The sequence below is a fragment of the Catharus ustulatus genome, chromosome 3 (genome assembly GCF_009819885.2).
Source record: "Catharus ustulatus isolate bCatUst1 chromosome 3, bCatUst1.pri.v2, whole genome shotgun sequence".
Taxonomy (NCBI): Eukaryota; Metazoa; Chordata; class Aves; order Passeriformes; family Turdidae; genus Catharus; species Catharus ustulatus.
Window position 1 is genome coordinate 68,447,609 of NC_046223.1, and position 247,668 is coordinate 68,695,276.

At 40.0% G+C, this 247,668-nt stretch overlaps 9 protein-coding genes across 18 annotated transcripts; 4 read left to right on the forward strand and 5 right to left on the reverse strand.

The window, feature by feature from the left end:
- Positions 1 to 95,954: 95,954 nt before the first annotated feature.
- Positions 95,955 to 128,003, reverse strand: RFX6 (regulatory factor X6). The gene is made up of 19 exons (XM_033055778.1): positions 127,835 to 128,003; positions 127,490 to 127,646; positions 125,782 to 125,905; positions 124,472 to 124,533; positions 117,678 to 117,755; positions 115,123 to 115,150; positions 111,612 to 111,719; positions 109,232 to 109,309; positions 109,025 to 109,138; positions 106,931 to 106,980; positions 106,366 to 106,525; positions 105,446 to 105,590; positions 104,097 to 104,206; positions 101,997 to 102,114; positions 100,805 to 100,927; positions 99,341 to 99,550; positions 98,307 to 98,816; positions 97,121 to 97,339; positions 95,955 to 96,364 (listed from the first exon to the last, which is right to left on the reverse strand). The coding sequence occupies exons 1-19, from the start codon at positions 128,001 to 128,003 to the stop codon at positions 96,198 to 96,200; spliced, it is 2,730 nt and encodes a 909-aa protein (XP_032911669.1). The 3' UTR covers positions 95,955 to 96,197.
- A 16,363-nt stretch (positions 128,004 to 144,366) lies between these two features.
- GPRC6A (G protein-coupled receptor class C group 6 member A) lies at positions 144,367 to 156,099 on the forward strand. Its single transcript, XM_033056148.1, has 6 exons — positions 144,367 to 144,560; positions 146,152 to 146,455; positions 148,238 to 149,065; positions 151,314 to 151,526; positions 152,839 to 152,962; positions 154,979 to 156,099. The coding sequence occupies exons 1-6, from the start codon at positions 144,367 to 144,369 to the stop codon at positions 156,097 to 156,099; spliced, it is 2,784 nt and encodes a 927-aa protein (XP_032912039.1).
- A 4,767-nt stretch (positions 156,100 to 160,866) lies between these two features.
- FAM162B (family with sequence similarity 162 member B) lies at positions 160,867 to 165,532 on the forward strand. Its single transcript, XM_033054448.2, has 4 exons — positions 160,867 to 160,978; positions 161,352 to 161,463; positions 164,335 to 164,443; positions 164,651 to 165,532. The coding sequence occupies exons 1-4, from the start codon at positions 160,867 to 160,869 to the stop codon at positions 164,747 to 164,749; spliced, it is 432 nt and encodes a 143-aa protein (XP_032910339.1). The 3' UTR covers positions 164,750 to 165,532.
- Positions 165,218 to 186,519, reverse strand: KPNA5 (karyopherin subunit alpha 5). Its single transcript, XM_033053658.2, has 14 exons — positions 186,415 to 186,519; positions 184,360 to 184,493; positions 182,222 to 182,323; positions 182,039 to 182,138; positions 181,177 to 181,271; positions 180,222 to 180,353; positions 179,866 to 179,954; positions 178,602 to 178,701; positions 176,833 to 176,996; positions 175,710 to 175,788; positions 174,621 to 174,746; positions 173,619 to 173,746; positions 170,446 to 170,624; positions 165,218 to 168,891 (listed from the first exon to the last, which is right to left on the reverse strand). Exons 1-14 carry the CDS (start codon positions 186,416 to 186,418, stop codon positions 168,704 to 168,706), a joined length of 1,620 nt encoding a protein of 539 aa, XP_032909549.1. The 5' UTR covers positions 186,419 to 186,519; the 3' UTR covers positions 165,218 to 168,703.
- Positions 186,520 to 186,642: 123 nt separating this feature from the next.
- On the forward strand, positions 186,643 to 194,776 carry ZUP1 (zinc finger containing ubiquitin peptidase 1). 2 transcript variants are annotated; one of them, XM_033053660.2, is made up of 9 exons: positions 186,643 to 186,662; positions 188,411 to 188,524; positions 189,419 to 189,528; positions 190,265 to 190,433; positions 191,010 to 191,198; positions 191,522 to 191,690; positions 192,318 to 192,469; positions 192,807 to 193,027; positions 194,060 to 194,776. In XM_033053660.2, exons 2-9 carry the CDS (start codon positions 188,443 to 188,445, stop codon positions 194,105 to 194,107), a joined length of 1,140 nt encoding a protein of 379 aa, XP_032909551.1. In that variant the 5' UTR covers positions 186,643 to 186,662; positions 188,411 to 188,442; the 3' UTR covers positions 194,108 to 194,776. The 2 variants fall into 2 exon arrangements, with proteins under 2 accessions (XP_032909551.1, XP_032909550.1); XM_033053659.2 differs by lacking the exon at positions 186,643 to 186,662 and adding an exon at positions 186,684 to 186,957.
- A 1,105-nt stretch (positions 194,777 to 195,881) lies between these two features.
- On the reverse strand, positions 195,882 to 205,982 carry RWDD1 (RWD domain containing 1). The gene is made up of 7 exons (XM_033053661.1): positions 205,837 to 205,982; positions 204,143 to 204,208; positions 202,804 to 202,934; positions 201,733 to 201,876; positions 200,612 to 200,744; positions 200,003 to 200,065; positions 195,882 to 198,262 (listed from the first exon to the last, which is right to left on the reverse strand). Exons 1-7 carry the CDS (start codon positions 205,907 to 205,909, stop codon positions 198,150 to 198,152), a joined length of 723 nt encoding a protein of 240 aa, XP_032909552.1. The 5' UTR covers positions 205,910 to 205,982; the 3' UTR covers positions 195,882 to 198,149.
- A 2,234-nt stretch (positions 205,983 to 208,216) lies between these two features.
- LOC116993589 (calcium homeostasis modulator protein 5) lies at positions 208,217 to 230,535 on the reverse strand. Of its 8 annotated transcripts, none has more exons than XM_033054384.1 (6): positions 218,874 to 218,937; positions 214,579 to 214,770; positions 213,812 to 213,958; positions 212,976 to 213,093; positions 210,270 to 210,510; positions 208,217 to 209,497 (listed from the first exon to the last, which is right to left on the reverse strand). In XM_033054384.1, exons 4-6 carry the CDS (start codon positions 213,008 to 213,010, stop codon positions 209,093 to 209,095), a joined length of 681 nt encoding a protein of 226 aa, XP_032910275.1. In that variant the 5' UTR covers positions 213,011 to 213,093; positions 213,812 to 213,958; positions 214,579 to 214,770; positions 218,874 to 218,937; the 3' UTR covers positions 208,217 to 209,092. The 8 variants fall into 8 exon arrangements, with proteins under 8 accessions (XP_032910275.1, XP_032910274.1, XP_032910272.1 ...); XM_033054383.1 differs by lacking the exon at positions 218,874 to 218,937 and adding an exon at positions 216,574 to 216,661 and having other exon boundaries at positions 213,812 to 213,940; XM_033054381.1 differs by lacking the exon at positions 218,874 to 218,937 and adding an exon at positions 216,574 to 216,661.
- On the forward strand, positions 216,787 to 235,749 carry TRAPPC3L (trafficking protein particle complex subunit 3L). Of its 2 annotated transcripts, none has more exons than XM_033054389.2 (5): positions 216,787 to 216,869; positions 218,715 to 218,812; positions 221,432 to 221,531; positions 230,861 to 231,046; positions 232,088 to 235,749. In XM_033054389.2, the coding sequence occupies exons 1-5, from the start codon at positions 216,828 to 216,830 to the stop codon at positions 232,205 to 232,207; spliced, it is 546 nt and encodes a 181-aa protein (XP_032910280.1). In that variant the 5' UTR covers positions 216,787 to 216,827; the 3' UTR covers positions 232,208 to 235,749. The 2 variants fall into 2 exon arrangements, with proteins under 2 accessions (XP_032910280.1, XP_032910281.1); XM_033054390.2 differs by having other exon boundaries at positions 232,121 to 235,749.
- Positions 235,750 to 235,805: 56 nt separating this feature from the next.
- On the reverse strand, positions 235,806 to 238,879 carry CALHM6 (calcium homeostasis modulator family member 6). The gene is made up of 2 exons (XM_033055921.1): positions 238,277 to 238,879; positions 235,806 to 236,505 (listed from the first exon to the last, which is right to left on the reverse strand). The coding sequence occupies exons 1-2, from the start codon at positions 238,811 to 238,813 to the stop codon at positions 236,131 to 236,133; spliced, it is 912 nt and encodes a 303-aa protein (XP_032911812.1). The 5' UTR covers positions 238,814 to 238,879; the 3' UTR covers positions 235,806 to 236,130.
- Between the last annotated feature and the right edge of the window lie 8,789 nt (positions 238,880 to 247,668).

Consider the following 247,668-nt stretch of genomic DNA (forward strand, 5'->3'; position numbering starts at 1 on the left):
GTGCCTTCTGCAAAAGATGATAAATTCAGTTTCACTAGTCTTCCTATTCCTGCTCTCTGCTTTACTCTCTAATGCCTCGGTCTGCCTGTAGGACTCAGCACATACTTAACTTATAGCTGAATGCACTATCTGTAAGTTTACATGGGTCAAATTTGGCTGAAATGAATTAAGGTAGATAATGCTGTTCCTCTTTCTTATCTTGTCAGTCTTTGTGCTCCACATCCCTAAAAGCTTTTTGGATTTTTAGGGCTTGGCAACTGTTACCATGGTGCTCTCAGGGATGTTTTTGAGGTCCAGCCTCTGGGTCTGTATTAAAGCAGAAGATTTCAGGCTCAAGAGCTTCTAGCTTAGTAATTTTTGTGGATACTGAATTAACTGACATTAAAGAAAAAAATCAGCATTATGAATATAGTAAAACACAGAGTAAAAGTCAGGGGACACATGTCACTGACTTCACTGTCTCCTTCGCTGTTCTGAAAAACCTGTATTTCAGTCTCAGAGAGCTTGTATAGTTAATTTTGATCTTCCTTTAAAGGTATGATGTTTTTCCCCTTTTCCTTTTCTTCCCCTACACCTCAAAGAAGTAACTGTTAGCTGCTAATTAACCACATGCACGGATACAATTTGGTGTGCATTTGTACATGTGACAGCACGTCTGCTCCAGTGACACGCTGTGCAGCAGCTGGAACGTACGTGGTGATTTTTACTCCATGATGTATTTCCAGGGGAGCTGCAGCCCAGCTCAGGATGCAGCATCTGGCGTGTGTCACTCACCCGTCCTTCCCAGCCCTGACGGGCCAGAGGCATCACCTGTCTCTCCTCTACTGATGGTGGCAGATGAAGAGATCATTATGCAGGGCGGGAAGGGAAATCCAGAGCTGTCATGAGGGAATACATTCACACGGGTGAGAACACGCTGAATGCATTGACTTCAGGGCTTGATTTTGCAATAGGAAAATTCGTGGAAGTTTTTTTCCCAAGACAGCATAGAAACAGACTCAATTTTGCCCTCAGAGGCAGAGGCAGCAGCTTGTCTGATTCCAGGTGTTTTGGCACATTCAGATCTGAGCTGAATCAGTGTGCACCTCTTTCCCCCTCTCAGTACTGATGAGAACCAGAAGATAAACCTGGCTTGTTCTGAGATTTATTCATCAAGGTATATATTTTTTTTGTATTTGTATATAATACCTAGCGTACATATTTTTTCTGTGTTGAGAACAGGAAGGTAATTTCAGTGAAAATTTTCCTTAACAATCACCTCCATGCACAAAATAGGGGGGGAGGATTTATGTTTTATGTTGTTTTTTTAAAAAATTGCTTTCATATGGAAGCAGAAAAAGGCTGTGTCTCTACTCTTACGAGGTTTCTTAAGCACCAGCCCTATTAACACAGACACTAAACTCCTGATGTAATTGTGATATATAGATCCTCTGCAATGTCCAGTCTCAGTGATTTTGATTGCACAGTGATATGTTTGCACACTTTGTTTTGAAAAAGACAGTAGTTTTTCACTAAGGCTTTAATTCCTGCAAATGCTTTCATTTTAGAAGCATCTTTCCACTCTTTTAGATAATATTTCAGACAGAGGAAGGTAGGTGGCAGAGGAAGACTGCAACTTGAGAGAGTAAGTGGCTCAAGGCAAGGAAACAAATCGAAAATCAGGCTTTCAGCAGAGCACAAACAGGTAAGGTATTTGCCCTTTAATGTCTGTACAGACTTTACCGCCAACAATATGAAGCTGGGGTGAGGAAAAGAAAGGTTCTCATTTACATCCATGGTTAAGCCTTCTTCAAGCAGAAACTTTAATTACTCAGAGTGGGCAATATTATATCACACAGAAGGGGCTCACTGCTTCGCTTCTGTTTTATTCAGTGTGTATTTGGCTAAACTTTGAGAGAATGCCACTAGAAAATGGTAACAGAGTATATTTTAAGCAACAAAACTGAAAAAATAAAATAAAAATAAAATTCATAGCAAAATACTGGAGGTGGAGCCATGCTACAGGGAATTGTGTTCTCGTTGCCTGGAATTGCACCAAATAATGTAGTTCCTGGGTTAAGTGTAAATAAGGGTGATTTCAGGGCCTGGAAAATATCCTGACTTTATGAAACGGAACACAGCCTGCATTTACAGTAATTTCACGACTATAAGGCGCACCCTTTTGACTAAAATTTCCCCCGGAACCCAGAAGTGCGCCTTATAGTCCGGTGCGCCTTATCTGATGGACAAAGTTCAAAAAATTTGCCTACCCAGAAGTGAGAGCTGTGAACCACGGAGGGAGCCGGCAGGGCCACGGCTGCCAGGTGGAGGCGGGGTGGAGTGGCGGTGGGCATGCCCCGGCCCCGTGGAGGCGGAGCCGCCCCTCCAGAGGCACCCTCCGGCCCCGTGGAGGCAGCACGGAGTGGCGGCAGCCACAGCCTGGCCCCGTGGAGGCGGCACGGAGGGGTGGTGGCCATGCCCCGGCCCCGTCGGATACAGGTGGGCCTGGGGGCCTGAGGCACCGCCCCTGCCGCGTACAGGAGGGCCCGGGGGCCAATGGCTGCCGGGTTGAGGCGGGGCCTCATCCAGCAACCGCGTGGAGGGAGCTGGGGGCGGAGCCTCGCTGCAAAAAAAGTGCGCCCTATAGTCCGGTGCGCCTTATCTGATCTACAAAGTTGCAAATTTTGCCGACTCCCGGGGGGTGCACCTTATAGTCCGGTGCGCCTTATGGTCATGAAATTACTGTAATTTTTTTTTATGGCTATATTTATAGAGAACTTAGTCCTCACAGCTGCAAAATCCAACTCCATCATCAGAAACAAGGCTGGAAAACAAGCAAGAAGGAGAGTGGAAGACAATAAGAAAAGAAGGAACAGACAAACTGACACTATAAATATGGCCTATGTGAAGGAGAAGGGGACAAAAGAAAATGCCATTTGATTTTCATAATATCTATATGTTACAGCCCAGTCCACTGGAAAACAGTGTATGCATAGTAAAATTGTAGCCCATATGGGAATTCTGACTTAGTTTTTTATTGGTATCTGTGTAATACAATTTGTATTAGTAATCTGTGTAACCTCTTTTAATATGGAAAGATAAGATATTAGTATGCAGATTATTTATTTGTAATAACAATGCTCCAGACTCTATTGAGAACATGTGGTTTATGTCCCATGCCCTTGCTTGTACACAAAATTATTAGAATAAGGATGAATGAAATGAAATCCCATGCAAAAAGCACACACCCTCAAAGGCAAATCATAATGCTCGTATCAGGGCTCATGTGCTGGGATCTTCGTTCAGGATGGTCATACATTTTAAAGAAGAATCTCTTCTCCTGCTGAAGGTGGGCACTTCCCTGAACAGCAAAGAGTTTTACATGTACCTATGAATCAGTCAGTGAGCTGGCACAGGAGGTAAGAGCCATGAGCTTACAGAAAGTAAGCCATTCTCACACCTCTGCTGAAGAGGACTTGTGTGCATTAAAGAACTTCTTATCCAACTGAGTTAAATTGATGGGAATACTATTCTAAGAAATCAAGGTTTTGAAAAGCAGATCCAGTTTTTATAGCAAGGTATCAGAACAAAATATTCATTTCAGAAAGATAACCAAATTGAGGAAAACTTTAAAAATTAACTTTCAGGTTTTGCCGAGGTTCTGTATGTAGCTGGTAAGAGCCAAACACATGGTTTAGCCCATACCTGGAGTTACTGCTTCACATGAAATTGATAGGCAGACTCATTTAGCCTCAGAATTTGGCATAATTTTTGAATGATATTTTTCAGAAATTGATACAGACAGTTCTCTGGTGAGAAGGGATGTGATTTATTGCAAAAGAGAGATGGCCAAATGCAGAGGGAAACAGGAAGGTAGCTCACAGCTATATCTACATCCCTGTCTGTTGAAATCATACAGCTGCTCCATTAAATAAACTGGCTTGCCCACCATTAAGGCATCAATTTTTGCTATACTGTCTATTGCTGACCACAGGGACAATTTTACCAGTGTATGTGTCTTGTCCTGATTTGTTTCATACTTCCAGCCTGGGAATAGACTGGGACCTGGCTTTACTGGCTTTACTGTGCAGGGATGCTGCTGCCCTCAGGAGCCCTTGTGCACCTTCCTGGAGCAGGTAGGTTTGCCAGGCAGCTGAAGCAGGGACTGAGGTGATTTCCAGGGAAATCAGAAATGCTCCAGAAGAAGCTGTTGGGGAATGCCTGCCATCAGCTCCATACTCCAGAGGAAGATCAGGATACCCAGGTGCCCCCCTACAGCTCTTTCCTCTCCCCCATGCTGTGTGCTTTGTCCCAGCCCCCTGCACGCCCAAGGACAGAAGTTTGTCTTTCAGCGTGTCACTCCAGCCGGCATGTGCCTAACCATATTTCAGTCTCTTGCCTTCCAGCACCAAGCAAACTCCACAGTCCTCACATTCCTGCCGCATGGGACACCTCACTCCTGCCTCTTCCCACATGGAGCACAGCTTGCTGCCATGCTCCGGGGGAAACCACACATTGATTACTGCGTGTTGCGCTCTTTCCCAGGTGAGTGTGTTCTCACGGTGCAGGATGAATTTTATCATTCAGCAAAACTCACCAGGTACCTTTCTCCAACGACCTGCAAGTGCAATTACAGTGTTTGAAGCCGGTGTCAGAAAAGATGTCATATAACCTATTTGCTCCTATGTTCTCTCTTGCCCTGCATCCTGCATGTGCAGAATCATGGTCACACTGCTTCTTTTCTGTTTGCAGCCAGGTTGGGTGTGTGTCCTGCTCTTTACTGGATCTTCAGAAGCTCGTTGCATGTTCTCCCTCATGTTACTTTTGTGCGTTGCCCTGGCACAGTGTCAAAAGTCAGTTGCCCCAGAGAAACAGGGTCCATCAGTTCCTTGTTCTCCAGTTTGCCCTGCTCAGGGATCTTTCCACCAGGATCCTAAAAGCAGCTGTCTTGTGGCACCCTTCTGTATGCTCCTCTTATTTGAGAAAAGCAAGATGACTCCCACTCCGTGAATTGTATGTGCTAATCTCCTGAATCAGTAATGCTGCCTCACAGCTTTTGCATAGATGAGAGAAAGCTGGCACAAGGGTAAAACGAATTTTCCAAAGGGTGTTGTTCAGGGCATCCTGACACTGAGTGTTTTTATCCAACTAGTTGTATGTGCTTTAGCCAGAAGTATATTTTCTTCTGCATCTCAGAGAGCACATGCTGAAGTGGTGATTTCACACATAAATGAAACACTAAGCAGAAAAAAATTACCATCTTCACTGTCTTAGTAAAAAGGCAATTATCTCTTTACCAACACATTTGTTTCTTCAACTGTGTTCTTCTGTACTCACAATTTGTCCTAAAATGCAAATTGGTTGCAAGTTTCTTTATCAAGAAAGAATCAATACTTTTGCTTTTTAGAAAGAATAAAAAATATTTAAAGCATGTGGGAAAATATGCCCAAAATATATATAGTGTTTTTCACACCAAAGAGCTCCAAGTGTTTTGAAAGATGTAGTTTACATGTCTGCTAGACTATTTCTACCAAGATTAGTTATCAGTTTAGTATCTACCTACCTATCTACTAGCTTATTATACAAATTTCTCAAATTATCAAATACCTAAGCAGAAAAAATTTGAGACTGATATCATGGAAAGAGAAGGCTGAGTAACTAATATTTATAAGCCAAACCTTCAGATCTAAGGGGTATGATGGGGGAACTTCTAAACCAAGGACCGGAAAGAGCACTTTGTCTTTTGGGGGAATTGGGTAGCCTGAAAGCTAATATGCAGCAGTTTCACAGAAAAAAATCACCTGCAGTCTCTCTGAGAGACTCATAATGTTTACAGTTTGCTGTTGTCTTTTGTAGAAACACTTGATCAAATCCTAAAATACTAATTTCCCATGTCCTTACTGAGTCAATACTTTTCTCTCATTTAAAAAAAATTATTTTTCAAGAAGGACTGGAAATCTACCTGTATTTGGAACTTTTGGAACACTTCCAAAAATCCCTATCACATGTTGGTTACTGTAAGCACTATAACTGATCACCATTTAGTTCTGTTGTATTTGATAGTTTTGACAGAGATTTCCCTGATGCTGTTGCTTTCTAGTGATGATCCTTCTGTCACAGGGTGGAACTTTCAGCTTATGCCTCCCTTTTCTGCCAGAGTCCTCCTTTACACCCTTTTTGCAGGAGCCAGCTGGCAATCCCAGTGTAGTTCCTTCAGTTTCTGTGGTGAGACTTCACTCTGCGTGTGCCTTCAGCAGGTGTCCTTCACTTCTGCAGGCCCAGTTTGGATTTGGACATTTTCCTAGGAAGCTGCACCCTCATCTCAGCCCTGCATAAGCAGCATTCCTGGATGGCCAGGATGGCCAGCTGGCTGTTACAACCTTTTTTCACACCATGCTATGTAAAACTACACAGGCCAGGTCTTGTTGATGTGTGAAAAATACTTTTAACAGCCTGCTCCCCTGTGCACTGAGGTTCCCAGCTTCACAGACTTGCTGACCCCCAGTGAGCAACAGTGCTGGAAACAAGGAAATGCTTTGCTATAGGCAGGGAAGGGAGAAGGAAATGAGTGCAGGAATATCCTTGGTTTTCAGAAAAACAGAAGTTTCCAGAAGCATGCTGATTGAGGGCTGGTACAGTGGACCAACAGCAAGAGCAGTAAGAATGAGCCTAAAGCAACACTTGTTATAGGCACAGCTTTTTAAAAAGACTGTTTTTACTGACTAGTTTACATGTATTGACTACTTTCCACTGATCAGCTTGCATACAATACATGTACATTTGGCTTTTCTGGGTAAATGGGGCTTGTGGCTGCTCAGAACAGCACACCACTGGTGTATCAGTCACATGGGATGTAACCCCAGATAAACATACTCTGACGTGTTACCACAAATGGACAGTTCATTGTGAAGGAGGCAGCAAAAGTGGTTAAAAGTGCATGCATGTTCATGTGTGCAAATATACACGCACAGACATATGTGTATATACAAACATAATAATACATGGATAGATAGATAGATAGATAGATAGATAGATAGATAGATAGATAGATAGATAGATAGATAGACACACAAATATTCTTTATCCTTCTTTGACAACCATAATGAAAGACTGAAGATTTTTAGAAACCATAAATTTATTCACTAAAAAATGGGAAAGGCTGCTTTTCTTAAAAAGTTGTAAAACAGCATTCAGTTGAAGAACTGCCTCAACATGAAGAGTGTGGCCAGGCCAGTGGCTGAAGCTTCTCTGAAACCGGAGGATGCCAGAAGCAGGTCTTTCTCTTCTAGAGGTCATGGAAAGTAGGTGTTCTCAGAAACCGCCCCCAAGGGAACACTTCTAATCCCCTCAGACTGCAGCTATTCCTGCACCACATACAACTGGGTGATTGGAGACTTTGGCCAAAATCTGTGTGGAAAAACCCAAAAACACTGCTCATGTTCAATGTTTGGTGGAAGTATAACATTGGCACATACTTTAGAGGAAACCTAGTCTCTGTCTGTTTTCTACAAATCAAATCAGATGTCTATGCCATGAAAAATTCACTCCCAAAATCTAATTTTTTATTATTAAAATCCAAGGCAACTGGGGCTAGAAATATTTACATCTGTTCACGAATATTCTGGACTTTAAAATGTCATTGATCTGTTGTGATAAATATTTTTTTCTCTTTCTTTAGTTTTTGCTTACCTCTAGAGGAGTTTGGAATGTTTCCATTTTTTTCCTGGGCCAAATTTTTGAATAAATAGTAAAATACTGAGCAAATATGGAAATATTGTGGAAAAGATACTCCATTCTCATTCCACCTCTGGAAAACTCTTTCACTGATCAGTCTCACCTGTGCTAGAAGATTACATCTGTTAGTGTGTGAAGTTTTTGTAAATAAACTCAGTGCATATGGCACAACCTTAATCTAGAAATGAACTGTTGCTTGAGACAGGCACAGAGCTGGGTTAGGAAAGAAATAGGATTAATTGGCAAAGGGATAATTAATGCAGTGGAAGGTCATCCACCTATAAAAATAGTTTTCAGTCACTTCTTTCTACACTTTTCTGAACTTGCCTGTTTGCCTCTGGTGTGGTGTGAGTGTGGTATGGAACAGATCTCTGTATGCAAAATTGAGTGGCTGGACAATTGGTCATAGCATGGGACAGGCCTCAGGGAACTGTTCCTCTGGCTAAACTTGCTGCAGAGAATATGCTTGGATTACAACCTCTCATGGTTTATGGTAGCACTCTTGATATGTTCTCAACTGCTTCTCATGGTGGGAAAACCATCGGATCCAAAGAAAAACTATGTTTTTGCAAACCTCCCAAGTCCAAAGTTTGGTAGGGTAAAGGATCTATTCCAGTCATCTAGCATGGCATCTCCAAACACTCGTGTGTCATCTGGAAGCTGTGGAACATGATCCTGCTAGATTTAGATATGCAGTGGAGACAGACCTATCAAGGATTGATAAGGAGTACACTGTACACTGTGTGTGCCATAACTGTGCCTTTGCCACAGGCTTTTAAAAATATTATGAGGAGGGGATTTATCTTTCATTACTAGTTTGGAGGTGTTGAGAATAAAAACATTTTGACTCTTTGCTCTGCTTTTGCCATTGGGACAAAATCAGGAGCAAAGAGAAAAAAACTAATCTAGATTTACTTTAATTCTAGATACCATCCCATGTTTTATGAAGTCCTGGATGCAGACATGACTTGAAAAGTAATCCTGTAGCCCTGGATTTACCCCCAGTGAGCAGAGTCTCATCCACTGGCTCCCCAAAGGCTATTTTAGAAAGAAATGTTTAAAGCAAGATATAGAGATGGGGATCTCTGTAAAATGTACTCTCAAAGACAGTCTTGTATACATTGGTTTCATGTTATATAATGGCATGTCAGACACGGTCTGTCCCAGTCTGAGGACAGAGCCCTTTTCACTCAGCACACACAGTCTCTGGCTGGTAACAACTCCATGCTTTGCATGGATGACATATTTTGGAAGAGAGTGAGAGGCGGGACTCAGAACTAATATAGTGAAAATAAGAAAGAAGTAACATGTAAAAGAGTATTTCACGCACGTCCAAATTATGCCTGTAAAAGATATTCTGGTGAGAAAAATAGCACAGTGCAGGGAGAAAGGAGAGCGCAGTGTGGTGGGGTGGACAAAGAGCCAGCTCAGGCAAACCTGGCTGAACAGCGGTTACTGTGCTGTAAAAAATGGACATGGCAAATGTACTCCATTTGCTAAAGGCTCCATGAAACTCCAGGGAAAACAGAGCGTTCACAGAGTGGCTCCGCCGACAGCAAGAAAGTTTCATTATTATTAGTCTTATGCTGAGAATGTCAAGGAATTTTGAGGCCGCACTCTTCGCATTTTTAGAGGTTATTAATGAAATAGCATAGCAAGGTGAATTACATTAAAATACTTTTCTAACCATTCCAGAAATCTTGGTCCAAGTTGGCATAGGGGGCTGGCAAGTGGTGAACTTTTGACCTAAGCTCAGATTGCTGGGAGACACATCCTCCTTGTTAGTTTCGGGTGACAGTTCACTGTACTAGAGGGATCCACTTGTGTGTAAAGAGGAGAGTGGGGGAGGAAGATTTAGCACTGCATTTTCACAGTGGCAAGAAATTCCATCCAGCTCAAATGTGTTTTGGCCCATTGCCCGGCTCCTTGTCAGACATATGACCATCACTCGGCTTCCTATTTCTGGCCCAGGATAAGCAAGCCCCACTAGTGGTTAAAATTAGGCAACTGACCTGTGACAACACATGCTGACTCTCCAACAGTGGGTAGACATATTTAAAAACCAGAAAAGAGCTAGACACACCAAGATTTAATGTCAGTGCCATGTGTAATTCATCAGTTTGGGCTACTATAAGTCAGATAGCAGCTGATCTACTTCATGGAGAAGACTTAGCAGGATTTTCTGGCTTCCTTCTGAGCAAAGACTTCCTATAATGATTGCTAAAGAGAAGATTATGCCATTATTTTTTTCATGGTAGAAATCCATAGCCCTGGCTCCTCACCCTGTCATGATATATAGTTGTATGATGGAAAATTTCTGAGAATAACAAACCAGGACATCTGGTTTACACAGAGCTATTCTTTTGTTGGGAAAGTTTATTTCCAATTGAAACAACAACAGACCAGGTGGTTAACAAGGAGGCATTTTCTATTTGTCAAAATCAAGTCAGTAAAAACATTTGTGCACATCTGGATGACTTTCTCGAATGCGGTACTCTTATAGCCATTATACTTGTTTCTGCTGTTATCATACCTACCTCTATCTGCTTGGCCAATGACACTGGTCAAGATCATGTCTGTCAAAATCTCATACAGTTCTCTGGGCTTTACTGTACTTCTCTAGAGCCTGAGAGACCCTCCTTGAATCTATTAATGAAGACCGTTCGCTGTCCTTGAAATCCCTTCTTAAGTCTTTTCTACATGTTGAGGTATACCCAAGAAATCAGCCAGGGAATATTAGGCTGGGTGAGCTGGCTATGGTAGTTGTTGATGTCTTGATAATTGTAGAGAGCTTTAGAAATGAGCATGCATTTTTATATTGGCACTGTAATGTTTCTTCATCACCCTTGACATTTGTGTTGTTCAACAATGCTGAACCAAGGAGACTGGTGGTGATGTCCTGCAAACTGATCCCTTCTGTCTCCTCTCCTCTCCTCTCCTCTCCTCTCCTCTCCTCTCCTCTCCTCTCCTCTCCTCTCCTCTCCTCTCCTCTCCTCTCCTCTCCTCTCCTCTCCTCTCCTCTCCTCTCCTCTCCTCTCCTCTCCTCTCCTCTCCTCTCCTCTCCTCTCCTCTCCTCTCCTCTCCTCTCCTCTCCTCTCCTCTCCTCTCCTCTCCTCTCCTCTCCTCTCCTCTCCTCTCCTCTCCTCTCCTCTCCTCTCCTCTCCTCTCCTCTCCTCTCCTCCCCTCTCCAAAATGTGCTTTTGCAAATGATTGTTGCTATTAATAGCAACAATCTGTTACTCATGGCCTGTTTACTCTTTGTGGGTACAAGTGATGCTGCAGGGGCAGAGAGACTCCAGGTGCCATCTCAGGTGTGACAATGTGTGCTACCCTTCATGGGAGGATGCTGAGGCAGATCTATGTCAGACACTTCAGCACAGTGTTCCTAGCCCTATCTTGGACTCAGGCCACAGTGATGTGCAGCTGACGACTCCATGTCCGCTGCTCCAAGTGGTTCTCGTGCTAACTAAGCCCAGACAGAGCCAGATGGGAAGGATCTGAGGGCTAAAGCACTAGCCACAACCCCAAGGAAGTAATTTAAATTTTTTGATTATCTGGGTTGTTCCTGCCTTCTACTTGGCACCATGGAGGAATGGCTTGAATTTACTTATTGCTCAGTGTGAGCACATGTGTGGGTGCTTTAACACCTTGCCACTGCAGTCAGGTTCATCAATATGGTCCAGGCAGGAAAAGGCTCATGGGTTGGTTACTATTTGGACAGGTCTGGTGGGAAAACCTCCTCCTTTTTCTCTCTCTTTGCAATGCTCTTCACTCTCAGTTAACAGTCTCACCTGGCTTTTCTGCTATTCTCCATCATCTTCTCTGTCTGACCCACAATATGCCAACAAATTCCCATGCTTACAGGGTGCCAACAGCTGTCACTCAAGACAGAAGATCAAGAAAATTCAGGGCAAGGCCAAAGTGACCTGTCCAGTTGGCAAAGGGACAGTGACCAAATGGAGCAGTGGCTACAGGACTGACAGATCTGGACCTGGTTTGTGATTATAATTACATCCTCATGGATGAGATGTTGAATCCTAAGATTTAAATATTTATCTCTGTATGTTTCAGTCAAGTCATATAAAATATTTTAATAGAATAGAATGTAGAGTTTCACAAGTGTGTACAGATGGGTATGGTTGGAAGGGACCATAGTGATCACCTGGTCCAACCTCCCTGCTCAAGTAGAGTCATCTTAGAGCACATGGAACTGGATTGTGTCCAGGTGATTCTTGAATACATCCAATGAGAAAGACTCCATAACCTCTTTGGGTAATTTGTTCCTATTCACAGTCACCTGCAAAGTAAAGAAATTCTTCCTTACATTGATGTGGAACTTCCTGTGTATCAGTTTCTGCCCATTGCCCCTTGTCCTGTTGCTTGGCACCACCCAGCAGAGCCTGGCTCCATCCTCTTGGCACCCCCTTCAGACACTGATAGACATTGATGATGTCTCCTCTTAGTCATCGGTTCTAGAGACTCAACTGGCCCAACTCTCTCAGCCTTTCCTCATAAGACAGATGTTCTAGTCCCTTTTGTACCTCTCTGCTGGACCAGCCCGAGGAGCTCCATATCTCTCTCCATATCTCTAAGAAGTCCAGAACTGGACACAGCACTCCAGATGTGGTATCACCAGGGCTGAGTAGAGGGGCAGGTTCCTCCTTTGACCTGCTAGGAATGGTCTTCATAATGCAGCCCAGGATGCCATTGGCCTTCTTCTTTACCACAAAGACACACTGCTGGCTCATGGACAACTTTACTCTGGTTTCCTGGTCAGAGACACCTGAGGACTGGTCTTGCTGGTGAAGATGGATGCATAGAAGGAGTCAGTAACTGCTACTCAGCATCCTTGTTACTGGGGGTCTCCCCTCCATTTAGCAATGGGCCCACATTATCCTTTGCTTCCCAACTAAGATTAATTCTCCCTTAAATACTATAACCACTACATAAAGCATTTGATTTGAGATGCTAAATAATTTCCAACATAGAGGATTTAGTTGAGTCAGAGAGCTTTGTACAATTTTTTAAAATCCATTCTCGTTGCATTTGGGTCTTACTTTTCTCACTTTCTATTACCAGTTGACCTGAGTAGCTTTGGTCCAGCTGCTATTTCCTGACACTGATGAGATTTTTCCTGCTTTCTTTTGTCTTTCCTATAGTAAGAGTTTAATGTAGACTGAGTCTGCTGAGTGAATTAAGCAGAGGCTTAATTGTGGCTTCCTGAAATATTTAAAAATATCTACCAGTGTAGATGGCCAAACTGTCATTAAGGTGCTCTTATGCAGATATGAAGATCCTGCTCACACACAGCTATTCATCTCAGTCTCCACAGTATTAACAAATGTCATCTATATACAGAAGCTACTCACATATCTCTTTTGGCTGACATTATTGATGCTTGTCTTTCTGGATACATATATTGACTAATTGCAACTGCCAGTGTTTTAAGAGTCAGGTCAAATAATAAAAGTTGATGGTGGCCAAGTGATACTCTGAACTCCCAGAGCCACTTTGAAATATGGGAAAATTGTTTCCATTGGTTTGATAGAACAGTGTATTACACTTATCATGGAGGCAATATTTTAAAAATGTGTGATTCTCTACATTTGTTCCTGCAAACATGTCATCAAGAGAACCCTCTCCTGAAGAAAGCCCCTCCCTGCATAATTCCTAAAAAAGGGAGTTGGTGAAATGGAGGAAAGAAAAACAAATTTAATACAGCTCCTGCAGTCTGCTATGAATTATTATCAAAGTTCAATTCTTGCTTAAATCTTGTGCAGAGTGGAGATCCTTAATCAATTCTTCACCTTGCCCACTTCTCAAGGAACAGTTCCCAAGAGGTGACAAGTTTAGGATGACCAGAAGAACTTCTTCTTCATGTTAAGAACTGTTGGTGAACCTTTCTGTGACTTTCACTTCTCTGTAGCTCTGAAGTGTAAATGTGATTTTTCTGGTTCTTGAGCTCTTCCAAAAACAAATTCATAGGTAGTAAATCAGTATTTTCAAATGGATTAATAAAATCTTAGACTCCTAGAATCCTAAAGGTTGGAAAAGACCTCTAAGATCATTGTGTCAAATCAAATTTGGATCAACTGCCTTCCCTTTTAGAACATTTCTTTTGGAAAAGAAGAACCAATTATATGGTGAGGGGTGTTGGTTATCCATGAGCTTACCATGGTAATGCAGGCTTTTTGAGAGAATATCAGAGCACTACATCTTTGGTGTTAGAGAACAGGTAAAGATGAATGAAGAAACAACATATTCTAAGTTCTAGTGAGCAGGAAGGTGAGCCTAGAAGTAATCATGCCCTTGGCTGTATTTTGCCTTAGTGGAGACATGGTATTTTACCACCCATTTTTCCTCAGACGACACTCACACACTACATTTTACAACAGCTTTGCCTTTTGACAAGTTTTCTTCTATTACAGAACTCATTCAAATCAATAGTCTGACTATATTGATTTCCTATTCTGCAATTTCAGTAACACACTCCAAGGTTTTAGAATCATAGAATTGAATGGTTTGGGTTGTAAAGGATTTTAAAGACCAAGAAGTTCCAACATTCCCAACCCCCCACCACAGACAGGGGTGCTTTGGGGAGTTTTCCCTGTTTATTGTTCATAAGGCCTAAATGTGCCTCAGAAAGGCATTGTAGCCATCACATCATGCAAACCATGTCGCTTGTTCTAATTGTCCAGGCAATACAGGCATCTTGTTCAACCTCATGCAACTGCTTTTCAAGAGCAGCTGTAAGTTCTTACCGTCTTTGCTGACACAGGCAGATTTCTTAGCACTCACCTGACCTGGTGTAGAAGATACTTTCATTCACTTGACATTTAATAACTTGTTATCTAACACCTTGCTTCTGTCCTCCTTGGTATCCTGTCTATTCTAAGCTTCCTCTATTCCTAATGGCATATGCATGTCATATTCATATAGCCCTCATGTCTAGCACTTTCTCTGCCAGGCCATGCAGCAGCCCCAGTCTTCTCCCCTTCCTCTCGAATGCTTGCTTACCCTGAACATGACTTCCAAGTCACTGTGCATGACCTTATTTTCAGCTCTTGCTGCAATACAGTATACCTGGCGAGATAATTAGGAAGTCACTTGTCTTTCTACAGTCCCCAGACTACAATAAAGCAATTGTTTGTCAGGTAGGCACAGAAATGGGCCCACTGTCACTGTGACATGACTGTCCTCCCCATCACTTTTCATCCACAGGATGGCATTCTGTGAAAGGCAAGGTCTTAGTCGCTGTTGATCAATACAGACATTTTGTTAGCAGAAAAAAGAGATGGTGTGATCTCATTGTCTCTCCAATTAATCTGCAGCAGTAGATCATTAATGTTACTTTAAAATTTTGGAGTAGTAAACATGGAGAGACTTTATCCATTTTTTTAATCTATGCTTTCTTTTCTCTGACCATAACACTGGCAGTACTTGCATTGCTCTTCCAGAATGTTGAGTGGAGTAGGAAACAGGCGAAAACAGGAGACATGGCTGAAGGGAGCAGGCACTGTGTCTACCCTCATCTGTTCCTGGAGATCTTCTTGCTCCACTTTGGTGATACCTCCAGGCAGCACTCTCCTTTCCAGCAGAACCCGTTTAAGTAGGGGGTTTCCATCTCCCTCTTCACAATGGATTTGTCTTTTCCTAAAGTAGACAGTCTTCATCCTGAGCTAATCACCCACACACTGCCACTGAGAAATCGCTACCAAAATTCAAATCTTGTCTTCAGATTTGAGGGTTTTCTGGAAAAACGTTCTTTCCTCATCTGTCTATGAAATTAAATTATGAAAATCACCAGTATACTTTTTATTTGCCCTGTTCTTCCATTAGACCTCATGTAGGATCTTCACAGCTCCAAGGCTTGCTGCCAAGAGGTGGAATTGCAGCCCAATTTTGTGCAAGTAACTCTGGGCTTACTCTAACAACACCTTTGTTTTTCAAAAGTGCTCTCTAGGTTAGCAGATGCTATTTGGTTACCCTCCGTCAAGCACCTGACTCAGGCTTGCAGCCTGGAAAATGTAATCTCATGTTAGGCTTTGTGGATTGCCTAAGAACATGATATTCTTAAACTCCTTCTGCAACCATCTCATAAGATCTCTCAGGGGCAACGTATAATTATTGGCATATAAAAAGGGAACACAAAATAAGAATTAAACACTGCTAAGCAGTGAGATGGACATGTCTCTGAGACGTTAAAGAGAAGCTAAGGAATGGCACACTGTCTGTCCTCCCATGAAGATTACAGAGGACTCTTCCCCCCCCATTCATCATGACATAATTTTCCTGTGGGGATTATAGCATTTGTTGACAAGGAAATGTAATAGTAGGAAATTATCCGATGCATTTTGATATGTCTAAGTGATATCTAGCAGGTGGAAACATGAACAAAAGCCTCCACATACAAAAACAGAAGTCCCATGTTTGTCTTCTATTGACAACACTTAATTATTTATATTCTGCAAGGACAACAAGTAGAAATGCCAAATCTAGGCCAGGGTAGAGTAAGTCGAGTCATACAGCTGGATAAAGGATGGACAGAATACTTAAGCAGTCAAGGAAGGGGAGTAAGGAAGGGGGTAATGTGTTGGGGAAAGTTTCAAGAAAAATGAGAAGGAAATGGAAGAGAGATCATGAAACACATCAGGGAAGGAAGGTAGATACAGTGTTCCACCCTGGAAAAGACAAAGATGATGACTCTCAGTGAATTTAGGGAGTGTGGAAGCTGCCTGCTTCATCAATATAAGAAGTGAAACTACATCTACATTCAGAGTTCAAAGTTCTTTCATGAAAGACTGTGGCAGGGCACCTCTCATGCTCAGCACGTCCACTACCAAGAGTGAATATTGGACAGCAGTTAGGTTTTTTCTGCCTTTCTCAGCAATCCTCTCTTGCTTTCAGACTCTGGCTAAAGTTAGGACAGGACACAGAACGTACAAACAGGTGTTCCCAGGCCTGGAAGTGAATGACTACGAGACCCTGTTATGGTTACAACAGATTCAATAGTGACGTCTACAGCATGCTTTGCATCTGAGCAGCGTGTTTATTGCTCATGGCATTGAGCACTGACATATCAGTGGAGCCCAGATGAGAAAGGACCACCTTTTGTTAAACAGATACGTTGGTATACAGTGACTTGTACCTTTCCCTGTGCAAGGGAAAGGTGTGTCACCTCATAAGTGACACTGTCACTGTACATCATCTTGCCTTGTAAAATGCAAAGGACAAAATTTGCTCTCATTCTAATCTGTCTGAACACAAACCAGACGTGAGGTCTGCTGAAAACAGAGTACCTCAGCTACATCTTATTGCTCAAAAACCAGGAGGAATACTGAATTACTCAGATGAATCTAGAAAAGTAATCAATGGCACCTTTATGATAGGAGGAGTGCTTAATCCTTAACAGTCCTGAAATCCTGCTGCTATATACCTTGCTCAGCTTCTTTTTTGATACAAACAGGGATTACCCCTGTTGCAGACTATCACAAAGTGATATGTGATATTAGTATGTGCATTAAAGTCATAAAGCTTGGTACTGTCAGATTCTGCACTACAATATAGCAAGCTCAGATACTTCAGGTCCATTTTCAAGGCAGATCACGAAGATTTTTTTAAATACTTCATATTCAGGCATAGCTGTAACCTGTTGCTACAAAATGAGTAATTTTTTTGTCTGTACTGGAGCTTCATTGTAACCTTTCATTGAATCAGTCTTGAAGATGAGTTTGATTAGCAAGCAAAATTTGACCGTGTGAAATAGCAGGTTTCTCCATAAGGAATGACATCACTGACCATGCATGATGCAGTGGCATGACGGCAATGCCCCTCCCTCCAGACTCACAGGAACAGAGAAAGCTCTTTCCACTGCAGTAGGTAGATGTCACCTGACTTTCTGAAAGCAATCTGTTGCTAGGTTTCCAGCAAAGAACTTTCCAGTACTCAGTAGTGTTGATGTGCAACACAAAACCACCATGGGAAGAGCGGCATCAAGCAGGGGTTATATCTGGTATTAGGGAAACCACCTGTACCTTCAGAGATACAGGAATGGCCAGAATCCCTTGTAAGAGATAGTCTGTTTGCTTCTGCCTCAGAATTCCCATTAATGTTCCCACAATATTAAAGGTCTCAGGTATTCCCTCACATCAAGTGGCCACAGTTAAATACTGTCTGTAAATTCGGGAATGTTACACATTTTCTTATTTAGACAAATCATTCCACCCTGAACCACACCATAGCACTTGCTATTCCACTCATCAGGCTAACTCCTCCTTTTTTAAAATTTTGACCAACCTGGAAATGTTTTACAATTAACAAAATTGTACAAACATCCCAGGATTTGCAAGCACATGAATTGCTCTTGTCTAACAGCAAATCTTGTTGGGATGTATTCAAGGTAGAACTTCTATAAATACAATTGTATAGGTTGATACTACATAACTAGAGATTATAACCCCAGTTCTTCAGAGGGATTAGCTTTCTCTCTGCAGACCCTGACTGTATGTCCTGGTGTTACATCACAATTTATTCACCCTGTTGATCGTGTGTGTTTTCAGTGCATAAAATCCTAAGCATATCTTTCCTCAAGTATGTGGATAAACCAAACCACAATGTCTGGCACCACTCACATAAGGAGAGGCATCTCTTTGTGCTTCCAGTGTGTACCCAATATACTATGCGTATGTGTTTCACTGTGAAAGTGAAACTAGACAGAATGCCGTTTAAAGAATAAAATGAGGTGACATCACTCCATTAACTTACTTGAATTAGAAGATTACTCACTGCATCTTCAAGTCTCAGCTGACTCGATTTGGATTTTAACCAACAAGTAAACAAGCCCTATTAACAACACTATTCAACACTACTTCTAGCAAGATGCCAATAGGTTTATAGTTAAACAGTATTTCGGACCATCAGCACCCAGTCACTAATTTAAAAGCTGACCTTTTGAATTCACCACGTGGATGAGCCTGGGAAGTCAAAGGACAAGGAAAAATCTTATAAAAAAGAAGAAAGACAGCTGCCAAGGGTGCAATTGGATCAACTTCAGAGTAAGTCTGTAGAACAGAGTGGCATTTGCAAAGGCACTGAAGAGCTCTCATGGCATTAGGCTGGTGGTGGTGACAGAGCCATCTGTCCTGTCTTTTTTGCCCTTTCCTGTCTGCCATTAATTTTCCACAAAGGCTCCAAGCGACAGTCCCCTCATAGTGACCATACTTGGAAACAAGGTGTATGACAGGCAGGGGGAGAATGGCAATAATCTCTAAGAGGCCCCGTGTTACGGCTTGGGAAAAAATAGCTGAGAGTTTGCAAAGTAGCAAAGAAGGAGTGAAAACCGAGAAGATCTGCTGACAGGAGGATTCGGCAGGCACGCACCCCCTCGTTACACGGGGCGCAGGAGCGGAGGCGTGCACTCTTTGTGCGCGCTGCCGGCAGTAAACAGGGGCGTATTTCTGGAGCAGCTGCCTGTGTAAGAGGAGAGGTGCCTGTTGCTGTCCTGCAAAGTTACACTTTCATAGTCGTGTGTATCTCACGCTTCTGAACCACTCTCATTTCTGGCACTAATCATACCAGGCTTTCAAACAGCAAACTGTTTCTTGCAGTTGAAGCCCGCGTTTAAAGATAAGACATTTTGCTGTAAAACATAAGATTACATGCCATACCGCGGTTTTTAAAATGAATAGCTATCAATCTGGTCACTACCACAATATGTGAAGAAATTAATATTGTTTTCTTTATGATCATATTGGTGCTGTTTTTAGCAGCAGGCAAGTCTAGACATGTTTTACAGAGTTTAATTACACAAATTCCAATTTAGAGGTTTCATGCTAAAAATCATTCCTACTCCCAATACATTCAGCTACTTTGTTCATCATTAGACTGAGTATCTTACAGTATTTCTGCATGCAATGCAGTCAGCACTTAGGCCACATCTATTCCCTCACTTTTTCCTCCAGAAGGATATATGTATTTGAGGGGTTTTGTTTTGATATCTTAAAAGCAATATGCATGCACACACATGAACACACATACACGCTACACATAACTGAGTGTGTATGAAGAAAGCTGTGTACTCAGAGCAGAGACTGTTCCATCTAGTGTTGGTGGGCAGTTACTGAGGGAAGTTGCACAGTCTGCCTTCTGTGGAAGATCTCACTCCTGCTATTGCTTAGACTCTTCCCATATCCAAAGATTGACTCCTGAAGTTTCTGCCATTAGGCTTCCTCCAAACTGGTTTTAAGACAGACATACCTTACTGACTCTTGAAGACTTTGATCCCATGACTTACTGTGTGTGACTTATCCATGGAGGGGGTAAGAACAGGCAGTTTAATGAGACTGTGACTGTAGGTAATGACGGGTACTTCCCCAGCCCTTACTCCCATTCCAAGATGCTGTTCTCAGGATCCAGTAGGGTAACTGAGCTCATAGGATGAGCTCACTTTTTTATTTGACATTATTTCTGTTACTTGCAATTTGCAGAGCACAGTGACCTGCCTCCAAGTGATTTATGTAGATATTCCTGATGGCAGATAAGGCCTAGTGCTTTTTGGAATTGGTGACTAAATGACTTAAATGACTGTCTTGTTTTCTTCCTTTCTATCAAGAAAAGAAGAGAGATTTCTGAGTTCTTTTATCCTGGTATGCAATGACTGTTTTTCTTACAGAACAGGAATCTTTGATTTCTCTTTAATTTCAACTTCTCAGATAGCCTCTGCTTAATAAAATAGGACATGATCTCCCACTTATAAACACGGTTAAACCAAGAGGTAAAAACAGCTTATTTGTTCAGGAGCTTATTAAATGTTTTTTTTTATGCTCTGGGTAATATCTTCTGGCTTCTAATTACAGCTGGAGGTACAAAGTTTCTGTAAGTTTTGAAGCCCCAGGAAGTAGTATTCCTACACAAAGTTTTTCAGGTTTTCTTGCAGATATTCATTTACTAATAACTGAAGGCTGAAATACCAATGTGGGCTACTTACTTGTTACCAAAAGAAAAATTTCTTAATTTTGAGAATGTGAATGATACTGTTTTGTTAGAAGAACAAGTCTACGTTTCTACTAGAAGTAGTAGAAATACAAGTGCTTAATCCTGGATGGTTGAAGAATACAAGCGATTAAAGTTTTGAAGAATAGTACAGTAATTTCACAATTATAAGCGGCACTGAGTATAAGCCGCACTTCCGGGTGTCAGCAACTTTTCATTCTTTGTCCATGTATAAGCCACACCTGATTATAAACTGCACATTACAATACACTGTGTGATAAAAGGTATCTATTCTATCACCATCTGTTGAGGGTGGGGGCAGTGATCCTTATCTCTGTGGGAAAATTTCTGCTAATGGGCCATCCATTGAAACCAGGCAGGGCATTGTTCTTTATCTTTTCACAACCCATCCTTCCTCCAGCGAGTCATTTTCTGCTAATGGCCCATTGAGTCCCACTGTGGGACTGATAAAATTACTGCATCCCATTGGAAGTTGCTCCCAGGGGAAAGAGCCCAACATTTCTTACCAAGATAAAAACAGAGGTTTTGGGACACTAAGGGAGCCCCTTTCTCCACTGGACTCCAGAGGAAAACCGGATTTCTCCACATCACCACTGGACCTTTAGAGGGAAACTGCACCTTCTACAGGAGCACTGCTTCAACTGAATCACATCTGTCACTGCAGGAGGATGCAGCCACCATTTAATGGGACTGCTACCAACACCCTGCCTGATGGGGTGTCAGGTTGTACTCTGACTTTGTCAGAGTTTGGAGTTTGTTTCTTTGCAGTATTGTATTTGTATTTTAATTTCTCTAGTAAAGAACTGTTATTCCTAATTCCCATATCTTTGCCTGAAATCCCCTTGATTTCAAAATTATAATGATTTGGAGGGAGAGGGTTTACATTCTCCATTTCAAAGAGAAGTTCCTGCCTTTCTCAGCAGACACCTGTCCTCCAAACTAAAACAGCAACTTTTTGTTCTTTGTCCATATATAAGCTGCACCTGATTATAAGCCGCACATCAGGTTCGGACCAAAATTTTAGTCAAAATGGTGTGGCTTATAATTGTGAAATTACTGTAATCTCTTTTATGTACTTGTCTAACTGCATTACTCCTTCCTAAGAACTTCATGTTTGCATATGTGTTCTCTGGGTTTAGATAATGAAAACTGATCTAATAGCTAATATTCAGCTTTACTTCATGAACATGTATGTGGAGATGTTTTTGTATTGCTAACAATGCACTTACTAAGCCATTTGACCTAAGGAACAGAGGAATTTTAATAAATCAAAGCTGCAAGTTTTTCAGTGGAGTAATGTCATGTGGAAGGTTAAATTTTATAGGCAAATTATTGATTGCATGATGTTCAGCAGCTGCATCCTTTAAGAAAAAGACACTAGAGGTTATCTTATTGTTTCTTCCAAGAGAAATTACCTTTTCTATGTGGAAAATGTTTCCTTTAAATTTTTTTCAAAGCTTTCCAATTTCTTTTCACAGACATTCACAGGGGAAAAAAAAGTGAACAAAATAGCTTTTCCCCCTGTAGTTCCCAGGTTTTCTTCCAGTCCCTCAGAACTTTAAGCAGCCCAGATGGGCCCAGCAGTTCTGCCATATCTCTGTGAAGTTATTGGCAGAGAGGTTGTCACTGGATGGAACGTGTGGTAGCTGTAAGAGAAGTTAAAAAACAATGATGTAGCTTTGCCTCTTCCCCTTCACTCATCTGAAAGCTGCTCTGGAAATACTCCTGTACCCTGAAAAAATTGTGACTGTGTTTGGCTAATGTTCAGGATTCACTCAGGTGAGAGTTTTTTCACATGATCTCTATGCTTGTGAACCTGCTCAAAGTTTAGATCGGAATTCAAGCTTTGGGAGCATTGAGATGTGTCATTTTCTTCACAGATGATATCTGGGAATGCCAGGGACTGGACAGCTTTGTATGTAGCCTCCAATGGAAATAATTAAATTGCAGATGACTGTTCTGCCTGTGCTAAGGTAGACTGTGCTTTGAACCTTCTTCTAACTTTTTTACAGACTTGTGAGAGAAGTTCAAGGTAGAATCATATCCGAGTAATATGCTTGCTGCTGATTCTAGACCAGAATTGTTGGTGCTACAGCAAAAAAAGATGTCTGGATGCACAGAACTGGTCAGAAAGATGCAAGCAGGTTTTGGGTTTATGGACAAACATAGGCACGTTGCTCCTCATGTTCTGGACTATGTGTGGGCCATCAGCTGGAGTGAATCACCTTGGTCTCTGAAGGATTCTTGATATTATGTAGAGTCCAAATTGTTTTGAGTGGCTCTCTCCAAAGATGGAATGTGAATGTTCAGAGGAAATCTCTAAAGGATGATCTCTGGAGAGCATAATACTTGGATTTACTCTTCAACAAAACAGCCACTGAAATCAAAGACATGGAGAGCTCATGGAGTTCCAGTGGCAGAAATCCTCACATGACTTTTGGCAAACTGAGAATTTGGGACAGTTTTGATCCAAAGAGTATTTGTAAAATTAATTCCTTAAACATTTTCCCTCAGAAGATGTGTACGAAGGAGTTATGTTGCTTGACTGTAATCTCAAGGGCTCTGTTTCTTTTGGTAGAATTAGAGCAGCAGATTAGACTAAGGATAATGGAAGTGCACAGTGAGAGGGTGAAGTTGCATTTGCATAAAATGAAAGTAAACCTCTGATCAAGGCTATCCATGTTCATACTATGTTCACTTCCTGAGCTGGCTGCTCAGTCAGAGGCAGCTTGAAGCACCTACATGTTTTGAGAAACCAAGAAATTATGTTGAGTGGTGTGTATAACACATGCAGGACCATAGCCCAGTAGCTCTCCTGTGCAAGTGAACTAAAAAGAGATGTAGACATCCCAGGTGGATACAGTGATGCACAAATAGAAGCTCATGAGCACATTGTTTCATAGTTATGCGATGGAGTTGGTAGCCATCTATTAATTGTCCAGTTGGACTACTTAAATGAACTGAATAACTAAATAAACCTATCGCATGTTATAAACTTTTTTCATCTGGACTTTTTTTTTTCCATTATATCCTTGCAATATCATTGTGACAAATTTTAGCTGCCATTTTCCCTTTGAAGATATTTACCAACACGGTGCCCTCAGTCTCTTGTAGTACAGAAAGCTGGGGCTGCAGGATATCTCTCCAGGCTGAATGCTTTCCTGTCTATGATATCAAATTATAAGTAGCTGCACTAATCTGCTTATCATCAGAAATAGCCAAAGAAAAATGCACAAATGTAAACATAAAAGGGTACTCTCATAATTTACATACTTGTCATAGTTCACCGTAAATCAATGTAAATACCAGAGGGCTTGCTCTTTTTGACACCACCTGAAGGCTCGTTTTGCCTGTTGACATCTTATCTTCTCACAAGATACTGTATATTAGTAAAGTTAATTGACTAATCATTTTCATCACTGGAAGTGTAAGTAAATAATTCCATCTATTTCTACCTAGGCTTCTGTTTACGGTCTGAGGGTGCCAAGCATTTAGACTAAATGAAAATTTACTCTCCCGTAACCATGCCTGGCATCTCCCATAACAAGCTGCAGAAACTCTCCGAAGCATTGCTGTTATGTTGTGGGGAATCCTGAGAATCTTAGGCTTAACTCAGCATGCCGGCCAGCCTCCTGCAGGGGCGGCCAGGCAGAGGCTGGGACAACAGGGGGATGAATCTGGGCAGACCTGTGCTAGACCACCGCCATCTGTCATTTTCAGGGAAAGGAGGCAGGTCTGAATGTAATTAGTTATTGGTGGCTGGAAATGTGCATGAGACAATGTGGGAACTTGTGCCTCAGCTAGAGGAGAGGAGCTGAGGGTTATCTAATTGCTGGTGGTTTACATTTTTTGACTGTCCCTGCATAATCAGCCATAACCATTTTGGTTCTTTCTGATTAAAGAAACCAGATTGCCTTCTCCTTCAGTGGTGGGGAAAGGAAATTTTCTGCTGCTTCTTCCTTCCATGTCTTTGCTATCTGATGAATTAAAGAAAAATTTACTGTGAGTTAGCCTTTGCAGTACTTGTGCATTTGATGACAAGACTTCAGCGAGGGTGAAAGTTTTGCTTTAATTTGTGATGAAGATTTTCCAGGTGATGTAGGGACAAGTTGTTAAGTCACTAGTTCCCTATCTGTCCCACAGGAACACAGGACAAATTTCTTCTTTTGCAACTGTAGCTCAGAATTAGTTAGAGAATGTTTAATATGTCCACAGCATCCATATAGAGTGCTGTGTTCTGTTTCTTTCCTTGGGTAAAATTTAACTTTTTCTAGAGAAATGTCACAGGTTCTCTTGGGACATTGTGCAACCAAAAAAATACAGCCTGGACACTGTCTCTGATTCCTAACATGCTGAGTTGCTTGTATGACCTGCTACAGAAACTTTTCCCTTTACTCCTCTCCCTCCTGTTTAGCAGAGAGTGGGATCCTGTGCTGGCCTATGTGTTTTCCTGCTTACTTTTATCCTGGCTCTTTCTGATGTGACTTCTGCCACCAAGGATATCACTTATGCTGGGGATTTTTGCCATGCACAACCACCTGGGCTGAGACCACCAACTCATTTTCTCTGCTGGGCTGCAGCCCAGAGAGGCAATGACTGCTTGCTTCTGCCAAGGCTGACCTCACTTGCACCTGGGATTTACAGGTGAAAGGCTTCCAGGGAAATGCTGAGACCAGGATGGTTTATTCCCTACCAGAATGTGCCAACCTGGTTGCCCTCAGCAGCTTTGGCCTCAACCAAACTGAATCCTATCTTTTCACTAGGTCACGAGAAGTGATGACAGCTAATTACTTCAGCACAAAATGAACAGGTATTTCAAATTTAAAAAGCTGAATGGAGTGGAGAAAAGGACCTAACTATATGCTTAAGTATTGCTATATACATTTGCATTTAAGGAAGGACTCTTGAATAGGTAGGGATTTGAACACTTAGTTAAATGCTTCTGGTAGTGAAAACTGTAGTGCACAGAGCCAGGGAGCATTCGACTTTGTGCCCTTATTTAAATGGTGCAAAGTATTTTAAATGCTTAAAATGTATTTCACCAAATAAAAAAGCCACTTACACTTTAATTTAGAGAAAAAATAAGTGCTTCCATATATGTTATTTCACATCTATAGCTGTTCCTATTTCCAAAAAGCTGTCATAATTATTCCCGAAATTAAGTTTTAATAACATCTTTGTCTTATGGATGATACTAATTTGTGTGAGCTTCACCTTGGCCCTCTCATTATAATGTGCAAAAACCCTTTTATGTGGCTGTGTCAAAACACAGTCTTGTGTACAAGTCATATTTGTTTCAGATCAAGTTGTCCTCTGAGGAGCAGTGTGGCGTAAAAGGTTCGGGGAGGGAGTTAAATGGAACACTTAATAGGAGCTAATCTAGCAACTGGAACTGATGGGAACAGACAGGGATGTGAAACATGAGCCTGCAAGATATCCACTGAGAGGTATCCATTCCACTTCGTCCTCCCAAGCCTTACTTCCCAGAGACGTATGCTTCTTTTTTTTTTTTTCAATGAATTCATGTGTCTATGAGAAAGAGCAGTACCACAGTGATTTCTTTTCAAAGGTATTTCTTGAAATCCCAGAAATCTTTCCAAATAGAGTTTCTAACAGCACTTTAGGCTGATGACTTTCTGAGGCAGCATGTTGTTTCTTTTTGTTACCCAATGCAGTGAATGGATCGCTAACCTTGATTTGATTCCCACAGAAAACAAAACAACGTTTACTTATGTTTCTTCAATGAACATAATTTTAATAATAGGAGTTTGTTGCATTAGAATTGGTAACAGTTTACATAATCCTTAGGGATATAGGCGATGTTAAAGAGTAACAGCACCTTGGGCAAGCCTTATATAACGCATATATTACTGCAGCTAATGAAAGAGAGGATATTTTAATGAAGGAAAATATCTGCAGATGAACATGCACTGCAGGTTTCTAATTTTGAACATCTGAACTAATTCTGTATTGGCCATTGAACACTGTACCATATGAACACTTTGAACATCTGAACATTTTATGTGTTGGGTGAATCAGGCAGAAACACTTCTGTATATTCTTCTTGGTCAAAATTCAAATTTTGAGTGTAATCATCCACTTCTAATAATTAGAAATAAGCTTTATTACTTTGTTAGTACCAGTGTAACTTTTCGTCAAGCTCTGTGTGAACACCCACTGCAGCACTGCCAGCCTAATTCAGGTTACTGAGCAACCTGCAGCTCCAGACACAGAGGTCCTTGAATGTACTGGGAGGGAAAAAGTAGCCTCAGAAAGCAGACAGGACAAAGGAATTCCCCAAGCTGGCAAAAAGAAAATATTTTTACTTCAGAGTTCTGGAGAAAAAGGAAAAGGAAGAGATAAAAAAAGATAGTCCATTGATGCAGCCATGAAAAACTGCAAACTTTTATAAATGAAGAATAGAGAGAAAAGCAGTTTCCTCGATGCCATGAGGATTTAGTGAATCCCACATTCACCTGGGAGTAATGAGGCATTCCAGGCCATCTGCTTTGCATGGATCAGATTTATTATTTTCTTGGCCACCCAACTGACTGGGAGATGTCTGTCATGGTAGTGCGAAATCTTCTGGTCTGAATTCAGTGAACAACACCTTTAATATTTATGTTGTATCCTTCTCATAATAATCTGAGCTGAAAATATCCCTGATTGCAACGATAAGAGGAAAAACAGAAAGAGTATGGAAAAAAATATGATAGGCCAGCAAAGGAATTTTCACTATGAAAAGCACTTCCATAAAATTCTTCTTTAGTGACTAAGTTTCTTCAGTGACTACAGGAGTGTCAGGGGAACTGGATATACTGGGAATGCAAACCAGGAGCATTGCTAGGGAAGCTGGAGCTGTGGTTCCAAGCAGAACACTTGCAGCCTGTACTAGGTTCAAACCCAGAATTACTGTTTCATTGACTACATCCATAGCAAGGAAAAATGTTTAAGAATAAGTAGGGAAATTTCCTTTAAATCAGAAGCACTGTTTTCATCTCTCCACTGACGTTGCCATTCAGCTAGACATGGAAGGGAAAAATAAACATGGAGTACTGCATGCTTTCACTTTTGTACAACAGATTTTAATCAACATACCCACAGTATAAAAACATTATGTCAGCATATACTTAGATAATGGCAGACATGTAAAATAATTCAGATGCTCTTCTGCCTGACACAGTCTTGGAAGTATACTAGTGTTTCCACCAAACAACATCTTACTTCTGTGATCATCTTTGCTTGGGAATATCATGCCCCTCCAAAATTAAATTTCTCACTCTTTGAGTAGCAAATCTATATTATCAATAAAAATAGAAAGAGATGGAATCCTTCCTTTCATTCAAATTTTGGTATAATCTTAACAAGTGTGTCAGGATTATAACAGCTTTCCTGTGACTGCAGCAATAGGGGGGCTACATAGCATTAATTATCAAGAAGTGAACTGTGGGTGATTTCATCCTGGAAATAGCTAATCAAGATATCTGCTGGTAGGTTGCCTTTGAACATGTAACCTACTTAACCTGTAACATAATGAGAATAACTATGAAACATCAAGTGGCTACCCAGCAACTCTGGCTATTGTTTGGAGTTTATTTATGTTTAGGTAGTCTGGTACAAAACTCCAACATGCAATGCTTCCACCTGCCTGGCTGGTTTATTGTTTACTCACAACTGTGATCAGGTTTAGCAAAAATGAGTTATTATTTCTACTTTTTTTTTAGTGAATTTGTCCAGAAACCAGTTTTGGCCATTTAAGAAAGCAGTCCAAACCCCAAATTTCACACCCCTGCTATCCTTCTCCCTGGACATGAGGTAAAGAAGGGCTCACTGAGTACTGGAAGCACTGAATTCAATCCTTCTCTACTTAAGGACTTAGGTAAATTATGCAGTTGTGCCTGGAGAGACTCTGTATCCCCACTCTCCCAAGGTTGCTTTCCTAGCTATGGATCAGTACTGTGAGAACTACTTAACTGATCCCTCTCTTATGCATTTTCAGTAAAATTATTTTGAAAGAATTTCCCTACTACCAAAATTCGAAATAGTTAATTCCACGTTTTGCTAAGCAGTTTAGTAGCACCAATCTAGAGAGGTTCAGGGAAACTTGTCCTTCTACTTTAACTAAGAATATAGAACCTGTTAGGTGCACATACGTGCGAAAACTACACAGCCAGATGTGAGCCAAATATTAGAATTTTAAAAACATTAATATTGTTTTTATCCAATATTTGGAAGGTTAATACAGGCCAAGTGGTATAATAAACTGTCAGAAGGATATTATCTAGAGAAGTAATTTATGCTTGGCAAAAGATTCTCGTAAAACCTCAGACTAATGGGTATTAAGTACAAGATTTGGGCTTCCTGTCCTGTCCCTAGACTGTCATCACCACCAAATGTGTCAGTAATTTGAATAATCAAGACTATAATATACTCTGTATGTCTTGTTTAATTGTTTCTTGCTGCAGGGTCAAAAACACCACGGATTATTTCAGTTGAGCTATCAAAGCCTAGTTTAGTTTCCATTCTCTGAACATAACACGTGCAAACCAAGCAACTAAAAGATCATTTGAAAAGTACATCTTTCTGGGACAAATACTATGAAAAGTATCTACTGATAGGGCTAAATTGGTAGATTACAGCTATCTCAGAGTTTATGTTGTCTCTACCTTGTAGACTCTACTGTTGCTTCATAGGCAGCCTGTAATAGCACTTTGACATGCCTAGGGATGCCACTTTTATAGGATAATTTTTTTCCCAATTACTTATGCACAAATTATAGTCATTTGGCTGGTCAACATAATTGTCAGCTGTGCTGCAGCAGGGAAAACACCAAAGAGGTTTGCCCCAATTGAGAACAACAGCAGCATGGCTTCATCAAATCTCATCTGCAGTACACTGATTAAGAAAGGATCTGTTATATTGGAAAGATGTTTACAGTCAAAATGAATGAAACAGGATATGGATAATTGGGAGGGCCATATTACTGGAAAAGAAACACAGAACAAGCTCCTAATTCCATCTGAAGCTAATTAGGTGGCCTGTCACTTTAATAAGATGTTTGGGCTCACAGAATCTGCTTTGTTGAGGATATCTCTTCTTTAATTGGCCCGTCAATTACAATTTGTCATGAAATGCTGCAAACTCCTTAGGGCCTGTTTTCAGTCTGTCTTATAAAATGGGTGCCAGAAAACACACAAAAAAAAGGCATTAAAATACATGCTGGTTGTTATTATCCTGGTTAATTTTAAATATTTTTGCGATTTGCTTAAATGCCTTCAGCGCTGACCTACAGAAGTCTTCCACAACTGAAAAGATAGGAGTTATGCTCATGATGCAAGTTGCAAAGGAAAAAAAAGATTTAAATTGAACATGGTACAGGGGACACAGTGTTGTCTTTTCTTGGGGTGACAAGCTGAGAATTCTAAAGCTGAATGAGCGAAGCAGCAGAATAGGTGTCTTACTGGAAAAAAATATTTTTGATATCTTTAAGGCTTAGTTGAGAAATTGAAAATTAGCAAGTACTTTTTAGAAGGAGCATGGAAATAATCAAGCATGAAATAGCAACCTATTGACCTCTGGTAACATGATGTCTTGATTTAGAAAACTGCCTTACAAGCTTGACAAACAACCTAATGCCAATGATACTGGACTTTTTATGGTAGCTCGCTAGTTACCCAGATGAGGAACGGTCACCATGTGACAAACCTTTAACAGCTGACTCAAAGGCATGCTTGGTCAAAGCAAAAGCAAGTGTTTTCGATGCTGTAATTATTTGTTTCTCTTCTTCTGGCTGAGAAAAACAGTTTGACTGAATACAAGGGTGCTGTAAGCTCTTGCTAAGGAGCAGTTTTCCTTTGAAAGCAAAGACTGAGAAAAGTTTGCAGTCAACTTACACTGTTGACAAAAGCAATAGTGTTAACTCATACATGAATTTAATTTTTGTGTTCCTGAGCATGCAGTGTGTGTATTCTCACAGTCTGCAGCAGCAAGTACCTAGTCTCTTCTTATCCTCTCCCTTTGCACTGTTCAGGTGGTATAAAAGAGTTATTGTAAAAGAGTTTTCTATGAGAAAATCACACTTTCTCTCCAATGACAGAGTGGGCTGAAGGAGGTAGGAGCAGCAGTAAGCACTCTTCAACTGTGTGTGGAATTAAATGGGTGCCAGAAATCCAGGAATAGGTGATTGTGGATGCAGATGTCAAAACCTAAGTCACTACTGACCTTGTAACTCTTATAATTACTGGAACTATTTGAGGTTTCTGTCTAAGCCAAATCTTGTTTCTCTCATCTTAGGAATTGCAGTGAAATGCCTTGATCGTAGGAAGTGTGAAGTGTGTTTTGCAAAACCAGCATTTGTCTGAAAGCACTCAGCCCCACCTCAAATCTGAATGGAGAGCAGTCTGCTTTAAGATTTTTTCCAAAGCTTGGATTAGGTAAAGAAATAGTAATTTCCTCTCTGGATTTCCTCTCGTTTTTTCCTAAGGCCAGGTTCTATTAGCACATATTCGCCGACTTTCCTCTGCAACAAAATGTTTATTTGTTTGTGACCTTTGCTTCATTTTCAGACTGGAATAATTCAGCTGGAAGAGGCCTACCAGGATTATCTAGTCCAACAGCCACTTTAGATTTTTGCCTTGACTTTGATCTGAAGTGTCTGCAGCCGCAGCACAGAGCAGTGACCACTCTACAACCACAGCTCCCCAGTGTCCAGTGCTATGTCCATGCATGGACCTTGAAAGCTTGCCTTATTCTGATGCTATGTTTGGTGGTGACTTAGCACTTGATTTGGGTAGGAGAATTTAAAAAAGCTAAATAAAATAATGACCCAAAACACTACATATTTGTTCAACCCCTTGAATAACTGTTTACACTCCTAATTTTACTATAAATTGGTACCTCATGGCTTCTTTTTATAAGATAGGGTTAGGCTAGCGAGATGACCTAGTTATTTTTAAAGCCCGCTTATGTCAATACTCTCTGTCCTGTGACCATGCTGGCCACCATTATTTCGGGGTGAGGTCAGTCTTTTTCTTTGCTCGGGCCCACTGCCAGTTTCTCAACACCTGCCTTGAAAGTGACAGCTCTATGGGTGTCCTCATAAATTAAAAATCATGTGCCTCTGCCCTGATGCCTTGGGACAAGCACAAAGTTAGAAACTGCCCTGTAACCCAAGCCCTGGGGCTGCTGCACGGGACAGCTGAGCAGCAGGCAGCGAGCCCCAGCAGCGGGGGGCCGGCTGCGCCGCGGAGCTTGGGCAGCGCCCAGCCGGGTGCCAGCGGGCATGTGGCTGTGCCCGGGAGAGCCAGGGGTGGCCCCCAGCTAGTGATCCTCCCCATGGGAAAGGGGGAGAAACCAGTGGGCTAACAAGGGGTTCTGTGCAGCACCTTTGCCTTTGTATGCCCAGCATGAACTGAGTTGGCAGACACAAGATGGGGAGTGAGGAGCGGGGAGCAGGCTCTCTGAATGAATGGGCGATCCTGTGCACAGTTGACACTATCCTTTGCCACCTCCCAGCCCCACCATGGCATATAACTGACCACAGCATTAATTCAGTCATATGTTTTCCTCCTTCCAGTGTGCACCGTAGACACCAGACAGCATACATGTCCTCCATAGCCTGAGTCCTAAAGCTTTAATCCAGCAAAGCAATTAGGTGTTCTCCTTTCTACCAGACCTGGCTTCTTAGACTACACCTCTCACCACCCCCACCATGAAGGTTACCTCCACCTGCAGGGAAACTCCTAGACAAATCAGAGAAGCTCCAACACCCCACTGCTCTAATCTGTCAGCTCCTATCCCAGGTGTATATTGTGACTTGTCTCAGGCTCCATGCCCAAGGTTTGGGGAGCTGCACCTGCAGCATCACAGCACCACAGTCACCTCTCAGCTCCATAACTGTGAGTGCTGGACACGAGTGCTAACGTGACCCCTGGCATGGAGTGAGGTCCTGGCATGACAGCTCCCAGTATAAAAAGCAATAAAAGCAGTAAATGGAGCAGAAGCTGCTCAGGTGTCCTTTTCAAACCACCTGGATGATGCCTTCAGAGGCACAAACAAAATCTGTTACCTTATTGGCATAGGATCCTTGGCTGGATGACTAAATTACAGCAAAGCAGAACCCATTTGTTTTCTTTTTCTCTTTTTTGTTTTTTTTCTTTGTTTCTTTTTTCTTTTTTCTTTTTTTCTTTTATTTTTCTTTTTTCTTTTAATGATCCATGACTTGTGCCTTAACAGAGACTGCTTTTTGTCTTTCTTCTGGTGGGCATCTTTAAAGCTCCTTCTAACAACTGGGTATTGTATGGTTGATGCTCTAGCCTATTCATTATTAAAAGGCTGCAGAATGGTGCTGCTCACTGTTTCTACAATACAAACTGAACACTTTCATTATAAGATCCCAGTCCCATTTAGTGCTTCCCATATTGTATCTCAAAATAAATGCATAAGCATCCACTGGAGTGCTACTGGTAGTGTGCATCCTGTATTTTGGCAAGTCTCTTGGTATGTGTATTCCTTGCATTCCTTTCAGGTATTCTTCGAGTTCTTTTCCTCTCTCAGCCCTGTTGGCAACTGAGAGTTGAGTTGAGGACTCAATGTCCCTTTCTTCAGCTGCTAGCAGCAACAGCAGTCCAAGACTATGGGCACACACACTTTGAGATCTTCTGCCTTAAAGCATCTCTCATCCCATCCCTGCATCTGGTGACATTTTATAGGTAGATAGGACAATTCAGAAAAAATTGTCTCTGGGCAAGGCTGCTCTGCTGCTGGCAGAGTGAGAGGCCAGCTCCTGCCTCTGTGACAACCCTTCCCAGTTGCCCCACCTGGTGCAGAGTTGGGCAGAGCGCCGAGCAGGGAATGTTCCTCCTTTCCTATGGGTCTGGTGGTGACAGCAGCTCCTGGCCCGTGGCCAGGGTGACTGAGGCCTGGGAGGAGGCTTTCAGAGGTCTGAGAGGCATCTGCTGGGCCAACAGCTGCTCCCAGCAGGCAGACAGGGGACTGGGACAGAGCAGCCTGGTGGGCATTGGAGCACGGCCTCGTGGTGGGGAGGGGGATTGTGGGGCTGCAGGAGTGATCAGTGGGGCTGAGACATGATGATACCAGGCAAAAAGAAATGGGAAAGAGCCCATTAGTAATGAGTAAAGATATTCTTTAGTACAGGACATAAGTTTATCTTGCCATGTCACAGTTTTGCTTTTTTCTTGTCTTTTCCTAATGGAAAGCACTCACAAAACCAGTACTGTCAATAAACTTTGAAAAAATATCGCCTCACATCTTTTCAAATCTTGAGGCAACAAAGCCATTGCCAAGGTGATTTGTCACCTGTGAGTGATGCTAATAAATATTCTAAACCAAAGCAAGACATCACCCCAGTGACAGAAGACCAACAAGAATTTCCCATGCCTTTGTTGGACTAAAGTATTGGGTATGTCAGCAAAGGTAGGTCTCAGGTTGCCTTGGGGAAAATAAGGCAGTCCTAGTTACACTGATCTATTAGCACCTTCAGCTGCCTTTGTCAGATTAGCAATAGTATGGAAATAAGGAACCATCCACTTGAGTAAATTTTTCAGGGAAAAACAGCTATGGTAGTTGACGAAGAAGGTAGAGATTATGGTATTTCTGCAGGTGAGATCACACAATTGAGATAAAGCATAGGGCTCAAAGAGTTAATACTTGAGCTTTTTGCCTATATGCAGAACTATTGGATGGAGTCAGCATTGTTCTGAAATCAATGGAAAATGTATCCTTTAAACTATCAAAATCATGATACTCTAAGACTGCACTTGCCTCCTAAAGTCAGTATTGCTTTGTCAAATTACAGCTTGACATCAGGTGACAGCTAATTTTGTTTTTGCTCTGTGACACACTTGCACTTCCAGACACCTACATATCCCTAAAGAAGTAATTTAAACTTCCAGTGTCTTTGTTTCCCTTCTCTGTGTTTCCTTTTTTCTTCAACTTCAACCTCCATTGACTGGGTATGAGGCCTTTGTCTCAGTTTGAGCTTCTCAGTCCTCCAGTGTTATGGGGATAAATAAATAAAAGTAGTGCCATGTGAAAACACAGGACTGTCCAGTATTGAGAAACTTGTGATGCTGAATTAATTATACAGAACTAAAATGTCAGTTGTGGTAATCATGGCAAGTTGACTGCACAAAACAATGATTTTTCTCCTGAAACCTTTCCTAGCTGTTCTTCACTAGGTGCAGAATATGGTTATGTTTGAATTTCTGCTATTGGTAATGCAGCTAGGGCTTAACACAAAACAAAAGGAAGCCTGCCTTTCTCCTGAAGGATTGATAATCCAAAGTCCTGAGACTGGCAACATGCATGAGCAGGTTTTATTTCATTAACATAAATGGTAGAGATTTACTAGAGTATATATATCCACTTTTCAACTACAGCTACTCTGTCAAGAAACATCTTGACAAAAAGTTTCTACCTATTGGGATAATTTTTTATTTTTTACTCATTTTCCTATCCACCAATATCAGGATACTTGGTTTGATTTTTGTGGGACAATTCTGCGGGACAATAAAGTTGCTTGAGAACCAAAGAAAGCCTTGGTACGATCTGGGATGTTGAACAGCAACATTGTGGCCTTGCTTCGTCTTGTGAATAGCTTTCAGCACTTCCATGTTTAGACCACAATGTATTTAAGAATTCAACTCAGACTGTAACTCTAGGAGGTAAACATTTTGTTTAATTAGGGTCTTACATATTTCCTTGCCTGTGTTCATCATGAGAAAACTTCTGAACCAAAATTTGCAAAAGGTTAAAGAGTCATCTTCTAATTTCATTATATACTCAGGTTTTTATGAAGAAAAATGAAGTAGAAAGCACACCAGTGCTGCTAGACCAATTTCATAACACCAACACTTTTAAAAGCAACAGTTACTAATTAGTTTTAGGCTGCTGCAGAGAAGAGAAATAGTTTATGTTGTAGAGATCCTTGCTCAGAAGAGAGGAAAACACAAGATTAGTTTCTGTGCCCACCTGTGTACAGATGGGAGCCTATGTGAAAGAGAAATGTTCATGGCTGTGCCCACAATGTGCCAGTGAGTGTCAATTCAGCTTGTATCCTGGTGGCTATTGATGACGAATCACTAATCTTCACAGCGTTTTGTTTCTGGAATTTTAATACATTGCAACAGATGCGCAACTGTCACTGGCAATGAAGCATCTCCTGATCGCTGACCTCCCATGAAAATTCTAGGTGTTTTCTATTACAATGCAACAAACAGGACTGGCCAATAAAAAGGATTCCAGTATTAAAAATACTCCTGCTTGTTGAATGTTTGCACACACTTTGCTGCATTCAGACAGTTTGGTATTCAGATCTTGCCTGAAGATAATGACAGAAACACCTCTCACCCCTATGAAAGCTGAAGGCTGCTTTAAGTGCTGTGGAAACAAGTTCAGCACCTCTTGATGTCAGTTTGATTGTATGTACATGGATCTGCTTACACTTAATACATACAATGCCTTAATACACTTCAAGGCCAAGAGAATTCAAAAAACGGCACTTGCTGAAAGGTTTCTTTCCTCCAGCTTGTTCCTCTGAACTCAGCACCTCATTGGGAAGCATGACAGCAAGTTTTCTGCGCTAACAGTATTTCAATAAGGCACAATGTATCAAGACGAACTGGAGGCCATCCAGTACTCCCTGTTCTTGATGTCTTCATCACAGGACAAATTTAATACCTATTTAATTTCACATGCTGCATTTTGCCTGATTTGTGTGATGAGATGGTTGGCATATTCATTCACTGTTCTCACATATGTGTTGCCTAAACACTATGCTGAGAATAGCAAAACGTTGGGGGGACTTCTCCTGCCCTCATTCTGCCCTGGAAAAAACTTGCTGTTGAAATGCACAACCTCTTAGGGGTAATAATAAATAAAATGAAGGATATATAATTGATTCACAGATTTCTGTCTGCAATCTATACTAGAGTGATTTCATCATTGTCAATAGAATTAGTCTAGACTTCTCCAAAGGTTAGTATTTTCACATTTTGCTAAGGAGAAACAAGAACGTGTTTTCTGTTTCCCTCTTATAGCAGCTTCCAGACTGACATCTCCATGAAGGAGTGAGTATCCACAACAAAGGCAGGCTGAATGTTGTGTTTTCCATGCTCCAGCTGCACAGGAGCCGTCAGGGCTCCATATAACAGAGTGCACTGATCTAGCTTCTCTCTCCCTTTGGAGGATCAGATTTTCTAAGTGCTTAATGGTAGTGAAGTTCTCTTGGTGACCAGGCTGGTATTGCCTTCCTTACATGGACTGTTAAAGCACACCACCTATTATTCACCTACTCAATTAATTGCCAAGGAGACAGAGGAAATATGTACCCAGAGGAGAAAACGAAGTCATTTTTATTTGCTGGCTAATCAAAATCCAATGACTTTTGAAGACAGGGTGAAATGATCATTAATTAGGAGAGATGCCTAAATCCGAAGTTCAAAGAACCTTCTACCAGCCAAGGAAACAATGCCTGAAGGACAGGAATTGCTTGCCCACTGAGAAAGGGTGGCTACATGGAAGCACGAGTCCCATGACCTGTGGAGCAGGACCTGTCTAGCTGCATAAATTTTTCATGTCTTCTTGTTAGACTTTATTCCAGAAGGGAGATGATCAATTATTTCTACCAACACAGATCCTATTCCTCCATGTTATGTTAGCTGCTTGTCCTGCCAGGGACTTGGGCACGGCGTCTCTGAGTCTCTGTGGTGACCTGAGCGTAGCCACAGGAAGGTATTTAAGAGTATATAGGGCAGTAAAATAAAACAAAATTCATTTCCAAATTCAGGAAAATCTAGATGTTTTAAGGTCTCCCAGTAGTCAATGCTCTTGATTGCAAGAGACCTTTGCTTAGTTTCCACTATAAAAAACCCAACTGCTATCAAAATTTACTGCCAATTGTGTGCGGAGGAGTAGATCTAGGATGCCTATATTGCTTTTGAAAAGGATGTATATAAAAAATATTACACTTAAATGTAACAGAAAAGATATTCTGCACATACATAAAAAAAAGAAAACATCTAATAATGCCAAGGCCACAAATTTGATCCCCATATGGGCTGTTCATTTAGTACCTGGACTCAATGATCCTTGTGAGTCCCTTCCAACTCCAGAATATTCTGTCATTCTTGTCTGTTTTTCAAAAGAGTATCACTGAAATATTTTGTGAGTAAAAACTTGTCTTCAGACTCAAGTCAGAGTTGGACTGTGGTTTTGAGAAGAACTTTTGTCAGCATTGTGCCCATTTATTAAAATAATTATGAGGTAACCCCAGCCAGCTATACAGAAACCTGAGGATAATAGAAGAGATCAAAACTAAAATCAAAATAAAATACAATAAAAAGATACAAAATATAAATACAAAATAAAATACAAAAATAAAATCAAAATAAAATACTATTTTTCCATAGTAAGGGGGCTGGGCTATTTCTCTCCTAGGAAATAAACACTTTAATATGCATAGATCTGACCCCAACTGCTATCTCACAGATCAGTCTGAAAGATTATGCCCTGGAAGGGCACTGAGAGAGCTCCATGTGATAATTTCCTGGAATTTCTGGATTGAAACAGAGAAGAGCTGCATGTTGACATCTATGAATTGATGTAACCTTTTGTTTGCAAGCTAATCAGACTGTGATCAACAAAGAACTGTCATCAAAAGCCTTAGATAAATGATTCAATGAGTTAAATTTGGGAAAAAGAAGTAAAAAAAAAATCTGACTTAAGCTCCAAATATATTGAAGTGGTATTTGCAGACTCCCTCAAAGAAGGACTGGTTCCTGGTTAATTTACTGTCTAATTCCTAAATGCTAAATCATATTAAAATATGTATCCTGGTCAAAAATCTTCAAGAATGCAGTATCTGTGGTTCCAAAAAGCACAAGCATGTGAAAAAAATTGAGTCATTTATATAATGTCATATTTGGCACTTTCTCCTTGCAAATGGAGAAAATTAGGAAATATGGACATTATAAAAAAAATCTAAATCCTATGATTTTGAAGAATATTATACTAACAAAAGTTATATTGTTGCTACTCTTCATAGAGAAAATTGGAACTGATCTTCAAGAATAAATACCTTCTCTTAATTTATGAAGTCTAGGTATTTTCATTGGGGTTATCCAATAGTTATACAGAGAAGTTTGTGAACAGAGTCTGAAATGTTGTTTAGAAAAAAAGTGGAATTTTGCAATGGATTTTAATAAAGTCAGATTCAGGTTTTACCGTGTCTTCCTTCCAGTACCATGCTATTTGCCTATGACAGTCACAAGCCCCAACACCAACCTGCATCTGATGCAGTTCAGTGTGAATAAAGACAAAATGTTTATGGGAGAAAAACTACCTAGACCTGTTATGCAATTATTTAAGCAATTTACAATTTACACCTGAAAAACTATTTTCAGCCCTTTATGGAGACATTTTTGTGTCCCAGTATAGAATTATTGATCAAGCATGTGGCTGAAAGCTGAAGGCTTGATGTTCATGCAAAGCACAGTGAATGCAAAACACATTTCCATGCAAAAAATTCACTTCCTCTCAAATGACTCTCAAGATTTGCCACTAAACACACGTATGGACAGCTTTCCTAAGATTTATCAAGCTAAATTTTCAAGGATGGTGGTTCTCTAGCTTTTCCGGACAAGTGCGTCATAAAAGAAATTTTCCTCAAGTCCACCCATCAGTGCTGTTGCTACAACTTGTGACTGCTGCCTCTTGTCCTTTCATTTTTTATCTCTTCCTCTCTCATCTCTATAGGCCCCTTTATATACACTGGTAGAAGACTGCTGTTAGATTCACCTTCTTGCTTTGTCTTCTCCAGTCCAGAAAAACACATTTCCCTCAGTTTTTCCTTTTCTTTTGGATGCTCCACACACCTAACTCTTCTGCTAGTCCTTTGCTGGACTACTTGCAGACGGACTGCACCCAAGCACTCTCAGGCTACCCTGCTCCTGGCTGGGGTTGTGGAATAGCTCCGGCTACCAGGTCCTTCTCTGTCACCCTAGGAGAGCCCTAGGATACAGCTCTAACTACCCTTACAAAACTTCCCTGATAAAATGGTCGTCATAGTGGTGCCTGCTTTCCATCATTTCTTTACAATGGCAATTGCAAGGTGTATTTAGGGGCACAATATACTTTATATGTCCTGTTTCTAATTACCAAGATGCTAAAAAGAATGTGTAAACTGCTTGATAATAACATGTGTGTTAAAAACTAGCTGGAGCATTTATTAGAAGAGAATTTCTTTATTCTTTTAGCATGTCAGTGTATACAGACAGGATGGTTTTCCTGCTCCTTTTAAATGAAAAATGTTAGGCTTTGATTCTCTGGTTTCTTTTCATCTTCATCTAGCATAAAAAGCTTCAGGGAAGGAACACAAAAAGATAGAATAGTGAAGAAATCACAAAAGGAAGATATCAATAAGAAGCACCACTGACTATTCTCTAAGCAGTTTCCAAGCAACTTTTAATGGAAGGTCAGGCACAAGCAAGATAGAGGGAGGAAAATCCAAGACATTATTTCATACAATAAAGTGACTGTGAATGCTGCCAGTTACAGAGGAAATAGATTGGCCAGCCTGAGCACTTATTTATGTTTTTCTGTGAATACAAATTAAAATCCTCTACAAAGAGTACTATCAAATTTGAGCGGGAATGTTAATTCCAGCAATAGGTTTGCAATACTCCTCGGAGAGGCTTTCATCACTGAATATGTGATGTTGACTTTGTGGTAATAATGATAATCCTGCTGGACTCCCTCTGCTCCTCCTGTCTGAAGATCTATGCTGTTTTTATTAATTAATTAATCAAGCCTTACATTTGCAGCTCCAAGAATATTTGACATGAGTTATCTGGATGGGGCAACTGAAGGATAGAGACGAGGAGTGACTTCGCCAAAATTGCTGTAGCTGTCCACAGACATTCTAACACAGACAATGGAATGGCCAGAGATGTGCCTCCAGTCAAGGGCAGACAGCCATATGTGCAGACAAACCTTGCTCCCCAGCACTGTGAGCTGCCTACCATAGTTACTGGTGGCAAGAGACAGAGGTTGTACCTGAAGGGCATACTTCTGTATGTGCAACCTATATGTGATGTTTACTCCTTTCTTCATCCAGCATCTGGAGCTTTAGACAGTTGGCAGCTGATATAGTCCTTTTGAACCTGAGTGTCATAACAGGCAATCTGAATGCATCACTTTGGTCCCAAAATCATAGAGCACAAAGCATCCCTCTGTGCCCTGTGGCTTGTTATCATGGTCAAAAAGCAAAATTCCATGTGTCCATGCCAAGAAAAGCCCTAGGAAGGGTTCCAGGGGTTGATTTGGAGGCCTGAAATTGAAGAAACCAAATTTTTAGTTACGTTGGGAATGCTGGCCCACTGAGTAGTAATAGCAAGTGCAAAACAAAACTTTTCTCTTTTAGATTCAGTCTTGGAGTAAAATGTTTAGCTGACAAGACAATAAAGTTTGGTTTGATAAAACTTTGTTTCTCATGGCTGGGTGTTCTGATGTCTGCACCAGGATGATGATACAGCCTGTCTCTTCATGTGGCACTTCTTCCCCATCCAGCCTGTCTTCAGGTTAAAAGAAAAAAAAAGAAAAACGTAAGTGAAACAAGAGTCTGAAGTTGAATTTTTAACCAGAGAAAATATTTTTGCCAGGAGTTACTGGTTCTGAAGCTCAGTATGCTATATGCTCAAGAGCCTGAACAAGAGAGTGAAGAATCATTTGCACTGGGAGGTCCTCAGCCTTGATCCTGTGTTTAACTGACAGCCCCACGTAGCTATCTTGGATACCCTTAAGACATGCCAGATCCATATACCACCTCCATCTAGACACTGCTAGATCAGAGATTTAATAGTGTCAGGCTGCAAAGGCTTTTTGCTTTATGGGAATAAGGGTCACAGACACAGACACAGACACACACAGACACACACACACACACAAACACACACAGGAGAGAGGCTCTGAGGAATTGTTGCAGCTGAACATGAGCCTCTGGGAAGCCCCTCACTACATATGCACTTATGTGTGCTTTCCACAGCTGAGGGGTGATGCTGAGGCCAATTGTGTTGCTCCAGGTCCTTGCTTGCCAGGCACAGCTGGCTCATAATCCAGTCCACTGGGACCCTAAAGTGGAAAGAAGTCACATTATGCCCTTGAAATACATGAGAGCTAGTGGCCAGATAGTCCAGTATTTAAAGACTGAGATTTGAGTACAACTGTGATGCCTGTGCTACATTCTGTTTGGAGAAATTGATTACAGATATTAAAGGGAACAGACTAGCTTCTCAACATGATTTCAGCTACTGAAATCTGCTCAGCTTTTACTTTCAATTTCAGGCATGTGCATAAGAAGACTTTCCAGAAGGCACAAGAAATAATCTCAGAATTTATTCCACAGTATGAATGGATTAGTTATAGTGCATTTTCCTTCTCCTAAAAATAGACTGAGTGAAGGTTTGAAGGTCAGTTTTTGATAACAAATCTGTTTCTGTGTTCTTAAAATGTGTTATGAATAAAACTGCTTTTTCAGATGATTAAGGGTAGCTTATGAACCAGGGCACAGATGTTTGACAATACACATTTATGGAAGAAACTGTTGCAGTTCAGAAGAACCTTGTCTGTAAAATACACTCAGTTGTATCTGAAAAAATGCTGTGAAAACCTCAGTATTCTTACCGCCTTTCTCCTATTAGACATAATTTTTATTTTTTTAAAATTTAAATCACAGCCCTTTCCAAATTGTATGTAAACCACATGCATCACAAGCTCCTTCCCACAAAGAAGGACACCAGTAAGAGCTAATTACATCCTTACTGAATGTGCTGAATTTGACCTGAAGCAGATGACAGATTTTTCACGAGACATATTCAGCAGTGGGGAGTGGACATGGCAACAAATTATCAGGGATGCAATAACATCTTAGGGCTAGTGCAGCTGGTCTACAGAAATAAGACCTTGTACAGTTTTATTTGTGTTACATATAGACTGATACAGGGACCAACAGTTGAGTTTCCCTCTATTGTCTTCCTCAGCTGCTCTAGACCAGCTTTCTGCTCCAGACCCACTTGGCTGAGGTCACCTCCTGGGCTGAAGACAGTGATGCAGTTGCCAAGTCTAGGTCAGAACAGGGATGTGAGAGAAGACTTCTGTCTCAAAGCAGGTTGGTACTGGTTTTATCTGGGCTGCCCTGCAGTCCTCTGCAGAAGTGTGGTGCCCAGCTCTGAGTGTGTGGGTTATGCCATGAGTAGCTGGCCAAGAAGGACTTTGGCAGGGCAACAGCACGTCTCTGTCAGAGGTTTGTGGTGGGTGTCTCTTCTAAGACAAAAGGTTAATAAAATTCCAGTATTTTACTTACAAAGCCTTTTTCTTTGTTTGTTTTTAATTTAGCATTGTGGAAACTTCTTCAGTCATGAAGGGAAGATAACATCTTGAAGTCCATGCAATTGCAATTCCAGTAATTTCACGACTATAAGGCACACCCTTTTGACTAAAATTTTCCCTCCAACCCGGAAGTGCGCCTTATAGTCCGGTGCGCCTTATCTGATGTACAAAGTCGCGAAATTTGCCAAACCAGAAGTGTGAGCCGTGAGCTGTGGGGGGAGCCGGAAGTGCCACGGCAGCCGGGTGGAGGTAGGCCCAGAGGCCCACGGCACCGCCCCTGCCGGGTCCAGATGGTCCCGGGGGCCCATGGCTGCCAGGTGAATGCGGGCCTGGGGGCCTGCGGCACCCCCGCTCCCGGGTCCAGGCAGTCCTGGGGGCCCATGGCTGCCGGGTGAAGGTGGGCCCAGGAGCCCACGGCACCGCTCCTGCCGGGTACAGGCGGGCCCGGGGGCCCATGGCTGCTGGGTTGAGGCGGGGCCTCGGCCAGAAACCGCGCAGGGGGAGCTGGGGGCGGAGCCTCGCTGCAAAAAAAAGTGTACCTTATAGTCCGGTGACCCTTATCTGATCTACAAAGTTGCGAATTTTGTCAAATCCCCAGGGGTGCACCTTATAGTCCGGTGCGCGTTATGGTTGTGAAATTACTGTATCTTAATTTAGACTTGTTTATGTGAGTTATTCATCATGTTTCAATCTTGGACTATATGAGACAGTGTTCCTCATGTTTGCTCACTACACTTCTTCCTGCCCTTATTATCTAATTTCTTCTTTACTTACTTTGAGGTTTGGGGGGTTACTTTGAGAGTCACTCGAGATTTTTTCAAAGTAATGATCTGCACAGCAGCCAGCAGCTGGGCTTCGTAGTGGGACCACAGTGTGTGTATACTCCACAGAACTACTTGCTTCCTTGTTTCTGAGGCAAATTTAAAGCTCTCATCTCAGCCTCCATGAAAAATCTTTTAAGTATTTCAGAAACCAGCTCAGCTGGAGCAGTTTCTTTTAAGCCAACAGAGCTAATGGTGCCTAATAAAACTCCTTGTAGCTAAGGAAAAAGCATGACTGGATGAAATCTCTGAGTGGAGTTAACTACCAGAAAGAATGAGTTTAAACTCAGTTTAAGTTGTTTTTGGAGTAGCTGAAAACATTTTTAAAAACAAGCTTCTTGCAAAAAAACAAAGAGCCGAAATGACAGCAATAATAACAGGAAATTTGGGAATTTCAACTCATTCTCCATAATAGGCTTTAAAGAAAACATTACTAATGGGATGTGGTAAAGTAATATTATGGTTATGAAGGCAAGGGACTGCAGGTAGAAGCTAAGAAATCCATCTTTCTAACTGTTGGTTTCAGGGTTGTGACATCTTAAACAATAATATACAGATCTATCTTTTAATTCCTAACCTGTCTCCTGCCCAGATCAAATCTTGTTTTCTCTCTTCTAATACTTAAGGATGTTAATGCTGCATAGTACTTAATGGTTGTTTCGTCACTGTTTCAGGATTTATCTAGCTAAAAATTACTCTTTTACTTTCTATACCTTTTTCTAACACTGTACCAAAACATTGTCCTGTGGTCAGTACCACTCTCAGCTTTCCATTCTCCCAGCTTTTGGCAGAGGAGTGAATGCAAGACAACACAATCTGAGTCTCCTGGTAACTGCTGTGCCCACCCTAATCCCAGTCCCATGTTCTTCCACCCTCTCTTACTCTGGTCGTGCTTGGTGCAATGTGTCAGGCACTTCAGTGGGTGATGCTGCTTCAAGACAAAACTGATGGTTTTGGAAGGTTTGGGTTTCAGCTGTGTTGGTTCCCTGAACAACCTCAGTGTGCGGTTTCATGGATTATAATGTCAATCTGTGGCAAGAGAGCATCGGGACTTCAGCTGGGTTAAGGTGCTACAGACGGGTACCATAGCTGATGGTATTTTGCTGTATGGTTCATAAAAATGTTCCCTTTCCCATTCACAATGCAACTTTTGTTACTGCAAAATTATCTTACTTGGCATCGTGATTTAGGATTGGTATTCCCCAATTCAGTGTTCCCACTGAACCATTCTGAACCATGCACTGCTCGCTCATCCCCCACTCCTGCTGCAGCAGCCTGGAGAGGAATACTGGAGGCACAAGGGTAAAGATCATGGGTTGAGATAAGAACGATTTACTGGAAACAGTCAATAAAAAGGAAAATGAGCACTAACGGTACCAATAATAACAACGGAGTATGGAGGGGGAAAAAAAAGAGGGATTAACGCGTGATTCACATCTCAAGGAAAATACCTGACAATAGCTGACTACTTCCTCTGCCGTATTATGTGACTCTTCTCCAGTCCCCTCAAAATGACATGAGGTGTTACAGAGTAATCTCAGTGTCCTGGCCATGCCCCCTCCTGGCTACTGCAAAAAATGAGCCCGGTCCTGGCCAGAACCAGGACAGCTGGTCTTGAAGAGACACCGTCCTGTTTCATCAATGTTGCTATAATGACCACTCCTTATCATGTCGAGTTCCCTGGACAGCATCTCCCTACAAAGCCTTCAACAGTTCCCCACGCTTTCTGCTGCTTTAAATGCCTCGAAATCAGGGCCCTTCCTGGACATTTTTGTCCTGCCTCAACAGATCCTAATTACTCTCAAAGTATTAGCTTCTCTCTCCATTTGTGCCCTGCTGCCATCACATGCTCAGTTTCAAGATGCTCTTGTCCACACAGTAATCCGTGTTAGGGAAGCTTCTACATATCCCTGCTATTATCTTCCCTGAGACCCCTTCTTAAGATTCCTTTATTCCGTAATACCTACAACAGGGGAAAAAAGAGAAAGATGACAAATTGCTGGTGTGCTCAGTCTGCAGACTGCTGCGTCAGCCAGCATTGCTGTACATCCTCTCATGCACATATCTTTTTCAATACTAATTTATGATGATGCAATATCTAGGAGCAGCACCTTGGTCCAGATTTCTTACTTGGGGGTTGGAAGGAGGTTACTGCTCCATTTTTATGGACTGCTCCATCTTTACTATGTGAGCAAGTTGCCAGTATGTTGTTCCATACAGTCCAAAATCCAAACCAGAAGGCAATATGCAGCGATCAAAATTATCTGAACAGCTTATTCATACTGCTAGACTCATATGTAGAAACACTATCTGGAGTAATATCAGCAAAGAATTGTCAGTTGAATTTGTTTTGGGAATTCCACAAACTAGGAAAAGCTTTAAAAGCTTATGCATTCAGAATTAAACAAAGTAAAATAAAAGTTTTGGTAGGACTTTGTGGCTTGGCAGACTTCAATGAAGGCTGAAGAGACCCATTTCTCTGCTCCAATGTTTGTTTTTTGTGAAGACATTCTGTATATAATGATGTGGTGATACGTTACCGTGGATGTAGCACTAAATATAGCGCGAGAATATGTGTGCTATTTGAAGAGATCATGCAAGGGTGTGTAGTGGGGGCTGCATTTGCTGTATGTGCAGTACCCTATTTATAACAGACATATAGGATGGATTTAGTGTACTAGAAGTGAGCACGTGAACTGAAGACTTGTAAGGACATAGTGGTAGAGCTCAACAAACCAGAATATCTAACACATCAAAAATAATGCTGAATTAATGAAATGCACTCAAATTTAGCTGCTTTTTGCTATACTAGCAAAAAACATCTCTGGCTTGGTTTCATTTTACACTTAAACTTAGTAGTCAATAACAAATATGACCTTGATCTTGCTATTTTTGGTGAGTGGGTTTTTTGCATCCACACAAGTCAAGTGAATTCAAGTAAATCCTCAGAGTATAAACTGTGTTCTTGTGGCAAATTACAAAATTATGTACAAGTGCTGGTACATGCCACTAGGAGCCATGCCCTGGTCTCTGTTTTCTGGTAGGAAAATATGTTTTTGTAGAGACTATATCTCTCTTCCGTCAGAATACTTGAACATACTTTGCTACAGCTTTGATAAATTTTCTTGACCTTGGAACTTCATTAACCAAATTAGAGAAGCTGAGCATCTGTGCTCTCACCTATCACTGAAGAGCAATTTTTTCCCCACCCCCCGACTTTTGCACAGGCTATATTGTTCTACTGCACTTTTCTTTGACATTATCTCCAGTGCTAACATCCCTGAAGCATAAACTTCGGTCACAGAGAATTTAAATTTGTCCATAGGCTGTTGGTTTTGAGCACTTGTTTGAAATAGGCACATGACTCGCAGATTGATCCTGGAGACCAAGAAAGGATGTGTTGACGAATTTCATTGCTCCATAGCAGTAAAAGTAAATTGGTAGACTTGTCTCAAGTTAAAAATTCTTGACTTAGTTACAGGAAGCTGAAACATCCCAAAATCAGAAAATGAAAAGTACACACAATTTTGACTTATTCATATGCATTCTAATCAGCAACTATAGAGTTAAAATATTTTGAGAGATCAGCTGCATGTGTACCAATACAGAATTTTTCTCTTACTTGCATTATTCCTTCAAAAATCATGAGGATTATTTTTGGCTTCCAGGAATAGCAAGGATGACACAGGGATGTACCATCTGCCCTAGCAAAGAAATCTCATTCTAGCTTATTTTCTAAGGTCAGAAGCTTCTGATCCTCTGATTCCTAAGGAGGGACTACAACGTGAAGCTGGTTGATATCTGTCCATCATCTTCTCCTGTTGCTTTGGTGGGAGAGATGCCTGTTGCCATCCTGCCCTTTAGGGTTTAACCCAAAGTCTCTCAGCTGCAGAATGCAGTAGCTGCTTCTGGGTCTGACATCCATTGCAGCAAGGTGGGGATGATGCCTTTGGGAGACTCTTGTGCAGGACCTCTGTCTTCTCAATGAACCTCACTGTGCAAGGTCTATCATGAAAGGAGAACTCAGCATTTAGTAGCCCCTAAATGCTTAGCTAAAGTATCTTGTTTTGTCTACTTTGAGCCTGACCCTGACCTAGGGACACTGTTTATCACTTAACTCTAAGTTTTTTTGTTTGTATCTCTCATTTACATCACAGAGGTGCCATTAACACAGGTGAACAATCACTTAACGTGTGCTTAGAGATCCCTATTGTCACAGCCTTGTTCCCTTAAGGAGAATTTGTGCAAGAATTCAGGAAAACTAAGGAGTTTCCCTGAGTTTCTCATTGCCTGGTTCATGACTCCCTTTTACCAACTCCAGGATGAGAACACAAATCTGCTGCAGCTGCCAGAGACTGTCAACATACAGTGACTGAGGGAAACCTATATGCTCATCCTCATTACAGTGATGTAGGGTGGTTTCAGCTGAAGGCTCATGACCTTTGAGGAAAGCCATGCAGTGAAATGCAGATCATGGCATGGACTGTGAAAGGCATTCAGCCTCCGGCCCTACGGCTGCACCTCCACAGCCAGCAGCACAGGAACACTACAACAACTCTTCCTGCATAAATAAGGAGGAACAGTTTGCTTGTTTTCATTACATTGGTCTTTTATATACCTTTGCCTTATAGAAGATATCAGCATTGTAGGCAATCTAGAGCCTATATGTTCTGATTCTGTTACGATTCCAGCTTTCCTGAAAGTAGAAGTTATGAGAGCATAAAGACAGTATTTCAAGATAAGTCTATTCACAAAGAGGGTTTATAAGGCTAGATTGTGTGTAAGAAGGACTGAACATACCTTTGGAATCCTAGGCCAAATGTGCCAAACAAATTGTACCCAGGCTCACAGCACTTCTGAAAGTCCAGCATTCAGACCTCACAGGAAACTTGAGGCAAAGGTTGGAGTGGGACCCAGGATTGGCTTCCAAGTTTCTCTGGCCCAAGATGAATATTCCTGTTTACTCAAGAGAGTATGCCACGTTAAGCTCCAAGTGTAAAGGAAAATGTGGTCAGTGCAAAGTTACCAAGGCTCTACTTTGGCAATGATGCTGGATTAAAATACCAACTCTTCACATGAGATTTAATGAGTGCCAGTAGTCAAGGTGAGGCCTGTTTGAAACCTTTTTTAAAAGAATTGTATTTAGTCACACCAAAGCATTTTTATCAAGAAGATAGAGGATTTTTTGAAAAAGAAATGAGAACTGATTTTTTCAGCATACCTATCCCTAATACTTGGTCACATACATGGTGTACCAGAAGACAGCATCCCCTTAGTCATAAAAGTTTCTGTCAATTCTCCTTTCCTATAGTGTGCATTTGACACTAGGTTTTGATTCTGGTCTATGGGGCACAGAGGCAAACATGTACAAGCCAGGGATAGCTGGGAACAATGTCTGGAAGAGAGGGTGATGAGCCATGGGCTCAGCCTAACCAAATCCAGGCACAAGTGTGGTGAGAGCTGCTCCAAAATCGGACAACCTTGAACAGAAATACTCCTGTGGAATTTTCAGAGTTTGAAAGGTTTTGTCTAGCTCTGATAATAGTCTCTGCACCAGAAAGAGTGTGAGGACAACTGTCTCCCAGTGTCATCCAGATAATGGGGTGATTGTCTGCAACTAGCTCTGTTTTCTTACCAGCCTTCACATGTTGGACATCACTCAGCTTCACAAAACTGGGGTTGTACAGGGATTTTTCCATTCTCTGGGGCATAGATCTTCCCAAACACGGCCACAGAATTAGTTTTTGGCTTATCACATGGATGGGCCTCTTGACATGACTGATTGTGAAGGAGGGGAGGCCAGTTTGGTTTGTTTGAGTTTTAAAAAAATCTGTTATTAGTCGATGATGTTTTGACCCCTTTGGCCTGGCATCTCCTGCTGCAGAGAGGAGAGCAGGACCTAAGTAATGAATGGAGCCCTGAATAGAAAACACTATTGTTCCAATTTTTTAAAAAGTATATTACAAGGGCTAATTGCATGATTTAACATTTGAAAACTTCACATTCCTTCTCTGCTTTGGAGAGTAAAAGGGCCCATTATCATTTCCAGGCCAGATGTTTCAGTTTATTGAGCCTGTTTGATCCCTGCACCTGTCTAAGACCAGCAGTTGCTGGATTAGTGGAAGGAGCTGAATTAAAAAATCTGGACAACTGTTACTGAACAAGTGAATGGTGTGAAAATGAACAGACTTTTGGTATAAAGGATTTACTGTTTGTGACACAAGGCAGTACACATCATTTATGGTGCAAAATGAGCATGTAGCCTTCATTCTGCATGTCCATGTGCTGGAATATACATTACAAAGTGACAATTACAGGAACTTCCAGTGAGGGAAAGAAAAGAAGGGAGGGAAGTGAGGGAAGCAAAGGACATACTACACCATCCATCTGTGAGACAGCCGTTCAGTTACAAGGAATTATATATTATTTCTGGTGGATTATGCCGATTATAAAAAGAAGAATTTGGTTCCTGCCTCTACAGCAAACATTACTGTGCATCCTGAAGGAAGCAATGGCTTTTCACTTGCCCCTTTCCTGTCCTCAGTCTCTTTCCTATGCTCCTTGCTCCCCTAAGCTTAACTGCCAGACACATTTTCTCTCTTCCTGGGTTTTTTTCCTCTTCTGACTAAATGCACTGTGCCATGTGACTTACAAAAGTTGTCATTTCTCAGGTCTATTCAGTTAAGTAGCAAGTGTGGCCAGCCCTAGTAGGTCAGAGCCCAAGATCCCTCCTGCCTGGTAACCCATCTCTGACAAGCAAGATTAAGTGGATGTTAGGTATTCATGCACCTTTACAGCTTGAAACCCCTCAGAACAAATATGTGTCAAATGCACACTCCAGGGGATGAACTGCAAGAGGTGACACCGTGGAAAACTGTTTCACAAACTGCCTCTGACTTCTGCCAGGGAAGGTTAAATATTACTGGTTCTGATTATCCCCAATTTACTGCTTATACATAGTAGAGCCTAAAGAAAAGGGGAGACAGGTGTGAAAGTGAGTTAAGTGAAGATAAATGGTTTCACCTGCTGCATGAAGTGTGTCTTGGGTCATTTCTCAGCCCCACCTATTAAGTCTGCCTCTTCCCTTTGGAAAAAGTCAGCTATGTATTCAAATACTCAGCATAAAGCTTTTCCTTCCCCTGAAAAGATCATGTGTGAAGTTTATTGGGTTGAAGATCATGGATGTTACTTTTGATTTACAGGTAGATGCGTAACAAAATAAAGTCACTTGTCTGATAATAACTCAGTCTATGATAAGAAATGAAACCAAACTTCCTCTGTGACAGTTCTGAGGTTTAACCACAAGTTTCTAAGCCCTCCAGCCTTTTCAATAGTATCTTCAGTGTATGGCTTACCTGTAAGCACTGACCCTGGTTTTGTGCAAGTAAGCTGACCTAAGCGACTATGACTTGAGCAAGGACAGTTTTATCAAGTGCAAAGATAGGCTTGGTCCATGTTCGTCAGGAATTGTTCTTATACCCAGAGAGAAGGCAGCTTGTGAGTCTGATTTGGAGATTGACAGAGCTGAGTCTTGCATCCTCCCAGAACTTTCCTGGATGTTATTGCAAAGGGACTGACCAGAGTCTGCTGAGCACAGATTCTGATGTGTTGGCTGTGCAGATGTTCTCTGCATTTGGAAGACACTGTGTGGAGAAAATTTAGGAATCAATTTGTTCCAGATTTCAAAATGTATGTTTGTGTGCCCTCTCTGCCGTTGCCATATTTTACTGATGTAGGTTCCTAAACTCCAGGACTTCCAGAGGACTAGTGCATAACAACCTGTAAAAGTCTGACTTCTTGTCAATTATAATTAGAAAACCACAATAGCACATCCCAAAATGTCCTATGTTGATGCAGCTGGACAACTGCAGTTTAGTTCTACTTCTTGTTGTAATACTTTGCACACAGACAGGCAGTAAAATGGCAAAAGCTTAACATCAGACATGATGATTCATCATCTTCATATAAAGTCTTTGAGGAATAAGGAAACAATACTGATTTTTCATTTACAGTAATTTCACGAATACAAGCCGCAGAAATTTGACAAAAATTTTGGTGGAAACCCGGAAGTGCGGCTAATAGTCGGGTGCGGCTAATATATTAATAATTTTCTGACATTTACAACCCCAGACGTGCCAGCCAGAGTGCCGAGCCAAGCACCGGCCAGTAAAAGCCGGCATTTCGCAATTGTTACAGTGTTACCGTGTTGCCCTGGCTCCCTGCAGGCAGCACGGGGGGTGGGGAGAGAGGCGGGAGAGCTCTCTTCTTCCCTCCTCTGCCGCAGCCCAGGGGAGAGACGGGGGGGGGGGGGGGGCGCCGCCATTGCCGCGGCCCGGGGAGGACGCGGGGGGGCCGTGCCGCCATTGCCGCGGCCCCGGGAGCCGACGGGGGGGGGCGCCGCCATTGCCGCGGCTCGGGGAGGACGCGGGGGGGGCCGCGCCGCCATTGCCGCGGCCCGGGGAGGACGCGGGGGGGGCCGTGCCGCCATTGCCGCGGCCCGGGGAGCCGACGGGGGGGGGCGCCGCCATTGCCGCGGCCCGGGGAGGAGGCGGGGTGCTTTGTCCGCGCCCGCCGCCGGCGCCACGGGCGCGGGAAAGCTCCGTCCCCGCCCGCCGCCGCTGCCGTAGGAGCGGGGGAAGCTCCATCCCTGCCTGCCACCGCGGGGCAGCGCCGACCCGGGGTGACCGAGCCCAGGGGCAGCGGCGGCCGGCCCCGAGCGGCAGCACCGGGCTGGGCCACCTGGCCCTGTCAGCGGCCCCTAGCGGGCTGAGCCTGCACAGCCTTAGCTCAACCAGTAAACCCCGCCCTCCCGCGGTTCTGTTACTAATTGCACGCGGGTCCTCGCTGCGAATGACAGAGCGGTTTATATTCGTGTGCGGCTTATCTATGGACAAAAACCGAAATATTTGCCAACACCCAGAGATGCGGCTTATACTCAGTGCGGCTTGTATTCGTGAATTTACTGTACATTACAGGCTGCGGACCATATCACTTATTAATGTGCTTATCAGTGAATACATTTATTGAAAACAGGAACATAATGAAGAATTTTAGTTTAAAATTTAGAAATTATATTTTTGTGCATTTTTTTAGTTTGATTTGCTTTGCAAATGATTGTTCTTTTTAAAGTCTTTAATTTATGCAAATATGCACACAAATATATATATGAATTCAGCTTTTCTGTTTGTTTAAACCTGTACCTAAAAGATGCCTTCTCTTTTCCTTTCTCTCTATTCTGACAAAAAAAATTACTGGGCAACTAGTTTTACATTTTAGTGCTGTTTTCCAGTGGTAAAATGTAGCTCTCATTAAAGATCTCTTAATTATTCAATTCTTTTCCAGTCATGATAATCAAGGTAAAAGTACTATGTATCCAATTAAAATGTGGCTAAGATAAACTTTGGTGGAATTGTCCTAAAACAAACTGGTTGATGAATGCAAAAAGAATAGAACCACTGAAACTTGAGTGATTAAAAAAAAAAAAAAAAAAAAGTTTTGAATTAATTCCTTAACTGTCCTGACAATTTCAGTTCTGTGGTGTTTTGGTGTAGCAGTACCTCTGGGATATTGATTTATAATAACCAAGCTGGGAGCTTTTCTGTCACCAGGAGGTTGTGTACAGCTGTCCCAGTACAAGAGATTCAGCAAGCACTCATTTCTGAGTTCCTCAAAACAATTTACCAGCAGTGTTCTCTGTTTCTGAACTCACCCACAGTATATCACTGGCATGAAAAATGCTTTTGTGTTTGGCACCAACTTGCAGACCTGATGGTGAATTGGCATGTCTCTCAGATATATGGCAGTTTAATTACTCCATAACAGCTTTAATTGTTATCACTCTCAGGCAATGCAGGCACTCTGAGTCCTGAAAAATGAAGGCACGCATATTCCCCTTGTTGGATCAAGCCCTTGTCCTCTGTCCACTCTGTGAAGAAGTTGCTGAATACCTGCTATGAAGACACCTGCTAATGAATTATTTGGGGATATCATAATGTCCCATTTTATTTATATGAGAACACAAGAAGTGGAAAGCTCTATGTGAGGCAGAGAAGACATGGAAACTCATGGCTGAGTCCTGCTGGTCATGGTGGCTGTGAAGGTGTTTGCTGCTGTGTCAGCTGATGTTGACCCAGCTAAGCACAAGATGCAGTAGGGAAAAATGGTTCCCAACTATGGTTATGAACTTCTGAGATGAGAAATGACTAGAATGTGGACACAGCAAGGCTTCTGAGGGTCCAGTTTGAGTTGGGCACTTCCTTGAAAAGGTCTGTTTAGCTCTGAAATTCTCACAATATTCTGACAGAGGAGACAGGGGTTTGAGGCTGTTGTGAAAGACATACTCTTTGTCAATAGGATCTTATTTTAACTTAAAACTACTTACAGATCTTTAGAGCACCAAGCTCTCTGAGGGATGGTTGAGTGACACGGTGCCTTTGAAGATACAGTGGCATCAATAGACAAAACATTAAACTCACCTGGCCTGTCTTGTATGTCACCCAGCCCTGTTTTAGGCAACCCAGCCGTGGATAAAATCCACTGCTTTTGTTTGTCCGTGGCTAATCCAGGCAGAGGAGGATGGGGAGCTGCAGGAAAACCATTCCTCTTGTCTGAGAAGGCTTAGAGGTGCCAATTTTGACATACTGCATATTCTTAAAATTCTTGTGCTGTCTGTGAGTTTAAAAAAAAAAAAAAAAAAAAAAAAGGAAAGATAAAGCAAAAACAAAACTAAGGGACTGCACTGTGTGTCCTGAGCCTGAGCTACAGTCTGAAACTGTAAGCCAGAGACCCCTTTTGTCACTTTGCACTTGCAGTTCATTTTCACACTAATGCTTCCAGAGTAGGGCTGAGTAAGAAAAAAGTAAACAGGTTAATGCCAAAATCCCCCTTGTGTATAGGATTACTCAGTGGTAAGAAAATGGCTTTGATACCGGGATGGGGAAGAAGGGGTTTCTTCCAAAGCAGAAAGGGGATAGAGATACAGATTTTGGGGTACCAGGTTCTTTGCCAGATGGTAAGATGATGGCAGAGAAAGGAAAAAAATCATGACTTTACCTCCTCCCAAGTCTATTTAAGCAATATACATCAAGTGTGAGTATACATACACATCTCCCTCAGTGGCATATTCGATCTAGCCTCTGATTTTTTCCAAAATTAATCTAAAGACTGTTTTGACAACCTGACTCACCAGTGCTCAGGGAAGGATCTGTAGCTCCTGCGCCTGTCAGCCTCAGACAACTTTCTCCAGTGCCTTTAGGAATCTCAGAATCTCAAAGGAGCACCAGGCAGTTATGATTAGACAAACCTACCTCATCACAAATGCTCATGTCTTAGGTTAGAGTTGAGCTTTGACTACCCATGGAGCTGAGAATTAATTCCTTCTTTTCTGAAGCAGCTGAGTGTGAGGCAAGACACACTTCAAAGCCTTTACCACCACATAATCGTATCAAATTACAACACAGTACTTCACATGCTGATATAAGTTTATTAATTAAAAAATCACAATAAAGCTAATTTCCACCACCAGAGTGCAAATTCTTTAACACTTCTGCTAATTAACTATGTGACTGAATATGGAAATAATGGCCTTCCCTGGGCCACAGAAGCACAGGAGCAGATAATGACACAGAGGACTTTTTTACCTAACTCACGTCACATTACCCATCAGGGAACTTCCATTGGCAAGTGGTTTTTCCACAGTTTATTAAATAATCTGTGTTTTTGGTAAAATGAGACTGAATTCAGATTGCCACTATTTTACTAAGATCTTGGAATGCACTTTTGCTTTTAGATGAGTGAATTACAGATTTGCTGAGCTCTCTGAAGCAATCTGGCTAATCTGAAACTGAAACTGAAACCACCTTTGAAATTTCTTGCTGATGCTGACTTAAGGAAGCCTGAGAAGAATCAAAATCACCACTTGTGGTGATGGATGTAAAATCAAGGCATGAAAATGCTACTTCACATTGGGTTATACGTAATCAGCAGTGTTTACTTAATGCAAAATGCATCTTAAACCTGTAATTGTCAGAAGTACTGACACAAAGAGGGTCTAAAGTAAGGTCCCCTCAGTCAAAAGCTAGTTCTCCAGTCCTGCTATGCTTTTGCATCTGAGAAGAGGAAACACAGGAAAAAATATTGTGGTTTTTCTGCACAAAAAATTGCTGAAAGGTAATGGGTAATTTACAAGGATGTTGATTAAAATTTCTGTGGGGCATAACAAGGGTTTAGTAGTCACTGGAAGATTAATTAACAATGGGCAATAACTCCTAGTTGCCTGTAACTGATCTCAGCGTCTATTACTCTGCATCTAATAAAACTTCTAATAAATTATTCTATATAATTTTCATAAATCAGAATTATTACTGATCTTGTACAGAAATTAAGTGAAACAAGTGAACATAGATATTCACTGTGGGATGTTCCCACTCAGAGAAACCTAGCAGAATCATTCTGGTGACCAAAACACGTATTTTAGAGTAGAAGGAACAAACAGCCATGGGCTGAACAGAGCAGATGCCATGAGCTAAAAAGCAACATAGAAAGCACTTTTGACTTTCACTTGCTGAATATAATCTAACATTTACTCCCCACAAGCCGGAGGTCAATGTCTCTTTCCTCCTAGCAAATGCTGCCTGTGGAGCAAAACTAGGAAGTAATGTTCTTCCTTTGAACATACTTCCATTAGCAGGAATACTGCTGCTTCTAAGTGGCTCTGCTGTTGAAGCACATGCCACTGTACTTGAGAGTTTCAGGTCTTTTAAAGCAACAATGACAAAAATAACTCCTTTTAAGTAAAACATCTTCTTAAACATTTTAAATAGAAACTTCCAAAAAAGTTTGTGGCATCACTAAACCACAGAATTTTGCCTGCTAAACTTTAGGTTGGGGAAGAAAATTACTCTTTTCCCTTCCTCTGGGCTTGTATTCACTTTACAATAGAGTACCCATTCTTCACTTACATATCAGACTGAAATAGGGAACATATTTAGTTATATGTGCTCTATCAGTTGTTGGTAAGTGGATGGGTTACTGGGGTTCCATTTTTATCAAAACCCAGCAGAATATCCACCTTCTATTTTCTTACCAGCCCTTTATTTTGCTTTCTGGTTTTTCACAGAATGAGTAAAGTTGGTAGGTACCACAGTGGGTCATCTGATCCAACCTCCTTGCTCAAGCAGGGTCATCCCAGAGCACACAGGAGGTGCAAGGCACACAGCACAGGATGGTGCCTCACAGGTTCTCAAGTATGTCCAGCCTCTCTGGAGAACCTGTTACAGTGCATGGCCACCTGTACAGTAAAGAAGTTCTTCCTCATGTTCAGGTGGAATTTCCTGTGCATCAGTTTCTGCCCATTGCGTCTTGTCTTGTTGCTTGGCACCACCCAGCTCCATCCTCTTGACATCCTGCTTTCAGATACTGATAGCCATTGATGAGGTCCCCTCTCAGCTGTCTCTTCTCAAGGTTGAACAGACCCAGCTCCCTCAGCCTTTCCTCATGTAAGAGATGCTCCAGATCCTTACTCACGTTTGTAGCCCTGTGCTGAACTTGCTCCAGGAGTTCCACATCTCTCTTGTACTGAGGAGGACAAAAATGAGCACTGTACTCCGGATACACCCCTGCTCAGCTCCAGTGGGATCCAGAGGGGCAGGATCACCTCTTTTGGGGGCATAAGGAGACTCCTGTGCACCACAGAGCTGAATTAGCAATGCCTGTGCTTCATCTTCTTCATCCTCAGCAAAGATTTGCTACAACTGCTGAGATTGGATTTGCATTAGTCTGCACAGTCTTATACTTCAAACTAAACACAAGAGATATTATGCACTAACAGATCAATGGTAATATTTTGCATAACACTTACAGATGATAAAATTATCCTTGAGGAAAAAAACCCAAGTATATGTATTGCTTGGACATGTACTTTCATCCCTGACAAATTTCCATCTTTTAAAATTTCTGCTAAGGCTGCGTTTTGTTACCTGATGTACAATTTGATAAGGTTGCATGTGGCCTCTGTAAAAAGTGCAATATTATCTCTCCTTTATTTTCCATTGTTTTTGTTAAGACTAGACACTCGAGACTGTTTTTGTCACTGAACCAGGGAATTAAGTCTTCTTTTCCTGAATAATTCTTGAAAAATTATTATCAAGGATTTGTTACAGTTACTTTTGTTCGTGTACATATTTTTTGAAAGTATTAGCATACAAAAATATGAACATAGAGTTAAGACACTCTAAGTCTGAAAAATGACAAGTATTATATTTCATGGCAAACACCATATTCTATTCAGGAGAATTAGTGTGTAAATGTGCCCTTTACACAGTTCATGGAAGCCCTTCCTCAATATAATAAGGTGCATATTTATGACAAAAACACTGGAACAGAAATCAGAGTGATTCTAAGCCAAGGTAAAGGTTCTTCTTAGACTCTAAATAGCTGTATTAGAAGATATATCACTATAGTTGTACTTTGATTCAGTCTTTCCTTTGAGAAGAAATCCTATTCATGTTTCAGTGTTTTGATATAGTCAGCTTCATTTGGAGGCATTCAGTCGTTTTTGTTTGGGAAACCATCTAACAGGCACTACACAGCTCTTCATGAATAGAAACTCAATTTCTTAAGTATAATAGAGCTGTTCATTGGGTCTGTCCTTGTGTTGAAATTCAAAATATATGTTCATAAATAAAAAGTGACATTATTCAGTCCCATCCAAAAGGATAGAAACCTAAACATTTCTTTATGAAGGTAAAATGAGGTGATAGGTAACAAAAAAGAGAGGCTTTTTTGTAGCATAGTGCGGCTGGATACAACAAACAATGTGGAGTCTATAATATAACAGCTCTGAGAGATACATTACAGACTGTGATGGCAGACTTCTCTGGAGTATTCTTCATACTGTGCTGAATGTCTGAGCAAGGCTGTCAATCTCAGAGCAGCTAAACATCATTTTTTGTTCTGAAAAGAGTGAGTGAGACTAAAGAATAATTTGTAAATCTGGTCAGTATTTATTTATGTTTTTAAATCAGGGTAATTCTGAACTGGCTGCTTGCAGAGGTGGTCTTGGTCAGCCTAAGGAGTTTTTCACTCTCTTCAGAGAAAGACTATTTGCTAGGGCAACAAATGTTTACCAGTGAACAATGAAAATAATATTTTTCTTTAAGTCCCCTGATTTCAGTGGTGATCAGAATTGCAATACAGGGTTTATTATAAAATTCCTGTGGAGAGTAAGTGTTGGGAAGGATGAATCAGAAAAACCTTATAAATATGATTGCCTGGAAAAATATTTTAAGAATATGGAAACCATAAAAGAGATTGAAATGAAAACCATCTTTGAGATACCAAACCTTGGTTACTAAATAACTAGAAAACAACAGGATGGCCAGCTGAAAGTAATCCCCCCTTGATAGAACAATGCCTTCTGCTGGTGAGCAGGTCCAAAGGTCAGAGAAGACCCTACTAGCTTGGCAGAAGGGGTTCAAAGGGTTTTTAAGGTTTAAAGTGTAACACAGTATGGTAATGTAATGATTCTTATAGGCTGTATGTATATGCTATAGGATTTGTGTCTTGTATTAGATTGGTTAGTGGAAATTAGAACATTCAACACAAAAGGAGATTTATTATATTGTAACAGGAACCTCACTCTCTTACACTTTCAGAACTCTTAACTCTTTCTCTTACCCTGCACTCTCTCACTGCCCTGCTCCAAGCTGCAGCTGGCAGCTCAAAGCAGGGCCCTTTTACCCATGCCCTTTTGCAATAAACCACAAGTTTCAAAACCTAGCTATAAAAATCTCTCCGTCTGTCCCGACCATCCAACCCACCATCGCCTCTTACAGCCTCCTACAAGTAAGATTCCCCAGATTTTTTCTGAGGAGAAGGTTCAGTGTTTTGGGTTTAGAAACAGAATCACAGTCACAGAAAACTGGGGGAAATGCCACTCTGCTTCTTGTTGTCCCCTTCCCCTGGTGTCTGAGTCTCCCTGTGTATGTTTTTCTCACAATAGCCCACAGTGCCACCATGGAGTTTCTCCTGGGGCCCATGGAGATTTCAGGGTGTGCAGGACCCCAAGGCTCTCTTCACCAATAACCTGCACCCATGGAACCATCCATCTTTGCACAGCCTCTGTGTGGTAGGATGCACACCAGGGTGTAAGAAGTAGGGAAACATTTCCTAAGGCAAGATGAGCTGGGGGAAGGACTGGTCTGCTGGGACACACAGGAACAGGGGTTGACCATTACCAGGGCCCATTCAAAGACCCTTTTCACCTCTCTGAATGGCATACACTGAGGAAGTGCAAGGCACATAGAATCATCATAGAATGGTTTGGCTCGGAAGGGACCTTAAAGATCGTTTAATTCCAACACCCTGCCATGGGCAGGGACACCTTGCACTAGACTGGGCTGCTCAAAGCCCTGTCCAACCTGACCTTGAACACTGCCAGGGATGAGGAAGCCACAGCCTTTCTGGGCAACCCGTTCTGGTCCCTCATTATCTGCACAATGAAGAATTTCTTTCTAATACCTAATCTAAATCTACCTCTTTCAGATTGAAGCCATTTTGCCCTTGTCCTACCTCTACATACCCTTGTGAGAAGATAGTGACGTGGTTTCTTGAGAAGCATGTTTCTAAGAATTCTGCTCAAACCTCAGCAACCAATAATGTCATAAACCTGAGGATGGAGCTTCAAGAAACTCTTTCATATTAAAATACACAGCAGAAACTTTAAGCCAGCAAGGTTTAGACATTTAATTGCCCACTGGGGCCTAGACCCTGAAGTGCTACTCACTGGGTATGTCAGATTCCCAGCAAACTGGCAGCTGTGTTTAGAGAGCCCTGTCTGAAGTTCTGAACAGAAGTGTTCCTGAGAGCTGACAGAAGTTGAATTCACCCAACCTTTCAGAAAAAAGGCTTTGCACTTAATCATATGATTTCTCTCATTAAAATCAATAATTGTTTAATTTGTTATTTTAACTAAAACATAACATGTTTTTGAAGTTATATCCATTCTTCTTCTATCTCAAAAGATCAGTTTAGTAAGTAAAAGGGAGATATTTTTGTTACTCTTTTTCTTCACCTCTTTTTATTGATCTATTTTTTCCCTGTCTTCTGACAGAGACCTGGTTTGCTCATTCTCTCTGTTCTCACAGTGCAACTTGAGCTGTGCTCAGTGTTATGTTACTTCCTTCCTGCATGGGGAGACCTGCATCATGCCCAATTTACACTCTTTGCTTTCACTGCACATCGTGTCAGCATTCCAAGCTGCAGTGAGTGGTGATTAAATAAGATAGAAATGCCTGAAATCCATTGGTGATCCTGCCTGAAACACAGGGGCTGACAACTTCTCTGCTGCTTGCTCTGTGCAAGTTCAATTTGCTTGTACTCTTCGCTCAAATGCAAAGGTTGGATTTTTTAAATACAAGAAAACTCAAAAACAATTAATAACCTGGAAAAGTTCTCTTAATTTGTTTTAACAATTTGTAAAAGTTCTTTGACAGATGACCACAGCATTTTCCCTTCCACTGGCATAATATTTCTGAGCTGTAAAATCGAGGTACACACTTAATTTAAAAAAAAAGGCTAAATCAATATGAAAATAAGATGAAAATAAGAAGGTAAGTAGTCAAAATTTAGGGTTGAATGAGACATTTCCCCAAAGCTATTCTCCAGCCTTTTATAAAACTTTCTAGGTTTCAAGTGTGACCAGTTTTGCTAAAAAAGTAGGATTTCTGTAAGCAAACTCTGCCTAGTCAGTGTATGTGGCTCTTTGCATGCTACTGTCCATTTCAAAAACATCTGAGTGAAGAACAGAGGCTGCCATGATATTGGAAGTCCAGTCTTAAGAAAATTCCATGAAACTGCACTCCTACATCTTGAGAAAGCTACCAGATAAATGTAGCAGTAATCACATAAACATTAGCACTTTCCCTGAAGGCAAATGCTGTAATTTGAGCATAAAATCTACCAGATTATGAGGGAGCAGAAAATCCATGCAAGGCAGCACAGAAAACCTCTCTGCATGGCTTCTGCTGTTCATGGGATTATTCATTTAAACTCCTCCTCTGCTCCTGATGGTGAGGTTGGGTTGGCCATCTCCTCCAGCCTCTACCCCCATGGCAGGTGCTGGTTTCTACCAAAATCTTTCCCTCCTTCTCCCCTAGCTCCTGGGATTCTCACAGAGGGATTCTTCTGGTAGTTATGAATGCACAACAGACGGGAGAGTAAGAGAGGGCTTTGGATAGATGCTCCCAGATGTGTCTGTTGGGGCTACCTAGTCTATGGTATCATTCCAATTTATTTATTTCATCAGTATGAATGCTCTCCTTTAACTTCTATTGTCCTGCTTTACTGAAGTGTAAGTATCCATCAGCCAGTGCAAGTGGAAGGTTCCTCTCCTTAAGAGCATGGCTTCAAACCCAGAAATCATCCTGTGCTGGGCTGGGATATTGTTCGGAGCAAGAGTCTGCTGCAGCAAATCTGGATTTCAGCTTGCTTGCTGCAAGCTGACCACTCCCAAGGGAGCAGACCTGGAGATCAGGCAGATAGATAATCAGTGCTTGCTTTAGCAGGGTCTTTGGATGCCACAGGGGTGTGGAGAGGAGGATGGGTGTTCTCCTGCAGAGCGTGATGCCGGTGGAAGTCTTCAAGGCAGGATCGCTGTGACAGGACTTCCTCCTCTGATCGGAAACGAGATAAGAGTGAAACTCTAACTAAAGGGCCTCTTCTCAAAAGTAAGATTTAATGGCTCCTAAATGATTGTGTAGCTATCTAATGGATTTAGCCTGTGGCAGGAAAAAAGGAAAAGAAAAGGGTTAAGAAATCCAGGACTGATGTTAAAGCTACTATGAAGGAAATCTCAGCAAAATAAATGAGTACAGCTTCATTCTCTCCAAAAACATTCAGGGAAGACAATAGAATTGGAAAGCAATTTATGTTTAGCACATTAACAAGATAGCTAGAAACCTGTTTCAGGAAGAACTGAATAAAGACCAGGACTAGGGCTTTTTTTTTTTTTTTTTTTTTTTTGTTTAGCTTTAAGTATTTTCTCAAGACAGTACTAAATTACAGATAAGCAGCACATAGCTCAGGCAAGTGAAACGTTTGCCATGTCACAATATTGATGTGTTTTATTAAGGAATGTTCAGACACTGCCTTTCTGCCTTTGCAACAGAGTAAACATGACCATTAACCAGAGTGAAGAGGACAGGACAGGACAAGTATGGCAGGCAAGAACAGATCATCTGCATCACCTGAAAAATATACACCTTTCCAGCATTGAACAACAACAGTGGTGTAAACAGAAAAGTTGAGATAAATGGACAGAAAACAAAGCAAATACGATCAGTGGCATTTATTAGCTGTAAGTTTGGATCACAGCATTTTGAGGTAGTTGGTAACACTGGCATGTGTCTTGTGAGGCACTTCATTATGACCTGCCTGCAGTCTTCATGAACTGTATTTATTTTCATTGATTCTTAAATATGCGCTCTATCAGGCTCTAAGAAAGAGATGTGAGGCACGTGCTAAAATGGGCCCGTGTGTATTTGCACTGACTCCAACACAAACTCCTTTTTTTCCCACTTCAGTGGCTGAACAATCAGTCCGAGATGGGACAGATCCCTTGCAAGCCCTCCTCCTCACCTCAAGCTTTTGAGCAGCCCTCACTGAAGATGCTGTGAATGATGGGCTCCGTGCTCTCTTGTATAGGTTGGAGCAAGGTGTTTGTTTACATGCCTCCCAAAACTGGGAGCAGGGAAGAGGGAAATGCAAATAAATATGTATGAACTTAAAGACATGTGAGCAGTTCTTTCTTCACTTCTGTCCAAGACCTGCACAGCCCACAGCACAGAGCAGTTTCACGTGTGCACACTTTCAGAGACTGGTCTTCCAGATCCATTCTGGGCAAATGGAGTACAACTGGCTCCACTTAGAACAATATTATTGACTCAAGAGCTCATACCACAAGATTGTAGCCCACATGCTGCAGAAAACCAAAGGCCAAACCTGCCAGAAGATGCTGATGTCACACTGTCCCCTCAGTTCATCCCTCCCCCTTCTTTCAGTTTCTCAGAGGCTTCAAATAATGATTCTGTCATTGGTGCAGGTTAGTGAGCACAGTTCCCCTTCTCTTCTTGCCATTAGGGTCTCTCATGCCTTATTATCGAGGTGTCTAATCTTCCTGCCCTTTGTTGAGCATTGCAAGCCTTGTTGCAGCTGTTCTGTATGAGTTTAATGTAACTCACTAGATAGATGTGTGGATGAGACTCTCCAAATGCTTGTGTTCTGTTTAGATGTTATCATGAAAACATAGCAGCCTTGACCTTTCACATAACTTAGCCAGCCATGAATGGTGGCAAGCCCTGTCCCCCAGCCACATAAATTTCATGCCTGTTCATCAGCTGCTGTTATGCAGAAGAGCATTTTATCTCCCTTACTTTTGACATCTTAATTTGGCTGCAGGGCTTTCCTAGGAGCTATTCTTTGTATATTTTCATCCCCAGCTTTGCCTGGTGGAAGGTAATAGACAATAAAGTGCTGCCTGGACACTTTCATTTGCAGAACATGAGCTAATTAGTACTTTTAATGGGTTTAATGGATTGCACCAGAGTCTTATAGAAACAATGCTTCTTATCTAGCTAGCAATAATGGGGAATACAAATGAGTAGATCCCATTCTTCCTTATAATTGCATTAAATCAGCTGATGTCTGAGCTGGAGCAGTACCAATGTGAATCCATCTATGAAAGCTGCTACACCTTCCACTTTATTTTGCTTCTGTGTTCATATATGTTTGTACTTGTTTCAGTGACACTACCCACATGTGCTGTTTCTACTAGTGTGCAGTTCCCATTACATTTTGGTACCATTTACTGTTCGTAATGAGATCCTACGAGATGACACAGCTTTATGATGAAGAGCTACCTTCTATTTCTTAATCCCCTGTTATGCAGTGTTACATGTATTAGATGGTTTACATATTAGATGTTAATTAAGGGGGAGCAGATGGAATCTGTCAGCATCAGAAAGGCTGTGTGTTTGAGTTTGTCAGCCAGCAGAAGCAATCCACTGGTTTGTCAGGAAGCAGCCTGCTGAATAAAACTGTTGTGTGTGAATGGACAATCAGAACTGCAATTTCATTGACATTTAACTACAATGTGATGGATTAATAATAAAGCAATTATAGAGTAGTTAAGGAAAACAGACTTGCTGAGCAGCAGCTGCTGCTTATGTAAGTATATCCTCGATGGAAAAATAGCTTTGATGCTGAACATGAAGTGTTGTGCAAAAATGCAGCACTTTTGCCTTTATTCACTACTCTTCTCTCACCTTCCTGCAAACAGATTTATTTCTGTGTAGTAAAAAGACATCTGTGCAATATTTTTTCTACTGCTGGTGCTTCAAAACTTCTCTGTATCTCTCACAGGCTACCAAACCTCTCAGTTTTCCAAGTGTGGGGAGTAAATTGAAGTGTGGGCTCTGAAATTGCTAATATACACAACAGCTTCTGGTGGGAAGACAGCAAGTGGCTATGCTTCCAGGCTCAACCTTTCACTTCCTGAGTCCCATCTTTACTCGGAAACATCCCCAAGTATGGAAGCAGAGAATTTGGTCCCTGTGGTTGTGATTCTTACCAACCAGTGAGCTGCAATATTTTTTATTTTCTCTCTATGGGTCTCCCCTCGGTGGTGCACTTGAAGATACTGCTGCCAAAAGAATGCTCAATGACAGTTGTGGTGGTACATGCAGTGAAATAAACATTTGGCCCCTTAAAAATTAGATCATGAATCAACTGAAAATGAAAATAATGTCTGCGTATGGGAAAGAAGGAAAGAAGTAGAGGAAACTGTAATGGATAATATCAACATTTATGGCTTTCAACATGTCCTAGTGCTGTTTCTTCCCCCAGGTCTGGAGCCTTGGTTCACCTAAACCATATTTTTATATCCACTTAGGACCTGAGAGAGAGACATGAAGCGAATCTGCTGTGTGAGAATGAAAGGAAGGAAAGGGGAGAAGAGACTGTCAAACGGCTGATAAGGCAAGCTTGTGTACAGAGATCTGTGGTGGTTTCCAGCTTTTCACATCCTCATGCAAAGCAGCAGTCTTCTGATGGTGGGATGCAGCTGTTGGAGTGAGCGTGGCCCAGTGTTTGGTAAATGTCTGGGGGGAATGAGGTGAGCTCTCAGCTGCCAGACATTCTAGTGCATGACTGGCCCTCACCTCTCCAAAACAAAGAGGTGCAGAAACAGCATCACAGCTGGTAGCAGCTTAGAGAATGACAGTCATGCCCAGTAAATGTGTTTATGTTGGTGGAACTCATGTCTGGAAAGCAATTGTCTCAGCTGGAGAAAATTAGTTATGAAATAACTATTTTCTGTGCTCTGATGACATTGCAGAATCGATGCATTTTACACTGTGAGAAATGCCTTTTTGTGTAAAAGGAAGGATCAGATCTTGATTCTTCTGGAAAATGCTTTCAAAAAAAGACTGTACCTTCTCAGGGATGAGTGAGCAAGATTGCATGTAAACAGCTTTCAAGGTCACATGCTATATATGTTAATTCCTATTTTGCATTATGGTGGTGGCCCGGCTTCCCAATGCATGAAACCAGGCACTGGCAAAAAGAACAGGTAGCTGGTTCAGAGTGAACTGGGGTTTAAAATCAGTGTGGCATTTGGTGCTGTATCAGATGCCTGGGATAAATCTAAGTTATACTATCAGAAAATAGTTCCATTTATTAACCAAATTAGCATGACATTAGTGCTTTTTATGTTTAAGAAGACCAACATGCTAGAAAACATGCTGATTACCTTTAACCATATTTTTGTAGCTTGTAGTGTCTTGGTCTTGATCATCTTGAACATAATTATTTCTTGGTAGTCTTGAGTAGATTTTCATTATTTTACTTTCATTATTTACATTTATAACAACTGTAAAATCATTTGTTTTAAAGGTGGCACAGCAGCCTCTCCTAAATCTCACAATTTTTACTGAATCCCATTCATAATTATAACATCTGTTTTTATATTAACCTGATGCCTGACATGGATTTGTCTATTGTATTTTTTAATGCCTTATATTTAGTTTTAAATGAGTGGCTACTGATACTTTAGATGTTCCTTTAATTTCGCTGAATGAAAATTGTATATTGTTTTTTGCAGCTGAAAGATTTCCTTTTCTTCCCTTCTTATGGTTGTAATTAAAAATAGATATCAAATGTTCGTATCTTTTTTTTAACTAGGAAAAAATTTTCTAAGCAACTATTTCTTTCATATACTTATATGCATGGGGAGTTGTATCAATTGGTCACCCATTACTCAAACTCATACTTAAAACTTATTTCTGATTTTTGTTAGGAACCACTAAAATATTTTTGAATATTCAAGTTCCAGGCATGCTGGTCTCTGCTGTAGTCTGTCCTCATGCAGAAGAACATTACAGTACAATATTCTCACCTTGCCAAATGTGTTTTCTTTATTTTTGAGTCAGTGATTTTTGGCCATCAGAGAGAGGCCAAGTACTGAATTAAGATGTAATGGATGGTGTGGTAAGAAAACCACTTCCATCTTACACATAATCACTTAAAACCTCAAATCATAGAGTGCCCTGCATTTAGGATGTCATTGTAAGAGGCTGAAATGCCCTCTTGCAGTACACCTTTCCCCAGTTCTAACAGACAAAATAAGTTTTGCTCTTAATTTCAACATCCAGGATGCAATCTGTGCTACCAGTATCACTTTTCTCCTGTGAGCTTATGCAGTTCACAGAGGTATTTTATGCCAAGTGCCCTTTAATCTTCGGTGTAGTGTATGAGTGAGAAACAGTAAAGCTGGATCTGATATTGGGCAGATGAAGAACAGGAGAAGCTTGCTGAGCACCAGAGGGCTCACTGAGAAGGGTCTGTCCATGATCATGGTTCTGAACCACATTGGCTGAGGTTGGAGGAAGTTGTTCCATTGACTTGATCTCAGAACATGGATCCAGAGCTGTTGCTGAGGATGTGATGCTGGCTAGAAGTTCCACATTGAAATATTTTACTTTAATTTCTTAGCAAGAGTTTCACATTTATTTTCATGTGCTGCACAGCTACATTAGAAAAATGTGTTTTCCTCCTGAGATTAATATATAATGACATCTATCCAAAGAATGCTTAAGTATTCACACTTCAGAGAAACTGACCTTTAAGCCACACTTAGTGAAAGTAAGCTAAAATCAGTATTGCATTCTTGTTACCAAGGACACTTATAACAATCTTCTTAATTGTCCTTGACAATTTTATCATTAAAGATCTTGGCATTAATTAACTATATAATGTCTCTTGGTTGATAAAATCAGCCTTGCTGTCACAATAGGCATTGTATTTCCAGGGATTCTTTGCAGGACAGTATCTATAGCAAGGGTCATTCATGTACTAATGTTGCCTGGATGACACACAAACATTTGGAGCACTTAATTGTCTGAGAAGTGAGCTGAATGAAGGCAGTGGTGTCACTGTGAAATATGTTCCAACTCAGTGTTTCTTAAGGGAGCTTTTATGCCAAGATTAGTATCAATGTTTAATTGACAGCCTCTTCACTTAGTTAATTACTTGGGCTATTGTAGCCAAAAGAGAGAAATGGACAAAGGCATTTGTGATATGAATCACTACCAATATGTGATTCAACAAATATGTGAGTCCTGTGAAGACCTACAGGAAAAATACTGAGTCTCATCTTTCTCCTGCTGGAGTATGATCTTCTTTCAGCATTTTCAAAGGAAAACCTGTATCACCACAACAGCATTGGTGATTCAAAGGTAGCTGGTTACATTGCTTTTATAATTTTCAGATGATTGTTAGGAAAGATCACAAGGCTGAAAGCTGTGGGGTCTGCATCAAAACACAATCAGAGAGAAACTGCCTGTAATTCCATACCTACTCACACATCACAAAAAAAATTCTTTTGTTTTCAGTATATGTATTTTTAAAAATGGGCAGCCTAGAATTTCAAGTGTGGTGTGTAAATCTCTCATACATTAATGCACTGACTGTGGTTATGCTTAAAATGTGAGTGTGCACAAGGTCTTCCGAATGTGAATGTGGGAATATAGCAGTATTGTTGAGAATGCCTTCCAGAAGGCACAGTCAGTCAGCTTGGTGTCTCAGCCTGACCTCTTGGGTGTGCACACAGTACCCACCTACAGCTGTACCACCATCAAGCATCAGCCAAAAGCACTCAGCTGCTGAAGGAAAGCAGTTTCTACCATGGTCCTGTGTTAATTTTTCTGGGAACAGCAAATTTATCCTCTGTCCAAATTCATCCGCCTGCCCACAAACAGAGGGAGACAACAAACTTTTCAGTTTTGGCAGCAGGATCTTGGAGGGCTGTGTGACTTCCCACCAATGACCACGGCAGAAATCTTTGGAACTGACAGTGAAGAAATCCCTGTCCTTCCCTCTAAGCAGAGCTATAGGAGCCAATAGGAGCCAAGAGGCAAGACTAGAAAGGCTCCTTATGTAGAAGGATGACAGTGTCCTTTTTTTTTTTTTTTTGGTCTGTGGTGTCATATAACTCGTTTACTGCCCACATTTACAGCACAAACACCCATAGGACTTAAGCTGTGAAGCAGGAAGGACTATGAAACCTCTTCCTTTTGCTAATGCCACTGTCCCTCTACAGTGAGCAATCAGGGCATGATGAAACTGATATTGAACTCTAAAAACCCTATGGACTATCCTCAAAAGATTAAGCATCCAGGGCAGGCCCACCTAAGTAAAAAAGATTTTTAACTATGATACTTAGTGCTAGCAATCCTCTAATTCAGACCAAAACCAATGATTACTTGCAATTTTAGAATACCTTGGCACAAACGAACAGCAGCACAGATGCATGAAGTGTCTTCTATTTCCATGTACAGACTTATCAGCTCCCCAGATCACTTTATAACAGGTATTTCTGGGGTGCAGTTTCACTACCAATTAACACTGTGAGCCACTGATGAAGAAGGAGTCCAGCTTTCCCCCTCTTTTGTCCAGGTTATGTGTTCTCTCTTAGGTTCCCGGCACCCAGCTGCTGCATGGCCCAGCTGAGCCACCTCTGCTGACTGCTCTGGCTGAAAGCTGGCAGGGAAGAAGAGCAAAGCAGTCAATGGATGAAGAGCCCTTCCAGGAGAGAAACAGCATCTGGACTGGCCTCAGCCTATCACGGATCCATGTATTTGTGATGCTCGTGATGTTTCTGCAGGCAGTCAGAAGTTCACAAAATGATTCAATTAGAAGAATTGTTAATTTAATAATGCTGAGTCAATGTGCCAGCCAGACTGTATTTGTCTTTTAGCATTTTTGTCATCAAACTTCCTTAGACACAGGTTTTAATAATGAAATCATATTGCTCATGAAAAGGAGCAGACCTGTATTTCATACTGTCTCCCTTGGTGATTCTTCCAGAAAGTCATTTCCCACTAGGGAAATGGGTAGCAGGTACTGGGCAAAGGGAGACTGATCCCCATTACTGTTGTCATTGGGTCTGAGCTGGAGGCAGATATCTGTGCCTTTCTGAACTGCTCATGCCCTGTAAAGCATCAGGGCATGCAATTTTTCCATACAGAGCACTCATTTTGTTTTTGCTTCTCTGATGAATAAATCAGAATACCAGGTTCAAGTAAATGCTTGCTTATATGACTCTGGTTTTACTCCACACAATTATTGGCTTTTCCTTTTGATTGTCTTTCACCTTTTTCTAGCCATTTTGCAGATTTCATAAAACTTGCGTATTCTAAGGCAAAGAAAAAAAAGAATTACCAAAGTTTGGATTCTTGAGCACTCTCCTCCTGATTACCAGGAGAAGGCTAAAGTTTTTACTCTCTCATTTCTATTTTCCACAAGGGAAATACGAATGGTAGTGACTGTGTTGGGGAAAGCCCACAGCTGAACAGAGGGGAAGACATAGGTGCCAGTGAAATTTAACAGTAGAGTAAAAAGATCTCTCCAAAGATTCTGTATTTGGATCTGAGCAAGGTCTGAACAGAGGTTCTGAACGCCACTGATGCTTGAACTCTGACTTGCTGCAGACTGAAATATGTCTTCCAGTTTATTCAGGGGCAGGGCTATATTTCATGGCTTTGGATACAGCTCACAAGCTTCCATCACCATCACCCTCAGCCCCTGCCAGATTTACAACGGAGGCCAGCTTCCTGTTACTTCAGTCACTGTTATTTCATCTGCCTTCAGACACTATGCTTTCATAACTTTGAGGAATGAATGCTACATTCACTATCTCAGCAGCTACATTTTCACCCTGACTGCTCATTTTGGAAGTCAATATAGGTGTCATAAAAGTGTATCAAACAAAAAGTGTATCAAAGACTGGGCCAGTAAAGATGTGCTTTTAAATGACCAGTAAGAGTAAGAACATCTTGTTGTGCATCAAGCTCATCCAGGTGATTTGTGATATTGAGAATATAAACCAGCTCATTTTGTGCTTTTCCTCATACTACTGTATTAGTTTTATAAAAATTCAATTACTCAAAAATGAACAAAATATTTTTAATTACATGTGTCTAGGCAAGATACAAACTTTGAAAGAATAAGTTGGAGATATTAATAAACTGATTTCTGGGGCTTGTGTTCAGGAAAACAACTCACAGTGAGGTCCAATTCTTGGCTACTTGTCACTGTAGAGACAGCCCCTGGTAGGGCAGAGTGGTGATTTTTGTCCAAAAACTTAACTTGGTAGCTAACTGCAGCTGGGCATTGGTTTCCTTGATGCCCACCGACACAGGGAAACCCTTGTATGAAACTATCTCGCTGCTCTGTGAGTCAAACTATCCAAGACCTTCTGCTTGTTCTCACTGTTGAGCTAAATGAAGTGAAGCTTCAGAAAGAAAACAACTTGTGACTCACAGAGGAAAGGTGACAGAATGATAAGTAGGGCACACTTGACTGCTGTTTTCACCAAAAACATCTTTCCTTTACCTAGTTCTGCTACAAGTCTATGTCTTTTTCGCTAGTTCTCCATTCTCCATCTTGCAGAACTTCTGCTGTTATTTTCTCTGGCAGGTTACTAGAACCTTGAAGTAACAAAAAAAAAAAGTACAGGGGAAAAACTAGACTGGAAAAAATAATCTGTATGGAAAAGTGCATCTGTTAGTGTCTGGAAAAGTCTTCACAGGCAGACTCTGCAAAGGATGTATTTCAAACAGAACCAGTCACTGGTCAAGAACAGAAACGGCTGGAAGAAGATAAACCATTTTAAGACATTCTGTTTTCATCTTGTCCATCTCTACTTATAGGCAGTGCCACCTGAGGCAGTTGGAATGGCAGTCACCATTACCCTGCTACCACTTGGATCTCAGAGTTAGTTTCCCATAAGACTAGTCACTAGGAACTTGTATTTTTGGCTTGCTGGCTGTCATTTTAACAAAGCAGTACTGATATGTGCTTAGAAAATTTTTTTCTCACTCTATAAAATCTAAACTTTTTATGTGCAAATTGTTTAATATGATTAAATCTCCAAGAGAGTACTATGATTATCTTCTCTGTTTTATTTAAATGCCCTTCCATAAAATGCTGAAGAAATTAGTTTAAATTATCAATCATTGCCAAGTAAAACACGCATAACATCCTTATTTTAGTTTTAGATTTTTTGTGTCATAATATTATTGAACAGTTTGGTGCATGACAGATCTTTGAGTAGAGACTGCTGCAAGATGAGACTTGGCTACAATAATAAATGTTAAAAAACATTTTGGATTAAAAAGTTAAACAATAATTTATCATTGGCACGTTGAGAGTCACAGCAGGTACCCACAAAGCATGTCTCAGGAAATGCAGTATCAGTGTAAGCATCAACATAAACTGGCACAAAAATCTGGGACATGGATGGGGTAGAAAGAAGGGACAAAGTGGCTAAAACTGGAGTTTTCATTCAATTGACTCGTGGCAGCTGAATGGTATGACTGCCTCTTTATGAAAGGGATCTCCTGATGTCCAGTGTACATGCTTGGTCTATGGTCAATGCACATGTGCAACGGCAGCAGCCCATCTGCAGTGCAAATAAATGGTCTGCTATGCAGAGAGCCACAGCCTAGGGAATTGGTGTGCCAGTCAAGGGGAAGAATTTCCAAAGTGTAAAGGACAGCAGAGCTTTCAGCTCACCCTGATGCTTTTAAAAGTCTTCCATAAACCCAGAGTTCTGGAGTATTGGGGTGTCTGCCAGGTCTTGCATGGTTGCCTCATCCTTTGCTTTTACAAGTTAAGCTATTGCAGGCCAGAAGAAGTTGGGATATCATCTAGCTATGTCAACATGCTGTTGGGCATGGTCTTAATAAGCTCTGTTGAGAGGTAGCATCTGTTGCCTCAGTCTCAGCTTGGCACTAACAGGGATATGTCTGCTGTCTTTCATCTGGTTGGCTTGGTCTCTGAGATTAACTATTCTGATTGTTTACACCTTGAAGGAGGATTTTTCCCAGCATAAAACAACATTATTAATCCTCTTTGAAGATATAAGGTTGTCTCTCTCATTTTTAGGAAAATAAAGTAGAAATTTAGAAAAACTCTTATAAATGGGAAAAAGCTTTCCATTCAATCTGATGCTCTGCAGAACCTGTAGATCTCCCCATTTATCCCACTGTACTTTCAATAAGGATGCAAAGTGCTCAGGCCTCAAACTTAGCAGCTTCAACTGGACCCATATAAATTAACAGAGACGACTCATACCTTCTGAGGGGTGAACATTTACAGAGGATTGCTGTAAGTGAATGTCATCTACTCCAAGGCAAGATGAAAGCTTGAACAATTGCCAAAGATGAGCCAAGCCGAGGGACATGACTTGGCTCTCCCTGCTGGAGTCTTGATGGGGCCAAGGGAACTTGCTGCACACATATGGCAAAGCATATAAATTAAATGTTTTTTGACAGTGGCCACCAGAAAGCAGTGTCAGCATCTTGTCCCTGTGCTCTGCTCTAGCCCAGTGTCACAGGCTGCAGCGAGCAGCTCAGGGTCAAGGACACAAGGAGCTGGGTTACACCTGAATCCACCCGTGCATGCTGCTGGTCATGAGGCCCCTTTGGTATGGCAAGGAGTGAGAACGGAAAAAACCTTCAGTTCTCAGTCCAGGCTTTTATTTTGCCAACTACTGGCATCTAACCATGGAAGAAAACACCGTGGCTTTTTTCACTTGTTTTGTTTCCAGTGCAATTTTTTTTGCAGTTTCCAGTGCAATGGAGAGTTTGTGAGGGCAAGAAAAATTAGGTACCAGCACTGGCCTTTGTGAAAAAGTAGTCACCAGCAGCACTGTTTAGCATTTCATATCACAAATCTGTTTGAATCAGATACAAGCCTAAATCCTGTGGAACAGGAGGCATGATCTTCCTGGGATTAGTGAGCACACTCTGTTAATATATATCCTAACTTTTGGAATCTGTATTAATAATACGTATATAAAAAAAAATAAAAAGGAAAAAGATAAAAATAAATGACACTGATAATTCAAAATTAATGGCAGCTGAATGAACCGTAATTTATCTCTAAGTTATGGCTAAGCATAAGATTTACAGTGCCAAAAATGCAGAGAGATTTTCCAGATATTTCCCACCAATGAAAGAAATGCCTGTAATGCCTGATGGTGGAGTTGGCTTACACCACTCCAGCACCCACAGCCCTGCTCAGGTTGGGAGGCATGTGCTGGAGACAGGATTTAGGATACACCAGCCAACACGTAGATCAGAATACACTTTTTCTGCTGAATCACTTGGTACTTCTCCACAGTTTTTAGCTCATATTGCTTGATAAATAGACTAGCTGAAGGATGAATATGTGAAATAAAGTGATGCTATTTATTTCTGTGTGTAAAAGTTAAATGAGAAACGGAAATTGCACAAACATTTTGATGCCTGTGTTAACAGACAATGTTGATAACTCTGTATAATGCAAAACTGACACGTACTATAACACAGATGTATGAAGAACAGACCTGTTATACACACAAAGAATAAAACTGACAGTAAAAGAAAGTTTTTGCAATTGTGAACTTCCAGGCTAACTGAAAGGGCAGCTGAGTCATGCACAGTTTGAGAGGGGTATTCTAAAAGGGGCGGTCAGTCTGCTGCAGTCTGGGTTAAACCGTGGGGACAAATCTGTTGGCTGAAAGAACTGAGCATTTTCTATTGAAGAAGAAAGCTATGGCAAGTGATCCAGGTTTGAAAAATGACAGCATGAACTAATGTTAAAAAGACCTCTCTGCATAATTTCATCAGCTCTCTTGTTAAAGTCTGATATATTCTTTACATCCACTTATCTTTTTGATTAACCTAATAACTTTATAGATTGTCCTAAACTCTCACTAGTTTTCAGGAGACTTTGTTTCTTTAGACAAGGAATATGGAAAATTTTGAAAAAATATTTTGATCATCCTAGATCATGTCAGTGTTTGATCTGAAGCTGAGGGTTCAATAATTTCACATGAAGCACAACTGTCTAAATCAGGAGACACATCTCACTCTGAGCAGTTGTCTAAAATAGGTCAGATGAATCACCCTCTGGAGAAAAGAGTATAGAATGCCTACGGAGGATGCATAATCAGAGCTTATGACTTTTAAAGATAATGAGATGAATCCTGTGCTGGAGAACTGTAATTTGCAGTGTACTATGAAAAAGATCATGAAATGAAGGCTATGTACAAAACTTTATTTTAAATGCCCTTTATCATCCCATCAGAATCAGCTGAAAACCCTGCTGGGGTGGGGTTGAAGCAGCAGGTAGAGAAGTACTTCAAGGCTATGCCACTGTGTATATGCACAACAAGGTAGAGTTAAGATTGTTCAGGCGGTTTTGTTTTAATTGATAACATGAAGTAATTGGCTTACCTTGGGTTTCCCCCAGTATTGCTTAGACTGCAGAAGAACTTAAATTATCTTTAAATGAACTCCAGCTTAGCTGGTGACCCATGAAATGGTTTGCAGGGTACAAACTGGTGTTATTAACATGCTCAGCAAAGCTGCTGTCTTCAACAACATTTAATGAAGGCACTGTAAAAGAAAAGGTCACCTCAGAAGAACAATTCACTTACAGAACAGTTCCTAAAACAATTCATCTATAAAATACTACAAAATAGAAAGTTCTCCCTAAATTGCTGGTGAAGTTGTCCCCAGATGTCCCATTTCCTTCACAGGTGATAATGTTCTTCTGGAAGTGACAGCTAGCCCCAGTTGTTGAAACATTGTGAGGATTGAATGTAGAGATGAAGGGTTACTCCAAGTGATCAAACTCCCATCAGTAGTCCAAATACAGGATTGCTTCTTGCCCCTTCGTTCTGAGAATTGCTTCACTTATTACCACATGGCCTTAAGCACTAGTGGGACTTTCCCCTCAGGGGCGTCAGTTTGGTAGATCTTTTGCAGGATTGACGGTTTTGTAAGCTGAAAGCAGTGGTGAAGCCTGAAGGGGTCAGCGGTAGTAGCTGCATCATAAAGATACACAATTAAGGCTTTACACAGAAAAACCAATTTGTAACTAAGTCTTCATTGCCAGATAAAAGGGAAGGGAGAGCCCAAAATCTGGTAATTCCCTCTCTCAGGTACCTTGTGTAAGCCTCTAATTGCTCTGTCTTTTCTGACTTACAGCACAAAGAGGAAAATGTTTTTGGGAAAATTCTTAGAAATGTTTACAAATACTGCATATGTCTATTCATCTTGAGGGTTTTTTTTATATGCAACACTATATTATTTACCACATTTGGAGGTGGAGTGTGTTTAGATAATAGATAATATTGGAGGATTGTGTGTTTAGAAAATTAGTATAAAAGTGGATTGTGTTGCAAATATAGCAGAAAAACTTGTTCTCAATTCTTATCACAACCTTAAGGCTCTACAGACCGGGAAAACAGTGACCCAAGAGCGTATTAAGATTTATTTTGGCTCTTTTTTTAAAGGGAAAAAAAAAAAAAAAAAAAAGTGTCCACTGAGGTCTCAGCCCTGGGAGCTTGTTGCTTCCCAGAACTGAGCCTTTTGCAATGGCAAATATATTTTCAATAAATTTCAATTACATACCACCAAAGCTTTGACACAGAGAAACATTTGTTCAGGAAAAACAGCACTTTGATAACAATTTCTTTGTGAAAGAAGAGCGCCCGAACATCACAGTTGCACAGAATAAAAAGCTGCTCAGCCAGCACACTCTGAGAGCAGCTGGCTCTGCTGAACCAGGCACCTGCTGCTCTCCCTGGGTTGTCCTCACAGGTAGCAGTGAATCCTTTGCAATCCAGCAGACCTTGAGGGCAAATGGGCTGAAGGACACAAGGATGGAAAGGGAGGCCCTGCTGCTGCGCAGGGATGCTCAGTGCCAAGAACCATGTGGGATGTTAGAGGACAAGAGGAGTGTCCTTCTGCAGGGAGAGATGGAGCGAGCAGCACAGCTGGGAGGTGGTGGAGCTCCGAGTGGGGGGAGATGAAAGGAGGAGAAACTGAACACAAGTATGCACGCCTCCAGGTCTCCAAAGGCTAAAGCTGTTAAACTTTGGAACCACACTAGCTCCAGGAAATAGCTGAAGTTCACATCCTATCCTCACAGTCTGCATTTAGCTGCACATTTACTCTTAAGTTTATTTTTAATTTTATGGCCAGTTCACATGCCACTTGTTGGCCTATGCTCCTGTCCCTGCCATATTACTTGAGAGTTTCAAAGAATACTTTTCTTTTTTTTTCTGGTAGTACAATGCTAAATGACATTCATAAACTTGCACATTCTCCAGCTTTCCTTAACTGTTTATGGCAATTTTTTTCACATTTCTATAGTAACTTTTATTTCAGGCATACACAAGAAGACAATGTAAGGAAGGTGGCTAAGAAGTTAATTAAGGTAATTAAATTATAATAACTCAGAAATTTGTTACTTTATTATCATAATGAATATAGCAAGGGAGGAAATAAACCCTTGGCTAAGTCCCAGCACTTCCTAAAACTAAGAACCTCAATTGGCACATCTGAATCCTGCACAGAGTGGGATCTGGTCTGAGGCCAGCACTGAGTCTTTATCACCTTCCCCTGTAGGGGCAGACAGAGGAAGAGGATGGGGAAGAATGTGTCCAAGATCTCCAGCCTCTTAGCACTGCACTGCAGAAGGAGGATAAGGAGCAAAGGGAATCCCATCAGGGGATGTTCCCTTAGGTTTTCCTGACCCATTATGGGAGTAGAGGAGAAAAGCCATCATCCAAGAGAACATCTGTAGCAGATGGATTTTCCCCACAAACACCGGAAGAATCTGAAAACCCACAGTAGCTGCAATGATGGCAGCTTTGACAATAATATTCATCTTGGCTGAGGTCAGGAACACACTTCTCTGAATGTGGAACATTCACAGGGAGTTAGTCATATAAACCCAGACAGCAAAGCCAGCTGCAGTACGGAAGGTTTTACTGTGTATCAGGGCTGGAGCTACAGTGAACTCACAGCATGCTGAAAAGAAAATGTGCTTAGAGCATCTCAGTACTCACATACTGCTCAAAGCCTTCACACAGTTGTCAGAGGCTTTTTTTTTAAACTATGTTTTGCTTGTAGGAACACTTTTAATTGTTAAGTCACATTACCATTGGGCAGAAAATTTTATGATAGTTGGGTGGGGTTTCAGAGGCAGTTTTCAAAGAAATGTGCTAGTTCAACTCCTTAAAGAATCCTGTATTATATGGGAAGGAAACTCATGCATTCACCTCTACTGTTAGGGCTGACACCTCTCACAAACTCCTGCAAACAGTGCCTTGTTCATGTAAAATCAGCAGTGACAATTTCTGCTGGATTTTGTTAAGTTCCTAAGTATGTAGTAGAAACCTGGCAGACACTGGGAAAAAATGAAGGTTTAACTGGCACCACAATGGTGTTAAAATGGGGATTATTATTAGCATGTGCTTTGAATTCAGAGTAATAGAAGTAAAACCAGACGCGTTTTGTTTGGCATGTATTTCATGTCCCAGTGAAACTGGCATACCACCATTTGATCAGGCACGAAGCCATCCCAACAGATGGTCCCCAGCAGCAGCAGCCAAAAGACCATGTATGAACATCAAATGTGTTTGAGAAGGGCAGGACTCTAGGCTGCCAATGTCAAAATTGTTTTCCATTCCCAGCTTCCGTGCCGACGGCTAGTGGTGCTATGCAGCCCCTCCGCTACACTGGGGACAAATCCAGCATTGTGGGGAGCATTTATGATCAGGAGCATTGTCAGAACTTTTGTACTCACCTTCATGTGGCCTCTTGCAGCAGGTTTTTACCATATCATTTAAAAATGCTCCTGGACCCATTATTTGTGTTTAAATAAAAAGATGGAGAAAGAGCAGCCTTCTGCTGCATGATATTTTCATGGCCTTGGTGCATAAGGGCACCAAGAGTGCTCACAGAATGGGTGCACCTGCGAGGCAGACACATTTCTTTTAGGGCCAAATGAAACAAGCACAGACAAATACTTTCTCTGCCAGTGCCAGCCACTACACATTGTAAGGGGAGATTTTTTTTCAGTTTGCAATTAGACGGCTGCTGAGCAAATGTGCTGATCATGTTCCTGGGCTGTAGCCTACATAAGTTGTGAGTTTGGTTTGCACAGGTTTAGTTAATCCACTGCAGATCTGAATAAGCCCCAGCTCTTCCCTGTCCCAGTCATCACATCCTTATGTGCAGCAGTGACATTCAGGCCCTATTGAGCCTTCCACTTTTCTGTGTTGCACCTGTGCAGGGATGTGCCTTCATTCCCAAGAAAGACTGGAGCACTGAGATTACAGCCAAAATCTCTGCTTTTCCCTCCAATTTCTAATCTTACACCAAAACAGAAGGTGTTTATATTGCCAGGCCAAACACTCCCCCCTTATCACATGGCAGGAGAAAGCAGGAGGCAAGTGAGTCTAAAACCTCAGAAGGATGTCTTTAATGGCATTTGGACATCCTGCCCCTGTGCCCACCAGTGCCCAGCCTGGCTGGGGCACAGGCAGGGACACAGAGTAAGAGTGGTGGAAGGAGCTGCCTCTGGCCAGCTCCTCATGGTCACAGCTCTTGCTGGTGCTCTGTGCAAAGACAGGAGCACCTGAGACCACCAGGCCCCAAGGCTTGATCACCACACGGCACACAGAGGTCACTGGCTGTGAAGAGGATTTTTCACTTCTGCTTCATCTTCTGGATGGTTTTCCAGACTACAGGACATTTTAGCCTTTTGAATTACAAAAGTATCCTAAAGTTCCTTTGGAGTTCACAGAGCCGAGGATCAGCCTCTTTTTACTCAGGTTCATGGCTTGATTGCCATCCACTGCATATCGTGGTGTTGTCCATCAGGGAGCTTCCTGGAGCTTAACAAGCCAGACATGTAAGCTTCACAAGCATGCAAACATAGACATATGTATTCCAAATAACTTCTCTCATTGCTGAAACGCAGCCATCCCGCCATGAATTGTGGCAATTTTTCAACAATGTGCAGCTGCGTTACCAAACCGTGCAGGATAGGAAGCAAAGGATACCTTATTTCAAGGAAACTCAGGAGGAACCCAAGGTTGGCTCCATAGCATTAATCCCTCGTGAATTTGTCTCCTGACCAGGTTAAATAGTTGGCAAGTGGGAAGGACTTTAATACTTAAAATACTTAAATACTTAATTACTGGGGCTTTAATTTGCTTATATTTCAACTCTTTTGTCTGTATGAACCTTGAAAATAGCTTGTGATTCAACATCAAATGCTCTTGTGCAATTGTCCTGCCAAGTGAAACTCGTTTGAGCTTCACTGATGTTCCAATATCAACAGTTGATACAATCTGGCTAACCCTAAATTTCCATTTGTTACATTTCTTGAATGTTTCCAATGCTTAATAAATTGTCAAAAATTAAATGGATTCACGACTATGTTGGAGTGCAGAAAGAGGGGTTACATGCACTGATTTGTATATTCAGTGAATACCAGAAGGTCTTGAATCTGGCAAGGGTGAAAGAGATGATGCCAAACTAACTCCAAATAGCTTTTTCAATAACATCTCCCCTCCTAAGGCCTCAGGTAGAGCAGCTCTAGAAAATGCTGACACAGTCAACACGATGGCACTTCCAGCAAAGACTTTCAGCACCACCTAATGAATTGCAAATTTTTTTCCTGGCAACACCTGCAGGTCTGTGGGAATTCCTCAATCACAGATTGAGTAAGCCTAGAGCAAGTCTGGGGCAAGAGAGAAGCAGAATACATGGTTTGATATTAATACCTTTGCCTGCACCTTCTGAATGAAAGCTCATCAGGAATAAGTCAGCAACAGTTCACTTGCAGCGATTTTAGTTTTGCTCGGGTTTGTTTGACTTTACAGGTACTTCATGTTTTCTACAGGTTTGGTTCTGGGTTTGCATCAAGCTGCAGTTTCTTTGTGGGTCTGACATAAACCCCTTCTTATCACACTAACAAATTTTTAAATCATCTTTTTTTACCAATTTAACGCTTATGCTGGAAAGCAGGACAGAGGCATTTCACAGTTTTATCTTGTTGGTGTTGGTGACATGCACACTTCTATAGAAACTCTTTAAAGGACTGAAACAATGAAGTCTTCAGTGGTATCTTTGCCACTTCATCACAAGGGATGGGGTTTTTTCTCTTGTTTCCAACATTTTGGAGTGAGATGTGCGTCTCATCGTGCTTAAGGACTCTGATGCACAGCATCAATTTCAGTTTAGATCTTTAACTGGGTTCTTACCAGTTCCCTTCAAATACTTAACATATGCATGGGTTTCACTTTTAAATTCTTATTCAGTGAGCAGAAGGGTGCTTTGCTTCCCTGAGGTTTTGCTAACAGGGAGGGTTGGTGGGGGAGTTTTCGAGCTTTCCGGAACTGTGCTGCCATCTCCCGATCAAACGTGAGGCTTCCCGTAATGAAAGCCTGCTGGGACAAAGGCTAGCAACATATTCCCTTCTCTTTCCAGAACGGACGGTAGAATCAGAGAATCATTTAGGTTAGAAAAAACTGAACACAGCATCACTGAGTTCACCACTAAATCACCGAACTTGTTCGATTGCTTGTTGCTCGAGAGAAGACACCATCACCTACCTCGCTACAACCTCATTTCAGGCAGTTGTAGAGAGACATAAGCTCGACCCAAGCCTTGTTTTCTCCAGGGTAAATAACCCCAGCTCCCTTGGCCACTCTGTGTAGGACTTGTGCTCTGCAAGGCACCTCCATCTCTTTTCTCACACCGCTCTGTCTGCCACGAGTGCCTGTGCTCTGTTTTCCCTGAGGCTGCAGGAGGCTGTGCCAGCCTCCTTCTTCCTGCCACTCACGCACCTCTTTTCTTGTTGTGGGGCGACTGCCTTGCTGCGTACCTGTTAACCATGAGACCAAGGGCAATTTTGGGATTTCCCCTGCCGCACAAACACTGGGTGGTCTCCTCGGGAAGACGACAGATGCGAGCACCTGGGGACAATTGACTCTCCCCCGTAAGCGGGGCACGGTTCTCACCATGGGTTTAGAAATAGTGTTCCCGGCCGTGCCTCCTCAGGAATGATGGCCTTGCACACCCCGCGCTCCTCCCGCACCGCACCCCTCTCTCACTGCACATCACATCCCGCACCGCGCCCATCTCTCACTGCTCACCGCGTTCTGGACCACACCCCACACTGTGCTCCGCACCGCATCCTGCTCCAAGCAGGCACCGCGCCTGCCCCGCGCTCAGGACCGCGCTCCGCTCCGTGCACGGCTCTGCGCCCAGCCCACCGCGGCACCGCCCCGCACATCCCCCCTGTCCCGCACACAAGTCCCGCACATCCCCCCCGCCCCGTACATCCCCCTTTCCCCCCACACAGCCCCGCACATCCCTCCTGCCCCGCACACAGCCCCGCACATCCCCCCTCTCGCCGCACCGCGCTCCGCTCCGCGCCCTGCTTGGGTCGGCAGTGCCGCCAGTGCCCGCCAGGGGGCACCCCAGGGCCGATATCAGCTCGCATTTACCTTCCCTTACTTTATTTCATACATTTTACTTTACTTCATCGTATTTTTATTTTATTATTTTGGTGTGTTGGGGGGGGGGGGGGGGATGGGTGTGTTTGCTTGGTTTTTAAAAATAATTTTATTTTTTGTTATACCTCAAGGCGATAAACCCTTCATGTGGTGGGTCCAAGAGTGCCCCGGGCAGTGATGGTCTAAGGGTCACACTTGCTGGCTTGAAAGGAAAAAATAAAGCATTAAGTGCCCCGCCGAACATTTATAATGGCAAAAGGTTTCCCTCTCACGTATTCAGAGACTCTTTTGCATCCAAACTCAGTGTGGTATTTATTCTTTAGCCCCTGCTCTACTTATTTATTCAGTTTATTCATAAATAAAAGTATATGGCTCAATAAGTGAACCGTTATTGAAAATGCTTTTTAGCAATAAGGCATAAATTTGCTGCTATGTTCCTTCTGACACAGGAGCAAAGATTTAATGGTAGCACACTGTGTCCCTTACAGTATGATTTCTTTCACTAAAGTAATGGCAAGTGGAATAAGAGACAGGTGGTGGTATCTATAAACCCTGCTAATGGCCCCATCAACATATGTTTAATGTATTTTAAACTATACTTCATATCCTACTGTTGCCAGTACATTTCCTCTGGCACCTCTTCTCAACAAAGAAATTTGGAGAGGAAAGGAAACATTAATAAATCCAAAGTGTTTAATTTGAAAGCAGATATAAAGCTTAACGCTCTCATAAGAAGGCTTATTTGACAAGAGATCAGCTCATTACAGACCTCAATAATTTTGTTGCTAGCATCAGTGAAAGGTTTTGACAAAGCAAAGGCTTTTTAGATATAGTTATGGCTTTTCTGCTGTGTTTGGTGTTTGATCATGTCATGCAACAGCACCACCTTCTAATGGATTACAAAAGTCGACCAGTCATGAGACAACCCTGGGTAAATGTTTGTTGGGAGGAAAAAAGGTCGGTCTACAACTACAGGATTCCTCCTGCAGAGTTTTTTAAAATGTATCTTCCTCTATGTACTGCACAGATAGATTTCAGGCTCCAGGTACTGCCATTTCACCTCCAGACTTTCAGAGGACGAGCTTTGGGAGGTGACAACTTGTCTCTCTCCTCCTACTCCTCTTCATCTCTGTGCCCCAGTCGCTACCAGGACAGCAGGGCTGTAATCCCGGCAGCATCACCAAGCGCTTCCAGAGCTCCGATAACAGCGATGGCAGCACTGATAGACAGCCCTAGTGCCAGTACTTTGTGTCTAAAGTCTTGCCAAAGAATTTGGAGTCAATCAGCTGTCTTCAGAGTGCAGAGATCGCACAAAGAATGGAACTCTGCAGGACAAGTCTCCCGTGATTTTGTGAAGTCAAGATTCTGGTCATTAGGACTTAATTCTGACTGATTTACTTCCGAAATTCCTACTGAAACCAACATTATATGTGGCATACCCTGAATGTGCGTTGTGTGAAACAGCTACCATTGGACAGCCTGGCTTAGTAGCGCTGTTATAACCCATCACCAGACACATTTTCTCCCAAAGAGTTGTGTTTCTTGAAACACATAATTGTAATGCTGGCATGTTTTCCCTGGGGCTGTGCTCATCTAGCAACGATGACAGCCAAAATTCCCAACCGAACTGCAGTATTCACAGCGTGCCTCTGATTAGCAGTACTTAAGCTGAAATCTCTCAAAATCACCTATTTTCTTGTGCCCTCCTCAGGATACAAGGCCCTTTCCAAAAAGGGGATATTTGGTGTGATACTGGGACAAAGAAACAAGAGTCAATTGTAAAACGCCAGTACAGGAGACACAAGGATCTCTTAGGTGCCAAACCCCAGCTGGACTTTTAGTATCCCATCTTCTATTTAATTTAATCTATGGAGTCTCTGTAATGCACACCTGTAGGAATCAGCTCCTCACAGAAGACAGCCTCCATCCTTACCTCCTCTTGGGGTTCAAGAGGAGACAGAGAAGATACTTTCACTTCACATTGGAATTCCTCAAGGAATCTGTTCAGGGAAGGGTGCCCAAGGTGTACTTTATCTCCTGACAGGGAAGAGTCCTGCTCCCAGAGCTGGGCACTGAGCACCAGTTCCCGTGGTTCTGGGTGAGAGTGGTCACTAAAGAGCTACTGGCTTAAGCACAGAATTGTCCTGAGAGCAGTCATGGCAACTGTGTCCAATACGCACCATGGGGAGAGGCTGAGATCAGATATAAACTCATGGTTCTGCCCCAAGCTAACTTTTTTTTAATCTTTAAAATAAGGCTGTGACCATGCCTTGTTTATTTGATTTCCTTATTACAAGTATCAGCTTAAGGTAAAAAAAGGAGGCAAGCCTGAGAATCAAAGAAATTGCTAGACATTCTCAAGTCCTCTACAATGTATTTTAAAGTGCTATTTGCTATTATAGCTAATAACAAAACCATTTGTTATCATATCCCAGGAAAAAAGTACAAGTATTTTCTATTCACATATAAAAAGAATTCAAGTTGGTTTAGTGTTGTCAGTACTATGCCATTCACGCTGTGATTTCCACCAGAACCTTAGTTTATGGGACTTTTTTCTGTTATTAAAGAGGATTGTTTCCACTCTGATGAAATGAGCACTTCAACATGCACTTAGTCTTAATTGAAAGTCAATGAATCTACTCATATATGTAAAGCTAACTTACTAAAAGCTGGCCTGGAATATACAGCAACCTGAAGGATCAGGTCCTAGGAATGTTTCCTCTTTCCCCTTAATCATTAAAGAGGATCTTCCCTTGGACACAGCAGTGTCCTTTCCCCATGTTTTAGGCACTGCAGGTCTCTGACTCAAATGTTGTTACTTATGAGGAACCCCAGAGAAACAGAATCAGCTGCTAGAAATTCTTATTTGACTTTGCAGTTATGATCCCAAACACCCAAAGTTAGTCCCAAACACTGCAATAAAAATTATAAAGGGGGATCACAGTTAAGAGATCTCCTCCATACCATAGCATCACTTTTGGATCCAGTTTTCACTCTTGCTTTACTTTTTGATTTTGCTCAGGGGTCAGCGATAAGAAAAAGTGTTGAAGATGATCTCCCACTTCTTTGTTTTGGCTTTTACTTTCAGGGATCTTTGTCTTTTGCCACCAGCTTGCCCAGTCTATGATTTACCCACCAGACAGGGGGCTGAGCAGTGCCTCATAGTGCTTCATGTGCAGTGGGGTGGTGGACGCCTCATGCTGTGTCATGATGGAGGCAGATGGGACCGGATTTTAGCATACTGCTAACAAAATCCTCTGACTCCCTGGGCTCCATGTTTCACTGGGTGTTTACAAAGGACACAGGCCAACAGAGGGAGGGTTTGTCATTAAAGAATATGCAGCACATGTATGCACTGGGCTAAGGCCAGCACCAACACTCTCAGCTGCAAGACCACAGCTCAGTGAGATTTCCCTACATCTTGCTCTATAGAGCTGCTGCTTTTCCTGCATGCGAAAGATCAAGTATGGGCTGTTTGAGATCATCCCCAGCTTTTTCTTTCCCTGTGCCTTGTTATTTTGTTTCCTATAAAATCCATCCTATAAAATACTTATTTCACTCAATTTTATTTTCATTTTATGTATAGATACCTCTACCTGCTCATCTTTTTTGCCTCTGTATTCATTCCTGACAAGGTGCTAATAATTCACTCAGGTACCCTTGAAACACTGGACTTTACATACAACTCTGCTGAGCTCCATGTGCAGTATAGTATTGCAGTTTATTTCCTTCGAGTTGTTTGTGCCTCTCTCAGAGCTGCCCATTGATACTGAGGCAGAGATGGTTAACAAATACAGGCTGGGAAAATCAGTTGATCTTCCGTTTGCTGAAGGCCTGATGGAGAGCTGTACTGCAGTAGCTAATGCAAAGTTCTGGTTAAATATTGTCCTACCGTTTGCACTATACCGTCTGTTGTTTTTACACTAGGGGCTTAGCAGAGGTTGGAGGCAGTATTGACTTTGTAATTAAACTATTTTAACTTCAGGATTTTGTAATCACCGCACTTAAACCATCTGTTATGGTACATGGGCAATTTCCCCACCCCCCACTCCACCCCTCCTCTGTGGGTACAAAACACCATCATGCTTTTAATTGCAAAGCCCCTCTTAGGATGGGGATAGAAGGGGAAAATGAGGATAATTTCGTTTTTCTAAGACAACTTGCAAAAGTGCACGGAATTTGCTCTCCTTGAGAGTGGAGGTGTGCATAGGAGCTCTGCTCCTGGCTCCTCCTGTCTCAGGAGCAAAGCAGAGGGTTTTGGAGTGGCCACCTCCCTTTTCTGGCTGACAATTCAGCCTTCACCAGGAACTTCCACTGGGAGAAGTAAGAAAAGGGGATGGAGCCCCAGGTCAAACAGGGCAGAGCCTGGTAGGAGAGGTGGAGAACCACCAAGATCTTTGTGTTTAGGGAAAGAAAAAAGAAGAAAAGGTTAAGGCAGAAGAGGGAGAAGCAGATTTAGAGAAGCCATTTGTGTCTGTTGGCCTACTTGAGTATGTCACCTGCAGACCAGGAAATCCAACATCTTGTAGCTGAAGTTCTCAATGCTGCTCAAACAGCAGCACAGTATAATTTCTCACAAATCTCTCAGGATTTGCATACTCCTGCAAGTAGCATTAATTAATATAGAGTAAGCCATAGTAAATTGTTCCAGGGGTAAAATGATCTGTCATACCTATAAAAATGAGCATCAACCCTTGGAAACCCCAATTTCTGGGTCTTCACCAGAGTAACTAAGTCATTGCAAAGATTATGATCTTAGTGGAAATAGCTACCACAGTAATAATGACAGATATTAAAACCTGGGCTTTCTCTGCCTTGATTAAACAATTTCCTTTCTCCCAGCTGTGTGGCATTCTTTCATTTTGTTTCCATGAGTTGTTTTGCTCTGCAGTTTCAGCAGATCCAAAAGCATGCTGAATGCACGCTGAGATGAAGTACAGCTTTTGCTGGATTCCTGCTTCCTGCTTTGCTGCTCTGAAATTAAATTATTAGGTCAGGTATTTTTGTGCACCCCTTGGTTAGATATGTCTTTTAGTTTTGTTTAATCTTGCCCTAGTTTTGTGTGTTCATCTGCATTTTGTTACTGGCAGTCAGCTTGGCAGAGCTCTTTTGACCAACATGTGAGAGAGACAAACGCACGCCCCCATTTGTCACATAAACCTGAGTTATCTAAAAAAGGAGAGAGAGAATTGGGAGGGAATCTTCCCAGTTGTACTCATCAAAATTCACTTTTTTTCCCCTCTTGTTCTAGTTTGCCAAAGAATAACTTTCTTTCAGGACAGATCAAAGTGTTAAATCAGACAGCAAATGTCCAATATACCTAAATCTCTGATTCAAATGTTCTCCCACATATCACGTCCATCATAAGGTTGCACAGACCTGTGCTTTGATCTCAGCCTAATTTTGTTTGGCTCTACAGCTTTTGAAGCTCTTCTTGAGAGACACTAGATGAAACAGACGTTGAGAAAGGCAGATTTTTGCCCTTTAAGTAGTGTTAGCACTCCAGGACTCCTGAAGCTGATAGAGGGGTGGGCACCCTTTGGTGTGTCTCAAACTGCCTGTCCCACTGACTTGTCTCACAGGGAAACTACTAATTCATCAAAATTCCTGAAGGCTGATAGAAAACTGGTCAATGCAGTGTGATTGTAGGTAGCTGAGAAATTCTATTTAATTCAACCCCATCTGATAGCAGTAACCATTGTTATCAATTTCACTGGGTTTCACTAATTTCGATTACACTGTAACTATTTTTTTTTCCTAAACCAGGATCCTTGTGCCATGCTGTAGTTGTGAAAAGTGTAGCATTTGACCCAGTGCTGCTGCAGGGCAGTGACATGAAGTGAGACCAGTGCCCACCCCACCCATTCCCACTCTGTGAGTTATGTTTTTATCTCTGTGTTTCTCCAGCATGCACTTTCCTGGTAAAGCCATTTCATTAATGCCAGCCAGTAGGAACTGCTGAGTGTGCAACACTTCAGAAGAACTGTTTGCTTACTTGAGAAACAATGTAGATGTGGAAGCCTTACCTTACCTTTAGAATTGACAAGAAGATGAAATAACAGAGGACAACATTTTCAAATATGAGACTAGCAGTCTCAGGTGGGGGCTTTACATATTTTCATGTGTTTTTCTGCTTAGCAGTGGAAGGGTGAAAATCAGTTTCTTTAAAGATAGATAAGTTTTTCTATAGAAGCAAGATATCTTGAATTAAATGTCTGGATATTTTTAGAAGATATTTTCTATTACTTACAGGATTAAGGACTCGATTCCTCATATGTATCAAGAGCTCTCCACACCCATCAGTGTTAACAAAGATGTTAACAAATGTCACTCAAAAATGCCCAAGCACTTGTTAGCTTATCTCTTTGCTCACCTCTCAACTTCCTCACAAAGGTCATACAGCACCTGGCCAGATGTTGATCAAACACATCTTTTCCACTGCACACGCTCTGAAACATCTGGTTTCACCCTAGAGGCTGTGTGATGTCAGTTCACTCTGGTCTGCCATGAGACCAGCATTTCTTGGAGGTCAGAGTTAGCTCTTACATTTGTATTGCTGCCTGACTGCAGCCAGCCTGGGGCTGGGGCTCACCAAGTAGTCCAACCAGGTGGACAAACATCTCACCCTGACACTGCAGACTCCAGGGACACCTTCAGTCTCCAGTGGGACAGAGAAAGCCAGCCATGAAGGGGCTTAAAGCTTGTCCTGTACTAACTGCATGACAATTGCATGACCTGTTGCCAGCCAGATACCTCAGTCTCAGCTGAGGCATCTAAGATCCCATAGAATATGTGGAGAGGCTCATGGAAATCATGTGAGCCACAATTCTAAGAATCTCTAAGAGCAGCAAGGGCTAAGGAAAGGGATTTGCTGAGTTAAAGCATTCCTTAGGAACAGCCACCTGCCAAACACTATTTTGCCTTGAGACAGAAGAGAAAGGGACAAAGTTCTAGATCTAAATAATAGTACTAATAATAATACTAATAAATAGTACACTTTTGCTTGCATCTGAGTAGTCCTGGGGGGCATATCACTTACCAGTGATAGACCATGTCTTGACAGCTGGCAGAAGCAGCATGAACCTCATTCCCAGCTCTTTGGAGAGCAGGAGATCTGGGAGGCTCTCTTTGAAAGACTGTGAAGGAATGGAGATCACATTGATGATCTAGAGTAGATGTGGACAAAATACTGCTTTTTTCACTATTTTTCTGCAAAGGGAAAGCTTGGCTAAAGGCTGAAGCCTGAGTGTACTGTATTGGGTTGACTGTACAGTCAGGAGATAAAGACCACTCTACAAACAGAGCAGAAAAGCAAGCTGACTACATAGATAAGTTTTTAGTTTCTTCTGATAGCACTATTCCATTACTTTGGAGCAAGATCAGAGATCTGATTTTCTTCCAAATGAGCAAACACCATGATCAGCTGGAATAGCTCAACATCAAACTTAATCTATGGCTTAGTTATTATTTATTTATTTAATTGAAGTGTTACCTCTCCAGTACAATTGACTGAGTCCATTTCTGTTTCATCCTCAGTATTTCACTCTTTAAAAAATTAATTTCCCAAAATTTTCCACATACCTTTTACTTAGAATGAAACTCACTTTTCAATTCTAGAAGGAGCTTAGTAGTAGGAGACTTTTTTATATTCTCTTCAAAAATTCCTTAGACATTTCCAATGCTATCAATCATACAATGACAAGTATTTTGGTAATTTCAGAAGTGGAACTGAAAGAGAACTGTTACATCCAGGGCACTGAAAGTGTTTCATCAGATCTTTCTCAGCAGCTAGAAGTTGGGTAACTGCTATCTGAAGCATGCCTGGAGATTGTCCATGTGACCTCTAAAATGCAAGTGGGCTCACCCAGAACTGAAAGTTGGGGACAGTCAGAAATTCACAGCTGTTGTGGATTGGGTGTGGAGGAGCACAGATGCAATAGGTCAGTCATTGGATGGCACACCTACATGGGAAAAAATGTTTAGAGACAAGGGAATGATGCTGTTAGAGGATTACATACATCTGACCTAGTGTTTGAAGGTTGATCATACTTTGAAGATGAAGCTTGGTAAAAACAATAATAGAAAGAGAGGAAGGCCTATTACTGTATTACACACAGTTGGTATTTTTACTGTAATGGAGATTTTCAGAAACATGTCATTTTAGTTAAACTTAGAGTGATCTCTACGTATTTTGATACAGGTGATAATCAATAAAGTCTGAACAAAACTGAATTATATAGGAAAATTAAACTTGACAGAAATCAAAAAAGGTATATAGTACTCTAAATATACAATTTCATTGTATGTCTCTTTTTACTCTAGCAACCAGGGCACAAGGGCAGTACGAACATGTGGCCCTTTATTTGATCAGGGATAATAATCAACTAAGCCAAAAGGAAGGGAAGTAGATTTTCCTAGTTCAGCTGCTAATATAATCTTTTACATGTTCCCAGTTGTGTAACCATTGCTCCGTGCAGCATTGTAACATGCAGCCATTGTTAAATGGGAAAAAAACTGTGCAAATAGCAAAGAATCCAAATGTAGAGAAATGGTATTTGATGCCACTCTCATTATGCAATGGTCAAAATATTTCAGATCCAAGCCCTGCCTGCCTCCTCTTTTGCCTGCTTATACCTTCATTGGCATGAGGCCTCAGGTTCTTGTAAGAATGGATTCTGCTGAGACCTGCAGTTGCTGCAAATGTCTGGTGACCGTAGAAGCAGCACAGTTTGTGGCAGAATCTCCTGCTTTGATGATATTTCACCATCCCAGTAGTGTTGGTTACTCCAGGTCTAACCATTAGTAATGCTGCAGCATCTCTCTTGAGGCTACAGGTCTACAGTTTTTCCATTAAAGATATCATTCTCATCTTAAGCTATGAAAGGTGCATCTCCTTTCCATCAAAGAAGTTTCAGCTAATGTCTACTTAGACATGCATTGATCCTGCATTACACAGTTACTGACCTTGTCATAGACTTTTACTTCAACTCTTATCTAGCACTAATGACTCTTATTAATGTCAATAATAACCACAAATCTATGAAGGTCTTAAATTAGTTCAAATTCATTGCTACATGTTGGCCTGAACCCCAACCATAATTTCAGATTTCATAATGATAGCCTGGAAGTATGATTCATAGTGGGATCTCCATTACCTAAAATTCCAAATTAGTCTCACTTTTTTCTTCTAGATCAGGCTTCATCCTAAATGGCTTAACTTCTTTCCAAATGCAAATTTCAAATCAGTTTTAAGACTAGTCTTAAGGCTAGACCTTGAAGGAATTACAAGTAGATCATCTGGTCTGACAGTAAGCTTTGTGTAAGCTCAACAACCCCTGCTAGACGTGTAGAAACCCCTCACTTCTATCTGTTCTAAGTAAATTATAATTACAGTTCTGAGTACAATAGTAATATATATTTACATATTTATTTATTTATTATATTTCTCTTTACATTCTGCTTTTTCTAGAACTAAGCATAGTTTCTGGGTCCCTCTAAGCAGCCACTTAGTATTCCCAAATCCTATAGACTTCATCATAAAAACTAAATCTGCAACCTGTTTCAGACAGGCAATTTAGCATAGCTTTACCAACCTTTATTTGCAACAGTCCTAAGGCCCATACCAACTAGCCCATCCTTGTCCAGACTACATCCCTTGGCTAATATAAAATTTAATCCAAACTTTAAAGTTAGGTTAGTAATTCCAGTTAAACCATAACCCAAAACTATTCATATGAAAGCCTGTCAGTTACAATCTGCAGCACATCAAACCTAAAAGCAATTCTAATCTATCCTCAGTTTTCAAAAGCAGGTTCAGCCCCCTGAATTATGCTAATCTAATCACTAGCAGGCAGCCTCAACCCTTTTAAGTTTAGCTTGATGGCCAGTTTTGCTTTTAGCACTGTGATGTTGGTTGTTGTGGGATGCCCAGCCTGTAACAGTACATCTCTGTCCACAGAGGTGTGACCTGTATTATTTCTTTAGTGTCAAATACCTGCTTTTCTAAGACTGAAAACATCTCTACAGATTTTCTGCAAGTGCTCTAAGATGGGGGATTTTTTTTTTGTACCACTGCTTCTTGCTTCATAAGCCTAAAGTCCACTCAGTCCTGACCCCACACTGAGGGAAATGGTACTGTGCTGCATCATACAAAACATCTGTTCCCACTCCTGTGTATCTGTGACCTTCTAAAAGACTGCATCAGGTATGAGATTCTGCTAAATGACTCTGCACTGAAGACTCCCTCCCTTCCTCTCAGTGACCAACAATGACTTATACATAAGATGGAGACAGGATGCTGATCTGACCAGCAATTTGGCATGTGGTATGACAGAACAATTTATTTTTCACAAGTACTTTCATTACACATTTAAAGGTAAAGGCCAACTTTCTTATTAATTTTGAGTTTGGAGCAATATTCCCATGGTCCTAATTACCTTCGGGGTCAAAGAACTGCACCCCTCTTCCAGTACAAATTCTGCCCAGCTAGGCATGGGCTCATGGCACACAAGACAATTGGCTTTTCTCCAATACTGCTTCCTCATAGTTGATACAATTTGTATTAGAATCACTTTTGCTTTAGAAGGGGAAGCAAATTTGACTTGCTCACCCAGCTCTGTTGCCTGTAGCACTAGTTCAGAGTAATTGATACTGACAAATAGATCAAAAGGATTTAATTTTTCATGTTTCTTTCTCAGAAAAAAAAGGTTTTGTTTTTTCCTTTAAGCGTGATTAATTTGACACAGATTGTACTCAGTAAGTACAATTTTTAACACAGATTTTCAGGTATGTATATATTAAAATCAATGTATTAATGTATCCACAGAAATGCAACTGAACTTACTAATACAAATCCACCAAATAGTGACTCCATTAATTCTTCATATAATTTACTGTTACAACACAAAAAATAAAAATCTTCCCATGGGCTATTCACAAAAGCTATGAGTTACTTCATTTTATACAGACAAAACATACTGAATTCATCAAACCACTTATTTGATTGAACTAATGGAACGTAAAATGAAAATTTCTCATTTGGCTTTGCTAGTTACAATTACAATGTAGCACTATGAGAGAATTCTCTCAACTGGCTATTTGGATATTAGAATATTTTTATTACTCTTTTCTCTTGACAATGAACTGCAATTTCCAACAGTGTGATACTTCATGCTGCCTAGTGTTTGGCAGCCTTCTGGAGAACCTGCACATTTAATGGCATACGATCATACCTCAGATAATGTGCAGATACAGTAATTTATGGGAGGGAAAAAACCAAAAAAACCCAACATACCCCAGTGCAAAATAGTTCACTTAACAAGAAGAAAATTACTGGAAATGGTGCATATAAATCCCATATTCCCTACAAGAAATTATGTACACAGATTTCTTTTTATGTAGAGCTTAATGGACTAAGACCCTACTAGTGATTGCCTGCTTTCCCTAAATTCTACATATTCCCCTCACATGCATTCAACAATCTGGAAGTTTTGACCTTAAATTAATTATTTGTGCCATGTCATTTGTTAGCTAAGGGAGCCAAGGATTTCAGGATAGCGACGTATCTCTTGCTCTAGTCGCATATCCCTTACCTTTGTACTCCCCTTCCCATCTAAAATCCTTGGAACAAGAGGTATCTCCTCTCCTGTCACTGACTATAGAGGTGACCTGCACACACAGTGAGGGAACCTGACTTTTATAGGACTAATTTAGGACAAAATATATCCTGAACAGCCATGAAGAAAGAACTCCTATGCAGTACTTACTTCATTTGCTACAAAGCTTTGTCCAATAAATATTGAACAATCTGTGTTACCATTGTATCTCATTGTGAATTTGTACAGAAACCAAAGCTTTATTGCACCATTATGGTACTTTTGGTCACAGGGTAAGTCTCAATCCTGAATTAGGGAGCAATTTTGAGCTGAAGTCTTCCACTTCTCAATTACAGAACTATTGTGACTTTTTTCTATATAAAGTGTTTCATATCCAGAATTATTCACGACCTAGTCCAGTCAATGCTTTTGATTGCTTTTCTGCAGTCAGACTTCTCATGATAGAGAGATACTAAAGGAAGTTTTACAAAATTAGAAAGAAAAGCTTCATCCTGGTAGCATTCATTTTCCTCCACCAAAAAATGCACTTTTTCTTCAATTCCACAATATTCAGCAAATATTTAATGGACTGAATGGGAGTGGATTTAAATCCAAACCTGAATCCAGTGTTGGGACAATCTGATTATAAAATAACACCTGCTATTTCATGAATGCATAGCAAGAAGTTTGTTTTGTGTGTTCTCTTCTCTGTCCTGTGTAACACTGTTAGTGAGTGTTCTAGGCTTCTACAAAAACATAAATAAATGTGTGTTTGTGTGCAGATTATCATGGCACTCATAAAACACTTTTAAAAATTAAAATAGCTATCTGAAGGGGTGCAATATTTTAAAAATAATCTTTATTACTTTTGGTCTCAGTGTACACAGTTGCCCTAAACCAATGAAAGTTGATGAATGTATTTTTATGGATTTCCATCAGAAGAAACTTCGGGCTCATATCAGAGGTAATTCTGAAATCCCATGACATTTAGTGGCATAGTTTCATTTCCTTCAGTTATCCAGCTACAGTAGCAGGCTACTGCAGCTAGTTACCTTATGATATTTGCATGTTTTGTTGGTTTTATTTTAAGAGCAAGAGAAATAAAATCTCCATAATATGTTTTATTTATTTCCTGAGGACTTACACAAGTAGGCACTAAACATTTGAAATTGACTTTCCAACGCACAACAGTAAAAAACTTAAAGTTTTGGCTTAGTTTCATTTAAAACAGTAAAAACTGACCTTGTAAACATTTCCATAGGAGGTAGGATACAAATATTTGACAATCTGTCAAATATGAGAAAGTAAACAGTTACTCTGTGATCCTAATAAATAATGAGCAACACAGGCATTAAATAAACATTTTATATATATATATATAAAATGATATAAGGGAAAGACTAAAATACCATTTTTAATAAATTAGTAATAGATGTAATAATTTCTTTACAACTTATTCTTGCATGCAAGAATCACTAGCTCTTTCTGCTTACCCTGAATTTCTGACTAAAAAGCTGTAATGGTGAGAACAATCCTGAGATTCACAAGCAGGACTCAATCTAAAGATAGGTATTTTTTGTGTGGAGGGGTGATAACATTGCTAAAATGGCTCCTTTAACACCTATATGTAATACTTCTATCTTCCACCAACTTGGAAGGGGATCATCATCATCATAGCCTTAATATCTGGGGTTGGAAAGTCAGCTTAGGGCACAGACACATCTCTCCCAATTAGGTTCCTCCAGCAGCTGCTCCCATGAAGACAGTGTTGATTGGTGGTAAAGATGGCACCATATCTCTGCTTGGTGGGGCATGGACCTCCAGATTTTCCTGGGAAGGGAACTGACCAGATGTTCCATACATACACTGTGAAGAAGATGTGGCTTGCAAGTTTGAAGCTGTGGGGAAAAAAGGTTACCATCATTGCAAGTTTTCAATATATTGAATTTAACAGAAATCACAATCCAGTTTTGTTCGATGGAAAATCCTATCTCCTATCACATCATCTGAAGGACACAAGTCTGATCTTCTGTACAAGATTAACAGGTAAGCAGTAGGAAGATGTAATCTTGTATAGAAATAAAGTGCCCTAGTGTGTATCTTTTTTATATCTTCCATGCAACCATTTCTGGAATGTGAAAGCAACTTCATTTGCTATTTTAAGGCATGTACCAAAACAAACCCTTCAGGATTGGGTATTTCTGCCTAAAATTCACTGCCAGTGGGAGCTTCACCCAAAACACATAGTTGCTGAAGCACAGGATGGGGGAGCAGAGCACAGGACATATAAACTGAAACACCCCTGATCCAGGATTCATTTGATCTGTTTGACAGTGAGGATCCCCATGAGACCCTAGAAAAGTCTATCATTAGTTTACTTAATAATTAGGAAGTGCTTCCTAATACATATTTTTATGCAACTCAGGCCAATTATTCCACTCCTCATGGACAATGGATCATAGACCTCCTTAAGGAAGCAAATATATTAAACTCAGTTTTAAGGAAAATAATCTTATAATACACCCTAAGTACAGAGCTGTTTCATCTCTATGTTGCATTTCATATACTGTGTATGTGAGCTACAATTTAATACTCAGCATTTGTTAGGATGCTAAAACATTCATAGCTGCTTCTCAGTTGTTGGCTGTACTTACGCATAGGGGTCCGGCAGGCAATCGAAGGTGAGGACTCTGCGTAGTATGAGCCTGTTTGTTTTCTTCTGCTGTCATCCAAGATATTCAGTGGATCATGTATATCACTGTAGGATGGCAGCGGCCGAATGCTGCTGACACTACTGATTACAGACACATGTTGGTCCACCATTGTTCCAAGTCTGTGAGATTCTGAATAATTTATGCTGTTTCCATAATATCCTAATCGAAAATTAAAAAGAAAAAAAAAGATTAATGAAAATACTGGGTGGTGTATGAGCCTGTGATAACCTTGGAAAAACAGTATTTGTTACTGGATGAAGCCCTTCACAATAAAATTATTTATGTACACACACAGCCTAGGAAAACAAGCAGCATATGCAAGGACTGACTCAAAAGAGAGGTGGTAACAAGGAAACCAAAAGATGGTAAGGGTTCATGCCTTCAGTACAGAAAACTGCTCTTTCTTTTTAAGCTCAGAATCAAACACAGTCTACAATCAGTGGCCTTAAGAGACACCATGGGGAGTCCTATCCACAGTCCAGTGCTTCCTTCTGAAGCTTACAGCCAAGGAAAGAATGCATGGAAAGAAAATCTGTAGGGTAATATGTACTCACTGCATAGACAAATCCATATGAAGGCAGCATTTCCACTGTGTCTTTTCTCCAGAAGAGGGAGGTGTTTTGCTGACTATACCTCTGAAGCAGTAATTTTACATTTGAAGCGAGAAATGAGAGGGACAAAGTCCCAAACTATTGGTAATGCACATTTTTATACTTTTCACCCTATAACTAGAATGGTCCATTACGCTCATCCCAGAGGTAAGCTAGCTTGTGTCTGCTTTAGTTTCATAGCAAATGTTTTGGAGGCTTTTCAAGAGATTGTTAAACCACAAGGTCATCTTGGTTTTGCTTCCTCTGTGCAAGATATGGTGATGATAACCAAAGTAAGATTAGCATAGGGCAGCAGATGCATCTGAGGTCAACTGAGGATTCACCAGAGGAAAATAAACCCTTAAGTAGCTTATTAAGCTGCTTTACAATCTCTGTGTGTTATCAGAGAAGTAGAAAACAGGAATGTATAAAGAAAAGCTGAAATCCATCTTCCATAGGAAAAAAAGGCAAAGAAGAAGTATTTTACTCCAGCAATGAAAAAGAAGGAAAGGGAAAAAGAAAATACGTATTAATACCATTGGAAGCATTAGCAGGATAAGCTGCTCCTGGACATGTAGATATTGAGTTGCTCAAGAAATTGAAACTCCCGGTATTCAGAAACTGCATATTGTGTGTGTCCTGAGACATGCTGGAGGGACCATAGCTGGAAGGCGATCTGGCATTGTAGGGAGACACAGCACAGCTGTTGCTGAAGTAGTCTCTGGAGAACTGCTGCTCACTCAAGGCATTGAATCGGTTGGGTTCTGCTCTGTGGTCGTAAACTCCTGAAGTGGAATGGGCCTGTGTTCTGAACATAGCCTGGTAATTGGAATTGTTTCCATAGTAATTTTGATTTGTCTGTGACAGAGTCTGATAAAGGGGTTCAGAGTAGGAAGAGCACTCTGAATGTGTCGATAACATGGGACCTACACTGGGAGGTCTCACAGCCATTGGCCCCTGGTTGATAACACTTCCTCGGTTGACCATGGCTGGTGAAATGGGTGGCGTCATGAGGTGACCAGTGCTTTGAGACAGCTCCATTTGATCTGGAAAAAATAGACATTAACCATGATTAGTGTCCACATCTCAGTACTGCTGTCAAGGCACAAACCCTCTAATGAAGTGCAGATAATAATTTTAAACTTTTACAAAAGATACGCACTGGTCGCCTGCCACCTATATAATTCACAACTTTTATTTCATGGCTTCAGGCTATAAAGCTCCCCACTTTCATACTCCAGCTTCAAGGTGGCACGTTCAGTGGGAATTTCCAACAGTTAGAATCCTTATGTGCTCCAGGTTTACTGTTCATTCTCTCCTCACAAGAACCTCACCAAGCCAAGAGTTCTAAGATAGTTTTGCCATTTTTCCAATAGGAACTATTACTGGCAGAGTAATTACAATTACTGACTTCTGTAAATCACCACAGAAGGCAAGCTCCTGAAATGTTGTTTACTAAAGGTCTTCATAAATGCAGGTGGTCATCACTCCTCTACAGCAATATGTTACCACGAACCAAAAGACTAACAGGCAAATTAGGGAAGGAGAAGCTGGAAGAGTTGATACACACCTGTCAGCTGCATACTGTCCCCATCTCCTGTGGTGAAGGGGGTCAGACCAGAAGGTGCACTGCTGGGCTGGCCAGCTGACAAGGACACGTAGGTTTGCTCTCCTAGGCACTCATTTTTGACTGAAGTGTCACTGGGCAGAGGAGCAGCTTTGTTGCGATTTGCTAGGAAGCAGGAGCTTGGTGAGGCAGTGAAGGTGGCTTTGCTTGCATCTGGAAGGGTAAATGAAAACCCTTGTTGGCTGTTACGTATCCCCACTGCACATAAATTCTGTATCATTTTCCCTGACCACAGATCTACATCACACAGTATCAGCTCCTTACTGAAGCCATCATAGTGAAGATATGAATCAGATTTATTTCCTTCAAGTAAATGTCAACAATGAAATCAAGTAAAGTGCATTAAGAATTAATCAGGACCAACATTTCATCCTAACGAATTAACAATGGCAACTTCAGAATGCTTGAACTCTCTTCTCATATTGATATCTAGAGAAAAGCATTTGTTATATTCAGGAGTTCTTCAGCTTTTTGCAGACTACTGATAAAGTAAGTTTTACTGTTCTTCAGAGGAAACCATGATTTTATGTCCTGATTTCAAGTACTTCACCTAAACACACAAGGATAAGGCAACTGTCACGCAGGCCAAGTTTTTCTCCTGGAGGCTGAAAGGAAGGAAGGAATTGAAAGAAGTGCAACATCTACTGTCAGACAAGTTCTATGCATGTTTTCTGCAGCAAAGTGCAGATTTAGAGCAACAACAATCAAAAAGTTAAGGACTGACTGTCAGTACTAATGCTAACAAAAAAATAACCCTGCAAGTTTCTGGTTTCACTACATTTTTAAGGATTAACTTGGACCAGAACTTGATCCAAATCAATCTTCATTCTTTTTATAGCAAAAGGACCTGGAATATATAATTTAAAACTGTCTAACTTTGAAGAAGCCTGGTAGATAGAAAATGTTAAGGATACTGTTTTCCAAATATCTTATTTCTCTTCCATATAGTAATACTTCAACCATATGGCAAATAGGACTCCAAACATGTGTTCCAATGTTGAAGGCACATTTGCACTTTGGTAACATTTAATAGCCTCCTAGTTCAAGTTGTAATTACATATTTACGTTTTGGGGAAAAACTGGATTACCAATTCCTGCCTTTTCTTCTACTTATCCCTCTTTTCACACTTCAGTTAATGCCCCTTCAGATGTACCTACACATCTTTGCTGCATCCAAGATAATTTCAGTGATCCTTAGTATTGACATTCCAACAAAATGTTATGAAGTGAACTGTGGTAGGAAGGTGGGAATGAACTGCTGTGGGAATTCAAACTTTTCACATGGATTTGACAATGTTGCACATAACCACACCTTCAGGAGAACACAGTAATCTTGCTTCTGTTTAAACAATTACAACAATTTCTAAAGATACTGGAGTACATGCAAAAAAACCAAGCTCTAGTTACCTAAATTCTTCATGTATTTGTCCAGCAGATTCTGGAGTTCTTGTTCTTTGTCATTGTTGAACTGTGTCTCCATGGCAAGCAGGATGTACTCATCCAGTAACATTCGGATCAAATGAAAAGAACCTTTTGGAAGAGAAAGAGAGAGAGTAGCTGAGTTATCTTTGTGACCATCTCTCACCACTCCACAAGAAGCCAGTGAAACAAACAAATAATTGTGGACTTTAAATGACCTGGCAAGACCAACAAGGAATAGTGCCTAACTTCTAGCTCTAATCTCTCTTTGCACTGGCCCACCTAGCTCAATTGTTTACTGTCCTGTAGGCTATTTGACCACTAATTACATCAAAGAAAAATACTGATGAAAGTGAGACATGCTTTATACTTGAAGAGAGCACACAGTGGAACTAGATAAGGCTGAAGTCTGCTAGAATGCCTCTGCTCTATTTCTGTTTGCCTTGTGCTAAATAACCAGACAATTACTGGTAAAGTCTTTGACCTTATTTCAAGGATATATCATATTAAAAAACGCATGTGTTCCTACAGTAATTTCAAATACCCTCTGAATTTTAGGTAAATGTACCTATGGCTAAACATACGAAATTGCATACTAGAGTTTGTTTCACTTGTTCTGCCATCATCTCTCTTATATAAGGTTCTTTCTGAGTGCTCCCAAAAATGTAAACATTCCTGAAGATGAGCCTTAATTTTTAAAAGCCACAAACACTGTTAAATTGATCATCTGCTGATCCCAAGAATTAAGTGTGCAGTGACTGCTAAACTCCTTTGGCTTTTATTAAAACATACCATGCACAAGAACTTATATACAACAGTATTTTTTTTACCAAACCTGATCCACAGGTTCAAACAATAATTTAAATCTTTTGTCCCTTATATTGAGATATGTAGTCATTCCCATATTAAAACAAACACAGCTTCTAGGACTTAAATGTCAAAGTAGTATCAAAACAGCAATTCAAAAGAAAAATACCTTTTAAAAACAAACCTGTGACACAGGTCCCCAGCAAAATATTGCTAGCATTTACTGTGAAATATTAGTTTGAAAAATACATCACACAGTATTTGTGGCTTTGATCAAATAATTTTTAGATTAGGATGGGTTCCTCAGCACAGAAAATGGTGGAAAACTGGTAAGTGCTTAACATATGTGAGTATTTTTATAAAGCTCAGGTACCAAAACTTGATGCGTTGTTTAGAGTTAGGTTATGCATCACTCGAGCACCAAAAAAGCTCCATTTCAGAAGGAAGTCCTGAGCTCTCTTCTTTAAAGACCTCCCATTTTGCTTGCTTGCCTGAAAGAGAACAGTAAAATACTGTTAAGTATGCTCGCTTGCTTTCTGCTAACAGGAGAGAAGAACCGAATATCCTTGAGAGTTCAAGGAGTCCTTGAATCAGGCTGATGGCAGAGTGAATCAAGCTGTCTGATTCAAACTATCTCCTTGCTGTGTGACCTAACTCAGTAAAACAGAGCTTCACTCTTTCCAGTACAATCATAGAATGTTGTCTGTCAATGTTGGATGAAGAAAACTGCTTACTGCTTGGGCCCTGATGGTACAGGTGAGGGAGGGAGGGAGGGATGGAGGGAGGGAGCGAGGGAGGGGAGGGAGGAAGGGAGGTCCCTCTGGTGCCTCTGGCACTGTTATTGCATATAAACAGGGAATACAAATTAGTCCTTCTACTTTAATTTAATTTGTATAATACTGGTCAGAATTTCTCTTACAGAATGGTATGCTACTATCATGATGATCAAAGTGATGCTTTTAATACTGCTCATTTCATACAGTCACTTTGCTCTGGCAGTGATTTGTTTGTGTGGTAACATATGCCCTCTTACTTTCTCAAACAGTAAGCAGAAAGAAGCTGTTGTGTGAGTTTGACAATAGCCACACTTTAGCATGAACAGAAGGCAGACAGCAGTGGAAGGATTACATGTTCTGTAAATGATTAGCTTCTGCTCAAGTCGACCTAGCTTCATATCAAAACTTGTTAGTACTTCTTCTCTTAAGTGCAGGAAAACAATGCTAGGAACCATACTTGTTAGCTTTAATAATATGGTATCGCATAGTAGATGCTGAATGGAAAATTGCTTCACCTTTTCTGCCTGACTTGCTTATCAGGAATTGTCTTCTGAAACTGCGGAATGAAATTTAGACCATAATCACTCCAGTCTAAAATAAATTGAGATTACTCGGCTTCAATGAGATTTTTTTGCCTAGGGAGATTTCTGTGTATGTGAGGACTTGCTTTGACTCTGCTGCCCTGAATCATCCAAAGTTCCTCACTGTGCTGGTCACATGCCAGTAATTGTTAGGAAACTCAGAGTATTTAAAAAAAGAAGAAATTTTTACTGCCTCCATTGAAATTTGGAAAAGCAGGTGAAGAAAGGAAAAAGGGCATGCCTATGGTTTTCCTATAAGTGGCAGTTTCTCTCAGCCAGTTGATGCTAACTGTACTGTCTCATCCTTTTGCATCCATTAATATCAAGATCCTACCTAAAATGATGATTAAGATATTGCATTTTCAGATAAAAAAAGTCAGAAGAGAAGACCAGCGTTCAGCTTTTGGCCAACAATATGTAACATCTTATTCTACTAGTTCACAGTAATTAGAGTCACAGATTGGGTAAATATCTTTTGCTTATCTGTAAGTCAAAATTCTTTCTTTTGTTCTGAGCTGTAATTTATTAATCCCTACATAACTACATGCATATAAAATACTTGTGATGAAAATGCATCTTGGTAATTGGAGGTGGGCAGGGGAATCTCATCAAAACCCTCAATTACTGTGTTAAGCACCTTACAAAGCTACAAAACTGTATCTTCCATCCTGAAATGTAGAAATCCTTCAGGAGGCTAGCTACTTCTGAATTCACCTGCTGCAGTAACTTAGACCACACACAGTACCACCCAAACACTATGGAAGAGAGACTTGCTTCAGTAAGAAGCAACTTTTGCTCACCTTACTCGGAGTAATCCCCCAGTGATTCTGCACGCACACATAACGTGGGAGGGTTTCTGTCATGTACAGTTTGTGAAAGTGTTGATTTTAGTGTTTTAGTTATAATACTTCTTAGTTTGTCATACATGTAAAACCACCCAGCATGATTAACTTGAACTAATATAATGGAATCTTTGAAACCAAATGACAAATTTCCCAGTCACAGTAAGGAGATAGGAGCAGAGATGAAAATTCCTTGTGGAAAATCAGTGGGACTGGATAAGGAGTAAGGGGAGTAGAATTTGGTCTGAAGCCAGGCAGAACATTTGAAAGGTACCTTGATAACCCTTTGCTCAACCACAGTATCCAACCATTCAATAAATGATTCCACAGTGGCATTCTTCTTTAGAAGGTCCTTCAGTTCTTGGAACACTGTAATAGAGTCATCTACCATGTAAAAAGGAGAACATATCATCGCACTCTATTCTGAACATGAGAAAAAGCCACTCACCAGCCATATGACAACATTGTAGCATGGAAAGGAAAATCAAAGAATTAGAGCAGTGAAGAAATAAGTAATTCCCCAGCAAAGCAAACACACACACATCCATCACACACATGTATTTTAATTACTTAAGCATTACAATGATACAGGTTGTAAGACAATGATCTTTTATAAGAAAATAAAAGCAAAAGAGGATTATTGTATTTTCCATTCCTTTGTAGATTCAATCTTGAAAACCTTTCTAATACTATGTTTGCTAGTAAAGCTTTCTCTGTAATATGGCAGATTTGCAGTGTCCTATGCTTCCTTTATATTTTACAACTTTCTCACAGTAAGACATAAAGTTAATTTTCTCAATTCCCATTTTCAAAAAAGTGCCTCAATGACCAGTTATTTCTCTTCTTTTCTTTTTTGACCAGTGTGAAGAAGACAAAGAATAAAATAAAAAATAACTACACACAAAGAGTAGAAAAGGGGCAACTCAAATGAAAATGTGAATAGGATTATGAATCATTAAAATGAACAAAATTTCATAATCAAAATAATAATATTTGCAGGAAAACACATTGCTAGTCCTTTCAGTTCTTGAAACTCTGATCAACACGACTCCTATGACAAAGTTCTCTTTTTAACAGAGAAAATGCCTATACCCATTTTTCAAAAATATATATGAAAATTAACTACTTCAAAATTTATACTTCACTCTATCCTGTATATGAAAATAGCTGCTACACTAAATAGAAAATTCCATATATTTTTAAAGCTCAACTTTCAGAACAAAATGCAATTCAATTTAAAAAAAAGTAAACTAGTTAAAATAATTTAAATAGCCATAATGAAATGTAATATTGGACAAATCTTTCAGTAACTGATCTGTGCAATATCCCCATACAATTAGGAGCAAGTTTCAAAAGAGGTTTGCAACTGACATGTAAATGAATTTTTCAGCAACCATTTAAAGTCATCTAGCTGGGATGACTTTCCAGCACAAGCTTTTGTTCTTGTAGGACATGCTAGGGCAACCAGCTGGTTTCCTTAACCTACTGAAGTTTATGGTGAAATAGATTAGAGAACACAGAGTCTATGAGTGCCCTGTCTTAGCCAGTCCAAATAGACTGGTATGGCATGGAATGAATAAATGAATTACTTTTAATGGCACAAATATGTCACCATGGACTTACATTCACTGTAGACTTCCCCATCAGAGTCTGTGCTCCCTGAAACTGCAAGGAGGGCTTGAGAACCAATGCTATTCAAATCAACTTTTTCAATATCCGACACCATGGAATTCACCACATGCTGATCAAAAAGAGCTGGCCGAGCAATCTGCAAGAGAAAGCAAAGTAAAATGCTGAGACTCTGTTGTGGTTTTGCCCCAGCTGGCAGCTAAGCACCACACAGCCACTCACTCATTCCTTACCCTGCCAAGGGATGGGGGAGAATTAAAAAAGTAAAAGTAAGAAAACTTGTTAGTTAGGTTAAAAACAGTTTAATAATTTTAAAAAAGAAATAATAAAAATAACAACAGTAACAATAATAATTTAAAAGTTTTAAAGAAACACCAAAAAACAACAGAGAAAAATACAGTCCAACAAAGACCAGTCATACAAATTGAAACAATTGCTCATCACCAACTAATCAATGCCCAGTCATGTCCCTGAGCAGTGGTCCCCTGCCAAACTTCCCCCCAGTTTTGCTTTTGATCTGTGGCACAGAATATCCCTGCAATCAGCTGGGCTCCGCTGTCCCAGCTATGTCCCCTGCAAAATTTTTGTGCACCTTCAACTTTTGGAGGTGTATTTTCCAATTTGATACTAAGCAAAGTACACATATATTCCACTTGATTGTTTCATTGAAAAAAGTTCCTGTCATGTCAGTTCATTATGGCCATGGTCTTTGCTCTTTTTTCTGGTACAAAAGTTTCAAGTTCTGGTCAGATAAATTTATGGTCACTTTCTAATTTCACAGTTAAAACTACAAGATTTAAGTCTTCCAGGGCTGAAGGTCAACCTTGAAAAAATAATGCTTTGTATCTCACAGCCAGAAAGGTACACTGAATACAAATGACACATTTTTGAATGTATAACCTTACTCTGTTTACCTGTGCTAGGTGTAGGAATGACGTCTGTCGTTTCAGGGAGGAAACAAATCTTCGTGCAATAGGCAATTTCTTATCTATCAGGCTTTCTGGAAGATTTTCCAAAGAGGAAGCAACCCACTGTTCCCAGTTTTTTGCAAAACTTCTTATATCTGCCAGTAAACTATAAGGGAAACAAAAAGTTATTTAGGGAATCACAAATAAACATTGTCTGGCATTAGTTTAAATAACTGGGTTTCAATCTATGGCTAGTCTTCTGAACATATCCGGAAATTCCTCCTCGGGTGTTGCCAAAAGAAACATTTTGATCTGTATATTGACTACATATTGATACATGCCTCCTCTGTGAAAAATTGGGAGCCAATTGGGACACTAAAATGCTATCTAATATTTTAAGGCTGTTCTATAGCATCCCTCAGAGCCAACACTATTTTGTCATACATACTCTACTGCTCTAAAAATGAGGATAAATACTGTGAGGAAATTTCTCTAGGATATAGAATTACTGGTACTTATGTGGAATACACCTAAAAATCAGAATGTACCATGATTATTTTCAAATACCTACCTTTCTGGCATTTCTTGCATTGTTGCAGGGATGAGTACATCTGTAAGAACCTTCAAAAAGTTAACAGAAAATGACAACATGCTTCCACTGGCCATTTATTCATTCATTCATTCATGTCTGTCTTGTCTACTTAGATTGCAAAGTGGTAAGTACAGAAAATTTACACAGAATAAAGCCATTCAACCTACTGTCCAGATATTTATATGCCTGGATTTTTCCAATCGCTATTAGACAGGAACATATGAGATACTGATATACTTAGCAAGCACCCATTGTATATCTCATTGTATATCTTCATAGCAGTAAAATGAGGAAAAAAACAAACAAGACACACTATCCCCCATGTCTTAGAGCAGGGAAATCAGTAGAAGTGAGATGCATAAATACTTTGTCTTCTCTAGCATCACCAAGTCTCTGCAAAGCAGATACTCAAGTATCTCCCAAGTCCTTGAATGCTGTTGACTCTTCTTTCTACCCAAATGGACATGGCACTGCAGGCATTCAGAGTTTAACCATAGAGTTTTCTGTAGCTAAGTGTGGTGTGGAATAGTTTTGGCAAAAAACTGTGCCATCTTGCATGCCCCCTAGGGAATGTTACTGTGGAGGACAAAGTTGTTAGACAATATTCCAGAAATCTCCTTTCTCCATTAATGTAAATAGTTTGATAAAAATCCAATGTAATTCCTTCTTCTTTCTGCCAGCTGTGATGTCAAGAATATACAACACTATAGATAAGAAATAGTGAAAGACAAATAAGAGGCACAATAGCAAATTTACAAACTTTTGAGAAATTCGGTCTTATTCAATTTATAATTTAATGCTCCTCTAGTATTTCTTCTTCTGTCACATTTAATCTATCATAAATAAAGTTAATATTGAATGTATTGAGACAACACATTTAGAGCAAGAAAAACCTCATAAACTCAAGGTACATTATAACCTCTACAACTAAATGAGGCTTAATGACCCATCTCCTGGGTAGTAATTATGATTCTTGAGGCTAACTACCTTTGCTTTACTATGCTAACTAAAACACTTCTTACTTCACAGCTTTATATGCTTCTAAGGAATAAATATTTTCATCTTTTCTGGATTCCCCCCCCCATATTTTTGTAAAGTAAAGACAGACAGATTACAATAAGGCATCAGAGCTAAAAAGGTTCAAGTCTTTTCCTTTGATGTAAATCACTATTAAGCCAACAGTGATTTCTTCTCATCAATACATGATGTGAAATCTGTTAGATAGATACTTATATGAGAATCCTTTTCTGTTTCTATGGCATGTTCTATCAGAGCAACTTAAATACCTTGCATCTACTAAATAATCATCTGATCTGACTTTCCAAATGAGAACTCAGGAAACTTTGAAGGCATTATTTTGTTTTTCCCCCAGTGCTCTATAACGTATTCCTGAACTTTGCAACACTCCTAAGGGTCACTTAGTTTTGATTATTTATGTGGTCATGCCATGAGTTAAATCAAAGAACTCATATGGTACAAAAGCTCCTCAAAACAAGTATTCCTTAATTTGTTTTTAAACGCAGACCAGTTTAGAGTATAGTAGTTTTGCTGGTACATCTAGCAGCATGGGAACAGAAATAAAAGGCAACCAGCAGGAGGGGCAAGAATGTCTTAACCCAGTATTGTTCCATCTCAGTAACATGAAACCATGGCCTGTCATAACCTGTGAGCAGCAGACTGGCATGTGGAATCACCTTACCAATGTGCCACTGACTCTCTTTTCTGGTAGAAACTGAAATAATCTTTTCAGTGAAAACAAGGCTTCAGTTTTCATCCAGGATTATCTTAGTCAGCCTTGTCACTGAGCACATGAGCATTTCTTTTAGATACATTCACACAAGTAGGTCAGGGTTTCACTGTTAGTGTGCTGCCCATGGTCACGCATTAGGCGTGCAGCTGAGCTGAGACAGGAGTTCAGCTCTTACAGGTGCCCATTTTTATTTCTCAATTTCAATAATTTCCTTGCTGATTTACAGCAGAAAGCAGTCATGACATTCTGTCTTTCTATGTTTTTACAGATGCAAAAGTTGTACTGTGGGTGAGATTATTCATATAGCTAAACACTTCACTTACCTTATACAGTATTGAGTCACAGACACAGAAAATGTCAATGATGATGGGATTTTCAAGCAGGGGAAGAAGATGGTCAGGCATTCCTTGCCAAAAATGTAATAGGAAATGCTGGATCTAAAGGAACAGGAAGCGGATTCACAGACATAAATCATGCTTTCTTGGCTTCCCATGCATATGTACCAAGAATGTGTGTTTAAACAACCTTACCTCTTCAAAGTTCCCATTAATTGCATTGTCAAGGACACACTGACAGTGTGTTTTGTACATCATGATAAGGGTATCTACCTGTTTTGGAACAAAGCAATATTTAAGAGAGTTTCTTAACTCTTTCCTTTACTGCTACAGTGATCTCAGTTTCTGCTTTGTGTAGTTAGTGTTTAAACACATAAAATGAACATATGAATATGCATATTTACAAATAGGCAGGCTGTACATCCAGAAGTGATGAGAACATCACTCATCTCTAGTTTTATCAACAGCTTTACGTCATTATTATTCAAGCATTATTTAAGTCAAGCACTGATGTTGTGGTCAGACATGTAGCATCTGAACCTGTATACACTGTGAAAATGTGGATAATAAAGTAAGGCAATAGCTGGATTAGTCAGTCAGATGGTAAAGTAAATTCACCTTTCTGAAGCTAAGATTAATCCCAAAGAGTGGTGCAAGTTAATCATTAGGCTACTATAGGCGTCTATGAGTGTTCTGAAACATCATCTAGCTGGACAAATGAGAAAATAGCTGCCAGTCATTTGGTCAAAGTTTAATCACTGCCTCACATGAACTGAACTTTTAAAAGCAGAACTCCCTTTCATCTCATCAGGTTACTTTATCTCAGTCAAGTGTTTTATTTAAAAAAAAAAGAAAGTAATTTTAAAAAATTGTAGTAAATTATAAGACAAGAAATATGCTAATTATTTTAAGGAAGAAAAATGCTAGCAAAACCATTCTTATGGTCCTGAATTACAGAAGGTTTGTCACACTTCTGAACTTCTCCAGCAAACTACTATCAGATTTTGAATGACCCTGGTGCCATCTTATTGCAATAGGTTCAGGATGCAGATTTCTTTGAAGAAAGACCTTTCTGACTTTCAAAGCTGCTTCTCTAGCTACTAACTGCTACTAACTGCTACTCTATATTCAAAAAGCAATAGCAAAGTGTGAGAGTCAAGAACATTTTAAGGAATTGTTTTTGAAAGGAGTTGATGGAAGTATAAAGGTTGGGTACGTTCTCTCCATAAACACTAAATGTAGGAATTACCCATCTATTTTAGTGCAGACTGCTGTATTTATGGACTCTCCAGACATCTGAGTTGCAAACAACTCCTTAAGAGTTTAATGCAGGGGTCAAGCTTCGTGTATGGGCTGTCTTCAATAGAGTACCTAAGTATCTTAGTTTCAATAACCTTTGGTCAGATAATCTGAAGGAGGGAAAAGGCAGTATGAAAAGAAAACAGGAAATAAGAGAACAAGAAACAAGGAAAGAGTAGCAAGGAAAGAGAATGCAGGAGAAGCAGAAAATCATTTTTCCCACAGTCTCCTCATAATTTGGTAAGTCTGTCCCCAGACAGTCATGCACAATGTTGCTGAGCCAAAAATGAAGAAAGAATGAACTGCAAGTTTTTCTCATTGTTGGAGCAGTAAAAATCAGTTTGTTTATACTGCTGTGTTGGGTCTTCAAGGAACCTCAAAAATTTGTCAGATTTAAATTCAACGACAGTGCTGTCAGTATGAGAGATGTCACTTCACTGATGGAGACTACAGCAGCAGGTGGTGCACACTGCTGAGTATACCAGCTCTTGGGCTTTCTTTAGGAATGGTAAGATTTCCAGCTAAGATGGCTCCTTTTGTTTAGCTTTCCCCCACAGGAATCCCAGGTTTTGCTATTTTCTCAGAACAAAACTAAAAAGTTTTAAAGCAATGTGTCTCAAGACAGTCACCATAATCACCTGCACTGAAGATTAAATTCAAAAGTTCAAAATGTCTGTCAAAGATTTTTAGCACAATGTAACAGCTTATAAGGTGACAAGAAACAACACAGATGCAGCACACAGGCAAAGAATCAAAGACATCAAACATGAAAAATACTTCCAGCTGAAGAGTTATCCTTAGGATAAGTAGTACCAAGCATTGATTTGAGGAATGATTTAAGTAATTTAAAAACATCCCAAACATGTTCAGATTTTCAGTCACTTTTCAAACAATTAATGAAAGTAAAATTCATCTAACTATTTGTTGTGAATTATTTGTTCTGTTCTAATCAGAAAAAAATTTACCTTAAATCCAAAGGCATTTGTAAAGAGTACAACTCTCAGTTATTTGTTTGTTTTGCTCTCCCCGTCTTACATACCATCAGTTTGTAAAATACTGGGTCAGTTAATAGGTAAATAATTCAACCACCTTTCCATTGGAAAGCCGGTTAATCGGTGTTAGTAAAGGTTTGCCCCCTCTATAAATCAGTCACCTCTGTTTGATTATGGACATTTCTGGCTCTTTCATGTCAATACCTCAAAGGCTAAGATATGAAGAAACATTCTGTGGCAAATTTTTGATCTCTAAGACAGAAAAGAAGGAGCTCACTTTTTACCTTGTCTTTAGAAATGCACCCTTGAAGCAAAAGGTGTTGAGCACTTGGAAACTCTGGGAGGAGTGTTCCAGTTTTGGAACTCAAAGAATATTTACGAGTAAAACCACCCTGAAACAGAACGGAAAAAGCAGGAACATTAAAATAGCTAATACTGTTACATCTGAAATCAAAAATTCATGCAAAACTTTTATATTATTTAATGAGTCTTGCATTTAGATAATTCTTCAAAAATGTTGATGCTTATCCTGATCTGGACCCCAGCTCAGGAAGGTTATCGTATATGTGCTTATACCTAAACTTCACTGAACACTCTTAAGGTCTCAAATGCTGTGAAGAAGGTGAAACCCTCATCCTCGAAAGAAGAAATACAATTTGCGTTATAGTTCTGCCTTACTGGCTGAACTGTAGTTATTCTCGTAGGATTGCATTCAAAGCTAAAGAAGATCATTTGGCTGAAACCCTTTGTTCTATTTTAGTCTAACCAGTCCTTATCTCAAGTCAGTGTGCAGAGCCATGAGCTGGCCTTCTGTGTATTCCTGTGGAAAACCTTATTCTTTCTGTGCAGATTCCCTCTGTACTAAAGGATGAAATTTATCATCTTGCATAAGGCATTCAAACGGAATTCAAAGGGACTAGAAGTGTAAAAGTGTGCAAATTAGACTATTTTTCTGTAAATGTTGACTCATTAATTGAAGGCCATTTTCAAGTGAAATTCTCTCAAATATTGAATTCAGAAAGTCATACCTGTAACTGACTTATTCAACACAAATATAGCTCTATTTTTATAGGGTGATGTGCCTGACAACACAGGCAGCAAAAACCCAAAAGCATACATCACGTAAACTAATTTTGCCTGCGCTATCTACTATTCAAACACATATAAAGCTCTAAGTAAAAGAAATTGTAGAAATTTAGAAACATTAGTACTTCTTCATATCAATGCTTTTGTAATGTTATAATTGCCTAAGGAGGGTATTTTTTTAACAGGAGTAATCCTAATGATTTTATTATGCAATTACCCATTAAATATATTAAAAGCTCTGATTAAAAGGGATTTGTTAATTTAAAAAAGGCAGTGATGGTGGTGGGAGGTTTAAGAGAAGATAATCTGCAATGTTTTTTACCTCGCTAATGGACTTATATGACTGTGCCTCAGTTCTAGGCTTAATATTTTAACCTGCTGCCACTTGCCCTTTCAATTTAATGCCATCTGTTTCTAATGGCCATTTAACATTAAGATAATGACAGTAATATTATCTGCCTAATTAACCATGCAGACTCTAATGGTGCACTAACTGGTTTAGATAAAAGAATTTGCTGATATCTCCCCCTACAGAGAGAATACTAGAAAACGTGATAAAACATACCAGAAGTAAACAGTGTCCCTGGCACTCAATAAGTGTTCATTCAAATGCCATTTACTCAGTATATTTAGACAATCAGTGTTTTAACATCTTTTCAATGTCTTTATGTTCCTACTGAGAATTACACCTTATGCAATAGTTTCAAATATTTTCGGAATACCTAATTGCATGTACTTTCAAGCAAATGAGAAAAGACCTATCTATTACCTGTTCACACTAATGAAAATATAATGTCAAAATTTCAGTTCATCGAGATCATTATAACTCAGTTTTGACCATGAAAGACATTTTTTCTCTTAAGACCTGCATGAATAATTTCAGACAATACTGAGCTAGACAATCAAAAATTCACAATGATGTGCCCTTTCTCATTTATTTCCATGGATTTATCTGTGAATGTTTTTTTCTGGGAGGACAAAGGAACTCTGGGTCAGAAACCAGACAGATTTGTGGGACTGTCAATTCCAAGGCAGACTGGAAATGTCACATCAGAGATGGAAGAAAATATGCATCTGTTTATGCTAAAGGAATCAGATATATTATATCCCAAAACCCTGATTGAATGAATGCTTCAGTAGTGCTCATGAATATGTTGAGGATATCCCATGGTATAGCACTATCTTTCTTTGATAAGATAGCCGATTATCTGAACAGGGAAAATGCAACCAGATCTAATCTATCTGAACCTCACTAAAATACTTGACATGGTGTCACCATGGGAAATGATCAGTTATGCTGGTGAGAGTGGGGATTAGTAAAAGAATGTCAAAATATTTAAGAAACTGACTCTAGTTGAAATGCTAACAAGTTGTGTTGACAAGGAAACTACTGGGTTCAAAAGGGATTGAAGAGAAAATTTCCAAAGATCAGACTTGGGGCTGATCTGACTGAACATTTCATAGATTAAACTGGCTGACATGAGCTAATGAAATCATCAACTGAAGAAGACCAAGAGGTCATGCAGAAAGACATGGATGGCTTTAGATAATAGTAATAAGGGGGATAAAAATCAATAGAGCAAAACTACACTCTCAGGGACCAATAAAATGTCTGCTATCAGCTAGGAGTTGCTTATCTGGAAATTAAAAAGGTGAAAGACTTGCTGTGTATCAGTTGATCACAGAAGGTATATTTAGTCTGGTAAATTAAATGGTGTCAGGAAACATTCCCAGGCAATACTGAAACAGTATTAACTCAAAATGGCCTCTGGCATTCTTTTAGCTCATGCTAATTAGCAGTACCCCAAACACCTCCACTCATATTTCAACACATACTGTCCATTAGAGACATTTCTTCATGGCAATATGGCAGAGATGTCCCTATGTCCTTTTGCAGGTTCAGGAGTTTAATAATATGGATGCGGGATATTCCATGCCAGTTGAACTCAGCACCAAATAAAAATATTGTGAGCAACCCTTCACCTTTAATGCACAATAATCCAAAATTTTCTACTATAAATATGACCAGAATGACAGTGACTACACCATAGTACACAGCAGTAAAAATGTTGACTACTTGTGGGGAGTTGGAGAACAAAAACCAACAAACCAGATCCAGTTCTAGGATTCTTCAGAAGGGGTATTTCCAACAGGAATTGGAAACCATTTACAAGATTTTATGATTGATTTTACTCTGAAGAAACTCAAGATGTTTAAATCAGAACAAGTACGGTGGAAGACTATAAGGCTGATAAGTAGTTACTCAGAGTTGCTGTTTGTCCCACCCAGCAAGCAAAAGTAGCAAAAAGACATAACTACAAAAGGCCACAGAGAGTAAAACATAGAGAAAGGCCATACTGTCTAGAAGGCTCAAGTTTCAGTTTATTTTTTAAAAAAATTCTTTTCAGCTTCCAGTCAGACATACAAGACTCTGAAAAAACCCTCCTGCAAAAGTAACATGCAAAAAAAAAATAAAGCTAGCACTTAACCCTTTGCTTAAATATGGTTTTAGGTAATTGCAATGGGAGCTCTAAAAGGTGTTTTCCAATCTTATTTTTCTTTGAATATTTAGAGGAGCAAATACTCAGCCTTAAAAAAGGTTATGCAGTCAAATATTGTTGCAATTTTCAAAGAAATAAATGTGAAGGAAACCACAGGTCACATATTTGCATTATAACAGAAGTAAAAGAAACAGATTACAGCACTTACCTCATTCTTTAGCTTGCTTCCAGAGAACCTTTGAAAGAAAACACATTTAATTATTTTTTCCTAGGCAGAACATTTGTAGAGGTTATGCATATGTATGATCTGTTAGGAAAATTATTGTGTTTCCCCAAATGCAATTAGAGGTTTTTATGGGTTTTCTAATTTTTGTTTTCTTAATTTCTTCCACTGATTTTCAAAAACTTGGGGGTATCAAGAAACCTATTAATGTCTTACAAAACATGAAGATTAAGACCACTGACTAAACACTAAAGAGTAAAATCCAGCTGCACTTTTTTGTTTGGATCTTTGCCACTTCACAAACAGCAAAAGGGTAGCATAGGTGCAAGTCCATAATGTCTTTATAAGGAAATAGATGCAGTTTTTAATAGAGCTGAGTAAATTCAGAGTAGAAAAAGTATATATACTTATATATATTGACATATAATTAACATTTCTTGGAAAAATTAAGAAATCATAGTGAATTTCCATTCTTGTTCACTACAGTACTATTTTTATGCAATGAAATACATTTCTGAGATAAAAGATTCCTTAACCAGCAAAAATGTGTTACAGTATAGTGAATGTCCTATTTAGAGTCCAACTGAGAGATTCCCAATGAAGCCACTGGAGTATCAGACAACCCTTTGGTGCAGAAACCAGAAAGAACATTTTAAATTATAACTATTAAAGTAGAGAACATGTAATAACAGTGATTCTAATGGATCAGTATAATGATAAATGTTGTTTGATTATTGTTATTTCCTGTACCACTAGCTGCCAACTGATAAGATACTGTGGGCAATATGAAGTCTCGTAATTATTAGTGGCAATATCATTGTTTCCTGCTGTTGAGATGCTCTCTGGCTGTTTCCTGCTCTCTGAGATGCTCTCAGAAATTCAGAGGTTGAGCAGTTGTGGAATTCCCCCTGTCCAGGCCTGGCAGTTCCCACCACATGATAATTCAGCATATGTTACCCAGACAGTTCCCTTACGTGTTGATAGTTATGTATAAATGAAGGCATCACTCAGCTGATTACAACGTGGATCTAATTAACTTCAAGGCTGTATTTGTTTTGGACTCTAGATTTCCACACATTCAGCAAAATGTACAGTGCATGTTCAGCAAAAATGCGAGGCAGCATCTGCTAGCACTGCTCTTCCAGAGCTTCAGTGACTAGAAGAGACGTAATGGACAGATTTATGGAACAGTATATGCAGCAGCCAGGAACTGGAAGTTTTGAATCCCTGCACAGTCTGATTCTTTCATTATCCAGAAGCTTGTTCTTAACCCCAGGCTATAGCATCATTCTCTTTACACAGAAAAATCCAGCTACCATGATGGGCCAGAATGTGCAAAATAAGCATCTGACCTTCTGCTTTAATTCAGATAGGGAGGCAGTTAAACTGCTGGGCCCTAAAATTCAATATCTCATACAGGACAGCACAGATCCTAACACAAAGAAACAGTTCCTAATTAGTGAATCTAGCTAGTCCTGAAAATCTTAGAGAGTATCTATGCAATCTTTATGCTGAGTGTATACTTTCAGAAAAATGGCCTCAGGGAATTTCGCAGAACCCCCACTTTCTTTCCACTCATTGTTACTAGATTGTGCCTGCCTGACATAAAGCTGAGGAGTAAGAATTATTATATTCCTTTAATGAGAATAACTGTCTTTTAGTCAACAAAATTAACAAGATAATTCTGTATTATTAAAAAATACACTGTGTACCACAGCTCTGGATACATACTAGAAGAAGAAATAGAATCTTCTAATCTATTACAACCTAAGTACTGCTGCGGAGAGAACTCTCCCTTTTTAAGAATCATTGGCAGCATTATCCTCAATTTTCATACTTGTCTCACTGTTTGGAAAAGGTCTCTTTGGATATAACCTGAATCTGCCACCAGTCAAATTTTCTCTGTGATTATAAACTCATTTATTCCTTCCCTTTCTCAGAGTCCCAGTTATCCAGGTATACTGCCACAGACAATGAAAGCCGTCATTCAAGCCATATGTGAACAGAGACATTTGTTTTACAAACTATTAATCTCTGGCAAACCAACAGGCAGCTATCGTAACGTATTGATCCTGCTAGCTGTCCCTTAAATAAATATAATTAGAGCTTCCTGGGTTAGGTTTAAACTGATATTAGCCAGTCAAAGGACCTGTAAATATTAATCTACACTGACCCCTCCCTCCTACCCCACAGGTGCCAGCTTCACACCATTCTTCAGACATTTCATAATGGAAAGCCGTCCTGGGGAAAGAACTCACAGGGTGACACACAGGCAAACAAAATCAGACAAGTGTTCTGGAAATGGGATTTTGCTCCCTCATACAAACTTGACCAAATGTTCTGCTGTCAAAAGTTGACAGGTCTACACTGATTGTGGTGGGGTCAAACTGGAAGAGACACTAGTAAAATAAAAATATAATTAACAATTTTGAGCAGTAATTCTAGTTCTGGTAGAAATATAAATTAGAGTCCTACAAAGATCTTCCTAAGGGAAGGTTATAGTTTACAGGTTATAGATTAAGTCTCAGAATTTATTTTACCTGGTTAAGCCCTTTCCAGAATACACAGAGTGGTAATATGCACTGCTTTCTTTAATGCCAATCCCATAATAGTGATACCTGCAAGAAAAACAAAACAAAACAGAACAAAACAAAACAAAAAAACCCAAACAAACAAAGAAAACCCAAAAAACAAAAAACAAGGAGCATTTATCAATGACATGTCAAGTAAACCAAGCTGCCAAACCAAATTGGAAGTAAAGCAAACTGTCACACTGATTTTAAATGCTTTCTGAAAACTTTTCAAAAAAGGTCTAACAATTCTTTTCACTGACACGGTACTAAAGAGTATTGTCATTATTTGATCCAAAATTCAAGGGTTAAAATTAAAATATTTTCTCTCTTGCTAGAAGAATGTAGCTAGAACAGAAATTACAGAAACATGTTACATCTCTTTTCTCTAATATACCTTCTGTTTCATTTTATTTCATGTGTTTGAAAGGGTGCTGGGTTTGATCTACCAGATACATTTCATCTCGCTCACCACCATTACATTTAGACAGTCTCTCAGAGCCTTTCTCAGTTGATTATAGCTTGCCAGTGCACCTTATACCTTAGTGCTCAGTCTCCTATGACTAATAATGATAATATCTCATTAATTCATTCATTCATTCTTCTGTCAGGTCGTAGGCTGACTAACTCTAAATTATTAAGCCATTTAGGCACTTCTCATTCACATTTGTCTCCCTTGTTGCTCTCCTGGAGATTACTGCTCCCAAATACAGACTGAAGAAGGAAACATGCCTATTGCTCAGGCTTTGCAGTGCTCACGCTCAATACCTTAACCAAAGACACCAAAGATGCAAAAAAGGTTGGGTTGGTGCTAACAAAACTGGCTGTGCAGTAGCTACTTACTGCTTTCCACTGATTTTGCTACAAAATAAGTGACCTCTGAGAGAAGGGCAGGAAAGCAAGCTGGGAGTAGCTCTTTACTTACCAGTCATAGCAAAGTTTGCTTGAGTTCATCTATCAAAGTTGATAGGCCCTGCCTTATAAATTCCACTCAACAGATTTAAAAACTGATTGTGTTAAACCAAATTTGTCTAAGAATGTTATGGATAGAATAGAAAGGTTAATTTGCTTTTTACTGAAATTAGCTTGAAAGTACCATGGCTGCCTCAAAGTAGCACTTTGCACTAATTTCACAGAAACTCCCCAAAAGCTTGAAGAAATGCATTCTTAAGATGCAAAGGCTCAGCAAATAGTTCATAGAACACATGAACAAAAGTGTTAATCACATCTCATCTCATTTAACCTCTGCTGTTCCTGGTGATGACCATTAAAAAAAAATCACAATATTTTGTTTGTTCTTGTATGGAACTGTCACAGGTAAGAACAAAATCCTCACGTACTTTATATTTACAAAGCTGGTTAAAGGCATTAGATACAAATTATGCCTAAGAAAATGGTCGTTAGAATGACATATTTGCCTAGCCTAAGTAGCTTTTGTGAAATGGTTTTTCTCTTTCTGGATAGGCTGTTGTGTGCATTCAGAATTTTAAAGGCAAGAATGACAGAAAGTGGCACCATCACTTTTACTGCTTTCCTGAAACTGGTGAGTCTACGTAACACTGCTATATCACTGTGGCACCTGTCAACCCCTAGGAAAGTCAAAAGAGTCTCCCCTCTTTCCCTACTGTGACACAAGAAGTATTGAAAATATACATGTATGGATTCTTTGAAATAACGGCATTTACTTAGACTTTACATTGCAAAGGGTGTTCATCGAAGAGACTGAAAAGAGAATAGGGTTGTGACTGCTTCTTTAACAATATTATCTGCCCATTTGTCATTGCCCATGTAAGCAAGCAGTTGCCCACATCTCATTTCGACAGTTTAAATCTCCCAGCTTCAATCACATACCATTTTTGAATTCTAAAATAAAAACGTTTGCACTTTCACCATAAATTTGGCATTCCCTAGTTGCAGTGGGCCAGAGGCAAGGAAAGCATTGCTTCTTTACAGAGCTATGGTTCAATATCTAGATTATTCCACATTTAATCCAATATTAATATATTTGGGCTAGGAACAGGAATTGTTGTATGATTTAGATTCTCAAGTATCCAGTGGTAGGAAACATACTTGTTCCTGCTGAAGTGTCCCAGGATACCAGAGTTTATCATTGAGACATCTTGTTATGTAGAGAACAGACATTTTCAGTACATATTTTGTATGTATTAAAGGCACAGCAGGTATCCTTCTGTTTTTCTTCAGTAATGTGTAGTCGAATTTTTGCTGCTAAACATACAGCTTTCCAATTACCACACAGAAATTATTAAAAATAATATACTTTTACTATTCAAACTCTGTCTGGTATACTCCATAGAGTAATATGGGATGAAGATTATTATTCTCTTACAAGTCATTAGTTGAATAGCTCATTTTGGGCTCCCTGGTGAGAGCAGTATATCCATACCAGACACACTGACAACATCTTTAACCTACATTTTCAAATGCCTTCCTTCTGTCTCTTTATGTGCATATTTTTGTGTGTATGCGCAGTATATTTGTATTTTACTATTCATTATTTCTATTGCGTAATTTTAAAAATGTAATCAGTTACTACAAGGAATTTACTCTCAATTTTTGAAACAAACATTTTATAAAACAAGCCAAATTACTTTTCACTTTTAATTTCAGTGGTTTGTTGTAACATATGTTCCTACACAACTTGTAGCTCTGATTTTAGCATACACTGACACAAATGATAGCTGACAAGGAAACGATAGGATTAAGCTGTTCAGGGACTTGCAATAACTTCTTATCACAGGGCCAGCTGCCATATCAGTTTTATTAACCCACTAAATCACTCCTAATAAATAAGATAATAGTTTTCAGACATGATGGGTAAAAGCTAAGATTCATCATTGATCAAAGTCTACAAAGAAATTAAATTGTAACTTGAGCTCAAACAGTTTTCCATGTGTATGGACCAAGCAGCTCGTATATTTTCCAAAATAGCTGCTTCATGTGATTCGTGTACTTTGAAAGTTACAGCTGAGTTCTAGCATTGCCCACAGTATGTTCAAAATTACAAATTACAATGCAAAAAGGTGGATTCAGAACAGAGAAGTGTTGCTTATGAAATACTAATCTAAGATAGCAATTGGAAGTATTTATGGTGCTGCATCTTCTTTCACTCAGCAGAGTGAAAACAGAAAATTTTCCTTACTTTCAGCTGTGTAGAGTGATTAGCATGGGGATGAGAGATTAATGTATTTTGTTAACAAAATTGTGTCCAGTGTGTTGGACCTTCTTGGCCAAATGTTTAAATGAGTTTTAGTATTGACACTTTTGCACAAGTGGGTTGTTGGATGCAAACACAGAGAAAGAGAGATTCTGACTTGAATTCTAAGAATCATCAAACTCAGTTTTAAGTTTGTCCTTTGCCCTGAACTAGAGATGACAAATGCTGCTTGGGAACAGAGGGGGAACTAACGTTTGTGTATCTCACACCTTACAACAGCAACTGCAGTCCATATGCTAGTGCAGGAGCTTTTCCTCAAATCCAATTCATGCTCATGAGGATGTCAGAAAGAGCTTGTTGTAGAGTGGGAGAAAAACAATTTCTGCCCCCTTGAAGATGATGGAAAAAGGAAATTATTTTCTTTGCTTTCTTCTGATCACAGCCGGGCTCTACCAATAGATAGCCATGCATGCTTGCAGCATCCAGGAAAGCACTTTTTTCCCACGGTATTAACTTTTCTCTAAATTTAAGAACAATTATTCCACCGGAGAAGAATCGTCTTCTTCCTTTTTATGCTTTTGCAGCATCTGACTCCAATAGAGTCCTGAACAATGATCAGAGCTCTGGGGCAATACTGCTATATAAAACATCATTGCCAGGAATAGTGAGGAATAATGATCCTGCTAGCATTACATGGTAATAAAGATAGCAGCAGTAGAAATAATATAATGTCACTACACTACTATGCTTAAAAAAATATGATTTAATTGCTAGTAAGAACACTCCTACTAGTCCAAATAACTCGGAAACAGCTTATAACATTTAGAGTCCACGCTAACATAAAAAGAGAGTAACTAGTAATTTATTGAAATTGATGAACAGCCTTTAACTTTATTATTAATTTAATGGAAATACTTTTGTAAATAACGTTCGTGTGACTAACTACCATCTGGTGAAATCAGAAATTCATTTACTCCTCAGTGAGTCTGTAGTTCTGAGGGGGACATGGCCCACAACACCACAGACAGAAAAACTGATTATCAGAGATTATTCAACTGAAAAAGGTAGATTTGGATTAGATATTAGGAAAGAATTCTTTAAAGTGGAGATGTTTAGGCACTGGCAAAAGTTGCTCAGAACAGCTGTGGATCTCCCATCCCTGGAAGTGTTCAAGGCTGGATTGGATAGAGCTTTGAGCAGCATGGTCTAGTTGAAAGTGTCTCTGCCCATGGCACAGGGGTTGAAACTAGATGATCTTAAAGGTCCCTTCCAACCCCAACCATTCTATCATTCTATGTCTCTATGATTCTACAATTTATACTGACACTTCCCTATGACTACTGCGGCTATATTTAGTCTCTGAACTGGAAATACTGCCATTTGTGCCTTTTGTGAGATCATTTTTAGCACAGCAAGATCAAGGTAAATGCATCTTAGCAGAAATGAGAATTGCAGAGGAAAAGCCTCTGAAGAAAACTGATACAGAGAAACAAGTGCCAGATGTTCAAACAAAACCTGATGATGCCTCATTCCTTTGAGGAAATTGTTCAAGAACAGTTAATCCATATGAAAATATGGTACATAATACCAACAAGGTCAGTAGGGATATGGAATCTGCCCCAGAAATGTTGGGCATGTGTTATTTCTATATTAATATTGTTTAACATCTTCAAGAAAAGGAAGTACAGTGACACATGTTGTAACACAATTAAATTTGTAGCTATATACATATTTGAAACATATTAATTTACTTAATAAAGGTTGACTAAATGTGCTTAAATCATGTAGGCATATGACATGTTTTGGAAGTTTGGATCCTGTTTATCTATATGTTAGTTATGTCAGTACAAGTATATAATGAGCACGTGGGAGATTTCTCCCTTGCACTATGTGTCCATTGCCACCAAGTGGTTCACCAAATATGTTGGGTTATGAACCTGACTAAGAAGAGTTTCCCACTGCATTGATGAATTAATGCATTGTCAAATATTCCTACAAAGATTGTGACTGCCAGATCTCTTAAAATCTTAAACACAACACCAGCAGCAAAGCTCCGTCTACATCATCTTATGCGTGTAATCACAGCTTAAGCTTACCACAGCAGACAATACACAAAATACCTCTTTTCCCTAATAAATAACATTTTGAATAGTTTCTTTCCTCAAAACACCTCCACTCAGCATCTACAGATCACCTACAAAAAGAGAAATTAACTTCAGTTCCTGTTTTCCTCTATACATTGCAGACTGTGTACTATCTCCTAAAAGAGATTAATGAATTACAAATTTTTAAGACTCTGAGAGACACTATGCAAGAACTATCCTTTGTTAAAACCAAAAAGGAGTAATGTTCTATGAATACTTTATTTCCTTTGGATTTTATTTTTTTATTAACGGTTATTTAAAATAAATGCTTGAGATCTGCTCAAGAAATAGAATGTCTTTGCAAAAATTTGGAATTTAAATTCTTCCCCACCTTCATTTTTTCTGCAATGGAACCTAAAATTCATAAATGTCATCTCATTCATTCTTCAGTAAAACTAAGGCAGAATTAACTAGCTATTTCTTGTATTTCTAAGGCAGGAAGAAAACTGAGTATAACATCATTTAATAACACCCCAGAACTATGAAAATAAAAAAAAATATCCTTCAGACATTTCTAGCATTTAGGAAAATGAGTCTTGTAGGTTTTTTTCTTTTCAGTCTTCTTTACTTTTGAGTTTTGCTTATAAACTACTGAAAGACAACAGTAACTTTATCTTTCAAGGCTAAGTACCTCAAAATAAAGAGTTTTCCCAAACAAACAGAATGTTTTGAGTTTCTTCTATTTCTATCATTATTCTGGTTTTCTACCTTATTCATTAGCAAAATGGACATGACGGAATATGTGTGTTACCACTCTTCACAACAGTTTTACACTAAATTATTCATGGCCAAAAGCATAATGCCAGAACCAGTATTAATAAATTTTTTTCCACCAGGTGATATAGAATTGTCTATGATCTATTCCTATTACCTGATATTTCACAGATCAAATGTACAAATTAATAGGATACATTATTTATGAAATGACAGCACTATAGATTGTGTACTTTTCAGAGTTTTATAAGATACCCACAACAATGAGCAGAAGTATACCTTAACTTCAATTTAAAACAATGCTTCTTCTGGTGGTGTATTTAAGTGAACCCATATTGTTACATAGAGAACACAATGAAAGTTGCTAGTACTGCAAAAGAGAAATAAAATCACTATTTATAGAAAGATGAGCAGCTATGAAAAGACATATACTATAAATGCATTTTATATCTAATATTTTGACATATTTTTGGAACGCATGCATGGGCCAATAAATGCAATGACAAGATTTAGGAACTTAATCAGTTCAATTCTAAAAATTATGCTGCAAGTTTTCAAATTTAAATGTTTGAATCTGAGTACCAGTTTCACCATGTACATGAAAGTTATCACTTGCAGTGTACCATCTGAATAAAGTCCCCTGCCAATTAGTACATATTAAGGAGACATGGAAATACACATGATTCCTAAAATGTGCTCTACAAGCAGATATGCACGTAATTGTGACTTACTTCGAATGGCCTCTTGTTCCAAGCCGCCTGGTGGTAAGGAGAGGGAATTTCTGGCGAATGGTCTAAAGAGAAAACAACTGCATTAATTCTAACACTGGTAAACTTTCTTAGCAATCTGTTTATGGAAAATTGTAGCATAAATATATAGTCTGAGGTAATTAATGAATTAACATTTTTGATAACTTATGGCACAACATAAATGATTAGACCATGTTTCACACTGTAGGCCTTCTTCCTTGTCCATCTTGTTGTGTATCTCCAGACTTCCCACCTGTTCTCCCTTTCTGTTTTCACTTTCACATTTTAAAATCTAGTTTGCTTCACCAGAATCCTGTTGCGTTCAAGTCCCTAAAGTACAACTGTATCTTTTGCTTCAGAGATCTAAACAAAATCAGGGGAAACTCTGTCCTCTAGCTATTCCGTTTTCAAAGATAAACAATTAGAAAGACATTGATTTTTATTTGAAAATGTGATATGAAAAATTAATTCAGTAATAGAGGTAGATCTAACAGGTACATCTAATAGACAGATCACTGTCAAAACAATGTTCAAATGGAACCTATTGTCTTTCTCATTTATACTGAAACTGCATATGAAAATTAGATATCCACTCTTTTAGGATATCCAGTACAAGAGGAATAAAATAGGAAATGAACATTTTATGAACCAGATTTTAAATCCATTATTGTTATTTAATTTAATTAGTGGATTTTGCTATGTATAAACCATTACTAGATCAGTAGTGCTTAAAAAAAGGTGATCCTTGAAACATTTTTGGTTTCCTGTTTCACTAAATACTCGGGATTAAATTTGGAGAGTTCACATCGCTCATTAAATTACTTCAGGATTAATTGTAGGGAAGGGTAGAAAAGAGAATGAATCAACAATTTTTCATTTGGGAGCTCTTTGTCTTATTAATTTCTTTTCCCCTTCTAGTACTGCTTGTGTCACATCTCACTTTACACTGCCTTTAGTATAATTATAAGTGTCTTCCATGTCAGATCTGGTTTTGTGCAAAGAACCTATTAATGTCATGAACAAAAAGGAAAAGAAAATAAGCACTCAGAGAGAATGCCTTTTTTTTTTTTGTAAAAAACATCAATAAATCACAGGGAATTTCAGCTTCAATCTCCTAAAGGTGATGTTAAGAAATGCTTTCATAGGTGACAGTGTAGTTATAGTTAGTCTGATTCCATGTACATTAGAGTAGAAAACATGTGAACTTCAGAAGAATTTTTACATGGGTGTACTAAACGAATGATTCTTAGAAACAACTCATCTAATGAATTATGAAGGCATTTACTTATTACCTTCCCAAAAGTTGCAGCACAGGCAGGTTCCAGCTTCTCTTTTCTGCAGAAGTCTAAATAATGTGCATAAAGGATGCATCTTGGTAAACAAACTCCTTCACATACAATGTAGTTTTCTTCCAGCCTGTGTAGAGAAAGAAACTGCCAGAGTAAGGAGCAATATGCCACTTCTTCCAATTGCATTTTCCAGTTTTTGGTACTGCTCTCTTTTTTTTTGGTCGTTCTTCTTTTTTAATTTTACTGAAGAATTCCATCAGAGCACACAGATGAGCTTCTCCTGAACATGACAGGCACTACAGACAGATTCCACACTTGGTGCTTAGGATACTTGCAGATTATGGAAAATCTGGAGCCAGATCCCTATTCTTAATGAATCTTTTTCAATGTCTGGATTTTTGCTTTATTTAAATAACTAAATTACCATCACCTAAGACCCAGCCTCAGTCTGAAAATAAGAGCGTTAACTAGACTATGAAATACCTGGGTTTAAGCCAGTCCTTTGAAAGGATTTAAGAACAGGGACCTGGACTTGCATCTTCTGTTCCTTAACACCTGAGCTAATGTCTCTTTTCTTCCTCATTTTGCTTTTTTAAATTTCCACTCTGGACCTGGGAATGCTTCAAAGCCCAGTGAAAAAAAAAAAAACAGTGTTTTTTGAAGAAAGTGAATTTCTATGTAACTTTCCAATCAGTTTACAGAATACAAGTGCTGAGTGATGGTCATTAAAGTAAAATTTTTAAAACTGAAGCAAAAACCTGTTTTCACTTCAAGAGAACACTTGGTAATGGCTGGGTGTTTCTCTGTCCTGTTGGTGTTTTTCTTTATCATTTTACATTGCTCTGCTCCTGGGATGATGTGCAATAAATTTCTTTCTCAAATTACACAAATTTGTAAGAAAATGCTGTGTAGTATGCACTGCTTATTGAGTAACTTCACACTGACTTGCCAATCTTAAATCCTTAACTATTTACACTCAGAAGTCAGATGTAAACTAGAATAAAAAACTGAATTATTTGGATTAGTCTAATTTTTCAGTTAGAAGGAAAAAATTATCTCTATTGACAGTCTACATTTTGTAACTAAATTCCCATTTAATTCAACAGCACTCCTCCCTAATTTCAAGTGTTTCAAGTGTTTCAATGTTTAATATAAACATGTATCAATTAATGTCTGTAGAATTTTATCTCTTATTTGGTTAACTTTTTTCCCCAGATAAAATAAACCAAAGCTAGGGCTTCAGTGGGTGGAAGAGCATTATGTAACAGAAATGCACTATAAGACAGCAAAAATCTAACTGTCGCAGCCTTAAAGGATAATTAAAGCAGCCATTCAGAAATTGGATTCTTAAACAATGTTTCATTTCTACATTTTGATGATACATTTCATTGATAGGCACATAGAGTGAGAAATTGACTGAGACTTCTCTTAAGTGACAAATCTTTGATAATTTCAAAACTCAGAAATTTGGGGATGGCTGTCCCTATTTGTAGATGAGGGTCATCCAAAAGAAACCCTCAAAACATAAACAGAAAACAAAAAACAACTAACGAAACACCCCAAAAATGACAAATTATTTCTAAAAGAGCTGTGAGACGTCGCCCTCCTTGCCGGCTCAGCTGTTAGAGAAAGGTCCCTTGGAGTGTGACGGACACGCCGGCTCGGTCCTGGAGCCCCCAGGGCGGGCAGTGGGGGCTCTCTGGAGCCCTACCATTGCAGGGTGAGCTGCGTCTGCTTCTTCTTGTCCTTCATGATCTGCGTGACGCTCTTCTTCGAACACGGGCTTTGGTCGGCGGCCGTCAGCGCGCCGTCGAGAGCATCCGCATCCTCTTCTTCCGAGGAGAGGGCTTCGCTGCCCAAGTGCGTTTCTGAGCGCCGCGGGGGACAAGAAGAGAGACCCAAGGGCATGGTTAGGCTCCCGCAGCACGGCCGCCCCCTCCCGCCTGCCGCTGAGGGACGGGCCGGGCAGCCGCGTCCCCGCCGGAGCCGAGCAGCGGCTCTCGCTGCCTGCCCCGCCGCGGGCTGGGCAGGGCACGCTGCCGGCTCCCGCCTTTACCTGCCTTGATGCCGGCGGACAGCGGCGGCTCGGGCAGCGCCTCCCGGGCGCAGGGCAGCAAGCTTCGCCCCAGCAGCCCCGCGTAGCGCTCCTCCTGCGCCTCGGCGGGCACCGCCTGCGCGGCCGGGAGGTGCAGGAAGGCGTCCCCCTGCTCGGGTCCCTTGGCCATGCTCCTCAGCGGCGCCGGCTCTGCCCCGGCGCGGCGCGGGCGGCGCCCATGGGCGGCGGCACGGGACGGCAGCGGGCGGACGGGGCGGGCGCGGCTCCGGCGGCGGCCTGAGGGAGCGGGGGGCGCCGGCTGAGGCGGGGTCGGGACTCTGCACCGCGGCCGGAGACGGTGAAGCCAAGCGCCGCCGTGAAGGGGAGGAGAGGCGATGCGGGGGCGGCGGCGGGGGATAGGTGTGCCCTACGGCGCCGTCCAGGGAGGCGGCATGGCTCCCCCGCGGGCAGGGACGGCCCGCCCGCTCGTCCAGGGGGCTCCGCCTCGCACGGCGGCCCGCAGGCGGCTGGCACCGCAGGGAGGTGTCTCCGTGCCTGCCTCCGCTTCCCCTCCCGCCGCCGTGCTCGGTCTCGCCAGGAGGGGACATGGCACGGCTGAACGCCGAGGACGGTCGGGGGAGCCGGCCAGGAGCGGATCTGCCGGGGATTTAATGATTAACTCCCGGCGGCGGTGGCTCCGGCTGGTGTCGGGGAGCAGCTGCTGGCCCGCCGCGGCCAGGGGCGGCCGCAGGGTCCCCCCGTCCCTTCGGGGCAGAGGGCGGCGCGGGGGCTCTCCTTTTTCTCCCCTCCTGACGGGTGCTCTGCGCTTCGCAGCTGCCTCCTGGCAGCCGCAGGGCCAGTCTGGGACCCTTCTGGGCGCTGTCTGGCACTGTCCGTATTTCCTTAATTCCCAGTGTAATTTTGTGGGTGTTGGAACAAAATATCTTCTTTTTGTACGTTCATCTGGCAGACGTGTCTTTGCTTTGCTCAGTTTCAGCATGCTGAGAGATGGCAGGAGAGAATCACAGAAATTGGTCCTTGCTTTTTCCAGAGAACAAAATTGTCAGTAGGATGGATGTTTAGTCTGATCACTGCAACATCCACTGTTTTAATAAATTCTCATTAAAGCAAAATGTTAGGTGTTGTGCTGTTCCAGATAAGGACTTAAGGGAAATTGTAATATGACTTGTGGTAGCAAGCAGTCCTGAAATACTGTATTGGATGAATTGTAAGGCATTCTTTGAGCCACCAAGTAGTGCTGGGCTACCACAAACACAAAGCTGGTGAACAGCTGTTTACCTTCTACTCTCTTCTGTTGCACCTCAAGTCATTGATCCCACCAGCACTATAAAGCAGCAGAATAGGACCACTTCCACTCCTGCACAGATGCATTGTCAGACCAGCTGTCATCTATCAAATCATATTTAACAAAACCCCAGGTGTGCCCATATCTGCTGAAAGGCCCAAAACCTCATCATAAGAATAAATGATGGACTTCAGACCTGAGGCAGACCTCAGAGTCAAAAATGGTATTTAGCCTGAACTTTCTGCTGTTCTGCTTACACCTCTTCTCTCTACTGTGTAAAATATATTTCTTTCATTGCCAGTTACTCCATTCAACATTTCTTCACTGTTTCCATGTTCCCTTCTTACTTTGTTAAGTGATGCTATACATGGCTTTGACCACATGTACATGCATCAGTTCATACTAACTCACCAGAATAGTTCAGCATCTGGTTCCAATGGCTTTGTTTGAGGTTGTAGTAAAATCTCACTTTGACCCTCTGACTTTTGGCTGGCTTGAGCACTTGGCACAGGTGCTCCCAATGTGGTCCACCATGGAGCTAAATGTAGCTATTTGTTCTTAAAGGGCAGGATTCTTATGGTACCAGAATATCCTCAGTGACACTAATGAATTCTATCCATCATCATCAACACAGGGATTAACTGAGTTAGGGTCCAGCCTAGGGATCAGCTAGTTTCCACCCTGTAGCAACCGTTTGTAATCCTGCTGAAGCAAAGGAGAGGCACCAAAGCTATGGCAGATAGACAGTCCTTGCCCACATTTAAGTTCCCTCTTGCTGGAGTCAGCAGTACACCCTACTGTATGATTTCAGCCTTGGGGAGACAGAAAGGATGGGGCAGGTATAGAATTGGTCTAGCTGAAACCACAAGTACCAAGGACAGCATTGCTTGAACCTAGAAATTTTTAATGTTGCTCTGGGATATGTCTGTTGAGAATCCTAACCATATTGCTTATTACTTAATAATATCTAATTATGAAGTAGAACTGTTAAAACATATCCATGTATATTTGGGTTTGTAGAATTTTCCTATTCAAAAACTGTGCACACACAGACCTATACAAATATATATACGTACGCACAAAGATGAGTGCCAAGGTGGGTGCATGTATCATTCCTGGAAACATTCAAAGTAAGGCTGGATGGGATGGGCCTCTCAGCAACCTGATGTAGTTGGAAATGTCCCTGCACATTGCAGGAGGATTGAACTACATGAGCTTCAAAGGTCTCTTCCAACCCAAAGTATGGTTCTATAATTTGTACTTGAAGCATGCAACACCTCTTGCCTAATTTTGTCTCAGAGTTAGTTTTTAGTCTAATCTGTTCACATTAGTCTCCCTTTAGAGTCATGGAGAAGAAAAGGTGTCTCCCAGAGGTAATTCATACCAGGCACATTACCCAGTGAAACAGATCATCTTCTCATAAATCTGTTTTCCTTCTCGGTCTGTACTGAGAGCTTAGGAAGCCTTGCTTGGTTTTAGCTGAATTTTGTAATGATGTAATCCCACCAAAATTCAACAATCTGTTATATAGCCTGGAGTAAATTATCAGATACATGTGCACTGTAGGACAACAGAATTATTTGTTTCTATAACTTACATGTGAAATATCTTCTATATCAGCACTCAGGTATTGCACTGTTTCATCTTGCTGCAGTGTTCCGTTTCCTTGTTGCCAACACAGCACATTAAAACAAAATATTTTTCAGCTTTATTCGTATCAGTGTGGCGTGCCATTAACAGCAATCTGCCTGAGGGGTTCTCTGTTTTGAACTGCAAAATGTTTGGTAGATAAATGCAGCAATAGAAATACAATTTGTTATTGATCTGTTCTTGTGTAATCCTGCATGATGTTTACTTAAGTGTTGGAAACTGTTTCACCTCATATCCTCTCCAGACAAATGTACTACACAGAAGCCCTGATATGGTGTTGATTCCAGGACTATTTGGTAGACTCTAACACCTATTTCTTTCCAAATATGCTGATAGTACAATAAAAGTAAAGTATGCTACATAGTAATACTCTACAAGAATATAATAAATTAATTTGTCATTATTGTCAGTGTTTGTCATTCTCTCCACTTTGACATAACATGAATCTATTTAGCTCTTCCTGAAATTTCATTTCTGGTTTTCTGTGTCCCATTGCAAGAAACGGTTTTAATCATCACCAATTCAAACAAGATAGTTTTCCCATTTATTTTAGTCCTTTCCACATATCATTGTTTACTTTTTTGAGAGTATTTTGATCTTCAGCATTTAAAAAGAAAACAAAAATTGGTGCAGTAAGCTAAGACCTCTTGCATTTGATGCTGACAACACATTTTAAAAGCATATATCCAAGATTTTTTATTACAAAAATTTCTTTAGATAAGTGTCTCAGTTAAAGGGTCAAAGCATTGGAACATCCTCCAAAATCTTAGCTTTGTTGTTTCCAATAATTATTGAATCATTCCTTTTGATAAATTAACTCTAATTATTGATTGAGAGCATCACTCAGTGATAAGGGAAAATTCTTTGTCTTTGCAGATTTTTTCTGAGCCCTTCTCTAGGTTTTTATACATCAGCAATTTTTGCTAACTAATTTCTCTAGAGAATTTGCTTCTTTCTAGCCTCTTAAGTCACCAATTTTCTGCATGCAACCAAGTGAAACCTTAGAGAAAGCAAAGGGATGGAAAGAGGAGGGTCCTCAAATTTTAGCACTTTTCTATTGGATCTCTCTTCTACCATAGAGGAGGATACCTGTATCACCCACTGCTGCCACTTTGTGCTGTGGCTTCTCTGGTACTTGTACAAGAAGGTGGAGAAAGATGCGAAAGTGAAGGGAGGGCATCAGACAAGGGAAGTGGCTTCCTTCAGTGTGGGGTTGGGGACTCGTGCTCTCAGTGGGGAAGGGAAGGAGCATCTTTCATTGCCCAGCTAGTCCAGCTCAGCAGCTATAGCAGGGGAGTGCAACCTGCGCTGGTGCCTTTTGATCTCAACAAGTTCTGTGAACTGCCAGTCTGGATGTTGTAAAATCATATAAATATGGTTGAACTTTATCTGTGCAGCCAACAGAGTGAAAAGTTAATATTCAAAACTATGGAATTGCAATCAGCAGAAACTACTCAGGAGGAGAACCATTCACCTCCATCAGGTACAGGTGTGTGTGTGTGTGTGCGTGTGTATGTGTATGTGTGTGTGTATTAGACAAAATTACTACAAGAAAATAAATTGATTACCCAAAGGATGCTACTGCCCTCATATCTGATTATTCCCACCTTCTTTTTGTAGGTTCTCATTCTGCTTTATTAACAATTTCATAGCTTTTATTATATCACCCTGAATTTTCTGAGCTTTCATAGTGCTGAAAATCTTTTCCCAACTTGGTATGGAAAAGATCCATAATCCTTGCCCTGCCAATAACGTTACAAGCAGGGTGCCAGATCCATGCAAGTATCGGCTTGTCTGAGAAGTTAACTCATCGTAGAAGCTTATGGTTTTCTTTATAAGTAACAGTTGCTGGCATCCAGTAGATGGTGATGTTTAATAATGTATTTCCTGCTCTGTCTCCAGCTGATAAAGCCAGACCTGTCTCTCTTGTTGCTTTACATTTGGCTCTTTTACCCACTGCCTATGATCTTCACATGAAAACCCATTCTGTTCTGTATAGAAGTGGGGCCTTCTATTTTTCTTCCCAAAGAACAAATTTCAAAACAAATAAACCATATATTACACTAACCTCTTCACAGTTCACATGTCTCTATCATCTACAAACCCAGGGAGATTACACTCTGTAGGTAGTTGAAGTAAACTGTATAGTTCTGACCTTAGGTAGCTGCATGTCAGCAAAAAATCTCTATGCTTACCTCTCTCTTCATCTCTCTTCAGTTAATGTTAAACAGTTGTCTCAGGTTACTTATCTTGATTTTGAAATGCCATTTTTCAATATGTATTCTTTATTCCTGTGCCAAATTGGGAGAAAATGTTTGTATTCATATAAGTACATGCTCCTACAAGCTTACAGACTAAACAGCCACTTCACCATTCATGTATTTGCACTGTGCTTTGGTGGGCACATTCAGGAAAAAAAATATTAAGGAGGCCAGCTGAGTTTTTCACTCGGCAGCTATTCAAACATCTTGTGTTCCTCAATGAACGATCCAAGAATAGACCTGAGCTAAGAGGATATATTCACCCTTAAATGAGTGATTTTGAAGAGTTTCTACAGATACTCCAAACAGCTCTATTAACAGCACTACTTGTATACCTAACATATCTGCAAACAACTTCTAAATAGGTGTTAACAGAAGCAAGCTACTAAAGTCAAGGGACTATTCTCTCTATGCAAAGCTGAATCCCGAAGCTTCTACCACCAGCTGGGGGCAGCTCGCTGAACTGCTGCATTCACAGACAGCTCACCACGTATTAAAACAAGTTGTTTCCCCAGTATCTCTCTGTCCACCCTGTTCTTAGCCACTCACTCCCTCTGCTAGCTTTCAGCACTTTTTGATACTTCTGTGTCAGTTTAATGTACCGAAGTGACAGAAAACAAGGCCAAGAGAAAACAATGAAGGGTTTTCTGATGTTTTGAATAATTAAATCAGCCCAGAAGTGTGATCAGAACCACAATGTGGGTGGGATGGTATACCACTGGGACTGAGAGAAAGGGAAGGAGGATGGTCAGGATAGAGGAAGGAGAAGATATGTAAGAATGGAGGGGAGAAAGATTTCCTCACTTTTGCAGCATTAAATATGCTGAACTGCCTGTGGGACCACAGACCTATTCATGGGTGATGTGCAAAATGTGCTTTTTAGATTAATGCAGCTACCTTTGAACTAATACTCTCCCACAGCTACTATGCAACTTTAAAATTCCATCATGTAGAACAAACCTCTTCATTTTTCCCTTGCCTTACCTTGTCTTGCTTTTCTATTTTTTAAGGAATATTACCAATGTAATATTCCAGCTAGGCATGAGCAGAAGTGTGCTGCACTAGGAAACTACTAAGCGCTGTGTATCTCAGTCTAGTATTCTGTTACACTGAATAATTCTGGTTTTCACTCCACTTTATATTTTTCTTGAGATCAATTAGCCACACTACAAAAAAAGCACAGAGACAAACAGTGCCTTCACCTGGAAATTGCTCAGGCCCTCAATTAATCTGGAAACCAGTCTATTGCTCACCCCTTTTCATATTCCTATTTCTAGCACATGTTCTGTTTTGAGATGCAGGAGTGAGGCTTTGAATGATGAGGAGGTGAGGCTGTTTCCTGGATGGAGAGATATTCATACACTGCTAACCTCTGACTTAATTCAGGCAAGTGTTTCCTAAGGTCAGGAATCATGTGCTTGCTGTTACTGCCCGCTGTTTTTCACCGATGAAAGGGTGTTTCCCAGTAATGAAGATGTTATAGCCAATGATTTTAAAATTTTGGGACAGAAGAAAAAGGGGTTTTTTCCCCTTCATTATATATTAGGACAATATTTTAAAAAGCATTTAATATATACATGATATTTAATGACAATGTGAGAGCAATTAAATGCTTGATCCAGGGCAATAGTATCCTTCACACTGACTTCAATGGGCTCTTGATTAGGTCCTTATTTGCTAAGCAAACACTCGATAAAAGTTCACTTTGTCACATGTACACAGTCGCAGAAGTATTGTGCTCTAAGAAAAATAAGATTCTGGAATCTGCTCTGAAGGAAAATTAACTCAAATATCTGCATAAGAGGAATTATGTTGCATGTGTCAAAGACCAATCTTCAACCACAAAGTGGTCATACTGTTTTCAGCATTTCTGAGCATAAATCCTGGCTAAGGACAAGATCCTTAGGGTAGGTGGGACAGTGAACAGAAAGCCAGGCGTGCCCTGGAGAGGCCACAGTATGAAGCCTTGCATGATACAGAGGATCTAAGTTGATAAGGGTTCCTTGATAAAGGGATACTGGATGCGGTCAGTAGCAGCCAGGTTCCCGGTGGTCAGGGTGCTTCCCAAATCCCTGACATTAAATGAGCCACCTTACCTGTTTCATGCTCTGTTTAACATACCAAACTGGAGGAGGCTGAGTATCTCCTCAGCTCCAGCCAGTCTAAGTTAGTCCTTTCCTTCACCCAGAACACCTTCAATGCCACCTGTTCCATCTGCTACATGTTTTGAAAATACCAGAAAGGTCTTTGCTGTGTCTCTTATCAACAGATGGATTCTGTGATTAAGGGCAGAGAACATTTGTGCAGGGTTTGGCAGTACATCCCACTGCAATCCGAACTAACTCGAGTTAAGGGCATCCTGAAGTGATGCCTGGGTTACTATGGGGTTAGTAAAGGGTGCTCCAAGAGACAGGTTTATTCCATGCTTTTAGCATATTGGATTTACCCTTCACCGGTTCTGTTGCCCTTGTTTGTACTATTTTCACAGAATTATGGAATCATTAAGGTTGAAAATGATCTTTAAGATTATTAAGTTCAACCTTTGACTGAATACCACCATAGCCACTAAACCACCTCACATTATTTCAACAGCTAGGGGAATTCCACGGAGAAACTTTGTAGACTTCATAACACATTTTATTTTGGGGTGACGAACAATAACACATGGCAACAGACAACAGCCCTTGGTCTTTATCTAGCTACATTTTAATTTTTTTCATATATTTGCATATAAGCAGAAAATATGTATGGATATATCTGCACACATGCATATATCTGTCTAAATTCCACTTAAATACGACTGCTACACTTCATTAAAAACAAGGCACTTGGAAATGCTCTGTTTACAAGTTGGAAATAACATAAATAAACCAGATTGAATAAGGGTTAGACCTTTGGAGAAAAAGAAAGCTCTCATGGGAATTAAATTCCTGATGAGAAACTCTGGTGACTATGGGTTTGGGTTTTTTCCAAAATATTTTTGTTGGATCTATGGGATTAAACAATTCTGACCCTAAAATTAACTTTCCATTTCTTTTCTTTCATGTTTCCATTAACATTTATTTCCTAATAATGCAGTACATATGCTACATTGTCACGTATTAAAACTTCTGTCTTCAAAGTCCTTAGTGCTTCATAAATCACATGCTTTGAATTGGAAGGCATATTGGGGCATTTCTGAACATGATAGTCTCACACCTTATCGAGAGATCTCTCATGTTTCAGTCCTGAGGTGTACAGATGAGTGTAGCCTAAACATCTCTGCAGAATTAGACCATAAATTACTCTGGTGTAATGCAGAAAATAATTTTGTTTTCTGTTTCCTAATTTCTCATTAATGAGATAGGACTAGATGTGGCACCTGTGCAGAGATTTTTTTTTACTGCCTCACTTCTTGTAATCATGATATTATGAATCACTTTTCATTAACCTACAGATGTATTCGCAGATTCTAATGGGAACTACCATCATCATCATTATTATTATGATCATCATCAGGTTTTGATTGTGCTTGTTGATGATTTGTGAATGCATTTGTGTGGAAATAATGAAATTACCGTTTTTAACCAAGCTATTGTCTCAGGAACAACAAGAAAATATTTGCAGTCTTTCAGTACATAAATGTGGCTTACAAGAAAGATGAAGAAAGGTTTTTAAGTGAGTCCTGTAGTGACAGGACAAGAGGCAATGACTTAAAAGTGATAGAGAGTGGATTTACATCATATATAAGGAAGAAATTTTTACAATGAGGGTGATGAGGCACTACAACAGGTTGCCCAGGGAAGTTGTGGATGCCCCTATATGAAAGCGTTCAAGGCCAGGTTGAATGGGACTTTCAGCAGTGTGGTCTAGTGCAGTGTCCCTGCCCATGGCAGGAGGTTTGGAACTAGATGATCTTTAATGGTCCTTTTCAGCTCAAACCATTCTATATATCTTAAGAATCTGCTGCCCTTATTCAACTGCTTAGATAAATGAATGTCAAAGAATTCTGCATCCACATAAGTACATTTATTCTTCAGATTTGAAAGAAGCAGTATCTGCATTTCAATGTATTAGAGGTAGAGGAAAGATTTTAATGATTTGGCTATTAGATGCCACACAAATACAATTTTTCTTATCACTGGGAGTGACATTAAAACAGAGTTCCCTCAGTGGGTGATGGAAATTTACATAAAGGAATTAATGTGTGAAAAGAAGGAAACCATTTTAATTTAAAACCTAACCAAACCAATCAAACAAAAAACCCAAACCAAAACAACAGATGGAAAAACACTCTTATGAATTGGCCTCAAACTCCTTAAATTCTTTCTTTCTTGCTGCCCCTCTGGATTACTTATAAATGATAGAAATCCCTTTTTCTGTTGCAAGAAGGGGAATCCTTAGAACAACCTGTACCCAAGGTTTTATACTTGTCCTTTCAGACTTTAGAGTGGCCCCATCTAAGAGAAAAGACTCATACAAATTTCTATCTTTTAAACATAGAGATATTTAAGTATCCCTCTAAGAAAATGCTAACTTTTTTTTTTTTTTTCTTTTTTTCCCTTTTCAGATAAAACTCCCTTGCTTTTCTATGAAATCATGAAATTTCTGTCTGGCAGTGTGGCAATAACCAGTACCTGACAATTGCAGAAAATTGAATGCCTGAAATCTACTGGAGAAAATATCTGCAAATCTATGGCAACAAGTAAAAGAAAAATGCACATAGCTAACGTATTTTTTTGCTCTGTCCTTGGTTGATCCTAGTAAATTTTTGCTGTCTTTTGGATAGCTGCTGACATAACTTGTTTCTTCTTCCAATTAATGGAGGTCATTATAAATGTTCTATCACCCTCAGCTTTAAAGGCCGGGTGATTGCAAAGATTTAATATCAAACTTAAGATCAAATTTGTTTATGTGCTGGTAGCCATTTCATATTGTATTTCTAAAATGGTGTAAAGCAGAATGCTTGTGAAACTAACTGCAGATTAATAGGTTTATCCATCCTTGAGGTATTTCTTCAAAGACTATTTCTTGCCAGGGAATAGAAATGACTTACAGCAAAATTTTCTTTGCTATTTTCTTGTTAGTCAAAGTCAGTAATGCAGAATTTTTGTATATGTAAGCTGTCCTTAAATAATAGTGCACAATATTCTGTAGGAAGTGTGTAGAATGTTATCTTACTCTACAATATTATAACAGTGACCTTTTTAATAGTATACATTCCCAATGGTTTTCATGTGTGAAACCTTTTTCTTTTTTCCTCAGTCTTTCAATCTGAAGGTTGAAGTCAACCTCTAGAGTGACTCATGGATTTGCTATTTTGGATTCTTTTTCTTATCTGAAAGGAATTTTTATGAGTGTCACCTGTTCTGCCTGTATTCTCTTTGCAGGTGTATGTTTACTTTTATAACACAGTCAGTTAAATCTTGTAACTGAACTGAACTGAAACCTTTTAAGATGTCAAAAGATCTTAACCAAAGTAAATTAAAAAGTCCAGTATAGGAGTGACAATGACAACCTTGAATCAATAAGCATCAAACCTGGACTGACCTATCTGCCTTCAGGAATCTTGTTTCTTGCCTGCAGAGCTCCTCACAGCTGGATAAGGAGCTCCCAACAGCTTATCTCCTGTGCAAACATAAGGAAATTTAGGTTCTCAGAAACAGAGGTCCCTAAGACCTGCTGGCTGAGCTCAGAACTGCCTACAGTGGTTTGTTCTGAGAGGAGCCTCAAATCCCACTTGCATCTTCTACAGTTTGGCATATATGGACGCCTATTCCCAGACACTACTGAGTGTGGCATTATCACAGAACTGCACTATATGTGATGTTAGAATGGACATCTGGAAATTCTCCAGTCCAATCCCTAAGTATCTCTCTCTGCATCAGATAACTAAGCATTCAGGGAAAAGCTTTGTACATGCTCAGATACATGATTTCAAGACAGCGACAAGATAGAAGTTTATGAAATCAGAAAGTGAAGACCTGCTCTTTTCCTGATGTACCATTCTAGGTTCTGTCAGCAAGCACATTTGGGAGACAAGGACTTAATTTTCTTCTCTATCTAAAGAGTTTTAAATCCATGTTTTCCAAATATGTTCTTGTTAAAATATGCTGAGGGAGGAAAGCAAATTAATTCTCTCTTCTTATTATGCTGATATTTTAATAGACTTGAGCATTTGGATGAGTATTTTCATGATACATTTTAGTAATTAAGGCATTCCTTTAAAATTAGAGTCCACTTGACTTTCAGTCCCTGCTTCCAAAACCTATTTTCATTTCTGTTATTCAAATTACTGTTTAATATTATCAGTTCTGTTTTATCTCCAAAATTACTAAAGAAAAATGCTAACATTTTTAAAGGAACTTCTGTGAGACAAGCAGTGCAGGAGTTAAAAAATCACTAAGTACTATTTGCGAAAGTGATTTAATGAGAATAAGCACAAGGTCACCAAGATGGCTATCTCAATTTATGTGGTTATCTGTATCTTTAACAGCCTGTGCTCAAAACCTGCAGTCTCAGATCCTCAACAGTCAATACCCTTGGAGATGTCTAAAAAGTGTAACCACTTACATTTTAAAATTCCTATAAACCTAATTTTATTTTGAACTTCATTTTTATGTGTTCCTTATTAATAATACTAATAATTGCTTGGTACGAACTTCATACTTTCTTGCCATTGTCATTTTTGTGTGAACTGGTCTCCAGCCCAACTTTCTTGCTGATAGGCATTTCTAAAACATGCCAGATACACTAGGCAATACAACACCTGGAATTTCTGGGTATGCTGAGTCCCTTAAGAGGATTCTTTTGCTTAAGCAAGAAGGGCTTTCTCAAACAAATTGTGAATGACATTCCAGTAAGCATGAGGACACTGGAAGAAGAAAGATTTGAGTCCTCTCATTTTATGTAGCTAAGATCTCTCTCTAGGATTGAGAGCAGACACTGGCAGAAGCACCCCTGGCCTCCAGCCTCCCAGGAGAAAGCCCAAATACCTAAGTTAGAGGTTTTCTTTCCCTCTGGGTGACCCTTTCACTACAGGCTGGGACCAAATATTTGCATTGTCAACAGATGAATGACATTTTTTCTCTCTTGTTTTTCAATTAAAAGAGGAGGAGATGAAACAAAGGAGAGAAATAAAACCTGGTAAAAAGTTCTGCAAATGTCATCTCAATAAGTTGGCTCATTCCTACCATGCTGGCTTTTATGAAAAATTGTCCTACACACACCTTATGTAGATGACTGCCTTGGCTGGGTGAAATAGGATTAGGATTGCTAAGGATTATTTAAAAAAAAACCAACCAGGTAATTTACAACTAAATTCAGTTTTGGGTTGGCTAAAAATATTTCCTGTCAACATCAGAAATTTCAAATCCCCTTGATTTTTTCACATTAAAATTGTGTTTTACTTAAAATTTAATCTAAGTATATTAAAATATCAGTGAAAAACTAAGTGAAACAAATATATCTGATCTGAACTTAAAAAAAAAAAGTAGGCATTAGTTCAAATGTAGGCCATTTCACAACTCTGTTTTAATTTCTTATATCCTATTTCTAGCATAAACAGCAGAGGTACATTGAATACGTATGATGTGGACTATTGACTAAAACACTTTCTGTAAAAGGAATTGCTGTGAGGCTGCCCGGGATGTTCCTGGCAGGCCAGGGAAGAGGTTGAAGGCACTACCATGCCCCAGCATCTTAGTTTTCCACCAGAAGTACTCCAACAAGGTCATTTGCACCAAGGGAAATTCAGCATTCAAGGAACATCAGGAGACACAATACAACGTTGTGACCTGATTAAGAAAAACAGGATTTGTCCTTCCCATCATGCAGCTCAGCTGACACCCTCTAGAGGACAACCTCAATGAACTTGAAAATTGAGTTAGTTTGTTTCTCAGGAATTAATGTGAGCTGTTGGCTTCCATCCAAATTCCATTTCACTGTTGATGTATTTTTAATTTTGTTTTTTGTTTTTTATCACAGACCACAAATCAAAATGATGGGATTTGTCTTCCCATTTTTTGATTTTCATATTTAATATTAATCTATACAGGTCCCAATAAATAGAAAAATTTTTTAAAGTTGAAATTAAATCATTAAATACTTCCTTCTTTTGTTTGTTTCCCCATTGTTTAAACTTCCTTAAAAGAAATCTGGTAATTCAAAATCACTGTGTTAAACACCATGCTTCTATTGATCAAGAAAGCTGGCAATCCTAACCAATATTTAATCTTCTTAATGCAAATGATGGGATTTTATTTGAATATTGCTGGCTTGTTCTAAAAGGACAATTGCCATTGTGTCAGTGTAAACCCTGTCTGAGTGGAGGGGTGCTTTGAATAACAGTGAGACTATCCAAATTTTTTCATTCTTTCCTTAGCTATTGTGCATGTCTGGCAGAGGATTTTGCTATCTGTTGTATGTTTGGAAATAGCACAATTAAAACCAGTTTAAAACAGAAAGTCATGAAAAGTGTTTTTCTCCTTTAACAGTACCTGACTGGATAGGCTTCAGAGAAAAGATATTCCTGTTGGAATCTAAGCCATTATCATCTCCTTGAGAAAGACCAGTTGGACAAAGAAGTTCAGCCAAAATGTTGGTCTTTGTTTTATGTACAGTGGTCTCTCACTCAAGTCATACCCAGCTTCTCTTGTACATTTTTAATTTTGGGTCCTTTCAACACTTTGCCAAGAATTTGCTGGGTGTAAATTTACAAGAGGTCACCTGAAGAATTGGTGCTGACAGCTTTACAGGGCCATCCTCCAAGCCCCACCAATTCTGGTCCTTCTCAAAGTTCAGGTGGAAGAAGAAACCATTTTGTCATGGCAGCAGGTAACTTTGGGGGCAACAAAAATACTGACAGGACCTCTCCCACGAGATCTTCTAAAGCCTCTTAGAGTTCACCTCCATTAGAGGCAGCTTTCGAGAGGTGATGGTACTTCTCAACATTCCCCTGACTGTTACACTTGAATCTACCTGCCAGGAAATGCTCCTGTGCTGACAACTGTGAAAGTCCAGTGTTAAGGTATCTTAAAGTCAGGATAAGGTATCTTAGTGAGACTATTACATACTTCTCATCACTAATGATAATTATGATATATAGGTCTTGAAAACAAATAAAGACAATAAACCCTCTTTCTTTTGAAAATAACACTATGACAAAATCAGTGTAGCTGACTTGAAAGCAAACTTCTTTTTATGGTGTTTTTATAATAACATGAAATTATGCACCAATTATATATGATGTTTATTTTGCCAACTTCCACTTTCCAAAGCGATCAAGTAAGGATTTTTTTATTTGTAGGTAAAATACTCTTCTATAGAAATTAATCGGTTTTTAGAGACTGACCAGAGTACAGTTCCTTTTCTGCTTCTAATCATAAACCATAACAAATTTGAAGTTTAAAATTATCGGTACTGTTATTTCCATTGAGTCCTTATTACAATACTTAGTGTTAAGCCCTTAAAAGCTACATTTTATACTAATATTTCTTGTGACTTGCTTAAGTAAATGGCTAGTTACATCTCAGTATACACAAGTTTTATATACAGAATTATATGCAAGAATATGTGGAACCAGGCTTTAGGTTGCGTTATATGGCTGGCAAGGAACAAGTACATGAATGTTTGCAAGTGAATGTCTCATAACTCAGGGCTGGCATCTGACTACAGTTAATGCTTTTATAAGTCAAGAGGAAAACCTTTGGAATAGCTGGGATTTTTGTGAGTCCATGCAGAAGCAGAATAAACTGGTATCAACATCTGCCCATAAATCTGTATGGTCAGATACATTAAGGAAAAGGCAAGCAGCTCTTCACTATCTGCACTGATCCAGCAGTGAGAGTGCTACATGGAAAGAAGGAAGGTAGATTAAAGAAACACAAAGTATTACATTAAAATAAAGAACCCAAATGTTAATTTAACTAGGGATTAACATTTGCACTTGCAAGTATTTTGTCTGTTGCATTTGTGTTTACAAGAAATATTTTGGTTGTAAATAGATATTTTAATACAAAGAGACTATTGAGAACACAACCAAAATATAGTAATTTGAATAATTTATACAGTTTGCATTATCCTTATCAGAAAGAATGCATAACAGACATCCCATTCCTAATTTTCCTTGCCAGTAAATAAACCTTGGTTGAAATTTTCCATGTAAACCTAGATTTTTTACAATCACAGGCAATAAATACTATGACTGAACCCATTCTTATGGGAGTGTTTTGGCATACTGCCAAAAGAAGCAAAATCTGAAGAAGCCACTGAAAGAAAACAGGAAATAACTAATGCCAGAAACAGAGAGGGATTGTTGTCAGATCTGTGTCCCTCGCACGAATCCTGTTCATTAACATAAGTCATGTTTCTGTCCTAAGGAGATTCACTTTGATGTTTAAGATTGGGGTTTTTGAAAGTTGAGAGTCCAGTTTCTGCTTTTTTTTTTCACCAAGCTCGCTTCTGGCACAGCATCTGATCTGTGAATCTGAGGGGAGCAGTGGTGGTGAGAACAGCCACTTCCCATTCCTCCCACAGCACAGGAGCTGCTGTTTGTGCTCTGGTGGCCCAGTCAGACAGGGAAAAAAGCAAAAACTAGGACTGATGTTATTGTTTCCCACTGTTCTGTGTTTATCACATTAACCAACAGCAGACTTGGTCTGGTTTGTAAATACAGAACCTGATCCAAAGCCCACTGAATTCTCTAAGACCTGTGCCTCAGAACCATGAACATGAATTTATCCAAATAATTTTTTAGACAAGGATTTTAAAACATATAAGGGTTTGAGAGAAAAGCAGTCTTTTTAAAGTTTGGGGTTTGGATTTTTGAACCAAAGTTTGATATAAAGCACAGTATGACATGGGAGTCTTTTATATTTTAGTATTCTTTGGACCAGACTCTTAAAACATTGTCATGGCAGAATCACTACTACCATATTACACGATTACTTCTTTGCACACTGCGCTCAGTTGGAAGGAATTCAAAACAAGCCCAGATTTATATCAAAATATTTGCCACGTGTTTCAGATAAGGTATCAGAAGCTTTGAACACAACATAAAAGATTTAATGTCCAGCATTTCCTTTTAAATTCCTTTATGTTTGTCCCTCACTCTCCACTCTCACACCCCTGCACCCTCACATTTTATGTGACAGCACTGCTTTAGTACCTTCAATAAAATAGCCTTGTCCAGTGAGGCAAATACAAGCACCTTATGAGGTGTGACCAACTTTTGAGTGCAGGCTTTGTCCTTTGCTGCTCTTTACAGATGACACATGAGCCCTTGTTGGCGCTGCAGCTCGATTGACTCAAAGCTGGGAGTGAGCGAGCAAAACGCACAGCTCAGGCAAAACAGACACATGGCATTTGTTATCTTTTTGATCCCCTGCTTTGTGATCGGCACCGACATTGCTCTCTCCTGCCAGAATGCTGACGACTTTGTGGGTGCCAGTTCTCCGGGGGACATCATTATTGGAGGCTTGTTTGCAGTCCACAGTGAAATGCTGCATCCAGAAGGAGATCCCATCAAGCCAGTAATTCAGAATTGTGCTGGGTGAGTAATACTGGAAGTTACACATGTAGCAAAGAAGAGACTGGATGTGTAACTCTTATATTATGGTCAACAAGTTCTGGTTCACTTGCTTTGCTTAGTCTTTAGAAATTCCTTGGATATCACACAAATTTCAGGTATATGACAAAATATGGCCAAGTTACAATAAAAAATACTGCAGCTTACTGAGGAGCTATTTCAATCTTCAGAGATAATCAAATAGCCTTGGATGTTTGTGTTATTATCTGGTTTCCATGGAAATGTTAATTTGCTATATATCCGAAGGACTCAGCTGGGGATCTATTAATTATTTGTTATGAAGCTGAACCTACATGATTTGAACACAGGCACACTCTTCCATTTTAACCAAGTCCATAGTAAAGTCTGCCTCCCATCTCTTGGGCGGCTCAGTTATAATCTCTGATAGTACCTTGATGGTGACACTAGTTATTTTTTAAATATAGTTATTTTTAAAATTACTATAATTATTACACTTGGGATTATAATTGTGGCTTTATGTTACAGGATAGCCTACATATATCTAGCCTATAGTGTTTCTATAAACACCTTGTCATGCATGCAGTCTGTGCATCAGAATATTTATTCTGTTGGCTCCAAATCCTACTGTGCTTGAAACATCCATTTTTCTGGAATGCATAAAAAGGAAACCTAGTGAAGAATTTTATTATAAGTACATAGTAAGCCTTTCTTAAGACCAGGAATTACAAACATACATTTTTAAAAATTGAAATACAGGTGCAAATTCACAAATTTTATTTGGATTTTACAATTTAATCCCACATCTGAATCTAATAATCAGCTAGGCATGCAGGTATCTATCTGGATTTATGTCAAAATGTTGATTAAGTTGATAATTTTGTCTGTCTTCCATTATTTCTCTATGGAAACATAAATTACCTCAAGTTCATCTAAAATTTAATTTAGTTCACAAGATTTGTAATCCTTAGAGAAGCTTGCCTGTGAGGAGGGTTGGTTAAATTATAGACATTTTGTGCTAGCTCAATTCTGATTAATCACCTGTTACAACATCCACTGGAGATGAGAGGAAATATCTGGGCTAACTTCATCATGTCTGAAGAGTATTTTAGAGACACCAATGCAACCACTGGAGACCTTGACCTCTGAAAATATTTTCTTCTATTCTGAAATATTTAGTACTTCCTTTTTGTTGCTTCATGCTTTTGGTGAAAATAAATACATTTTTAAAAAACTTACTGGGCAGGTGTAGTCAACTAGAATATCTTCATTGACTCTGATAGATACTTCCTGAAGATATCACTTGCAAATTTTCATGTATAATGAAAATTAAATTTTTACTACCTTATTCTTTTCCAGAAAAACACTTTTGTTCAGGTATATTTTAAGTTTTGTGTTTATTTTACTTAGTTTCTCATTAAATGAGAAAAAATGCATGGCTTTTGTAGACTAAACCCAAGTAAATCACACAGAACTTAACTACCCATCAGTTCTCAGCAGATGTAAAATTCTAAGGGATATGCTCAAAACAAACTTTCCTTCACCCTTGCTTCCAACAAAGTTTTTCTAAAAGATACCACCTATGTCTCTCTGACAGCTTTGAAATTCAAGTTTTTCTTCAGACACTTGCAATGATACATGCTATTGAAACCATCAACAACTCAACACTGTTACCTGGAATTACTCTGGGCTATGAAATCTATGACACGTGTGCAGAAGTTACAAAAGCCATGGCATCTGCTCTGAGATTTCTGTCTAAATTCAATTCTTCTGAGGATGCTGTGGAGTTCAAGTGTAACTACTCAGACTACATCCCAAGAGTCAAGGCAGTCATTGGAGCCACCTACTCAGAGGTGTCGATGGCAGTGTCAAGGCTGTTGGCTTTGCAATTAATCCCACAGGTAGGTTTGAGGCAATTATTTTTTTTTGGACAGAGGTTCAGATTTATTATGCTAAGAATAAAGGCTCTGATCACAGGAATTGCAAAAGCCACATGTTTACTACAGGGCAGGATTTAGTTTATCCCAAGGACATCAGTGTGGGTGAGCTTCAGCTCCAAATGAAGGCTTTGATTCACTTGCCCAAACAAAGGCAGTAAGGGATAATTTATATACCTGAAGCACATTTTTCTAAGCATTTTTTCAGGGTCATGCTGGGCTCTTGTCTGCCTGGTAGTGCCTTTACAAGGACTTTGTTCAGGTAGCAAAGTGATAGCTGCTGTGTCCAATTTGCCTGGTGGTGAATATGACAATACTCAATCTCAAGCTAAAAAAAAAGAAGAGACCAGATCAAATCTGACCAGAAATTTGGGAATTCTCTCCAGCCCAACAGAAATTAAATGTTGAAGTCAGTTAAAACTATGGGTAGAGAAGTGAGGAAGATTGCTCTAAAACAAAGATTTACTCCTGGTACTCTTCAAACTATTGTAGAAGTGAAAAAATACAACAGTTTAGATACACATTAGTCCTTCCCAAAACATCCTTATCTATTTCTGACCTCTCTAGGACTAGTACAGTCCCACATTTGTGCTTAGGCCCATGCTTACCTTCGTACTGCCACCTTTCTAAAAGAATAGGGATCAAGGCCAGGACTAACAAGGAATAAGCAGAACCACTTCCACACCAACCTGCCTTGCACATTTGGCAGTAGTTATAAATTAACCAAATAAGTGGAAAAGACATAAAATCTGAACTAAAGATAACTTCTAACTGAATCTTCTCCTCTGCAATGGTAGGAAGTAATTCTGACCTCCAACGCCACCACAGGAACTGTAGTAAGTATGAAAACTAAACTGCCACAGTCGAACATAATCAAAAGGCAAGTGACTAAAAAAATCTTCAGTAGAGGATAGATGAAAAATGGGACCCAATAGATTTTTCTTATCAATAGCATCTGCAGTGTTCTGACACAGTAAGATTTTTATATTCCCTCCTGACAGGTAACACTCATTTTGGAAAGCTTAAATTTATTTTTTAAGAACTTTCAAGCAAAATATAGGGGTGAAAAAGTTCCAACAAAAAATAAGAATGGATTAAAACTGTAGAGATTTAAATAGCAATGTTCTTTTAATGTTTTTCTAGCTACATTCACAAGAAAAGCATAATAAATCTTTTGAAGGAAAGAATTATAGCATTTTGTATTATTGGTTACTGTTTCTTTGTCTGTGAGGTTCTTCCAACATATTTAATGATCTTTTTGAAATATAATAACTAAATATTGGTGACAAATAAATAAATAAATAAATGTGATCCATACTAACACTCTCAGTGATAGGAAAATACTACAAAATATAAGAGTACTAGCAATTTGAATAGAGACTCAAAAAATAGCCAATATTTAAAATGTTGTTTTGAAGAGCATGTTGATGGTATCTTAACAGAGTAGCCCAAACTATTTATGCCATCATTGCTGTCATATCCATTTTTAAAGATTTTGTTCTTGGCCATCACTGAATTATGTGGAAGAGAGTGAAAAAAGTGTGTAGCTGGTACTGGGCATAAGTCTGCATCCTAAGAGCAGGGAGAGAGAACCTGCCCCCTTTGGCTGCAATTTGTTTATGCCCACTCTCAGGAGGAGGAGGGAGCCCAGGTCAGGTGGGAAGAAAGAGCAATCATGGCAGCTTTGATCTCTTGGCATCCTTTGGAGGAGACCACGTCCATAACTGAATTGTTCGCTCTTCCTAGGTCAGTCCTGCATCATCAGCTGAAATCCTCAGTGACAAAATCAGGTTTCCTTCTTTCTTCAGGACTATCCCCAGTGATTTTCACCAGACCAGAGCAATGACTCACTTGATCTGTGAATCTGGGTGGAACTGGATTGGAGTAATAGCCACTGATGATGACAATGGACGATTTGCTCTGGAGAGCTTTGGGGTCCAGGCCATGGCAAACAATGTTTGCATAGCTTTTAAAGAGATGCTGCCAGCCTATCTCTCTGACAACACCTTTCACAGCAAAGTTGATCATGCAATTGAGAAGATTGTCAAGGAAACAAGAGTAAATGTTATTGTTGTCTTTATGAGACAGTTTCATGTGCTCAAACTATTCAAGAAGGCAATTGAGAGGAATGTTAATAAAATCTGGATTGCAAGTGATAACTGGTCAGCTGCAGTCAAGATCAGTACAATTCCCAATGTCAGACAGCTGGGAACAGTTGTGGGATTTGGATTTAAAAGTGGAGACATCTCCTCATTCCAAGAGTTTCTGAGAAACCTTCATGAAAAGCCCACTGAAAACAATAAGTTTTTGCGTGAATATATTGTACTTTCATCAGTCTGTGCTCACCTGGAATATCATGATTTTCAAAAGTGCATTGCAAACCAGTCCCAGGATAATCTATTGGAAAATGATGAGAGTAAACCTCAGATCTGGAGAGACGATTTTTTGAATGCTAACATTGAAGCAGGATTTATCCGGAGTACTACACTTGCAGTCTATGCTATAGCTCATGCCATTAAAGGGCAGTGCAAAGACAGAGACTGCAAGGATCCATCTGCCTTCACTCCCTGGGAGGTATGATGCTAATTCTTTCAGGTCTCATTCTCTCTGCTTAACTTTCATCACATTTTTGCTGCCATATTCCTGGTGATAAAAGCCTGGTCCTTTAACTAAATTACTTTTTATCAGCTATTTGACTACTAGTGGTTGGTCCCATTGCAACCACCAAAGAGTTTCATTTCCCTCTCTTTCTCTCAGCATTGAGTCTGTTTTGTCTTAATTCAAATGTTTTCCTCTACAATGAGTCTCTACTTGAAACTGAAAATGCAATACATTATACCTCTGTCTGATCTTGACTTATATATAAAGACATAATCTTTAAGATGGGTGAGGTGCCCATTATCACACTACTGGGTGGGAAAAGAAGAGGAAAAATCAGACAAGTAAACCTGACCTGACCTTTTACCCAAGAACCTGCTCAGGACTATTCACTTTTACACACTTTTACTCAGAGGATTAAACAAATGTTCATTTAAAAGTCAAACAACCTCTGAAGCACTCTGATTTGCTATTCTGATTTGCTCTGACCTCTTATCCTAGGTCAGGGCAGGTCAAACCAAGATATGGGATTTGAAAAAAACTCAACCAACCAATAACCCAGTAACAATCAGACTCTTACATGAATTAGTAACGCTAATGAGACAAATTCAGGACTACTTTGTAGGAATGCATGTCTATGGAGCTACATGTACATCAGAACTGAACTATATCCAAAACCATCAAAATTAAAACTCCTTTGAAGTTAAGCACTTATGAAGAGAACTGAAAGAGAAAATTATTTCCCTTGTGGTATTTTCATAACATGCTTCTTCTACATGAAAATTCAACCCTCTAGGAAGGGAGATATATATGTGCCGAAAAATATTGGGATCCAAATAATCCATATCATACATCTCCATATACAGGGAAACAATTGAATTATTGTTGTAATAAACTTTGCAAAAAAAATAACCAGATGCACCAAAATGTTGCTAAATTCTGTCTTCTATCTAAAGCCCAAGATGTACTCAAAAAGCTCTGGTGTTCTCATACTGTTAGACAAATTGAAAAAATGGAGAAATATTAAATGACTAGTCTGAGTATATACAATTTAAAAAGTCCTATTCGGTTCCACACAACTATGCATTGTCCATGTAAAATGCACCAATCAAATAGTTTAGAAACACATCATTCTTCATAAATCATAAAGTGTTCAAAAAATTATATTATACATGAAAAAATGGCATATTATATACACCAGATGTGTTACATATATTTGACAAAGCCTATTGAGGTAGTACACCTGTCAGCACAATTGTTAAATGCTGTGAATATCACAAATGGACCCACATAGCAGCATGCTTTTCAAATGCAGCTGAACCCAGCCTTTCACCAAACATTGAATTTTTTTCTTGATAGTAAATTACTGTTGCCAAAAGTCACTCACCCTGCAAAATAATAAAGCTTTTGCTTCAATTAAAAACCATGGCAGCTATTTAGAGTACTTCTATGATCTCCCCATGAACTGGGAGTGGGGATATATAATGTGTCTAAACCTGTCATTTTCTATATTCACACAGACCTTGTTTGATCTGTCTGTGATGAAGGAGACAGAAGTTTTCCCCTGTTTCACAGAATGGATTGCAATATGAAGCTGGACAGTTGCCTTAAAGCATTCTTGGTTTTGTATTTCCTGTGACCTATCAAATATGGTCTTGCTGTTTATTGCCATTGTGCCATTGATCTCCCTATCTGAGCAAATTGGCATGTATTGTTCATTGATTATTAACAGTTCTGAGTCTCACCTTGCCACACACAATTTCAGTCAGTCACAGCCAGAAACAGTGATAGATACTTCCAGACATGCTAGGGGAATTAACTCTGTAAGTGAATGTTGCCCAGATTGACTCTGTTGACATTAAAGTAACAACAAGAGCACTGCCCACCACTGTTCTTTACAAGAAGGGGAGTGCCAAAAGATTCTTAGCCATTGCATGCAAAATATTTCCTCTCTGAACATCACACCAAAATTTTAAAGGCTGGGGAAAAAAAATTATTACGATTTTAGGAAATTTTCATTATTTTTAATAATAATTTTTTAAGGCCAACAGGGTTGTCTGTATAATGCAATTCTGTAAACAAAATTAATCTGAATTTTAATATTTCTCTTCGTTCTAAAAGTATTTCTCTTTAACTTGATATTTTCATATGTATGTTAAACTACTCAGTTTGTCACACTGACACGATACTGGTGTCCATTATCCTTCCTTACACTTGTGTGCAGCTCCTTGAAGAACTTAAAAAAGTTGTAATCATTGATGATGATAAGGAAGTCATGTTTGACTCCGATGGAGATATGAACATCAGTTATGATGTCCTTCTTTGGAAAGAAATTGATGGCCAAATGGAAATCACCACAGTGGCAGAATACGATGCAGAGAAAGGTGGCTTTATCTTTGAGGATGAAGAGAAAAAAAAAGATTTTCTGGCTTTAAAGGTAACTTTTAATTTGTTGACGTAACATGTGAAATTTGTTTCAGATAATTTTTTCCCTCTGCAGCACTTGCAACTGCAACATGCATCAGCTAGAAATCTTTTGTGTGGGTTTAATGTTCTCCTCTTAGAGCAAAGAATCCTTTCTGAGTTTATTCAACCCTTTTCATGCACCCTGAGATGCATGTTAGCCCATGAGCAGGCTCAGTGATACAAAATTTATTTATTTTTCCAGAATGCCCCTAGAAGTTTGTATCTGTCCTTAGCATTCGATTCCAGAATCTTACAAAGGGATTTTAAAATTTTAAAAATGATAGTGCATAAAAATCCCCCACTTATGTACCACCTCTTTTTTTTTTTTTACATAAAGATTCAGATGTGTTGACTTTATTGTTAAAAAAAAAAAAAACAAGAAAGAAAAAGTAAAGAAAAAAGAAAAGAAAGAAAGAGGTTTTGTTTTTTATTTGCCCCCTGTTAGAGCTGGGGTCAGCAACATGAGTAGGTGGTGCCACCTGGAGCCCCAGCACTGGTGTAGACAGAACTAGTGGGTGGCCCTGGCCAGTTCCAGCTGGACAATTTGTCCTCTGTGCATGGGTGGATGTCTGAGTTCATGGCACTGCTCTGTGCTGCAAGCATCCCCACTAATGGGACAGGGAGAGGCTGCTTACTAGGTGGCCTGAATTCTAGCATCCTTAGGTGAACTTAGCTGAGGACAGAAGGAAACCTCAAACTTTGTCCCTCTTTGTGGTGCAAGGAAATATCTCCACCTCCTTGTAAAAACCATATTGGAAGAGTCAGAGCTGCAGTGCAGAGCACCTCCCAAAGTGTCTCGCTCAGGGCAAGGTCCCTCAGACCTCCCTCCTGAGCTCTGAGCACCTGAGCAGAGTATCAGGATCTATTTGTGAAGCAGTTCACTCAAATTCCCCATCAGATGCTTCTGTGCATTCTTTGAAGATGATCCTCTGTAGTCTAAATACAGGTTCAAAGCTGAATGAAAGACTTTGGTCTAGATTTTTAATTTACACAAATCCAGGGATAAGCATTCATGGCTCAAAAATAAAATTATGAGGTAAATAATGCCTCATTCTATTACTCATTGACTGTGTGGAGAAAATGCAAGAAACATGGACCCTACAATGTCTCCTTTTCAACATAATTTTCAGATTTCCTTAAAATATGGATTATACAAAAAAAACCCAAAACAAAACAAAAAAGCAAATTGCAAAAATCCTGGAGGTTTATATTAATTATGTTCTCTTGTAATTCGCTGTACCTGAGATGATGATCTCTTTTTCTTTTCCCTCTTCACACTGCAGAAGGTTCAGTCAACATGCTCCCAGCACTGCAGGCCAGGCCAGGTGAAAAAGGTTACAGAAAGTCCACACACATGCTGCTATGAGTGTATTTACTGCCCAGAAAACCATTACAGCAACAAAACAGGTAAAAAACTTGTATCCAAATAAAGGTTTATTTATACATCAATGCAATTATTTTGCTTGGATATAATGTGTCTTGAGACCCTTGGGTTAAATTTTGGAATGGGATTAAAATATTTATTTGTGATCAGTTTCCTGTGCTTTTTAAAAGGCCAAGTTTAAAGTAATTAGATTAGATTAGATTGGATTTTAGTTACTAATAATGAGTAACTAGATAAAGGGCACTGGTCTTTGCTAGGATAGAAATTCTGATTTATCAGTGAGATTTATTCTCATTAAAGAGAGCCTTTCCTCCCTGTCTTTCTGTAGTACATTCAGTCCAGTAAGGAGCAATTTCTTGAGTTTGAGGGTGGTCAGGCACTGGAATAGGCTGTCCAGAGAAGTTGTTGTGGTTGCCCCATTTCTAGAAGTGTTCAAGGCCAGGCTGGATGGAGCTCTGAGCAGCCTGGTGTAGTGAAAGGTGTCCCTGCCCTTCGTGCAGGAATTGGAATTAGATGGCCTTTGAAAGTGCCTTTCAATCCAAACTATTCTACAAGCCTGTGAATTTATGAAGTTCAAGGCTTATGTATTTTGCTTAGCAGCACATTTTGTGTTTTACCACAGAGTGCTGTGTAATTTGATATAAATGTACAGCAATATTTTCTAGTATCAAATCTGATGTATACTTTAATGTTGGTTTAAGCAAAGTCTTTTAAAGGGGAAAATTAAATATGGAGAAGAGAGATGGAATTAAGAAAATTAAAGTAGCATGTACTTTTAATATCGTGAGAGCAGAAGAAAAGTATAGTAATTTCATGACCATAAGGCACACCAGACTATAAGGCGCACCCCCCGGGAGTCGGCAAATTTCACAACTTTGTAGATCAGATAAGGCGCACCGGACTATAGGGCGCACTTTTTTTTGCAGCGAGGCTCCGCCCCCAGCTCACCCCGCGCGGTTGCTGGCTGAGGCCCCGCCTCAACCCGGCAGCCATGGGCCCCCAGGCCTGCCTGTACCCAGCGGGGCCGGGACATGCCCGCTGCCCCTCCGTGTCGCCTCTCCGGGGCCGGGGCATGCCCGTCACTGCTCCGTGCCACCTCACCGGGGCCGGGCTATGTCCGCCGCCACTCAGTGCTGCCTCTCTGGGGCTGGGCTATGGCCGCTGCCCCTCCATGCCCGCTCCACGGGGCCGGGGCGTGTCTGTGGAGGGGTCGTTCTGCCTCCACAGGGCCAGGGCGTGCCTGCCGCCGCTCCGCCCCATCTCCACCTGGCAGCCATGGCCCTGCCGGCTCCCCCCGCGGCTCGCAGCTCTCACTTCCAGGTAGGCAAATTTCTGAACTTTGTCCATCAGATAAGGCGCACCGGATTATAAGGCGCACTTCCGGGTTCGGGGGAAAATTTTAGTCAAAAGGGTGCGCCTTATAGCCTTGAAATTACTGTAAATTATATCTTTATATTCAATTAATTGTGAAATTTCTCCCTATCAGAGACTAGGAATTGCAAAGCAAAAATACCTTTCATATCATAATCTAAAGCAATGTTTGTTCTTGCTGTTGTATTTTAAAAGCTAACTGTAAAGATAATATTAGGATGTTTTCTTGTTAAAATGGACTAATGAACGAAAAATAGTTCAAATTTTTGCAAGAGAATTGATTACTCTTGAGTCGTTGTTAAGTTTTCAATTAAAGTTTGCCCGTCCAGAGCTCTGGCCAGGCCACATTTCCCTGTCAGCGATGAGCAAGGCAGTTTTAGAGCCTGGTAATTTTTCCTCCTTGCCCCTGGCTGCAGGCAAGGCTTGCTCCCATCTGGCAGCGAGCTCCAGGTATTTGTCCTTTGCTCGCTGTGCCACTGCCACCGCAGCCACCGCAGCCCTGCAGCTCCTCCCCCTGGATAGCCACAGCTGGAGTCAGGAGCAGTCAGACCCACCTTTTCCCTTTAGCATCCTTTCCCACATTGCTCCTGTAGCTCAGGTCCCTACAACCCGCTTTGCAGTTTATTAACTTCGGAGTTCCACAATATCTTCCCTTTTTCTGCTTCCAGATATGGATTACTGCTACCTGTGTAACAACAAAACCTACTGGGCTCCCATCAACAGCTCCACGTGCTACAGAAAGACAATTTATTTCCTTGCATGGACTGACTGGTTTGCTATCTTCCTGCTCCTCCTCTCCGCTTTTGGGGTTGTGCTGGTTTTGTCTATTTGTGTAATATTTACCAAAAACTTGGACACACCAGTCGTAAAGGCGTCTGGTGGTCTGACAGTCTGCTATATCATTCTCTTCAGCCACTTCCTGATTTTTTTAAGCACTGTCTTCTTCATAGATGTACCTACAGAATTCAAATGTAAAACTAGGCAAGCAGTCTTTGGCATAAGTTTTACACTTTGCATTTCATGTATTTTAATAAAGTCACTAAAAATTTTACTAGCTTTCAGCTTTGATCCCAAGCTTCAAAATTTCCTGAAATGCATGTATAAACCTATTCCCACTGTGGTCACCTGCACTGGAATTCAAGTTGTCATTTGCACCTCCTGGTTAATATTTAGGACACCTTTTGTAAGTCAAAATTTCTCAATCCCAAGAGTAATAATCCTGGAATGCAATGAGGGGTCTGTTGTGGCTTTTGGGATTATGTTGGGCTACATTGCTACCCTAGCATTTATTTGCTTCATATTTGCCTTTAAAGGTAGGAAGTTGCCAGAGAATTACAATGAAGCTAAATTCATCACTTTTGGGATGCTAATTTACTTTATAGCATGGATCGTATTTATCCCTGTCTATGCAACTACATTTGGCAAATACTTGCCAGCAGTGGAAATCATCGTTGTTTTAATATCTAATTATGGAATCCTCTGCTGCACTTTTCTTCCAAAATGCTATATCATCATTTACAAGCAAGAAACAAACACAAAATCTGCCTTTCTCAAAATGGTTTACACTTACTCCTCTAAGAGTGCAGGCAGCGTTGCTGTCAGTCAGGTTTCTTTAGATTCAAAATCTTCCAGCTTCCGAGCTCCCATCACGGACTCATGTAAAACTGAGAATGACTCTGTGAGTGGAAACTGCCATTTCCAAGTGCCTGGGCAGCCATTAATAAAAGGCAAAGTTCTTCCTAAAAATGCTGCAAGGACTATGGTCAGGAAAAGAGTTTCCAGCATATGACTGGCCGTTGTTAAAGTGCCAGAAGTTAAAAAAGCATTTTAAGGGAGCCATTTCTCTTTCAGATCTCTTTCCTTTTAGTATGCCCAAGGAGGGCAGGCCATGTGAAACACCTTTTCCTGTACTTAGGCAGTTATCCATTGCCAGATCTGAAAGGCTTTCCTGACTCACTGAGTCCATCCCTTGCTCCTGCAAACTCCCTGATGTGCAGACCCCTTCAGCAGCTCCCTTCCTTCCCCATCCAGCCCACACAGACTTGCAGGAATGTATTCTGCAACCTCCCTTCCTAAAGTGAGGCAGAACCATCACAAAACTATTATTTCTCACAGTCATGTAAGTGGGACTACATGAGTTTCCCCACTTCTTTGCCTCTTTGATACTCAATTGTTTAAGGAGCTCTTCTTCTCATCTGGCCCCATTTTACAGATCAAAGAGAATCTTGTCCCAGCCTTTGTTTGCCAAGATAAACAAGTCCAGTCCTTTAGTCTCCACTTTTAAGATAGCCTCTCTATTCTGAAATTCCAAAAGTAACTCTTTTCATCTGGTGTCAGTGAAACTTTTCTTTTTCCTCCCCTAAACTGCACACCTAATTCCAGATGAGTGCTGTAGTAACATTTAAGGTTCCTTGTGTTTACCAGCATGGTAATGAACTGGACAGATCTATAAAGAAATCAGAGAATCCTTCTGAAATTCTGAAGTTACACAAATGTTCGTCTGCCTTTTTTCCCCATACTCAAAAGAAATACACTTTAACTTTATGCACCTCCTCTTATGCACAGAGAGCCCCAGATGTTCTTTTATCTGAGACTGTAAGGTCAATGTGTAATGACAAAACTTAAAAACACTAATTGAGTCCTCTCATTAGCATAAATAATGTAATGACCAGTATCAGCACGAGTGCATTCTGGAAAATTTAGGGGGGTTGATATATATTTTTTTAAATTTGATTTTCAATAAGAACATGACAATGCATTATGATACACAGAAATAGCATGACTTGGAATGATCTGCACTGAATGGGTCTCTGCTCTGTAGCTCCATGAGCACAGCTGTGCTGTGCCTTCTATGTGAGAGCCAAAGGGCACATTCAGAGAAGAATTTTCTGTCAGGGTAATGGCACCACAGAGCTTTTTCAGAACTAGAGCTACATTGTCAATACAGGAACAGGAAAATACTTTTCCATATTCATAAAGCACAGAACATAGAAACTTTGCTATTTTAAGTTCTATGTCATGTTACTGTAAAACAATATTAAAATCCTTGATATTGTGTATCTATGAAGGTATTTTAAAGTCATTTGAAAGGCAAGAGTGCAATATGGATTTGTGAAAATACATATGTTCTGTTGCTGATTGTAGGAATGAAGTGTTATGTGTATATATTTACATGCTGAATGCTGTTTATACTTCAGAAATAATTTTCTGCATATGAGGTTATTCATGATATGGTTAAAATGCCTGCACTTTGACTGCCAATGCAGCAAGAAGTCTTTCCTTGAAAGAGAGAAGCAAAGCTTACATTGCACAACTGTCAGCAGTCAGCTGGTTAGAAAAGTTATTTTGGCTGGAATGTTGTACCTGTATTTACTGTTTTCAAAAGTGTTGAGTATAGCATGCCTTGAAGCTATATGAAAGGGAATGATTAAAGCCATATGATATTTAAAATTGAGTTTGCTTACTTAATTTCCTTACCTCTCCTATAAGCTTCTGCTTGGCCTTGGGCAACAGCAACACACACACCTTAAGGTGTTTCCACTGTAGACCTCAGCCTGCTTGGAAATGTCCTTTAGATTGAAAGCTTTGTACAGCAAGGGATTAATCCTGCAGGACAATGAGGAGAATGTCTTGATGAACAGGGTCTGGTGACAGCAATGTGAAGGTCTCTGCCAAGGTATCTCTGAGGAAAGACATCACATATGGCAGAATTTCAAATCTCAGAAGAGCCCTACATGCTCCATCTAATTCTCCATCTACTCAGGTCTTCTGTGCAAAGCACAGTCCATGGCAGAGCAGAGAAAACGTAACAGGGTTGCAAGTTTGACTTGGCAGCAAAAAAGAGACATTGCACCAAGACGTGTTACATGGCTTTAAATGCCTTGTCTGCAACAAGCAAGTGATCATATGTAGGTAGAATATAAAGGGATTGTGCTACCCTACAGAGAGGATATGAAAAAAAGCTTAAAATAGGAGTTTTTTATGCTAAAGGAGCATTTGTGCACATTCTCCTGCCCAGGGCAGTAAGTATTCCAACAATCTAACTATTCCCCTTGCCAGTCATGGGGACATTAAATGAGCCTGAAACAGATTTTCATCCCAGAACACAAAACAGGAATCATCTTCCACAGCAAAGTCTTATCCTGGTGCTCCCAGAGCCATGGCCCATAGGTCAGATCATGTGAGGCCAAAGGGACCAGCTCTCCTTTCTGGCCCAAAGCACACTCTGCTTGCTTACTTTGGAAAGATTCTGAAACCACTTCTCGACCACTTCTCAGTTCTTTGCTGGAAACTACACGAACTCCAGGCTTCCTCCCAGCAGTTCTGCTGATGGTCATTGGAGCTGCAGTGACTCTGAGTATGTGGGTGACCATCAGGAGGGGCAACTAATAGCAGTGGGCTGGGGTGCTGCTCATAATAAATGACACTGAGCCCAGTTCAGATGTGCTGACTCTTCCTACCCTTCCCTACTGTGACTTTAGGGACAAGGAGCACTGCTTGACACTATGCCACTCTCTTTGAGTGAAGGTAAAGTATCATCTTCTAGGTAATTTCTGTTGATGTGTCTTCATCTCTTCATCTCCTTGACAACATTCTGAAAGAGAAGACAGCTGCTCAAGGAGCATGTGTGCATGCAAAGAGGTACATTTCTTCCTTTTCGTTACATGTTTTGCTCCTGAAGAAAAGATAGCTGGAGGTTTTGACTGCAAAAAGTTAAAAACTCCTCTTTTGTGCTGTCATACTGAGCACAGGACTTTAGCTGTTGCCAGACAGTGATCCCTCCCTGGGGAGTGGGACTTCCTCTGATCATCTGCAGCCATTCGGGCTTTGGCTGACGCATGTAAAATCTTCCACTGTGCCTTGGTTTAGGGCAAATTTGGGAGGAAACCCCAGAATGGGGGCCTTTAACTGGTTCAGTGAAAAATATTTTCTCAGAGAGACGTGGAAAAAAACTGTTTATTTAACAGACAAAGCACTCCCCAGCACAAAATTGAACAATACTAAACAGTAAAACTTCTCGTCACTTTGAAGGAGATGACAAATTCAGAAGAGTTCCTTCTGTGAATGCAGCCTGGCTCACTCAGTCTGTTCTTAGACCCTCCAGAGCTGGGAAATGCCGCAGCCCAGGCCAGGCTGGGTGGGCCACAGGTGTGAGCTCCTGGTGTTTCCTTTGGGTTTTTAGCCCACAGCAGGTTTCAACGATTTCAAGAAAAAGGGAAAAAACATAGTCTAGGGGATTTCTTTTTTGCTTCAGCTAGCCAGAAAAAACTGACTGAAAGCAAAGGAGAGCTCTCTCCTGCTGTTTGCTGCTAACAACACAGTCTGTGTGAAGAATGTGGAGGAGCAAGTGCCATCTCTGATAATAAACTCTGCACCGCTTTGTCTTCCTGTTTTACTCCTGGAACCAGTTTGAAAGCTGCAGAACTCAATATACATCACCAACAGACAATTTGGGGATACAAGTATCATAAAGTCACCCCACAACACACTGCTTGGTGCATCACACACAGTTCTGTTGGGACAATCTTATACCGTCATGAATATCATGCTGACTCTGATTGTTACTTAGTAAATGTCTATTCTGTGCTGATTTCTCTAAAATTTTTTTTCAGGGTTTGTTTTTTGTTTGATTTTGTTTTTTTAAAATAAAACTGTCCAGGATTTGAAAGGAAAAACAAAAAATAAAAAAGTTTTTCAGTTGAAGTATGTGGGAAAGCCTATGGTGAGAATTAATATATTTGGGCATTCTGAAAGCAGTAAAATGACAGAAACACAGATATGAGCAGGTTTGTGCCATAGAATTTATAAATTTATCATAAAATGGGTTGGGTTGGAAGGGACCTTAAAGATCATCTAGTTGCCATGGGTAGAAACACCTTCCACTAGACCAGGTTGCTCAAAGCCCCATCCAACTCTCCAGGGATGAGGCATCCACAACTTGTCTGAGCAACCTGTGCCAGTGTCTCACCAACCTCACAGAAAAGAATTTCTTCCTAATCTAAACCCATCATGATTCAGTTAAAGCCATTACTCCTTGTAATGGGGTATAGGAATCACTACAATTTACTACAATTTACTACTTGTAAAAAGGCCTTCTCCATCTTTCTTGTGGGCCCCCTTTAGGCACTGGGAGTGCTGTAAGGTCTCCCTGGAACCTCCTTTTCTTCAGGCTGAACAACCCCAGCTCTCCCATCCTGTCTTTGCGGGAGAGATGCTCCTGGTCTCTGGTTGTTTTTGTGGCAGTCCTCTGGACTCGCTCCAACAGGTGCACGTCCGAACACGAAGTTGAACTACCGCGTCTGTTTCTTTAGCCGAGTTTTGTCTCGAACGCTGACTTTTCCTCGCCTGCAATCCGTGAGTGCTGTAATTGAACAAGGTGCCATCTCCGGAGGAGCGATCCCCGCCGGGTGTCGGCGGCCGTCCCGCCTCTCCTCCGGGCGCGGCTGGAAAGGTTCGGGGGGCGGGGCCGGGGTCGCTCCCGCTGCTGCAGAGGCTCCGGCCGAGGCAGAGGCTCTGACCGCGGCACAGGGTCCCGCCGCTCCTCGCCATCCTCGCCATGCTGCCGGCTCTCCTCCGCCCGGGGCGGCTGCTGTCCTTGCCGCCGCTCCGCCCGCCCGCGCCGCGGGGAGCCGCCGGGGATCCCGCCCGGAGCCCGGGCACCACCCGCGGTAAGGAGCCTCGGCATCCCGGGGCTGCCGGGGAGATGCGCGGGCGGGCGGCTCGGGAGCGGGACGGAGCGGGACTGGGATGCCCGTGGCACCTCCGGTCGGGTGGTCCCGAGCGTTCCCCTGCTCGCTTGGGTACCCACACCCGCGGGCGAAGGGGAGGTCGAATCAGACCCACAGGAGCACTCGCTGCGTGCGGGGATATTCCAGAAACGGCGCGGAGGTGACTCTGCGTAGCCGAGACCTGGAGGTCTAATCCCTAAATTACTCTTCCAACAACCAAAAGGAGTGGGGCTTTTCCCTTCCACACGTTACTATCAGTCATAATTATCTCTTAGTGCACGGTTTACAAAGTGTTTTTTTCCTACTCTTTAAGCTGAGCAGGCTCACAGGGTGGTTGCAAGTTACAAACCTTCGAATTTTGACAAAAAGATCCTCCTGTGGACTGGACGTTTCAAGACAGAAGAAGAGATTCCTCTGAGGATCCCGTAAGTGCGCTGCTCTTGTCCAAGGGTAACATGGAGCTGAAGGGAAAGCAGTGGTGTGATCCTGATCCTGTGGAAAATTTAAAGCTTTTCCACAGAGTTTAAAACGGTTGGTTTTACAACTCTGAGACTTGGAAACAAATTAAAGGGCAAGAGAATTTCCTGTCCTGGTTAGAGGTTAAGATGAGAAAATGTTCCTTGCTGGAGTCCCTAGAGCCTGAGATTAAGAACTAGATCCATCTGAGTTGACAGCCTTGGTTACATTTACGTACTGGCTTGTTTGTTTTGCTTATTCCTAACACGCAATCAGAGAAAGATGTTATTGGTAAACAATATTTTCTGTTTATACTCACATAAACAGAAATTTACAGTTGTTCTAATGGAGGTGTCACTGAATGATTATATACAACAAATTATTTTTTAGTATAGAATTTGAGGAAAAATAGGGAAGGAGATAATGAGAGGATAATCCTCATCAAGGAAAACTGAGTACTTGACATAGCCTTGGTCTCCTACTCTTGCTGACCCACTTGACTAGATGATCTTTGAAGGTCCCTTCCCACCCAAACCACACACACTCTACAGTTCTCTGACTTGCTGAAAATTAGCAACCCCTAAGGAAGTCAGGCACTAGCCACCTGAAACCCCCCTCAGCCCTTAAGGCTCCCTTTTCTTAGGATGTTAGCATGTTAGACATCTCTCCAGGACACTACTTTTTATCATCACAGTATGTCTCTGCCTTGAGTGACATGTTGAGAATAAACAGTGTGCAGAGCTGGGTAAAGCAACAGGTACATCCTCTGCCTATTCTTGCTGGTTCCTGACAGTTTCACTGGAGGTTGCTAAGCTGGATAGTGGCTTTCTGGACAGTTTCATCATCTTCCTCTAGAGGAAGGTTCAGACGTGTCTCAGGAGCTGTAAATGCTATTCAAGTCATTGGGAGATGTTTATAAAAACGTAGTATTTGCCACTCACACACACATGCACAAAAATCTCCTTTCTGGCTATACTATACTATACTATACTATACTATACTATACTATACTATACTAATATACTAGGCATAGTTAATAGTTAGACATTCAGGTTGAACTGTGGCACTGTTTTAACTCTCATCGAAAAAAGAATTGCAAGATGTTGCTACCTGTGAACGCAACCTAACCGCCGAAGTTAGTTTGTACTATGAAACAAATCTGCAGTCTTTACTAAAGGTTGTTGTGATTTCTTTGTTTTTTTTAAAAAAAACCCCATCTGTTGCTGACTTCAACAGAGCTTTACCTGAAGTCTTGGTTAAGGACTGAATAGCAAAGGCCCTAATATGCAATTAGGGAAGAATATTGTAAGGTCTGTTTTTCTTGAAGCAAATGCAGAAGGCAGGGAGAAAGTGAAAATTTGCCTCAGAGGAGTTTCAATTAGTGCACTGTGAAGTATAATTAGGCTAATACATCAGACTAATAACATTTATGGTTTTGCTTTTGTTGCCACAAATGGATTATTGGATTAATGATCCTACGTGCCAGTCTGATGTGCAGTTTGTTTTGAAGATGATTTTTATCGTTGTACAAACCAGAAACAGCTCCTTAGAACTGCAGGCATTATTAGTCACCTGCAAGAAACAGGTGTGTGCACAATGTGCAAGGAAGGGATGGTATAGCACTGCCACTCATGGGAACTGTCCTCTTCCACCACACTGAACCTTAAGAGCCAAGCACTGCAGCCCTCAGCCTTGGTGCAGGCTTTCATGGGCACTGTCAAATCCCCATCCCACCACATTACTCTTTAAAGTAAATCTTAAGGTTTTTTGAAGGAAAGAGAGCATTACACCATGTTTATGTAGAACACAAAATAAATTCTTTATGCAACTATTCTTTTTACACATAGTTGTGGGTTTATACATATGTATAAAACATGTACTTACATCTTACAAATATGCATATATCAACATATCTATATATATAAAGCATTCCCATGATGACTTATGAAAGGAAAATGGTGCACAGCCAGTCTTATTATGAACATCTTAAAAACTGTACTACCAAGTATAATGTTTGACTTGGAAAAACTTAGCTGAACGTTTTTGGACAATTTTCATGATTTCCTGTCCTGTGCTGGTCCCCAGGGCCATGCTACTGGCTCAGAAGAGGGGAAGGTGGAAATGGGAGCTGTACTGAAGCAGATTGCTGAGCTGTAAAACATCTCCTTTGCACTGACTAGTGCCAAACAGAAGACAGCAGTTTTCACTACTTTTGCCTTTGATGACCACCTTGTTTAGGTGTGCGTTCCTGAAATAGTGAGGTGGCTGACATCAGCTGCCCACTTTCTGTCAGGCTGCTGCTTTAATAAAGAACTAAAACCTTTAACTCGTAGTAGTACAAACGCTGCTTTAATCAACAATCCAGGGATGTAAAGTCCTTAGCCTGCAGAACACCATCTGAACAGGTTAGATATAGCAGTAACTGATTTCTAGTTAACTTTGAATAAAGGGAACTTGCTTTTACTCCATCCATCTGACACCACATATACGTCTCCATCTGTTTTAAACAGATAACCCCACTTAATTTTCACTATGTTTAGAGTTTAAGGTATGATTTCTGGTGTATTTACCCTGAGCATTGAAATGCATTTATTGCCTGAGCCACTTTTTTTCCAGCTTAAAAAACCCCAAAACAGTCTAAATCTACTAAATATTGCTTTGCCATGGGAAATAGATTAGGACCAGAAAATGGCTGATACATAACTAACCGCAGCAAGCTGAAGATGCTTGTTTCATAAGCTAATTCTATATTTATTTTTTAATTGTGATGTTATGTCTGCAATGCTTTGAAGAGATACTTTGCCCTTTTTAATGACTCAGTTCAACTACTTTAATTGCAGGCCAGAGATGCTAGACAAGGCAAGAAACAAAGCTCGAGTGAAAGCCTGTTACATCATGATTGGGCTCTCAATTATTGCCTGTTTTGCAGTGATTGCCTCAGCTAAGAAGGTAAGCATGACCATGTAGTGTATTTTAAAATAATGGAATTCTGTGAAAACCACACAAACCTAAAACAGGAGCAGCAGTTTACAGCTGCCCAAGTTTTAGCTAATCTAGTCTCTCTCACCCCTGCCACCCTAAGTGGCTCTTGCCCATTCCTGAGGTTGGGTAGCTTTCTCTGGGTGCATCCTTACTCCTATGCTGTTACTTCCTCAGGCTGCTGCACGTCATGAGTCCTTAACAAGCTTAAACTTGGCAAAGAAGGCCAAGTGGCGGCAGGAGGCTGCATTGGCTGCGGAGGCGAAGACAAAATAACTTCATCTGAAATGCTGAATGCCCTCAGAAGAGCAAAAGTAGCTGCTGCTGAGAGCAATTAGTGAGTTTCACCCCTAAATGGACAACCGCAGTATGCACACCCTGAAGCCAGTAAGGGTAGCTACAGCATCACAAAAACAAAAGGAAAGTCTTTTTCATTAGGAAGATATTCAGGATACTTGTCGCATATAATTAAAACTATTTAGAATGTTTTGCATATGATTAAAAGCAGTAATTAGTTTTAAAGGAGGTGAGGTAGTTTCCTTAGAATGTCAGTTACCTTTGGTTAGATAACCACAAAATATTTAAACCCAAGGAAGTTTTCTGTCTGGTGATAGTGGATAGTTTTTCAGTGCACAAATTGCCACTTGGAACACATTGGCATCAATACTGTATTCAAAATGCTATTTGCATTTTTCAGTTTTAAGAAGCAACACTTATTGAATCACTAAATAAATACAGTAAACATCTGTAAAATAGGTTTTATTGGTTTCTGTATGGTATCTGGAGATTTAACATTCCATAATATTGCATACTACTTATGTGTGTTCTGTTACAGTAATGGGCCTTTGGCCTGGATTTAAAGATGCACTATTACTATCTGAAGTTAATGCAGGTAATTTAGTTTCCACGCTTTATATGAAGGTGTGCCATAAGTAACTAGCATTTCATTCCAGATTTCAGTGAAATCTTGAGGTCACAGTTTAAGTCCATGTATCAATTTGCAAACCTATTACAAAAATCCTTGGTTGTACAACTTAATAAATTTAAACCAACTGAGAATTAACCATGGAGGAAAGACAATAGTGCATCTTTACTATTTTTTTAAAGACAGGCCCAACAGTTTCCAGTTGCAAACTTGTTCTAGAGCAAACATTTCTGTGCCAACATTATTACTATTTTATGATTGCTGCTAGCAACAGTGTGTAAAGCAAATACTAGAAAATTAAAAAGCTGTATGAACCAGTCCTCAGACAAAAGTGCAATGACAAAATAATTAGATATGATTCAGTGTAACAAGAGTAGGGAACTAATGAAAAAAAATCTTAAATTCTGCATAGTTGCATAGATTAGCTAGTTAGTATTCACATTTAAGCAGAACAAATGGTACCCTTTTAATTAAACTCAAACCCCTGTATTTTTTAAACAGACTTTGTAACTGATGGGGCACTTCAGATTGCATATACCAATGCATATGCCAAACTTAAAGAGATTTTCATATCACAGTTTTATTTTGTTTTTCTCTCCATACTGGTTTCATCTGTTTAGGTAACATCATATTCATGCCCCTACCTGCAAATGAGTACATCAGAGCGGACCTTAAGTCATAATCTCTGGTTTTATTTTGTTCATTTATGTGCTTTTAACAAACCATGATATAAACCCAGTGATAAAATAGGAGAGACCATCCTGTATGTATATCCTTTAAAGAATTTTCAACATTATTTCTTAACAATATCAAGGTAAACCAAATGTTGAGTTTAAATAAGGATTTTCATTATCCTAAGTCCATCAATTTTAGTTCCCTTTCAAACTGTTCCATTTAAATGTATCGGAGGCATGAAATACAGTTTGTCTAAATGCGTAAAGTGCAGTCACTAACGATCCACAAGACAGAATAATATATCCACACAACTGAAGACATTCTTTCAAAACAAATATAATACTTTAAATGTCCCCTCTTTTCTTCATTTTCAAGTCTTTCAATTAAGATTTTCATAGTTCGGATTTGGTTTAAATAAGAGAGGCTTATAAATGTAGTTTTACAGGGCTCTCCAAATAAAAAGCAGGCACAGCTGGTTGTTATCAAAACAAGGTTGTAAAAACAAAGGAATACCCTGTTACCTGAATAATTTTCTCACACTAGAACACTGAAATTCAGCATTTGCTATAGTCTTGGTAGATTTCTATGATTGTTACCCTGTTCTTTGATAGATGGGGAGTGGGGAAACCACAGGAAAGAATGAAGGTTGGTGTATGAAAACCTAGAACTATGAGAGTAGAAAGGGCATAAGTACAATCACCTAACATTATATGAAAATTTGGCAGCTGTACTCAATATTATCACACTATTCAAAACTGTTGTATGCTGTACAAATCTAGGTTTAAAGTGTCATTTGCTAAAATATCTCATTGTATTCAGAGTTCATAAAGTAACAGCACTCCTATATACACTTCTTACACTTCTATCTTCCACTAAAAAGACTTCAAAGGGAGGTTACTTCCCTCCCAGTAATATCTTAGTCAAAACTGACCATTAATTTTAGAAAATCCACTTCAAGTCCCACATTCAATTACAATATAGAATATATTGCTGTAACATCAAAGTGAAACATCTTAGAATCTTAACTTGCATGTAAAAAAAATTCTAAATATAAAATAGTACTGTAAATGATACCACCTTTAACCTGTATTTTTCAGTGCATTAAAATCATATTTAGTGACAAGCACAGTGCCATGGGTAAGTGATTAGAAGTTTGAATTGCAGCTTTTTATGAAGCATGAAATGCTCTCATATGTCACAGATTTCACTTAACCCAGGAGTTTGATGTTAACACATTAATTACAGGTAATAAAAAATAGCAATACTTCAGAGAGTTAACCCAAAGTATTAATTTCTCCAAATGAGATATACTACTAATACACCAGAAACACTACCTATATGCAAGTCAAAGTAGAGAATACATTTTTCTGTACTCAAAACTGTTAATGTAAATATTAGAATTCTATTTCTTTTAGTGTTTAACAGCAAACACTGTATATTGTAGAGCCTAAATATTTAGATGACAATAACTTCTAGTTAGTTTTGGTGTCCACATACTTAATGCTATTTACAGTACAACAAACTTTTCCTTCAACTGGAGTGATACACTATTCATTTTTCACTGCAGTATTTCTATTATGTTACCAAAAACAAACCAAATTCATTAACCTAAGGAGTAATTCAAGGGGTAGTAGCATACTTGGTCAAAAAACAACACCTACTGTCTAAACTTTTAAGAAGCTATTGTACTAAAAGGCAAATATTGCAATGTTTCTCAAACTAAAGTGGTGTTACCACATCTGGACAGAAGACAGCTGTAAAACGTCAGTTAGATGACTGGTGCACATCACCCTTCTGTCATTCCTAATCGCAGCTTTCTTGTGGTAACTGCAGCGGCTGCTTCCACTGCAAAGTACTGCAGTTGTGGCTGACTTGTAATGCCATTTAGCAGCTTTCATGACAGAGCCAACATCAAGTGACCAGCAAGGTCTCTGCCGATTCCAATTTGAAAACCTCTGAAATAGTCCTCTTCCTACATAATTCAGAAAAAACATTTTCATATATTCAATATTATATTAGGTAATTAGCATTATATATGTATATCTATTATGTCTTTAAATACATCTTATAAATAAATTCCAACAGTGTGTTGTAAAGTAAGTAATGCATAAAAGTTTCACAATTTAAATAAATATTTTTCACATTCCAATTCAGCTTCTTACAAGCTCATCTTTATTTCATGCCTTAGTTTTGAAGCAATGTTTCTGCTTCAATACAAGAGGTAGATTTGATAGAGACTGGGCAAGTCAAGCCTACTGCCAAAAATTCAACTGTCAGTAACTGTATTGCTGATATGAAGTTTGAGACTACATTAAAAATTCAGAACTATTACCTAAAATCCTACCAAGTCTTAGCTAAACAGTTCTTGTTAAATCACATTTAACGCTTTTAGACATGATTACTCACAGTTGTTTTCTGTACATAAGAGATAATGAAGAACACAAATACGAAACAGAGAACAGTTGTCTCTAACACAATATATAAAAGTGCATGAGCTGTTTCTTCATCTATTTCTGCAAAACATATTCAGTTTTTCCTCTAACTTTGGCCATAAAGAAAAGACCTCTGAGAAAAAAAAAACCCAAACCGTACAAGTGTTTAAATTTTATGCTTATATTCTCTTCAGTAGTTTAGAGCTGGAACCCTTCCATTGGAGCCTCCTGCTGTTGAAACACAAACTGCTGCTGACTTTCATCCACCTGAGGTGCAATACTAGAGTCCTCTTCTTCGACACCAAAATAATGTTCTATGAGTTCAAAAGCCTTTTGGTAGATCTCTTGGTTTTCATGCCTCTGAAGAAATTCAATTTTATCAAGTCCTAAATTCAAAATAGAACATTTTCAAAAATATAGTTGCTTGAATGAATGATGAATTCAAACGGAAACAGCTTATAGTATAGCAACACTTCTTAAAACAAAAAGATGCAATCCCTAGTCACCTCAATTAATTTGGTATCACTGGTTCTTAATTTCCTAACTCATGTATTTCTAGTCTTCATTTTCTGCTGTCCAAAGGAATTTTTAAAATATACTAGAAGCATTTCAATTTTACTAATATCCCAATTTCTGTTCTTCTACTCTTAAGTCTTCCCCAACTCTAAATTCTATTTCCACTCATGGAGTTGTCACTGGGCACAGTCTGGTATCTTTTTTTGAATTTAATGGTAAGATTTAAAGATACTACCTTATGGAAAGCTTACCATTTTGCAAGTAGAGGACATAGCCTCTGATCTTTTGGCTGAATTAAGTGCAAGGCAGTCAGTTAGATTGATATAAAATTCTTGTTTAGCTTTCCACTTAAGTTGGATTAGAAAGAGCTCAAATGAATCCTTCTGGTGACTGCAGAGACCAAAGCAAGGAGGGTGATATAATTAGCTGGTTTTCCTTACTTGAACTTATACTCTACAGCTTCAGCAGCCTATGCTTAAGTGCTAAAGGAAAGAAGAGAACCTAGAGAGTCAATACTTAAAATTATGAATGGACAGAAAATCTGCAACACAATAAATTCCATTAAAGTCTTCAGTACTTAATCCTCTTACGCATGTAATTGCTAAGTTTTTCAAGTACACGCTTGATTTAAAAAAATAACAGGGAATTCAGATGTAAAGACTGCTTTACAGAAAAGTTAGTACCATCTAATCAGATATAATATGGCCAGTTATAACCACAGTTCTCTTAGTTGCTAGCAGTTTCTGAAATACAAATGTCTGCCAATTTTGTTTTGTCAGAGCTATAAAAAGGCAACTCTCCATATGGAATGCCAGTTTCATTATAAGCCAATTGCAAAAGAATCCAATCATGAAATTCCACAAATTAGTTTTTCTAGAATGCCTTTACGTAGTGGTTTAATTCAAGAACCTTTATAAGAAACTACACAAAATACTTGCAAAAGTAAAAACTTATTTAGTTTTATGATGTATAGTTGATTTTTCTGTTACTGATATTTATTTACTATTTTAAAATGTGATCCAACTTTGGGATCAGTTAAAAATTGATCTTACATCCCTGTTGATAATGAAACCGTAGCAGACAGGACTATGTAATCATGTATTAAAAACTGTATTTAGCAATGGCTGATAAGTTTATGCAAAGCATGGTTCCAACAGACTGGGACACCTGTATTAAACCCTTCCGAGAATGCTTCTCTAGAGGGATATTTAAACTGACTGCAAACACACAGGCGTTTTCTGCATTTAACCACTTTCCTCTAAAAGTTATGTTACTTAATTTGTGATACTTTATGTCTACTTATGCTTGGAGTAATTCTTATATTAAAACTTACCTGCAAATTTCAAAATGACTCACAGTGGTTTTGTTTCTACAGCCTAGAATAAGGAAGTTCAGGTATGTAGCTTTAAAAGAAGTGCTCTTACCATAGGCTTCCTCTATGAGTGCACAATAAGGATTAGTGCCAATTCCATTTTGCTTTGACTCTTGTTCTCCAAGACGCAGAATATTTTCAAGTCCATTTAAAGCCACCTGTACTATTTTTGAATCCATCACAGTCAGGAGGTCACAAAGAGGCTTGGTACAACCTAGTGCTACCAAATACCTATATAACAGGAAAAAAAAAAAAAAAAAAAGAGGAAGGGGAAAAGAACTGATAATCCAGCACACTTATTCCGACATACCAGTCTACTGCTATGGATACTTTTGCTAAAAAAAGTGGCTGAAATAAAATTTCTAAAACACACAACAATACAAAGAGAAACTTGGCCCAAAATGAAATAAATATTACAACTTATCCATGTATTCCTAACTGGAGTGCAAACTCTGCAGTCTTTTTAACTTCTTTTTACCTACAATCTTCAGACAGGCTTAATGGAATATAAGAGAAAAAAAATTTAGCAGGAAGTTATTTTCTCAGGCAGTTACAATTTTCTAGTGATAAAAATATCAAGTAAACACATTAGATACATGTAAGAATACTGGGCACTGTTCTGTGCTACCACAGTCCACACTAGCAGTTCATTAAGGTATTAGCATCACGTACTATAAAGAGAAGAATGTAACCATAAATACAAAGACAAAAATACTGGGATTTTGAATATTCCACTCCTTTTCCCAATTTTGAAAAAAATTGTGTATGAACTTTTGCGAGTCATAACCCATGTCCTAGCTTCTAGCATGTAAGCAAGATGAAGACAGCAATGTTTGTCTAAATATAGTTTAATTCAGTGGTTTAAAACAACCCTGCAGTTAGGCAGGCAGTAGTACTCTGAGGACACTAGGAGGACTAAAACTTCATGGCACCAATAATATACATGTATTTTTTAGGAGAAGCCATTGTTATGGTATTATGTGCACATTCACTATTTGAAGATCCTCAATTAAAATTTATTTTTAAAATGCTAGATTTTGAAATGTTACATTATATATATTTATAATAAAATATATTATAATATTACGGTAATTTCATGACCATAAGGTGCACCGGACTATAAGGCGCGCTTTGTTTTTTTTGCAGCAAGGAGCTGCGCTGCACGCAATAAAGTAACAAAATAGTAACAGAATCGTGCAATCGCAGGGTTTACTGGCAGGTGCTCAAACATTTTTCACAGATTGGCATAGCCTTTAAAGGCAGCCCCAGGCGCCCTCCCCATGCCAGGGGCCTCGGCACTCCCGCCTGCCCATGGTGCCGGCTGGCGAGGCGCAGCTCAGGGTGGCCACGGCTCACAGCGGTCCAGGTTGCCTCGGGGCTGCCCGTGGTCCGGGTTGGCTTGGGGTGGCTGTGGCTCACACCGGGCCGGCGGCAGCGGCTTCCTCCGTTCCCACGAGCTTAGCGCCGGTCCAGAGCCAGTGGAGGCAGCTCCCTCCCTCCTTCCCTGCGCAGCTTGCGCCGGGCCAGCAGCGGCGGCTTCCTCCGTTCCCGCGCACTTAGCGCCGGTCCAGAGTCGGCGGCAGCGGCTCCCCCCCTGCCTCCCTGCGCAGTTAGCGCGGGGCAAGGGGCGGTGGCTTCCTCCGTCCCTGTGCAATCCGGCCAGGCTGGAGCCAGCGGCTTCCTCCATCCCTGCGTGCTTGGCACCGGTCCAGAGCCGGCCGCGGCGGCTCCCTCTGTGCCTCCCCATGCGGTTAGCACCGGGCTGGAGCCGGCAGCGGGTTCCCTCCCTGCCTCCCCGCGCAGTTAGCGCCGGACCAGCGGCAGTGGCTTCCTCCGTCCCCGCGCAATTCATGCTGGGCTGGAGTTGGCGGTGGTATCTCCCTCCCTGCCTCCCCGCGCAGTTAGCGCCGGGCTGGAGTTGGCGGCTTCCTTCGTCCACGTGCAATTTGCGCCAGGCTGGAGCCGGCGGCTTCCTCCGTCCCCGTGCGCTTAGCGCTGGTCCGGAGCCGGCCACGGCGGCTCCCTCCGTGCCTCCCCGCGTGGTTAGCGCTGGGCCAGCAGCGGCGGCTGTCTCCTTCTCCACTTCTCCCCGGCTGGGGGCCACCGCGCCGCTTCTCCCCTCTTCTCCCCGTGTCCCCCCGGCTGGCGGCCGCACCGCCTCCCTCCAGCCAGTGGCCAGGCGGCTTCTCCCCGGCTAGCGGCTGCGCAGCATCCCCCCGCCCGACAGCCATGCCGCGTCCCAGCGTCCCCCCGCCCAGCGGCTGTGCTGGTTCCCGGTTTCCCCTGTCCAGCGGCCGCGGCTCCCATGGTTCCCGGCTCCCCCCACGCGGCCGCAGCTCCTGCGGGTCCCAGCTCAGTTTGCAGCTTGTACTTCCGTGTTGGCAAATTTCCGAACTTTGTCCATTATATAAGGCGCACCGGACTATAAGGCGCACTTCTGGGTTCAAACCAAAATTTTAGTCAAAAGGGTGCGTCTTATAGTCGTGAAATTACTGTATACATTACTTATATATTAAAATATATTATATTTTAAAATTTTAAATAAAATTTAAAAAACAAGACACTTTCCTTTGTTATCCCTGTTATCACATCACTTTCAGTTCTGGCCTCCAAATAATACGGTAAATTATAAATCAAATTATGAGCTACTGATTCAAAGTGATCATTATTCTACAGCATTCAGAGAAATCAGAGAGTATTTTATTCTAGCAATTCTACCTTTGCAGCATATAAATAGCTATTGCAGTAAAAGTTTAATCAAACTCAGTTCTAAGCAAGGAGTTCAGCTATCTGCTTTAAAATAATATTGATAGTGAGTTTAAAATACTTGAAGAAACCACTAAAATCCCTGAAGTCTGTCTCCAAATATACAATCTCACTGCACAAGTTTCTAAAGAATCCCCCACTGCTTTCCATTTTCAAACACTGAAACTGCTCATCATCTGTTTCAATTGTGTCTGAGAATGCAGTATCAGCTGTGGAAGTTAAATCTGTGAAAGCTTTAGGTGCAACATCCCTGAAACAAAGTACTAATTATTTATTAAGTTTGTTGTGAGTACTTCTTGATTTTTCTGAATTTCTACATTTAGCCTCTGTACAGAGTTTCAAGGAAATGAGGTTATGTTTAGGATTTTGTTGCTATGACTGTCAAGATTCAAATGCAGAAATCCAAATGCATTATAGAAGATGCTTAGGCAGAGAAAATACTAATATACACAAACTTACCTGATCTGTTCAGGGGTTCCTCCTGATGTTGCATTAGTTATGGCCCATGCTGCCTCTTTTCTGGTGCGAAATTCAGCTTTTTGAAGAATTTCAATCAATATTGGGAAAATATTTGCATCTATAACAGCCTGAGAGATGAAATTGTAACATTTTACAATGATTAATAAAGATTTCAGAACCCTTATAGCCTTAACTACAAGAATTAGTGATGCCTGTGGATATCAAAGCAAAGAATACTTTGTTTAGATGATGCCATACAAACAAGAAATGCTAAACTGAATTTCAGAACAATTCCAACATTGCACTACAGCGGCCACCAGAATACCTTGGGTTTTTTATTTCTCTGTTTCTGGTGGGCAGAGCACAGCTTACTGGGCAGAGCACAGCTTACTGAACTGGTCCATTTAAAAAATCATACAACACATCCTGAGTTTTTGAACTAAAGATGAAGCCTCAGAACAAAATTTTCCATTTTATCGATGTCTGTGCTGGCCATAGAGAGACTATGTCTGTAATTGGAGACTTTATTAAACACTTCAGTTACATCAGAAAGAAACGTTTTCACCTCTGATTGAAGAAGAAGGGGAAAAATAATTTTGGAATATGTATTCTGATTCAGAATTCTCATTTTTATTGATCAGAACCTTTTTTCAGATAGCTCCAGACACCTGGAACAATAGTCAGGATGCAGTAATTTCCACAAGAGTACAACTCAGTATTGATGACATCATATCCTTTATCCAAGCAAAATATTCACCATTTACAAACTGGTCCCTTTTTTACTGGAGAAATTCATAGCACAAATTGTGACAGCTATTTCTCTTTAAAAAAATATCTCAAAGTTTAGAAGGAAACATTTACATTAGGAAAAATTATAGAAGTTAGAACTAAAATAAATCATACAGAGTCAGTGTAGTATCCATTTACATCTTGTGAAGGAAAATCAAGTGAAGTAGTGAAATGAAAACAAAATCAACCAAGTAACAATTTCCCAGGCTTTACCTGAATCTGCGCTCTGTTTCCTGCAGTTATATTAGAAACAGTCCAGCATGCTTCTTTTCTGATAGATTCCTTGGGACTACTAAGCAAGTGCAAGAGACACGGTAATGCAGAGCAGTTTAGAATCACCTAAAAAAATTAAAAAGTTGAAAACGGGGTTGTACTATATATATATATATAAAAAAATATATATTTTTATATATATAGCCTTGTGCTATATATATATAAAAGCATTTTACAGAGGACTTCAAAAGATTTTTGCAACACATTTACATAGATGAAGTGTCATATCCTGCAAAAATAAACTGTTCAATGTTCTAGTACGTGACCAGACAATCCAACAATCTGAAAGAATCTACCTTCAATAAAGTTCAGACTGACAATAGCAAAACTAAGTAAGGCTGCTTAAGACCAAGATATGAGTAAGTCAAAATGATCAACAAGTGCGCATCTAATTTGCATAGTTGCTAATTTTTTAAGAGATAATGTTTTCCATTTAATTCCTTAGCAAAATCCTTTCCTCTAGAGCTCACAAATTACGCAATTAACACTCTTCCATGTTCTTTACACCCTAGTACTGTCAGCCTTTCTAAGAAAATTATTTTTAAAGCAGGACCTGTCTTCCTATTTCCTGCATTGCTTCAAAATCAATGCCATTGCCTAAAATCAGTAAAACAGATCTTCAGAATAAATTACATCAGTAAGACTATCACATACAAATTCATGAACAAATTATGGACAATCACAGAAGTGAAAATCTTGACTAACTTTAGGACTGAAAAAAGGGGAACCATAATAAATAACTGAACCCCCTGTAAGGAAGAGAAACAAAGAACAAACAAAAAGAGTCAAAGTATCATACAGAAACATCATACAGAGAAGCAACTGACTACATACAATACTGTAAAAAAAAAGTTCTTGCTTTAACTTAATGCTTAAAGTAGGAGTGTAAACTATCAAATCAACAACAGAGAGTTCTAGAAAGTCTCTTTCAGTGACATATGCAGATACCTGTATTGGACATGTATTCTGTCAAAGTTTTTACAAAATTCTGTCTTGCCAAATAATTTTTCTTAAATCAACTAGTCTTACCTGTGTTTGGATATCATCCCCAGTAACAATATTTCCAACTGCTCTTAATGCAGGGGATACCACCTTGTAATCATTATGCCTGGAGACAAATATTATATTGTTTGATATTACCAAGTGTTAAAAGAATAATTTTGCATTTTCAGCAAACAATGGTTTACTTCACATGCTACGTATTTAGTTATCAAAACCACTCTATTACTCATTGCATTTTTCCTATTCAGTCAAATTTGACTAATCCACAACTGAATTGCTGGTTCAAAGACTGAGCACCTCTATGAAACAATACAACTTAGAGCAATCTGCTCAGCAGATCCAGCCCAGCTCAACTATTATTAAATGCAATAGTGGAACATGTGTCATTCAATATCCACAGAAACAGAAGGGGTGTATGAGGTGTATACTAAAGCTTAGTATGTTTAGTAAGTAAAATTACCCCTTTTGTGAGTCAATAATCTAGAAGCCAGCACATGAAGTCCATACTCAGCTGCCTGATGTGTGGGGGAAGGAAATTACACAGTTGTCCTAGAGCTTCTATGCAAGAGAAACCAATCTTCCCTTTCCCGACAGCTATAAAAAACAGTTTTTCACAGGGTAATGTGCTGAACTGTCTGTGCTGGGAACTACTATCCCAGACCTACTCTGCAGTCCCACGTGAACACAGGGATTTAGTCTTCCTTTCCAGGAAAATAATGAACCATAACCCAAATATATTGGAACAGTTTAAAAGCGGTTTTAGCCAGCCTCTGGACTTTGCTGAGTCCAAAAACTGTCTGTACAGCAATTATATGTCCTAGAAAGAACACCAGTGAAATAAAAAAAAAAAAAATTAATTTACAATTCAACATTGCTCTTCAGTCTTTGCCCTTCTATTCCTTCATTTATATGAAATCCTACACTAAATTTTAAGGAATATAAAAGAATACTTTGAAGAAAACTTTTTTTCACTGTCAATGTCAGGAATAATTGCAGGAGCCAAGTAACCTAGCAGGGAGCTTAAAATACTTCAGACTGAATTCATATTCATCACTTTCCACAAAAATAAACTAAGACTTCAGGTGAGAAAACACAGCTCAATTTTAACATTAATAGTACTGTAAGATATTTATTTGGTGAGAAGACTTACATAAGCAGCTCTACCAATCTTCGACACACTCCGGAATCAATAACAGCTTGAATTTTATCATTAGGACCATCTGAAAGGTAAGAGAGGGCCCAGCAAGCATCTGCTAATACATCCGGGTCACTGCTAAACAACAGTCTTGATAAAACATTTAAGCAAGGAGCAACCTAGGTTAAAGAAAAATATTGCATAAAATTAGGTGTTCCATACTGTTCAAGTTTCAGAGAACGCTCTGCGAAGGCATAAATGTGCAAAATTATTTACTGCTTAAGTACACGAGGTTGTTGTTGATGAATGAAGACCCAGGTAGAACACTTTCTGATTAAACCAGATATCCAATTCAAGCCAGCAAATTGGATGAATTCTGATTCACAGTCTATTTATTGAGAGATACTGCATAAAGTATATAATTGTTCAGCTTAAACAAAAACTATCTGCTTTTACAGGAATTACTGATGCTTTTTTTAATCATTCAGGGAGCAGAATCTCAAAGTAATAAAGTTTGGGGTTTTTATTGCCAGCTTTGTAGGAGTATTGGCAGTTGTTTGTAATAACCAGCCTAGAATAACTCACACAGCAACCAACATTCACTGAACCGGTGAAAAAAGCAATGTCTTATTTCAATTCTCACTGCTGCTGTACATTCTGGCCTTAATCTCTGTAACTTCCACACAGAGTCAAATGAACTAGACCATCTTAACACCATTTGGAACCTGACAGGTGCCTGTTGTATAGCCTGGGAATTTCATATTCTTTGTAGAACTTAACTCTTTACCTTACATGAATTTTGCAAATTCAGTCTGTTATGTGTCCAACTGCTGATGTTGTAAGGGGCAAAAAGCAGAGGACCTATTCTTATTAGCAGCTGCCTATAGTGCATCCTTTTTCTGTGAGGTTTTGTATTCAAGCAGCAAAAAATCTTGTTTTTTCACTACCAGAACAAAATACTAGTGAAGTATATAGGTTAGGCAGAGTCATTGTGAGATGATCCATTAACTGACATCAAAAATCCCCTCTTTTTGTTAATATTTCTTCAAGAATTAGTAAGTAACAAAAACTACTAGTTAGTAATTACTAACTCAAGAGGTAAACGCTCTCCAGATTAATGATCATTTAACCTCAGAATATCCAATGTTCAGCTTTTTTAAATGACTTTTTAAAGTCATTAACCTTACTAATTTAAATTAATAAATTTCAATAAATTAATTTCTTACTGAAAGTAAGAAGGTAAAGCTTCTACTAGTCTCTACAGTTTTTACAGCCACATACTAGAGAGAAGAAGTAAAAAAAAGGGGAGAGCATATAGGTGCTCTCTGCCATCACTGTCTGATTTAATTGCACCTGACAGAGCAGGATACTCAAAATTTTGTTCATGCACCATGCACTCACAATCATAGAACAAAAAACAAAAAAAAAAGAGGAAGTTTCAACTACAACTCACATTCTCTACAACAGTTCAGGACAAAATACAGCCCTACATGGTTTAGTGCTGAATTTATAATTTGTCTGTCACTTCACACCAGTGTATAACTATTTGTACCAGACTAGCAAGTAGCTAGTCTCAAGTTTTTAAGTGATGTTATTTTATTGCTGATTGGTGCCAAAGTATATGATTTTTCACAGATACAACAGATAAGCAAGACTATGTGATTACATTAAAAACTTAAAATATATGTCTATATCCAGATTCAAAGATTCTGTTTGTTATAAAATATTATGAATATAAGTATTCTTTAGCTTTCCAATTTCTTAAAATCATTACTTTATTATACCTTACTGAAATCTGGAGGTGGATTCTTTCCTCTACAAAGATTTGAGAGCGCCCAGACTGCATTTCTAGTTGTTGTAAGACGATTCGAATTTGTTAACAATCTGTGAGAGGCAACAATAACAAAAAAAGTAATTTCTTATTAAAATTTAGATAATTTTATCTCTATTGTTACCAACAGAACATCAAACAAGGAAGAGAAAATCTATTATCGGTCACTAGTTTAAATTTATTTATCTTCATATCTTACATGCTGCAGCTATTTTCTTAAAATTAACTGAATCTGAGCAGATTATTTTGCATAATTTTGGGATGTCTCATTCCCAAATCACATATATGCATATAAAGTAAACAACTGCTTATATAAAATGTCATTCAAATAAACCTTTTCGAGGGTCTTTAGAAGAGGCGAGGAGATGCAACCCTGCATGGAATGAACTTCAATGTTTTCATTCAGAGAATGGAATTAATAATAATAAAAACAGTTCCATAAAAAGCTTGGAAGTTCTTGCAAAAAAATAAATAACTTCTATTTTTGCCAAATAGAACATGAAAGATTCAACACCTGAAAGATCAGCTTCACTTTCGGATACATACCAAAATGTGTAAAATGTTAATTCTTTAAGCCCTTGGTGAAGGTAATCATGATCTCCTCTGCTATTGTAAGCTATTTTACAAATGTTTTAAGTTGTTTTATTACTTTAAAAGGTAATAACCTGAGCAACATTTGTGTTGTGCAAATTTTTCCCTGTGATGAAAATACTATGGTAAGCACATAGTAAATGCTGGAATGATATTCCTAGTGAAGACAAATCTTCTAGTGGAACACAACTCAGGCAAAAAATACTCTGAGCTCACCCCAGCAAGTAAATAGACAAAAACTAGAGCTTGGAGCTACTGAACAAAGATGGAGGAAACAGCCTATTGCCTAGGCATATGGAACCATATAAATACCAGTGGGAATTAAACCTTGTCTCCCACCCCATATATTCAGAAATCTGACAACACAGATTTGGCACAATACAAAAATTTCATATCTGTGAAGTAACACTTCTCTCCTTTTGCAAACATCGAAAAGTTCCCAGTTATGCATGAAGCTCATGTAATCCAAAACATTAAATTGTTTCCTATTATGTTGTTATGATTTTCAATTTACACTAAAACTTATATTCTCTTCAAGTAAATTCTAAATTGAAGTTTTCATTTAGTTTACAATATTATTAGTTTGTATTAGTTATTATTAGTTAATATTAGTTTTCAATACTTACTCCAAGAGAGGTGGCAATATTCCACAGTTCAAAACAAAGTCTCTGCATTCTGCATTATCACCAGCAATGTTCCCAAGAGCCCATACTGCCTTAAAAAGCAAAGCATCCAAGTGAATTTATACATGCTTGCAAATCGACTTTTACAGATAATCTATACTTTTTACAGCAAATATTGTAGAATAGAAAAAAAAATCCATGAGGGAAAATTAGTGACAGTAAGTTTTTGTCTTTCTGGAGGCAGATCAACTAGCTAGTAGGCAAATGGGGCTTAAAGCCTCTCTAACCTCACACACCCCAAAAGAGACATTCATAACTGAATTTTAAGTAGTTATAAAACCTCTCAAGAAGACAGTTACCTGCTCTTGTACATCTTCATGTTCTGAGCTAAGCAACTTAATAAAAATGGGAACAGCTCCAGTTTCAATTACAACTTTGGTGTGTAAGAAAGTTCCAGATGCTATGTTTGTCAAAGCCCAAGCTGCTTCAAACTGTTGGGAACACAAACAAAACCATGTTAAACCACGCAGCAGTAAAACTTAAAATCATGACATGAAATTTGACATAGGAGTTTCAGAGGTTAATTTTTCAACTTTTTTTACTTTCCACTGAAATGCAATTCCTATTATAGAATTTTATATACAACAAAGTACCTGGCATTGACAAAATCTCTGTTTAGTAAGAACCTTCAGTAACTTTACAACAGTAATAGTAATACTAATATTTTTAGCTTTTGGCTTACCAAACTAAGAAAGATTTTGAATCACTATTAACAAGTACAAATACCTTTTGTTTACTCAGCATTAAGTTAATTCTTCTAGAATAAATGTCCATGAGGCCTAAGTGCTATTCCCATGGGGGAGTAGACAGAACTAGTTACTCCTGCCATTGATTACACATTTCCCAAAGATTTTCTAAAAGGGTTCAATAAGCCTTTCAGTTTCCTGTAAATTTTTTCCCTAAGAGTTCAACTGAAAAGTACTACAATATATTCAACACTTAATGCGACAGATTCTTCTCACACATAATTGCTGATGATCTTAATATACCACTCTGTAAATCCTCTTGAACACCTTCTGCTTTCAACACCTAAGTTTTTATCCAGCTGAATACATGACCCTAAAGACTACTATAAAAATCATGAAGTCAAGTCACATTTTTAGCAGTAATAAAACATATGGTTTCAGTGGAGAAAAATAACTACATTTGGTTACTAAAGCCCCCCACCAAACAAAACAACATATGCCTTCCAAAACTCTTTTGGAAGATTTCTAATCCCATTCCAAACCCCCAGTCAGTATGAGCTGAACTCACTTGCAGAGTATAATTTTCACTCCTCTCTAGAAATTTCACAAATCTCTGTACTACTCCTGGTTTTTGAATGACTTCATCTATAGGTGGATTAGGCTCTAGGGAATAAAAACAAACATATATGTGTAAAAAGACCAAATAAATTACTTTTTCAGTATGACAAAAAACATGAACACAATTTGTAGATATTATCATAATTTCATTCAATCATTTTCTTTTCAAAAGGAGTTACAAACTTTTCGCTTGAGAAGACTGTAGATCTTCTCTATTAAGTAGCAAACATCCTGTTACATATAATAACAGTAACACATATTATTATCCATTTGCACCTTAGAAACACATCACAGACACTGTTCTTTCCACCAATAGCTCAGGCTGGTGGCAGAGCAATTATGGTTACTGGATACTATTTTAAAAGACCAAGCACACCTTTACCTAGCATGCTATACACATACCAACATCACCTTAAGATTGCATGTTTTACAGCCCCAACAAAAACAAGTTACAACTCTTCTTTGCTAGCCATGTAATTTTTTCCCCTTGAGTATAGAGAATGGGAATGAGAAGCTGAACCACTAAAACAATTACTCTAAATATGTTAGTACACAGTTAGTTACTACCCTGGACACCTCAATCAAAAACATCCTTGTTTTTCACTTTGTCTGAAAGACTTAACGTCAAAATAATGAAGACTTCTGTATTTAGCCATTAGGTCAGAAGAGATTTGGCAGTTTCTTTATAAACAGAACTACAAGTTTCTGCAAGATCTATTTTAAAATAAAACATAACTAAAAGTTAACTGACTCTAAGTATAATTCATAATAACACAGAAGGAAACAAATAGAGAAAAACAGGCAATGTTTACCTTTAGACAGCAATTTTCTGAATTTCTGAGTTGCGGTGAGCTGCTGATCAGGATCATCTGAAAAAATCATCTGTACCATATCTACCGTAATAACTTCTTCCTAAAAATGCAAGGAGGATTTCTTATAGTATAGTACTATGTACACTGATAGATAACATTCTAAACACACTCTTAAGTACTTACCTCTGGAATAGGAACAGTAGAGCTGACGTCAGGATCCTGAATTGGGCTTTCTATCATGGATTCTTCATTTCCCGGGAGAGACACATTTCGGCGTTTAAACAGCTGAACAAAGGGGAAATTTTGGGGAGACATTAGCAGTTACCAAAGTGTGGGTACTGATGATACACACTTGAAGAAATGCTTTCACCAATACCAGTCAAAAAATGTTACCTACTCACCTTCCTATCCACCCATGCAAGGGGAATTCTATACAAAGGTTTAGATAACATAAAAGAGAAAAACTATGCTATCTGTATCTTGAGAAACGACACAGCAGCACCTCAGATAGACACTTAGAACTAAATTGTTACTAGTTATAAAGATTCATATTTTTTTCCACAACGAAGATACAGATCTTTTTGCTTTTAATCTTTTATCCCTTATAATTAGCATGCATTTTAAGCAAGAAATGTATTCTACAAGCTACTTTCCCCTTTCTTAGTTTATAGGCTGAAATCATCAACATATAGGCAATGTTTGTGTTTCAGCACACTGCATTCCTTCCTTCTACAGAAGACTACTAAGCAGCACCTGTATTTTATACCCAGCTGAGGAAAGATTAAACCAGAAACATAATTTTCATATAGAAGAGAAAAAAATAGTGTAGTTTTGAGGTGAACTTCTAAACCATGCAACACTAAGCATTCTCTGTGTCCAAAAATCGCTTTACCATTGGCTGCACGCACTGCCTATGCTCAGAATACATACGAGCACTGTTGCATTTAATAAAAAACTATATTCAATGAGTGCCTCTTCATTTTCTGGCATACAAGCAAAACGTGTCCAAAACTGCAGAACAACACCGTGCTTACATCCAGCTCCATATTAACAGGAACCTAAATCAAGGCATTCTCTCCCCTGTTCGACGCACTTATGGGCTGGGTGTAATTCTGGACATAAAAACAACTACAGAATTCTGAACGCAAATGAGGCTTAATTCCATTTAAACCCACAAAGGAAGAAGAAACAACATTCCATTTTTGGAAGACCAGCCACTCTTTCTAGCACTGAACAAGGACACATAAGTTCTTGGTTGAAAAGTATGAACTTGTTTGGACTTTCTACCAGTCACAATTACTTCGGGAGCACAAGTGGTCTCATCTCCCTGCATAAACTCATTCTCAGGCCAGCAAGAGCTGAAAAACACCAGTCCAACAAGCTAAGATCAAGCAGAGCACAACAGTAGTCTCATTGTTACAACAGTCAGCATGGGAGAGGAAACACCCATTATTTTAATCATTTACCTGGGAAGTATTTACTACAAAATATGTAAACAAAACTTAAAGCAGTTTTGCTGAAACTGCTGCAATGCAGTTACCCATGCACAGGTAAGTACTCCAGTACCACACTACTTCTGACTATTACCTCTCTGGCCCAAATAATTGAAATTCTTTTTCCATGCACCACCTTCCCGGTAGAAGAGTAAGCATTCCCACCTCAGAGAAGACTGTGGATCAGAGCCTGGGACACTCTCTAAGTTGTGGAAGACAAACTCATCCACTTTAGACCAAACAGAAAAACAAACTACATTCCTTACCTTCCTGGCAAGAAACTACTAAACACTTTGTGAAGAGGAACTATGACAAACCACTAAATAATACAATGTTCTACGTACTCTGATCACTGAAATTTCAATGAGAACAACTGGAAATGTTTGTATAATAGTTCAGGGACACTAACTGGTAGCCACTTTATTAAGAGCTCTTAGACAATTTGAAGCATGGTATCGAAGATGAAAATAATCCTCTCGCTTCACAAAGCAAAACTTTGACTCCAGCTCTAGCAGAGACTGCAAGGTTTCAAATCCTTACTGGAAATATGAGTGTTCTTTTGGTCTAGTCTCACATGCTTAAACCTAGACTATGGATTAAAGCTAAAAGTCACAGCTGTGTCCTATGTGTGCCCCAGTAACCTAAAAGAGCTTCTGTTCATTTTTTATGACCCTATTGAGAGGTGTCTGGTTCTTCCTACAATTGCAAAGAAAACAGACATTCAACCTGGCACTCCTGGATTTTACTCTAGTCTGCTCAAGTCCTTTCAGGCCCCTGAATATAGCTCCACAGGTACTGAACAGTGAGCAGCCCCCCAAGATGGCTTACCTGCTCTTCTCTTTTCTGTTTCCGAAGCTGGATTCCTTCCTCCTCTCTTCTCCTGCGCATTTCTTGGGGATTAAGTGCATTATTCTTGTAGCTTTTCATTCTGAAGTTATCTCTACCCGGGCTTGCCATGTTGTCTATTGAAAAAACACAAAATTATTCCAAAAGGCCAAACTTGCAATCTCTTGTACTACCAAAATATCTACAGCAGCTGCTACATATTCCTGCATCTGTTTGCAATACCCAGCTTATCAACAAAAATCTTTAATGTAGAAACCACAGAAAACCTATGCTTAGACAGGCATTTCAAAACTGCAGATCAAACTGCATCTTGAGGATCAGATACAGCATTTAAGAGCATAAGCTACTGTAAAAAGCTTCTTTTGTTTCTTTAATTTCACTATCTCACAAACATAACCAAATTTAAGGGCTACACTTTTCCTTCTAAACTGTGTGCAGGAAAATAATTTAAGGGTCAGTAACACCAGACAGGCATACTCTTTTTCATTTTAAACTAACAAAATTATTATCTCACTCCAATTACCAGTTCTTTTAATGAATTTAGAAGATTAGAATCTTACTGTCATTTCAGGTATATCAGCTGTGGAAAGATAAAAGTGATAGTTCACGATTCTGTCACCAGAATGATCAAATGGAGTGAAAAAAGTTGTTAATAGCATGGTGCCTTTTTTTAAAGGTAGAACTGAAGCCTCATTCCGAGAAACAATTGTCAAAAACAAGACTACACAAACTATCACTCCTCTAGAATTCTACAAGGAGAAAACATGTTAACTACAGCTCCTGACTACAGCTCCTGAGCTGTGCACAATTCTCTGGCAACTTCCATGCTGAGACAATTTGTTTTGGGTTTGTTTTTTTTCCTTTGGTTTGTTTTCTTTTCTTTTTTTTTATCAGTAGTACTAAGGACCACGAAGCAATAAACACAAGCCATGAGAGGAAAACAGAGGGCAGACTTAGGCTTGACACTAAGACAACAACACAAGGACTCAGCACCCTGTTTCACCCAAGTAATTTGCTTTACAAGAACCTAAGCAAACTACGGCATCTCTGCACAACAAGGCTAAGCATGCCACTGTCTAAAGCAAATTTCTAGCAATAGTCATTTAACTTTATTTTCCCAACAATGTTGCTGGATTATCTAGACCTAGAACACCGTCCCTTTCTTAATCGTTCATGCCTTGCTAATTTAGTTGTGCCAATGAAACAAACTGTCAGGTCAAGAAATGGACTGAACAAGAGAAATACACATTCAAAGTAACCCAGTCGCTAACTCTGTTAGGAGTTACAGAAGGTCAACTGGAAGGAAGGTCTCATCGAAATGGTTTTTTTAAAAAGAAAAGCTGAGAAATGTATAGCTCCAGTCCCCCCCTTAAGTCTTTTAATACAGACATCGTAAGGGCGAGAAGACTGGCAGTCCCTGGTCTCACACCTTCTGCATCTAGATCCAAGCAAGCCTGCACTTCTGTGCTATAGAACTATACCCGTTTTAACATCAAATCCCTCCACCCACCACATCCTGCATTGCGCCCACTTGTTGAGAATAGTCTAAGACCTATCACACTACTTTTTTCATCTTCTCCTTCTTGTCTACATAGGGCTCACTAAACACGGCACCTCGCTGTGCCTCTGCCCCCTCCGCGGCCGGACGCTGCCCACAGGCTTCGCATCGGCCCAGCCCGCAGGGACCGGGCGCTCCGAGACCGCCAGGACTGACTGACCCGTCAGCCCCAAGAGGCCGGGCACTCGCCCAGCCAGCCCGCCCGGCTGCACGCAGCGAGGAGCGACGCTCTTCACTCACGTCCCCGGCAGAAGGGGTGGAAAGCCCTCTCCACCAGCAGCAAGGCAGGGAAGGGGGAGGACGGCAGGGCCCTCTTGCCGGAGGAAGCGGACACCCCGTCCCAGCCCCGAGTGAGTGCCACGCGGGCAATGCCCCGCCGGAGCCAGCAGCTGACTGGCCTGCACCGGGCACTCCGCCCCACAAGCGGTGCAGCCTCTGCTGCCCCTACCCGCCAGCTCTCGGTGCTTTTCCCTCCTTACCCATCGCGGCGGACACGCCCGGCGCCCGGCGCCGTCCAAACGCGAGACCGCCGCTCCGCAGCGCTCCGCACCGGCGGCACACACCGATGCAAGATGGCGGACGCCGCCCCGCCGCGCGCCGCACCGGCCGGGGGGCGGAGCCTGTCGCTCCCAGCAGACCCTGCGCGGCACAGGCCCGCCCCGGGCCGGGGAGCGGCACTTCCCAGCGGGAAGCGCGCGGGGGCGCGAAGGGAAGGGAAGGGAAATCGGTGAGGGTGTCCCGCGTCCGTATTGCCGCGATGGTGCTGTGCGGCGTGTGCGGATAGGCGCTGCCCTCCCCTCCGAGGCCCGTCCCTGGGCCGCCGCCAGCCCCGCTGCCCGCTCTGCGCCGCCGCCGCGGGCTCTGGCGGCACATGGAGACGGCCCGGCCGGAGCCGGGCCCGCCGGGCTGCCGCCGCTCCGGGGCACCGCCCGAGTGCCCGTTCTGCGGGGAGGCGGCGGGGCGGGAGCTGGAGGAGCACGTCAGGGCGCGGCACGGGCACCTGCTGGGCGCCCCGGGCGCGGGTGAGCGGCGGCGCGGGAGGAGGGATCTCTCCGCGGGGATCGGGAGTGCCAACGGGGAGCCGGCCGGGGAATGGAGTTAGAGCAAAGGAAGAAATTTTGTATTTAGATGCTGTAGTTTATCCTAGGCATGAGCAGAATTTTATATTTACTAACTGGCCGAATGATGGTAGTTATTTCAGAAACTTAAAGGTGTCATCTCTGCTAGTGGGTAATACCCTTAGAAGAGTACCATTTGTGATGTAACAAGCTAGATAAATGATGGTTAGGATGCAAAATGCGCCAGTGCAGTCAACCGCACTGCACTACCTGTGATTAAAATGTTTTTCTTAACAATTCCCCCCCAAGAACACACCCACCCCACCCCTAGGTCGTAGCATTGAACGACGTTTTCCATCCATGCGTGTAAATAACGCAGAGCTTGGATAAAGCACTATCCTGTATGCCAGTTTCTGCTTTAAAATTAGTTGTATTAAGGTGTTTTGGGGTTTTTTATGTATTTAACACGTTTCAGAGTACTGTATTTTACGGTGTCACATGCTTCTGGTGAATTTAGATAATTATGCCACTAAGTTTTCCTCCAACCTGTCATAAGCATGTAGCTGTGACAAATACCTTCTGGAAACTGCTAACGCAGGATATCAATTCTTGTGTTTTGTCAACCGAGGAAGGTGCAGAAAAAATCTAGGGATTCGAGGAGGGCAGTAAAGGTAGAGTCAGGCACTTGTCTGTGGTTCCCAGTGACAGAACAACAGGCAGTGGGCTCAAGTCAAAATATGAGGAATGCTGCTTAAATGCAAAAACACTTCTTGTTACTGTGAGAGTGGTTAAACACTAGAATGCATTCCTCTGGAGAGTTTGTGAAGGGAGTTTGTAAAGAGTTGGAATTATTAAAAAAATGACTGGGAAAAGCTGTGTGTAACTTTAATGTGACCATTCTGCCAGGGACTAGATGACCTCCAGAAATCCTTTTGAACTTTACCTATGCTGTGTGGTACCCTTAATAATAATAATAATGATAATAAGCATAAAACTATTTGAGGCAATGCAGGAAGATCAACAAAATAATTTGCTCTTTCAGCTCGACAACTGCTATGTCAGTTCATGAATGTTTTTCAGTTAGCAGAACACATCTTCTTATTAATGGTTTGATATTTCAGACTAAGCATTTCTTGATAGAAATTTTATCATAGCAAATTGTGATCTGTAAGTTAAATGGGGCAAAACTTAGTCGAAAGAAGGAAAAGATGTCTTAAAATTTTTGTGTATTTAGATACAAATTCTTAAGTGGTGAAGATAGTAACAGCTGTTTGGAATTTGTTGCCTTTCACTGGGGAATTTCAGTGGCAACACAAACTTCATTACTGTGTATTTGTCTTAGATTGTATATCAGGGGACAATTCTAGCAAAAAGCCACAGTAATTGCATTAATCAAGAAACTGCATTTCTTTTTTAGACACAGGAGATGAACAGCTGTATGATTGTCCTATGTGTAGTCTTACCTGTACAAACATTCAGATACTTGAAGAACATGTGGATTTACACTTAGAGGAACATAACTTTTCAGAAGGTATGTGAAAGGGTACTTGAAAGCATTTGCAAATATTTGCATGTTTTAGTGTACAGTGTCACATAAAATTTAAAATAAATATTTCTGTATTTAAAGGGAACTTGGATATACGTATAATGAAGTTAACATAGTTAAGATCCTATCACTTGCCCAAGTGCTCTACTTAATTATTATGCTAATAAAGAAATCTTTGTCTGTGCATGGTTGCTAAGTAAATGGACTGCATGTTAGCCAAAAGAAAAACTGGAGCAAAAAATGTTTAAAAGACAGTAGTATTACATATTTGTTTTTCTAGCTCTATAGAAGGCTTACATAAGTGGAGTTTACAGTGGCATGTTCCACTGTGATGAGTTGAGAATTTGTAGCTTATGAAAACTTCATTTTTTTCTCAATTGATTTCTGCAAATACTTTGCTGATTCATTAATCACAGCGTTAAAGTAAAAAAATGTAAATTAATTTCATTTTATAACATGGCTAACAGAATCTTAGAGATTCCCTATTCAGTTCTCTAATTTTTGTCACTCCTTTGAGACTGCTAGCAATGGTCCTAGATGCTAATAAGTGGTATTAAAGGAACTGTGACTTCTTGCTAACAGTGAAGTGAAACACAGTAAACAAAAGCTGTCCTCTCAGTGGTACGTGCATTATTTGCCAAGCAATTGCTCTAGTAACTGCATAAACTTTGTCCAAGCCTAGAGTCTGAGTCTTGATAGGCTGAATGCAGTCAGTCCTATTTAATTTTTTGTTACTAGTAGCTCAAAAAAATGTGGGGTGCCCAATTGTGTTTACATCTGTCTGCTTAGAAAGGAATCTCTGAAAATTAAGCAAATGATCCCTCAAAGCATTACTAACCTCCCAAAGTCCCCTCTCTTTGGAATGTTGTTCTGGGGTAGGTGGAAACATTAGAGATCTAGAGCTGGCTCAGCAACTCCAAACTGAAGAAGATGAACGGCAGAGATCAGAAGAAGAGAAGCGAGAGAGGGAAGAATTTAAAAAGCTGCAGGTATGCTCTTGTTTCTAAATGGTAAGTTTAAAACCAGTTGTGCTTTTAGAGGCTGAGTATCTTGGAATTGTAATGTCCTGGACTGACCTCACCACATAGTAAGCCACATAGTCTGTGTTGAGATAATGGTGCAGGGATGGGTTGGAAGCAAATTCAGTCTCTTGGCAATGCTGATCCTGGCAGAGTGCTGGACATGACAGCCTCGAGCTACTTGGCTTTACAGCTTTGAGTGGTTCTGGCTCAGGATGGGGCTGGCTGCTCCCTGTGCTTGATGTTCTGTTCTCCCAGCACACCTGCTGCCTGTGCTCCAGCCAGCTCTAGTGCTCTGCCTTGCAGTGCAGCCTGGAGCACATTCCCTGCCAGAGTGCCAAAGGCTCTGAGCATCCTGGCTTTCCTTTACTGGAATACCATCACCTGCTCCAGGTCCTGTTTCTCATCTAACAGCCCTAGTAACTCACTTCCCACTCTGACTACCTCCTTGCCAGACTGCTTCTGTGCCAATGGCTCTGCCAAGAGGGAGCAGAGGGATGGGTTTGCTCTTTCAGGTGTGGCTTTCCTAGTCCCACATTCATGTTCAGGAATGAAGCTTGGTCTTCAGCTCTAAAATAATTATAATTCTGAAGTTTTTATGTCTCACAATTTTTCGAAGTTAGTCGTAGTGATTTTGAGAAACTGCACGGACAAAAGATGAATTCTAAAAATGTGATTTAAATCATACACATTTCATCCCTAACAGAGACAGTATGGCTTGGATAATTCTGGTGGCTTCAAGCAGCAATTTCTAAAGAATATGGAAAGAGAAGTTGATAGAGGAAGGATGCAGCCCTTTGAATATCATAAGAGAAAAGCTGACATGATGGAAAGTTTGGCTTCTGGTATCGATGATGGGAAAACGAAGACATCAGGTAAAGAAGCTGAAATTATACAACTAAAACTGTGCTTTCTCTTAGATTGTAGTGACCAAACCAGTCTTTAACAAAACATATAATTTGTTGTTGGTTGTGTCCTTTTTTTTTTTTTTTCCCCCCCCTTAGTTTCTCCTGGAAAAATAAGTTGGGGAAAATAGAAAGTTTACCTAGTATGCATAAGTATTGCCATGTTTTTAAGATGATGTTGTACTGGAGGTAGCAGAGGCATAGGAATGCTGGTGATACACTTTTTCTATATAATTGTATTAGTTCCCTTGACTATCACAATTTATAATTAAGTCCAAGCTGTTTAATTTAAAATAATAATTGTGTAGCATCAGTGAAAAAATAGGTTTAGTTTCGAAAGCTTCATACTACATAAATTTATCAAAGTAAAGACCATTGAAATTAAATAGGGGCAATCTCTACTGCTTTTGTGATTTGGGCTTTAAATGTAATGAAGTTTTTAAATAAATTGTATTAATCTGTATCTGTTCCAAGTTGGAGAGGGAATCTTCTAGCAAATTTAGTAGCTCATTTTACAGATAAGCTTCCTATTTTGTCTTCCTTTAGGAGTCATTGAAGCATTGTGCATGTACTATCAGAATGAGAACAAAGATGTGAAGCGTGTGTGGCTTTCAGCAGGAGTAGATCACTTCCACTCATCTTTGGGTGACAGAGGCTGGGGTTGTGGTTACAGGAATTTCCAAATGCTCCTTTCTTCACTGTTGCAAAACAGCTTCTACAATGACTGCCTGAGAGGTATTAAACAAAATGCTGTTTGTTCCACATACCTTGGATGACAACCTGCTGACTGATGTTTTACCTCTTCATTTATACAGCAAGTCTTACAAGGTCAATGATACCTATTAAATGGTTGTTACACCACTGGAACTTACTGTTAAAGAGTCAGAGGTGAATACTGGCAAGAAATAATGTGGTTGAAATTTTACCTTTAGTTTTTTTGGTGCATCTTTGTAACATCAACTACCTGTTATAAAAGAAGCTGAATATTTTTAATTAATAGACTGTAACAACAGTTCAAAAGTCACTGTAACAACAATTCAAAAGCTTTTCTGTTCCAGATACTACACTAATTCCTAGTATCCCAAAGATTCAGTCCATGATTGAAGATGCCTGGAGAGAAGGTTTTGATCCTCATGGGGCATCTCACTTCAACAACAGATTACATGGTTCCAAAGCGTGGATAGGAGCATGTGAGATTTATTCACTGTTAACCAGTCTCAGGATAAAGTAAATATTGCTTTTTGTTGTGGTTGTTATTTTTAACTGCTAATTTAAGTGTTGTACCTTTAAAGGTTAAAATTCCCAACTGTGTGATGACAAAGCTACCTTAGTAACTAAATTTAACCATATATATAAACAAATCTGATTTAAAGCAGCATGAGGCTGTGTAACTACTTAGAGGAGGTACATAAACTGAGTAACTGCTTGTCATTGAGACTTGATGCAGAAGTATGCCACATATGCATAAATTAAAGCATTTATTAAAAACTTCATTTCTCTAAAAGTTTCTTCTCAAGAAGAATCTGAATTTCAGATTTTTTCTATGGCTTTAATTGGATTCTCTTGTGTACATGTATCACATACAAAAAAATGTAATATTAATTTTTGCAAGTTTCACAAATTCTTGTTCGACTGAACAGAGTAGAGCACTTCTTTCTTACCTAATAAATTTTCCAATTTGGGACAATATGTTTCATTGCTTTGTAATTATGTGTCCCCTACTCCTCTATTAAAAAATAAGAAAGTAGCAAGGACCACTGGGTGCAGGAGGCAGTGACCCAGAGGTGAAAAAATTGTTTTAACAAGCAACCTGTTTGAAATTTTATTGTTGTTTTCATTCTCAATGTTTTGTAGGTGCCAAATAATTGACTTTCACAAACCCACTGGCCCTATGGGTACACACCCTCGCTTGTTTGAGTGGATTTTGCATTACTATTCTAAAGATAGTGAAGGTGGTGCAAAGGTGGTGTGTACTTCCAAACCTCCTATCTACTTGCAACATCAAGGTCAGTGTCACAATATGCTGGTTTCTTACTATTCTGTATCTCTCTGTATGTACTGCAGTTCAGAGCAGCATTTTTAAGTCTGTCTTCATTGAATTGAAGGTGTGGTTTTATTTCTGTAATTTTCCTATTTAGTAAGAGCAACATTAAAGTTTGTATTTTTATTGGATGGAAGAGCTGAATGTGTTTGGGGTCTCAACTTTTTGACATGTACTCTTAAAACTACCTTCTTAAATTTCAAGTAATGCCTTCTTTGATCTGAAAATCAGTCATATGTTACAAGGTAGTAAATGGGATTTATGTGTTTCTAAACTACTGAAAACTCTTTTTTTGGTATTAGGTCATAGTCGTACTATTGTTGGAATAGAGGAGAAGAAGAACAGAAGCTTGTGTTTGCTACTGTTTGACCCAGGATGTTCTTCTCAACAAATGCAGAAACTGCTGAAACAAAACAGTGATGGAACTGGTCTCAGACTACTTCGGAAATTTGTGGGTAGCCTAAAAGAAAAGCAATACCAGATAGTGGCTGTAGATGGGGTGCTCTCTTTGGAAGAGAAAGCTGTAAGTATCTCAGAAAATAGTTTCTATTTGTGAGAATTTAAGACCATCTGCATCTCTTCTTTGAATGCATATGCATATATGGTTGCATGGTGGATTTTTTGCATCTTTTCACTTTCCTTGGGTTTTTTTCTCTCCTGCTTTCTGCTTATATAATCCCAGGATATCAAAACCAAAACTATTTTGTGTATAAATGGATACCACCTTGATGCAAATGACAACTTTTAGGTCTTGTATGAAGCTTTCAGCCACTTGTAGATGCTAATTAGGCTTTTTTAAACTTTCCATTTTCTTACAATGTTTTTTCCTAAATAACTGACCACGAGCGTGTAAGTTACAAACACTCAGAGTGCAGAATTACATTCAGAGGTTTGAGCTGTTGAAATTTTTATAAATCCTATCCATGTATTTGACTTTGGGGCATTTTACCTTTTTTAAGACCTTAGAGGTTTTCAGCAGATTATCAAATGTGGTTTTTGTTTCTAAAGCATTTTTTTTCCTAGACTAACAAATTGATTCTGAGGACCCATGTTCCAGTTCTGTGATGTCTTATCAGCACTGTTGAGCATGTTAAAGCTTCAGAACACACTTTTATTTAAAGTATGAAATAACTGGCAACTGAATTACCTGCTCACCTCTGTTTAATGTGCATGTTGAAATGAGATATTGTCTTAAGTGTTTTCTGGCCCTGAACATGTCAAATACCAGTGAAATGTGGCCATTTGCTCCTCCTACTGGAGAAAGCCTTAAAATTCAGGACACAGTGTAAAAAAAGTGTTGTTTGGGATTTGGTGAGGTTGGTGGTGTTCATTTGGTTTTTATTTGCCACTTCTTTTTTCTTCTTTTCAAAAATCTGATTTGTATTTAAAAATATCAGTTGTTTAGAGTGTTGTCGTGGAAGCTCCCGTTTAATTAAGATGAAATGGAACCTGTAACACTTAAGATTACTAAACTACTAATTTGAAGGAAGCTCTTTAAAGTGCTGGTTTTGTTCATTAATGTACTTTATTTTCCTCTCTCCCCACCCATTTTTAGGCTCGCTGCTATGCTTCTCAAGTCTTAACATCAGAGAAGATTCCTTAAAGGATACCTTTGTTTCCTGCTTCTGGAACTTGCTGGGTGCAAAACAATAAGTTTCTGGACCGTGGACCCTAACTCAACAATTTTTATGCTTAAATTATGTCTCCATAAATGCTTGGGAACTCTGAGGAAGCACAGCACTGGAGTAAACCTGTAGTTTTTGTGTTCAGTCAAACCTCTGGCATCCTGATACAAAAAATGTAACTCTGAAGTATCGAGGTCCTTGTCTTACTAGAAAATGTGTTGCTTAGTTGCTTAGAATTGGCAACACCTACTGTCTTGTAGCAAATTATACACAGATGTTAATGAGCAGTTGATAAAGGTACTATGGAGCTACTTAATTGGAGTTCTTGTTCATGGTTTACCTCTGTAAATGTGTTTATACTGCCACTGTGACCAGTCCTCTATTTCTTCATGATTTAGTATGTTCCACCAGGGATTAGTTTACTAGTAAATTTCTTTTCAATTAGCTCACTTCTCTAGATGTATCCCTTGAACACATGCACTTAGAAGGGGGATCAGTGTTGGCATTGGCTAAAAGGTCTAACAAAGCAGTGTCCAGAATAGTGTGTGTGTTCTAGGTACTGTGCAGGACAATCCTTTGGGGTAGAGGAAGAAAATATTCCTTTTGTACCATTAACAAATAAAATTAATATATTTTTTAAAAGTGTTTATTCCATCTTCATCCTTTTTTTAAATTTATATTTTTGTGTGTTTTATAATGTATACCCCAAAAGGACACTGCCTTCTGACTAAGTACCTCTGTTGTGCAGGATTAATGCCACTTGAGAGACTGGAGCTGTCTTCTGAAACAGGTATCTTGGGTGTTTAAGGCACTTTACTGTACCTAGGACATGCTACTCTGGTTGATTTTAAGAGCCCTGCCCCTCCAGGAGGGGAGCAGGTACCACAGGGTGTTTTTGCTTTACCAGCTGTATCATGCATCCACCTATTGTAACTGGATACATCCCTTTCATTTAGACTCCCTTCTATGCTGACACCTAAATACAGGTGTAAGAGCCTTACCAGTAACCTCTCTCATGTTTCATGTGCTCTGGCAATAAAAACTTGTCATTTTTGGAAGCAGTGAAGCATGTGACCATGCAGAGATACTACAATCCATAAATCACTGATTTTTCTGAAATATGCATGAAATTTAAAAAATCAGTCATGAAAATGCATTCATTTCAGTACGCAAGTACAAGTGGCCTAGGAGCTGTCCTAAATACTAGGACACTAGAGGGGCTCAGACTAGGGAACAAAGTTCCTGGGAATTTAGGGGACTATCAGCTTCCTTATTAGCCCTGGTCTGTGAGGCAGGTGTCAAAACGGAAGGAAAGAAAATGAGAGATGCCAATAAGGCAATCATAATTTGGATGCAAAATCCTAGATTGAGATTTTACCCACAGCATAATGATGTGGTAGGTACCATCCTCTAAATTTTAACAGAGCTCTGGCACCAACTATTCAAAACAACTCAGCCTGTTCAAAACTACATTTGCTCTGGTCAAGGTGCAGTCTTGCAACTCACTACTGCGCATGCTTTGGACTCAGGCAGTTAAAAACAATATGCAAGACAGGTTGTCAGCACCAAGATTTTAAATTACTGTAATTCTGTCAAAATTTACAAATGGGATTTTATTTAACTAGTAAGAATTAGTTTTCAATCTAATCCAAAGTACATAAGCAAATTTAAATATCCCAGCTGAACTTTATCCAGCAAAATACCTTCTCTCTGTTCACTTCAGCAAACTAACACACAAACAGCCAAGCTTACTCTCATTCAAATTCCCTTTTATTTCACAGATGTTAATTGCTAACAAAGCTAAACAAATCTGCAGTTCAGATTGAGTCACTAAAACTTCTTCCAAAGCCCTGGAGGAACAGACTTTATGCAATTTTTTGTCACTTCAACCCTTATTGTTTCCTCTGCTTTGAAATATAACAGCAAAAACATTTTCACATTAACTTGTTTTACATAATTTTAACATTTTTAAGCTATACATTCTCTGCATGAAAACCAATAAATATGTTAGTGTGAAAACAGACTAGAAAATTTCATTATACTGGAAATAGAATTCATGAGAAACTTCCTTTCATATGTAGATGACATATCATTGATCCACTTGGAAAACTTTCTGATTACCACCTTTGTACAGACTACACAGGATTCTTGGATTGGTCCAAATTTAGAGAGCTCCAACTCAGAATTTATGAAAAAAAACCACCGGTTTTAACATACATAGCTGAAAATGGAAAGCAGCCTTAGGGATTAAATGGGGTTTTAGGCAGCTGAGTTGAGACATACCAGAAATAAAGTTCAGTGTTGACGGGCATTTTAAAGCATTGTAGCAATTACACAGGAAGCTGGATGTAGTAACTATGAAGATTTCAATCCAACTGTATCTTTGGAAAAGACAAGATTTAATATCACATTAGCTCACAATTTTTTTAATGTAGCTGGTAACTGTTGGAGCACAGATCCTGCTTATTGCTTTGAAACATAAAACGTCATTGAGACCTAGATGCTTATCTAGAGTCCTTAATAGTCAAAATTAAAAAGATAAAGGGACAACAGTAGGAACAAAGGCACATGGTTAATTTATAAAAGTATTTATAAGGGTACTTGAACACTTATTTCTATGCACTAGAAATTCATTGAATAAAAAAAAGGAAAAAAAAACAGGTTAAAGAAGGTCATCCTAAACAGATGTTCTTGAGCAATATGAGCAGAGAATCTTGTAACAATTAAATTAATTCCATAGTTAAACTCATCTTGAATATGGAATTGTCAAATACTAAAATTCATAAATTTATTATTCCTCTAAGCAATGTGATACTTTAGTGCAACCTTCTTCAAAGATTGAAGCTGGCACAGTTAAGGCAGTCTACTAACAGTGTCTAAAATTCAGCACACAGTGTTTAATCATTGAGATGCCTGTCTCTCTATTTGGAGAGCTCACTTTTGACACCATCATCCTTCTAGCGCTGTGCTTTCAAACACAGCATGTATAACACTGCAGTTCTTGCAGTGTTTGGGCTTTTTGGAGGTGGTAAGGGAGGAGTTGAACAGCTGTGAGCTCCAGAAACAACTCTGAAGGATGAGCAACATCCCCAAGTTGATGTGTAGCTTTACTGCATTCTTTACTGCTAACCTTCACAGGCTGCCAACACAATGCTTCTAAAACTACACTAGTTACATTCAAACCTACAGAGCACTCTATAAACCCTGCTGCTGTAATGTGCACTCCACTCATAGTGTTTTGATACAGTCTGCTGCCAAAAGCAAACTAATCTTCATAAGGTGGGTTTTGATTTTTCATAAAGCCAAACCCTCTGAACAAATCAACCAAACCTCAAGAGGATTTTACATTCCAATTTTTTCCCCTTCTGACCTGAACTTGCCATTTTGAAAATATTATTCATGACCATGGCAAAAAATGCCAGTTTAATTGTATGGAAATGGTTTCCACTAAACTTTAATAAGGCTATACAACAAAGGTGACTAGTGCTGTCTATCTACAGCTGATAAATTGGGGCACCAGAATTGACTTGAATTATTTAAAAATTCCACAAGAGGAAGAAACAAAAAAAATAAATAACTGCATAGTATGTGATCCCTTTTATTCATCAAAGCTGCCCCTGTTTATCCCAGGTGGAAGACAGAACAGCTGCTCAGCATTCAGATGCAGGCGTGTTTAATACTTGCTGTAACACTTTTCTATCTTGCAAGTTGCCACATGTCTTCCAAGGACAATTACAGAAGTAGGGAGGAAAAAAATTAGAGAAAATAGAAAAGTGTTTTCAGACAGATCAATATTTCTCAAATTTTTCATTTGAAATATTAAAGTAAATTTATTTATAGTGAAAGTCATCAGAAGACCATTCTCCTGGATTTAAAATATGTTGGTTTTTTTTTTTGAAAAAAAATTAAGAAAAAAGAAAAACAATAAACATTATTAAAACCACAGATGCTGTGGCTTTCCTGCCTGCCCCTCTCTCCATACATATGTCCATACTGATGACAGAATCAGTTCAAGTAAGTCTAATCACTATCTAAATTAACAGGGTTGTAGTCAGGGTCATCCTCTTCATCATCCAACTCTAAGTCATCCATTTCTTGGAATAAAGATTCATCAACCTCCACATTGTTTCCAGCTGCAAGGAATAGAAAGATACCTTATTTTCATGCAACATTAACAATAAAACCATACAAGATTACAAGATTTATTCACATTAGTTCTTCAATGTAGGTAGCTGCTAACTTACTTGGCTTTTTATACATCAAATAGATACTGAAAAGTAAATGCCACATTTTATCTTTTTACAGCTGAAGGTTTTTAATTTTTTTTTTACTTTGCATCAAAACCCAGACAAGAGAAATGTCATGCAGAACCTCAGAATTCATTTGGAGCATGAAATTAACATTTACATTTGCCAGAAGCAGAGATTCTTTCTGCCCAGAACAGCCAAAGCAGGAGCTCAGGACCTCACAGCTGGAATAATTACTACTATCCTAGTAAGATAAATGCACAGGGTTCATAAAAAATTCCTTACACACCATATACTGACATACATACATCTGCTTTCAGATTTAAATTTTACAAGCAAGGTGAAGTTTCGTCTACTTTCACATTTTCTTCTGAAATAGATGCTGCTGACCTCAGGATAGAACTTGAGGACTGCTATTTTATTTTTATGTATCAACAGTGACATCTTCTGGTCATCAAACAAAGTTTCTATTATTTCACTGGACCTGAAGGCAGCTATCAAAATAATGGCATTATATTCTGAAAATTAGTAGTATATGCTACTGTAACATTAAAACAGACTCAGTAAACTGTTGCATCTATGATAGCATGCCAGTAGAAATATGAATGGGAGTTTTTAATCACCAGTAGCAACAGGATTACAAATTAATGCATTAATCCCAAATCATCTGGGCACAGAGCCCAGTCTGTTCCTCCCTTGAGGCAGCCAAATATGCTGTCAACACACCACCTTTGCTTTAGGTATTTTGTAGGAAGACAAGATTAAATTATTCCCTGTAAAAGAAACTAAACTTCCCCATTACTACCATTTCAAGTTTATACTCACTGACATTCATAAACTTTCTTTTAATTGTTACATGCAAAGAAGAATCCTGATTTTCTTCTGTGTTTTGTGATACCAGTAGATAGTGCAGATATATTACAGAACTGTCTTACCTCAAAACTCAGGTATTTTAAACTAAGATACTAAAAAGTGGTACAGCAAATTAAGTAGATATGCTACTGTGAGTAATATGCTTTTATATGCTTTATCTCCAACTGGTTTTTCAAGTTTAATATCTTTCTAGCACAGGCTTACAGAATTTTCATCTGGCAGCAGGTCAGTATTTTAGGTAAGGTAAAGGCACATCTGCAGAAACCATGAAAAATAACTGGATTGCACTGAAGCAAATAACATTTATTTCAACCTGCAAGATGTTTACTATTGGTGTTGAGGTTCAGAGAACAGGTGACAAAAGTTCAAGATCTGTGCTTGAAATCAAGGGTTAGAAGGCTGACTATAGGAAAAAAAAATCAGGGTTGAGTTGAGGTTTATATTTTGTTGCTTTTCTTTATTTTGGTTTTGCTCCTAGTCCAATCATTTAAATACAAGCAATGTAAATAAGATCAACTCAAGTACAAGGCTGTAAATAAATACACTTTATCATCTTGAAAAGGTTTTAGTTTTGAGAAAAGTTAAAATTACTTCTGTTCATTCTGCAAAGGAGTACTTCTCAGGAAGTTCTTCCAATGCAAAAGTGATTCTGATGTAAGATGTTAAGTCAGAAACATAACACAGATTTTGCTTAGGAATTTTGACCTATTTTAAGCCACTGCTTTTCAGTTGTGGAATCGAATAGATATTTACCTTCCTCCAAGAACTGGATGTCAGAGGTGTCAAGGTTGTGATCCATTTCAAACAGCTGTTTACCTAGAAATTTAAAAAAAATATAATTAAGTACAGTTCTAGAGCAACTATCAACCTGAGGCAACAATGGTTAGCACGTGTATTTTAGTCTTTTCAAAGCAACCAACTCTAGCAGTCTTTTGTGCTTTTAACTGCTCATTTCTATAACTTCCCCATTCTGGTTTTTTTCAGTTCATCCAGGATCCATTCACACCAACAAGGTTCCTCCTCTTACATGTGAAATGGGTCACTATAACATTATTAAGACTTTAATAATGGGGAGCAGAAAAATTTACACCCCACAGTCTGTGTTCAGTTCGTATTGCTTTAGTCTTCATCTTGCATTCCACAAGAAATCCTCTGTGGGAACTGAGAAGGAAATCAGCTGACTCCTCCACCTTTTTTAACATATTCTCCCATTTAAAAAGCAACTTGGATCTACGCAAATCACCAGCTCCTACACACACACACACCTGTGAAGGCAACAGTACAGAAAAGTGAAACACTTTCAGACTTGTCATTATAGGCTGATACCATTGCAGAAATTTCACAACCAGTATTAAAACATACCACTTAGCTTATTTTTGCCTGCTTGTTCTTCTTCTTTCATCTTTTTCCTTTTTATTTCTAGAAGTTCTGCATCAAACTTGGCTTTCCAGTTAAGGAAATTCTCAATGGTAACAGGAGTGCCATGAAAACGTTGCTGGAAGAACAAAAAACAAGGCTACAAACACAACTTGCAAAGCTACAGGTGAAGATAAGCATTTCCTTAAGTATTTAAATTACAACACTCCAGAAAAATTGCTTGCTGTGAAGTATTTTGAGAAATTAATCCTAATCCTGAAAATATATTAAGAACACATTCTTGTGGTTTTTATCATGGGACTCTCCCCTCAGAGAACTATACTGAGGTGGAAACTCTCATGGAAGAACCCTGAATATTCCTTTTGAACCTAGAGTGCAGTAGTTCACAACTCCCCACCACAACAGATTATTTATAAATAGGCAGCACTTCTTATCAACCCTAAAGTGCAATCTACACTGAAATATTTCCCATTAAAATAGATTAATCCTTTTATACTGCTGAAACAGAAAAAAAGGAAGATTTTTTTTTTCTCAGCTATTTCTTTGCCAATTTTCAGAAATACAGAACCTTCCAAGTCCCATCACCCTCCAGGTATTTCTCAAGGAAGAGAGTGAAGACTCATTAGTTGGACTTAGCACAATCCACGAATGGTAAAACTATTCTACAGGAGGGCAACCCCGTCTTGAAGATTGGTCCCACCACTTCCACCCAGTCTACTAAGGAAGAGAGCCTCCCTCAGACCATGGACCCCGTGTGCAGCGTGACATATCCTAGCCTTTTTTGCTCCCATTCCCTCTTGCTCCCCCTTCTTACAGCAAAAAATCTGTCTACAGCAAATCTGATTTCATTTGGGAAAAGTCTCTGCCTTAGGAAGTAATGCCAGAAGGGACTGCATGTGAACATGCAGTTAGACTCTAAAAAGACTGCTTAAGAAAAATGGGGGGAAAAACATCACTTAAGTTCATTAAACAATCTTAAGTTTCAATTAAATCATCTTTAGGATAGCTGTTCCTTTCTCACTGCAACTGAGAACTACTCCTGCACCAAACCAATGCATTGTAAAGAAACTGAACGTCTTTTTCACTGAAAACATTATTTTACATACCTTCTCTTCTTCTTCTGCTTCTCTTTCTTTCTGCTTCTTCTCTTCTTCTCTTCGTGTTTTTATTTGATCCACTATTTCATTTAATTTCTCCTGTACTGCTGAGACTAGAGTGAAGATCATTACCATTCCTAAATTTTCTTCTGCCTACAACACAAAGAGGGCAACTTCAAACAGAAGAACCTGAATGCATAAATATGTTTACAGAAAGCAGGGTGTTGTGCAAATGCAGAGGGCACAGCTGACACATTCTGCACCAATCTCACTGTAAAATTCAAATTGAACCGGCCAATTAATCCAGGGCGTGCAGCAAAACACAAAGGCAAATGTCTGTGGTCAGGTTATTAACACATTATAGACATCTTATGAAAGGCTTTTTCATTAGTAAAACAAAACCTACAGTAGAAACATAATACTAAAATTTGAATATTATAAATCATAAGAGACAAGTCATTCAGAACCTTTCTTCTCCTGGAACAGTTTATTCCTTAATTCTATTACATGCGCCTTTGAAGTGAGACAGTTTCTCAACAAAATCAAAAAACCATTAGCTGATAGAAGGAATGAAAAAAAAGCTCACTAAACATATTATTTTAAGGCAGTGAAGACTTGTCAGAAATTCCTGAAACCAAAGTGCTTCCTTCTTTCCTTCACAATGCACTCACACTGATCCCAAAGGTTGATGAGATACACCCCACCCCCAAACAGTTATGTTATCAAAAAGAATCAAGAATCAATGTGGTATTTTTTAATATTTCTAAATGAAACTGAGGTGGCTTATTTTCACAAATAGTAAATACATATATACACACACACACAGTTAAGCAAATTCATCTTAAGCTAGAAGTGGAAAAGAGGGGAAGCCCTAGTGCACTTCCATTTCATTATTCTACATTATTGCACACACTGAATTAGCCATGTATCTTACCTCATTTACCAAATTCTAACCTCAAACTAAGCCCCCAAAGTATTGAATGGGTTTCAAACTAGAAGCAAATACCTGATTTGAGAGAGTAATTCCAGCCAAAGTATGAAGTGTTATCAAGCTGTACCAAGATATTCTATTTTCCTTACCTGCTGCTCTAGCAGTTTTATTATGTCCATGACATCATTATCGTCAAGATTCTCCTGAGAGACAATTTCATATAGTGGAGTTTCATCAGGGTATTTTTCTCTATAGGTAAATTTAAGGGTTGTTTGGACAGCTACAAGATAAAGAAACACATATTCTTATGGTGATAACTCTGTATAACTTTGTGTGTTTTCCTACTGCATCAACAGCCTAAAGATTATAGAATATAAAATATTCTTGCCTTTAAGGAACAGTCTTCTTACACAGATGCTAAACCAATATGAACAGATTTAAACATAATCCAAGAGTTCAAAGAAATTAAGACTATAAAGTTTACACTTGCACAAACTATTAGAACCTACTCATGTCTGGAATGTCTTTAGGAAGACTGAAAAACCTCCTGTGGTATGAAAGAAACTAGAGCAGCAATCTCCCTCATATTCTACTTAGAGGTGGAAAACAACAAGTGTTGTAATAACAGAACTAGAGAAAATCTCAGCATATTAACACTTCGGATTCTGTGTGCCTGGTTGAAGTATCAACCTGTATTGCATTCCAGGGCTCCACACTGAGGACAAACACACTATGTCCAGTAGAAGCTATTAAGCAGAGAACTGCCTAAGAAAAACACGTTCAATCTGAAGCTGCCCAGAGACAGGGTAACATGGAAACAAGGCAAAAGAGAATTGAGTTTCTTTTTCAAAATCTCCCAGAATACCAGGGAGAAGCTTTCCTTTAGTTCCAGACTCACAGTTCTCAGCAGCACAGCAGTCTCTTCAACACAAACACCTACTCTAAGCAGGACTTACTCCTTAAAAACTAAGTAAGACAGCACCAGTTTATTCCTTCTGTTACAGTACCCACAACAGCAGCTTTCAAACTTGCTTGGAGTAAGGCTTGCTTACAATACGCCCATACAATTGCTGGTGCTTAACAAATACACAGGGACTTGGGACCCACAATCTTCTGCTCTAGAACTGTTCCTTAAGGACTTCACGTTCACAGCACAGGCTCAACTCTCCCAAGTAGCTGGTACACACACAGTTGCCAGAAAAAATCCCCTCGCAACATGTCTGCAAGCCACTGCAAGGAAAGTGACAACCCGTACTTTTTTAAGCTACACTAAAAAGTCTTTGAGGTTTAGCAGAAAGCAGTCCTACAGTGAGAGCATAACATTTCTGCAAATTAAACAAGGATCACCCAAATCCTCGAACTATAATTGCAAAGGAATGTTTGCTGTATCAGGCCCCTACAAGAATCTAAGTGGAGGTATACATAGCTGTTGGTGCTAGAATTAAACATATATAGCAGAAGTTCCTGAATAAGACATGATCAACTTACTTTCATCATTTTCTCCAGCTTCAGATGTCACAGTGATTGTGAAAGTTGTTGGCTTTTCTGACAATACTGTTCAAAGGAAAAAAGCAAGAGTCAGGGAAAGTCCTTAAATCAATTACTTCTTCACATCACTGAAACAGAACTTCTCAAGGACTTATGAAGAAAAAAAGCTCTAGAGACAGTGTTAAGGGCCTTTTTAACTTATTAATGTAATACTTCTCAATTAACAGTTGTTTTCTATATGATGTGATGCCTGGTGTGCTCTTTGAATGAGACCATACATCATCAAACAACACCAAAGGCTTTCACTTTTTGAAAATTTTCTCTTCTGGAAGTTTCACTGTTCCAGAAAGTGCAAATCAAATCAAAAGACTTCTGGTAATGCACTGACTGCATGCAGAAAGCTACCAAAGCTAATTTGCTTTGCTGCACCAAATGTGTCTGATGAGCATCCAGTGCACTCTTGACCCCGGACTATATTTACAGAATGCCGCACCTATATTTAAAAGAGCTTAATGCAGAAAATGCTACTAACCAGGCCATGTACTAGAATGAAAATGTGTGAATCAGGCACTAGAAGACAGACAACACAACATAGCAAGAGTTGTGACCTGTGTTTCACCGGCTGTAAACCTCATTGCACAACTGTGGGTTGAAGACCACATCCTTCTGTAAGGACTACTCTGCTTCACTGTTATAACCCATGCCCAAATTAATATACATGTTCTCAAAGTATCAACTTAATTTTGCCTAATTGCTAATGTACTGGTACAATCTTTATTCCCCTCTCTTCTCCTGGGCATAAAAGCATTACATGAGTGAACAATAACTCTGAGCAAGCATCAGAGTAGAGGCTGTATGAAAGAATATGACTTCCATATCAGTATAAGATATCCAGCATCCCCAGCTACTTGAGATCAATCCATATACCTTTAAACAATCTTTCACATAAAACCATAGACCTGAAAAGATTTTCAGATTGAAGCAATAGGCAAATATTTGTGTGCTGAAGCTACTGCCAAGTAAGATGCTGTGGACCTCTAGGAAGAGCAGATCCTGTGCAGGAAGGGAACAGAAAATGCCCTGATTCTTCCACTGTTAATGTTCTTTGGATACAGAATGCCAAAAAACACGTTGGATTAGCTGGCAGGGTAGCCTTGATAGTTTGATGGTAAATTGAAAACCCTGAAGAACTAATGAACCAAGGTATCCACAACATGAAAGTTTCAGCAATGTAACATGCTGCACCAGGAATTAAAGCTTGCTCTTTTTTTACCTGCAGTGGAGTAAGGCAGGTAGTGGAAACACACTTACGGAGGAAATAGCACCTTTAAGTACCCCAGAACATCCCGTGGCTCACGATCTCGGAAAGGGCACAAACCAATTCCGCGATGCCCACGTATGGCCGCATTTTCTGAAAGGTTTCTCCCAAGAGCATCCTTCCAGCACAGGCGACCGGGCTGCCCACGCCGGGCTGGCTGCTGTGCCACGGCGCTAAACGAGGCAGGGGCAGCACCCACGGACCGGGCCACAGGGGCCGTCAAGCGCTTTGCTTTTTCCGGGCAGGGAAAGCCAACCAACATCCCGAGCACACACCGAAGCGGCGCGGCTCGGAACCTCCGCGGCAGCCCCGGCGCGGCCTCCCGCTCCTCCCCCCGCACGCCGGCTGCGAGCGCGGCCCCGGCGCGGCCCCGCACCCGTGAACGAGTCCGGGTAGATGGACTCGAGCGCCTCCAGCTCGTTGCGCTGCTCCTCGCTGTAGTCGGTCATCGTGGCCCGCCACCCACGGCCATGGGCCGCCCGCACCGCGACACCGCCACCCGCGCCTGCGTTCTCCCGGCCCCGGCCCCGGCCCGGCCCTTCCTAGCATGCCTCGCGCTCGCGATAGGCGGGGACGGCGCCGCCGGGCTGGGCCGGGCAGACCGACGGAGGGAGGGAGGGAGAGAGAGGGAGGGCTCCCACTGGGCGGCGGTGTGGCTGCTCTCCGGCCAGTTGCGGTGCCCGCTGCTCACTCAGCTGCAGCCCTCGCTGCCTGGCGCCCCGCTCTGGAGCGTACCTGGCGTGCAGGAGCGATCCTGCTGCCATCGCCCGCCCCTCTCGGGAGCTGGGGTCCGCAGTCCCCGTGTTACACAGACCAGTGATGGTATGTTCGCTCTTGGACGTTCTTCCCTTGAAAATATCCGGGGATCAGCAAACTGAAGGGGATTGCGATGCTCTAGATGAATGCCATTTCTGCTGGTGATTCGCAGCTTGAACTTCAACAGCACCTGCAGACTTCCCAGGAAACGTTCACCGTGATTTCAGGAGTCCCATCACACCCGCAGCATCACCACGATGGATGTGCAGAACAGGAGGCGCCAAGGCAAACGATATTGGGAGCTGCCATGCTTTGGGCTTACCTGCCAGGATGAATTTAAGACTGTCCAGGGTTCAACATCACCAGACCCTGATGGGTCCATGGTACACAGAGTAGTTTTAAGGTGCATCACGTTCTTGGCCCCGTGGCTAGCAATTTTCCCACAGATACATTTTATAAGCCCAGGGGTCCCAGAAAACTTTTACCATGGACATAAGGAGAATAATTTTCAAGTGAGCAAACTGGAAATCTTAGTGGATTCTTGGGTAAGATGACTTATTTTAGCAGAGTTTGACTATTCAGCTGTACCAACTCATAGATTTGTCTGTAATAAGGAATTAATTTTAAAGCTATGCTTTCAACTTCCAATCCATAACACGTTTCAAAGAGCCGAAGAGTAAAAGGAAATACACCAAATCACTTAAAAATACTACAGCCGTAGTACTATGGATTAATATATGCTAACAAGGTGAGAGTCTGTTAGTATAGTGGCAGGCTGACTTGACAGTGACAGATGGTGTTTCCAATCCATATTTTAAATTGCATACAGCAATGGTCACAGCACCTCTGGCATAACAGAGTTAAGAAGGGAAGAAAAGACCCTGAGCAACAGAAATTGAAGCTGGAGAGAAGAGTGAGAGGAACAGCTCTGCAGACAAAAGCTCAGTGGGGAAGGAAGGGAAGCAGCCGCTGCAGGCACCAGAGCAGAGATTCCCCCACAGCCCCTGGTACAGCTGTGCCCCTGCAGCCCATGGAGGACTCCACAGCAGAGCAGAGCCCAAAGGAGGCTGTGACCCCACCAGGGGCCTGTGCTGGAACAGGCTCTTGGCAGGACCTGTGGAGAAAGGAGCCCGCACTGCAACAGGCTTGCTGGCAGGATTCGTGACCCTGCAGGAAAACTACCCTGGAACAGCGGGTTCCTAAAGGGCTGCACCTCATGGAAAGGGAGCAGTTCATGAAGAACTGCAGCTTCTGTAAGGGACCCACACTAGAGAAGTCAATGGAGGACTGTCTCCTGGGAGGAAGTACCCCATGCTGGAGCAGGGGGATTGTGAGGAACCCTCCCTTCAAGGAGGAAGGAGCAGCAGAGACAATACATGATGAAAGGCTGCAACCCCCATTCACTCACACCCCCTGCACCACTGGAGGTGAGGAGATACAAAATTTGTGAGTGGAACTGAGCCTGGGAAGAAGCAATGTGGTAGGGAAAGATACTTTAAAATTTTAGTTTAGTTTTCATTATCCCACTCTGATTTCACTAGTAATAAAATAAACTAATTTCTTCATGTGGAATCTGTTTTGGCCTTGACAGTAAATGCTGAGTGATCTCTCCTTGTCCTTATCTCAACCCATGAGCCTTTCCTTATAGTCTCTTTCCCCTATTCAGATGAGGAAGGGACACAGCAGTTCTGACTCCTGCATTTTCTAATAAAATGTACAAAATAATTAGATTTTTCCACTTCAAGCCCCTGGGGTCATGTATTAACAGCAGATAGCATCCTATAGTGTAGCATATAGCATATATATCCTAGTGTAGCATATAGCTTTGGAGCCCACATGTACATGTGTACATGGCAAGGCAATACAGGAAGCATTAAAAAAAAATAGAGCATGCATTTCCCTCCCCCTTAGAGTTAGAAATATCTGTACAGAGGGTTAGAGAGGAAATTAGTATCACACCGTACCAAACTGACTTAACACAAAAACATCATAAAGCCTCATTTTACAAAATTCAGTAGTTTTTAATTACAGTAATATTCATGGGCCCAGTGTACATATAAATTAGTTTACAGAGGCAAAGTACAGACTGAGATTTTTCCCATCCTCATTTGCTATTTGTACAGTAAGCAAGCACACAAACACCTTGGAGATTAAGTATTTCCAAATAGGAGACTGACCTTGCTATTGCTTTCAGCCAGAACACATTTCAAGTTAGTTTGCCATATATCAAGTGTTTGTTCATGCAGCTGCTATGTGTTACACTCCTCCATCATGTGACTCAGTGGGGATTTTATCTCCCTATCAGAATTACCAACATTGAAAGTTCTCTCATCATCGTATCTAAACTCAGCCTTTGATGATAAAATATCCCCATATGCTACTATAGTTCCAGACTTAACTAGTAGTTAACTCAGTGTAGATTACTTATATAATACAAAAAAAATAATGGGTGAGGAGAAATTAGTAATTTCTGCTAGGTGTCACTATGGAAAAACTGGATAGCTGCCCTTGCTCTATACAGAATGGACAAATTAATAGGATCCAATCAAGGTCTACCTCTTAAAGAGCCTTTGAATGGAAAGAAAAAAAACACATTTGTAAATAACTTTCTCAGTACATACTCATCCTTTCAGCACAACTATTAGTAGGCAGAGAGCTGAAGCTTGAAATAGCCCACCTAATCTAGGCATAGATCACCACATCCCTCAGGAGTCAAAATGCCATCTAAAAGCAGGTGCTAAAGGATTACATTAACAAGATGCACTCACATAATTTATACATCAATGTCATACTATATTGACACATTCCAGCTCGGGTCTGAAATAGAGCTAGACAGGTTCCTGCTTTTCTGCAAAGTATTGTGGGGGCTTGGATCTTCAGAGCTGTGTTATGATCCCAGGGTCTTCGTCAATCCTCAGATACTTTCCACTTGCACGCTCCTTGAGTGCCCAGTCATGGAGGAGGCTGTAATCATAGTGCTCCTCATCCACTCGTTTCAGAAAGGCCAGTCCAGAAATGGCCTGCCACTCCTTGAGAGATGGAATACGAATTTCCTTTACATTCTCACTTCCTGGGAAAAAGCCAAAGAACTTCCTTACATTCTGCATGGCATAGAGCCTGGAGTGCTGGTCTGTCGCCTCATCAAAGAGCTCCTGCTCATTGTGGACATAGCTGCTCCAGTATCTGAAATGTAGAAAGCTGAGTGGCGAGAAACAGCTTGCCAGGCAGTAAGAAAGGAACACAGTGATGACTACCACAGCAATCAGAAGCCAGCCAGCCACCTTACCAAGGGGAGGAAAAAAACCACAAAACTGTTAGAGCTGAAAATACAATGATAACTTTTGAAAATCCATACGATTATCTTTGCTTGCTTTTCCTAAGTAATAGCATTAACAAGGTATAAGCCTGGAAAGCATCTGTTACCACCAAACCCAGTCCATACCTACTGAATGCAGCCATGTAGTAAAATCACTTGTTCCTTTCCAGGTCAAGAAAGTTCTGTTGTGCAGTTTTAAGAATACTACTTGCTCAGCTATTATTGCTGCAAGATAGGCCATGCAGGTCCTAGACTATATTAGTTTATAGCCTGTTTAAAAACAGTTTTCTCTGAAATGACAACTTAATGTTTCCCCTATTGTTTGCCAAGTATGCAAACTTTCAGAATTGAGTCTGATCTAAACCCCAAGATTTTACATAGGTTTACATGATACTCTCACAGCCTGGGCCTCTTTCATTTCTTCTGCTTTAATGAAGAAACTTCATACCCTCCCTGGCTCTTAAACTTCCATTTATCTTACTTAATATTAGTTTTCAGGGCACCACACAAGTAAGAATATAGCCTCAGGTAGCAGGTAACAAATGGAACAAATAGATACAGTTATTTATGTACCTAAAGTTCAGTTTGACTTAAAAGAACAAGCTTCAAAACACACAGAGACTTAGCACTCAAGACAGAGGACGCTGATCTTGTTTTATCCTAATGCTTTGCCTGCTGAATTAGCTTCACCTCTCATCATCAGGGTTACAGGCAGCAGAACAACAGGAGTTACTCACTTGTGACTGGTACCGGAGGAGGAGAATCACTTCATCTCTTGCCCGGGTCAGCTCTGGAGGAACCAGCTGACTGCAGGGAAATGTAGCCAATATCCTACTGCGCTCACTAGCGGTAACGTTAGGAGCAGCTCCATAGTAATACCCAGGAACATACTCGCTCACAGCACAGATATAATACGAGCCATTTATCAGGGTGACTGCAAGCCATGTGACCGGAGCAACCAGTGCCCTCCCAGTGATGCTGCACAAGACAAAGCAGACCAGCTTGCATTTCAGCAACCAGTTTGATGAAGTCACCCTCCCAAAATGTGATCTTTTGCCCATAACCAGCCTCCAAGTCTGGTTGTTCAGGGCATAGCCAACAATCAGAAGGATCAGTGCAGGCACTCCTAGGAAAGCCAGCCCATAGATAAGGTTCTGTCCAACATGACAGGGACAGCTGAATGTGAAAAAAGAGAACAGTTGCTGCCCACCAATTGTCAATATTGCAATTATTGCATTGGCAATAACAACCTCTTTGCCTTTTAGAAAAGTTAACCACTTTGGAAGAAAAGTCATTTTAGATCCTATTTTTTACCAAATTCTTTTGATTTGTCAGCACTAGCTTTTAGCTATATTTAACTAGTGTTAATGGCAGAGTAAACACCAACAGCTTAAAAAGTATATCACTAAACAACACCAAAAAACCCCCTACTAGTCTTTCCCCTCCCACTATTTTCCAGTGTCTTATTTGCTGGCTTTAAGTATGCTTGCAGACATCCACTGATGTGTTTTAATTGATTCAGTAATTTATCTCAGCTGTTCTGGAAAATTGAGCTTTTTAGGCTGTTGTGAGCTCTGCCAGCCTGTTGCTAATTGTCTGAAATTAACAATAAATTCCCCCACCTTTTGGATGACATGCAGTGCTGTCAAACTGATGGCTAACCTGTCAGGGTTAATTGCCAAGCTGTTTGCTAATCAACAGTAATTAGCAGAAACATGGCATGAAACTAGGGGAAAAAGAAAAGAAAAAAAAGGAGCCTTCCAGCTATTTTTCATGAAAGATCATCCAAACAAATCCTTGGCAAATGGACTGATTTTTTTTTAAATGAATATTTCCGCTTTAAAATAAACTTATAAAATATTCCATGAGTTGCACAGTGTCTGGAATCCCAGTGCTATTTGCATTTGATGTCAGTTTTGGGGCAATTCATTGTCCAAACACTGGAGGTTGAGAAGTAGTTAGCTGCTGGATTATGAGAATTTTAGTGTTTCACCTGTAGGTGGCAAGAAGCTGGCATGTCTTTTCCCTACCGCGCTGAATGTTTCCTTTGGAAAGTTGGTTGGGCATTTGGTTTTGGTTTTTTTTTGGAGGGGGTGTTTGTTGTTTGGGTTTTGGTTTTTTTGGGTAGGTTTTTTTTTTGGTTTTTTGTTTTGTTTTGTTATGTCAAGCCAGCTGGTATTTATATAGCATGCTTGTGATTACAAGTTTTAAGATTTTCTACAAGTATAATCAGTCCTATTGCACAGACAGAAATAAAATATTTCAATTAAGCATTTCCATAGCTGGCTTCTGGATATTGGTATATATGACATTTCATTCTTGATGATTTTTATGGATTGCGTTTTTTCTACGGTCACAGTATCTAGTAGTTCTATGCATTGCATAACCTAGGCTGATCTGAATATGCAAATACTTGTGTTTAAGTACTGAAAAGTCTGACAGTCTGTCATATAAACATTCTTACCAAGAAAAGAAAAAAAAATCTAGCCAGAAAGTTTATGGGGGAATTTGCCTTTGCATTACAGATGTCTATCTCCAGCACGTGTGGACTGGGTTGTGTGATATAATAGTGTCTGCAAAACCTCTTCTCTTCCCTTGCAGAGAGGGTTGCTAATAATAAATTTGACCTCAAAAAGCAGTTTTAGAACCCACGGTGTCTGCTTGGATGGCAGAGACAGTCTCTCAGCTGTTGTCCACAGGGGCGGACACCCACTTGTCTCGTCCCCAGTCACCATAGGAGGAAGAGGTCCTTGCTGGTAACTGACTCTCAAACAATGTGACTCTGTTACACAAAATCAAAAGCAGGGCAGAAACATGCTGAAACATCCAGCAGCACTTTGTCACAGCTTTTCTGCAACTTGTTAAGTTCTTGGTTGTTTAGTAAATTAAACTATTAAAGAGTAATAGCATAGTGAAATCCCAGAGCTGTCTAAATATTGCTGGTTTAAACCTTCATTTTCTTTCAGTATCCCAGGATTTTCAGTAACTTTTTTTTGGTATTAGTGGTACTATATTTGAAAAAAAATAATCTGTGAAATAAACTGATCAGGCTATTACAAAATTATTTTATAAGAGTCTTCCATTATGCCTCAGTTAATTTTAAAATTTCTGGTTGATTCCTTCTGAGATTTCTTTTGGAACCTGTATCTTTGTTTATAAGGGAGGAAGGCTCTTCCAAGCATCACTTGTTTACTCAAGAAACACATTAGATGTGAAACTGAAGTGGTATCCAACACTGAAATATTAATAGTCAGCCTAAGACTGTTGAATGAGGTAATTTATACAATCAATACAACAACTTTGTACTCTGCATTTTCATTCTTTGGCATTTGCTTTCATGCTCTGCTGTAAATGATCCTGCTGGGTCATCCTATTATGGAACAAATTACAGAGTAGGACCCAATTAAGAGCTTGGGTGGCACATCAAACCTTTAAGTACTTGCCTTTGCAGAGGAACCCAGGGTCCTGAGGTAGACATTTAGGCTCTTTATCCAATTTCTAGGATGAGTTAGGACTGGATGCAATCCAAAATACCACTACCTGAGGTGATAGCTGGCTAGCCTGTGAAGCAAAATGATGCTTATAGCTGACATCTGAGGCAAATTGGATCCATGAACAAACCTTAGTCATGGTTTTGCTTTTCATATTGCAGGACTCCGTCAGCTTGAACTCACTGCCAGTAACCTCACTTATGAGAAGGAGACTTTTTAATATATATTTTTAAAGGAGAATAATTTGTCATTTCTTTTAAAACATGGTTGTTGGAATGCAGATTTCACTTTCACATACATAGCAAACAGTTTTTATGCTCCTTTTTTACTGAAATAAAGCAACTATGGCAGAATATGGCAGATTGGTTTCAGCTCCCTACTCCACCTGATCTAGTAAAATCTCACTCACTCATTTCTTTCTTCCAAAAGCTCAGTTATTATTAGTGATGAGCTGTGACTACGCTGCAAAGAAGCTGTGTTCTCTTTTCCTGCCATAGTTCTACTAGTTGCACTTAGTTTTGCCAATATTTATTGAATCAAAAAAACACCAGGATTATGTTTTCTAATAGCCAGGGAAAGGTAGGGAGGAAGAGCAAAGTGATCTTTTCCGTCTGAAGTTTGGAGGAGGAAACTGAATCTTGGTCTCTCTGGTCCTGCACATGTATTTTAATCACTGAGTTAGCAGTCAAAAGGCCAGTGTTCTGTGGCTCCTCTAGCTGCATTTTGAGTTTTATTTTGCATGGATGCAAGCCCACCAATGCATTTTAGAAAGCATGGTATGGAAGTACCTGCATGACAGATTTCCTGTGGGAGTAGAAGGGAGCGCTGCCCATGTCCTGTGATCTGCCAGGTCACAGTCTGGATGCAGGCTGCCAAGTCATTTTCATGGTCTCTGGCCTTTGGAGAAGTTCCTGTCTCTGTAATCAGGACAAGCACTGATGAAAAAAATAATAAGCTTTATGTTAAGGGAAGAATAGAGGACTGTTAATGATTTTTTTAAAACTTACATATTTCATTTTAGAATTCAGCTGTGCATTATAGGCAAATATATGAGATTTTAGGTTCCTACAGAGAGCAGAAAAGAGGCACTCATCTCAAAATGCCCTCTTGAGAAACATAACCTAACCAAGAAAGCTTCAGCAGGTCAAACTGAGAATGCTTCCCAGGTAGGGCACTACAGCAATAGCAGTGCTTTGTTTGGAAACATGGTCAGAGCAGCAGCCACAGTGGACTTTTAGTAAAAGCACTCATGTGACATGAGAAACCTGTGTTCAAGTACTTTTTTTCATATAGCTTCAAACCCTCAACACCTACTTTCTTGTGATTTGAAAGAATTCTATTTTCTGTTAGAGAAAATTTAAGGTCTATCCATCTGGAAAATGGGGAGGAAATACAAAAGCTGTATTTTACTAATTTGGACACCCACATCTTGTGGTTAATGCATTCTTGTTTTGGCTCAAAGAATTTTTTCACTTTTTTTCTTTTTTTTAGGCTTTCTAATTAGTCAGTATCTAATTTATTATTTACTTCTGTGTTGCACTTATCATGTACTTACCTCTACAGGTATCAGCCTTCCCATAATAGCCAGTCAATTGCAAGAGGCAGGGTGCTGGTACACACTTTTATTTGTGCTTTTGAGTTTTGGGATGTATTTTGTGATTGTTTTTTGGTTTGATAGGAGTGAAGAGAACTGGTGCAGTAAATGCTCAAGCACTGTGACCTTGGGGCTGAAGGCTAAATTTCTCTCCTGAAAAACAGGACAGAAAGAGAGGTGCAGGGTGATTCTAGCTTTCTCACTATTCCAATTGCCTTGGATTACTAAGAAGTATATGTTCAGGATTAAAACAGGTGCCAGATATGTGCCTACCTCTACTCTTTTCACAGGGCTGCAAGACACTCCACAAAGGACTTGTTTCCCTCACTGTAGCCATTGAATCCCCAGTTTATTTGGCACACCATCTAAGCTTTGTTTTCTCAATAATGTGCAAACCTTTATGAAATGTAGTACATTCTGCTCAATACATAGCAAGGTATGTGTGAATATACTGGTGTACACACATGTATTTTTCAAAGGATGTTGACATGTTCTTGCCATGCATTGCACTGTCTGGTGCACAGGGTTCCCTCATGATTATGGTATCAATAATGCAGGCTGAAGTAATTAATCCATATATATCCTGAACCAGATAAATAAAATTGCACTCATTAGTAGTCTTAAGTGCTTTGTGGTGGGTTCACTGAAGTTAAATTATGCTAATTATAGTAGTTTACAGGGGTTTTTTTTGTTGTTGTTTGTTTGGGGTTTTTGTTTTTATTTTTTGGGGTTTTTTTAATGTGATGCAGTACACTTTCTTGTGGAATATGGGATTACACTTGCAATGTGAGGCATATTTGGTGCTTGTCGCCAGTTGGAGACAATCAGAGTAACATCTCAGACTCAATTTAGAAATGCAAGTAATTATCTAGAGAATTGTAATGCCTTTAAAAAATTGTTTAAATTTAGACATGAGAAGTACCTACAATAGTTTCACTTATAAAATGGAATAAGGTTTTACAGGGTTAGAAGAGCACCTGAATAAAAAAAATATGGAAGAGGCTATTACATGGTAAAATTATCAATACAAGTTCATTCTGTGTAAAATAAAAGCAGTTAGGATGAGCTTTACACAGAAAAAGCTGAAAATTCTTTTATCTGTCTTATTTTTCCATGTTGAATTGTGTCATAACTTCAAACTACCATTTTTAAAAGTGAACTAATCTTCTTTATCCCAAATAAATCACATCTGAATGCTTTCTATGTATCTGGAGTAGTAAATATCTGTAATTTTACTCTAGCACTGGATCTATTAGTTAAAAACTTAATAACAGCATGGCATTTAGAGGAGGTGATATATTTTTACTTCCTTTCCTGAGAGGACTTGAGAGGAATGTGTGTGCAGGTAAATCCTATAAGGAATGACAACTACCTGATTTATTTCTAAATTCACCAGTGACCATAGTTGAAGTTAATTGCAAATCAAAGCTACCACCATGTAGGCCAAATTTACCCCAGGGGAAAACAGGTGAACTAAGCCTGGATGTTCATTGCAAGAATATTAAGAAATAGGGACTGTAACAGGTTAAGAATGATAGAATATCCCCTAGGAACATTGTTAAAGTGCTATTTGCACAAGCTGGCAGCTGTACAGGTACAGAATTTATTCCTCTGGGAAGCTGAGTTCTCTCTATCTGTCCTGGCAGCTTTACACCAACATGGTGGTAGCAGTGCCTTAAAAGCCACACTTCCCCAGCTTAGGCAGGCATTAACTCACCAGACAGAGCTGGCAGAAGACTACAGCTTCTTTAAATTGAAAACAATCAATTTTTATTTTCCTTGTACAGCAGTATCTTACAATTGTGTTTTTATTCTTCAGAGTGGAAGTTTTTGTTAGCTCTCCAAACACCAAAGTCTGATACAAACAACAGAATAAATTTACTGCCCCTAAAAATGTAAGATTAGTCCTGCCCTGTTTACTTCCCGTGTCTGTTAGCTATGTATTTGATTACAAACCTTTCCTGTGGACAGAGTGATTATGTTGTGGTCAGTGGCAGATTTCTTGCCAGTCAAATTCCTCCCAAAGGGCTCGGTGCAAGCAGAGAATAGGAGGGGCATCAGCAGCATTACAGACTGCAGCAAACACATCTCATGCAAAAGACAGGAGAGCAGAGAGGAGAAAAGAGAAGAGGATTGAGAGCAAATGATGCTGCTTGAGGAACAAAAGATATAAACTGACAATCAAATACATCAGGAGTTACACAAGCAACATGTCTCGGTCACCAGGAAGAAAGCAGGAGAACCACAAAATAGTAAGTAATTTTTGTAATGTGTTATTTAAATTTTGCATGGAGTAAGAATAACCCATTATTTTATTGATGTACTTTATACGCTCTTATTTCTGAACAATCTGAAAGTACTGAAAGGATAGGGATAAGATTGGTGGTACAAGAGCAAAGCTGTCGGCAGCATTTATGGCTGCTATTCCTAATGCTGGGATTCTGCACAGGCTTGGGAAAGAGGAGCACAAAGTTTCTGAGACTGCAATCTGTTCAGAAGCAGAAGTCAAACTGCTTCAAGTGTTTATGGTCTAAGATACAAATGCCAGATAAGTTTATGTACATCTGTGGTTAGATAGTCATTCAATGAAACACAGAGAGAAGGAGATCTCTGTTCTGTGCTTGAATGGTTAGATTCCACAAAAACCTTTCTTTGGGAGTTTAGAGCCTTAGAGCTTTCTGTATGGTGAATGGTGATTTTTGACAGGAATTGGGCAGTGGAAAAATTCCAGAAGGCTTTAAGGCAATGTTGTATCAATTTCTGAAATGAGGACAGAGGTGTCCACTGAAAAATAAATGGAAGAGTGTAATATAATTACAGTTAATGTACTTAAGTTTATGGTCAAAAAGTGTTCCAGTGGTTTGCAAGTGTGGCTGATAAATTTGATTACGTTGATATATTATGTTTAAGATTCTCTGAGGTAATTTTCCTGTTGCAACGGAGACTTTTTGCTGAACAATAATAACAAAACAATACAGGACCCGTATGACATCCATTTACACCATTGAAAACTTGTTACTGAGAATTTGGCCAGGAGTATAATATTATTTTAAACAGAAGTTATCACTATAATGAGTTTGGAAAACGGTTCTGCTTAAGATTTTGAACAGTGACTTGTTAAAACAGCAACACTGATTAAACTCCAAACTTCTGATGCAAAGGAAACAGGAAGAAATCTTTCCACCAAGCTGTTCTTACTTTGCTGTTCTTTGTGTGATTTCTTCTATTGTTTTTATTGGTATTTACTCCTATTTTTCCACAGGCTAGAGACAAAAAGCAGCTCTGGTCTGACACATGCCACAGGGCTGTAGCACTTCTTTTAATTAATTCCTGTCCAAGAAGTTTAGTAGGAGTCAGCCTAATCTCGCACTTAAAGGCCAGCTGCTACTCCTGCTAAATACAGAGTTCTGCAGTGCATGGATGTGATCTGACAGGGCAGGGAGAGAAGGAAACTCTCCTCCAGACTGGTGCATAGCTGCAGACCTCAGAGTAGTGCTTGTGACAGGATCAGTGCAGAGATGCACCTTTGGCATATCCAGTGCTCTCCATGTTCCTTGGGCAAGGGGCTGTAATCCTCACCATCCCTTCATCTTGTTGTTATTCTTTACACTTGTGCTGAATCATAGTATTTTTTTCATTATTCTGAGCTAAATTTTTATCTAATTTTTACTTTTTTGGAGAAAGCAGCTAATGATTTGAATCAGATCAACCCTACCTTTTGAACTGTTGTGCCTACTGCAAAAGGATTAATAGCTCTTTTTCTGCTTCTGTTTGTTATTATTCTTGGGTGGCACTTGACAGCATTTGTCAATCCAGCATACCTACACTCAAGATGGAAGAATTACTGATGATAGTAACTCTCAGTATACCAAGAAATGGTACTTCTGACAAGCAAAATCCCTTACAAATTCAAGTAAGGATCAATATAGATTCTATAATGCTTGAAATGTGAATTTCAGTGATTATGCATCCATGGACAAAAGTTTCTTTATTAATTTAAATGCCATTTTTTCTTGCTTTAAATGAGCAGCAGCTCAAAAATATGGAAAAGTTGGATTTTAGTTAGCTTCATTTTAGATTTTTATGTTTTCTAACAGAGCAGAGAACTTTTTGTACTCACATATGGGGCTTTGGTAGCCCAGCTGTGCAAGGACTATGAAAAAGATGAAGATGTCAATGCCTGTTTGGATAGAATGTAAGTACTGCTTTAAATGTTCAATTTTATCCATAATGCTATTTGCTTACATATATATTACCTTTCAGCTTTTTGTTTGTTATCTCACAAGTTCCAGCATTCAGTCTATGGTTACAAGGAAGTCAGGGAAAAGATTCAATATTCTGTCAACAGAAACAACACCAATTTGTGAATTAAGATCAACAATTAGCTTTTTAATTCTCTGAGGAAAAGTGTCAGGAGTGTTTTCAGAGCTTACACTTGTTCCTTGCTAATCCTTTAGTTATGCTAATTAGTAATATAATCTTCTTAATTTAATATCCCATACCCCTCACTGGATTAGGGACAAATGAGCCTCTCACCTTTAAAAAAAAACATACAGCAATGAATGAGCACAAAAGGTCACTGACGGTGGATTTTTACATGGATTGCCTCCTTGGAAAATTAGGATCCAGTGTTTAGAAACTCTGTCATCCTGACTGAGATTTCTAGGCATTACTACCATAAAAATAACAGTATAATGGAAAATCAGCAAGGACCAACTTTTTAGCTGGTTAACAAGAACATATAGTAAAGGCTTTGGCAGAACAGTAAGGCTTATCTTTCTGGGCAAAGTGGACATGCAAAATGGATTTACAAAAGTCACAGTGGACAGAATATGCTGACCACTTTACTATTAACCTGAAAGTTTGCAAACTAGCTGTAGTCCAATTACTATCCATGCAAGTAATTTTCAAAAAATCATTATTTGAGAAAAAGAAAAGCAATTTATTCACAAACTTATAAGGGATAACATCCCTCAGATACTTTTTTATATTCATCTCTCATTCAGCTCTGGGGAAAATCATAAATTTAAAAAATGCATAGGCTTCTTCAGTGATGCCATGTACTAGAGAGCAGTTTTGGAAGATGTGGAGACAGATTTTTGTCCTTACGTTTTCATTATTGCAATTGTTCCTGTAAAATCTTTTTGTTTTGAGGAAGACTTGATAATACAATGACAGGTTTCATTAAAACAGTGTGTTCTTTACTTCTCTGATTATGAAACAGCCCAGCTTCACAAAGAAACCATCTCAGCAGACAGCAGACAGATGTAACAGGTGGGGACAGTGTACTTATCTCTCTCTCTATATACAAGTATAGTCTGTAGTGAGAGGGGTGTTTTTCACTGTACAGTTGCCAAGTAGCAGCTTACCAGTCTGTTATTAATTTGACTTTGCAAATCTAAGGCATAAAAGCTGAAATGTGTCTAAGTAGTCTCGCATGTCACTAATACGTACCTTGGTAAATGCTGATGACACATTTGCCAATGTTGTTGATATAGATACTTAGGCAATAGATAAATATTTAATTGTTTCTAGACACATGACATACTGAAATTTTAATCTTCATGCTGCCAAACCCACTTTTTGGTCCTGTCATCAGCTCACTGTTTGTCTTCTAGCCAAAGATGTTGTACACAAATGAGTAAGAAACTCTGCTGAGTTTGGGCTACTTCACTGAGGGTGTAGGGCCTCCCACAAACAAGCAGAAACTGCCAATATCCACATAACTGAGAAAGAAAAATTTCCTAAAAACATTTCTGAGCTGAGTACCCATTCTTGTATAACATTTGTGTCAATCACTTTCCATTTTTCAGAAAAGTTTGGAGTCACAGCTGTTTTGCATATGAAGAAGTTATTGACCTTTATTACTGTGTCAGAGTTAGGAATGAATATTTGTTTTATAAAAATTCTATTTGCTTCCATCCCTTTTTATTTGTTTTTTAAAAAAATTGTAGTATTTTAAACACAAAATGGAGGTGGTGGTGGTGGTGTACCAAAACTCTGCGTTTGTTGTGGAAATGAGCGATGCAGGGACCACAGGAGGGTGAAAAGCAGTGCTCTTTATTGCCAAAAACCCAGCCTTTTTAAGCAGTTACCTGGTTACCAGTTTACATCATTTTAAGGAACACCAAGCCCAAGTCAACTAAGCACCACACAGCATGATGTGGACATGTGGCAGTCCCACAGCACGGCTCTCACATCTCTCATGTTTCTCTACCCCTGTTCCAGCTGAGCCACCCTCCCATAGTTCCAGTCCATTTAGCCTAAGTAACAGGCCAGGGCCATGTTACCCTTTATAAAGCCTTATCTATCAGTAGCAGTTGTTAACTAACAACTTCTGGATTTTTTTCTTGTTAGATGAAGGGAGATATCATGTTAGAAAAAATGATAAACAGGTAATTGCAAAGGAAGAGTGAAAAATGAGGTGAAGAGGTAAGAGGAAAAAGTGAAAGAGATCAGGTGTGATCTTCAGGTCCTCCTGGGCACCTGAATGCTGCAGTGAGGGTGCCCAGGATTTGGTGTCTATATGTATAGACAACGTTCAGACAGTGCAGACAATCCATATCATCCTTGCCAGGAGTACCATGCTTAAAGAAGTATGATTCCTTAAATGACTACATGAACAGCAGTCCCACTGTGCTGCAAAATGTGGCAGAAAGAAGAATGTAGACCAGCAAAATGTGTTGTCATTAAAGTCATTCAATTAGGATCATGCAGCTCTTTTGCTGAGGAAGTGCAAGAGACGCATTAGGGAGATAGCAAGTAGAAAGAAGTTGCCCATTTAAAATGTTGCCTTTCCTTGTTTCCTCCTTAGGGGATACAGCATTGGCATAAGGCTGATTGATGACTTTTTGGCTCGTTCAGCTGTGAAAAAGTGCCGCAGTTATTCTGAAACTGCAGACATGATTGCACAGGTAAATAAAATTTGCATTTTTTTAAGCATTATCAAATTCACTGGTCTTAGCTTAGAATCATATATTCCCTTCCTTTTTTCTCTTCCTAGGAGCATAAGTCTTAACCATCTCATATTGGTGTTAAATTTCGATATTTTTACTTCTGCCATTTGACTCTTCTTATCATCACCATAATTATCCTAGATACCTTTTTTCTTTAAAATGGTGATATTAAGAATAAGCTGCAGGATTTTCTACAAAAACAAAAATCTCAGTGGTAGCAAAGAAGAACTGTAAGAAGGGAAAATGAGAGGAACATTTTCCTGACTACCCACAAATCTAATAATAAAATTAAAAAGATAAAATCAGAGCATGTACTTTCACCTGCTTTGATGGAAATTTCCCTTTTGTGGAGTAGCTGTTCACACATCTGTCAGACAAGAAAGATACAGGTTTCTAAAGATGTACTTTTGCCCCCACGGGCAAGTTAGAATTCCTGTGAATTTCAAAGAGAAATTTAAATAAGAATGATATATAACAGCTGAACTGGGGTAAAGGATCCAATGGAAATGGTGAAGACAGCTGAATGAAACTGATGAGACAAGCAGCATTTCAACCACTGTTTTAAAATACACTGCCTCATTTTTAAAAATGATACCAGGCTTCAAAGTCACATTTTTGTTCACATTTACATTCTTCTTCAGGTGGTATATCAGTATTTAATTTTCACATATATGTCAGATACCTGGTTTTCTGGGTCTTATTCCTCATAGTTCCTTCCTTTATAAATACATTATTAAAGTCGAACCATCAGTCTTAAGTACAGGGTGTTCAACAGCAAAGTACAATAAGAAATTAACAAGGAAGAAAGATGCTATTTCTCTGCAGCTTGTAGTTCCAAAGAGACTTATTAAGAGAAGTTAAAAATTACTTGGAAAGATTGGAACAAACATTAAAGCACACACTGTCCCTTTGAAAGACTGTTTTTAGCAAACTAAAAGGAGTTCTGTAGTAGTTCTGTAGTAGGAGTATAACTTTTCTGGGGCAAAATGTGATATGGATAGCATTTTCACATTTCTTTGGCAAAACAATTTTAAAATAATCTTCAAGCACATTTGTCTGAGTCACATACCAACAAAACATGTCTAAAGTGACCCAGTAAGCTACTGCAAATACTCTATTGAGTAATTATTTTTTAGTTTTTAGTTCAGAATCATGAAGGTGTTTACATGATCTCCTTAACTCTTCAGCAGGAGTGTTCCCAGCCAGGAGAAAGTGCTTAAATACTTAACTGCATTAAGTCTTCAGAGGTATAAATCTGTTTGAGAATGAGTAAAACCAGTTCAAAGTTAAAGTAATTAAGACAGTTAAGCAATTCAAGCCAAAACTCTTGTTAACATAGCTGTTATCCTGCAGTTCTTTGGGAACAAAGAAGTCTGTAAGATCAGGCTGTGGGTGTTCCCTGTGGAAATGGAAAGAGATGAAGCAAAAGAAAGAGAACATAAAATGAGGACTACAAAGCCAGCTTCCCAGAATCAGAAACATTCAATTCTGGAGGAAAGGTGCACCAAAAGTAGTGACTGGGAGTTTCAAACTTCCACTACTGGTTCGGATTGCAAAGTCTGGGCTTTACTACTGCCTTATACTGGCCTGGAGAAGGGCCAACATATTTTGATGAGGAGCCAAAGTGAGCCCTTCTGCACTGAGTTCCCATGATGTTCACTGACTTCTCATGTTGGTCCTGTGACTTGGCATGGTTACAGTTGGGATCGAATTAAAAAAGTGGTGAAACAGGACATGTAGGCTTTCTGGCAAATTGGGGTAAAATGGAAACCAACTGAGGAATGATACAAGGAACAAAGCCCAGCTGAAGAAGTAATATCCAAGATGGGATTCAGAATGTAGATCTGAGTATAACTGAGGATTACTTTTGAAATGGGGTTGATATTTTTTCTCTATAATCCCCCAAAATCAAATTTTAAATTCAATTTCTCCTCAAAGGACCTTGATGTAATTGATCTGATCAAATGAGTTGCAAAAACCAGCTTCTGGTTTTAGTTCTAATGTTTATACTGCCTTCTCTAGCACCAGGAGGTGCTTGTGTGTGCCAGAGGTGGAAGCAGCCCAACCAAACCCTCTGGTCCACAGCAAGCTGGTGCTGGCTCACAGGCTCCACTGCTGGATTAAACAGTGCTGTGCCTAAGGATAGATCTGTTCCTGAAAAGCAGTGGCTGCAGAGATGGGCTTTATTGTGGACACTCAGTACCTCACCACCCTGTCCAGAGCTGTGGGACCCAAGAAGTCCTTCCCATTGTCATGGACAGTGCTGCCACACAAGGTCCCTGTATATTGACATATGGCCAGTTGAAGGTCTGACAGAAACTGGCAGAATTTATGAAGCTGGTAAATGTTGGTTTTCAGACCTCAGCCGGGAGAGGGAAATGCATAAGTAGGTTGCTGTGCTAAGTAATAGAGTTTACTGTGGTAGACAGTAAACAGAACATTGAAGTGCTGCACTGTGGAGAGCAACGAAAAGTTCAGAAGAGAAGTTTAGATTCAGCAACAGATGGCAAGACCTTTAAGATAGCTTCCTGTTTCCAAATACTGAATGGAAAAATACTAAGAATCAAAAGTATGCTAGCAAAAATGTTGTTTTGGCTGCCTTTCCCTTTTTAACCAGACTAATTCTAGTCCTTCTTTAGTCTTTCTATTATGCTGTCTGAAATTTTGTTTTAATTTTTTTAACAATCTATACTTACTTACTTGATGTCATGACTTATGCATGAAAAGTTTGGTAGTGAAAAGTCCCCAGTAGTATGTAGAGGAACTGATACGTTAGTGGCTTCCTAAATGTTTCAGTAATTTTAGACTGTGTTTAAGCACCATCAAAATGTTAATGATTTTTATTCTTGCTGCTTGAGAGAGACGGAATGCCGGTTGAGACTTTGAAAAAGGGCAGTGATACATTTTTAATTCAGACTGCATAGATCTCATTTTCTCATTAAGCAACATATAATGTCATAGATTTGCAAATAACATTTTCAAAAGTGAGATTGGCTTTATATGGGAATCATTTTGGTGGTAAGCCTACGTGTCTAAACAGAGATTCTTTTTTCTTCCACTTCATAGATTAAAAACAAGACAGATTTATGGAATGTAAATTTTAAACCACCTAATTCATTTTACTTTCTAGTCTTTTGAGTCACAAAGACTGAAAAGACCTTGTTTTATCCTCTGAGAGGCTGCAAGTGGTAGTTTTGAAGTAGTTGCTGACCAGTTTTAGCCTGGTTTTAAGAAAAAATCATTTATATTCATTGAATTGCTTATCTCTGCACTTAAATTATTGTTCATGCCAAGACATTTTGACAATTTTCACTTTATAGCTTTGCAATGTGGCCTTAATTTGGTGATCCATTGCAAACCAGCTACTTTTGCATAGTTTTCATGCAAGTTCTCTTTTACACAGGAATTTTTAACAATAGAAGTTGGATGGATTCATCATACAAAATACAGCTGAAACTAAACTGAGGGCTTAGCATGATTTAAAAGTCTTTATTCTTATAACAAAGACTTCAAGTTTCATGGAGCAGAAGATGTGTAGTGGAAGAAGAGCTAAGAGAATTTTAGTGACTAAACTGAGGGAGAGAGCCCAGAGAATTAAACAGAAGTTCCTGTTTTCTTGTATACTCATGTTTTGATGGCTATCACAATTAATGCAAAATCTGAATTTTCCAGCAGAAAGTGTTGATCTTGCTGTTTGTTTTTATTTGTTGGGTGTTCTTCTATCTCTCCAGTTTGTTTTTGGACAGCATTGACAATAATATGTCCCTTTCTGAGCTGCCCTGGTAGCTGCTGAATTCAGGGACAATGTTGACAGAAAGTAGCTTTTGCAATAGCCCCTTGAAGGACTAAGTTAAATTTGCCAAACCCACATTTCAGTTGGAAACATAGGGTCAAACTGGCTGTTATTTCAGCCTGTTTTTGTAGAAGTATTCTAGGATCCCCATGGAAATTGCATTAAGTCACAGGCACTTTGGTAAGATCTGTGTTACACAGGTCTGGGAGTGAGGAGCAGTGAGAGATGGGCTCCTACCAGACACACTTCACAGCACAAAGTATCCAGCAGCTGCTCTAGGGGGTGGAGACACTGTCAACATGAGTTACCTGCAAACCTGAAGCAGGCAAGGAGGAGGAGAAGGAAATTCACCTTGGGTTTGCCCCTCCACAATAAAGTAGAAGATAGGGCTGGTAAGTGCTGCCATTTAAAATGGCCCCGGGTACTCAGGTGCAGAGTCCTTAGCTTTCTTTTGAGGGAATAGGGGACAACAAAAGCTCTGAGTGGGCTCTGTCCTCCTACCCTTCCCTGTACCAGCTATGCTTTTGACTCTGTGTCCCAGCTATTATATCACACTGGGGGCCTTATCTTTACATCAACCCAGTTGTTTCCCGTATTTCTTTGATCAACTCATTAACCTACTTCCTGTCCTCCCCATTGCATCCTTACTTGCTTTGATTTTCTGAGGAAGGAGGTGGAGACAGTTTTGGAAAGGGAAGTTTGGCCCTGGCAGTGGGGCTGTCCTGTTAGGGGGTGTGTTGTCTCCCCTTGCTTGCAGGGAGGAGGTGAAATGGGGCTGGACAGAAGATGTTGGGACAGTTCTCACAAGGAAAGATAAAACCAGACAAGTAGGAAGGGTCATATAGCCTGGAAGCAGGTAGATGCTATACCAGGAGAGGATCCTGGGGAGAAAATAGCAGGCACAGTGTCAGACATCTGCTGTTGGCACTTTGGTTTTGGCAATGTTGCATCTGTGCATCAGCTGCAGCAGGCTCATCTATGCATCTAACTTGTTGTAAGTGCTGCTAAATGGGTCATCTAGGACGAAAGAACTTTAAAACAGTGTCTTGTCACAATGTCACAAGTTCTTGAAAACATAAGGAGAAAATTCTAAGCAGGGAGTTGAATTAGCTCTTGTGTTTTATTTTATAAAGAGTAATGGTCTGTATATAGCTGCTTTTACCTGCTGGAGAAGCCCAATGAGTATGAGAACAGCTAGGCAGAATGTCCTGGTTTGTTGAGAAGACCATGATTTGAGCACAGCAAAACTGATTCTTTGCAGGCTCAGAGAGACTGGCAATAAAATGCTGCACAAAAGCCTGCCCAACCCCCCCCAGGGAAAGTACGTAATTTTGTTATTCTTTTATACAGCACTTGCAAATACTCTGAACACTCTGAGAGCCATGTGATGAATTCCAAGTGGGTGAGATAAAGCACAAGGCTCTGGGGTGAAATGCATTTGTCAGAGGCGCTGACTGTCCAGTTGCTTCACCTGCTGGCTCTTCTTGCTCCAGACACTAAGTTTTCCTAGGATATTCAAAAAGAATGAAAGTCGGTCTTCTGCAAATATATTTTCTTGTCTTAAAAATTGGAATTTCCTTCCAGACTCTCTGTTGTACACTGGCTGCAGGCCCAGAAACAACAATATTACATAGCACTACAGGCTGCACCCAGTGCCTGAAACTCGCTCAAAACTAGGACTTTATATCCATACAAAGGGAAGGTCTAGACTGGGAGCTGATAACAGGGAGATGTTCTACAGATGTAAAATATCCAAAGGCAGAGAAGCCTTGAGGTGCCTCAAAACAAGGCTGTACCTGCAATTAGCCTGCAAATGACCTGGACAGAAAACCTTTACTTTCTGCGTGCTGTCAGCCACACATAACTTGCTATTATGTTCACACACTTTAAATGACTTTACTTGTTGATAGTCTCTTCATTTACATAGGACAAGCACACTATAGCACATTTTACATAGCATATTGTTAAAACCCTCTCGTAGAAGCCATTATTAATTTCTTTGTGCTGTCAGCTCTTGCTGCTGAGCCAGTGACATGAATCCTGGGTGCCATGGAGTACTGCAGTACTTTTCACTCGTGTAGGGAAATAATTTCATTACATCATTTTTGGAGCAAGTATTTAACTGGGAGGAAGCACGATGAAGAAAGATGCCATTGTGAAAAAATATAGATACAAAACCAGCTAGAAGTATGCCATATTAACAGGATATAAAAAAGCTGAAAATATACTTGGTCTATGGTATTTCCCTTCTGTCCGCAAGGTCCAACATTGTCTCTCTTTCCTCACTGATTCCTTTCTGGCCTTCTTCAACTAGCCTGTGAATCGTGCTATAATGCTGTTTGCTGCTGCTGAAAGAGTAGAGCTGGGAGGCATCTTCCCATGCCTGGAAAGCAGGCAGGGAAATGGGTTCTGGTTCCTTGTTTTCAAAAAAGCACTTCAGGTTTCGCTCGCTCAGCTTGGTGGCATAGAGCTGGAAAATCTGCTCCAGTTGCTCCTTCTCTGTCCCCTCATACACTCTCCAGAACATCTGCTGGAGGTGGCTGACTTTTGACTGGCAGCTGGCACAGCAAGTGGTTAGCAGGGAGAGGAGAGCTGCGGTAACTATCACACACCAGCCTAAAATCTGGGAAGGTAAAAGAAATCAGTTTCAGATTAAAAAAACACAAGAGAAAATGCTACTTCCTTCCAACACAACAACTGCATTAATTAACCAACATCACTAAACTTCTCTTTTCTGTAGCAGCTTCAGATTTTGACAAAATTCTGTCAAGCATATTTGATTAAAAAAAATCTACTTCCAGAATTACTTCCTCCGCAAAGGGAGAGAGTGGAAAAATGTGGTGGAAATTGTTATTGTGTGATGTTCTCCTCTAAGGAGACCAGCGGTGTAAGCACAATTTTTTCCTGCCTTGTGCCACTGGCCTAGCCAAGAGTTTTACTCTTTTACTCCACTGCAGTGTGTAAACAGAACAAAACAAAAAAACTCAACAACCCCCCACCCCCCAAAACCGCAGTAATATATGTTTTCAAACAGTGGAAAAAGTTCCAATGTGGGACAAATATTCTACTTTACTTTGGAGAAGGAGAACTGCATCCTTTCTCATATGAACTCTTGCACTGATGTTAAAAAAACATAGCCACCAGTAAAAATCTGTATTTAGCTGATGGAATATAGAAAGTTTCCTCAGGGAAGCCTGTGAAACAGAGGAGCTTGACAAACAGCTATTCTTAGGAACTGGTGTGGAAGAGCAGGCAGAGTTTTCCTTTATTTTTCCCAATCACTTTCTACTGACTAATGATTTTTATGGGTATAAGAAAAATCACTTTCTTTAGCAATTTTTCACTTTCTTGCAGCTTGGAAAATGTACTTGTATATTCTCATGCTAAAACTGAGTCCCTGGTCTTTCACTAGTTCCTATACATACAACTTAAAGTCTTAAGCACTATCTGCTGTTGCCTTCTAAAACTATCAAATAAATTCCTTTGTTTGCAGTGCAGTCTTTTTCCTGTTTGCATGAGGACTTGAAAATAAAACCAGCTCTTGGAAAGGAAATTGTTCCAGATGGATACAATTCCTGACAAAAATTTGCTGGCTCCACAGAGTGTTTTCCCTTTTCTGTAACATTTTTTTTATTATTCTCTCCACCATTTTGATTTTCTGCCTCTGAATTTATTTGCATTACAATGCAGAGAGCAAAACTCTACTGCACAAATACTGTAAAATACAGTAAGATCTCAGCTTTTCATGATCTGCTTTCTTTATTGTTTCTCACTTCCTCCAAGCAGAACAAAAACATGCTCACATTTAGCATCATGAAAATGAGGAACACAAATAGAAACACATTATGTAAGCAGTCAAAAGGTATTTCATTAATACTATTTTCCAGAATTTTTCTACTGTTAGTGACCTAAAATTTCTTGATCACAACGATTTAAAATAGGAGAGTATGGCATGAATTTTTTTAATAGGACAGACCCCATACTTCAGCCTCCTAAACAATCCAGCTGAGGTTTGGTATTTTTTTTCCTCTTTAGAGCAATCTCCATTCATGAAGAAAGCTTTAGGTTTTCTGATCTTACTGACCCCGCCACCTGTGGGGACCCCTAAGAAATATGGAACAGCCCAAACTGAACCAAAAGATGGATTGATTGCATTTTGCAAGGCTGCCAAAACATTTGTTTACATGAAGCCAACAGTTTTAACATCACATCTGACATCAGGATCTTCCACAGATAAATCACAGCAGCAGTACAACCTGTATAATGCTCTTTGTTTATAATTTTTCTTACCTGAGACTGTGCTTGAAGTGTTCTTTTCAGTTCGTCACTCTCTGAAAAGGGCAGGGAGCTTTTGTCACAGGGTACCTTGTGTAGCTCTTCAAAGCACTTCTCCGATTTTCTGTGACAAGCTGCGTGTAAGTAGGCAGGATTTTCCAAGCCACTCATGGCACATTCGTAAAAAGTCCCGTTGAGCAAAGCCACGGAAAGCCACATCACCGGGGCTACCAGAGCATTTAAAGTGATTTGTCCAAAGACGTAAAAGAAATGGCAGACATTCCCTCTGGGGAATAGTTTCCTAGGATTCACCCAGCAGCCTGTAAAGAGTTTCCAGGTCTTGCTGTTCAAGAAGTATCCAATAACTAGCAAAACAAGAGCTGGCGAGAAAAGGAACACCAAACCGTACCTGAAGTTTTCACTGCTGCAAGGGCATCTGAAAGCAACAAGAGAAAACACACGTTCACCTCCCATTGTCAGCAGCGCCATAAAGCTGTAACCTATGGCGGTTTTCCGGTTCATAAAGAACTTGAGGATTGTTTGGAAAGCATCCATGTCTGATACTCACTGAGGAGGTGGAGATGAAGCCGGTTTCTCAGGCTGGCAGCGGCGTGCAGCAGGGCAGAGCCGTGCCGAGAGCAGCAGCGCGGCCGCCCCCGCCCTGCCGAGATAACGCGCTGATGTCAGGGCTGGATGCGCTCGGCGCGGACGGGGCGCATCCACAGCGGCGTTCGGGGGGAGGAAAGCAGGCAGAGCTCTGTCTAACCAAATACGCTTGCACTCTTGGAGCTCCTGGTCTTGTGCCTTTAAGTGGCTGCAGATGGAGATCAGAGTAAAAAAGCCATACACGCTCGGCCAGTTGCAGGAGACCTTAAGCTGTGATTACAAAAGCTGCTGGTGAGGTAGTGAACGACCTAATATAGATGCTAATGGTCCCGAGGGAGTATGACATGACTGAAAGCAGACTGAAAGCAGACGAGCGATAACACTAAAACCACTTTGTGTGGGGCTGTAAATGTAGGAACATCAAAGAAGAACAGCTCTCTGCTTTCCTGGAGCATCACATAGCTCTAGATTTGCATTGCTGGCTCAAGCTGATCACAGAAGAGACAAATGTACCTAGATTTCTAGCCTGTCTGGCTCTACCCCTTTTTTCTTGGGGTTTCACCTCTAGTTTGCACGCAACACATTTAAGCAGGAGCGTTTCATTCTTTCGCAGGTTGCTTTCAAGATGTACCTTGGGGTGACCCCTAGCGTAAGCTGCAGTAGTGCCACAGGGAATGAATTCTCCCTAATCCTGGATAAAAACCCACTAGTGGACTTTGTGGAGGAGCTGCCAGCAGAACGAGCATCACTTTGCTATTGTAACCTCCTCTGTGGGGTGATTCGAGGTGCCTTGGAAATGGTAAGGAAGTGCACATATGTTTTCTCCATTTTTGTTAATTCACAGAAGTGCAGGAAAACAAAATCACTTGTTCAGATAAAAGCAGGAAATACAGTATTGTTTAACCTCTCGAGTCAAATGTCTATATTTAGATAAAAGAAGACAAGGTTGATCCTGGATCCCCAGGTAGAGAAGCACGTGGATTATCTCACCTCCACATTGTCACTGCCTGGCTGTTCAGGATGTTCAGTGGCTGACTTGGGTGCAAAAGTCAGGTGGGATCCTGGGTTACCTGGAAGCCAGGTAACACTTAAAGTGGAGGGACAGAGGGGCTTGTTGGGTTCCTCTGCTGCTCCTGGAGCCTATCACACTTCCCTGCACAGCTGTAGCCAGTAGTAGTCATCCGTGATTTTTTCCAAATTTATCAAGATAAATAGTAGTCTCAGGTTACCATGGTACCTGCTGAAAGAGAGAACAAAATGTGGATGAATGTAATGTTAAAACTTAAGCATCAGAAGTGTATCAGATGGCAATCCAAATTTTGTTTTTAAGGTTTTTTGCAAAGAAATAAATAAAACGAATAATTTGACAATTTCTGACCTGTAGAGCTTCTTGAGGAAGATTACTTTTGGGCTGCTTTATGTTTCTGTCAGTATCCAATTTGGCATATATCTTATATTTCAAGAGACAAAAAACTCAACCCTGCAGTGTTACATATATACACCAGTCTCAGAATTATAGTATCTGATACAAGACTAATCAACAAAAGTATTATAAGTCTTATATGACTAGAAAATTCTGTGATCACAAAATCATCAAGTATGCAATTTAGGGTCTCAGAAGAAAGCAGACCCCTGGGTAATGTGCTATATGAATTCCAGTGTCTATAAACTTCCTTTGTGTTAGTTATGAAAACTATTTTAAAACAATTTAGATATCTGTTTCCTATGAAGCCTGTGGAAGGGGGTCCTCTTGTGGTAAGAGAGAAAGAAAAAGTTCATTATACCAGAGGAGGGTAGAAATGTGGGCATTTCTTAACTGACCAGACCTGATTCTTTCTAGGTTCACTTAGCAGCAGAAGTTTCCTTCCTTCAGGACAGGCTGAAGGGCGATGCTGTGACAGAAATAGGAATTACATTTTTAAGAAAGCCTGAAGACAGAAAGCACAGAAGGAATAAATGAAGGAAATACTGGGAGAAATCCTTGCTGAGGGATATTTTGTGCCTTTTGTTTCAGAAGAAGACAGGGTAAAAATGGCTTTGCTGAGTCAGCTGCATCAGTCATCTGGTCAAACCGTGAAGAGAGCTGGGCAGTAAAGAGGAGGGGCAGGGCAGAGGAAAACAGTGTTAATTGTCATGACACAGATATCAGTAAAAATGATCTAAATGATCTGCCCTTCCTTTTTACATACCCAGGCTCTTGAGCTTAATGGAAGTTTTATCTCAATATTTAGTGTGTATAATATTCATCTGTATACCAACTGTTTTCAGGTATGTTGTGTGACCTTTGAAGTGTTGTTTGTCAGCAATGTTTCAAAGCATGGCTGCTAAAGTTGCTTTATTTCCCTGGCTGTGTGTGGTTATCCATAAAGAATTCATCTTCTGCAGTTGCTGTATGCAGTGTCTCACTCACAAGTGCATGTTTTGATGTGTAATGCTTTGCTATTCATCGTCCTCTGGACATCCTGGACATCCTGCTGTCTTTGAAACCAGAGAGGGATGGGTCTTCACTGATGTCTGGAGCTGGTGTTCTTTCCAGCTCTCCAGGCCCCACATACAGTTTTGCTGGCACTCCTGTTCAGTCCTGTGCACACACCAGGCTACAGCACTCTGACAACTGCAGTGATGTTGTGGCTCTCCAAGCTGTGGGCATTTTCAAACCAGTCTTCTCTCCTGAGCACTGATCTTGTGACCAAACTGAGCAAAGCATGATGTATTTAATGTGCAGCCATTGTGAATCTGTATACCTGCTTAAGGAAACTTGAATAAAAATTCTGAGATTGCCACACAACTGGTTTGTGATTGTGTTTTCTGCTCTTACCTGGCCTTTACCACCTGTTGAACATCTTCCTCTTGGCAGTGGACTTGTTACCACAGTATGACTGGGAAGCAGAGAAGGAGCAGCCTCAGAGAAACCCAGATGATAGGAAATGTTTAAAGTTGTTTGGTGTAATGCAAGATGTCTGGATAAGGGTTGGATGAAACCCCAGGTCCTAGCACATCACCATACCCTAAAAATCCAGCTTACGCTCTTCTCACCAAAATGCTTGTTTTAAACTGAAATACCAATGACTAAGTTCAGTGTAGCCCCGAGTTAACTCTGATTTTATCACTGTGTTTTGTACCTTCTTCTCCTATTTTTTCCTCAGTCTGTTTACATCTTCATCGTGCTAAGTGGGGACATCTCTTACCTTGGGCTCACTCTCACCAGACCCGTACAGTCCTCATGATAATGTCTCTGCCTTTGTTTGTCTTAATAGTGTGGTACAATGGAGCTTTAAGTGAGCAATTTTGTAGGGAACAAAAACTAAACTATTTGTTACCCATCCTTGGTCTCAGTCCAACTGCTGCTACCTGCTACCAGTAAGAAGTGGCAATGTGTATGTGTAACAAATGTTATAACCAGCAACAAGTTTGCCTGCCTTTTTTTTCCTTAATTATTATTACTTTTTTCTAAAAAATTAGAGCTGGGAGGTGTTATGGAATTTGTCTGATTTCACTGCCTGTGCAAGAGCCCTCAGTGGGGTTTTTGCTGGTTATGGCCAGCTGGTTGAGATGGGCATGTGGCTGTTTATTGGCAATGGACATTTTTACTTTTTCCAGCGACACAAACCAAATATTCTCTTTTGAGACTGAATAACCTTGAAAGTGAATAAACTATACTGTCCTTGTTTTCTTACAGAATTACAGAACCACGAGGGTTGGAAGGGACCTCTGAAGGCCATCTAGTCCAACCCCCACCTCCCGACAAAGCAGTGTCATGTGGGAGAATGGTTTGTAAGGATAGTGCTGAAGGCAATCTCCCCCAGTGAATTATGGCTGTACTAATTATCAAAGAGTGAAAACCACCTTACCAGCCAATAAGAATGGGTATTATAAAAAAGTTGGTTAGCTAGTTAAGAGATTTTTACTGGGGCTGCAGTTGGAGCTGGAGTGTGCTGCAGTTGGAATCTGCTGGCCATGCTGTGAAGAGGAAGGGTCATGTGGTTGTGCAAGGGACAGACAAGGTAAGATTTGGTGAGAGGGACAGGCAGGGTTAGGCAGTTGTGTAAGGGACAGGATGGAGTTAGCTGCTCATACGGAAGGAAGAAGGAGGAAGAAGGAAGAGAGAAAGAGAAGGAGTCAATGTTGCATGGAACTACCTGTGAGAAGTCTATAGAGAGAAGACATGAGCTTTTAAGATAATAAGGCACTGATGCTGGTGTCAGCTGTGCCTCCACCTAGAGCAGGTGACACAGGAACACATCCAGGTGGGTCTGGATTGTCTCTGGAGAGGGAGACTCCATGACCTCCCTGGGCAGCCTGTGCCAGTGCTCTGCTACCTTCAATGTAAAGAAGCTCTTCTCATGTTGAGGTGAAACTTTTTGCGCTTTAGATTGTGGTAATTGCTCCTCCTGTTGCTGGGCACCACTGAAAAGTCTGGCACCCTCCTATTGCCACCCACCTTTGAGAGCTATTAATGACATCTTCTCTCAATCCTCTCTTCTGGACTAAACAGACCCAGCTCCTGCAGTCTTTCCTCATGAGGGATGTTCCAGACCCAAATCACCTTTGTGGCCCTTCTGCTGGGCCCTCTCCAGTAGCTCCTTGTCTTTCTTGTGCTGGGGAGCCCAGAACTGGACACAGCACTTCAGATGTGACCTCGCCTGGGCTGAGTAGAGGGGGAGGATCACTTCCCTTGACTTGCTGGCCACACTCTTCCCAGTGCACCACAGGACACAGTAGTCCTCTTGGCTACAAGAGCACTGCGGGCTCATAGTCAGCTTGTCATCCACCGAGACACCCAGGTCCTTTTCTACAGGGATGCTCTCTAAGAGGTTAGCCCCCAGCCTGCACTGTTACTCTATATCATCGAGTTCCTTGGAAGGAAAAGAGCACTGAGCAAGTCAGTGACTCTGATGAGTATTTTTAAAAAATTCTTTTCTACATGCAGGACTAAATCTTGTTTTGCCTTCATGTGTTATATTTTTAGTTTATAGTGAGAAAGAAGCTTCCAAGGTTATTATATTAAGCTAGTTAAAATAGACTCTTCCCTTCTTCCTTGCTTGCAAAATGAATAACTTCTTGGGATTCCTGTCTGTCTGAATAATTTCTGAGTTTATGGTGTAGAAAGAATTTCTGGGAGAAGTAAATGGACAGCCCAGACCAAACAATCTGACTTGCATATCAAAAATGCTCTCTTAAACAACAGCTTTTCAGAAGAAAAGTGAACTTTATTATTCTTTGCGTAAAGCTTGTATCTTTATTTCTTATAATATGATAAGAATATTACTACTTTGATTAGAATATTACTACTTGCTAATATGGACTGCAGGTTTTTAATGTCCTTAAATGTATGAATGTGCTTTTAATGTTTGTTAATATATAAGCTTCACCTACATTGTCATGTTATGCATGAGGCTAACCCCTCAAGCTAAATTTTTTAATCTACAGCTTGCTCTAAGCTTCACTGAAAGTTTCGTTGTAAAGAGAGAGCTAATAAACTAAGCTGAATTTCTGATCAAATTTTCCATTCCTTTTTTTTTTTTTTTGTCTCTTTGATATGATTTGGAATTGTCATTCCACCTGCCAAGTGCTTTTAAGGTTTTGGTAATAGCTTGACATAATAAGTGGTGACATCTTTGTGGATGCTGATTATTTTACATATGACTCTTCTCAATGAAAAGCAACATAAGAAAACACCATTTAATTTACTTAAGCAAAAGGATTAAAATGTATTTAAAACCAAATCTACTGAGGGTTACAACTATCAGCTTTCACCTTCAGTTTGCATAGATTTCAGTAAAAGTGGAGAATAAGTCTTCGTATATCTGTAGGGTTGGAAGACTGCCAGCTTTGAAATGGATTTCTCTCATTAGAACTCTATCTGGGCTCCCTCCACAAATGCTAAACAGCGTGATCCTGACATTCTTCCTCGAATTTGGCGCTGTTGCCTCCATTGGTGTTCACGTACTCGTGTATCATGCTGTAATACTGCTCTTGTGGGTCAAAGGTATACAAGGATGAAATCTTCTGCCAGTCTTCTCTGCTGGGAGTATGAAACGGTGCTGGGTCAGTGGCTTCAAAAAAGCAATTAGTATTTATTTCTGCTAGCTTGGTTGCATGCTCTTTGGCTTTGGTCTCAAAGACTTGACATTCTGTTTTTGAGTAAATTTTCCAGAACTTGAGCTGAAGATAGCTGACCGGGGAGCAGCAGTGGATGAAACATGCTGAGGTCAGTGCCACAGTCGTCATGATGGCTATCAGGAGACATCCAAACAGCTTGAAAAAATGATATATAGGTTAATGGTGTTTTTGCATGGTCATATGTGGGAGTATAGAACATAACAATGATGAAATATGAAAACTGTAAGCAAAGACACCCTGGAGTGCATATAACTGTCTACTTACTACCAAAAGAGGGGATCCCATACATGCAATTCAGCCAGATATACATACAGAGCTTCTGCACCCCTCAGCTGATCTCATCAGATTAAGGAAGAATAAAAAAAAAAAAAAAGATGGACACAAGTTATTTACTCAGTTATGTCCAGCTTTCTTAACTTTTAAGGCAAGGTATGTTTCTTGCAGTTTCTGCAGTCGTGGTCACATTTATGGTACACAGGGTGCAGAATCACTCTGTCTGCTTTGTGCTGCAAATCGGACCTCTTGTTGGCTATGGAATACAGCTACTCTCCCTGACGTCTGAGCCTGCAAAAACAGCTAGTCTATGCATGACACAGAGGAAAAGTTGTGTCCTGTATGTTTTGTAGGCAGGACACAGATTCAGCTATTGAATATGAGAGTTCATTCTTGTTTTATACCTGATTTTAACACTCTTAAACAAGTCTCAGAGGTCCCATCAAAACCAAGTAGCCTACAATATGCTGGTCCCTCCTCTACCCAGGGGCAATCAGCTGGAAGCTCCAGCCAGAGGTCCTGCAGCTTGCTCTTTTACCTCAGGATAACTTTTTCTCCAAACAAAAAAGTATTGAGTAATGAAAAGGAGTTTGTGTTCATTTTGTGTTAATTTTGTGGAAAGTAGATGGGATATTTAAAGCAGAGGTCAGTAATAAAAATGCACTCTCACTTTTCTTATTTTTGTTTGACTGAATGTTTCCTTTAGATTTCACTACAATATCAGTAACAGTCAGTCTTCCTTGGTTTTGCTCCTTTCTTGCCCTATCTGAAATTGATGGTATAGAGTTTGCCCCTTTCCAGCCTTTTTCTTGGAGAAGCAGCATGCTAAATAGTAAACAAATAAAAACACCTTTTTTTTTTAAAATAGATGTTTGTACTAAACAGAAACTTACAAAATGAAAGTAATTATAAAGCCTTATAAACTTAACTCCCTTAATGTTTTCCTGAGAAGAAGTTGCAAAACTCCATTTTCCTACTGGAGTTAATCCACACAAATGTAGAAACAAAAAACAATCAACAAGTGTTTTGATCATGCAGTTTGCCTTCAGAACAAGTAACAAGACATATATCTAATTTAACTATTCTTCTAGGATCCAAGTGTGGAATTATTGAGAGGTTCAACCATTGAGATTTATAGTCAAACAAGCTGTTCTTATTTGTTTCTCTTTCCTGATGTTTCCTTGCAACTACTCTATTGCAAGGAAAGACATCAGCTTCCCCCGTTAGTGATCTCAGCCTCCCCTCAACTAATGCCTATTTGCAGAAGTTCAGGGTATTCAGAGACATAGAATTGGAGAACTCCTCACACTATGTCTAAGTTAATTGAGAATAAAACTTGCTGTGCAAAGTCCCATTCTCTAGGCTGGTTCTCTGTCCATGAGGTTTTGTAAATGACAGTGCCATCCATTACCATGCAAACATGCGAAACCAGGAAGCATCACAAAAGTACACATATTGCTTTCTGTTACTGCTTTTTTTGCTAATGAATTTTTGCTAGCTGCTTGCTTTTGGTACATGATACTCTATAACATAAGAGAGAAGGACTGTTTAGAGTGGTCAGCAGGGCACCACTACACATTGAGCAGCCAGGACTGAAGCCCATAGTGTGAGGAGAAGAGCAGGGAGGCTTTACCTGGGACTGTGCCTGAAGGCTGAGCTGTTCACTTGCTATGTTTGCTGATAATTCCTTGTCACAGGGCGTTTTAATCAGCTGGGTTGGGCAGTCAGGTCTACTCTCTTTACAGAAGTAGTACATTGCCGGGCTGGTCCCGCTGGCCGCGCACTCATAGAAGTTGGCTCCGAGCAGGGCCACCGCTATCCAGGTGAGCGGGGCCACTGAGGCTTTGGCTGTCAGCTGCAAGAACTGGCACAAGCCGGGGCAGGCTCTCCCAGCACTGCGTTGGAGATGCTTCTCCTGAGAGCACTTGCCTGTCACCAGAAGCCAGGTCCTAGCATTCGCCATGTAGCCAAGCAGCAAGAGGATGAAGGCAGGTGCTAAGAGGAAGGAAAAACCATACAGCATGTTCCCAGAAGCAGAATTGCAGGGACACTTGAACACCACAGATGAGAAGATTTGCTCAATGCCGACCGTCAGCAGGGACATGGTGCTGTAACCCAGAACTTTCCGGTGCTGGGTCAAGTAATCCAGTACCTTATGAAACTTATTCATTTTTCTGCCTTTTCTTACTTTGAGAAGAGAAAAATCTCTATCAGAAAAGGAAAAAAGAGAGAAGTGTCCTGCAGCTCCCACAGCATAGAGAAGCTTGCAGCACTTTCAGTTTCTGATGGTGGTGGTGTTTCAGTGAGGAAGAGAAACAGCCTTCACAGGGGAAAATAACAGTCACTCTGCAAGGTCAAGCAGAGACCACACCAGAAAACTACTCCAGTTATCAACAGCAAAACAATGAAGAATTTGTTTCTAGAAAAGTAGTTTGTGTTTGTCCACATGTGCATTGTAACTAGTAATGGCTTAAACCTCATAATCTCTTCAGTGAGGCACCAGATTCAAAGTGTGAATGAAATGTGAGAAAACCACCCAGAACCATATCCAGATTTTTATCTTGCCTTTTTTTTAGCTATATAATATGGCTTGTTCTCTTATGGAAGAAAATCCAACTATAATCATGTCAATTTTTCAAGGTATGCTGCAGAGGAAAACGTGCTGCTAAATGAAATGCTTGGCTTCACTTGGCCTGGAGTAGCCCTTGTTTTTATGCAGCAGTATAGTACAATAATGTAGCAATCAAAAAAGGATGTAAAACCAGGAAGAATTAAGCAGACTGACTGTTAGTCTGGCCACATCTCAGCTACTGCCAATAGCTGAGTTGGGAGCACAGGGACAGGGAAATGAAGTTTGGCAATGCCCTCACACCATGTGAGATTTCAGGGATTTCCTTTGTATCTAATACCTTTTGTTTTAAACCATGCAGACTTACTGGCATTCAAAATATTGTATTGCGAAAATGCTGAACCTTCATTTGAACCTGACACTATCTCATTTGATTCCCCAAGATCTGGAAGGGAAAGAGAAGAAAGAGTGGATCCTTGGTGTCTCTATCAACTCATGGTCTTTGTACACCTTCACCATAGCCCTCTCTTTTCCAAGCTGGCGAAACCTTAATATAGTCATTCCTCATCTGATATATACCTTTGCATACTTTTTTTATCCATATTTCCACCTGAGCTGTTCTCTAGGATTCAGGTATTATTTTTCACATGAGAGGCAATAGTAAGTGCACCAGATTTCCAGTGCATTGAAGATGCAACTGCATCACAGTTTACTACAAAGGAATACTGACATTTGTTTTCTATTTCCTTGAAATAATTTCTAGAATTTTTTTTTATCATCCATGAACTGATATTTTAACAAGATATCCGTTATAATAAAGAGCCTTTCAGTTCTTGAGAAATAACCTCAACAAGCTCAGAATCTATCAGTGTATATATGAAGGAAGATATGGTTTCATGTTGAACACCATTTCTTCTATACTGAATTAGACATGCCATTTTGCTTTCTGGTCAGGCAGCCTGAGAAAGTATCTCTCCAGTTCTTTAAAGCAGTTCATTTTTAAATATCGAGAATAACTTTGCATAATTGGCAAGTATTGTTACCTTGATTTTTACTTGGAGGCAGCTAGAGACAGAAGTCAGCAAACCATGAAACCAGAATTCTTCATACCTGAAAACGTCTTAGCAGATGCCCCATCTGTGGAAGCGTTCCAGGACAGGTTAGATGAGGTTTTAAGCAGCCTTTTCTCATGGAAATTGTCTCTGCCCATGGCAAGGGGGTTGGAACTGGATGATCTTTAAGGACCCTTCTAGCCCAAACTTTTTTGATGATTCTGTGATTCTCTGTCAGTACAGCAGAAAAAAACAGATGCAACGTGAAAATGCTGCAAGGACATGGTCTGCCTCCAAGAAACCCTGGTTTACCAAGAGAGGCAAAGGACCAGAGGCAGCTCTCTGGAAAAGATTATGACCACCCAGGGGAAAGCCAAGAAACCCTGCTACTTCTCTTTCTGAGCCTAATTTTAGTAGTGTTTTATTTATCTGTAATAAAATATGATTTCAGGAACAAGCTTCTTGGGAAAAGGGAGGGGAGCTCTGCATGAAAAAGGATTAACTCTCATCCAAGAAAACATGTTTCCAGTAAATATTCACAGTGGTGGGCGAGGGAAGAGAGACCACCCTGGTTGGGAAGTGGGGGAGCAGCTGTGCTGGCAGCCAAGAGGGGTGCAGAAGTGGCCAGGGTGAGCCCAGCTGGTGGCAGCTTTGGGAGCTGGGGGCAGCTCAAGGGGGCTCCTGGGTGTGAGGAGCTGTGGGGCCGGGGAGTTACAGAGCCCCTGTTCACTCAGAGCTCTCTTCTCCAAGGGCAGCTCTTTCTTGCCCTCTAAATTAACACTTGTCTGGCCACAACAGCTGCAAAGCATTATATGGAAAATATTCAGAAAAACAGCTTTCTGTTTAAGGACCCAGAATTCCAATTTAATGGTTGTTTTAACATTGATTTGCATTAAATTTCATGTCTTCCAAGGGGAATGGGAACAATGCGAGAATTTAAAAGATGGGCATTTTATTTTTTTTTAATTTGAAACATCTTTCTCCTTTGAAATATTCTTTATTAAAATGAAGAGGTCAGCTGAAAACAAGTGGACTTGTTTAGTAGTTTATTTTCTCCTTGACATTTTAACCTCTATCCTTTTATTTGCAGATGAATGATTCTCAAACATTTTCTAGGTGGAAAAAGCTGTAGTCTGAAACTAATTCTGTGGTTCAATAAAATGCATAATACTGGTCATAAATGCAGTGTGTTTAAGTGTGTGTAAGTGTACTGAAGGGCTTTACCAGTACATATTGTGCAGATCTTGTTTTAGTTATGTTAGTAAGTCCTTACAGTAGGTTATTTTAATTTTTTTTTCTGGAACTTTTTCTCCTTGTTCAGAATAGCCAAAGACTGGTTTTGTTTTCCTACAAGTCATGCTCCTTCCAGCTGTTACATCCAAGGTCCATCCTGTCCTAAATTCCTTCCATTAGTCTTGTAAAGCTCAACTCCCTCTTCATATTAATACTGTAGTATCTTGTACATTCATGGTTGCAATGGAAAGGAGCACCTCTATACTGTTTTCAGTTTATAAGAACCAGACTTGCTTCTTCAAATGAAAGAGATGTACAGTAATTTCACGATTACAAGCCGCACTGACTATAAGCCGCATCTCCGGTTGTTGGCAAACATTTCGTTCTTTGTCCATACACAAGCTGCACCCAATTATAAGCCACTCTGTCATTCACAGCGAGGACCTGCGCGCAACAAAGTTGCCAAATAGTAACAGAATCGCGGGATGGCGGGGTTTACTGGCTCAGCCCTGATCGGGGCAGCTGCCAGGGAGTGGCCCCGGCCCCGCTCACCGCAGCTGCCAGGAAGAGGGAGAGCGGTGTGCCCGGCCGCCACTGCTACTGCGCTTATTGGGGCTGGGCAGCACCGCTGTGCTTGCGGGGGGCGAGCAGTGCTGCCGCGCTTGTCAGGGGCGAGCGGTGCTGCCGTGCTTGAGGAGGGCGAGTGGCACTGCTGCGCTTGTCGGAGGCGGGCAGCACTGCCATGCTTGCAGGCTCTCACTTCCGGGTTTGGAAATTTCCTAAATTTGTTAATATATTAGCCGCTCCAGAGTGTACGCCGCACTTCTGGATTGTGAGCTAAATTTTGGTCAAAATGGTGCGGCTTGTAAACGTGAAGTTACTGTAAGCTGCTCAGAGTTTCTCCGGTTCAGAAAGTCAGATGGATAATACATCTTTCTATTCTACAAAAATTCTTGTAATGCCTTTTGTCTCATTGTGCGTGAAATTAATGCTTAACATGTTGGAGGTCCTGTCCACAAGCAGATCTGCCCCTACCCTCCAGGTGGACTGACCTCCCCCAGAGGCCCATTGCCTCACTTCGTGAAACTGAGGAAGTTATTCTGACTTTATGGTCGAACCAGCCTTCATACAAGTTTAGGAAGCGTCACAGGACTTAGTGGCACCACATAAATCATTAATAGTACTAATACTTAGTAGAACAGCAGCCTGAGAAGTAGCACTGTGCCTGGGCCTGCACAGCTTACAAGCACTTGTGTACATTACACTGCTATTTTAAGGCATTACATTTATTAGCAGTTTTTGGCTGAAAATGAATTTTAGAGGGCAGGAAGGAAACAGGTCTGGAAAACCAAGCATGGTTCTGAAGGAGGCTCTGATGGGTGAGCTCTCATACAGAGCCACAAAAGCCAAGGCACTAATTCTCCCTTGCCGTTTACTACTGCTCTTTTAACACTGTAGGTCTACTACATGTCTCATTTGTGTATAGAAAAGGTCCTGTGATCCAGTCCAAATGTCGCACACCAACCAGCTACATGAGAGTTTTACTGTTTAATCTACAGTCTATATGAGCCATAGATAAATCTGTGTGATTCTTTAATGCTGGCTGTGGATTAAGTGACAAATATTTACTTAACTGATAAGAAAATACTTGATAGAAGCATAGAATGTGAAAGGTAGAAGTTGTCATGCTTTATGATGAAATTAAGTAGCCTTAGTGAGGCAGATTCTAGTTAAGACTAATCAGGCAAATCACCCTGTGTAGTTAACTAGCCAGTTCTAAGAAAGAAAAGCTGTCTTTTTAATTTACTATGGAAAATGAAATACCACAAAATTACTTTGCAAATTTAAGCACATTAAACCCAAAATGTTTCTATACTCCTATTATAGATGTTTTGTGCTCCATGTGTCCTTGTTTTCTTCAGGTTATACCATCACACATTGCTGCCGTGGAGTTGCTGAATAGCTGAGAATTCATAGAGTCATAGAATCATAGGGATGGTCTTGGTTGGAAGAGAATTGAAGGATCACATAGTTCCAGCCCTCCTGCCATGTGCTAGGAATATTCCACTAGACCAGAGCCCTCAGGGCCTCATCCAATCTGGTCCTGAACACCACCAGGGATGGGGCAGAACCTCTCTGGGTGACCTGTTCGAGAGCTTTACCAACCCCACAGTAAAGAATTTTGTCCTGATATCTAATCTAAATCTGCCTTCTTTCATCTTAAGGGCATTGTCCCTTGTCCTAAGATTTGACCTGCTCCACTCTGTGTGAGCATATGTGTGTGTCCTAATGGTCACTGATTGTGTGCTACAAAACATGCTCTGTACTTTTCCATTCAATTAATCCTTGTTTCTCTTTTTAAACTTGAACAAATTAACTAGTTCTTTACTTCATGTTAGTACACTGCTGTCACCATTTTCCCATCTCAGGTTCCTTTGCTGCCAAAATTTTGTTGCCTATAGGATTTTTTTCTAACAGTAATGCAGGCCAAGAATTGAGCCCCTATCCTTTTCAAAGCTGTCAAAGAATTGAAAAGTTTCTGGCTTCAGAACCCCAACCTCCCTTGCTCATATATTTTTTCTAATCAATCTAATTCTTAGTTACAGAATACCCAAGCTGCTTCAGCTCACCACAACTGTACAAGCTGGGTCAGGCATTCGGGTAACCATGTCTGGCTTGTATTAAAGGCTGAACTCTATTACACTCAACAGCACTTGTGTGTGCACTTTCCATTTTTTTAATGGGAAGATATGATTCAAAAGGAAAGAATGATACATGGGACATAAGGAGAAAATATTCCCAGTTGCCTGTATTTTATGTTAGCAGTAACTTTCCAAGTTTCTCGGTCTGTCCTCATTTATTCTGTAATATTCAAATACTCCATCATCATTGTCATTTTATTTGCCTGGCATTTGCAGCTGCATTTTATAGCATTATTTAGCATCTTCTATTCCTCCAGCTTCCATAAAGGCAGAGGTCTTCAAGTGCCCTCCCAGGGACTCTGGTTCTCTGCCCATTTTCCCATTGCTACCAACCTGCAGTTGGGTCCACCAGAGGAAACTCCATGACAAACTTAGTAAGTGAAAGATTAAAATTACTTTACTTGATCAAAATAAGGGTTATGCCCTATAAAAAAGGACAAGCATGAGAGAAGTGAATACAGTTCTAGACTACAATTAATAGTAAAGGTTTACTGTAACTGGTGGAGCATCTTTACTAGGTCATGGAACAACTTGGCCTTCCTTAGCATGTCCCAAAGAGTTCAGTTCCTCATTCCAAGGATAGTCCTGTTCTTTAGAGACAAAAAGAGCTGCATATGCTGTTCACCTATTCCCTCTTGCCACAGGGTGAATTCATCTAGCTTACCCTCACAGCAGCATGGCAGCGTAGGGAAGTTTTCTTCACTAGCATTTCCTGTAGGCGTATCCAGTGGGCCCAGCTTTTCTGGCATTTCTCACTTCCTATGTTACAGTTTTAATGAAGACAAAGTGGGAAACCAGGGGTTTTATACTTGTGATTTTAGAAGTGTTCCACCTCCTTGAAAAATGCCTTCCAACTGGAGGTAGGTATGAAGCTAGACTGAGTATGGAATGTTTGGTGAAAAAATGTATGTCAATATTTTGGGGACAGTCATAAACTCATAGATAGTTGTTGTGGATTTTGTTCATGGTAACAGAGCCTTGGGGGTTGGAGTGGCACAGTTTTCCTCTTGGTTGTCCCAGGGTCAGTTAGAAAACCAGTAAAATCATTGATGGTTTTGACACTAGCCAAAGGGGAAAAAGGTCACAACATCATGCTAAATGTCTTATACAATAATGCATTTCAGCTAGCAAGTTTTGTCTGCATCCTAAATTTCTGGAAAATCATCATAAATGTTATGAACGCTTTGTCAGCCTGAAGAACCTGTCAGGAAAGCGAGCATCTGAGAAAATGCTACACATGCATTTCACTGAAAGAATGCACTCATATACTGTGTAGTTGGTTCCAGTCTCCTGCCTGCCTGAAGCAGAGAATAATTTTGTTCCTTACTTGAGAGGGTCTAGGGCTCTTATTTGAAGTGCTTTGACATTATTTATTTCCAGGAAAACAGTCTCTGTACTGATGATAGTACAGACATATCCAGCACTGGATTGCATAGGCCTTCTGCTGCAGAGAGCTCCTGGAGTCAGCAGCCAAGAAAGGACAGAAAATGACATATTGACTTCATTAGCTCAGTCTGACTTACCAGCCTGAAGTTACCCTATTGATTTTAACAGAGCAAAGGGATTAAAGTTAGACAAAAGTATTTATGGTCCCAAGTGAGTCTTTTGCAGGCCAAATAAATGTGAATGTAATGTCCCTGTGCAGCTATTTTCCAAATTCTATATGCTTTCAAACACTAAGAAAATGCTTTTCATCAGTGGAAAAAACATAGACTAACAGAAGAATGTGATGTATTTCAGACACAAAATTCTTCAGAATAAGCTTTCATCTTACAATTTTTAAGAAATGAAGTAATATGCTCCTTTCCCTTTGCTTTCATAAGTCACAATGATGTATATAACATAGATAGGTATTTTTTGCCTGGACTCAAAAAAATCATTGAAAGAATCTAAGAACCAGATTCCACTTCCACCCTCAAACATACACACCACTACCTGTGAGCTAAATTTCCATTCACTTTGTTCAGAATACAGTGAATTAACTTTAGACTAAATTAGACTGCAGTCCTGCATGACTGAAGAGCAGCTATTGAAGAGAAATTGAGTGGTCAGTAAGGTCTCAGATGAACCCAAGAACCCATCCACATACCCCTAGTTCTTGGATAGCCACTTCTTCCTGTGGCCAGACATGCAGAAAATGAACATTTTCAGAAATGAAAAAGAAGCAGAATAAGAGTGGGAGCAGAGGCATGTGCTAGAGACACCTCAGATTTTTTACTCCATGTAAAACAGGGAGTGAAAAATAACTTTGCTGCTGGGTGCCATACAGTGGCATTTCAAAAGCTGTTCATTATACACAGTCTAGATTAACCCAGTGCTAAATGCTTCTACCATGGACACCAAGGCCGCTTCTTTCCTGCAGTTCAAAGGATGCAAAGGTGAAGAGACCCTCTCCTGCATAAGCAAGTCTGGAGAAACACCATCTTTCCCCAGCCCTCCCACAAGCCAATAGGGTTGTTGGGCTGATTCCATTTACTGTTCTCCCTCACTGCATTTCCTAGCGAAGCAAGGGAAGCTCGGATTTTTCAGAGTCCTGCCACCTGGGGCCTCACACTGTTTCTTTGCTGTGACACAGGCACTTCTAGCCAACATAGCCCATGCCACATTACTGATGACATAGAACAATCTGCTCTTCCACTTGTTTCAAAATCAAAATAAGTTACAGCCCTTGGTAAGGAATGAGAGAGAAAAGAATGGGGAAAAAAGAGTGTAAACAGAACCCCTGGAGAGGGCCTTTTTAAAGGCTCTGGCCTGGAAAAGAATAACTAAGGACTCTTTTAACATCTAGAAGACAGCACAATTAAGGCCTAAATTGCTTTTTTAGTTGCCCAATCTGAACGAAAGACACATCTTTGCAAGTGGAGTTCAGAGCAGCAAGTAATGACAGTCATGTACACATAAATCCTTAACAGGTGCAAACCAAGCACAGGCTGCAAAAACCCTGGATGCACACTTTTTGCTGAAATGGGTCTGGTCTCTCATTGAGGAAGGTCAGGCTGCTGCATTTCATTTCCCTTTGCACACACACCATTCATATGAATGTTGGTCTGCTTTAAAAGCTGCTTTAAGACCTGGCTGTAAGCATGGACAGCTCTTGGAACCACCTCTTTCCCTTGGCACTGCTGGAATAGTGCAGAGAAGTGTAGCGTAAATGAGAGTTAATGTGAAAAACCATACCTTAATTGCTAATCTGCAGTTTCATTTGACAGCTACACAAATCCCATGCTAGCATTTAGAGCCACACTACAGCAGACTAAGAAAGCAGACTAAGAATTGCAGGCTCTTCTTAAGTCTTCTAGATTACAGGGTGGCTTTCTGGTTGTTCAAAGCAATGGCAAATTGACACAGGGGAAATGTGCATAGGCATGAAATGAACTCTTGATTTTTTGGTGTTTCATGGTAAATAATAGTATTACCTAATATAAAACAAACAGCGTCTTTAAAACTGAACATAAGCCAACAGCTATTT

Coding starts and splice junctions, on each gene's coding strand:
- RFX6 (XM_033055778.1), bottom strand. CDS start 128,003: ATGGCCAAGGGACCCGAGCAGGGGGACGCCTTCCTGCACCTCCCGGCC. Junction 105,591..106,365: donor CATTCCTACACCTAGCACAG/GTAAACAGAGTA, acceptor TTTCTCTTGCAG/ATTGCTCGGCCAGCTCTTTT. Junction 96,365..97,120: donor TGCCTGCCGGACCCCTATGC/GTAAGTACAGCC, acceptor TTTTCCCCACAG/CTTCAAACTTGCAAGCCACA.
- GPRC6A (XM_033056148.1), top strand. CDS start 144,367: ATGGCATTTGTTATCTTTTTGATCCCCTGCTTTGTGATCGGCACCGAC. Junction 149,066..151,313: donor CTGCCTTCACTCCCTGGGAG/GTATGATGCTAA, acceptor ACTTGTGTGCAG/CTCCTTGAAGAACTTAAAAA. Junction 151,527..152,838: donor AAGATTTTCTGGCTTTAAAG/GTAACTTTTAAT, acceptor TTCACACTGCAG/AAGGTTCAGTCAACATGCTC.
- FAM162B (XM_033054448.2), top strand. CDS start 160,867: ATGCTGCCGGCTCTCCTCCGCCCGGGGCGGCTGCTGTCCTTGCCGCCG. Junction 160,979..161,351: donor GAGCCCGGGCACCACCCGCG/GTAAGGAGCCTC, acceptor CTACTCTTTAAG/CTGAGCAGGCTCACAGGGTG. Junction 164,444..164,650: donor TGATTGCCTCAGCTAAGAAG/GTAAGCATGACC, acceptor TTACTTCCTCAG/GCTGCTGCACGTCATGAGTC.
- KPNA5 (XM_033053658.2), bottom strand. Junction 173,747..174,620: donor GAAACAGAGCGCAGATTCAG/GTAAAGCCTGGG, acceptor TTCATCTCTCAG/GCTGTTATAGATGCAAATAT. Junction 168,892..170,445: donor ACTCATAGAGGAAGCCTATG/GTAAGAGCACTT, acceptor TTTTGAATTTAG/GACTTGATAAAATTGAATTT.
- ZUP1 (XM_033053659.2), top strand. CDS start 186,807: ATGGAGACGGCCCGGCCGGAGCCGGGCCCGCCGGGCTGCCGCCGCTCC. Junction 190,434..191,009: donor TGGGAAAACGAAGACATCAG/GTAAAGAAGCTG, acceptor GTCTTCCTTTAG/GAGTCATTGAAGCATTGTGC. Junction 191,199..191,521: donor CTACAATGACTGCCTGAGAG/GTATTAAACAAA, acceptor TTTCTGTTCCAG/ATACTACACTAATTCCTAGT.
- RWDD1 (XM_033053661.1), bottom strand. CDS start 205,909: ATGACCGACTACAGCGAGGAGCAGCGCAACGAGCTGGAGGCGCTCGAG. Junction 200,745..201,732: donor AAGCAGAAGAAGAAGAGAAG/GTATGTAAAATA, acceptor TTGTTCTTCCAG/CAACGTTTTCATGGCACTCC. Junction 200,066..200,611: donor AGGCAAAAATAAGCTAAGTG/GTATGTTTTAAT, acceptor TTAAATTTCTAG/GTAAACAGCTGTTTGAAATG.
- LOC116993589 (XM_033054380.2), bottom strand. CDS start 210,827: ATGACTTTTCTTCCAAAGTGGTTAACTTTTCTAAAAGGCAAAGAGGTT. Junction 209,498..210,269: donor TCCTCCGGTACCAGTCACAA/GTGAGTAACTCC, acceptor CCCCTTGGTAAG/GTGGCTGGCTGGCTTCTGAT.
- TRAPPC3L (XM_033054389.2), top strand. CDS start 216,828: ATGTCTCGGTCACCAGGAAGAAAGCAGGAGAACCACAAAATA. Junction 216,870..218,714: donor AGCAGGAGAACCACAAAATA/GTAAGTAATTTT, acceptor GTTTTCTAACAG/AGCAGAGAACTTTTTGTACT. Junction 231,047..232,087: donor TTCGAGGTGCCTTGGAAATG/GTAAGGAAGTGC, acceptor GATTCTTTCTAG/GTTCACTTAGCAGCAGAAGT.
- CALHM6 (XM_033055921.1), bottom strand. CDS start 238,813: ATGAATAAGTTTCATAAGGTACTGGATTACTTGACCCAGCACCGGAAA. Junction 236,506..238,276: donor GCCTTCAGGCACAGTCCCAG/GTAAAGCCTCCC, acceptor CATTTTTTCAAG/CTGTTTGGATGTCTCCTGAT.